This window comes from Tripterygium wilfordii, chromosome 21 (assembly GCF_013401445.1).
Source record: "Tripterygium wilfordii isolate XIE 37 chromosome 21, ASM1340144v1, whole genome shotgun sequence".
Taxonomy (NCBI): Eukaryota; Viridiplantae; Streptophyta; class Magnoliopsida; order Celastrales; family Celastraceae; genus Tripterygium; species Tripterygium wilfordii.
In genome coordinates this window covers 179,614-451,224 of record NC_052252.1, presented here as the reverse complement: position 1 = coordinate 451,224, position 271,611 = coordinate 179,614, and the positions used below count along the sequence as shown (strand labels likewise).

Sequence of the window (271,611 nt, the reverse complement as noted above, 5' to 3'; positions counted from 1 at the left end):
CTCCTTGCTGGTGATTGAAATTTTGGGATCATATACATTGATCCATTTGTTGCCAACTTCAACCTCAATTGCAACCCAATGGATATTTCTCCAGTTCATGGGAAAGTAAATGTAATCTACACCATTCAATGGTATGGACCCTTCAGGGTTTTTTCCAGAAATATAGTGCTCAAAGACTTCATGTTTGTCCCATTCTCCAACATTATGAGGATCTTTAGTGAACTCATTAAAGTGGGATTCAACTGATACCTGTAAAATGTACTATATTATTTTTTCTCAAATACTCGAACATCCGACTAAACTACTCGAACATGTGAAATAAAATACTCGAACATATGAAATAAAAATACTCGAACATCCGACTAGAATACTCGAACATGTGAATTAAAATACTCGAACAACTGACTAAAAAACTCGATCATGTATCTTAAAAAACTCGAACATGTGAAATAAAATACTCGAACATCCGACTAAACTACTCGAACATGTGAATTAAAATACTCGAACAACTGACTAAAAAACTCGATCACGTATCTTAAAAAACTCGAACATGTGAAATAAAATACTCGAACATCCGACTAAACTACTCGAACATGTGAATTAAAATACTCGAACAACTGACTAAAAAACTCGATCATGTATCTTAAAAAACTCGAACATGTGAAATAAAATACTCGAACATATGAAATAAAAATACTCGAACATCCGACTAAACTACTCGAACATGTGAATTAAAATACTCGAACAACTGACTAAAAAACTCGATCATGTATCTTAAAAAACTCAAACATGTGAAATAAAATACTCGAACATCCGACTAAACTACTCGAACATGTGAATTAAAATACTCGAACAACTGACTAAAAAACTCGATCATGTATCTTAAAAAACTCGAACATGTGAAATAAAATACTCGAACATATGAAATAAAAATACTCGAACATCCGACTAAACTACTCGAACATGTGAATTAAAATACTCGAACAACTGACTAAAAAACTCGATCATGTATCTTAAAAAACTCGAACATGTGAAATAAAATACTCGAACATATGAAATAAAAATACTCGAACATCCGACTAAAATACTCGAACATATGAAATAAAATACTCAAACATCCGACTAAAATACTCGAACATGTGAACTAATATACTCGAACATCAAGTTCAACAACTCGAACATCTAACAAACATACTCGAACACACATATAAAATACTTACAGTGAATATAGTGTCCAACAGCACAACCTTCTTCTTGAATATGGCAGGGTATTGCTTGATCCTCTTCATGAGGAGGTACATTGCGACGTCCATATGCTACAAAATCAAAGATAACTATAAGTAACTATTACGAATAATTTTTTTTTTAAATATGGTTATATATATGTTACCTGGTCTGTCAACCAGTAATCGGGTGTCATTGCGTTGATAAACCAATTTTTGTATAACTTCTTTCCACCAACAACCAAATAAGATGTATCCTCAGCCCTGTTTCTTACCCATGCTTCAAATCCTTGTCTCCAAAGAGTCGAATACGACCTCTTTAAATTGATTGGCCAAGGACCATCAATATTTTGGTTGGTGCTTCTTTCTTGTGATTGACACTCTGTTCGCATTGGATTATATATATTTACACGTCTCGATGTGGAACCTCTTTTTCTTCCCCGTGTAAATGTGTACTTGGCTTTTGGAATCTCTTCAACTCCAATTGAACTTTTGTCTGTCATTGGCTGTTCAAACACTTGTTCTGTGAGATCCATCAATCCAGCAACTACGGCTGCATCCTCAACATCATCGGCATGTCTAACAGGGGAAACTGTCTTTCCCTCATTGTCCTCCTCCTCTTTATCCGCATCATACGTTTCCTCCTGGTCCTCTTTTTTATCCTCATCATGCGTTCCCTCATCATTCTTTTCACCCTCATCATCCTTTCCCTCATCATCCTTTTCACCCTCATCCTTTCCCTCGTCATCCTTTTCACCCTCATCATCCTTTCCCTCGTCATCCTTTCCCTCGTCATCCTTTTCACCCTCATCATCCTTTCCCTCATCCTCATTCTCATCCTTTTCATCCTGATTTCCATCCTTATCCTCCTTTTTCTCCCAATTTCCTTTTAACACTGCCAGACCTTCGTAAATTGCCTTGGTAGTCTCAAAAAAACCAGTAATGCTTTCAACAATTTCCTTTTTCATGTCCAAAAGTTGACCACCATGCTCTCCCAACTTCTGCTCTATGGCATCGAACTTGGCCTTCAATATCAAATTCCCTCCAGCTTTATGTGCATGTGCATGCTCGATGTGATCATCCCTTCTCTTTGTTCTTTTCTCTTTTCTCATTTTTTCTTCAACATTAACATCGTAATCCCTCCTTCTCTTAGTTCTTCTCTCTTTTCTCTGTTTCTCTTCTTCATCTTCTTCAGACTTATCTCTGCTTCTTTTAATTTCTCTTTTCTTAATTCTCTTCATAACCTCCCTAACATAATCCTTCTCCAGCTCAGCCTCCGTTGGCACTAGAGCATCATGAACCTCAATCTGTGAAGATTAAAACAAAGTGATGAGTGAAATTAGAACACCAAAATACAAATACTCGAACATCAACCTACAACTACTCGAACATGTTACTATAAATACTCAACTATAAAACTACAAATACTCGAACATAAGACTAAAACTACCCGAACAACAAATTTTATTAAACATTTTAACTTCACTAACCTTTATCAGTTCAAATACATCTGACACGATGTCATCTGAAGTAGGGGTTTGATTCCCTGAGTACTTGAGTATTCTGGGGTGTGTTTCACCACATTTGGTGGCATACCTCTGGGCTATAATGGGTACAATTTCATACGCCCAAATCTTCAAATAATCAAAAAAAATATTGGTAAACTATTATTACAATAAATAATAAACAGAACACAAATAGAATGATCTTTTTTTTTTTTACCTGGAGTACTATTGGCATTCCATAAAGGCTGTATGTCTCCTTTGCCTTACCTTTACTCAAGTATTTTTCAGCCCTTCCAATCATGGCACATGCAAGAGAGGTAGCAGTACGTTCGTAGCAAACGCTTCCCCATGGATATTGGTTGAAGGCATCCAAATCATCCACAAGTTGGAGCCACTTAATATTAATGGCATTTCTTCTCTCTCTAGGCATCAATACAGACTCAACAAAATACACCAAAGCTAACTTCAAAGCATCATGAGCATTATCACATTTATCGAATGCCTCTTCCAGCTCAGCTCTGCTTACATTGGTCCCCTTCCCCTTACCCTTGCCCTTTCCACATTTTTCTTCAAAATAAAGGGATTTTAGCCTATTAACAGATGTATCAACCAGACTTGACACATCGGGCACAGATTCTGTACATAATAGTCCGGTGATAATCGCAAAATCTTCAATACCAAATGTGCACTTCTTTCCACCAATATTGAAATGCAATCTTTCTCCAAAATCACCCTGGGGAGAAACAATTTGACGTAGTAGAAGCTGGTGTATCAGTTGTGAAGAACAACTGATGTCATGTACATCCAGCATCATGCCAAAGCATGATTGCCTAAAAACCTCAAGTTGCTCCTCATTCAACTTCAATTTAATTGAAGTGGTAACAACTGATATGTTTGAAAATGTGGTTACCCGGGCGGGGAAATGTTGCTCCTCACTTATCAGATAGTCTACATGGGACAATTAATTAAAACACAAAATTAATAATACTCGAACAGCCAAACTAAAATACTCGAACAATAAATCATATATACTCGAATAGTCAAACTAAAATACTCGAACAGTAAATCATATTTACTCGAACAATCAAACTCAAATACTCGAACAACAAACCATATTTACCCGAACAATCAAACCAATATTTACTCGAACAATCAAACCATATTTACCCGAACAATCAAACCAATATTTACCCGAACAATCAAACAAATATTTACTCGAACAATCAAACCATATTTACCCGAACAATCAAACCAATATTTACTCGAACAATCAAACCAATATTTACTCGAACAGTCAGTCAAATAAAAATACTCGAACAGTAAACCATATTTACTCGAACAGAACCGCCAAATACTCGAACAGTCAACCATATTTACTCGAACAGAGCAGCCAAATACTCGAACAGTCAACCATATTTACTCGAACAGAACAGTCAAACCCAAATCCCCAAACAGGATAATCTATTTACCCGAACAGTCAACCCAGAAAACTCGAACATCAACCAGAAAACTCGAATAGTAAACCATATTTACTCGAACAGAACAGCCAAATACTCGAACAGTCAACCATATTTACTCGAACAGAACAGTCAAACCCAAATCCTCAAACAGGATAATCTATTTACCCGAACAGTCAACCCAGAAAACTCGAACATCAACCAGAAAACTCGAACCGTAAACCATATTTACTCGAACAGATCATTCAAATCCAAATATATAAACAGGATAATCTATTTACCCGAACAGTCAACCAATAAAACTCGAACATCAACCAATAAAACTCGAACAGTAAACCATATTTACTCGAACAGATCATTCAAATCCAAATATATAAACAGGATAATCTATTTACCCGAACAGTCAACCCAGAAAACTCGAACATCAACCAATAAAACTCGAACAGTAAACCATATTTACTCGAACAGAACAGTCAAACCCAAATCCTCAAACAGGATAATCTATTTACCCGAACATCAAATCATAAAACTCGAACACCAACCTATCATACCCAAATCCACTAACAACATACTGGAAACCTAAACCCATAAACGCTAATGAAATATGGAAACCCTATAGCTGGAAAAACTAAAACCCTAAGCACCCACCACTGATAAAATCAAAAACACAAACCGTGATCACTGCTTACTGGAACGAAACACAAATACAACACTAAATAATACATAACATACCCATGCTGTACCAGGTCGAATGTCACAGAAATCGTATATGACAGTGTATTCGAGAATGGAGACTATCGGAAATCGTCGAAAAAGAACGTTAAAGAAGAAAGAAGAAGGTGAAGGATGTCGCGGGAAGTGGAGGCCGGCCTTTGAACCAAAACTATGTCGTTCCAATGTGGAATAAGGGTATTTGGGACAATTCCTTTCAAAAAAGTGTTAGATTTCATGTTTTTAAAAAAGTGGGTTAGTTTTCAAAATTTGGTTTAAAAAAGTGTTACTTTTCCGAAAAACCCTTTTATGAAACACTAGGTACGGTTCATCTCCAACATCTGTTCTGAGCGCCGCAGCGAGCGAAGCAGGAGGCAGCTCTGGTTCTCCCTCTCTGAGATTTATCGGAACCAGGACGCCCCATCTGAGAGGGGAAAACGCATCAATACTGTCATGCGGAGCCCCCCATCTGAGAGGGAAAGTCTTAACGCCTTGCTTTCAACGGAAACGAAGAATCGCTTCTGAGCATCTGCTGTTGGTACGGATATTTTTATGCTTTATTCAGCATTATTCATCGATTATTATCTACCTCTGATTTACGCTGCGTCTTTGCTTCTCATAACTCTTCCTTGTTTGATTAGAAAAATCTTAGTGAAAATTGTGTAGATTTTTTGTCGATTTGTTGGTTTTCTTAATTTCTCGATGTCACGTTGCTTGAAAAAGATGACAAAGGATACCTGAGCTGAAGTGGATACCGCATTAAATCTTTTCTTTGGAGTTTTTTTTTAAGATTATCAGTTTCTGTGTAGATTATGTGATTACATGTCTAATTTTTTGAAGGAGGGGGCTGGACCTCGCACCTTGTGCTAGTATTACATCATATTAGATTATTGTGACGGCTTTGTATGAAAATTTTTCCTGTTCCTTAAGTTGATATTTATTGGGAGTTTCTTGCTGTGCTCATTCCATTTCTTTGGTTTCAAACTTTAAGTAATGCTGACAGTAATTGTAGAAATTGAGGTCTTTAGCTAGAGCTCTGCTCTCCATTTTCTTTCTTCTAGTTGTCTGTATGTATTGTTCTTATATATATTGTTACAATTTATCATTTCATGAACAGATTTGGGATAGTGTGCTACAATATCGAAGTTCATCATGACTCTTCTTGAAGTGATTAAGAAGGCCTCAGCCACTCATGAACCTCGTGAATTCCAGTCTGATTATCCATTCATTCTCAATCCTGATGATGTTTTCCCAAAGTTGAAGCCTAAACATGAAAACCCAGATCGCACAGCCCTTGCCTATCCCATTACTGGGTGGCAACTCCAGCAAGCTGATTCTCAACTCATTGATTCAACCAAAAAGTTCCATAAGAAGCTGAGGCGGAAGATAAAGGGCACCAATAGTTTTGATGGGGATGAATTTATTCAGATGTTGAATCAATTTCTTGCAAAAACTAGTCAGAGCATTGGGATTTCAGTCGGGGTTAATTCTTCAGACAATGGCTATCCTCGGGTTTTGCTTGAGAAGGTAGGATTCTTGATGGGTCAAGATGTGTCTGGATTGGTTTTGGAAGCATGTGTCAATTTTGAGGTCTGGGATTTGGTGGAGACTTTGATTGTGAATGGTCTTATTGAGAAATCGTACTATTCAAATTTAATTACGAGTCTGGCAGCTAAGAAGAGGTCAGATTTGCTATGTCTTTGTATTAAGCATGCTCTGGATCTTGGTTCATCTGAATTGCTTTGCATTTTGAAGTATTTTCTTAGTCCATTAAAGGATGCTTATGGTACCCTGATGTGTGCAAAGAAAGAGTGGGAGAGCCAGGCGTTGCTAGCGATTGAGAGAGTAAACGATATAAATATTAGCGGAAAGAAATTGCGTATCGCAAAGAACGCTTCAATTTTACTTATGATAGCACATGATGACTTCTCGGTTCCAGAGCTATGTTTGCATTATTTGCTAGCATCGTCAAATGTTGACGAGGTAATCTTAGTATCTTCTCTCGGCAAGTTGAATGGTCAAGAGATGATGAATTTGATTAGATATTTGGGCAAATGGTTGAAGAAATTTGAGAGGTTTCCTCAGGCCATTCCGTGTCCTAAAGCTTCGTCACTGCTAGGTTTGAAAGCTTGTGATTGGGTTCCTAAGATGGAAGATGTGGTAAGATGGCTTGGCTTGGTGCTGGATGAAAACTTCTCCTCTCTGGTTTTGCATCCAGAGTTTCATGAGGAGCTAAAATCCATGGAGAGAGTGGTTCAGTCTCTAGCCTTGGAAGCAAAAGTTTGTTGTTCGCTGGGAAATGTCATAGACAGTTTGAGATTTGAAGCCGAAGGTGAGCAGAATTAGTGATGGCACTAGTATTTTGCATTGCTCACATTCTCATAGGTGGGTATTCCTTTTTGATATTAACTTTGAATTCACGTTTGAATCTGAGTATGTTTTGATTAAATTGTGTGGTGAATATATGTTGATTGAGAACTTGCAATCAACATATTTACCTGAACTTTTCTTGTGACCATTGAACGCATTATTGAGGGAGTCTCACTTAGTAATACTTTGGTCACAAGCAATACTTTAGCAACAAGTAACAAAATCGTGTGGATTCGGGAGGTCCTGAGTTCTATTTCTACTGGAAGCTGGAAGCAATATCCTTGTGGCTACGCGTTGGATATTGACATCAAATAGGAAATTTCTATGCGTGCGGTTCTAACGGTATGAGTTTACTGTTTAGACTCGTATTGAATATTCAAATGGCACTCCTAGTATCTTTGTGGCTATGTGTTGAGTTTTGACCTAGTTTATATTGTCGTCATGTGAGAAACTTCTATGCGTGCAGTCTTGAGTCGGAGTTTAGGTTCATATCGGATGTCTATAGGATAAACTTGTATAGTGTCATTCTTGATTACTAGAAAAAAATTAAAAAAAAAAAAAACAAAATGTTCGTTTGAGGTCACTCTTACTTTCACAATTTCATAGTATATATTATAATCTTCCAAGTATTTTTACAATTGTAAAACTTGTTCTCTGTTATAAATATTTAGCGTGACGTAATTAAGGTTAAGATGGTAAAGGTGATAACGTCATCATCTTGTAATCCATATATCATACTTACTTCATTAGCTTCATGAAGCTTTCTTAGCTGTCCCAATGAATTCCCAAATGAATTCAAAGTCTACACCTCCGTGTGTGACAGTTTAGTTTACAAAAATGTATATATATATATATATACTTTCTTTCCTTTCGGTTTGACTTTCTTTTTAGTAAAGTTATCCAATTCAATTTTAGCCCTTTGCGCCATGCTTGTGTGTAAGTGATGTCAGCATATAGGCCCACAGCATTTAATGGACCCAACCCAAATCCATTGGCGCACCTAATTAAACCTCATAATAAAAGAGCAAATGTGGCAAGAGGAATTTATGCTTAAAATTTGTATTTTTTTTAAATCATAATTATTTCCCCATCAAGAAGTTTTGAAACTATGGTTTTAACGAAATTATATTTGATGGGATATTTTGGACTTTCTTGAGTATCCATGTATATCATATGAGCAATTGATAATGAATGATTTGATGCTAGATATTTTCCATCATTAATTTCATGGAGGATGGTCTTCCACTTGATCATAAACAAAGTCATAAATGAAAAATCGTGCTAAATAATTAAATTTTAAGTAGCTATTCTCATGATCTTCTCTAACCTTCTTTTTTAATAGAGAATGATGTCATGCATTCGATATGAGTTTAGCTACAAAAAGATTCACCACTAGAATATAACTCAAGTGGTTCTCTCAAACCTTCTTCCCTCTTCAATGTCTCGCAAACGTTCATGCTAAACATAACTTTTAATATTCAAGGAATAAGTTTTTGTGCTAACTCCAACTTTGATGGCTTGTCACTTAGGTTGTTTGTAAGATTAAGCTTATTGGATGCTATCAAGATAAAACATAAAAACAACATAACATAAAGATGTTATGATCTTATTGTTCTATGTTTTTTTTCTTCTTCTTGATAACATCCAATTAAGATGTGAAAGAAAGTTATTTTTGTTTTCTTCCTAGTGATGTTATTGCATTTAGAGATTAAAAATCTAGATTCTCTTTGAATACATATAGAGAACTTGTATACCAACAAAAATTGATGGTGGATCAACCAATTTTATGCTGTTGAGTTGTTCTCTCACCCACAAAAAAAATTAGACATTTTGGAAATTAATTCTAAAAATTTTTAAATACCCAAAATTCCAAAAATTAAGGTAAAACCTTTTAAACCCAATTGAGATGACTTTAATGCAAATTTTAACTAAAGAAAGGCAAACTAATTATTAAAAGGAAAGCTAAAAGCATTTTTATCATATTTTATATTGTAATTTTTTAATAAAAAAAATATAAGTTAAATTGGGAATAGTTCACAGCATGCCACCCATAATAATAAAATTGGCTTAACATTAAAAGGCAAATAAATAATTAAATATGACCAAAACAATCCATCTTAAGCCTTGGCCAATTAAAAAAACCCAATATTAATAATAATTGGGGTCCACAAATATGTGTCTCCACAAAACATCAGAAAATGATTTGACACGTGGTATCATGAACGGCTATGATCCTAAACCTCTAAGACCACATCATGGCAACGCTATGCTGACGTTATACAGATACTCACAAGGAAAGACAGAAAAGTACAGCTACAAAGTTCCATAATATCAAGGAAACTCACATCCCATATTCCCATGTAGGTCTTATTGGCCGCCAACACAAAGCTTGACCTTTCTGGATCTCTATATATACGGTCAAACGTAGCTTAGTTTCTTCACGGGTTAAAAAATATAGACATATACAGCTAACTGTTTGTGAAAATGCCTGAGAGAGATGTTTCCGATGATACTGTTCTGAAAGAACCTCGATCAGTGGTTAGGAAGTTCTTGGCTAGGCCTCAACGTGAAGGGGTTGGAGCTGTTGTTAGAAGAAGCATAGGGAGGTAAGAGAGAATAGAGATTGAGATATGAAAATTTATAGTCTTGTTTTTCAATTAAATGAGCTTTTGGTTAAATGGGTGTTCTTGATTTTCCAGATTTGAACTGAGATACTTTGATCCTTTCCTTGTTTTGGATGAATTCTCAGGTGGGTATCTCTGTTTTTCCTCTGTTTTGTCATGAAAATTGTCAATGTATGTTATCGTAGGCTTATGTTCATGATTCTCTTATGGAAATTTCAGTCACTGCTCCTGCTGGATTTCCTGATCACCCACATAGAGGTATATACTTCTTGCTCTCCTGGTTCTACTCAACAGAATGAATTTTCATGAGAAAATTTACTTCTGGTTCTATTGAGATTGGAATTTGTTCTGGTCCTGATTCATTTCTTTACTGTTGACAGGGTTTGAGACAGTCACCTACATGTTGCAGGTACAGCAAAATTGATTCATTCAAATTAGATTTTTGTGAATTTTTTTTTCAAGTTCTGAACTTTTTGAACAAACAAATAAAAATTGGCAAGATCACGTCTTGACATGTTATTCATGGCATTTTTTACCTAATTAAATTCAAAATTTTAATCATATATTATGTGAGTGAAATAATTTTTTTTTAATACTTGAAATTGATTGGTTTTGGTAAAAAATGGTATGGTCGGCAAGGCATCTGTATGTATCATATATACCAGTGTTGAGTCTGCCATGCCAACTTGGCAAACATCACAAGAGTGTCTGTTCATCTGACCAAAATTGCTACTAAAATATTAAGGTTGACCTGGCTAGTCCTACAAAGTTGCATACTTGCATATAAAAAATACAAAAATGATGTTATTCTTAGGCAAACATTATGTCTTCATTTGCCTTCCAATCTGTATTTGTCTTCAAATTTGGATTCTTGTTGGGGGCAAATTAGTGGCTAATATGATGTTCTAAACATGCCTGAAATGAGTGCAACCGTGTGTGGGTCATCAGGGAGCTGTCACACATGAAGACTTTGAGGGCCACAAAGGGACCATAGGAGCTGGTGACTTACAATGGATGACTGCAGGAAGAGGGATTGTTCACTCAGAAATGCCTGCCGCACAGGGAACCCAAAAGGGTTTACAATTGTGGATCAACCTTTCTTCTAAATATAAAATGTATGTAAGCCCTTTTTATCCTTCAACACTTTGCAAGCTTTATTAGATCATGTGTACTTTTCATTATCTGGTCTGGACCGTGTCTGCTTGGATGTCACGCACAAAACGCGTATTTTGGGGGTTTAGGTGAATGGTCACGTTAATCAACATCACATTGTTATGCGGTGTCCTGAGTTTAGAAGGTGAAAGAATCAGAGTGTAATTTCCTGGATGTCAGCCTTTTCTTGCGCCTTAAACACCTAAACAAGCATGATTAGATTATGTGTACTTTTCATTATCTCGTCTAGAGCACGTCTGCTTGGATATCATGCACGCATTGTTGGAACAAAACCCGTGTTTGAGAGGTTTAGGAGAATGGACACGCTACTCAACATCACACTGTTTTGTAGTGTCATGAGTGTAGAAGATGAAAGAATCACAATGTCAAAAGTTAGGCACAAGTAGTTTTCACATATAACTGGTGATCATGGATTCCTTTCTAAAAGTTGCTTTTGAATGCAGCACTAACTAGTTGTGCGTGCATCCAGTCTGATATGGCCATCCCTTTATATTCCCACCCTTTTGCTTTTTAACAGGATCGACCCACGGTATCAAGAGGTATCAAGCAAAGACATAGTAGAAGCTACAAAAGGTGGTGTCAAAGTTAGAGTCATAGCAGGGGAGGCTTTGGGCACTAAATCAACAATTTACACAAGGACTCCAACAATGTACTTGGATTTCACTCTAAAACCAGGAGCTCACCTTCAACAACCAATACCATCAACCTACAATGCATTTGTGTATGTATTGGAAGGTGAAGGTGTATTCGGAAATTCAAAGCCGTCGCCAACTTCAGCGCACCATCTTCTTCTGCTAGGGCTTGGAGATGGCTTGGAGGTATGGAACAAGTCCTCTAAGCCTCTAAGGTTCATTTTGGTTGGTGGGGAACCATTGGGGGAGCCTCTAGCACAACTTGGGCCATTTGTGATGAACACTCAAGAGGAGATTGACCAAACCATTGATGATTTTGATAAATGCATTAATGGGTTTGAGAAAGCTAGGCATTGGAGATCCCAATCTGCACTTCACCTTGATTTTTAGTTCTCAGTCACTTTCTGCTTCATTGAAGAGTATTGTTTTCATTATGTAAAAGCTAGGGGATATATAATGTTGTTTATTTCTTAAATGTACATCTTATTTCATAATTTGTATTAATGTAAGGTTGCCAAACCATATTATCCCAATAAAACAAATACCTAAATCCAAAATCCAAAATATTAGAGCTATTTTTCACTAAACGGCAAAGAGGCACACAGATTTGTTATTATGAGTCATCTCCAAATTGCTTAATATTAGAAAACACGTCATGTATGTTAGAGAAGGTGATCCTTTGTTTATATATAGCTTCATTGGATTATACTAATCCAATGTGGAACTAGAAACATTTGTTTGAATCCAATTTCAAATTCGAAACGAATTTGCAATCAAGCTTGAGTTGGAAATTAAAATTAAAGACAAATTTTGTCAAGATTCCAATCAAACTTCTAACCAACTTTGAGAAAAGAAAGAGTGAAACAAGCCATAAATTAAGATAATATTTACCAGAATATTCTCCTTTACACTGTTCCCGGGAAACATTTACTTGCTATATTAACTGCCAAACACGCCCGATGACTTCATTCCAGCGGTCTTCCACATGTCACCCTCGGATTGCTTGAGAGAAAACAATTCCTCGAGAGTCTGTCTTGTGGGCTTTGCCCTCACCAGCTTCTACACCAACTGGAGAGAAAGAGGAGTAGAGAGAGAAACGATGCATTTGTAGAGAGAGAAACGACAAGAAGATGAAGAGAACACACTGGAGGCTCCTCCAGATCCTGCTCTTCCTCTTCGCTCTCAACTCCGTCTCTCTTGTCCTCTACTTCACCTCTCACCACTACCACAACGACAACACGAGCAACAGTAACTCCGTAACGGAAAACAGCCTTATTCTAACGGAAAACCGCCGCCGGCAGCAGCATTCTTTAAAGCCGTGGCCAATCCTGCCTTCCTATCTCCCTTGGTCACCGGACCAGAAAGTTGTTCCACGCTCCTGCGAGGCGTACTTCGGGAACGGCTTCACTCGGCGCGTAGATCTCCTCCCTAGTTCATCTATTCGCGGAGCGGGGTCGTCGGGTGGCGGCGGATGGTTCAGGTGCTTCTATAGTGAGACGCTTCGTAGTTCGATTTGCGAGGGAGGGAAGGTGAGGATGGTGCCGGAGAGGATTAAGATGACGAGAGGAGGTGAGAGTTTGGAGGAGGTGGTTGGGAGGGGAGAGGAGGAGGAGCTGCCGGAATTCGAAGACGGTGCTTTCGAGGTGCTTGGGGTTGGTGGACAGAGGGAGAAGAGGAGGCGGCTTGCGAATCAAGAGTTTTTGGATCAGTACATCCGTGAAGGTCAGATTATGCGGCATACAATGCGGGAGCTTCTGAAATCGGCTCGTGTAGTGGAGGATAACGAATTCCAGTGCGATGAGGTACGGATTTTTGGATTTAATTGATAAAGTTTCTATTTTTGAACTTGAATGGAATCTTTGGAGTAAACTGATGGTAATCTGGAGTCTAATTAATGGTTAATTAGTGATTTCCTTATTAGTTGGATCTGAATTATACTTTATTTAACTACAACTGAGGGTTATGCATTGCATATTAATTGATTAATTGATTACATGCATATTAATTGAGTAATTACCAGTGTTAATTATATTCTTGGTTAATTTTGTAAGGCAATTAGCAATTAGGTGTTTTGCTTGATATGGTTTTCCTTTTGAACAAATTACAAGATGATTTGAGTTCTTTGTGATCTGGTATGATAAATGCAGTTAACCGTCGTTGCTTGATTGATGCTATATATTTGTTATCTTTTTCTTTGTTAATGTATATTGTTTAGTTAGTGACAATAAAGTTTCTTCTTGCAGTGGATTGAGGAGCCAACACTATTTGTTACAAGGTTTGAGTATGCAAATCTATTTCATACTGTTACTGATTGGTACAGCGCCTATGTGTCTTCTAGAGTGACTGGCTTACCTAATCGGCCACGTCTGATTTTTGTGGATGGTCACTGTAAGGTATGTGTGATTAATTTTACATTACTTACGTGTGTACTATTTGAGCTGCTATATTTTGCCTTGCACAGAAGAATTGTTCACCTATACTTACTATTCAAGCTGCTTGTTTTGTATTTATGGCTTCAAGTAAGGTATTCTGTTGACTAAAATTCGATAAAAGCATTAAAAAGTAAACCTTTTCAAAGAATATAAGAGGTTTAGCGGAGATATTGGGAGTACGATCTTGATGGAGTTTGTTGACAGATATAAATGATGGATGTTTTCTTGAAAATATATCTTTTGCAAAGCTCCTTTCTTCATTGCTGCTTCAGTTAACTTAGTATTTAAGCAGGGATGTGCATTCCATTATCAAATACCTTAAAGTTTTAACAAAAATCGTGGACTTATTTTTTGACCTTGGCTCTATTTTTGAGTTGTCATGGAAGGGTTTGGTGCAAGTTACAATGCCAAAATCTTCTCGTTGTTCCCCCTTTTCTCTTGAATGATTCTCTGGCATTCATTGTTTTTGTAATTCCTGCCCTTCTTTATGCAGTGACAAAATTTTGAAAGATCGTCTTTTGTCGAAAAACTATGTTGTCTAACTGTGCCCTAGTTGAAATTTATGGCCTTAAGACCAAGGCATATCTAATCTTGCAATCAGATCAAAATTTGTTGGTTAAATGTTACTCTATCTGAACATGTCCCTCCTCATTCTGCTCAACATTGTGGTTGGTGATCTTACCCCTATTATTGTTAATAGGAAAGGAATGTTGTTGTCCTGATTGTAACCTCGTAAATGTCGATTATATTCCGTGATTTAATGACAATATACTTTATGAATCCTTTCGAGACATTACTTTAGGTCGGAGCAACAGCAACTTTTAGGTTTCTTTTTGACGAATAAAATCTTAAAGAAATTTGTTTCTGCAAAGTGAGTGTGCATAACATTTGGACCACTGCACCTTAAGGCTTAAGCATGCTTGAGTGGCCCCAAATTCGATTCCTGTGTCTTTTAGGCCCGCAATTGATATGGTTGGGTCCTTTTAGGGTAGTCAACTAACTAGTCATAGATCATCTCTCTCTCTTTCTTGAAAGACTGGGTTCCTGAGGGCATATGGCATGCATTCCCGATTTATGTCTTTTCCTTCTCAAGTAAGTATACACCTAATTGTCAGTAAAAAGTTCAGTTATAATTGCTACTTGGAATTGTTTTGGGCTGCTTTTCTTCTTTATCTATTTAAGTGGTAAATTATGGCCTTTGAAAGGGATGAATGGTTAGAAATGATTCATGTGTGCAAAATCTGTTGGAAAAAGTTTCATGGAGTTATTCAAGTTTCTGTTATTTAACTGTATCTATTGATTCTCAACCTTTGATCCAAATTTTTAGGCACCATTGGAACAAACATGGAAAGCCTTATTTTCAGGTCTTAGGTATGCCAAGAACTTCAGTGGTCCTGTGTGTTTCCGCCATGCTATTCTCTCACCTCTGGGTTATGAGACTGCACTATTCAAGGGACTTACTGAAGAAATAAATTGTCAAGGGGCGTCTGCACCTGATCTGTGGCAAAAACCTGATGACCAGAAGACTGCCCGATTATCAGAGTTTGGAGAAATGATCAGAGCCGCTTTTGGGTTTCCTGTAAATCGGCACCGCATAGAAAAGCCAGCCTTAGGTCACAATGTACTCTTTGTTCGACGTGAAGATTATCTTGCCCATCCTCGCCATGGTGGTAAAGTAGAATCAAGGCTAAGCAATGAGGAAGAAGTGTATGATTCATTACAGAAATGGGCATCTAATTACTCAGAATGCAAAATAAACCTTGTCAATGGATTGTTTGCACACATGTCCATGAGGGAGCAAGTTCGACTCATACAAGATGCTTCAGTAATTATCGGTGCTCATGGTGCAGGTCTCACTCACATAGTATCGGCAACACCAAAGACCGTGGTTCTGGAGATTATTAGCAGCCAATTCAGACGTCCGCATTTTGCATTGATTGCCCAGTGGAAAGGGTTGGAATATCACGCTATCAATCTTCATGGATCGTATGCCAGACCTGTTGTGGTTATCGAGAGGCTTAGCAAAATCTTGAGAAGTCTTGAATGCTGATAATTTCTTCGGTTTGATCTGGAATTACTAGATGATTCTGTTTCATAGAAGTGGAAGATTGTGAAAAGTTCTCTCTGCTGACAGATAACTTGGAAGGCGCCCTTTGAACAATGGATGGAACTTGGGAGTGTAGTAGAGCTCATCCTTGAATACAATGAAGATTGGTGGTTCCGTGCTAGTTGATTCAGGTGGCGGTTGATGCTTGCTGACTACTGCTGTGGTATGCTATCGTGACACTGATTATCGCTGAAGATGTCCTAGTCAATACTTATGTCTTTAGGCAAGGGATTGTCTGCCCAAGTATTTAGTTTTGCTTGGGAATGGCAGTCCCTAATCCCATACACCACTGCCTTCTTGTACGATAGAGAACACATATTTAACTCCATTTGATTTTTTCACAAAATAGAGATACCATTCCACCTGATGGAATTTTGTGTTGTATCACATAGGAACAATGTATATGCACTCATCCTCTGATTATGAGGAGGATGTGAATTGAGCTTGAAATTACCATTACTTCACTTGCTGCCTGAATGAGGTTAAAGATAAACCTGTCCCGCGAAGGCGAGGTCTCTGTCCATTGATCTATGAAACTGCACAGCAATCTGTATTATTTGCAACACACAAATATCTAAATCATCCATCTTCTTCACCATTTCTTTTGGCAACAGTGAGGGTAGATCCCATCTGAACAGGTAAACTTGGGTCTTGGATTCTTAAGGTCAACAAACCCTCTATATTCATTCACCCTCATTGGTTAAAACGACAAAATCCATTGGGTTCAACGCACTCACTTTGTAGTTTCCGCAACCAGCAGTCTCACCAACTGTGACTTTAGTTTTAGAAAATGAGAGGCATGGATTTCTGCATAGAGAGACAACACCACGAAAAAGAGAGAACAAACCATGAAACGACAGAGACCACACCAGAGGCTCATTTTCCTCTTCGCTCTTATCTCTGTCTCTATCTTCCTCATCTTCACCTCTGACAACAACAGAAACAAAACAGTATTTCAAAACCCACCATCAGAATTCTTTAAAGCCATGGCCAATGCTGCCTTCGTATCTCCCTTGGTCACAGAACACCAATATTGTTCTTGGCTCCTGTGAGGCCTACTTTGGCAATGGCTTCACACGCCGTGTTGATCTCCTCCCTTACACTAGCTCATCCGGGTGGTTCCGGTGCTTCTACAGTGAGACTCTTCGTAGCTCGATATGTGAAGGGGGGAAGGTGAGGATGGTTCCAGAGAGGATAAAGATGTCAAGGGGAGGTGAGAAGCTGGAGGAGGTGATGGGAAGGGGAGAGGAGGAGGAGATGCCAGAGTTTCAAGACAGTGCATTTGAGGTGTTGGTTGGTAGAGGGAGCAGAAAGAGTAGTAGGCTTGTGAGTGAGGAATTTTTGGACAATTATGTCCCTCAAGGTGCAATACATCCTCACACAATGCGGGAGCTGCTTCAATCAGTTCGAGTCACAGAAGAGTTGCAGTGCGATGAGGTATGAGTTTTTGGATCTAATTTTGAAGTGCAGATGAACATTCTACATACCGAAAAAGAACACTTGGATGAATATTGTTAAAAGTAGATTTTGTAGGATTAATTCTCACTAATTTCTTATCATAGCGGACTCAATATAGTTTTAGATAAAAAAGAGTTTCGATGATGATGACGACGACGACGACGTGGTAAAATTGAAAGAAATAGTGGAGGTGGAAGGGAAGAAAGAATCAATCTTGCCAAGTTAAGTTCCGAGAGCAGGTTAAACTACCATTTTTAACACTCACCACACTTTGGATGGTATTGGTAATCTGCATTTCAAATAAATTTAGATAGTGTTAAGGCCTATTGCAATGTGTATTAATGTGAATGAACCAAAATGTTGCTGATTTGGTAGTTTCTGCGAGAATGGCTTTTGGTTTTATATGCTGTTTTCTTTTAAACTGATTATAGAAGAAAGAAGTATTCTGGGATTGATTTAGAGTTCAATAAGCATTTTCCCTTTTTATTGGTTTCCTGAGTCTAATTTCTGATGGTAAAGTTTTGCTTGAAGTGGATCGAGGAACCAACGCCATTAGTTACAAGATTCGAGTATGCAAACGTCTTTCACACTGTAACAGATTGGTACAGTGCCTATGTATCTTCTAGAGTGAATGGCTTACCCAATCGGCCACGTGTGGTTTTTGTCGATGGTCATTGTCAGGTATGTGGTCAATTTTTAGTAATATGCTTATTTGTTATGTTTGAGCTGCTGGTTTCATATGCGTGGTCTTGATAAAGGTAGTTTTCTGATAGTAATTCAAGGAACATTATGATCGATCGTGGATAGATAATAGAGGATGGATAGTTTCTTTAAAAAGATATCATGTGCCGAAATCTTACATTGCTCGCTGCTGTATAAAAAATATTGCTGGAGATTTTCCGTTGCTTTCTTGTTATTGAAGTGGTAGATTATGGCCCTTGACAAGGTTTGATCTTGATGAATAATAATCATTCATGTAAATGATGCTAATTGGTTGAAGATTGAGTTTGACGGACTCTCATCCTTCTTCTCTACTTTTAAAACAAAATTTCCAGGCACCGTTGGAAGAAACATGGGAAGCATTGTTTTCAGGCCTTAGATATGCTAAAAACTTCAGTGGTTCTGTGTGTTTCCGCCATGCTATTCTTTTACCATTGGGATATCAGACTGCATTATTCAAGGGGCTATCTGAAGAAATAAACTGTTGAGGGGCGCTCCCACATGATTTGTGGAATGACTGGAAGACTACGCGATTATCAGAGTTCGGAGAAATGGTTAGAGCAGCTTTCGGGTTTCCTGTCAATCAACACAGTGTAGTAAATACAGTTCTAGCTCACAATGTACTCTTTGTCCGACGTGAAGATTATGTTGCCCATCCCCGCCATCATGGTAAACCAGAATCAAGGCTCAGCAACGAACAAGAAGTGTTCAATTCATTACAGAAATGGGCATGGAATTACTCAGAATGCAAAATAAACCTTGTCAATGGATTGTTTGCTCACATGTCGATGAAGGAGCAAGTCCGAGCCATTCAAGACGCTTCTGTAATTATCGGTGCTCATGGTGCAGGACTCACTCACATTGTATCAGCAACCCCACAGACGGTGGTTCTTGAGATTGTTAGCTGCTATTTCAGACGCCCACATTTTGCATTGATAGCTAAGTGGAAAGGGTTGGAATATCATGCCATCGATCTTAATGGATCGCATGCCAATCCTGCTGTGGTTATTGACAGACTTAGCAGAATCTTAAGAAGTCTTCAATGCTGAAAATTTTCTTTGTTTGATCCGAAATTAATATGTTTTATCAGGTACACTCAGTTTATGTTTACCAAAACAGAAGCGTTAATAGCTTTTTTCACCTTTTCTTTTATGCCTTTCCCTTCAATTTGTGGTGTATGCATGTATTGTTTTTCATTAATCCAGCTAAAAGCCTAAAACGCAGTACAAACCAATATTGTCCTCTTTGCTCAAACATATGACCCGATTTTTGAACATATATATTGTTCTCTTTGATTTAACATATGATCCTACTTTCCAACATATGATCCGATTTTTGAACAATTATATTGTTCTCTTTGATCTAACATATGATCCGACTTTTCAACATGTATGAGAGAGACTAAACATTTCCTTATATACTATTCCGAAGTAGGAACCAACTGTGCTCCGTGGATCTCCTCCATAGTCCATCCTTTTCATGTACGGGCTCGGCTAGGAAAAAAAAAAAAAAGTAAAACAAATTCATTTGGAGATGCGGGGTATCGATCCCCGTACCTCTCGCATGCTAAGCGAGCGCTCTACCATCTGAGCTACATCCCCTTGTACTTTCTGGCTCTTCTGCGTGATCAATCTGACACGATATGCAGCCTCTGATTACCGTTCATTGACGCCAGAGGTGTGTTCGATTAGGGATTTAGCTCATCGATCGCTTTAATCGGTCAAGCTGCCGTCCGGAATATGTCCCTAGTTTTGTGAGTATCTCCCGTGCGTCTTCGCTTGGCAGAGCGCTCATTCCTCCTTTTTTTTTTTAGGATTTTCCGGGGAATCTCTCATACTCTATGCGGTCATCTTTGAACTCTCGCATCTGTTTAGCGAATCCATTTTCTGCTTCCGCTCAATCAGTATTATTCACCTACTTTTGAGCTCTGGACTGCTTCAGGTCTTGCTTGCTATTGCTAAGGTATGCTTTCGCCGTCTATATGTGTATGAACTCGTACTGTGTTCCTTCAAGATTTGTCCTTTATGATCAATGTATAAACGTTTATTGTCTACATATATTGGGGTCTTATAGAACCATACATACAATGAATTGTTATTAGATCATAATTCGAATTAAGGCTGGTGTATTTTTGGTTGCTTTGAGTGGTTTCCCTCTTCGATGGAGCGAGTGGGCATGAATCCTAGGGCTTATACTGGTTACAGCTAGTCCGACACAATTTGAAAGTGTGAATGATAATTAGAAAGGAATGAAATAATTGTACCAAGCCCTAAAGTTCACAACTTTGTTGGTACTTAGTTCAAGAATCATACATCTTACAATAAATGTAAGAAGTAATCGATTGTAGAAAATTGTACTTGCAAGATAAACATCATAAATGGATGGCACCGGCAATAGAGTGTTTATTCATTCTATGAATCTTAGTAATGGATAGGTTTTCTGTCAATTGTCTTGACTTTCTTCTTTTTTTTGATGACTTATCTTTCATTGAGATTCCTGCTTGCTTTCTAGTTCAAGCAAATGATTTGCTACCCAACAACGCCTAAGAAATGGGCAATCCTGGCAGGAGGCTTCAGCATCGGATGTGCCCTTTTTGGTATTGGTTTGCATCTGTCATATGTCAATATTGCACCTCAACAAGCCCGACTCAAAGCTCGGAATGATTTTGTAAGAGAACGCCTAAGAAGACGACATGGAAAACCATAGAAAGCTGTTTACTGTCTTGGGCACTATTTTGGTGACATTTAGAAGAGCCCTCATTCTCTCTCCTATTTGGAATGTAGGGATGCTAACTGCTTGATTTGGTTATAGTTTTCTTGCTTGTGTGCTTGGTACGTTGCTTTGAAGAGTTGGCAAGGCTGTTCTGTAATATCTTCTGGAAACAATTTTTACTGGAAGTTCATGGTTGTGAGACTGACATTGCTTTTGGTTACATAGATGTCTGTTATTCTTGAAAAAATCATCCCCCTACTCTTGGGGATGCTATTTTTATTCTCCTTCCGATGATTACACAGATGAATTGTGCTCAGTTAATCCAATTATTGGGGTGTGCGGTTGGATTCCAATTGTTGTGCATGATTCATTTCAATGGAATGATCATCAAATGCGATCCTTCAGTCTCTCATTGGCGTCTGGTTAAAAGAATTGCCTATGCCGTGTGTATCAAATAGTGCACAGATTTATTACAGACCAGAGGATTTTAGGACTCATTTCATGGTTGCATGTACTTTGGATTAAATGAGATACCCCTAAAAGCCTCTTTATACTCCATATTGTTTTGTTTTGAAAACCACTTGGCGAGCCTAGCTGTTACTCTCTTGACTTAAGGTGTGAAGAATCTTGCTCGAAATCAAGAGTTTATTCTAAGTTGGTGTTACCATTTCCAAGTGATTTGTGGTGAGCTTTGACATGTGCAAACTCGAGTAGGGCTAGTCAAGAGATTATTCTATGTTAACATTACTATTTTCAAGTGATTTGGACCGAATCTTGACCTAACTAACCTGGAGAGTTTGCATTTGCACCTAGAGCTCTGCCCGCATTTGCACGTGCCTGATATAACTTGGCCTGAATTTGAATTTAATGGACTATCCAAAACAAACAGTCTGCAGATTTGTCCTCGATTATCAAAAAAAAAATATTTCGTTTTAAAGCTACAGAAAATGCAGATCTACAGTTCAGAGGTGGAACAAAGGACATCATTTCCCTGGCATTCGCAGAGATCTTATCTTTCAACAGAAACATTCGTATATTCATGCATTCATCTCACTTATGACATTCCAAGAATCGGCCGCAGTAAAGCTATTTTCGAAGGAATGACCGAATGAGGGTTGCTTAGCCCGCAGAGCTCACCATTTCTTTAGTCATCCAACCATTTTGACATGAACCTATGGCTCCTTGGGAGTACCAATTTGATGCCATTTCAAACTGAATCATATCTATGGCGGAACGACTTCATAATACAGCATCCAACCATGCACAATATCCATCTATTGCTCTTAATAAGCAGGAGAACAGGTATCAAACTGAACGCGCATTAAAGAAAATTCAAGTCGTCCAAATACCACAACAAAGGTTTAATTCGACAATTAAACACAACTTAATGTATCAAGTTTAACTGTCATCTCATATGAAGTTGCATTCCTAAAAAGCAAGGATAAAAGATCGGAGAAATTTAATACGGTGATAAAATATGGGTAGCAAAATTTTAGGCAGCACCAGAGCCCTTGCCCTTCTTCCTCTGAATCTTCTTCATGTAAAACTCGAGCTCTTTGCCCTCCAAGATATATCTGTAACATAAAAACAAAGCACACATTTACACACAATAAAACTTGCAGGTGTGCACATTAAGGCTGCTAAACTTATGTATATTGGAAGCGCACACAATTTCCGAACAGAGTGTCCATTTGTAATGCTCGATAAATCTGGTAATTAGAAAAGGGGAGCAAATAAGGGCTAAGAAAATCACATACCCATCCGCACGGCCACACTGCCCAGGTCGTGATGAGATGCATGCCATTAAACGACCACTTCCAAATTGTTCTTCAATATGTTGATCAAGCTTGCGATTCTGTTGTCGCTTCTCCAGCTTTCTCAGTACATGGTTGCTCTTCTTCGCCTCCTCAGCAGCAGCAGCAGCATCAGCTTCCTACAAGTTAACGAAGCAATTAGTAGAAAATAAAACGATGCCATGACAGAGAGCACTAGAAACACGTTAACTAAGTGATTCTTGTACACTTTAAGTCACAAGGAATTTCCAAAAAGCTTTAATACCTTGTCAGCATATTGGAGAAAAGTGCAACTAATGCTACGCCACATGGAGAAAAACAATAGTACAAGATCATCCTTCACTACAAACTTTCAAAAACAAGACATACAAATCGATGGCAGCATCCTTGACAAAGTACTATAGCAATGTATCAGAGTAAAAAATACACATCAGAATCCGAAATAAAACTGTCCTAATTATAAGCCAAATGCAACATAGACAAACAAACTCAAACAAAAAATGGCATAGATTGATCTGAAAAACCTACCTCTCCTTCCTTCTTAGCAGAAGCTGCACCTTTCTTCTTACGCCCAATATCGACTCCATAGTGCTGGAGATACCACTGCTTGAAAGGGGCTGCATCAACCTGAACAATAGCACTCTTAACCAAAGTCTGAGTACGAACAAGCTCGTTGTTGGATGCATTGTACACCACATCGAGAATACGAGTTTTCCGAGTCACAGCCTCACTTCCCCAGGAGTAGTTTCCTGTGTCAAGCCTCAAACCACGCCATTTCACATTACCACCTCGGACTCTAATCCTCCTCACTGTTTTGTTGCTTGACAGCTTAGTATTGGCAGCCTGCCTTCCGAGCTCATACCTTCCAAAGCAGGACAGATTGGTCATTATTGGGACTTATGGAATCAAACCATTCAAAATTGCACTAATTGGACTATATTATTGTCCTAAATCAATATTTTGACCCTCATGTAACAATCAAAGTTCAACCAACTAACAAGAAACACAACCTAAATATCATGCAAACACTTTGTGTTCTATTGCTTTACTTTCGCCTCAAAAAGATCAGCTATACTCTTGTAAGATAAATAGCAGCCCGAAATATACACACAAGTAAAGTGAATAGTACCAGGAATAGGAACATGGTTTGCCATTACAGACTCTCCACAACTAAGGAAAGCATCTCATTCAAAAATATACAGTTTCAACCCTTCATAACACCACAACATGCAATGATAAAACCACCACAAATAAAAATTAGATCTGGAAATATCATAGAATCCAAATCCGGGAATATTGAGATTGCAGAACAACAAAACAAAAGGCATCAATCACATAGAGCAACAAACTGAATCTAAACCAACTAAAGCTTGAAAGAAGCAGCGGGCTTCAGGGCCTATATAAATAAACTTTACAAAAGAAAAACCATTCCCGACTAAGCAAGAACAGTTTTTTTTCGGAATAAAAACTTCAGAGAACCGGCACAAGTTGAATGATGCTGCTACAGAATAAATCAAACAAAAAAAAAGCAATAAAAAGATAGGACCGAATAAAGAGTTACTTTCTCTTCTTCCTCCAAGCCTTCTTCTTGCCTCCAGTGGCACGCCTCTTGTGCATCGAATCACGAGAAATACCTGTCAATCCATACAGGTTTCATGTATCAAAACCAATCACAAACAATAGGATTCAAAGCTGAAATTCAGAAAAACCTAAGAATTCAAACAGAAATCTGGATACCCATTTTCGCAGATGGAGGCTGCTGGCTTCCTTCTTCTCACAAGTCTGCACTCTCCCACACGAGACTACGGTTTCAGAGAGAGGAGACGGATAAAGGCCCGGCCTTTCATATGATGATACTTACCCAAAACCCTAATTGGTTAATTTACTAAATTGTCCCTTGCGTCTGTGTTTAAACTTTAAAGTTGGACAAAATGGTCAAATAACGACCGCCGTTGATCCAAAACATACAAGGACCCCACACGACAAAGCATCTTTTACACTACAGCGGCACTATTTAGCCAAGGTTTTGAAAACCGGACCGGACCGGCCGGTCGGACCGGTCCAACCGGTGACCGGCCACTTGTCCGGTCCGGTTGAGGTGCCAGAACCGGTGATTGGTGAACCGGGATATTTCCGGTTGAACCGGCCGGTTCTTCGGTTGAACCGGTCAGAACCGGGCCGGTTTTGACCGGTTCGGTCATTTATTAATGTTAATAAAATATTTTTGAAATTTTGTTATTTGTAGAGTTTGAACTCATGACCTTTTGTTCATTAAAAAATGCTTTAACCACTAGGCTATGAGATTTTCTTTGTTTAAAATGGTACTTTATTTGAATATATTGTATTTTTATGAAGTTTTCTTACATATTATATGCATATAATATAAATATATATATAAATAATTCATTACATTAAAACCGGTTCGAACCCGGTTTGAACCCCAATTGAACCTTTGAACCGTGAACCGAAGACTTTTCCGGTTTGATGACCGATCCGGTTTTAAGAACCTTGTATTTAGCATATGCGAGGGCTAGCTTATTCTTCTTTTTGTTTCCTTTTTGCCTTATTTTTTGTGATTTCAGTCATACCCACTTCACAAAATTAACCTACTCTCGCAAAGCAGATATCTTTGCAAATTCAAAGAGTTAAGGATGGGGATTTCATTATTGGGTTTGCTGGGTTCTCAAGTTCTTGTGAGAGATTATCATCAGAGTTGTGTAAAGATTCAATCTTTCACTGTAAGGGAGAAATTTAGCATAAGCTACAAGCCTCCAAAGTTCAAGCTTTGCATCGGAAATATCTCAGTGTGCAAGAGTGAATTCATTGACATGGACGAGAGAACTAGCCCTAATGAGGTAACCCCAGTTTCTGTTGTGTCTTTTTGTTTGAGTTATTGTGATTTTGTTTATGCTTTCTTTTAGCTGTATTGGGTCGTGAAGTTTTATTCTACCAGCTGAAGTTCTTACAAATGTAATTAACCGGTCATAAATATTAAAAATTCTTTTCTCTGTGGTATAATTTAGATTTAGGAGAGTACAATGTGTTTAGTTTGTGTTTTACAGGCACAGCTTCTGATTGCTGTTTGAGGAAGAAAATCTTCGCTGAAGTAATAAAAGAGGAAATGGTGATGTTAGTTTGGTCTATGCTAAATTGTGCTATTTTGTTCTCAAATTCCTCTCAAAGGTTAGCAAGATTCATTGGGCTAGAAACAGTCCAACAGATCCATGTTAAGATGTAGTATATCTTCTAATGATTGAATGGTTGGGGATACAGGTATGTTCAACAAGATTGCCAGATTTGGGAAATTCCAATTTTTATGCAATGATCATTAAATTGAAGAACAAGCCATGCACAATCCTATAAAGGCACCGGCCTTAAACAAAACCTGAGTGATTGCCAGTCATGAATTTAGGAGAAGTGACTAGTGAGTGCCTTGAACATTTAAGATGTCCTAAATGACTAGCCATGGTGCTGCCCAATAATTTATCTTGCTATATTTTTGTGTATATAATAGGTGCATGCCCAATAATCTATTTCTCGTCCTCGAAGGAATCTGAAAGCACGCCGCATTAGTAATCCTTGTTGCTTGACGTGCATGTTGTGTCAGATTGGCTTTGCCTTTTAAACCTGCTTTTGTTTGTTAATGCAAGTGTATTGGTCAATATGGCATGATTGCCATTTTTTGTATCGAAGAAAATGCTTGTTTAGCTTATGTTGCCATCTTTTGCTACCTCTTTTATTAATAGTTTATTTGGCTTGTCCATTTATCTGTGAATAATTGAAGTGCTTTTGAATTTGAAAACCGTGTTAACTATTTTTTGGCATTTTGTTTGAAAGGTCAGGAAAGAAATAGAAAACTGCTATGAACTTATACACAGACTTGGGAGGGGAGTCGTGTATTTGGGGTCTTCAAGGATGGGACCCAATCATTCACATTACTCACACGCACTTGAGTTAAGCAGAGAGGTAAATAAATTCCTGTCGTCGGTTTTTATCATTCTTGGCAAAGCAACAGTTTTAACACATAATTTAATCACACATACAAATTCTCAAGAGCCTAATTTTTCTCTTATCTTTTGTTGAGTTCCTTTAATCTGAGCAGATTGCAAGCCTCTTGGACTGTACTTCATGGTCAGGGGTTGGTCCCGGGCTCATGGATGCCGTTACTATGGGTGCTATGCAAGTCGGAAAGCCAGTTGGTGGGTTCAAGATAGCTAAAGAAGCAGGCGAATGGACAGCCTCAAAATTTCATCCGTATCTACCTTCAGAAAATTATCTTACTTGCAGGCAAATTTTAACTATTTCATGTTATGCATCAACAAAAACTTTTTAGGCTATACAAGTACAACCATTTTAACTGTCCAATGGAATGCAGGTTTTTCTCAGCAAGAAAGCACGGATTAGTGGATGCTGCAGTTAGGAGCAGTTGTTCTGACAAGACTGCTGTGGTTGCACTCCCTGGCGGGATTGGTACCCTGGATGAGTTGTTTGAGATTTTAGCGCTGATACAGCTTGAAAGGATTGGATCATCACTTCCGGTTCCCTTTCTTGTCATGAACTATGATTCTTTTTACGCGAAGTTGTTAGATTTTCTCGGTGATTGTGAGGATTGGGGTACTGTCTCCAAAGGCGAGGTTGAATCACTGTGGAAGGTTTGCAACACTAATGCAGAAGCTTTAGACTACTTATCAGACTTCTACAATCTCCGTGCCGTTGACAGAGGCAGAAATGAAAAAGAAGTGAGAACTTCACACAAAACAATTTCATAAACAACTTTTTGCAGCTGATAAGCATACTGTTATGTCTGTAACTGAAATTGCTATAATCTTATTGAAAATGTTCTGTATGTATCTGAAGAGAGTTCAGAACTGGATATTGTTGTATCAACATTTTTCAATAATATATCTTCCAGCATTTGAAGCTTAAATACCTTGTTATATAGTATTCATTGCTGGTATCTTTTCTTCATTATTAATATCTGATTTTTATCATTGAATCCTAGGTGATCCATTCAACACAAGGGTTGCATGTAGAAATCACAGAAATAGAGAGAGAAAAACAGAAGAATTCCGTGACTTTAACATATTGACAAGTACTCAAAAGTTCAAACATAAGACACCAATCTTCTCCTTAAAAAATTGGAGAAGGAACAGAAACAAAAAGTTCATACCCCAAATATCCGCAGAAGTAAACAAAGAAAGTCTGGAGAAAAACTTAAAAAACAAAGCACATAAACAAACATCTCAAATCCAAAACACAACATGCATCATCTCTCACATAATACTGCACTGTGGTTCACCCACATTGAAGATCTCCGGTGGAGGAGGTCCTTGCGAAAAATACTGAGCCGGTGGTTCATAATACGGTCCATAAGCTTGTCGTGGATACGGCTCCTGAATACTGTGATATGGTAGGTATGCGTGTTGTGGATATGAATAGCTTGGTTGATGAAATACTTCTCCTTGGTAGCTCATTCTTCTACCCTGATTATATGCATAATCATCATAGTATCTCTGGCTATCACCATGAACCATCTTGCTATGTACAGTGTCTGCAAAAGAACCAGAGTCAAGGAAGCATAGCTCTGTGTGTGCTCCTGCTTTTGCTAGGATCTTCAACAACTTGTTTGGCTCTATTTTGCCCAACACATGTGCAATTCCTCTTTGTGCATCTATCTTGAAAGATACTCCTAATGAAGCAAACACATTAAAAAAACAAGAGTCAAAGAAATTAATACATTTCTGCAGTAAAATTGAAAAAAATTTCATTCCTCCAGGAAGAAAAAAGTCTACTTTTTATAAAACAAAAAACAGAAAAAATACCTTCTATTCCCCCCAAGACTTTGATCAGTGACTTCTGCCATCCTGGAGATTGGGTATCAACTCTCAAAGTACATCTCTGCAACAAAACAGATTCCCAAAAAGTATTAAATACTGCACACAAAGTTTGAGCAAAACAGAACAATATATAAAATCCAAAAGATTGAATGAATATTGTCATCTCACAATGAAATCATGTTGGGTTTCAGATGATGAATCCATTTGAAAATGAACTCTTCAACAACTGTAAATGAAGATCTGCCACTATTTCACTACTTGAATGATTTTTCTGGCACAAAAGAAAAGTGGGGTGGGGTTTTTTTTTCTTCTTTTCTTGATAGGCAAGGAATATTGTTGTTTTCTTGAGTAGATTAGTCTTTCTAACACATAATTGTTGAGCAGAGAGGCTTGTGATATAAAATAAGAAGGCACACTGTGGTATATATGTAGGAAAAGTTGGAGTAATTTATGCAGTACACAGATTCATTTTGAATTTGATATGGAAGTTTCAGATTCTAACAAGATGATAAAAGAAAATTTTTGGCTCATTCAACAGTATATTCCATACGTATATACGTTTATGCATATATGTGTATTTTTGGAGATTTATCATCCATTTACAATACTTTTAAGCAAAAACAGATGATTTGATCTTGTTATTAATTACTTATTATTTCTGGGAGATTCTTGAACCTCCAAATCAATAAAATTTCGAAGGATTTGAAGTTTAATTAGTTATTGAAAGTTGTCACTTTGAGAATGGGAGATAGCCTGTGGGCCTTAAAAAAAAAAAAAAAAAGTTGCCATTTTAAATGTGATTGTTATGAAGATAAGGTGAGATTTGAGTTTCCTTAATTAAAATTTTCTCATTCATTCATGATTAACACCTAACTTTTTGCTCCTGATTGAACTTGAAGAAGAAGAAATTAATGTTGACAGAATTATTCATAATATTCTTATGATCTTATATCCTTGTCTATTCATGGGAAGACTTTTTATAAGTAAACATATTTTAGAATACATATATATAGTTTGTATATATATAACCAATGTATGCATTCAATCAAAGAATTACTTGGCCTTCTTTTGTTAGGAATAATTAATTTACAAAGAGAGTGAGCATTGAGCAAGGTTAAATTAATCCAATATGTGTAGCAACCAACACAAAGGATATGAAAACAATAATATTCTTGTAATCTATAAATGAATTCCATTTCCAGTACAAATATCGAATATAATTTTACATAGACATATATATAATTGATTGTGTACGACATGTTTTAACTCTAATCTCTGGCCTTTGAACTTCACAATGAATCCAATCTTCACTTCGAAGCTTTAGGGCATCAATTAGACACAATTATGCTGCAATGAACAACAAATTAAAGGAGATCAATTATGTGAAAGTCATAGCAACTTTGATTGGGGAAAAGAACATTTACCACGCCCATCACTTTTGATTAATATATATAAATAATCAACAAATTAAGCTCTCTAATCCTGCAAATTTTGATACAAAAAAAAAAAGAAAAAGAAACAAAACAAGGTATGAACATATATATCATTCAATAATTCAAACCCAAGTCATCCATTTATAAAAAAAAGTAACAGAATTTGTATGAACCCTAGAAATATTCGGATTCATATTATATAAAAGTTCTCAACCCTAATTCTCCTCAGGAGATGATAGTAATAAAGTCTACATGAACCCTAACAATATTTGGGTCCATGTACTAATAAAGAACACTAAACCAGAAGGGATAAAAAGAAAAAAAAGAAAAAATTTGTCCATGCAAAAAACCCTAATTAGTAACCCCAATAAGGGTTAACATTCCTATAACGATTATAGGGATCATAGGTAGCCATGGATGGTGGTGGAACTGCTCTCTGTTGATAACCATAGGGTTGATGATATTGGTGGCTGTATGAATACCCGGCTAGCCGGCCATTGTGACCGTCGACCCGATGATATGGGTCTGAAAATCTGTTATCTTCATAATAATAATTACTAGTATTTCCATGGGAGAATTGATTCCCAGCTTCTACCCAGCAAAGATCAGCATGTTTTCCTGCTTTGGCAAGTTTCTTCAAGAGTGTGTTAGGGTTTACTCTCCCTGAAACATATGCCATTCCTTCTTCTACATCTATGGTATAAGAAACCCCTAAGATTGAATTACAAAAAAAAAACCCAATTAATATAAATAAAAAGATTTAAGTATTATTCCATTTGAACTCCTAAAGTAAATATAGTACCTTTGATATTGGTGAGTACTTTTGTTATTGTTTTTTGCCATCCAGGAGACTGTGTGTCCACTTTCAAACCACAAGTCTGCAAAGACAATAAAAATGATCCATATACATTAAACAATGACAAGAAAAAAACAAAAAACGAAAGTAAAAAAGAGAGGAAACAAAGACAAGGGTTTTTTGAAGGCTAACCATGTTTGCATGTGTTTGATTTTTTGGGGATGAAAACAATGAAGCCATTGAACAAGAGAATGAGAATGCTTTGATCGGATATAGAGGTAATTAACGGTTGGTGTTTGAAATTTTATGGTTTTTGGGTTTTGTTTGGTGGATGAAGGGTTGTATATAGAGATTTATTGGTTATTTATGAAACGTAGAATCAATTTGATTGTTTAATCAATCAAGTTTTAAGGCTTGTTTTGTTACATAATTTTTGGGATTAGCATTAAAGTGAAGATATGGTAGGTAACCTTATTATTGGAACAAACTAATTTCCATTTTCTTTAATGAGCTTAGAGCTTAGAAGATTGATTATATTATCCGATGCTAGAATTTTAACTATATATGAGATTTGAATACTGGTTACCATGGAAATTCACACTATCCTTGCGGTTAGTTATAGCATAATAATACTGATAAAATTTGGATAAAATCAATTTTGGGGGATAGGAGCCAAACCCTAAAATTAAAATCCGGTCAATTTGATACTTATAAATTGATTGGCCACAGATTTGATATCACTTGGTGTAATAACTACTAATTAATTGCCTCATAAAATCTTTCCATTGAGGGAATCAAGACATAAACTCCTACAAACAACATGTCGTTAACTGAAATGGTTAACTTGACCGCGATAACTCTTAACTCAATCGAGAGGTCATGAGTTCAAGTTTCATGAGTGTTTTCACTATCGTAATTTGAGAGATGAGCCCTTGCTCAGCCCAACACTGAACCTTGGCCCAGGCCTCAATTTATCCATGGATGTTGTGAGGTTTTTCATGTGGCTCGGAGTATACCAACCAGTTGTTCGGTGGCCAATTAGATGAGTTCCATGTTACCAGAAAAAAGATGGTAGCATAACCCTGAAGGGTGACACATTTCAGTATGATACAGTTCCAATTTAAAGAATTTGACACAAAATCAAGGCCAATTCTATTGCATTGTTGCCACATTTTGATCGAACGAGTCTCCTGTATCTCATTCTACACACATTGTACTTTGCATGGTGTGACTAAATTTTATTCACTAGGGTACAAGTACAACATTGTCAAGAACACAGGATGGGACAAATAATTCATTCATGGGCTCCAATATTCCCAAGAGAAGGATTTTGGTTTTAAAACTGCATTCTATAGCTTTAACTAACCATTTACAAAGTCTCGGTCTAATTGGACGAGCTTCTAGCTATTCACTTGTTGGATCGGGCATGACACACCAACGTAAGACTAAAATCTTAATCTAGCATAAGTGGTTTACAAGTAAAACCTTGCTCATCTCCTCGTATTCCATAGTAGACAATATATTCAATATGTTTGGATCGAGATTTTCAACAAAAACACGTAATAGACAAACTTAGAAAATGATTTTGATCCAATTGGGATATTGAAGTTCAATTTTTTATGTTAACATCTTATGACAGATATTTAGGGAGAGCGGAACGATTTAAGAAACCAAAGTATATGATTACCTCAATAATTGAAGTCCAGCCATTTAGTTTACAGAGGAATCAGCCCTCATGCAATATATATTTCAACTTCTAAATCCCAATTCCCAATAGCATATGAACAATCTCCATTGTAAATATCAGTTTGAATTATTTAGTAGTGAAAGGGAAAGGAGTGGGCTGTTAACAGAGAAAGTGAATTATTTATAGTCATGTAAAGTAAAGACAACCAAATGCCAAACAAGGGTACTACTGCCCTGAGAAGAAGACAAAGTTCAGAGTTGGGAGATTTTTTCGTGTCCCAATTCCCACCTACAAACCACACCAATATCTACTCTCATTGGGTCCTTATGAGTTGTGAGGGCAGCGCGTGGGACGGTGTTATGTGGCTGTATATACTCGTCGCAGACATTTATATATGTATATGTATATGTATATGTATATATAACGAGATAATTCGGCCAGAAAGGATAAAAAAATATATGTGTGCGATACATGTGGAGGATTACTAGTCCATAGGGCCCCGACAAGTGTCAATACAAGCATCACAGTGTTTTCTCAGTATCATTAATTTTATTCTCTTCTTGTGACAGTGCCGCTTGTTTTCTTCCTTTCTTTTCTCTTCTTTTGTTCCGTGTGCAAGTTACAACCAGTTCACTTGCTTATCTTTCTTTTTTTTTTGCTTATCTTTCTAACTTAAGCTTGTTTTCAGAACAGAAGCAGGGAAATTTAACACCACCACCTCGATTCACGAGCTGGGTGGTGAACAGATCTTGGATTAGAGCCACAGATTCCACGGAAATTCTTGTTTGACTTTTTGGTGAAGGTAAGTGAGAAAATACGCATATTTTGTTCATTTATCTATTTTCACTTGGATTATTTTTTTTATTGGGATTTTGAGGGGATCGAAGGGAGAATTATTGGGGGCTTCCTAAGAATTTGTGAAGTTATATGAAAAGCTGTGATTTATGTGCTCCTTTGTTCAGTTTCCTTGGATTTCGGTATTGTGTGGAAAAAGTTGGTAGCTTTATTGGAATCTGGTCACAGATGGTGTAAACTGTTGAAGGGTCTTGCTTGCTTGTAAGTTTTGGGGTTCTGGGTTGTGGGGGTACTGCAGTAAACGGTCTTATTGCTGGGTTTCAGCTTCTGATTCTGATAGGCGCTATTATTGCTGCTCTTCCGGTTTTTGGATCTGTAGATTTTGCTTGCCCTTTAGAATTGGTTCATTGGAGTCTGGTTTTCCAAGCAATTCATGTGGAAGGTTTCAAATTGGTTTGTGCTTTATCTGTTTTGTGAATTTTTTGTGCTAATTAAGCTTGTATTTGATGATTTCCCTCGTTCTTGGAGTTGGGCTTTAGGTTTCGAAGCTATTCATTTGGAGTTCAAGATCACCATTTTCTAACTTGTAAGCTTCATTATTCTGCAAATTGGGTGTGAAGTACGGTTGGATTAGGAATTAGTAGGTGGGTTCTAAGTTTTAGTATATGGGCTACTTCTGAGTGAGTGATTCTGGATTCTGGAGTGTATGAATTTGTGTTTGCTTCTTTAGTTGGTTTAGGAGCCTATCTTTCCTGTTAGGATTTCTGTTTTTTAATTTGGTTCTCGATTTTGGTTAAATTCAGATTGTGAATACTTAGAAATTGCCAAGCTCTTAGTTTAGGATGTAGTTGCGTCCATACTAAAAAAAACAGTAATCATCCCCATCTTCAAATGGCTTTGGAAGTTCTACTTTTTTATTCTGATTTTTGGTTTTGTTTGGATTGACTTTAATTTTCCCCCATAACTTCTTGTTGCCTTGACAGGTCCAATATCTTCTTGTTATGGATTCTCCGCAGTCGGTTGTGTCTCCATTCAAGTCCTCTCTTACCGCTGAGCCCGAGAGGGAGAAGTCAGATTTCTTCACCAGGACTACTAACTTGTCGAAGGGAATTGATGCTCCTAGAAAGGAAGCCATGGTTAATGGTCTGGAGGACTTCATTGGTGTTCTTGATGTTTATATCCATCAAGCTAGGGACATCCATAACATCTGCATATACCAGAAGCAAGATGTTTATGCCAAGCTGTGCCTAACTAGTGATCCAGAAAATGCGGTCTCCACAAAGATCATCAATGGTGGTGGTAGGAATCCGGTCTTCAATGATAATATTCGTCTGAATGTGAAAACCGTTGACTCCTCCCTCAAATGTGAGATTTACATGATGAGCCGGGTGAGGAATTACCTTGAAGACCAGCTGCTTGGTTTTGCTTTGGTGCCGTTATCTGACGTGGTCATCAAGGATGGGAAATTGGAGAAAGAATTCTCTCTTTCCTCGACTGATTTGTTCCACTCTCCAGCCGGTTTTGTTCAGCTGTCGCTTGCATATAATGGGGCATCACCAGAAATAATGGCAATTCATGCATTGCCAAGAGCTGTGGGAAACAATGAAACTATGCAGGATGCTGAGATGCCAAAGTCGCTTGCTTGTGAATTTGAGCATATTGAGTTCCCAGATCTGATGGTTGTGAATGAAAACCAGATGATGGTTTCTGAGTATTTTGGGATCCATTGTACAAATTTGGACTCAGAGGGCTCTGAGAGTCTGGTCACTTCTGATGGTGAGAATCATCTTAGTTCAGAATCCGGTGCTCATGTGCTCGAAAGCTTTTCAGCTGCTTCTAACGACTCGATCCAGGCTCCAAAGCTTGATTCTCCCCCAAGCAGTGTGTCAACTAATGGGGTTTCTTCTCCTTCTGCTGCGGCAAGCTCCGAGTCTTCAGATACTCCAGCGGCTTCGAAATCCCCAACTAAGGAGCATGTTTCAGGTTCAAAAGAGAAAACAATGGATGCTGGAGATGTTGAGAGTAATTCCTCTAATGGGGTGGCAAAAGAGAAAATTCCAAAGCCTGTTATTACTTTCAATATTGAGCCTGAACAGAATGTGGTGCAGCAAGACATAGTCGACATGTACATGAAAAGCATGCAACAATTTACTGAGTCATTGGCCAAGATGAAACTTCCTTTGGACATTGACAGTGGACCAGCTAGTTCGGGGGATTCAAGCTCTGATCAGAAATCACAGGGATCAAAAACTCCTGGTTCTCGCGTGTTTTATGGGAGTAGGGCTTTCTTCTGATGTTTCGATCACTGGTTTAAGAGGAAGACACCCAGGTGACTTTAGATTGTAGATCTTGACTAATGCTAATAATGTATTATCATGCAATGTGGTTCTTTGTTTACATGTTGAGAATGTTTAGATGGGGGGGGGGGGGGGGGAGGGAAAATCGTAACTTATATCTGATCATCTTTGTTTCATTGCCACTACTGTTAGTAAAGATGGACCTTTCTGCTTTTATATTTCTTTCTTGTTGCTGCTTGTTCTCAACTTTCCTATGATTGTGAAATCAGGATTCATCTAAACATATGTTAATAATGTATGTAATCATATGGCCATATGGGAGCCTTTGCATCTTAGGAAAATACTACTGCATACCCGAATGAAAAACCTAGGAAAACATTGAAGCATTCTATGATTCAGAATAAGGATACAACTGCTACTACTTCAGTTTAATTATCAAAAAGAATCAAGAGATGAAGATAAGATCAAACTGATAATTAATGGGATGCTATTCCTTTAACAGAGTTGTGCTACAAGTCTCACTTGGTATAGCGGTTACGTCGGTTAGGGATGAAGTGTTTAGGCAGGAAGTCTTAATGTCGTTGGCCATGAGTTGATGGATGGCTTAAGTTAAAGCTTTAGCCTTTAGGATTGTCATTGTGTGTGGTTTTGCTCTATGCTTTTTGTTGATTTGTTTAGGCTGCTCGAATATGTGACCTAATGATAGAGCTGTAAGAGTACAACCTAGAAATCACATGCTCAATTCCTGGAAACAGACTCTCCCATATTATGTGGGGGTAAGATCTATGTACATATTGTTTGACCCCGACCCTATCATTGCAGGAGACTTGTGCATGGGTGTTTATTTTTTCCTGCTAAAATGTTAGATGATGATCAATGTCTAATTTTTGTGTGTTTCGAAGCAAGATGCATAATTTCACTCACCAGAATCTTAATACTACGGCTTTTACACACCATTATGAAAGTTGGGCTTGTGTAGTGTGTCTTGTGATGCAAATTATCAATCATGATAGTTTATAGTTTACCAGTAGGTTAATTTACACTACACTTCATACAAGAACATTAGAACTCTAAACGACGTGCAGTGAAAAGAAGAAAGAAAGGCAGAGAATTTTGGAAGCCATACAACAAGGACCAATGTCATGTAGAACTTCAATGCTGAATGGTCTACTACATTTTAATTGCAGCTTCTCTTTGTAGAAAGTACAATGCAGCATCCTTTGCTTCAAGCTAGGCGAAATGAATTCCTGACAAAAACATGAAACAAAAAAGTAGGGAAGTTAGTGAAAGTTGCAAAACTTTGAGAATGTTATAGACATGCCAATAATTATACCATCGACAGAAGCAGGAAGAAATATATCCAGCAGACAATCCCATGACCAGTCCAGAACTGTAACCCATTGCTATGATCGTCCAATCAAACCAACTTCCAGAATCATCCTTTTCTTGCAATGATGGTGGTGGTTGCGGTATTTCACCATTGTTGTCACATGCCATTGACAAAGGATATCCGCACAACCTTAAGTTCTCTACATAAGAAGTATTGTCAAATGTATAGAATTGCTTAACCTGTGGTATAGGTCCGACAAGCTCGTTTTGTGAGAGGTTTAACCGTGTAAGAAACGTGAGACTTGTCAATTGTCCTGGAATCTTCCCAGTAAGTCTGTTTGAAGAGAGGTCTAGCCATTCAAGATTTCTCAAATTTCCAAAAGATGACGGGATGCCACCTCTAATGCTATTATGTGAAAAGTTGAGGCCTTTGAGATAAATAAGCTTGCCAATGGCGTTCGGAATCTCTCCTCGAAACTTGTTATTCGAGAAATCAATGGTCTTGAATGTCACTATTATTCTAACTAATTGATACTCTTGCCCTTTCTTGACCACAAACACAGAATCTTGATATGAAGACGTTTTTGTCCCCAAGACGTTCCCTTCACCTGAACCTTCTTCAGCTTTAATCATGGCCTGTAGATTTTCAAAATATCTGGCTGGCAAAGGTCCAGAAAACTCATTATTTGAGATGTCGAATAATTGTAAGTTGGGGAAACAATGAGAGTCCTTGCAATCTTGCAAATCAAAGAAGCTATCTCTCCTGTCAAATTATTGTGTGAGATCAGGTAGGTTTCCAAGTTCATAGATCTGAATGGAATTGCTAGCAATCCTTGGAGCAAGTTAGGGTGAAGGTCAAGATCTTGAAGATACTTCCATGGAAGTTCTTTAATACCAGTCAAAGAGTTGTTGGCAAGATTCAGATAAGATAGTGTATCAATCCCCACTTCCAGCAGCCACTCAGGAACTTGGCCATAAAGTCTGTTATTGGCAAGGTCTAGCATATATAGAACTTTTAAGCCTCTCAAGAAGTAGGGAAATTCAGTTACATTACAAGAAACAAAATCTTTAGATTGGGTAATGTGTGATTGACAGTTGTGTTGGTGGATGGTGGTGAACGAGATATCGTTATCTGAAAGGCGAAGCTCTTGAAGATTTTGGAGTTTTGAGAACATGGATGCATCCAAGGTGCCGCTAAAGCTATTCAATGACAGATCAAGTGATGTGAGGTTAACAAGATTAAAGATTGAGCTTGGAATAGAACCATTCAACTTGTTATCACCCAAATCAAGTTTCTCAAGAGATTGGGAATGGAATTCATTGATAGGACCAGTGAATTGATTCTTTGAGAGAACCAAAGAATGCAATGAAGAAGGTAAGTTGTCTAAGACTGATTGTATGGTTCCATTGAGCGAATTCCAATATAAGTCTAGCCTAACTAATTTTGATAGATTCGAAAAATTAGGAAGAGGACCAACCAGTTTATTGCTTTGAAGCGACAACACTTGTAGCTTTGAGAGATTTGTAAGTGAGGATGGGATTCTACCATTGAAATTGTTGACATCACCTTTAAAATAAGTGAGTTCCTGTAAGTTGCCAATCGACACTGGAATTGATCCTGTGAAATTACAATATCCAATAGTCAATTGCTTCAAGGAATTCAAATCACCAATTGATTCAGGCAGCTCTCCTGTGAAAGGCACATTATCCAAATGCAAGTCTTGGAGAGGACTACTCCAGTTAGACTGTGGCAAATGAATGTTGAGGGGCAAAATTGTTTGATAAATCGAGTATGCATAGGTGCGGCAAGTAAAGAATGCTGCTTGGGAATTTCCTTTGCAATTTACATCCATTGAGTGTTAGAGCTGTCAAAGACGATGAGAGATTCATCAAAGAATTTGTATCAATGGATGACAAGTCCACAAACTTGAAGAAAATTTGTTTCAGAAGTGAACAATTTTGCACAAGTCTTTGAAGGGAAAGATCTTCAAACCTTACACCATTAAAAGAACTATCAAGAGAAATGAGGTTGGAAAGGTGAGAGATTTCATATGGGACTTCACCTAAAAAGGAAGAAGATGAGAGATTGAGATGTGCCAAACTCCTAAACTGACCAAAGTTGGGAGATATCTTTGAGTCACTAAAATCATTATGAGCAAGATTGAGTTTCTGGAGGTGTGAAAGTTGAAAGAGGCTATTGTTGGAAAATAGAGAGCCTTGAAGCAAACTGCGACTGAGGTCGAGGCCAATCACTCGACCAGTCACAGTATCACAAGTAACACCATCCTAGTAACAACAATCCATGCCTTTGTTCCATGACTTTGTCTTCGGATAAGAAGTCGGAAAATCAAAGGAAACGTCACTTTCTAGTGAAAAGCTATTTTTGAATTCGATCAAGGCAAGCATGTCATAATGAGAGTACAGCCACAGTGATGTGTTGCCTGAAAAGGAGGGAAATGATGATGAAGAACAAAACTTAAGACTAACCAACAAGAAGAGGAAGTAGAGGCTTCGACCGTACTGCCCCATCAATATCGCCATTTGGTGGAATAAAATGTAGTTCTAGAGATGAATGGTGCATGAACAAGTGGAGAAGAGTATTTATAATGCATGCATGAAGAGTTAACAATAAAAGTCTATGAATAAGGCATTACATTGATTTTAACCTCTCAGAGTGATATAAGGTAAGCTTGTTATTTGGGCTTGACTGATGTTCATCGGTAGATCTTGTTGACTCAGATTGCTGCCTATCTAACTACCATAAATGTATCAACAAGACTCCTGACTTGGCAATGTTCACATTTATGGAGTTTGCTGTTTCTTGGTAACAAGCTGAAGTTGGTTGAGATAGGTAAAAGGAGGTGTTTTTGCAAGTTAAGGCTTTCAGTCTTGAAGATCTCTGAGGTTCTGGGTTGCTGCAATTGCTATGATCACATATATGTTAACAAGCTGAACTTGGTTGAGATAGGTAAAAGGAGGTGTTTTTGCAAGTTAAGGCTTTCAGTCTTGAAGATCTCTGAGGTTCTGGGGTTGCTGCAATTGCTATGATCACATATATGTTAAAAGTGTTCCCCCCCTAATGAAGCTTGTTTAATGGATATTCCTTCTCAAATTCTTTGTCAAGATATTCATTATTTAAACCAGCTTGTGCTGCTATGGATACCTTTGCACATGTTATCACTACATATTTGTTGCTTCTTTTCTCCGCCTATGACATAACAGAAGCCTTAATTAGATTGCTAATTTGATCATCATCAGCTTAGTTTTTGGGAATGGAGGTGCATACTTTTTGACCTTTTAGGATTCTTGGAAGCTTTTTCCATGGAAAACAGTAAAGAATCCTATAAAGCAGAAGACCATTAGCTATTGACAATTGTGCTGTGGGAGTGGACAAATTAGCCATCATTTAAGGGATCTCTCTGCCTTTTCCGTTGATTGTTTGAATCAATTAAGAGGCATTTGATTTTCTTTCTAACGACATGTGCCTAGGTGGATGAATGATACCATCTTACACTAATATTTTCCTCATAGACCTTTGAACCAGCAGATGTCACAGATACAAGAAACAAAAGTCAAAAACAGATTGCAACTCCATGAGGATATGGGCTTTTTCACCCAAATTTCCCCAAGAGGCCTGGATTGTCCTCCAAAAGCAAGGAAAGGACCACAGAGATACTATGTGCTGCTGCTGCAAGTCATATTCACTGTGATAGTGTGTGTTTTTATCAGTTGAGACTTGAGAGAGATAGGGAGAGGACCACAGAGATACCATTCCAACAAGGGAACTTCAAATGGACTGATTTGAAAGCCTTAGAACAAGTAAGACCAAATAGAGTATTTGGCTAAATACCTCATCCGACCCAAACTGGTGCATGTTATCATTATATAACCTTTAATTGAACCTAAACAGATTTATCCGAGTCATACGGTCAAATTTCGTGTGATTCTACCAACGTGGCTTTTTAATCCCACTAAGTGATTTTCTTATAAGTATCCCCACTAGTCCTATATCAATCTCTTCCACTTTAAAAGAGCTCATCCATGAGCGAACATCAAGGCAAAACAACATCACTGAAATGATACACATACAAATCAGAAATATTGAACGTGTTAGACATTCCGGCCCATATGAGCTGGCAGGTCCATCACATAGGCAACAAGTGGAGAAGAGTATTCATAATGCATGCACGAAGATTAACTGTAGAAGTGATTTAAGGTAAACTTGTTATTTGGGCTTCACTGACTTTCGTCGGTGGATCTTGTTGGCGACAACAATACTTTAGAACAATAAATCTATAAACAATACTACTGACCAAGAAAAGTCTTCAATATTCATTACAGCTTGGTTTCAGAACCTTGTTCCATTGAAAAAAATTCATTGATTGCTCTAGTGTTGCATGTGATGGAAGACCTGTTCAGTTTACTATCTAGACTAGCATCATTTCTGCATCAACAATCCAAAGAATGCCGTTTCAAAAACGATCAATTGTCAAAAATATATTTTAAAAGGCGAACATATGGCTCAATGGTATAGTTACACGATTCAATTCCTAAGAAGTCATGCCAGACTTTTAAGTTGTTTTTGCTGCCTTTTTCCATCTCTTTAGCAGCGAAATGCACCATTTAGCACTCCTTACTTTCTAAAAGTGTTACACCATGTGTGATTGTAACCTCTTAAACAACATCGACCTGAAGAAGAGAACAGAACAATGCCAAAAAAAAAAAAATTTACAATAAAAGAGTAAACTATAGAATGATGTATTTCAGGATTTCAATTCCTAGGCATGTAGATGTAGCCTTGATGAAGAATAATTCAATTGAGCAGCTCGAAAAATTCGAGACATAGAAAGAGAAGGTGACGAAGAATGCCTACTATGAACAGTATAAAACACATCCAAGAAGCATGGTAGATGGAAATGAATTATTTGTTCCAGTGAAAAGTCAAGAACCAAAATCTTGCAGGATTGTTCAATCTAACTTTGATACAGAACACACAAGGAAGAACGGAATTCTACTGAGCACAAGCAATGAAGAAGTGAGTGATAATTTCACTTACTTTAAGAAAGCAAATAACATTAAAAGAGCTGTAATAGTTTTCTGGATTATTACTGGTGAAGATTGTACATCGTTTCAAAGTGATGGACAATCCTTGTGCATATAGTGTGTGAGGGTACACACACACATATAAGAAAAAAACAGCAAAAATCTTCAATGCACCTAACAGAGTGTTTTCAGGGCAAGATGAATATTCCGAAAGATCACCAAGATTCAAGAATCAAATGAATCCAAAATATCGATTGATTTACAGAATCGAGAGCAAAACAAAGAAGGCAAAGTAAGTGACAAACAAGCAAATACATGAACTTAATAAGAAGAAGTGAAAGATTAAAGTAAAGGACAAGTAGCATTTTATGACACACAGAAAAGGATCTCTTTTTGATAAAACAAAGCCAAAGCAGTTTTTCACACATCTTCTTCCTGCTGAAAATAACTTCTTCTCTATTCCAATCAGATCAGCTATTTTAGTTTCCTAAAAATACAAAACAAAAGAAGAGAATTTATTGAAAACTCTAGAAATTGTAGAATACACATAAAGACATGCTAATAATCTAACCATTAGAGAAGGAGCATAGTATAAAAGAAGAATTACTCACTGATCATAGCTTTTCCACATTCTAGCTTCTTCTTCTTCTTCTTCTTCTTCTTTGTCTTTGATTTGGCCTCTTCACCTGCTTAAGCCAGCTTCCTTCAATAAGCCTCATTAACCATTGTGGTCTCCCAGAGAAAACAATATATCCCAAAGACAATCCCATAACCAATCCAGAACTGTAACCCATCGCTATGATCTTCCAATCAAACCAACTTCCAGAATCATCCTCTTCACCAGGCAATGGTTGTGCTTGTGGTGGTGGAGCACCATTATTGCCACAAGTTTTTGACAATGGAAATCCACACAACCCAGAGTTCCCTTCGTAGGAACTATTGTCAAATGTGTCGAACTGCCTACTCTGGGGTATGGGTCCAACGAGCTTGTTATGAGAGAGGTTTAACTGTGAAAGAAATGTTAGACTTGCCAATTGCCCAGGAATCTTGCCTATGAGCTTGTTGTAGGAAAAGTCTAACCATTCAAGCTCTGTCAAATTTCCCATTGACGATGGAATGTGGCCACTAAGGAGGTTGTGTGAAAAGTTGAGGCCTTTGAGTAAAGAAAGATTCCCAATGACTTGCGGAACTTCTCCTTCAAATTTGTTATTAGAAAAATCGATGACCTTGAAGGTTGTTATTATTTTCGACAACTCGTACTCTGATCCTTTGATCATCAAAATCACAGAATTTTCGTTGATCATATATTCACCTCCAATGTATTGCACTACATCAGGAAAATCTTCGGCTTGCATCATGGCCTTCATATTCTTGATATATTTCATTGGCAAAGGACCCACAAAATCATTGTTGGATATATCAAATATTCGTAAGTTTGGAAACGATTGATGTGCCTTATAATCAAGAATCGAACCACGAAATTGATTGGATTTTAAAACAAGAAGTCGTAGTTGTGGGAGAATTTGCAACCAGCTAGGGAATGTATCATTTATCATGTTGTTCCCAACATTCAAAATTTCCAAACGTTTGCAATTTGCAAGAGATATTGGTAAAGGCCCTTCCAATTGATTGCCATTGAAGTTGAGACTCATCAAGTTACAGTATTCACTTGATACGCTTGGAATTTTTCCATGAAATAAATTATTTTGTAGATGTAAAAGTGCAAGATTGTTGGTTAAGTTTGCAATGCACTCAGGAATAATACCGGACAAGGAATTTTTTGAAATATCAAGGAAGAGCATGTTAGTCAAATTGCAAATTGAAGTAGGAATTTCTCCGGTCAAAAAATTGGCAGAGATTCGAAAGAATGTCAATTTTTCAAATGAGGGAACTGGTAGCTGTCCTTGAAGCAAGTTGGAGTGAAGGTCAAGCTCGTTTAGATTCTTCCATGGAATTCTTTCTATACCGCCAATCAAATAGTTGTACGAAAGATTCAGGCTAGACAATGTTTCCCTCCCCACATCCCACATCCAGTCAGGAACATTCCATTATATCTTATTGTTGGAAAGGTCTAAATTTTCCAAGTCTATTGAGCCTCTTAAGAAAATGGGAAATTCGACTTTACCGCAAGAACGCAAGTGTACCTTTCGCAGATTGGGGAACAAGGTGTTTTTGTGGTTTGCTTTGGTGTTCAAAAGTGAAAGACTATTAGATGAGAGGTCAAGCCATTCAAGATTTTTGAGCTTCAAGAAGTCGTCATTCCAAACCACGCCAGTCAAGTTATTTGATGACAAGAAGAGGGTGGTAAGGTTAATTTGACCAAAGACGGAACTCGGAATAGGACCTTGCAGCCTATTATTACTCATGTCAATATACTCCAATGATTTAGAGAGATGAAAGATTGAATTTGGAATAGGACCTTGCAGCTTATTGTAACTCATGTCAATTTCCCTCAATGATTTGGATTGAAAGTCTTCTATTCCTCCGGTGAAGTGGTTATTTTGAAGGTACAAATATTGCAATGATGAGAAGGAAAAGGAGGAGGATGATATGGTTCCACTAAGTGAGTTGGCAGATAAGTCTAAGAAAACTAGTTTGGAAAGATTGGACAAGTCAGGAGCTGGGCCTACCAGTTTATTTCTAGAAAGAGATAAGAAATCAAGTTTTGTGAGGTTTGAAAGTGAATATGGTATCCCACCACAGAGGTTGTTAGATTCCATGCTCAGATGGATGAGGTGTGTTAGACTTCCAATGCAATTAGGAATTAGCGATTTTGAGAAACTACTTTCATAAAAAACCAAAGAGTTCAAGGACGTCAGATTGCATATTGATTCAGGAAGCTCTCTCGTGGAATCTAAGAAAGAAAGTTGTAGGTCCCTCAGAGGTGTGCTCCAATTAGACATTGGCAAATCGACACTCAAGCCTGTTAACTGCAATAACTGGAGGTTTGGTAGGAGGAGAATGTTCTCCGGAAACTTCCCACGCAATTGACAAAAATCAATATGCAAAGATTGTAAAGATGATGAGACATTCATTAACAAACCTGGGTTTACTGAAGCCATGTCCACACCCTCGAAAAAAAGTTCTTGCAGGACAGTGCAATTTTGAAGAAATCCTCTCAGTGTAGCTTCTTCAATCTTCAAAAAAGAGATATGAAGAGAAATCAATTTGGACAGGTAAGAGAATTCAGAGGGAACCTTTCCTGAAAAGCCGGACTCAGAGAGGTTAAGATGTGTCAAATTCTCAAAGTTACCAAATTTGGAAGAAATCTCAGAACGATTAAAATCATTATGAGCAAGATTGAGTTTATGGAGGTGTGAGAGTTGGAAGATGCTGTTGTTAGAATTTAGAGATCCTTGAAGCCAACTGCAATTGAGGTCGAGCCCAATCACTCGTCCAGTGACAATATCACAAGTAACACCCTTCCAAGAACAACAATCACTGCCTTCTTTCCATGAATTTGTCTTTGGATAAGAAGTCGGACAATTGGAGGAAGCACGACTATTTAGTGAAAAGTTGTTTTTGAATTCGATCAAGGCAAGTCTGTCATAATGGAAGCACGACTGCACTGATTTATTGGCTGAAAATGAGGGAAATGGTGATGAAGAACAAAACTGAAGACTCAGAAACCATAAGAGGAAGTAGAGGATTCGATTGTACTCCCCCATCAATATCACAATTTGGTAGAGTAAAACGAAGTATTAGAGATGAATTAATGGTGCAATTATCAGAGTACAAGTGGGAAGACTATTTATAGTAAAAATCTTCTATCTTTAATATGCATTACAACTTGGTTTCAAAACTAGAACACTAAACATCGAGAAACCATTATTTGTCAAGAAAGATCAAGAAAAGTCAGTCAATGAGTCAATGACCAAGTCCTTACTCCATCAAAAAAAAAACATTTCTTTTGTCGTTGCTTTTCAATATGCATTACAGTTTGCTTTCAGAAATCGAAACTAAGAAACTACTTGACAGGAACAAAGACCAGGAAACGTCTTGGTCAATGAATCAATTTGTTAATGAGTCATTTGTATTGAGAAATGCTATTTTCTTTTGTGCTAGCTAAAATGGAATTGCTTATATGAAGAATATATCATTTTTTTACTCTTCTTTTTTTTTATTATAAATAGATAGAGTTCTAATTGAATTATTAATATTAATAATTTATTATCATGATAATATTAAAAGAGAAAGAGACTTTGACCAATCCATTTTTACAGGTCAAGAAGATGGAAATCTATCATGTAAGACAATTGCTTTACGACACATATCTTGATAGAGGAAACCAGTCGTCCTTCTACGCTGAGATAAACTACTTTATTGACTTCGAATACACAAATCAATGAGGACCATATTTGGGGTTAAAGAAAATCTTGCCAAAGTGTTCTAAATTCTATTTGTTGTCTTCTTTCTGCCGTCTCTTTAGTGGTAAAATGCACCATTTAATACTCCTTACAACAACGGAGAAGTTACATGGAAAGTGTCCTCGCAACCCACATCCTTCAAGACTCAAAGATGTCGAGAGATGAGTGGTTCAACAAGGAACCACCACTCAGAGAGGTAAGAGTGTTGAAACTAGATGGTGTTTGAAAAAAAAAATATGTCCAGAAATGTGTAGAAATTCTACACCGTCCTTGAGACGAAATTTGCCCCCACTATTTTGCTGCATTGTTAATCGCAAGTTGTCCCTAGGATTAATTCCAAGCACGCCCAGAGATTTACCTTTCGGAAAATCTCTCATCAAGAACTTCTTAGAAGAATACAGAGAGGTTTGTTCTTTTTGTAAAAGGGTAGAGTAATTCATACATGTATATTCTAATCAGAGTAGAACACTCGTATAATCATCTGTCATCCAACTTCCATCAGGATATGATTGGTCACCCTTTTCTGAAAAATTATGACCGTTAGATATTAGTTTTACAAACTATACCACTAATGAGATTTCGGATGGAACTTGGCCTTGAAATGAGGAATGTGAACGGTTGAGATGCGTCAAACTTTCACCGAAGTTGGGAGATTTCAGAGGTGTGCACAATCACGTTGTAGCCCGAATATCCATTGAAACTTGATCCTGTTCACAGTTAAAAATAACAGCAGCAGCAGAAGAATAAGCGATGTGGGTATAGTTGAATGCGAACTGTAAGAGTAAGGCTAGCCATGTTCTTTTCATGTCGGAAAGACGTGTCAAGACCTGCAAGTCACAGAAAACAAAGCTTCAGATGGTGAAACATGCCCATAACTATGCACACACGATGTATTACAGTAAGCATTTGCTAGCATATCAGGATAACACCCATATGTGTTGTGCATCTATATATGTCTTTGATTTTGCATTTCTATTATGTTCTTCGGCAGAACTCAAAATTGGAGACCTGGCAACAAACATAATTGAGATGATCTTCAAAGACCGTCCATTAACCCCATGAAGCCATTTATAAAGATCGAAACCACCCTTAGGGTGAAGAATTCAATTGAGACGCTCGAAAAATTCGAGAGATACTGAGAGAAGGTGAAGAAGAAATCCTACTATGAACTTTATAAAACACACAGCAGAGTGTTTTCAGGACAAGAAGAATATTAAGAAAGATCATCAAATTTTCACATACATAGGGTGAAAAACGTAAACTGGAAATGTTGATTGATTTAGAGAGAGAATCAAGAGCAAAACTAAAAGAAGGAAAAGGAAGTGATGAACAAGTAAATCCATGAACTATTAATGATAAGCTACTTTGGTTTCCCAAAAATACAAAACAAAAGGACAGAATTTACTAGAAATTGTAGAATACACATAAAAACATGCAAATTATCTAACCATACAAGGAGTAGCATAGTTTAATAAAAATATAAGAAAGAAGAAATACTCACTGATCATAGCTTCCACATTCTAGCTGCTGCTGCTGCTTCTTCTTCGTCTTTGATTTGGTCTCTTCACCTGTTTAAACCAGCTTCCTTCAAATAGCCTCACTAACCATTGTGGCTTTCTTGTTATGAACATAATATATCCCAAAGACAATCTCATAACCAGTCCAGAAGTGTAACCCATCATTATGATCTTCCAATCAAACCCACTTGCGGAATCATCTTCTTCACCAGGCAATGGTTGTGATTGTTGTGGAGCTCTAGTACTGCCACAATGGAAATCCACACAGACCTGAATTCCCTTCGTATGAATTATTGTCAAATGTGTCGAACTGTGTGCTCCGGTGTATGGATCCAACGAGCTTGTTATGAGAGGGATACAAAAGGAAGATCCATTCTTGTTTGTAATTTTTTTTTCCTTCAATTTCAATGATTTTTTCACTTCTATATTAAATTTCAGCATATTACAATGCATAACATGGTTAGGTCCCACAAAATTATTCGGACATGGTGTACCTTCACAGCATATTAGCTACTGGACCATCTCTCATTTCGGGCCAATGTAGCAGTTTCTACACACTGTGAGGCTGTATGAAGGAACAACTATCCTGCTTTCTGGCGTTCTTATATAGCCAACTGAACATCGACTGTGTTGTTAAACTCTGTGTGTGTGTGTTGGGGGGGGGGGGTTGGGGGTGGTTGGGGGGGTTGGGTGTTTTGAGAGAGAGAGCATAAGCGGTGAAGACATGGATACACCATCAAGTGCGACAAAACTCTGAGTAATTGCATTGAAGAATGAACCAAAAGGGAGCGCAAAAACCATTCTAGCCAAACATGGGCATTCTCTATGCTAGATCCAATTAGATGCACAATGCAGTTAGGCTGACAATGCCAAAGAGTTTCGGTAGTTAATAAATGTCTGTCGCTTGGTGGAGTACTGGAGTTTGAGTTCTTACACATCTGAATTGTAGCTCTCATGTGCCAACATTAGGTGCTCGGGTTGAAATGGGTGCCCCGTATGAATATCTCCATCGACTGCATGCTGAGCATTTATCCAGCTTCACATTGTTTTCCAAGGTACAGAATTTACAAGACCATGTCTTGTACTTCATAGCGACGTCTTTGGGCTTCTGTGCGCCACACAGCTCGCATATTGGGGCTAATGCCTGCAATGGATCGGCATAATTAGAGTATAGAAATTCTTATGTAGGTTGTTTCAAGCAGACAAAAGAAGAAAGGAGAAACATTGAAATGGAATGAATAATGCACTTAAACCATGCGATAAAATCTACGAGAGGTCGACTACAATCTACAAAGGCTTCAACCTTTCTGTCTTCAACCAAAAAGCATAGTTTTAAACTTTTAAATTACTGATCAGAATCCATGCTGAGCCAGAAAGATGCATAGTCACTACTTTATGCTTACAGGATTCAGTAGAGTGCAAGCTTCACACTCCCACATATCGGCCTTCTCTTGATTTTGAGTTGCATCAGGATTTATAATGGAGCCAGTCCCAGAAGATGAAGCACTGGATAACTCCATAAAACCAGTCTTCAGATGATTACTCGATTTTGAAATTGAAGCGCCCACTGATTTACAACTTCTTTTGTGAGCATTTGTTTCATAATCTAGAGAAGATCCAGATATTGAAGCATCCACAGATATGTCCCCAAAATTAGAACCCCTGCAATCACTAGAATTAGAACATGACCTGTAATCCGTTTCACGATTTCTTTTTTGAGATATTTCATCCGACGGGTTAGAACGAGAAACACTATTTTGCCTTGAGCTTCCTGAATGTTGCTCCACATGTACAACATTTTCTGAGATGTCAGAGATACTTTCTCCATCCTCAGAAAGCTCAGAAGAGTGAGAACCACACCAGATATCATCCTGTAATCTCCTCTCTGCAGCCATTGCAGCTGCTTGTATTGGACTGAGTGCATCCTTAATGGTGTTATCTCCTCCAAGCCTTCTAGGTCCAGATGGCATTATTGACCCCAAATGGGCCCTAATCTCTGCAGCGGCCAGTGCAGTTCTACGAAGGGATGAAAGAGGAAGTTGACGAGAAAACCCACCCAAACGCCTCCCTAGAAGATCAAACCCTTCTCCAGTGCCAGTCACTCCCTTGGAAATAAGCTCCTCGCATGCCTATCCATAATTAGCAAAAAGGTATTTAACATAAAAGGATCTGCAGGGCCATAGTGATGCACTAAAGTGAAACCCAAAGATGATTCCATGCATTGTTTTACGATAAGCACATTCTATAGCTTAAACCAGGCTTTGATGATCTTCAAATCCAGTCAACACGTTGCTAGATGACAATTGTCTGTCACTCTGAAACCAAAGTTCACCAGCTCTAGGATAAATGAAACTGTTTCTGTATCATAATTAAAGGTGACACAAGCACAAAAGAGACCAAAACTTGAAGAAAAAAATGTATCACACGGAAACTATTATACTGCAGCATTGTTTCAACTATTCACGGGCGCATGTCTAAAATTGTATACATGGCAAACAAGTAGAAACTTTGTGAGAAGTGAAAAATAGACAAACAAGTAGAACTTGGTTCTGAAGTTCTTTTATTTTTTTTGTGGGGCGGGTCAGGCATGGAGGTCCATATACAACACCAAAGTCAGAATTAAAGTTAAAATCCATCTCAGCTTGCAATCCTTGGCCCCTTGCTGTTCACTTCTCAATAAACAATATGTCATGATAACTTGTATAAAATAATATTGATTTCTTGACAATTTTAAGTAACGCCAGGGATGGAAACAAATTCATTCATAACTAAAGCCTAAACTTGTAGCAAGGTGATCTTAAATGTGAATTGACAATAAAAATTTACTGCTTTTGCTTGTTAGACAAGAAGCTTTTCAATACACCTATCCTTCACAATGTACCTTTCTGTACAAAACAACAAGTGTGCCTTGCTAAGCATTCAAACTAATGGAAAGTTTAATGAAAACACTATAAAATGGAGAAAAGAAAATGACCTTTCTGAGTTCATCCCAGAGCTCGTAGAACTGAGCATTGTGAGGTCCATGGGCATTATGGCAAAGCTCATGAAGCATTGTGTCCAGAACTTGATCATAAGGAAAGAAATTCAAATCCCTGTTAGGCCTTCGAAGTCTTAGCTTCACATGCACACCACCCCCTACATTCAGCCCCAGTAGAGAAGGATTGTTTGGACTGCAAGTCCGTTAGTGAACTTTCATCATTGATCCAGATTAGAAGAAAAATAGCACATCACTAATCAGTTAGTAAACTTATTCAATCCTTTTTAACAAAATGAAGACAGTTTTCCATAAGAAAATCAATATGACTTGCATAGCAGCTGGAACCCAGTTATCACCCTTTAACTTCAAGTTTTATCACATTATTTCATTGAAAAGAAAATTCCAAAACTTCCAAAGTTATTGGCCTTTGTTCTCTTTTGCTAGAATCTCTCACTCTTTAACTTCAAGTTTTATCACATTATTGCATCAAAAGGATAAACAGACTACATGTTAAAAAAAGTTCCATTTTTTAGTATTATATAACGCTGCAGATTGACCATCATCCATCAGTATCAAAATTTCCAAATTTTACTGTATTTTCACAGATATTCTCAGCAACCAAACAGAAGATCATGTCCCAATCGAAAATTAGACATGGTCACAAAATAATCAAATGGTCAATCGCCTATATTTCTTCAGCAACCAAATGAACAATGAATGAGAAACCAATCCTATTCCAGAACAATCAAAACAAAAGGCTCTCTTTTTTAAGAATGTGAACGCTAAAATAATCTGGGTGACAACACGAAAAAGCTTTCGATTTTCTTCCCCAGTTTCTCTATTCCCAGCAATTTCTCGGAAGCCAAACCCATGATCACCAATAACCCAAATAACAAAAAATAAAAACAAAACAAAGCAACAATTACCAAAATTCGGAGAGAAGCTTGACCCTCCATTTGTGTTTGCGCATAATGGGTTGGACCTGTTTGGCTATTTTCTCTAACATCTTCCTGGCATCCTCCTCTGCTGGTTTCCTCTTCAAGGCCCTGACTTCCCATACCTTGTTGAGATCACCCAAATTCATCGCTTTAAATTAAAAATTAAACCATTGAAGCCCTAATAAAACTCTAATCGTCTCCTAATTCGAACTAAAATATTGTGCGATTTGAGAGTTGAGACACGAAGAAGAGGATTCAAAGGCTTTCCGGTATCGAAGGGTTTGGAGAGACAGTGTTGGCGGGACTTTGGATTCACGCACATATAAGAGTGTGTTTGGCAACAAGGATAAGGAAATTTTATTCAAATTAATATTAACGTTAAAATTTCCTCCACCAATAAAAACAGTAAAACTTTAGGTATTTCGAGTTCGGCTATACTCGCGGAGCCGAGCAAACTCCCAAGTATGTTGAGTATTTGACTTTGGGTCGACTATATTGAGAGGGCTCGAATTAGAGCTTGATTTCTAACATATATATGTGAAATTCGAGTTCGGTTCTCGTGAGCACAAAAATTTTAAGCTCTAACTCGAGCTTGAGTTATGAATATACAAAGTACTTTGCTCTTGTCAAGACGGGCTTGCAATTCTTCTAATCAAACTTGCTCTACTCGAGTTTAGACTCGATTAATAAACAAGTCCACTACTAAATTTGAATTGAATTCAAGTTCATTAGAGGTTGAACTCAACCGAAGTCTAATTGAGCTTGGGTCAAAATTGTTTGATTAGAGCTTGGTCAGATTATAACAGTTGAAAAGAAATGATTTTAAGGATTCCAACTTATTGGAACCTCCCAATGAGAAGGGAGAATTTTTGTTTAGTTTATAAAATATAATTTTCTTTGATTTATGAGAGTTACTTTTGTATTTTATTTTCATTGGTTAATTTTATAGGTGAGATATTTTTATTTTATGCTAAATTTTTTAGCCTATGAATACATATATAGATAATATTTTCCTAAAAATATAATTACGAAACAATTATTAGTCGAGCCAAGCCTGAAATTCCAAAGCTTGACTCTTGGCTCGAGTACAGCCCTAAAGCTGAGTGCATACGATACGAGCCATTGACCCACAAACAAACTTGGATTATGGCTCAACTACACTGTTCGCAAGATCCTCTAATTTCTTTGTGCCTGCAATAAAAGCCTGTCTTTTCCTGCTCAAATCTCATCTGAACGCACTACGAAGTTATTTAGTGTAAGAAAGTTAACAGTATTTTGTAGTATACTAGTATTTGTGTTCTTGAGTTATTAAACAATGGCGGGTATAGCTATAATCTTAGATCTGTTGAGGAAAAATCCGAGCTTTTACTCAACCCAGAGCGTTCACTCTTCTGGGTTCTTCTCCTCCACCGCTGCCGCCGCATCCATCGCCGCCAGCACCCCCTTTGCATCTAGATTCCTCTTCGGGTACAATTTCTATGTTCTATATCTACGCATACTTACTTCTATATGGATATATGTGTGATTAAGAGGAAGAATTTATCAATGGACTTGATTAATTGTTTATGGATTGGATGATTTCGGCAATAGCCAGTTTTTGAATTGGTGTGGATAGTGTTTGATTTTATGTTCTTTGAATGGTGTTAGTGGGCTTGTTTATTTTGGTTGCCCTGCTTTTATAGGTTTATTGCTCTATTGAACCGTGCACGGGAAAGGACAAGAGTAAGAAAAATACTTTTATTGAAAGTGATAATTTCGAGAAAAACAGTTGTGTGTATTGTTTCTTTTCTTGGCGGATCAAGGTTCTGTAGCAGAAGTGTGGATTTCTTCGTAAGCATGTTATTAATGGGAGGACAATGGAATGGCAATGAAATTAAAGTTTTGTTTGAAGATATATTTTGCACACCGACAAGAAAGACAATAGCTAATCCAACCAGTTGGATTGCAGACATGAGCACTAAGTTATAAACTCTTGAGGTATCTATTGAATTGATTGTCCTTTGCTGCTGATTCTATCTAAGGCTAAGAATGTGCACCCATATTGGATACAGATATGTGTCTTGCCAAAAAAGGCTAAGAATGAGCACCATATTGGATACAAACTGTGTATCGCTGAAAAAGTGATAAATATCAATACACATACCTAGGATTCAATGTTAGTTATCTTTTCATATGTTTCGATTGACATTTTTTAGGAATGTCGATTTGTTTTTATGAATCAGTTCGATCTTCACTAGCAATTTCTTACAGTGCATCTTATCCAATCCGTCCTTTACATAAGTTGATAATATAGCGTCGGATTCTTTTCATTTTATTTATGTTTTCGCTACTTGAAAAGCTTGGGTTGGAATTCTATTGTTTCTGGTGCCATAACTGAACATATGGTAATGTTTGGTTAGGTAGTTTTCCTCGAGGTTTAGTTAATTTCTTCAGCCAACGCATTGATTTAGCTTTCTCCAATTGTTTTCTTATAATTTTACTCGTGCTTTTCTTCAAGTACATGAAGGGTGGATTTACTTCAACCCTGTCATTACATCTTTACCTTTTGCAATGTGTCCTACATATGTACAACTTTTAGTTTCAAACTGGCATTATACATGGTAAGACGATAATCATCTTGAGAAGAGTAATGGGGGTGCTGAAGGGAGAACTTACTGTCATTTCATTTTGAGTATCGATATTGTTTGCATATATGTCTTTTAAAAAAAAAGATGTCTACAAATACGATATATCATGTAAACAAATGATAGTCTGCTGAAAACCCAAAATAACTGCTACTGTATGTTCGGCAGTATTTATAAATGATAGGCATTTGCCTTTTGCTTTGTCTATCACAATCCATATATTGACTGTTAATGGTCATGATGCAGATATCCCAAGACCCAAGTAGCTTATTGTGATGCTGGTGTTGGAATCTCTGATGATTACATCTCTAATATTCGAAGAGCATCGAGCAATATCTTTCAGCATGATGCTTTGAAGTACAGTACTAAGGAATACAATATTGAGTTGAAACCTCTGTTTTCGGCTTTTGAAATAAGAGCACTTGCTATGACATCCTTGAGGTCATTTTTGATGTACTATTTACCTCTTCTTGAGCCTGACATGCATACAGAGGAGGATGACGACGACTTCGGACTTCCTCCAGGACACTACAGAAGAGCGCCGTGTGGATCTAGTTGTTCCCTTCAAAAAGTCGTTGAAGCAAATTGTCCGTGAGGTTAGTTGTTTTGATTGTAATCATTTAAGTTCTCTGAAGACTTTTGTTATTCCCATTTCATTCCTGTATATTTGACTTTAGTCTTCATAGAATCTGTTGTATGGAAATGTTTTCTAATAACATCTAATGATATGCTTGCCTCCATCTGAAGCAAGGAAAAACCACAGTTAAATTGCGGGTTCTTGGAAAACACTACTGTTTATATTTTATTGAATCAGTTTTAATCATGGAATGATGCTTGTCAATACCTTATCCAGACAATAGTTAGCTTTCTATGAGTTAAGTTATCTAAAAACATGACTGCGAGACAATATGACGTTTATGGCTAACCACCAATCTCAGCAGTTTTAGTTTATGAATCTAGTGCATCTACATGGTATGATGGTTTTTTACTGTTAAAATTAATTTCACCCTGTACTATGTAATTGATTAAAATGTATTCTTAGTGTTCATGTAAGATTGTTCTTCCGTAGTGTCTATTATAAGTTTTTCTAAATTATTCCTGCGCAATTATGTGGGTAATCTGGTAAGAAAATAACAGTAGGTTTTTCAACAATAGAGAAAGTAATCTAGATTATTTTTTATCGGACATTGCTTTGGTTGGTTGAAATTTTGGTGTTCTGATTCTTGTATCAACTCAGTTGGGGCCTTTAGCTTAGCCTCTTTGTAGTTCCTTTTTGTGCTATCTTGGTTACCTAATAAATTTCAACATTTAAAATAAATCTTTCTAAATTCAGAATGATTTTATTTTATTCTTGTAAATATTTAGTCCTCATAAATTAGTGGTTCAAAATCTCCACCTTTCCTTGAAGCTAGAAATTTTCTCTAATATACCACAGTTGCATCATCTTTCCTCTTCCTCATTGATTTTAGTTGTAGTACAGTTCAGTCTTGGCTGATGTCCACTTTATGTTTCGTGATTTATGGAAGATGACACATGGAAATCCACGATAGTTAAGTTTTTTCGTTTTTGATCGGTTCCTGTTTGTTACTATTTGAAGTCAACTTTTATCCGTTTTGCATCATTTCAGAGTACCATTGTTACTACAAGAAGAATTCTGGAAAGACTTGCTGTCTATTATGTATCAGAGAGAATGGCATGCAAACTTCTTAAAGGTATTTAATTTTGATATAGCATCACACATAGTGGCTTGGCTTTGCTCTTCCTTGACTGCAAAGGCAGTGTATCAGTATCTAAGATGAATTGCTAATTAGCTGATTTCCAAAGAATTTATAATTATGAATTCCCAATTTGATATGCTTCTATGACCAAACATGTGATGGGTTTGATTAATGTCCATAGATGTCCCTAAATCAGCCACACGCAAGGCACAGAGAGGAATTCCTACTTCAGTTTACATATACCGGGTTAGCAAAACAACGTTCAGAGGTCAAAGCCTTCAAATTCTTGTCTATGTATTCTGATTGATTAATTATAACTTTTTGCCTAACTGTCTTCCACCCCACCTTTATATGTTTTAAACAGGATATCTTCTCGGAGTTGCAGCGGCATGGTTAGTCCAAGTTGGCATTGAACTCTACCGATGCTTCTCTCGTATAATAAAATCTGAAAAAGACAGTGATCAAGTTGATAAATCAGAACAAGTTAAAGTACTTGGGAAAAGGGTTTCGTGTGTTACTATCAGGTGCAGTGCATCACTAGTATTTGCTTCCATTGGAGGTGGAATTGGCGCTGTCCTCATTCGCCCTTCACTCGGTCAATGGATTGGTAAGCCGAGCACTTTCGTCCGGGTTATCATAACAAAATATTATATATTGGTGTTTGAAATTATTATTTGTGCTGTTTTCAGTATCCTTCAAACTATTTTGTGCATATTTTTCTACAGGATGTGCTGCTGGGGATTTGGCAGGACCTGTTATTGTATCATTCAGTCTTGGCAAACTTCTTCATGTGGATCTCTAACTATAAATTACTTTGGGATTTTTGTACTCCGGAATCCGGTTTGACTGGTGTGGATGATACATTCATGAATAATAACACTCATTTGTAACAAGCTGGGGCAGAAATTGAAGCAGCTGGTCATAAAATTACTCTTTACATGATTTCTTTGTCAATCACTCTGTTTTCTAGCATAGTGTTGAGTTTCCGAACAATCTTATATGATTTCTGATTCAATTGTTTTCTGATGATTGTGAGATTCTTTCCACAAGTTGCTGTCTGAATTTGGCCAGTTTAGAACAAGAAAGAAAAGGTCTTTGAATCAATTTAATGGCACTTATCAGATATGCTGCAGGCCTTGACATGGCATGTGGTGTCAAATTTAAACTACATAAATGGTCTAAAGGTTAAATCAAGTAAGAATCACTTGGGAATAGCCTAGTTGATTTTTTGGTAGGGAGTTCGACTCAACCAGTTTTGATATTTCTGTGAAATCCTAATTTCGTGAGCTTGTTACACTTCCGAGCTTCTACCCGTATAGGTTTAGGTCCAATCTTATCTATTACTAATGTGGTGCGGATTGTTGAGGCCAGCATGGACTTTGGCTCAGTCTTACATGCTGTCAGTGTGGTACAAGCTGTTTGGGCGGCAAGAAGTGATTATTGAAATAATATGCCTTGTATAGTTTTACAAGATTCTTAATCTGTGTATTGAAACTAACAACAAAAACTGAAGCTACATTGTCTGCAAAATCAAACTCTTGGAGACCAACAATACAACAGTAGGCACTCTTCCAAAGCAGAGCAAACAAACTCTTTGAGGCATCTCAAGTATCCCAGATCATCACCACAGCGATCACTCCAACACCCAGCACCACAGCCAAGAACTTGTGATGGCGAGTGTCTACTGAAACTGCATTATGTGGAGTGTAACCTTTGGAAAGAAGATGGTTTATCGAAACATAAATGAAAACCCCACACGCGATCCCCATCGATATGGCATAGATCCAATCTGCAACAGCTCCCTGAGTCGTGGCATCGATGATGATACCAATGGCGACGCCAACTGGACTTGAAATGGCAAACGCAAAGGCGTAGGCTACACACGATAAGAAGGGACGATCAGGGATCATTCGAAGGAGAGCTATTCCCATTGCAACAGCCGCAAATATCTTGTGCAAACTGATTGTCCATAGAGCTTTCCAAGCATCAGCTTTGGTTTCTGCTACTCCAATTGCAATGCCCTCAAAGACAGAGTGGAAGCACAATGCAAAGATCAATAGAATGCTATCTCCAACTGAACTTGCAGATGAAAGCGAAGAATGTGCAGAATGGCCCTATTAAGAAAAAAGAAACAACATTGAAACAACAATCACCTAACTATCATCAAGCGAGATAAAATTAGACTAGAAAAACTCACCGGAGAGAGCGATGGCCGAGTTGTGTTGTTGCTATTGCCTTTTCCCTGCTCAAAACCTCCTGTTAATGAACAATAACATCCATACTAACCGTTAAAGGAGCATCATGAAACCTCCAAAAGTTCATCTATATGCAATCGTAAAACCTATAATCTGTGTTTAATTATTGTTTTCTCCAAGGAATTCTAGTCTCTCTGTAAAATTTAGGTGGCTCGAAAGGAAAAACACCTAGAAGAGAGAGGAAATTGCTTCCTTAAGCAACCAGAAAGAGCTTTAATTTACTATATTTCAATCCAGATCTGGTGAAGCCTATTTTTCCTTCCAGGAAAATTTTCTGATCGACCAACCAAAACATACTCAAAATTTCTCGCCCAATAAAGCTTGAACTCTTCAATACAACAGCATATGCAGGGATTTCAATCAGAAAGAGAAAACAAAGCCAAAGACTCTATCAGTGGACTCTAATGAACCAAGCTTTACAAAACTGAAATATATTAACCCTTCTGCTCCACAGAATTTTATCAGTAAATAAACACAATTCAAACTCTAATTAGCACACATACATACACAGACACAATTACACAAACAGAGATCTTTTATGTATATTCTTGATTTTGCTTACCTTGAAGCTCCACATCATCATTTTCTTTCTCCATGCCTCTCCCATACACATATCCAATGACACAATCAGCCAACATAGTCAACAAGTACCCAGCACAAGCCAACATGAAAGCAAATGGATATGCTTTGGTGGTCAAGTCCTCAAAAGTCTCATTTGCATCACTCAAGAAGTGCATCAAAGCAGTACCCAGAAAAACACCACCTGCAAATTGGGTTCCAAGCACCAAAAACCCCTCATTCCATTTCAGAAAATATGGTGACACCCCACCAATAAAAGTCCCTATGAAGACTAATATCAAACACCATATCTTCACCAAAATTAAGGACCTTGCTCTAAGATCAGGATGGTCATCGCCACCACCGGCTGCTTCATCGCCGTCATCATGGCCACCTCCATGTGCGGTGACACACAGGATGAGACAGAAGAGGAGGGAAACCAACAAGAGAAACCTTGACATAGTGTTTGATGATTTGGTCAAAGAATCAAAATGGTTAGTTCATAGATTTTGAGAATAAGGAAATGGGGCAGTACCTGAATGGGTTGGTACTTGGTAAGAACATAGGTATGTATATATGTGTACATATTGGCTTGTGTGAGTTGTGGTTGGATTGGCTTGTACTACACAAAGATGAGAGAGACACTTTGCAGTACAAAGGCCAAAAATGGGACCAGTTTCTGCTGTGAATTTATTTTAATGCCATGGAGACTACAAGGAGAACGAGCAGATACGCATATGTAATCATTTACGTAAAATAAATAGTAGTTAGTTAAATTAGTTTTATACAAAACCCAAGTCACATTGATTTATACATCTTTTTTTTGAGACATCAATCTGACGGGGGCACTCATTTTTCTATTATCCAGGTTCATTTTTTTGATACAGATGGGTGGGTATGGATAGGCAATAATGACACCATATAAGTTTTCGATATGGGTTTGGGTTTGGGTTTGGGTTTGGGTATGGATAAGCGATAACGACATCATATAAATTTTCGATATGGGTCTAAGAGCATGCACAGCACAACAAAATTTCATTTGAAGACATGATAAATTGGGTCAAAAGTCTAACACGTGGGCACAAGGATATTATTCTCAGTGAGAATCGAACTTATGACTTTCCAAATTCATATGATTTGACCCCAGAAAGATCCATCAACTAAATTATCACCCAAATTGTTCAGTGTTGGTATTATACTACATTGTTTATATTGTGTCACACATCAAACAAAACGTCTTGGAGAGTAGACTATGAAAGTCCTCTGGGCATTATGGGCTTCACCTGCTCGATGACAAGCCAAATGACAATTAATTTATGAGTCGTACCCTAAATTTCCATCTACGTAAATGCATTGACCAAAACCTCGTGACTGATACATCATTTGCGTGTTTGATGCAAGAGTATCAGAATTTCATACATAAAAAAGGATAAATAATCAAATTCAAAACTATTGCAAAAGAATTAAAGATCAAAGAACACTACAAAAGTTTCCTATTCTTTCTTCCTCCTCTAGTTATATCGTTTCAATTGGTTCAAACAGAAGTTAACATCACTATCATATCTCGCGACATAGGTTTGCCCTCTCCGAACAAAGATCGTAAATCCGCTAATTGTCTACTCTTAATTGGTAAATGATTTCCTCAGGCAAGATAAGTAGCACATCTTTCAACTTCAACTAGCTTTTGCACGTTTTGGGCAAACTACTTCTTTCCCAGAACTCGGATAAAATGCGTGTTATAATAATCCAACATCACCGACGCCACAGACGACCTTGCTGTCTTTGTTCTTGCATTCTCCTGCACAATATTCCACCAAATGAAGTTTTCCATTTTTGACTTGCTGAATATGTAACTTTTACAAAGTAAAGCGAGAAAACAAACAAAACCAACTGTAAGTTTCACCTCTGGTAGTCCTTGGATCTCTCAATGAACTCTTTCGAAATGTCTTTCCCTTGATATGATTCTAAAACTTTTCTGATATCAGGAGGGCTACTGCGAGCAACATCTGCAAAGGAATCCGAGAGGCGGCAAAACATTTAATGCAGACGTTGTTAAGAAAAGGCCACCAAATTGTCAGGAAAATAATGTATGACAATCTAAACACTAACCCCCCCCCCCCCCCCCCCTCCCCACCCAAAAAAAAAACCCCTAAAAACAATAAAGGAAAATTACAGTAATAGAAAAAAGATTCGCATAAATTTCTTTGAATTGAATCCTGTCCTATACGTAGAATCAGGTTCAAATTTACCAGTGAAACCACTTAACATATGACTTGTGCCTTCAAATTGAAATCACAAGAAATAAAATATCACTTACATTCAAGAAACGGAATAAGATCCAAAAGTGCTGTATCATCTCCCTCAAGCTTGTAAGGCTTTATTGGTACACAGTTCTCGGGCTGAAGGCTACTTTCCAGTGCATGGCCACTTACATATATAATCTTTCTTGGATCTCTGTTAAGCTTTGAAAGATCCTGCTATGAACAACAAACTATTAACCACATATATCCATTTACAAAAGCACACGTACAAAAAATACCATGAATAATTGATGGCAAAAGGAATTTCCTCCATTTGCTACCATACCCATAGCAAAATCCAGCCAAAAAAGAAAGAACATATCAGCATAAGCGGAAAATTCAGTTATATAACTCATATATTTATGCCTTCCAATGAACAATCTCTTCCAGTTTAAAAAACCATTTTCATCTAACTTGTAAACTAGAACATTATTAGATGAAATGAAAGCAATGAAATGGAACATACCCTGTAGTGTGTGCCATCCACATACTTTGTAGCAGCCCTTGATAGACGATAGCGTATACAATGGTTCTTATCCAACCTTTCAAGAACAGGATCAACATACTGCACAAGTCAAAACAAAACAAAAGAAGTCACCAACTTGGCGAATCAAGGAAGATTTAACCAAACATTAAGACAAAAAACTGCTCCACCATGTTAAGCTGGTCAGAGTACACGACAATTTCGTAAAACTTGGCCATATGTTCCAGGAATGCCTCAACTCCAGGTCTTTTGAATGTTCGCCAGCCTCTTTCACGCTTAACACACCAAAAGCAAATATCGTTAAACATGAGGAAAAACAAACAGAATAAGGTACATAATAAAAGGAATATATTGATGAGTTCTTGTGGAATAAACATAAGAGTCTCAAAAGACACTTGATTCTCGCAGTAGCCTATGTGGCCATTTCAAACACTGTAAAATTCAAACAAAATATATTTTTTGAAAAAGTGTTGTTTCCTATTGCAGCCTTACCTTCCAATCGCTATAAAGTAATGTCTCATTTAGATCTAGAACAAGCGTAAAAACATGTTGTTCGGCAGGATGCAAATCTGGAAGAAGCTTTTCAGAAGTTGGTTCAGTATAACCCTATATCAAAAAAATAGACTCCAAAGTGTCAAAAATAGAAAGTGATTCAAAGTAAGCAAAAAAAAATTACAAGATGAGAATTGTGAATCAATATATACAGGACTCACTCGAACTTGTTCTTCCAATGCCCTCCTCAGATCCAAGTAAAATTCAATTGCTTTAGCAGGAACTAAAATTTGAAATCAAACAACAATACCATGTGATATTACTATCAATAACAGTTTTAAAAAATTTTGACAAACAGGCCAGTGAAAAATCATACATATGCAATTTCGCAACTTAATAATGCCAAGAGGTAGATTTACCACACAAAGATAGCATCATAACACTCTAATAATCAAATGCATACACATAACTACTTTCCACAATACAATTCATGACATAATTGAGTAATAATAAAAGTCCATTCATAACTAGATCCTTGTACATAGAGTATTTTTTGTTTTCGATAGTTCGAAAGAAATCAATCTTTTGTGATGCTTTAGTATAGCCTCCTTGTAAAATTTTCTTCATTGCACCACCTAAGTGCATTAAGAAAACTCTTTTCCCTTTTAACAAAATAAATAATATGTCAAACAGTCAAAGTGTCTACGAACCCAAACAAGAGATAAGAATATGTATCCATTAAAAAAATAACAAGAAGCAAATTCCAGTGGTGTTATAACTAGAAAAAATCACCTGTCTTTGCAGTCGAGGATAGCAAAGTCTGAAATTTCTGCACAATAGATTGTAATCATTGTGTCACTCTATAATGCAATTGTTAAAGTATTATATTATCCAATGGAATGCACAAATAACCAAAAAAGTCATTTACCCTGAGCATGTGAGTTCGGTTCCACCTCTAAAATTCTATATGCTTATCACTGTTTTTCAAACAAAGTCAACAAATCAAAGGTCAAGCAACACTTACATCAATGGCAGATGCATCATCTCCAAGGGTTTGGTTTGCCGGCTCCCTCAGCCTCTTAGTCTTCTCATCTAGTTCATCCAATGTGTAAGCTACAAAAAGAAACACACATGTAAACTTATTTTGACTGAAATTATAACCTTATAAATATAAGAACTTCCATATTCAAGCAATCCAATCAATCAATACACTGCAATGAAACATTTGCTTATAAAATTGCATTATCTGACTTGCAATTCAAGATAATCACCAACTTTCCATCAACTCAAGGAAAAAAGTAACAATATATGCTACCACTGAAAAAAAAGGCTTTCCAGATACACTCAATGGATAACAAAAATCAAGAACTAAGAAACCAACCATAAGTTGCATAACCGGCTGCAGCAGTGGCCCCCGTAAGAGTGGTAATGATTCCGGTCTTTAAAATGGTCCACGCTTTTCCCCATTTGGAACTCGAAGCAGCAGAAGGTGAAACCTCCGGTGCCAGCGGAGGTGGAGGGGAGTCGGAGAGAACAGTCTGCGACGAACTGATCGACTCCTTCGGCGGGCTCGAAAACACGCCGGAGCAAAGAAATCTCCGATTATTACATTTCTTACCGGAATTCGATATAATCGCCGAAATCACACGACGAGAAATCAACGAGGATGACATTGTTTATTGTTAACGTCGGGGGTTTAAGCTTTGAATCTCCTGAGGGTTTTGGGTTTTTGATTGGGTGCGTTTGAGAGAGAAGGTCTGTTTGGGAAATGGTGGAAGTTTGTCCGGGATTCGGGTTTTTAGGACTTTCGGTAGTTTGGAAGGCGGTGTACTTGAGTTCTACGAAGGAGACATGGAAAGAGGAACTCATTTATGGGCTTTGGTGCCCAATAATTAAGCCCAAATTGCATGGGCCAATAGAGGCTTAACTAAATTTGGTTCGGCCATAAACTAAGTTTTAGCCTTTAGGAGTTTCATGGACCAATTACAGGGCCAACTTTGTTGGAATTTTCCCAAGGTTCATGAGCCCAGAAAAAGCCCAACTAACAGAAGTCATCATTGTTCATCGACCCAATACAAGCCCAACTGAAACTCGGCCCATGTAGAGAGGTTTGTCGCAATTCACTTACAGAGATATTGTCTATTTTTGTTCATAAGTTCTACACATATTTATCCTTAAAATAGTCTTCCACAATTGGGAGAAATTAGGCCCAAACTTATAAACCACATGATTGACTCTCACCTAACCGATCGATGTGAAACATTTTACATTTTAACACATAGCTTTTAGTAAAATGATATATAAAATATTATTTTTGTTGCTTATTAATTGGATAACCTACATATTTGTCTTTATATTTGCTCTATTAATGATCCATATCCTTAGAGCCTAATGGTACATTGGAGAGTTCACTAAGAATGAGACTTTTTGTTTATATATTATTGTTTTTTTTGGATTGGCTAGTGTTGTCTTTGGCATTAATGACCTCACTCATGCATATGATTAACATATTCAAAATTTTCCATAGAAAATTCATTTTTCCCAAATTTTTATGCGAAGAAATCCTTCATAACTTCATAAATACATTATGTTTTTGTTTTTAATTAAGCAAGTGGGATTTAACAATAAAAAGTGAATTTCCCTTGAATCAAAATCTCTTGTGGGATCCATTAGGTTTATGGTATAGTTGGGATTAGCTCACTCATTTATCACTAAAAAATTGGCAACCAAATAAAAGATGAAGAGATTGGTATGTCCCACATTTATTTTTTACAAAGTAAAAAACAAGAAAAGGTCTAGACCCAAAAAAAATGATGTTTATTAAAATGGCCATGGATAAGTATGAAAACTTTTATTTTTGAGGGTTATATCAAAATTTATGCTATTTTTTGTTACTAATTAAGTAATCAATATATTAATCAACATTATAATTATCACATAAAAACACTTATATCAAGACTAATCATTCACCAAAACTTATATAAAAAGTCTTTATTGAAACAAATTAAATATGATTAAAAATAAACTCAAGGGCTTATGACTTCTTCTAGACTGAACACAACTTAGGACCTTATCCCCATCTCTCTAAGTTTAGCATTATCACTTCTTAAATCATCACCAAGTACCAACTCTCTCCAAAGAGGACATTATCCTCAGCAATCAATTATTGAAACCCACAATTAATTTTGAATTATTCTCCATATATATTTGTGGAAACATTCAATTATATATTTCTAATCATCAAAAGCTACTTAAAACTACTAATTAAATAATAAAAATGGCCCCTTAGCTGTCCTCCAAAGAGCCTTATATGCATCATTTCTTGCCACAAAACAAGGAAAACCCAAGATAATTTCAAAGATAATTAAAAAAAACCATTTGCATACCCATAATGCCCTTATTCCCCACCCATATATATATGAGAGCAATTTATGCCCTTTAGCTAGGTTTAGAAATCTCTAGCTAGAAATTATATTGAGATGGCTTTGAGATGGCTTCTTAATTCAGTTTTTATTACTTTAGGGCACCCTAGTAGTGAAGGGCATGTCAATGATCACCACCACAAAGAGAGTGTGAAGATTAGTATCACTAATGGATTGAGGGACTTGAAGGTGGAGGAGAGGAAGATTGAAGTAGTGAAGAGAGAAGAATACCCAAATGGGTTCCAAATGCCACTTCACTATCCAAGGTACAAAAAAGTTGATTATGAGAAGATGGAGGAGTGGAAGGTTGATCTGCTTCTCAAAGAGTATGGCCTTAGCTTTAATGGTACTCTTGATGAGAAGAGATCTTTTGCTATGGGAGCATTCCTTTGGCCTGATCAACTTTAATTTTGTCCAAAATACAAGAAGGTTGATTTGGGTTTCCTTAATTAATTATGTATCCAATTAAGGGTTTTGTTATATATGTGGTGAAGAAAAAAAAAGTCTTTTTGGGTTTTGTATATATTAAGCAAATAAGTATTTATAAACCAAGTCTTTAATTAAGATGTAATAAAGTAGAACTAAGTAAATATATAATATCATCTTTTATGCACATCATGCTTTCTATAATTAGTTATATACAAGCATCTTTTTGGGTGGATTGTGAAGCCATAATTAATTTGATTAATACACAACAAACTCACCATTATATATAGTAGTTGTAACTAACATGCTTGTTTTAAGTCTTCAATCCATTTGTTGAAAGCTTTGACTAGCTAGTACTCTAATGATGATTATTAATCATATTTAGCATATACTATTTTGTAACAAACCATTAGACCTAACATAAACTTCTTCTTTTTATGGGTCTATTTTCCTTTTTTGGGTGAATATTCTCTTTTTATTTTCAAAACGAATTTGAATAAACTTTATATGCATGTAGACTCCTCCTTTTTTTCCAAAAGTGAAAGTGGGTTTGATGGTAAAATAAAGTTGTGAAGTGAATAAAAAAAAATGGGGATCAATCTCAAAGAACAAAAAAAATGTCAAAATCACATAGAAAACTATTTTGTGAAGCCATGATTAATATTTGTCACATAATTAGTTGGTTGGTAGGTGCCGTGCTATAAATGAATGAAATTATTTTTTTGGACAACCATTATTGCTTACTTGAAAAGCTAGGTATAATATTACCAAGTTTTAATTCTAATAATTATTTTTTTCTTGTCTTGCATGCAAATAGTGTCATGCCAATTTTTTTTTTATCTAAACTTATAGGGGCCTTGTTTTCAGGAACATTTTTCATTTTCGAAAATAAAGCTTCAAATTTTGTTTTCTATTTTTGTAGTGTGAAGAAATGAGAATTTCATTCCTTTTTTTTTTCTTTTTAATGTTTGTGATTATTAGGTAAAGAAAATAACAAAGTCGGTGAAACCCTTTTGGAAAAAGAAGGTGCCACTCCTTGGAAATTAGTCGTAGTGGAGGTCCCTTCACAATAGTAGTGGAATTTGAGATTCAAAACATCTTCTCTCACAAGCGATTGCTCTAGAACATGTTCATTGTCACTCATACATTAAATTGATGAAGACAACTCCCAAAAATTATTATATAAAGAAAATTGAAGCCAAAAGAATAATTGAAAGTAGGATAACCAATATAGCAAGAATAAAACATTTTGTAATGTGTATGTGCATTTTTTTTGGTAAGTCGGGATGGGAGACTCGAATTTGAGTTCACCAAATCAAGTGTATATGTCTTAATCATCTTCGTTGAGGGGTTGTTATCACGAACATGTGCACGACAATAATTAAACTCAAGTTAAAAAAGTTAAAATAATGAATAGGGAAAGTGGAGAACGCATGACATTTCTATTGTAGGTCTGTAATGAATGACTATTCATTTATAATGTTTTTTATGCATCAAAATACAAAATTAATCCTTAAATCAGGGAGAGGGTGACTTCAAAAAGATAGCATCTCTATTATGTATTTGGTCCCAACTCTTTATGAATGCCACCTCCAAAAAAATTGGGTAAACATGAAAAAGAAAAACAGAAGTCTTTACCTAAATGGATCGACACATAAAAAATTCCAACATTGTCAAGTAGGATAGGCAACTCAATGTACCAACACAACCCCAAATATATCCCACATATATATTGCATACACTCCAAGGATACTTATGTAAATTCATAAAGATATATGATCAAGAGTAAGTCACCTCTATATAAGTAGACCTTCATGTGATGTTTTTCCATACCAACCTTTCTAAGAACTCTTATAATTTCCTTCAAAGATCCAACAAGAGAAAGAGAGCTAGAGAGAGCTAGAGATGGGTGAGATAGAACACAAAAGGCAAAAAAAGGTGACAAAAGTTATACTTTCGATTTCATTTTTCTCTTTGTTCTTCACTCAAATTTCTTGGCTTTATCTCTTCCATTCATTGAAGTTCTACTTCTCAACATTACCCTTTCAATTGTTCACACACTCCATAGACAAGAATTGCATGTTCCTCCTATGCAATGGGCTCCTAGTCTTTGTTGCAAAAGACTTTGGTTCGATCAATTTTTCAAAACCCAAACCCAAATCAAATCAATCCCATGAACCCATCAAGGATTATCTAACTATTAATCCACAACCTCTTGAAATTGAAGTACCACAAGAGATGTCATTGGGGGAGAGTACTAATCAAAATGCACTAGAGAATCAAGAAGAAGTAATTGTGAAAATTCCAACCCAAGAGTTGATGATTGTTGAGGATGGTGAAGAACAAGAAGGAGATGATCATCAAAGTGGGCTCTTGTCCACAAAATGGGTTCTCGTGGATCAAGATGTGGGAGAAGAAGAGAAGAGGCCACATAGTGGATTCTCCAATAATACCATTGAAGGAGAGCAAGAAGAACAAGAAGCAGAAGAACTCAACAAGAAATTTGAAGAGTTCATTAGGAAGATGAAGGAGGAACTAAGGATCGAAGCAAGGAAAAAGCTAGTTATGGTTTAGTGATATGACACCTAATTAAGTCACAACTATAGTAATGTTTTGTAAAGAAGTTATATACACGATCTTTTTTCTTGTTTTTTGTTTTGTTTATGCTGCTCTTTTAGGTGTACATAGGTGGACTTTACTATAATTAAAAACTATAGTTTACTTAGTTGTTTCTTTGTCTCTTATTTTGGAGTTTTTTTCAACATCAATTTGATCATAATTTAGAAAATAAAGATGAGAAACCCAACATGAAAGATGTTGCCAAATTCATCAAAATTAACAAATTTTCAAGTTTCTATGAAATTAGAAGCTTAATTGTCATGCATAATATATGGACATAAATACGAACATGAATTTGGAATTAAATTGAATAATATATGAAGACAACTCATGATCTCATGGGTGGTTTATTAATTAAGATTTTTTTACATGGGAGTTCTTAGTCGCTACCCTTTGGACAAATCTATAGGCTCACGTAATAGCTCGCAAACCATCACATGGAAATTTTATGCAAGGGTTTAGTAAGAATGGAATCTACTACCTCCAAAAAAGAAAGACTCCCTCCTAACCATTAGACTCTAAATTTAAAATATGATATATATATATATATTGAAACATATATCTACATCCAGATCCATTAGAAACATATAGTCATGCATGTCCATGTGTAAATGAGGTTTGATTCTCATTAGTTATATAAATTTCAATTTTATCTGGATGAAAATGATTGTTAGAGCTAACTTAGACATTAAAAAGCTTACTTGTCTTAACTTTAGAGAGAAGAAAAAATGATTGGCTAATTTTTGTCTTATATTGTAGGGAAATGCGAAACATTTCAACATTTGTAAAGCAATTGAGGTTCTTGATCGAATATGAGACTTTCCAAGTGTGGATTTTCCATGAAGCCTAACCTTCCTATCTAGATAGATTTTGGAGCTCCGCAAAATGTGATGTGATGTAACACCTCTCAAATTATTGGATTCAAATGATAGATTTTATAATTTTAAACAAATTGTGGAATGCCCACATCCTTCATATCCACATGTTGGCAAGGATCAAATTCAGTCGAGAATCTATAAAATAAAGTAAAAGCGTTTCTAGTTATTATTCTTCTATCCTTCCAATTCATCTTTCATTGAAAATTGTAATTCTCTTCCACTAAATATAGTCCACATGAAACGAACAGTTTTTTTTTACCATAGATAAAAGCAATGGTAGAGTTGTGTGAGTGCAAACTAGAGGTTACAGGATCAATTTCGAAAAATAATCTCTCCACATATATAGTAAAATCTGCGTACATATATTTTGCATGTCCCCGACTTCACCTATTGTGAGAGTTTTGTACACTATTATTGTTATTTTTTTTATAAACAAGTTATTATCTTTTAGTTGTACACTAGGTAAATTTAACGGATCTATAATAATAACCCACAAACCATGCGTTAAAAAGTGCACCAGTAACGTGAAATGAACGAACTTGAAATCTATAAATTCCCGACACATATATATGCATAGGGGAGATTGACTATAGATTGTGTAAATCAAATCTAAACTTCATATATAAAATCAAATTAGGTCAAAGCAACAAGATGCTGACAAATTTTTTTTAATACAGTGGAAGGGGATGGGGAGACTCAAACTCGAAATCTCTATGAGATATCATACACATGAGTACCATCTGAACTACTAGTGATTGTCGATGACAAGTTAACTACTAACAAATAACTATATGGCATGAAAATTTTAAAGAGATTGAAATTAGTGTCATGTCTGTACTGAACATATATGTCTTTGTACATAACGGATGACTATAGAATCTATTAAAGAGGTTCTACACTTCTGTGGTTATAAAGGCATAGGTTTTCATTTTCATAACCCAATTTGTGGATTTACATACAAAAAATAAAATGAATCAGATTCTCTTTAATTAATGGGTCCTCTACAATATCTTTTTCAAAATGAAATCATTTTCACATTGAATAAAACAATTGGTACCTAAATCCGAGACTTTTTTTTTAAAAAAAAGAGAAATTCATTAATCAAATGGAATTACAATCAGAGATAAGCGAAACCTGAGGGGAACCAACTCCAACATGATTGAAATTGATTCGTCCGAGCACCCAAGTGAGGTCAGGGCATTAGTCACTATTACAAAATCGAGGGATATGTAATATCTTATAGGTGTTGTAGAGTAGAGCAGTGATCAGATGTCCTTGAGAATGAAATCCTGAAGTCTAAGGGATCTATTCGCTTGGTTCAGAGCACTTATAATCTCAAGTTCATCACCCTCCAACAAAATATAAGAGAAATTGTGTTTTAAGACTAGTTGAATCCTAGAACGGAACACAAGCGCCTCAATAGTAGCAAGGCCACCCGCCAATGTAATTTCATATAATAGCCTCAATCCCCGCACTTGGATCACCAAGCCTCCAAAATCCGCCAATATTGACCTTAACAAATTCAGGGGTGGCCCCTGACCAGTTTGAGTGGGGAGTGATTTCTCATGGCCCATGATTCAATAAATAAATATGGGCCATAACTTGTTGAACTAATATCAAATTGGGCTCGACGCATGGGCTTCGTCATTTCAAAGGTTGACTTTAAGGAAAACTTTAGTCACACCCCACCTTTTATTAAAAACACCCCAATTTGAGTTGACCATCCCTTGTAAAACTCAGTTGACGGGGTGTCTTTAATAAAAAGTGGGGTGTGACTAAAGTTTTCCTTTTGTTTTTCATAACCCATGACTCCATAAAGAAACGTTGGCTATAAGCCCATAACTTGTCATTGAACTAAAATCAAATTAGGCTCAGTAAATGGGCTTTCATTTTTTTCATAGGTGGACTTTGAATGGGCTTCTGTAGACCAATGGAGCTCTATTAGCCGTCTATGGAGTGACATTTTGAATACCACAAGCTTGAGCTGCAATAACACTCCAACAATCTTACCGATTTTCTGTCTCGGCTATCTCAAATATTGACATAGATGCACACTGTTTCATATAGATCATATGGGGTATGTAGGGTTCACAATTTTCACATAGATCATGTGCTTTCATCTCATCATTTGAGATAACTGTGACCAAAAATACTAGGATCCTTGGCAGTTTTGTTAACACTGTCTATGTTCTTAAAAGTGTTAAATGTGAATTGTGAAGGCTTTATAGGCCCAAAAGTATGCTCAGATCTCGGCCCACGAGACCATAAACCATCAAAAATGTGAATTCAAGTATTCAACAACGTTAATTAATAAAACCAAATGATTTGACTTTTGTGGTCCCTACACGCATTTGGATAATCATGCAAGCCACTGAAGTTTCGCGTAGCCACAACTGTAAGAGGTGGCCCACAAAAGAAATGATTGTACAATCAGTGTCGTTGAGCATCGTCACGTCTTACCCTGGGTCCCACCTCACTAGGGTGCATATACGAGATTGAATAATGAGCAGTATTATGCGCTAGTCACAAGCACGTGAGGACCTCTAGGAGGCGACGGGCGACCCAAGACGCACCGTACGAGCGAACAATTATCAATAATTTTTTAAAATTCTAAGAATCTAAAGATAACATTTTTTATATTTTTTTTTATTTAAGTAGTACGGTGCTAATTTATATCCAATCAAATGAAAAAATAATAATAATTTTTCAACGTGGAGGATCAGAATAACCAAAAATACATATAACTATCAAGCACCCTTTTTTTAAAAAAAAATTGATAATGAAAACAACACTATATAAATTTGTCCTTCGACATTCATATGGACATAAATTTAGATCGTCAAATTTTTTTTCCACCTAACAACAAAGTATATTTGGCAAAAAAAAATCCATAACCATGAGGATATTGTTTTGAGTGAAATTTTACGCACATTATCATTCTCAAAAAAAAATAATTAAAAATCCCTAAACAAGAGCATAAAAAATAAATATAATTTTCTAAGGTGGAATTGATATATAATTTTCTTTTCCAATTTTTCATGCTAAATAATCAATTATTTCTCAAAAAAATTATTATATCATTAAATGCCCAAACATTAAGGTGATATTATTTTGCATCAATTTGAACTGCCTAGCAATTTCACAACAACTACCATGATCATATGACAAATAATATTATAATAACATCAAAAATAAAAGAAAAACATAAAAATAATATTCCAACAATTCACAGTTCAGATTTGTGTCAAACTGAAAATTACAAACCACAAAAATTAAAAGAAAAAAATAAAAAGGTGTCAAATAAATAAAAGAAAAGACAAAGGGAAGAAAAAAAAACGCTAACTAGTCAGACTTGAAACTGTCTACAGCATGCTCAGGTTGGCCAGCAACATAGTCCAAGAGCCCTTCACCAGCCTTGTCACCGGAGAAATCTGTAGCCGGTAGCGAGTTGGTCTTGCCCAAGAAGATGACAGCACCAAGAAACAGAGCTGTGGAGAGAAACAGAGGCCAAAAGTATGCCAAAATAGTGAGGAAGTTTGGTGCAAAGTATATTAGAGCAGAGACTGATAGGGTCAAAATTAGTGCAAAAAGAAAGTGAAACTTGTATTTCAGAAGCTTTTCTTGGATTTCCATGGTGGGTCTTAGAGAGAGAGAGTGAAAGATGGGGTTTTTGTAGTGAGAGAGGCTGAGAGAATGGTGTGGGTGAGGAGAGATTCTTCTGAAGTGTGGTTGGTAGGCAGTGGACTTTTTTTGGCATTTGGTCTTTGTGTTTTTTTTGTGCTGTTTATTCTCATTTGAATTGTGAGTTTCTCACTGCAATAATTTTTCATAAATGTGGGTAAATTTACTAAAATACCCATGTGGTTTTTTACACTAATTAAAAAATATTTTTTTAATGGGATCTCTTCAAATTGTAAATGTTTATTGATTCGGTAATCTGTGTTGATAAACCATGGTCCTTGTGAATTTATTCTCCTTTATCTATCATAACTAGCCATAAATCAGTTTTAAATAATTTTAGGGTTTGGGTTATAATTGCATTATCATGACATTAACTTATGATAATGGTGTTTTAACCTTTTGAAATCATTGAAGATTTGTGTTTTAACACAAAGTAGGTGAAGTAAGGGTCCCTTTTACTTGGTTTTTAAGTGTTTTGGTTCACTTTTTTTGAATTTGCACTACTTGGTATAACTTGAACAAAGAATCTTAACAGGAGTGAAAATTGAATTTTTTGATTTGAAATTGGAAGTTTGACATAAAGGCAAGAGCTTGAATTAGGAGTTCTTTAGCCATGAATTGTGTTGGAGTTGTAAGAGTGGCAGAAACGTAGTTAGAATTCAAAATGCATTGTGAGGTTTCGTGAGCAGCGTTATCAAATTTTTATTTATTTATTATTATTTATATGTCGTTTGTTAACGATGAATATTGAATACAATTGGTGGCTTCAGAAGGTCGAACACAATTCATTTCGCAACAATTGATAGGTTAATAGTTACACAATATTGTTTATACTAGTTTTATACCCATTCATTACTTGGCAATCAAGTTGGATACCATCCTTGTAATGAGATCTCTGATCTCTATGGGAGTTGATTAAGGACACTTTGATTCTCAAGCTGTATGTGCCACGACAAGATTGAACATCAGAACATGTTTCTCTTTAAACAAGTTAGAAAATTATATTTAGTTATTTTTTGATGCTATTGTTTAGGATTTTTTTTTTTTTTCATTTTGAGAATGAAAAGATGCATTAATGTCATTGGGAGCATTATTCATGTGGTCATGTGCAGGACTTAAACTTAATTTACCATGTCATTAGGTGAAAAACTGTACACACGGGTCTGACGGTTCAAATTTAGGTTCATATAGGATGTTTGAATGACAAGCGATATCGTTGTCGATTTTAAAAAATTCAGAAAAATGTCTATTAGTCTTGTGTTCTTTGGATATAAAACCTTTGTCTCAAACAATCCTCACGCTGCATAAACTTCACCAGTGTGACAAGTTTTTCGTTGATTGATATGGGCCAGACAGATCTGATTTTGGGCCTATAGCCTATTTGGCCCATCCTAATAGGCCTAACGCCAATCTATTTCAAACAAAAAAAATCAAAAAATTTGGTCCATCTACAAAAGTAGCACGCTGAGTTTGGGTTCCTCGGATATAAAAAAATAAACAAATTGGAATGCAACTACATCTTGTCTAGGGCTAGGCTCAGGTCAGTGTATTGGACCCAATGCATGACCCAAAGGATGCTATTTGCAACCTTGATAATCCATTGGATAGTTTGAGTCACATCTCGATTTTTTCTAAATACACCTCAATCTAGGTTGACCACCACTTGTAAAAATCAATTGATAGGGTGTATTTAGAAAAAATCGGGATGTGACTAAAGCTACCCTAATCCATAAACCAACTACTAGATGAAAGCCCAAGGCCAATCTTAAGCCCAAGCCCATATAGATTTTGTCCTTATATTCCCAAGTGGGCCCACTTCATTCGATAAATGGGGCCCGTTTGGGAAGAATATCAAGCCAAAGCCGTCAATCTAACGGATTCGCTCCTTAAACTAATCTCAGTCGTCGATCGATTCTCATATCGAACCTCGTTACACGTCGGACAGTCCAGCCTACGTGGCATTTAACTGCATTTAGAATCCGTTTTTCAAGTCCGCGCGATATATAAACCACCTAGAGAGAAGGAGGGGAGAGAGAGTGTGTGAGTATCGAAGTTCCATGGACTTCTTTCCTTAAACGGAGTTTTCTGAAATCAAGACGTTGAAGAGCCTGTAAATCTCTGTAAGTTTCATGTCGAAATACGTATGAATATATGTAATACTGTTAGATTTCGTGCATGTATACTGTGATTAGTAATTGATGCGGAATTATGTGCTCGGTAGTTTTGTTTTCTGGCTATTTGTAGGGCAGAGTTGCCGTACAGAGCTTAGGGTTTTGAAGTATATGTTAAATAATTTCTCTAAATTTGGGTTCTTTCGGCTGTTTTTTGGTATTTTCCTTGTTGATTTTAGCTTTTGTTGGCTCTATTTGGTTGCTTAGAAAATTCAGGACTCGCAGGAAAATTTTGGGATTTTGTTTTGGGGACTACTTAATCGAAAGGAATTTTCGTTTTGGATTGTGTAATTAAGTTGAAAGGATTTTTTTCGCATTTTTTGGGTTGTTATTTCTATTCTACAGTTTGAGATCTCAGTGGGCGCATATGTGGAATGTGTGAAAACTCTGAATATTGAATTAGGGTGTTTAAGTACCTCTGTGTAATTTTGAATCTGATTTATTGGGGTAAGGTCTTACTTTCTTTAGAGTTAAAAATTGATGGAAAGTAGACTTCTTGTAATCATGTGTTTGCAATTCACTTTCTCTCGGCAATTGGATACGTGATTTTCAAGTTATATGAATGTCAAATTCATGGCCAGGTATGGGTGAGGAGGATTCAAAGACTGAAGTGCCAGAGACAGCAACAAATGGGAATTGTCTGCTGGATAAGGCAGATGAAGCTGTGACTAAGAAAGAGCAGGAAATTGATGGTGTGAAAGAAATGGAAGAAGATAAGAAAGGCATGACTGAGAAAATGGATGAAGACCAACACACAAATGAAGGCAAAGAAATCAATGGCATGGCGGAAAAAGTAGAAGAAGAGAAGGAGGAACCAAAGGCAGAATCTATGGAAGAAGATAGTGGTCCAAAAGAAGATCAGGATACTGAAGAGAAAGAGGAACCAAAGTCTGAATCAATGGAACAAGATACTGGCCCAGCAGAAAACCAGGATACTGAACAAAAAGAAGCAGCAAAAGAAAAGGCAGAAGAGAAGGTTGAAGGGTCTGATGCTGAAAAAGAAGAGAAGGTTGATGGGTCCGATGCTGAAGAAGAAGAGAAGGTTGATGGGTTCGGTGAAGATGAAGAAGAAGAAGAAGAAGAAGAAGAGAAGGTTGATGGGTCCGGTGCTGAAGAAGAAGAAGAAAAAAAGGTTGATGCATCCAGTGCTCAAGAAGAAGGGAAGGTTGATGCGTCCGATGCTGAACAAGAAGAGAAGACAGAAAACAATGAGGAAGAGAAAGGGACAAATAAACGTGGGAAACAAAGGGGTGGTAGTCGGAAGAAGGGTGCTAGGGAGAAAGTGAAAGCCAATAGGAAGGCTGTGAAGGAGAAGGAGGAGCCAGAGCAAAGAACACCTGCTACTGATCGCCCCATACGAGAGCGGAAATCTGTTGAAAGGCTGGTGGCATCTATAGAGAGAGATGCTTTCAAGGACTTCCAAATTGAAAAGGTGCTCACTTTTGCTCTTTTGATTTTTGCTGTCTGTTTCACGGATTTATCTTATTCATAGTCTATTTTGAAATTTGCAGGGTCGTGGCACGCCCCTGAAAGATATACCTAATGGTTTGGTGCTTATTCCTTTTCGTTGTCCCTTTTCTTGTTCCTTTTATAATTTGAGTTTGTCCCTATAGGTAGTGTTTCCATGGACACTTAAGCTGAATAATTTTCAACAAGTCACTGTGGTGTTGTTCTTTTGTACTTAGTCTACTTCCTCTCACGATTCTTCTGTAGCAAATAGATCGAAAATGCGCCTTGTTGTTTTAAATTGTGGAATTTTGGTACGTGTTCAGTCCTTGGATTGATGCCATTATTAACATGTAATTCGCAATGGGTGGTGCCTATCCATGTCGGTCTTTTGGATTACTTTGTATTTTATGATCTTTGATACACTTCTTAGGTTTTTAGGCACTTGGGTGTTGGAATATTTAATGCCTTTCACTCAGCCTTCATGTTAAGAGGGAGAAACATGGTTATGCGTTCTATTGTAGACTTTATTATTATGATTAATGGAGAAGATGAAAAAAGAGAGGATACAAAATTGAAAATTGTTTTCCATCTATTTATGATATAATGTTGCTGGAAAGCACATGGAAATGATTTTCCCCCCTCCGCCAACAACAGAATTTATAATCTTGACAAGATAACAGGATAGTCTTGGTTTAATGTGCCCCTTGATGGCAAGAGCCGATAACAGTAGAATGTGTCTGAACATTTCTTATCATAGGCTGCCAAGCTTGGATAAAGATCGATGCCTCTAGGTCTAGCATATAGTCCGAAGTGCTTATGAACAGTGCTTATGAATGACTATGCACCTGTCATCATGTTGATATCATGCTAAAGTGACTTTCAATTTCAATCTACTTTATTTATTTCGTTTTGAAATTTGTCCACTCCATGCTTGTATTATCAAATTTTCAGTTCGCAATATGCCTAATTATCATTGGTAGCAGTTATTGAGAGTTTCGGGTAAGACCTTCAAAGCAAAAGAACCTAGAGACCCTGGCTTCTGCCTATAAGATCTCGCTAAATTAGTTATCATCTGTACATTCATGGTCTGGAAATTGTTTTGGGGAGCTATTGAACGGGTCCAATAATGCTTATTTTAGCATTTTTATCGAATTGCATGTCTTAATCATATTCTTTGCTGTGCCTCCATAGGACATTCCTTGTTGTTTCAATAGGGTATGCATTCCTGTCTGGTCCAAATTATTCTTCATGTGCTCGTATGCGATGTAATATTTTGATGTTCCTTGTGAAGTTAGGGCATTCCGTTTTTGCTGACTATTTTGATTTGGATATGTAAAATTCATTCTCCTGGAGTGACGCAAAAAGCAAATAATCTCTGACTACTTTATATGCTACAGTGGCATTTAAATTATCGAGAAGAAAGATTGATGACACATTCAAATTGCTTCATTCGATTCTCTTTGCAAGGAGAGGGAAGGTAATCTTAAATCCTGTTGACGCTGGCATTTTCTGCCATGATTATATATTACTGTTCACTTCGTTCCTCCCCCTTTTTATTGGCTGCAATGCATTTTCCCTTCTCAGACCCTTGCACCACCAACAAGCCTTGTGCACTGAGATTGAGTTTTTATCTTTTATATTTAATCCATGTGACTTGAACTTGTACTGCACCAGCCTATAAATTATGTACTATGAATATTCTGTGTTTAGATTCTTGCAGTGTAATGCTTTTGATTTGTTTCTGTCATTCTTTGCTTTTGCAGGCAGTTCAGATCAAGAATAATATATCTCGTTTTTCTGGTTTTGTATGGCATGAAAATGAGGTAAACAGAAGATCACTTACGTAAGAAATAGTATAGTATCTAGATTGTGTTAAGTTATTTGCAACTTGCAAGATATATGCCTCAAGCTTTTGGTATTTTAATTAATTATTACTCAAGTCTTAGTTTGGTTGAGTTGAATATGATGTAGTATATTGTAAGAGCTGATTGACCACTTGGTGCTTCTACCATTCTTCCAGGAAAAGCAAAAGACAAGAGTAAATGACAAGCTCGACAAGTGTAATAAAGAGAAATTGTTGGAATTCTGTGATATAATGGACATATCTGTTGCCAAGGCTACTACAAAGAAGGTAGGTTGGTTTAATACTGCTGTAAGCTGTAAGCTTCCGTTGTTTATTTGGTCCAATGTGGCTATATTTTCTTATCTACTGTAATTTTGTCTATACCTGAAGTTAGCAACTACTAAGTGGAGAAACCATTTTTTGTTTTGGATGGTTTGTTGTCTTCTTGATGCTATGCAAATGGACTGCTTAGAGATTTGACCGCTTTGAACTTGTATTGAAGCTTACAAACTTGCTTACCGATACCAAGAACTGTGAATGAGCTTACCGATCCAGTTTTGGTTGAATCGTTTATTACTGTATCGTTTGCAGTTTGGTGTCTGGTATATTCATTCTGGACCCAAGAGGTCCTCTCAGTGAAACTTTTCCCTTAGAATGAAATTGCTTCATTCATTGATTTTGTTGAACATATTGAGCATTATTACATTAATGATTTTAAATATGGGCATGTAGGAAGATATTATTACAAAGTTGATGGACTTTTTGGTGGCCCCTCATGCCACAACAGATGTTCTTCTTGCAGAGAAGGAGAAGGTTTGTTTATTTTAATTGCTAGCATTTTCTAATATTTATCTTTTTTGGGGGTGTAAAGAGTTGCTTCTTGCTCCGGTGTTCTTTTGACAGTTTTTGTGCTTTTTCAATATTTAGTCAAGTAAGGGCAAAAAGCGCAAGAGGGTGGCCAAAACTTCACCAAAATCTGGAATTGTATCTTCAAAACGTTCAGCAAAGGTATTATATCTTCCCTTTGAGATGTAAGTAATATGATTTGTGTCTTCATTCCATGTAGTTGAGTTTCTTCAGGGGCTTTCATTGTCATGGAACGGTCTCACATGAATTGCTGTAGACTGGAATCATGAATGGTGACCATGTGGTTATCATGGGGTTGGAACTGGGTGCTTGCTTGTTGTGTATTGACTAGTTAAATGTCAAAAGGCTTCTTAGCAACAAGGCTTCTTCTTAGGAGGTTCTTTGGTTATGATTCATTCATAGGGTCCATTCAGAAAACATAAATATAATTTTTTTTAATCAACCAGTATGTGAAAATGAACTCATTTCAACTGCATTTTATTTGTCATCCTATTGCAGTGACAACGGTATGATTGATGGTCTTTCTTTCTCCTTGTCCATGTGTAGAGAGGGCAAGCAGCACCAGTTGTATGCTAGATGTAGAAACCTTTTTTAATCTGTTCATGTGTGTCCTGTGGGATCGTTGTAAACCTGTATCATCCTGTGCAATTGCATTTACTTAGATTAGTTTTGTTTCCTAATTTGCAGTCTTCAAGAAAAACTGAGGATGCGTCGAAGCCAGGGAAAAAGAGTACAGTTGATACAGAAGATGATTCAGAAGAGGAAGTTGAAGAAAAGGATGATGAAGAACATGGAGAAGAGGAAAACAGGAACATTGTTGCTGAAAAGTCGGATGATGAGATGCTTGAGCATTCTGAAAGTGAGAAGAGAGATGAATCTGAAGATAATGCTGAAGAGGACGCTGGGAAAAAGAAAAGCAGTTCTAAATCTCCAGCTAAAAAGAAGGAACCTGCTGGAAAGTCCAGAACAAAAAAGATCACAGACACAGTGTCAAATAAAACTCGTACACCACTGAAAAGAACACCTAAAATATCAAAATACTCGAAGGCTGATGATGACAGTGATGCAAGTCCAAAGGTTTCCTCAAGGAAGAAGATTGAGAAAGTAGTGAAGGAGAAATCATCAACTCCAAGGAAATCTGCATCAAAGGAGAAAACTGGTAAAGTCATGATATCTCAACACCCTTGCTTCTGCTGTGATTGTTTCTTGATCAAATCCTCTTTTCTCCAAAATTGGAGAAATTGCGTTTTTTTTGGCTGAAATCGTTGTTTCTTAGTGCATCATTACCTAATTCCTTCCAGATTTTCCTGAATTTACCTTTCATTCAAATTAGTGTTTTTACTGCTTTTTCCCAATGAAATTGTTATAAACTGAATGTTTATCTGAAGGCACTGTCTTTCATCCCTGATCGCAACATAATGAGTATTTTTCTTGTTTTCTGAAGGTAAAAATGCTAGAAAAGGGAAGGAGAAAGCGAAAGTGAATAAGCCTTCGAGTGATGATCAGCTTAGAAAAGCCATATGTGATATTCTTAAAGAAGTGGACTTCAATACTGTAAGATTTAATGATGATTTTGCTACTAGTGCTTCTTACTGTTCTCGTAAGAGATAAATGATGAAATATCGCCGGATATGTTTCTGAGGTCTTAGCCTACCTCAAAAAAGCTGATAGCTACATTTTGTCATTTTATCTTGCAGGCTACATTCACTGACATTCTGAAGCAACTTGGTACGTATTCAAATTTTTATTGTTGCATGAGTTGAGTTCCTTTTTCGAGTTTGTGAAAATTGGAATTAGATATGCTATTCAGAACCAACAACAGTCCACCTATTAAATATCTTTGAGGGGGCACAGCAAGAATTTGATTCACATGTTTTATGATCATTCACCTTGCCGCATTATGGCACTTTTTTGGATGACCGTCTTTTGACTCCGATAGATTATGAGAAGTGGTATTCCCTGCAATCAATATTATTAAAATGAGTTCTCAAAACCCCCATTGAAATTTTTTTTGTACTCTAAAGTTATTGTACCATTTTTCAGCTGGGCGGTTCAATACAGATCTTACCCCAAGAAAGTCATCCATAAAGCTCATGATCCAGGAAGAACTTACAAAACTAGCTGACGAGGTGGACGATGAGGATGGAGAAGATGCAGCAGCTGCTGGCCAAGAGAATGAAGCCTCACCTGCTGAGGTGAAGGTCCAGTAATTGTTAGTTAACAATGCTCTCTTCTTCGATCTTTTCAGCTGTTGTCTATGTACGGTTTAGGCACTTACAAAATAACTAAAGTCTATTTATTGTCTGAAAGCAAAGTAGGATTTCTTAGAAAACTATAAGAGGAAGTGAAGCTACTAGGGCAAGGTCACCGTGCTGCAGTTTCGTAGTTGTTTTAACTTGTTACTTTTGTACACATGAACATGTATTGTAGGAATTATTGCCATGTATAATGCGACTATCCTTTTGTATGGGTTTCCTTTCCTTTTCATGTTTCTTGTCTGAGCACGCGAGAGTTTTTCATGCGGGTCGGAACTTACCCAATAAGGAATTTCGCTACCTTGAGACAGTTATAGATACGGCCACTGTTCGTCAGGGTTTCAGTCGCCAGTTCCCCTGACATCAGCATTAGCTGATGATTGGACCCCATCTTTCTAGACAATGGTGCTGGGTGCCCCTGTTGGAATTATTAGCAAGGAACCCTTGTGGAGATGGTCCATCGATTGAACAATAGACGATGACTTGCGATGTTGGTTTGTGGAAGACTCAATCCATTTACAAATACAAATATACAATGAGCTAGCAAGCAGACTCAGGCAGCTCACCTTACTAGTTCCTCAGCTAAGCCTGCCAAAGCCATTACCATCTGAAGACAGCTTTCACGTCCAATATTACAACAGCGGGAACTTCATTATCAGATGATTTGTAGCATATGATGCTTCAAAACAAGCCAGGACTATCAAATCAACACTCACAGAATTTGCATCACAGTTGATTGTTTTGTAAAACTGTAGAAAGGGCAGAATACAAGTCATGGATAGAATAAGTTTTCAAGTAATAGAAAATTTGGTCTGCGGATAATCACACATTGATGGTAGCAGATTACCAACTCAAACCAGAGGTGGATGCAATCCATGAGCAATACTAAGGTGACAAAATAGTTGGTACAGAAAACCATAAACTTCAGTCCAAGAAAAAGGTTGATTACAAAAATGTGTATGTATATGACATTAAATAAACTGTACATTTACAAGATCTGATCAAATGTAAATCATTATATACAAAATCTGTACACCTCTAAGGGCTAAAACATTTGCATTGAAAATAGTAAACACTCTTCACAGAATATTGCATGGTCAAAAAAGGTGATGGTACTTCAAAACAAAAAACAACAAAAGAAGTAAAAATGATACAACTAGCTAGCCAAAAGGAGAAGAGACACATTACTACATTAGTGACATCATCTAGGCTATATGCATCCTATTAATTACATCACATTCAAACAATAAGTTCTAAAAACAATTTCAGCAATCCAAGCCATCGCATCATCCACAACATTGATTTAATTATCAAGTGCTAACAAATAAAATATCAACTGGAAAGGAAACCTAGAAACTGAAAACGAAAAGTTCAACTTCTACATCAATGGTGGCGAAGATTCTTTCACAAAGAAGCTTGGCATCCTCCAATATTCCTCGTCCATACCCAGGGGAAACTCTAGCACTTGTGAACGGCTTCAATTCTCAAAGATCAAATGTCCTCCAAGCTGCGAGTCCAAAAAATAAGTGTTGATAGTTTTATTTTGCAATCAGTTCGAAAAAATAATATAAAACATCTTCTCTAAAAAATCGTAAGCCTTTCCGTAAAGCATTATGTATGTCTCAATACAAAGAAGCTCCAAAATGATAACATACATGTTGAGACCAATATCTGCTTGTTCCTACCTGCCTAACATTCACTAACTACATGCATAACAGTAAGGCAAACTCATAATAGGTTCCAAATTCAACAGATTTTTATGCCCAATAGCGTTATTGCATGCTAGTGCTCAACTGTCTAACAGCCACTAACATGAATACCAGCATGGCATACTCATAATGGATTCCAAGTATTTTTATGTCCAACGGAGAAAAATGAGTAAGGAAAAGTTGCACCAAAACATAACAATCCGGGAACTCACTTCTCTAGTTCATTACAATTGAAAATCCATGGATGAAGAAGTTCCATGGCTCTATTATCAATGCAGATATCTAAAACAATATATATCAATACACTGTGATTCATAATAGAAATGATTCTTCAATTAAATTAGTAAGGGATTTTAACAATGAAGATATTTATCTATACCCTATTAACATGCTTCCATTGCAATTAAAGCTTTCCTTGTTATCTGAGCTCAAGTACAAATAATTGTCCCTGATGTAATCAATCACTTTGTCGGCAGTCAAGTATTTTATTGACAATCCCCTTGAAATGCATTCCCTGAGAAAACACATCACAGAAGCATCCTTGAAGTAAATAAGTAGTTTTAAGATTTCATTGAATTTCATCAGTGTTAAGAGAACCTGGTGGTGAGTTGTCTTCATATATTGTTCAATTTAATTCCAAATTCATGTTCGTATTTATGTCCATATATTATGCATGACAATTAAGCTTCTAATTTCATAGAAATTGTTAATTTTGATGAATTTGGCAACATCTTTCATGTTGGGTTTCTCATCTTTATTTTCTAAATTATGATCACATTGATGTTGAAAAAAACTCCAAAATAACAGACAAAGAAACAAACTAAGTAAACTATAGTTTTTAATTATAGTAAAGTCCACCTATGTACACCTAAAAGAGCAACATAAACAAAATAAAAAACAGGAACAAAAGATCGTGTATATAACTTCTTTACAAAACATTACTATAGTTGTGACTTAATTAGGTGTCATATCACTAAACCATAACTAGCTTTTTCCTTGCTTCGATCCTTAGTTCCTCCTTCATCTTCCTAATGAACTCTTCAAATTTCTTGTTGAGTTTTTCTGCTTCTTGTTCTTCTTGCTCTCCGTCAATGATAGTATTGGAAAATCCACCATGTGGCCTCTTCTCTTCTTCTTCTTCTCCATCTTGATCCACAAGAACCCATTTTGTGGACAAGAACCCACTTTGATGATCATCTCCTTCTTGTTCTTCACCATCCTCAACAATCATCAACTCTTGGGTTGGAATTTTCACAATTACTTCTTCTTGATTCTCTAGTGAATTTTGATTAGTACTCTCCCCCAATGACAGCTCTTGTGGTACTTCAATTTCAAGAGGTTGTGGATTAATAGTTAGATAATCCTTGATGGGTTCATGGGATTGGTTTAATTTGGATTTGGGTTTTGAAAAATTGATCAAACCAAAGCCTTTTGCAACAAAGACTAGGAGCCCGTTGCATAGGAGGAACATGCAATTCTTGTCTATGGAGTGTGTGAACAATTGAAAGGGTAATGTTGAGAAGTAGAACTTCAAGGAATGGAAGAGATAAAGCCAAGAAATTTGAGTGAAGAACAAAGAGAAAAATGAAATTGAAAGTAGAACTTTTGTCACCTTTTTTAGCCTTTTATGTTCTATCTCACCCATCTCTAGCTCTCTCTCTCTCTCTTGTTGGATCTTTGAAGGAAATTATAAGAGTACTTAGAAAGGTTGGTATGGAAAAACATCACATGAAGGTCGATCTACTTATATAGAGGTGACTTACTCTTGATCATATATCTTTATGAATTTACATAAGTATCCTCGGAGTGTATGCAATGTATATGTGGGATATATTTGGGGTTGTGTTGGTACATTGAGTTGCCTATCCTACTTGACAATGTTGGAATTTTGTATGTGTCAATCCATTTAGGTAAAGGCTTCTGTTTTTCTTTTTCATGTTTACCCAATTTTTTTGGAGGTGGCATTCATAAAGAGTTGAGACCAAATACATAATAGAGATGCTATCTTTTTGAAGTCACCCTCTCCAAGATTTATGGATTAGTTTTGTATTTTGATGCATAAAAAAAATTATAAATGAATAGTCATTCATTAAAGACCTACAATAGAAATCTCATGTGTTCTCCACTTTCCTTATTCATTATTTTTTTTAAAATTTCAACTTGAGTTTAATTATTATCATGTCATACCAACAACTCTTCAATCGAGATGATTAAGGTATACACTTGATTTGGTGAACTCAAGTTCGAGTCTCCCATCACGACTTACCAAAAAAAATGCACATACACATTACAAATTGTTTTATTCTTGTTATCTTGGTTATCCTACTTTCAATTATATATTCTTTTGGCTCAATTTTCTTTATATAAGTTTTGGGAGTTGTCTTCATCAATTTAATGCATGAGTGACAATGAACATGCTCTAGAGCAATCTCTTGTGAGAGAGGATGTTTTGAATCTCAAATTCCACTATTGTGAAGGAATCTTCCACTACCACTAATTTCCAAGGAGTGGCACCTTCTTTTTCCAAAAGGGTTTCACCGACTTTGTTATTTTCTTTACATAATAATCACAAACATTAAAAAGAAAAAAAAAAAGGAATGAAATTCTCATTTCTTCACACTACAAAAATAGAAAACAAAATTTGAAGCTTTATTTTCGAAAATGAAAAATGTTCTTGAAAACAAGGCCCCTATAAGTTTAGATAAATAAAAAAATTGGCATGACACTATTTGCATGCAAGACAAGAAAAAAAATAATTATTAGAATTAAAACTTGGTAATATTATACCTAGCTTTTCTAGTAAGCAATAATGGTTGTCCAAAAAATAATTTCATTCATTTATAGCACGGCACCTACCAACCAACTAATTATGTGACAAATATTAATCATGGCTTCACAAAATAGTTTTCTATGTGATTTTGACATTTTTTTTGTTCTTTGAGATTGATCCCCATTTTTTTTTATTCACTTCACAACTTTATTTTACCATCAAACCCACTTTCACTTTTGGAAAAAAAAAAAGAGAGTCTACATGCATGCATATAAAGTTTATTCAAATTCGTTTTGAAAATAAAAAGAGAATATTCACCCAAAAAAGGAAAATAGACTCATAAAAATGAGAAGTTTATGTTAGGTCTAATGGTTTGTTACAAAATAGTATATGCTAAATATGATTAATAATCATTATGGTACTAGCTAGTCAAAGCTTTCAACAAATGGATTGAAGACTTAAAACTAGCATGTTAGTTACAACTACTATATATAATGGTGAGTTTGTTGTGTATTAATCAAATTAATTATGGCTTCACAATCCACCCAAAAAGATGCTTGTATATAACTAATTATACAAAGCATGATGTGCATAAAAGATGATATCATATATTTACTTAGTTCTACTTTATTACATCTTAATTAAAGACTTGGTTAATAATTACTTATTTGCTTAATATATACAACAGAAATTCTCTTATGCGGACACCCACAAATTATATTAATTTATGAACCTCAATCTCACCATTGATTTGAAACAGATGGGACCCAAAGTAATGGACCCCACTTGTCATTACACTTTTGAAAACACTTTGAAAGTGGAATGCGTAAATTATTAAGTTGCGGACGTTCACATAAAAGAATTCCTGATATATACAAAACCCAAAAAGACTATTTTTTTTCTTCACCACATATATAACAAAACCCTTAATTGGATACATAATTAATTAAGGAAACCCAAATCAACCTTCTTGTATTTTGGACAAAATTAAAGTTGATCAGGCCAAAGGAATGCTCCCATAGCAAAAGATCTCTTCTCATCAAGAGTACCATTAAAGCTAAGGCCATACTCTTTGAGAAGCATATCAACCTTCCACTCCTCCATCTTCTCATAATCAACTTTTTTGTACCTTGGATAGTGAAGTGGCATTTGGAACCCATTTGGGTATTCTTCTCTCTTCACTACTTCAATCTTCCTCTCCTCCACCTTCAAGTCCCTGATCAATCCATTAGTGCTACTAATCTTCACATTCTCTTTGTGGTGGTGATCATTGACATGCCCTTCACTACTAGGGTACCCTAAAGTAATAAAAACTGAATTAAGAAACCACTTCAAAGCCATCTCAATATAATTTCTAGCTAGAGATTTCTAAACCTAGCTAAAGAGCATAAATTGCACTCATAAATTTCACCTGAGACGCCGTCGATGTTTTCCTACCTCTTATCTTCTTTCTGATGTTCGACGGATCTTTGATGTTCACAATCGTTTCTACCTCTGTGTTCTCTCAAATGTTCATAAATGACAATAAAAATTGAGAAATAAACAAAATTGTGGGAAATAAATTGTGAGCGGGAAATGAAAAATGGGTTATGAAACCCCATGCTGACTGGATATAAAGCTCACACGTGTCAGGAGATAAATGGAATATGAACACCAGGTCAAATGATGACGTAGTGCTCACTTACCGCTGAAGATTTTCTCCATCGAGTGAGGGTGCAACAAAGGAGGCGTTGCACCAATGCCTAGGCCAAACCCATTTCAACCATTCCCCATTAAACTTCTATCACCAGGCCTATTCCTCATTGGACCAGGTCCCCTACTTCCCATTCCCTGTGAATTACCCCTCCCCCAATTTCCTCTACCATACCCTCTATTAGCATTATCACCTTGATAGTTCCCACCACCAGCACTAGGACCGGCACCGGGACCAACCTTTGCCCCAGCATCATTAGGCCCCCTTCTAGCAGGCGCAACCCTCTGCTGAGCAATCTGCTAATTCCTTTTGACCTGGGCCTCTCCCATCTTCTTAACAGTAAAAGGTGACGCAAAAGCCACCGCACAGGGCCGCCCATTAAAAAGGTTCCCATTCATAGCCTCCTTGCAAGCTATGGCTGCAGCCGGATCATAAAAACCCACCTGGCAATAACCTTTTGATTTCCCACTTGCTTTCTCGTCAAAAAATCTCACTTCCTTCACAGTCCCATACTTCAGTGACTCTGCCTCTAGCTCCGCATCTGTCGTCCACCAATGCAAATCCCCGACAAATAATATTGTGCCACCACCTGCACCCCCACCGCCAACATTATGAGCAGATTTCCGGCACCACCAACAGCACCATTCATGTTTCTATTCACATTATAGTTGACTACATTCCCTACAGGAGCAGGATGTGATGACACCTGTTGCGGCAGTTGCTGCGCGCTGATGCATAGCCACACTACTGTTGTTAACACTAACGGTATTCATTACATCATTGTTAATATGAGGACTTTGATTATCAACCTCGTTCACTTTAGTAGAACCTCGCCCCCATTCAACCCTAATCCCTCCAGATCCAGCTGGGCCCGAGTTAGGTTGCCCCTTATACCCCTGACTTTCATGACCAGAAACCCTAGAAACACCACTATCCCCAGAAACACCAGTTAAAGGTACCTGAGAAGTGTCTGGAATCGTTGCAACCTGGGGTGAAGCATTCTTGCTGTCTTCCACGTCGTTTCTGCCGCCACCATTGTTGTTGCTAGCTGCAGCGGCTTCATTATGGTAGGGCACGTCAGGGGCGTCGTTCTTGTTGATAGATAAATTAAAGACTGCAACAAACCCTCGCCAACATTCACGTCGTTGTAGAGGTCCTCATAGTCCTCCTCCTCCTCCTCGTCTCCAAGGAACCCGTAGTCGGCCACCGCCGAGATCGCCTCGTTTAGATGAAAATCTCGTTTAGATGAAAATCACCTCCCTTCGTCTCATCCATTTTTTCTGCATGTCTTTCACTTACTTGCCTCCCTCCCTTCGAAGGTTTTTGATACTCTGAAGCGCTTCCTCTACAGAGAATATGGGATTGAAATCAAAATCATGTTCTTCGAGAGCAACGAAAAATGGACTCTAACGACAAACAACAAGAGATTAAAGAGGCTTCTTCAGAAATCTTACCAGAAATTTGTGGAGTTTCTGGGAATTTCTCGGGTGTGTGTTTGTGTGTAAACTGTGGAGTTGACCGTACCTGATCAGTCATAAGCAAACTTGCTAACCTGCACCATGTGCGTATTTAGTAATTTATTTTGGGGGAAGGCATAGGGCCCGGCCCATCTTAATGGGTTTGTCCAGTTACTTCTAATTAGCAACCAGGCTTTATTGGTCATCCTCAGCCCTTTCCATGTTGGATTGACCCAACCCAATTGTGTTGTAGGATGTGGACCCTTCCTGTGCCAATGGCTGCAAGAGACAAGAGTGCACAATACTCGTGGTTCGCACCGGTAGCTACTACATCCTTCGCTCTCAGTCTGTCTCACTCTCACCACGCACTCTGCCTTTCTGGGTTTTCAGTTCTCTCGAAGTAGAAAACCATGACCACATCCATATCCAATCTTCTATCTCCACGACCGCCTCTTACCTTCTCTCACAAACAACTCTCTCTCAAGCACTCGTCACTTCTGTCTTTTACCAGTTTCACCAAGGAAACAATAAACAAAGCAAAACCCAGAAGAAGACTCTCCTCCATCAATGCCAAAAACAATGGTAGCGACGACGCAGCTGATGCCCCAGATCGTATAATTTCAGCTGTCTGTTACTTCTACCCCTTCTTTGACGGCATTCAATACGGAAAGTATGTTATCACTCAATTCTCTCCCATTCAAACCCTTATACAGCCCTTGGTGCCAGCTATTAGGGTTTTTAAGAGCTTTCCCTTTAATGGGTTTTTGGTGTTTCTGACTCTCTATTTCGTTGTTGTGAGGAATCAAAATTTTAGTAGATATGTGAGGTTCAACACTATGCAGGCTATAGTGTTGGATGTTTTGTTGATATTCCCAGATCTTTTGGAGAGGACTTTTAACCCAAGAGGGGGGTTGGGGCTTGATTTGGTGATGAGTTTGGATAGCACTGTGTTCTTATTCCTTTTGATTTGTTTGATTTATGGGTCATCTACTTGCTTGCTGGGACAGGTGCCCAGGTTACCAATTGTTGCTGAGGCAGCTGAAAGGCAAGTTCCTTTTTGAGCACTCACCATTTTGGATTTCCTACTGTGTTTCTCTAATTAGCTGCAAGTTCTAGTATGGAAATATTAATAAAGTCTGCAAACTAGTTACTTGCTCAGAAAATGAAGCAAATGCTGTAAAATAAATCTAGTAGTTTTGTTGTGACTATTTTTTAATTGAACTGCAAATGATAAACTCTTACCTTAAAAGCTTGCGCGGCAATAATTGGATTGTTGGGTGATGTTAGTCTTTTATATTGTGCTTTTATGGTGTGATAGTATCGGGAGAGGGAAACCTGTCATATTGGGTCAAAATAGCTCTGTTATGGCTTCGATGCTATCCCCTAGTTTCTTCATTGGTGGCACCACTATTGTATTTCTGAAGAGAAGCTCTATAATCACATTGGTTTATGTTTGTTAAAAGAATGTAAGCTTGTAGTATAGATGCCTAATGTGTATTAATAAGAAGTTTCTTTGCATAGATGCTTAGTATGGGTAATTGAGGAACAGTGTAATTGATGTCTTTTGGACTGCTTGGTAGTGCCATTATAGTGGAGAGTTTATTTTTCAATAAATCGAAAATTTTGAATGCTGGGTGGTACTGGCGTCTCATCTACTGAAAAATGTGCACTCTCAGATAGAGGAGCTTTGAATTAGGATTTTATAATGGCGACCTAGATAATTTTCCAGGCTCTCCTGATTTCATGACATTGCATTGCGGTATGATGCGTGTTGGTGGCATCATTTGATGGATTATTCTGCATCAGAGTATTTGGTTCATAGATAAACAAATGAGCTTAAACACAATATTCAAGCTCGATAAAAAAAGACCCAAGCTCAAACAATTGTGAGCTCGATTCATGAACAAGCTTGTATAAATGTTGTGAACATAATCATATAAGTGTTCACGAACAAGTTCAAAATGTGTTCGTGTGAGCTCAACTCGTGAACAGGCTTGTATAAGACTTGTTAAGCTTGTTTATTAAGTTTGTTAGTGAACAGGCTCATATAGGTGTTCCTGAATAGACTCGTATAAGTTATTGCAACAAGCTCGATAAGAACTCGTGAACACTACTCGTTATAAGCGTTCGCGAGCCGAGCTCGAGTTTGCCAAAAAGTAAACGAGCCAAGCTCAAACAACAAATCTTCATCTTGTTTAAAGCATGGCTCGTGTTTGAGCTCGTCAAAAATCTTAGCAAACAAGCTTCAAGATGCTGATACTCAGCCCGGCTCGTTTGCAGCCTTATTCATGCTTTTACTTCTTTGTTTGCTGAAGGTACTCTTTTGAATTCTTAATGCATCTCTGCTTCATTTAGACATAGGGGGTAGTTAAATCCACATTGGCTATTGCACACCCTTGTTGCTCACTTGATTGAACTCCTTAAAGGATTATATATGAAATCACCTGCGCAAACACAGGTAATGCTGCCGACCTGCAACAGTAAGTATTAGTTTCCCTCTTGTGCAGGTTTGGTTTAGGGGATACCAGTGGTTTGCAGATGTTTGCTATTGTCCGGGAAACTCTTTGAATAGCTCCAACACAGTTTAAAAGAGACGTGTGGCATGTGCATTTTCTTCTGCTCAAATTTTGGTTTGCTTCTGTATGGTTGAGTTATATGTGATTTAGGTATTCTCATACTGCTAAATGTATAACTGTGAGTGATGAGATGTTTACCTTCTTTATGCTGCCAAAATTTCATGTTCTTGTGCTGTTATTTTATAGGAGCACTTTGCTCTTGATGATGTTAGTTGGCTGTTATAGGATATCATGTAACTACACACCTGCATTTGACGTGTTTGGGTAATTGGCTGTTTGGGACTTCTTAGACACACACTAAGCTAGTGTTGTAGTCGAGCCCTGGTTTTATAAGTTTCGGCGTACAGTAGTATCCAAATGTTGAGATGGATGCAAATGTTTTTGTACGGATCATGTGGGGCTCATGATTTTACATGGATTATGTGTGTCTATTTTAACATTTGGGATAGTTGGGACATAAAATGTAAGGATCCTTTGCATTTTGTTTCGCTTAACTTGAAAACTCCCATCGCATCAGCTTGAGCTCAAATAATTAGTCGAATCTGTACTCTCTCTCTCTCTCTCAGTCAAATTTGTACTTGAGTTGAGAATCTTCAAAATTCATTTTAGGATTCAGTCTACGTGTCAGTTTGATTACTACAAGGGGTCCAGCCCAATTGGGCTTCGATTAGTTTGAGTGAGTTGGTGGTAGAGCTGGCCCAGAGTTGATCTGACTCTGGAGTTGGGCCAGCATAGAAGCACTGGCTTTTACTACCACGTAGGCCCAATAAATTGTCAAAGGCCTCCCCTATTGAACGGGCCATAAAGGGGTTGCCAATGGCAATGGCCCAGTAGTTTTGGTGTGGGGCCAAAATAAGCATGTTTCTTCTGACTGTGCTGTGGAGTGAATTACATGTTGTTTATTATTATTAGGTTGTCGTCATAGATAAAACTATTGTCGGTGAATAATGTTTTTCATTAATTAATTGGCATTGGCATGAAACTTGAAAATCTTGGATTGGATTTGGATTTGGATTTGGAGGGGACTTTTGCAGTGTCAGTGGGTGCGTGATAGATAGATTTGTTATTAGTTCTATTTTTATGATTCCATGCATGCTTTTGCAGTATCATCGCGGGCTTGGTCTTTCTTTCTTAAAAGTAGATGATAATGCTTTAGAGTTCTGATCAAGATATGCTAAAACCCACCCCCCACGTCACGTGATATGTTTCTCTTCATTACTATTACTATTACTATTACTATTACTATTACTATGTTAAATACCTTTCTTGCACTTGCACACCCTTCTTTTGCTTCAGCTTAAATATGTTCATACACACACGAAAAAAAAATAACGAAAGCCCTATTTGGTCATTTAACCAAATCCAAGACCACTTCTCTCTCTTCCACCACTACTCGCCTCTCCATATACTACTACCCTTCTTCCCTCTCCTTCTCTCTCTCTCTCTCTCTCTCTCACTCAGAAGTTAGAAATGGAGGCGAGGAGACTACTCTCTGTGCTTCTCTTCCTCACAATCTCATACTCTACTCACGCCCACAACATCACTCGCCTCCTTGCCAAGCACCCCACCTTCTCCACCTTCAATCATTACCTCACTCTCACCCACTTGGCCCCCGAAATCAACACCCGCACCACCATCACCATCTGCGCAATTGATAACGCCGCCATGTCCCACCTCCTCTCCAAACACCTCTCTCTTTACGCTCTCAAAAACATCCTCTCAATGCACGTCCTCCTCGACTACTTTGGCTCCAAGAAGCTCCACCAGATCACCAATGGCACCGCCCTCGCTGCCACTATGTTCCAGGCCACTGGTTCCGCTCCCGGATCCTCTGGATTCGTTAACATAACCGATTTGAAAGGCGGGAAGGTCGGCTTCGGAACCGCCGCACCCGACGGAGCTGATCTTGATGTCTTCTATGTCAAGAGCTTGGAGGAAGTGCCCTACAATATATCGGTGATTCAGATCAGTAAGGTCTTGGAGTCTGACGTCGCTGAGGGCCCGGCTCCTGGTCCGGCCCAAGTCAATTTGACTGGGATCATGTTGGCCCACGGTTGCAAGGTATTTGCTGATACTCTGTTGGCCAATCCTGAGGCTTCCAAGACATACCAGGTAACTTGTAGGCTTCATTTCTTTGGAGATAAATGATAATGCATTGTGTGTGTGTGTGTGTGTGTGTGTGGATTTTCTGGTTTTGTGTTTTATGGGAAGTTTTGGACAAATAAATCAATATAGGCACATATATGCGTGTGTACGTATACATAATCAAATGTATGTATGGTTTTATGACTTCATGTATGAATGGAGACCTTTGGGTTTTGAATTGACTAGACTAAGTAAAGAGCAATGGGCAGGGTTCAGTTTTCTGTTTTGGATGAATTTGTGGGTATGAATCGTTTGAGATGTCTTTATATGGATTTTTGGGTTTATAAGTTGTCCTCATGCACATTGTGATCACTACTCACTAGAAGAGGTATAGTTGTTAAAATGAGTGGTGGAAGCCTCTTGATGTCCCTAAGTGACCTTGGGCTTGAAGTATGGCTTCAACAATGGCTCTTGGGATGGTGGAGGATTCTTCTTATTCTCCAGAGCAATGAACAGATAAAAACAGAGAACATGGACTCTGTTGAAAAAGTGGGGAAGGAACCAAAAGGTTATTTGAGATTTAGTTGAGTTGTAACTTGGATTGTGATGTTTACTTTAAAGTAGAAATTTAGGAAAAAGCAATAAGGTTAGCTGGCTAATTATTGTCTTCACTCTGACCTCGGCCACGTGCTGTAGACTGATATATGTTATTTCTAATGGGTTTGGTTCTCGGATTAATTAATTACTTTAAAGTAAGTTTTAACTTTTATGTTTATTGGGCATTCTCATTCTTCATTCATCAGGGATAAGTAATAAAGAGTTGTGTCTTCTGTTGTGACTTTCAGGACAGTGTTGATGGGGGATTAACAGTGTTCTGTCCTCTTGATGATCCATTCAAAGCATTTTTACCAAAATTCAAGAACCTATCAGCGCCGGCCAAAGTATCATTCCTTGAATTCTTTGGTGTGCCTGTGTATCAATCATTGTCCATGTTGAAGTCCAACAATGGGGTTATGAACACACTAGCTACCGATGGAGCAAGCAAGTTCGATTTCACCGTTCAGAATGATGGTGAACAAGTGACACTGAAGACCAAGAGCACAACAGCAAGAATCACTGGGACTTTGATTGATGAGCAGCCATTGGCAATATATTCAATTGACAAGGTTTTATTGCCTAAGGAGTTGTTCAAAGCCGGGGCACCTACTCCAGCCCCCGCACCTGCCCCGGAGAAGGCGGCTGACGCCCCAAAATCTAGCAAGGACGTAGCAGGCGCTCCTGCTTCTGACTCCGCCCCAGCTGATTCTCCAGATGCAGATGGTGATGTTGCAGATCAAAGGGCTGATGACAATGCTGGTGTGAGATATGGCAGCAGAAGACTCGCTGCTGCGACATTGAGTTTGTTTCTAGGTTTGTTACTTCTGTAAGTTATTGGTTTTAGTTTTTGCCTATCTAGTTACTTCCACTTACGTTTAGAGGGAATGAGTGAGTCGTTAATAATATCTTTTAGCATTCTGTTTTTTGGTTGTGTTTGTATTTGTGTGAGAGATTCTTTTCTTTTCTTTTTTATTTTTTATTTTCATTTTTTATTTTTGGGTTAGAGGAGGTTACTTATGGTTTCTCCATGTTTTCTCTGGTTTTGTGTGTGGGATGTACGTTTGGCAAGTGTTGTTATAGACATATTTTGTAGATATTGTAATACACGTTGTTGCCACCAAACAAAGCAGTTTTTCTATATTCTGACAATTATTATATATTGTAAACTTCATTCTTCAAAATGGACTAAAGTTGCACAGCACAAACTGTCACCCACAATTACGAATGACGCATGGCAGCAAAAGAAGCATCAAAAAAGACGCAATCAAACATGCATTTACTAGATCATACATGTTTAAAAAAAAAAAAAAAAGTGTAAACAACACTCGTTAATGCTCCCGCATTGAACAAGGTCGAGTCGAGGACAGACCTCAACTCCTTTTATCTGTATAATATGTGAGTGAATAGACTGTTTCCAAGGATTCAACTACAATGATTCTTTCACTAGTCGTCTAGTCCATATATTCGCATGTAAATTCAGATCATCTATGCATTTTCCAAACTAAAACATAATACTAGTAAATTAGCAAAATCACAACAGAGCTACAGCAAATAGGTGCATAAGAGAGGATGGGGAGAGATTTGATGTGGTGTTAGTGTTGGGGAGAGGCCCAGGAGGAGGATAATAATGGATTGTTCCTCGTGACCAGACTTCTACCTTGAAGGAAGTGTATATATATATATATAGATTATAGAGACCGAGTGACCGACAGAAATAAACTGCGTTACCTTGTTGATACTCAATAGGGGATGGTGGTTTGGATCTCTCCTCTTTTTCCTTGCATGTTTTCTTCATTCCATTTCTCTCTTTGATACGAAAACCCTTGAAACAATACTCAACTCATTAGCATCTGAACCCGAAAGCCCTCCGACCCGTCAAACCCAACTCCATCGGTGTTCCCGTATCCGACAATCCCGGGCAATCTCCCAACTCCTTAACGTCCTTCCCCGAGAAGAAGGCATCTTTGTTGCAAACCCTTATGTCAGATGCGGTGACAATATCAACTCCAGATACATGCTCCATGAATTCAGCTAATAACCGGCTTTCGACAACCCTAGATTGCACAAGTCTCTCCCGCGGTCGCCGGATTGGGCCTGCTCGGAGATGACGGTGAGGGAGAAGTGATCGCCCTAGCCAGCGAGGACGATGACGCCAACATCAGGGTTTTGGTCAAGAAAAGAGAGGGCTTTTGGGAACTCAGCGAACCATTGAAGTGCCAAGGCGTTCCCGACAGAAGACCCGCGAATTCGATTTCCCTTTTATGTTAATTCGGTCAATTATGAAAGGTCGACTTGGTGATGCTGAAATTTTGAGTTTAAAGAAGATTTCAAAAATAACATATAAAAGGGTGGCAAGCAGGGAGGAGAGGAGCGAGAGATACTTCATAACCTACTCTAAAAAGGCAACAGCACTAACCATCACAGGATAAGTTGAATCACGCTAAGGAACAAGACGTCAAAACTCATTTGTCATCCTGGTCTAAAACGGATGGCAATCCTCATGATTTCCTCATTTCAATATCTGCACGAAACAGATCAGGAGGAGGTACATTCTCCAAACAATACATTCACAAATATACACCACGTTATTTATTTACAGCCTGAAGAACCAGACATCAATACATGAAGTTACATAAAGAGTTACAAAGTTGTTTGACAATGTAATTCCTATTTCCCCTTCTTCCTAGAGGCTCTCAGCGGAACATGACTGATTGAAATCCTTTGCGTTCAGATATAAATAACTTGGCCATCCGATGTTATTGGTCGCGGAGTAAATCCAGCATAAGCTCGGTCCATCTTTTCTATGCACAAGTCAGCAATGTACTTGTAAAGTTCATGCGCCTGGGTAAAAGGTTGAGCTGCATATTCCTCAAATGGCATCCACTGTTGAGAGATTTGTCAAGAACCTAAGTCAATTAGGGTATATGCCTCACCCTCCCAACTAGTGGAAAATTAATGCAAGTTGACGAACACGCTGCAGAAATAAGCTAAAGGCCAACCCTAGAACAGATGCAAATATGAAATGAGAAATCAATGGCATAACTGCACTATCCCCTCAAGATTCCCCTTGCAGTTCACATGCTGAACTCATCGCAACCACAGAAGCGAGGGAAAGAGGGCAATACTAACTGCTGGGAGTCAATTTGGTATGGCTCAACAACTATCTTATTCACATAAGGAACAAACAGGAGATAAAGAACAAAATATGTGCGTCAGAATACATATCAGTGTTTCCTCTCATGCTTAAAGGAGACCATTTTCACAATGTTATGATATTGACATCGTTGAGATGTTATCAGCATTTCCTTTGAGATGTTATCAGCATTTCCTTTGACAAGGTCCTCAAGCATAAAAGCCATTGTGAATTTGTGAGATAACATTCTGGTGATCAAGTAATGAACTGATGACTCAACAGTATCAGAGAATGCTCATGACCATGGGTGCAGCACAAGCCAGCATGTACATGATTGGATATGCTATAATAACTAATACGTTGGGTCATCAGATTATACCTTTTACGATGAATGACTATATAGCATGAATAAAATAGTAGATCGGAGAAATAGCAAGAGAATTTCATCTACATCAATTCAAGAAAGCAACATCAATACTTTTAAGTTCAAAAAGAAATATTTGTTTCATATCCTTATCAAGTACCTGGGCCGCCTCAATCTCTAATTCTTGCTTCTGTATGTCAAAAGACTATGGACAAAGCCTGCACAGGAAGAATAAATCAGACTTCACAAAAAATGATTTGTGTTCTTGTCTGAAAAACATGCAGAGAAAATATGAATTACGATTAAAAAACAATGCCTCAGAAGCTATTTAAGTTCAGCCAACACGAAAAACAATGCACATAAAAACTGAAAGGAATTGAGAGCTGATAAAATCATAAAAAGAACCGAAAGGAAAGGAAAGTTAATATAAAACTAATTTGAGAATGTGAAAATTTTCAGATGAGTGACCATTTAACAACTGTAGCAGAATGTCTACAAGAGACATGCTACCAAATTTCCAGGCTAAGCCAATTTATAGGCAAGTACTATACTGGAATGCGAGAATCTCCAGGAACTTTGTGTCAGTTTGAACAGTGAAAGCCAGAGACCTTAAACCATCAACACTCGTATGAATCTAGAAGCATAAACAAATTAGTATTGTTACACGTTCATCACTTACTCCTGTCTCTTCTTTCACTTCTCGTACAGCTGCATTGAAAATATCTTCACCCTGCACATTGAAGAGCTCCCTTAATGTTTCAAAACCAAATTGCTTCCAACTTAAGGTGCAAAACTCATCAGTTTGGTCACGTACCTCGTCAACAGCTCCAGTAGGGATTTTCCACACCCCTTGCAGTTTACCAATCTTTTCCTAGACTACAAGTAACTGCCAACAAGAATATCCCACATGTAAATCGATAACACAAGCAACTAGATCGGCAAAAATAAAAACAAAATTGAGAATATATACCATCGCACTTGCTACAGAGACATCAGAGAACAAGAAAGTGTCGAGAACATGATGCCTTATTGAGTTAAATCAATTGATAGTAAAGCAATAGATTTATGAGGGACTAAAGAATTAGCAAGTGGTATATGTTTGCAATGCATCAAGTTTATACAGATCAAGAGCAAGAACTTTGATTTATGAGCGTTATATATTTTTCTGATTGCTTCCAACCAAATGATTTTTGCACAATTCTATCCTATACATCAAGAGAAAACAAACTTAGATGGCACCATAATTCTCTTTCTATAAGCCATAAAGATTTTCATTTTTATAACGGGTGAGTATATGATCCAGTCTCAACCTTGACTCGTGTATGAAAAAATCAGGGTGGGGAATACCTCTCTTTTTTCATTAATTACGATGGCTCTGACAGCTACTCGGTGTGAAGCATTTGCAGGAATAGTGCTAACGGTTTCAGGAATCCAGCAAACAAGCATCAGGTAATTGGGCTCTGCATGGTGATATGAAAATCCTTCCTGCCACCAGCACAGTATGTATGCCAGGCCAAAAACAAAAAAATCAGAAAGAAGACTTCGATATAACAGATCTGTCAACATAATGGGTGATGTATGGACCAGTATGGTAACTGACAAATCACCCAAGAAGCAAGAATTTCCAAAAAATAACAAAAGAAGAATCAGGACTTAATTACCTTAACAACAGTTTCTAGTTTCTACAAGATTCATGAGTCCAATAGGCAGCTTAATCCAAACTCCCTTCTTTCCCTATGGAGTCAATTGATATATAACTAATATCATTGGAATTACCTCCAGGCCAAAATGTCAAGAAAAGAACAAAAGAAAAGGCAGCAAGCCGTGTTATATAATCTCTGGAAAGTCAACATGGTTAAGTATGCAACCTAACACGAGAACTACAGTCAACAAACTCCTCAGGCACCATATGATTACTTATAAAGTGGTTCAGGGCCTTTAGTCCTGTTATAAGGATGCTTTAGTTGGGTTTGACTGCTAAAAGGAAGTGTTTGGGAAATGAACTACAGTCAACAAATACCACATCGACTTAGTGAGCTCCAGCCTTATTTGCCACTTATTCTCTAAGATTGTGTAATTCAAACACAAAAACCTCGACCAGATGGAGGCGACTCCGGTTATCATCCTTCATCACATATAAAGAGAGGCTTTTACAAAGTCAAGAATAATTCAGAACTTCGACTAAATGGTTGAGTGGTGGTATGTGGAGCACTGGAGTGTATACAAAGGCTAACATAAATTGGATAACGGTAAAGGTGATTACATAAAAATAGTTTAAGGGTCGGCTTTACGAAAAAAAGGGGTTTAGAATGCACGATTGAATTGAAGGATAACTATTAAATCTGGCACCCATTGACAAGTAGGCCCTGGATGCTTTTTTTATTTTCATGTGTTTTACTAAAATAAGCACCTGTTGCTTCCACTGTTGTATTGAATCCCTAAGCATCACTTGAAAGACCTCTGCGGCCATAGGCTCTTTCATGTCCAAGATAACACCTCCATGTTCATCATTGGTTGCAGGAAGTAAGTTGACATGCTGAATACCATTTTCATATACTTGGTCCACCGGAGATGATGAATTCACTGAAACTGACATGGCTCCCACCACAAAAGGAATCAAACTTATCTCTGACCTGGCAGAATGTAAAATATTGAAATAAATAGAACAGATATGATGAATAAAAAGGTATTTGAATGGTAAATGAACTCATGTTCAAACTGCAATTTGCAAAGAAACATCAAGAAATCAATAAAACAAAAGCATCTAAAACTATGTGGCACAAAAAAGCATAAACAAACCAAAATAAACAGAAGATCTGAAATAGCTAACAAAAAGCTTCATCAAATGCCTCATTCATGCTCGAATTCGTATGAAAAAGTAGCAAGTCGCAAACAATCAAAAGCAGCTGAACTGTAAACGAACACTAAGCCACTGGTCGCAACTCGCAAGCACATCAAAGCAATAAAACCTAAATCAATAAGAACTCAAGCAAACGTACGTTCAAGCCTGAATTCGATCAAAAAATGGAATCAAATAAAAAAAAACAATCGAACCAACCGATTCAGCAATTAAAAAGCTAATACAAGCAGAAACAACTGATTAATTAAGAATAATCGATCACGCCTGATACCTGTTCACGAATCCCCCCCCCCCCCCCTCCCCCCTCTCTCTGCTTCAAGTGAATAGACTGAACGAGGCAATGCGTTCAAACTTCAAAGCGTGCTTAGTCATAGGAGAAGTGGGAAGTGCTAACGTAACGATGATTGCTGGGATGACGTAGTACCACTTTCTAAACAACCAATAGAAAATCTCCAAGTGTCGTCGGGACCACGTCAGGAGCCACCCACCTCGTTGCTTGTCCTTCCTGAACGCCTGCAGTGGAAGGGCCACCGTGAAGAACGAGACGTCTTAGAAGGTGTTGATATTGCGACTAAAGCCCCTGTATAATTGGAAGCTCGTGGTGTGGTGAATTGGTGACGAGGGTGTTTTTGAGAAAAAAGTAGGGAGCGTCAAAAAAAAAAGGGTACTTCTGTATCATTATTGTCTACACGTGATGTGCATGGGCAATATATTATAAAGATCTATCAAGTGCATAGCATTGAAGAACATGCATTTAGGACCCCCACTGGTTCATATAATTTCCTCGAGGCCTAACTATTGCCGAGTCACCATCTCATCTCTGTAGACCCGAATATCTACAATCAAAAAATGTTAGCGAGGTTTTCGACAATCCCAAAAAGATAATAAGAGAGCATATCGTAAAGCTCGACATCGATGTGGTGTCGATCGAAGAAACTCCGATGATCAAGTTAATTGATTTGTAGTGAGAGAAATATGAGAGCTTAGAGAGATAGCAAAATACCTCTAAAAGTTGAATACCTTCAAAGTGGCCGGACCTCTATATTTATAACCTTCTGGCTCACTTGCGTGACGTGACAGGCATGTGGGTGGCCAGCACTATTAAGAGATGAGTTGGTGAGAGAGCTTCCTAAACTATGGGCATGTATGCAGGGATGAGAACCATGGGCCCATGTTGAATCAAGAGCCTAGGTCGTGGGCCCCTGGGCTCAAATGAGGTCACGCGGGCCCGGTTAAGGAGTGCTTAGGGCATGGGCATATGAGCTCGACTGAGGCTCTCATGAGGAGAGCTCAAACCGTGGGCCGGTGAGCTTGACTAAGATTTACTTGGGCCTTGTTTAGGAGATTTCGTGCAAGATGAATTTTGACTCATGCAATCTCTACTCAACAATATTCCAAAAACTATGAAAAAAAAAGTAACAAGAAAACGAAAGAGAACGATACCGAAAAAAGTAATAATGTGTTCCCTAATAACTGAAATTTATGGATGCACCCTTGCTAGGGGTGGACGCAAGATTCTATGTCAAAGTGGACAAAGCAAAACAAGGTTGGCCCTCAAAAAACATTTGGTTACTTTTTTAGTTGTGCCTTCGAAAATACGAAAAATAATATTAAAAATCAAAGGTTTATAAAATTGTGATTAATAATAATTGAAAGTTAATTATAAATGTACCAAAAACTCTATATTAGAGTGTCAAAAGCTATATATTCGAGAAGTTTTTTTGAATAAAATTGGGTATGACAAATTAACTTTTGCTTTTCATTCATTTGATAGACTGGCAAATAGCAAGTCATAAAAGGGGCAGAGCAGAATGGATGGACTACGGAGCGGGCAAAAGCTGGGCTTGGCCAAATGACTGCAAGCCTACAATTACACATGGGTTGGGTCAAATGGGTTATCAGGACAAAAGTTATGAAAAACTTTAGTCACACGATGTTTACTAAAGACATCCCTTAACTCATTGTTAAGTGCAACCCTAAAATGCAAGATTTTTATAAGTACACCAAAAGCACAAAAATTTCCAGAAATTTTAGAAATGCACCCCAAATGAAGAAGACAATCCATAATCCGATTTGATTTCTTGAGGACTATCAAATACCCTGTTCGACGAAACATCATCATCATCGCTTACAGTATTAGGTTTTTGAAGAAGTAATCACTTACATAGCTTTGATCGAATCCAGATCTGAGTTCTTACGCTCCAATGCAACCGTAAAGCTTTCAAGAGGAGTGCATACACAACCTCCACTCGTGTTGGGTCCGGACAACACCAGTTCGATTTCCTCTATATGATTTCTTCCAAAGCAAAGACCACCTATGACAAGATATTGGCTTGTTGTGTTAATCCATTTCTAAGTAATTTGGCTTAACCGATTACCCTTGTTCTTCACAATTATTGGCAGCAAACAAAGCGGCTTCTGGTCCATGACCAATTTCACGAGCGTCGTCCCTGCAAGCACGCTCAAATCAGCCAAAGAAGAAGGTTCAAGAGAGAAGACAAACGAGATTTTGTTCTTCCAAGATGTTGAGTGGGGTGTGAAGAGCTTAGACTTAAAAAAGGCCAAGGTCAAAACAAAGTCAACATAAGTCGGGTATGTTTAATAAATATGTGGGTGTGACTAAAGTTAAACTATAAGGTGGATAAAAAGATTGGATTGAAGACTAAAAAAAAACTTTAGACTAAAAAAAATTGAGGGTGGGCAATTCCCATCCTTGGCCCTTAATGGGTCCGCCCTTATCCACCGCATATGGGAAACTTGAGCCTTGATTCTTTTCGAAGGTGCAAGTTGAATGAGCTCAAAATTAACAATCTGAAAGAGATTAAATAATAACCATGATAATAATGATTATGTGTTGCTTTTGAGTTTGGTAAACAAATTCAAAGTCAAATATCTTACTTTGAAGTTTGATCATGATTACATGCACTAATCTTGCCTTTTCTTTTCTTTTTTTAATTTTCTTGATTGTCAGTAGAAATCATTTGAAAAGACATTTTAGCAATTTTTGTTGGATCAAAGGGAGCAAAATAGTGACCTCCTCCCAACTTATTTTTCTAAAATAGCTTTGATTTTGTGAATTATAATCTTAATTCATACTGTATAATTAGTTAGAAATATTTATTTTTACTATTTGCCAGCCAATTAAAGAACACCTAGTAAGAGCCAGCTAAGACAATCAATTAAGAGAATTACAAATATAGCAAAATGTGGAAATTGTTACACCCTCCAACCAAAATGGGTTGGACTTTTTTCATAAAATTGGACAACTCGAAATTTACAATCTTACCCTTAGAAAAAGGGGCAAGTGAAAAGCAATCATTGCATTATTTGAAATTTAGAGTTAAGGTATGCATAAAATAGTGATTTTTGATTAATGAAGCTTCAAATTATCAAGCAAAAAATATATAATACAATTAAGGGAAGGATACAAATAACTTTTAACAAAATCCCAAGTTTATTGCCCATTATACAATAATTCCAAATAAAAGAAATAAATTAACTTATAAATACAAGTGATGACATTCAAATTTGACTTCAGTTTTGATGGCATGTCAGACGATAGAACTCATATCGCAAGAGAACAAGTGAACTATGGGGGGTCTTGAGGGTGTGTTCGGAGATCTCTTTGATGTTCAAATCAATAATATTAAAGAGTTATAGGTGCTTAAAGAATAGCTCAGAGTGCACATTTTTTTATTGTTCGCCTGTAATTGGGCCCCTTTTATACAAGTTAAATGAGTTGTAGTTTTGGTAAGAGTGGATCTTCCCTCCTAATTTAGGCGGATTTATAGGAAGATGAATCCTATCATGATTCATTTACTACTCAGAGGTTGACTTCTCGATCTTGTCGAGATGCTCTCTCCTCGAGTATCGTGTAATATATGGACTCTTTGGATGCCTATCAGATTTGGTATCAATTTTTTACAAATAGATTTAAAAGTTAAAACCACCATAAAAATTAGACAAGGACATAAAAGTCTCTTCATAAAAAAAGAAAAACTTGTTGGCCAGTATGCTGAATTAAGTACTTTTGTGACTCTGGTCTCGTAGAAGATCCCTCTCCCCCTTCCCACTCTCTGTTCTAAACCATCTTTTGATCAACTTTGTAGAGAGAGAATCGAAAGCTCTAGAGAGAGAGTGTGCGTGTGCCTGTGAATCCAGAAGAAACAGGTGCTTGTCCACCATGTCTCTGGGCTATGCAGAGAAGCTCTCTTTCATTGAAGATGTGGGCAACGTTGGAATGACAGAGTTATTCGACCCATCTCATGTTTTGCAAGAGAAAGTGGGTGTTCTCTATGTATTTTACCTTCTTCTTCGTTCTCTGATTACTCCTTTGTATATAATCCTTATTTACTTCGTTTATTGTCTTCGTTAGTGATTACTTCCAATAACAATTTGAAACTGTAGCACCCGTGAATTTTACTCAAAATTTGGGATTGAACTTGTTGGAAATTCCATGTAATGTTGCATTGTTTTGCTTTGGAACTTTGTTAGGATATCTATAATGTTATTATTGATGGGATCTGGTTTCTGGGTATAGAGTATAGACTGTATATTTAAAGGGTTTCTTCTTTTGTTAGTTTTGTGGCTTCTGAACTAATACATGGATTATTTTTGACTGTGACAATCTCATTACGAGGATGTCAAGCACATTGTAGTTGAAGGGTTCTACAGAAGCTATTGCATTTGAAGGTTCTGAATGCCTATCGAATAATCTCATATGCTTGAGTTTCTCAACATTGTAGACTGCAATTTTTTTTATTTCTCTGAATGTATTTCAAGGCCAAATGGTTATATGTGAGTTGTGGATCTCTTCAGTTCGCGTGGATCATCTTGGGCATATACATTTATTTAGAGCTTTGATTTATTTATGAAACTTATGGAGCTATACTTGATTTTCTATCATTGGCTGTAAACTGTAAAGTAACACAATTTTAAACTCTGTTGATCTTGATATCCTTCGGTATTTTCTGATTTGTGATGGAGTTTCCTGTCCAATTCACATGGAAAAACTTTCATTTTAAAGTCAATTTTCTTTCAGATTTTTCACTTTAATAGCCTCAAAGGATGGAATTCGTTGGTATAGTGCTAACTGCTAAATTATAGGTTCAAATGATAGTTTAGCAAGAGGCACATTAGGGTCACATTACTATAGGGGTTATGTGGGGAGTTTGTTAAGATTGTGATGCTATCAAGCATGGAGATGAACTAGAGAAAATGTTTGGCTGTTAGGCTCTAGTGTATGTGAGCTCATCAGAAATAGGGAATTATTATTAAGTTATCTCCTCTGAGAATCCCTATTGATAGTCTGTGGGGCCGGGAGTGGGTTGTATTGTAAAATTTTGAGTTTCACCTTTTTAGTTCATCCATTGCTTCTACAAAGTCGTATGCAACAAAGATAGGGAAATCATCGACCTTTCAAGCTTCCTTAAACATCACTGGATATTTTTCTTTAACATATTCTCAAACTTACATACTTGCGGCTCTTCTCAAAATATCTTATGGGTAATGAAATAAGATCTTAAGTGATTGTTATATTTTACTTTTTAATGTATTATCTACTTGCTTTTATTTTTTTTGCAGATTGAACGACTTGCGAAGATTATACAGAAGGTTCAAGCCTGCAACATCTCACACTTTTTATTGATGAGAGATACATATTTTATGTTCTGATGCCAAACGGCCTTTTTAAATTTCTTGTTTCTACTTGCAGAGTAAGCATCTAGTGGTGTTTACAGGTGCAGGAATATCAACTTCATGTGGTATACCTGATTTCCGAGGTCCCAAGGGAATTTGGACGTTGCAGGTGAGAATCTTGAAAATCTTTGTGTTGCCAAGAATAAGAATAACACCCCTTTCCGTTTTTTGGTCATTATAGCTTAGTTTTTTTAATTAACTATGATATTTGCCTTAAGTCAACTAAGACGTAGGTTACTCAAAACACTTTATGAGTAATTGGATTGATTTTGTTATTATGGGATGACTGATGAAAACTACAACAATGCCAATATGGGTTAGTGTGTGTGTGTGTTTTTTTTTTTTGAGGTTGTTCTGGTGTTGTAGGACTTAGCTTTAGCAATCTAAATCTAAAGTCCCTAATGCAATGTGCATGTTATGGAGGTATCATGTATGAACATTTATTTGGCTCTTTTGAATTTATTTGGTGGTTCTTATGATCGCCTTCATTGCTTGCAGCGTGAGGGGAAGCCTTTACCTGAAGCTTCATTACCGTTTCATCTTGCAATGCCAGGCATGACTCACATGGCTTTGGTTGAATTAGAGAAAGCTGGCATTATAAAGTTTGTCATTAGTCAGGTAGGGCTTCTTAATTTTTTTTTTTCTATCTAGATGTATATAATATTTATCCGCGTCAGGAAAACTAAGCTTGAAGCTTGATGATTGGTTCTTTTACTAATTCCTTATCCTTGAACTCAATGTTACCATGAGTCATTGCCTGTATTAATATTATGCTAAGTCCAATGATTTTTCTTCCTTCTTGGGAAGGATGTGAGTTTGGAAAGGGTTAGTTTTCTGAAATGACCTCAGAAATCCATATCGTCTATGAAATTTGATGACTTCTGCTCCTGTTCAGTCAAAGACATATTCTAGGCTCACATTTGCATATAGAGCCATGTTTTTGAAACTTTGTTTATAGTAAAGCTGAAAGTGGTCTGACAACCTGATTTTCACTAGATTGTGATAACATCCAACATTCATGTTGTACTCATTGCATCCTTAAAGTAAACATGTTAACATTCTAAGTCTGTTTTTAATACCTGCTGCTTTGCATGTGCTAGAATGTTGATGGTCTTCATCTTCGGTCTGGAATACCAAGGGAGAAGCTTGCTGAACTGCATGGGAACTCTTTTTTGGAAATTTGCCCCTCATGCGATGTCGAGTAAGCATTGATGTTTAAAGCCATGCCCTTTCTTAACACAATTTTGGTATCTGATGTTTCTCTGCCATTTTTGTAAGATATGCCAAGTCAAATTGTCATTTCCTTATGCTATTATATTTTTCTCTTGGAAAATTTACCTTCAATATGCTCAGTTTAGTATCATTCTAACTGTTGAAGGTATTTGCGGGACTTTGAGGTTGAAACTATTGGCTTAAAAGAGACCTCGCGGCGTTGCTTTGACACAAAATGTGGAGCAAAACTAAAGGATACAGTTCTTGACTGGGAGGTACCATTTAGGGTTAAATTATTTGAGGCCTAAAACTTTATGTATTTTTCTTGATATAGAAGCATGTCAAACCCATAGGCCTGTTCTAATGGGGTTAGAAACAAGTGTAATTAACAAATGAAGTGGCCATGTGGTTCAACTCAAAGCATTAACTACTTGACTAGGTCTTTGAGATACGTAAAAGACTATGCAATGCAGTTTTGAATAGAATTGAAATGATTGGCAATTTGGCACTGACAGATGGTTTTTGCCCCTATTAGTCAAACGTAGCCTAACTTCTCTGCATGCTCAAGAGATTTAGGGTTCTATCTGGAAGTGAGCAGATTGAAATTCGTTGTCCTTGTGCACTATGTGTTTATGTTCTTTGATTCACATATAGGTTATAACGATCATGTTTTGACAGCATGCCGTGGAGATAGTTACAAAGTTCACTCAATCTGAAGTGTATTCAGATATTGTGCTTAATTATGCATTTAACTTGTTTGAATGTTTATTTAAAAGTGAATCTTCTTGTGGAGTTGTATAGTAATACCTATCATAATCTTAAGAGCACAATAGATGTTCACATTAACAATTAGAATATAAATTGTTTCAAGTACATGCGAACTGGTTCATGGTAAATTGGTGATATGTTCATTTGAAGGCCTCCTTAATCGAGTGAGTTGATGATGAGCGTCTGATCCAAAAGTTCCAGTTGTACTTGTGTGATGGCTGATGTATTTTTCTTCTTTTCTGTACATTAAAGAACAACTTGTTTAAGGAAATCTCTGCCATTCCCCTTCTCTGGCCCCCACCAATGCAGGATGCGTTGCCATCAAAGGAGATGAATCCAGCTGAAAAGCACTGCAAGATGGCTGATGTTGTATTATGTTTGGGGACAAGGTAAATGATGTCCAGTTAATGGTACCATGTCTATCTCTGTCAATCACACCATTTTCTTTCTGAAATAACACAGTTCTTTATCTGTACATGAAATCATATGCAACCTCCTACTTTATCAGGGGAGTTGTAACTTTGTTCATTTTTTTGTTTGATGTACAATCCGTTACTGCTCTGCCCAGTTTGCAGATAACTCCTGCATGCAACCTTCCACTGAAGTGCCTTCATGGCGGCGGGAAGATTGTAATTGTGAATCTTCAGGTATTTCCGTTCATTTTTTCCGGAACACAAGGTACTCTTTTGGAAGTACCAATTCTATCGCCCTTTGGCAATTCTACTGGATTCTTCTGCATTGTGCCTACTCTTTCATATTTCAGGTAACCTTACCTGGTTGTTCAATTTTTTGCAGAAAACCCCAAAGGACAAGAGGGCTAGTTTGGTGATCCATGGCTTCGTGGATAAGGTATTGGAATTCATATTGCGGCATGGATTTCTAGTTTATTGCAATTTATAACTTTTGCTGCCTCATTCCTCTCTCCCTCTCTCCCCCCACCTCCTGTTATGAAGTTTTAAAATAAATTTGATGTACCATTCCTCTGCAAGCTTGAAAATCTCTTGAAAGTAGCCTAGGTTTGTTTGTAAACATGCTTTTCTTTTCATCCATCTATTTAGGGTTTTGTTTACTAGTGCCTGGAGTGACAATGAACATTCTTTTCTATAGAGATTTTTAAGCATACTGAGACTTCATCTGCTTATCATCAGGGATATTTATTGTTCGTATGGTAAACTAAGATTACCAGAAAAACCTAAAATTTTTAATGTGGAAAACAGGTCATTGCAGGAGTCATAGATTTGCTTAATTTGCGGATTCCTCCATATGTCAGGATTGACCTTTTTCAGATCATCATAACTCAGTCCTTGAGCGCGGGTAACTTCCTCTTGATTTGTACTTAACTTCCTCTTGATTTGTACCCGTGCATGAGTTGCTTTTCCAGGACAGAAAGAACAAGACTTGCACACAAGTTGTACACTTGAGTTCACTGCTTTTATTCTCCAGTGAACCATATTTTAGGATGCAATCAGAAATCTAATTAGTAGTAGTATAGCACTAGTTCCTAACGCCTTGCTGTGTTTTTGTTGCGTGTGGGCAAACTTTATGACCTTTGGTTGCTATTGATGTGGAAACAAAGTTTGGGACTAGCTTTGTCGTTTTGGTCAAAGTATGTTTAACCTCTGCAGAACACAACAGAGTTAAAAGGATCTTTTCTTTCCTTTTTTTTTTTTTGAGAAAAAAAAATTGTTCTGTGTGGATGTGTTCATTCAGAAAATTCCCTCAGTATTACTTTTCTTAAACAAGAACATTTCATGCAAGTCGCACTGATGAATTAAGCACCAAAATTGTCCCCGTCTCATTTGAGACATCTATAGATTCATATCCAGTCCATAAGCAACTAAGGCTTTGATTGCCTGCTCATCCAGTCCTTTCAATTGCATTACAGATGAAAGACATGTGAACTGGACCCTCCGCGTAGCAAGTATACATGGGCTCAAAGCTCAATTGCCATTCATCAAATCTGTTGAGGTGAATTTATGTTCTGACATGCATTTTCCTTGAGCAGAAATAAATAGTTATCTTAAGTTAAAAGATTTTTGGTTCCCAAAGTGTGGCCTTCGGTGGAGATGACTGACTTTTGTAGTTTATATGAACACATAATGCAATATATCATTAGCCTTTCCTTACAACATTCCTGTTCTGTCTGTACCTTAGGTTTCCTTCTCGGATACACAAAAGTATAAACCAGCCAGTCTGCTTGAGCAGCCATTTTTGCTGAAAAGGTAACTCCACTCTTACCTAAACCCATTCTACACTTCACTTTGATTGGTTACATGAAGTGGACACAGATTTTCATCAAGCTGAAGCTTGGTTACTTTTTTTTTTTTTACTATGAGGTAGTAGACCAAGTTTAGACAAGCTAGATGGGTTATTGAATAGATTTCACGAAATTGATTTCTTATACAATTAAATGCTATGGCCATATTTTTGTGGTGAGTACCCTTTTGAAGATAATTCATAAGAATTTAAGCAAAGATGCTTAGTTTGATGATGTATGGTTAATTACAAAGTCATGGTTTAATTTTGAAAACGTCTCTCAAGTTGTGGGTATGGTAGATTAAAATGTTTCTTAGTAATTGCTCTCCTACAGCCCACAGGTAGGTCAATAACCATTTTGGTTGACATATTATTCAATATTTTCCTGCTCTAACACTTCCTTTCATTTGTATATCAGGAGGACTTCGCCAAATGAAGAGTTTGAAATTGTGTTGCAACTAAACTTCAGTGATGGTTGTGGCTGCTTGCACACCCTAGTTAATATCCCATTTGATTTTAAGGTGAGAAACTGTAATCAATCTAATGTTTTGTTAATTTAGCGTGTGTGAGGATTCAAACCTTCAACTTATTCGAAATCTTAAGGAGTGGCTACCACTAGGTCAAAAGCTCTTTTTTCTTTTTGTGTTGCAAGTAGATGCGATATAAGTTATGCATTGTCTTGTCTGCTTTACATTTTCGGGATAAGGTTCGCATTATACTACATTTATATTCATCAAGGAGCTTTTCTTTTAAGTTGAAGTGTTTTTTCCAAGAACTGGAAATGATCATCCTTACGTATTAACGAAGGCCTCACAAACCATGCAGGTTTCAACAGGCTCTTATAGCCTCGACAAGGATGCTATATTTAAAGAGCTGAGAAACGCTGCGATTCAGAATCGATGTTGTGGACAGAATGAACTTATTGAAAGAAAAGCCATTCCAGACTCAAACACTCAGGTCATGGACTATGCCGCTGTAACCAACCTCAAAACATTCGATTCCGATTCTATTAGTAATGCTGATGTGAAGAAGCAAACTGATACTTTGAATGGCACCAAAATTTCTCGGAAGCGGTCGGAAGGGCGTAAACGGAAGTCGAGATATTAGAAGTGACTGGATTTTTGTAGTTCCAGTTCCTGTATAGATAGAAACATAGAGACTGAGTGGATTTTGGGTAGATGCTTACACTCAGTCTGTCTCCCCAACTATGGATAGCAAAATCTGATTAGACTTGGCTTGGCAACACGGGCTGTAACCTTGTTGTTGCAAGTCCATAGACTAGACGAGGGTCACATATGTGTTCCACAGTGAGGTTTTTCAGAAGCTTTTTGTATTAACATTGCAAAAGTAGTTAATTGCTTATAATTTGATGGAGTTATGGGTTTGGGAATGAAATCCTTGCAAGGAGGGATGCTAAAGATAAGTTACCCAAATCTGGAGGGATTGGCCGAGTTGGTTCCTGCTATTCCTAGTAAACACATGGGCGTTAGGTTCACAACGTCTCACCAATACTTCGGGGTCACTCCCCTGGTAAAATATCAACGATTTATCTTGATTTCGTCTAAGGAACTTTAAGGTGCGATACAGGTCTGTAGTATACATCATGATTTTCACATCAAGGAATGTTTTTTTAAAATATATATATATGCAAACATATATATTTCGATTATTTTTATGAATAATATTGTTTTTATTGAAAAACACGCGTCTATATTTTATCAAAAGAGAACAAATAAGACGTTCTTACAAAATCACAACTCATAACGAGAAAATCTATGACATTGTAGACAAAAATTCATTAAAAAGATCGTTAGAAAATCACAGAGACAATCTACCAAATCCAAAAAAAAACGGTCATTCTTAAAAATTAAAAAGTTTACTAATGAAGTTCTCTTTGTAAATATCTCAGTAACCGATAATTTTATTCAATTTACACCTAATCTATTTATTCCATATATGGCTATACACGTTCGCAACTGAGTGTAAATCTGTTGGTTGTCCGAAAACTAAGAAATCTGCCTGCGCTTGTAGATTAGAACAAATTTAAATTTTCGGTTACTAAGTTGTAATGTATGAACGTTGGGTGATCAAGCTGGAAACTCTTTCATTAACCCAAAATTGTATTAAAGAGAACAACAAAGAGTCATACAAATGGAACGATTTATAAATGAGAAAAATCTAATAAATTAAATACCATTCTGAAACATGTTGAAGAAGAAGAAAGATAATGAGAAGAAGAAAGATAAATTAATAATTCACACACTCATCTCTCTTTTAGTAACGGATACCGATACCATATGAGTTTACATTTTGAACATTCGATATGAACATAAACTCAGACCGTCAAACTCATGTGGTTAGAAATTTATCACATAACGACAAAGTAAATTGAGTCAAAACTCTCACATCATCGCGTCACTACAAGGATATAGCTGCAAGACTCATCTCTCACCCTATCCATGCTTGGATATATCTCACTCAAAGGCCCATAAAACCCCAGGCCCCACTCTTATTGACCTGTAACCTTCAAGTTCCAGTCAAAGCAACTCCCTTTAGCCAATTAAAAATGCTGTAATTACCGGCAATAGTGGATGTCCTCGTAGACTACGCCGGTTAATATTTTTTATTTTCTTAATACTTTTATAGTTTATATTTTCTACCACTACATATAACTGTGTATAGCAGCATACAATAGTCCACTGCTTTTGAAGGGACAAGTCAGAGAGAGAGAGAATGGAAGGTGAAGGTGAAGGTGAAGGTGGAGGTGGAGGTGGGCTCCATCGCCACGGCAAGCATGCAAGAACAACCTACGAAGGTGATAGTATATACATCTTGAGTTTTTCAAATCCATTTTTATTTTGTATCAACATATAGATATTGTTGATATCATATATGTATGAGTATTTTGAGGGAAAAACCAATTGTTAAGGCTTTATCCCACATCGGATCGGATTGATTTGTAACATTTGTACTGTGATTGGTTTGTAACGTTTGTGCCTCATTTTGGTTAGATGGAGTTTTTCTTTCAACATCATTTCCTTTTGCGTGTCGTATATATCATCGTATGTCGGTATTTTTGTTTGGTGTTTTTTTTTTTTTTTTTTTTGAGATTTATATGTTGTACTGGTTTTGAGGAGGATGAGATGTATATACATGATGCATTCATGAAATGTATTTAAAAAAATTAAATGTCACTCATACAAATATCACACACACACACACACATATACATACATACACAAAATAGATTTGATGTATTATTTTGTATTTTTTTGTCATTTCAAGATGAAAAAAAAGGCATGTTAGGTCATCTTTTTGACCTTCTTGGGGTTCTTGATCTCTACTAGTATTTTACAGTAAATGTTGTTTTTGATTTTCTTGCTTGTGCTGTAAATTAATACATCCAGTTTTTGAACACAAGAGTTTATGATAAGAAAAATTAAATGTTATTTCGTTGTCAGTAATATATAATTACGTGGCAGCCATGCATGAAGGTCATGTAATCAATGTATTTTTGACTTGATTTGCTTTATTGTTGAAAATTTGTCTTTTTGCTTATAAATCAAAACTTAAAAAATGAGTTTTCCCTATTAATCTTCTTGAGCCAATGTTCATCATTTGCTTTTTCTTATCGTGATCAGTGAGTGTAGATTTCTTCTGTCAAAAAATTTTAAATTTTCTGGTCAACCAAGCAGAACGTTTTCGTTTTCCATGGAAAATTTGAAGCTATTTGGTTAGAGGAAAAGGCCTTTGACTTTGCAGAAACAACAGAGAAAATCTGAACAGTAACCATTCATGGGGAGGAGTACTTTGTGTGGCATTTTCTGCTGATGTGGATCCACTAGGTGACAAAAATCTTGAAAAACAAAATTCACTTTTTTGTTTCTTTCTTTCCCTAATTAAATATTATTCAACGACTTTTGTTTTGCTGGTTTTAATTTTTGTTTTTATTTTTCCTATGACAGTTTCTACCTTCTTGGGCCAAGCCCAAAAGCATTTGCTAGTTCTCAATTTCAGTGGGCCTATGTTTTACTAGGTTTGGCCCATGAATTTATGATGGGCCTGAGTTTTACCTGCTTGGGCTAGGCCCAATAGCATTTGCAAGTTCCCATTAGATTAGCATGTGTTGGTTTGAGAGTGTGATTATTAACCAAAGCAATGCCAATGATTTGCACTTTTTGTTTGAACTCAGCCTACGCTGGAAGTGGAAGCTCAAGCAACATTACCATCAACAACAACAGAAATACAAACTCTGTCACCAACTATGGAGAACAACACAGGCAACAAGCGACCCGTGAGCAGGATCAATACATGCCCATCGCGAATGTGATCCGAATCATGCGTCGAATCCTCCCACCCCATGCCAAAATATCTGATGATGCTAAAGAAACCATCCAAGAATGTGTGTCTGAATTCATTAGCTTTGTCACCAGCGAGGCCAACGAGCGGTGCCATCAGGAGCAGCGCAAGACTATCACCGCGGACGATGTTTTGTGGGCGATGGGAAAGCTGGGGTTCGACAACTACACTCAGCCTCTCAGTCTCTTTCTCCAGCGCTACCGTGAGGCGGAGAGAGAGAGCAACTCTGTGCGCGGGGAGAGTCTTCCAAAGCGCGGATTAGATTATGGTGCTGCTGCTGCTGTTTCTCTGCCTCCCATTTTGCCTGCATTTAACGTGAGTGGCAACATTCAGACAATGATGTATGATCCTGCACAAGTAGTGATGGGTGGATACTACAGGGATGAATCTGGAGGCTCTTCATCACAGCAGAATGTGAACAACATTCATGGTTTTGACAACTTTCCGCAGGGAGTGCCCGGCAACAAGATTGATGATCAGTATGGATTCAAATGACAACAGAAAATCAAACCAAAAATAAAGGGATATAATATGATAAAACTGATCGAGAAAAAACAGGGAATAAGGTTTGATTACTGTGCTTCAAAAGATCGTTCTGTGTTTCTTTTTCCCATTCAAATGAGATGAAAGAACTAAGACGCATGCGTATTGGATTGGATAAATTGGTTGCTGCCATTTTCCCCAACATTACAATTGAAAATCCATGGATGAAGAAGTTCAATGGCTCTATCATCAATACAGATATCTAAACCAATATCAATACAATGTGATTCATATTAGAAATGATTCTTCAATTAAATTAGTAAGGGTTTTTAACAATGAAGATATTTATCTATACCCTACTTACATGCTTCCATTACAATTAAGGCTTTCCTTGTCATCTGAGCTCAAGTACAAATGATAGTCCTTGATGTAATCGATCACTTTGTCGGCAGTCAAGTATTTTATTGACAATCCCCTTGAAATGCATTCCCTGAGAAAACACATCACAGAAGCATCCTTGAAGTAAATAAGTAGTTTTAAGATTTCATTGAATTCCATCAGTGTTAAGAGATCCTATTCACCTCATTCTGGTTGAGCTGATTAGGTTCGGTACAAGTTCATCGACAACTTTGATGTTATGCTGCAAGAAAAATCGGCATATAACTGAATTTGAATGGAATAGACTAGCACATCATAGACCATAAGCAGTGCGTATAGATTACTGTCAACGACGACCACAAAAAGAAAAAAAGAAGATTACTTTCAACAAAAGCCACTAGGAGAAATCTTATATATACCGAGATTAAAGTTTCTTTTCTAGAAGCATTGTCAAATATTCGACATTCGAGATATGATCATACAAGGCTAATTTCAACCTTTTGAACAAAATATGTTTAGTAGTTAAAACCAAAATGTCAACTAAATAAATGCCTTAAGTTGGAATCATAGATATAGACCTAGGTTAAGTCAATTTCGCCAGGTTTTGACTAAGAGAATTCATAGGTGTAAGCACACTCAAACTACCAGATAGAAATTAGCTGAAAAAATTGCTAAACGAATCCAACAACTCTGATTACCTTGTATTCATTTAAGATTTCATCATCAGAGATGATCTTCTCAACATCTTGTCCTTCTCTTCGAATGCAAACCACACCATAGTCCTTGCAGATGATCTTGATCTAAGAGGGAAAAAAAATCACCATTACAGGCTACAATTTCATATCAAGAAGTTTGAAACCGACAAAGATATTATATTAGCTAAATGAAAATATTTTTCACTAGAAAGTAAGCATAAATTTTTTGAAGAGAATTCTTGTTTTTAACCCCTCATAGATCAGAGCACTGGATCCGCAGTTGACATAAGTTCCTCAGTATTTTACCTGCTCACGGATCCAAAATCCAGGAATGCTAAAAGATTGCAGCAAATCAGATCCGCAGACAAGCTTGACCTTGAGGGAGTCTACAAGGAAAGAGAAACATTGGCTCATTATATTGATATCACAAGTTGTAATAAAAATTGAAGATAAGTTCGAAAGCCACGCTTTTAAGCTAGAAAATGAATTCTAGATCAGAACAAACTAAATGAGCCTTCAAGAATACACAACACATTAACCATTAACTTGTGAAGGTACTAAAATTTGAGTCTTTATTAAGCCATTTAGGCCACTTCTATGACTCTCACTGAATCTCCTTTGAGTTGTCCGCAAAGTCGAACTTACTAGCTAAGATATCTAAACCTGGTGCACAAAAACTTTTGTTTGACAGATAGAATACTGAAATTAAAGTTTACATGATTGTTTATGTTCTCGCATGCATGTATATGTTCATATGCTTACATGTATTGTTCCAAAAACAATGACTTTGAGGTTCTACCGTTCAAATGTCAAGAAAGGGAATGAAAACTGCACGCTAATCTTACCTCTGGAAACCAGTCCATGCTCAACCAAAAAGTCTTTGACTCTAGATAAAACAGTTAAAGTTCGTTGATAGGCGTTTTGTTTAGCCTGTAATAAGGTAAACACACATTAAACCAGTTTTAGTTATCAAAAGCATGATAATAATGATAGGCATAATACGCTTGGCATCTAACAGATGCTTTATGCTATTCAATGGAAATGAAAAATGAGTACTAGACACTCAATTTCTATTCTAAAATTCCAAGAAATTTGAACAGTTAGGTCAGGGTTGAGAAAAATTACCTCCCATGTATCAACCATTAAAAAATCTGAACTTTCACAGGCTAGATTACACATCTGTATACGATGCTTGGCAGATATAAGTCCCTGTGAAACCATTCAACTTGCCATTAGCCATAGAAAATTAAAAAGTACAAAATCTAAACAAAAGGAACACAGCTATACTGCACTGCAATTCATGAGCTGTGATAATGCAGGAATCGTTTGTCTAAGCACCAGCATCAATAGTTTTTCAAATCTAAAGCGGAACGTTAATCAAAGACCATCAAGATTTGCTAAAATGGAAACATGAAATTACTCTTATCTTTAAAACTTGTCACTATATCTAAGATCATGATGAACGATTCAAAAGCAGAACATTGTACACTATACGCAACTCAATTAAATTGATAATGAAAAGGTGGCAATTTCCACGTACCCTTTTCTTGTATGCATCATTAACAGGTGATACATAGCCTCCAATCACACAATTTCCCTCTGCATTCAAAGCATCTCTTGCCAGCTCTAACCATATAAGAATTCACAGATTTAAACACACATACAAATCAATCACAACAACAAACCACCATAATACTAATGAAAAGCAATGGTACCATTGAAAATACTCACCAAACATACGCAAATGCATATATGTTGGAGGATTGAAGCTTCCAGTTGCCACCAAAACCACAAATATCTTCTCACTGGACAATAAAATTCCTAGGAAAAGAAGGTGAGAGACGTGTTTCGAAGATCGATAAAGAAAAACAAAGCTTTCATGGAAATTAAGGACTGACTTAGCTATTGCTTTCAAAGATAACTTGTCGAGCGGCAAATCGACGTCCATGGCGGGTAATGCAATGGCGACTGGCGATCGAAACAGTCGTTTTCTAAGGGTAATGTAACATTTGGTCAAAATTCAGAATCGCAGAAAAAAAAAAGGGTACAAAAACAGAGGGTCAAAGCCTTGGCGATCCCTGTTTTTATTCCAAATGAAAGCAATTCCAGATTTCCAGGTGAGGCAGATGGAGCCTCGAAGAAGAAAAACGAAGGAATTAGGGAGGGAGACGTACCTGTGGAAAGAAATCGTCTTGGGAAGCTGAAGCTACTTGATTATTATTGATTGATTATAAAGTTGGCGCCTGTAGAGGAAGGAAGGAGGAATTCCAGCGAGCGCTTCTAGTTGTTGAGAGGAAAGGAAGGAGGTAATCCGGCACTTGTTTTAAGACGGGTCTGTCAAGGGGAAGGAGATTGATTGTTCAGTTGAAGATTTTAGCCAAATCCCATCAATCGAATCAGTTTTTACGAGGAAGTTACAAATCCCATTTGTGTGAAGACCTTCTTTTTTGACCATTACAAATTTCGCAAAATTACTCAAACTTCATTCTTAACTCAACTGTTGTCTACACCCTTTATCGGGAACAAGATTTAATTTCCTTGACTTCCTCCATTGTAAACAATTCTATGCTGGACTTTTTTACCATTTCACCATCTGTAATTTATTGAAAAATTAATTTTATCTTCCACATTCGCAAAATCAGAACAAATTTGAACTGTCAGCTGTAAAATGTCTGAACATTTGGTTAAAAACGTGCCCACTCTTCCAGCTACTAAAAGTTGTATTAAGCAGCCAGCTCGGACACTGGAAACAGGCAAAAGTAGATCCATTCAAGAACACTCTGATGATTCTATTCTTATTGCCAAAACTCATAATAGTTACAACACTACAAAAGTGAATGGAAATGGCCATATGCCAAGATAATATTTGACACTGAGTAACAACATAAGAATAACTCATATATATATATATATAAACAAAGAAATGCTGTATCTACATTTTGAGCTACACAAAACCTGAAAACAAAAATTGCATTGTACAGCCCATTGGAATTGAGGAGCTCAACTTGCAATTGAAGAATAATATTTCATCGCCTGCCAATTCTATCAAATAGAGATATATCCCTTCCCAATCCACGTTTCCAACACCTTTACGTGGTTGCCTCACGCCATGTTCTGTCCACCGGAACAAGTCACCGTCTATCTGCATTCCCCAATACACGATATAGTCAGCTCATGCTTAAGCTAAAGAAGAAACTAATTCGCATTGGTTGCTCCACTGACTCATGTAAGATGCAGGCTATGTGAAATAAAGATACTGGTGCAGTCTCTACCAATTGCACAAGACAAAACTTATATTGGAGATGCTGGGTATCAATCCCGGTATTTTTGGTCAAGTCTTCATACAATGATAAACCCATGAGTCCAAGGTAGCAAAGACGAGAAAGTCTGAAGCATATGAAGTTTGCTACAGGCACTGAACCTTGTATGCATGGTGGGTTGGCAAAACTGGGTATGAAGAGAAAATCCAGAGAGGAATTGAATAAATAATTAATCAAGGAGAACAACTTACATGTACAAGAGACTTGAAGATGAATTGAATTGTAGCACTGCTGGGGCAACAAAATCATGTAAAAATTCAGTTAACCAAAACCAAACCCTTCACTGCCTTCATGTATAGCAAGCAGCAAGCGTTCCTGAAGCTGTTCCTTAGAAGTATACTCAGAAAGGTCCAGCTGATTAAAGCTAAAGAAGCCAAAAAAAAACAAAAGGAAGAAAGGATCAAGTATTGGAAAGTGACGATGATTCAATAAAACTATACATATTTAAAAAATATAAAGGACACTTCTACTCCAGTATCATCATCCAAACTAATACTCCAGTATCATCATCCAAACTAACCATGTGTGAGCTGAAGGAAGTCTCTGCGGAGCACCATATGCCTTGTGAATCTGAAACCTCTGTGGTCCAGATATACCCTGCAATTCCTTGAAACCCTCCAATGGGACCTGGAAACCATGGAAAGTGTTTTAGTGGCTTAGGATTGTACCCACAAACACCAAGTATGCAATGGTCTGTCCAATTACCTTTGATGTTCCAGTGACAAACTGCAGCAATCTTGCCATGTCCTCCTTGCTGAAAGTGTTCACAACCTCCCAAAACCATTGGACAACACTTGATGCTGCTGTATAGCCAGTATACTCGGTGTTGGCCTTCAAATCTTCCACTGCAAGAGGAATAATGTGGTAATACCATCTAGATTTTTTTTTTAAAAAAGCAAACTGATATAAGGAATAGGAAAGCCGACTCACGATCAATTTCAGGAAGTCCACTGATTAAGAGCTCAAGCTCTTTATCATTAAAAATTGATATGAGTTCTGGTGGGACCAACTCATTAAAACCTTCTAGGAAGGAGTTGATCTGAGGACGAATAGCATTTGTCAAGATATGATCAGCAACAAGGTCCACATACTCATGCTTCGTTTCCTCGGTGACCCTTATATTTCTTCCCCCAGGTTTAAGCTCATAATCAGTCACCTTTTTCAGAAAATGGATGATAGGTAATAAGCACCAATCTTAAATAGAGAGAAAATTTGGGAGGAGGGACGTGGGAAATGGTATTGAGATCAATATACAAAGAAGTCTTTCAATATATCTGAGAAACTGGAAAAGAATTGTAAATACTTGGCATTTACATACCTCAGTTTTCTCGTAAAGAATGTGCTTTTCTTCATCTGCATCCATGCTAAACGTCAGATCAGGTATGTTACTCACATCATTCTGCGACAAAAAATTCGGCAGTGTTTGAGTCTCAGCTTTATTTTCGATTGTATATAATCAGGCACTCCCTACAAGACACTTGCTCCACAGGAAAATAGCAAATACTAGTAGGACAATAAATTGAGCCATAGTGAATAAGAGCGGAATAACACTCACTAACCTCCAACATCCACTTTAAATTCTTGTAATAATCAGGATCAACAGCCTCTATATCATGGTAAGTCACCTTTACATCAAGAATGTGCTTGTAGAAAGACCGAGTAAAATAGACATCCAAAAGTTGTCCATCAAACAGGGCCTTTGCAACCTGCCAACAGGAAATTCATTTTCAAAACAACACCAACCTTGATCTTTCTACCAACAAACAGTTCCAAAGCACAGATAATTACCACACGGCCAACAAATCTGAAGTAAGAAAGATGCTCAGTCTGATAGACAGAATTGGGATTTGGCTGGAAAGTTGCATTGTTACCCACGGTAGTGAAAAGTAATGCCCCCTTATCAAAGATAACCCTAGACAGTAACTGATACCATTCTCTAGTCAGACCCCCAGCATCAATACCCTCTTCACCTTGGAACTGCACATTCAATCGTCCCTTCAAATCCTGACTAGGTCTCATCCGTAACTGATTATATGAGTCCTCTAAAACATATGCCCGCCGAACACTTATCCGCAGTGGACCAGTAAGGTGATGCTCATGCTGTTGCCTTATTCTAGAGCGGAAATAAGCTTTCTTGTTGTCAAAATCAATCAGTCTAGGTGCCTTCAGGATCATAGAAAGAGATTTCTCCAGCAATCCAGGATTCTGTCTAATAAAAGCATTCAAGAGCCGTTGATGCTTTTCAGCAAACCTTGAAAATGTGACAACACCATCAAGCTTCCTTTGAGGATCTCCACTGCATTTTGTGGTCAGGGAAGTTGAACTTCGAGCAGCTTCATTGACTTCTATGGCTGTTACAGTTGCTTGATCCTGCTGCACAGTGCAATGGCAGGGTTGTAATTTTTCACATAAAACAAAGAAAGCCTCAATGAAAGGCAGCAGCCCCAGAGTTCCTGGAGGAAGAGGAGAAGAAGATGTCCCTTGTACGTGCTCCCCCACATTTATAGGCAACAATGTAGTGTCAGAAGAGGTCTGACTAAGCTGTTTCTCAGCCATACTAATGCAGTCACTCAATTCCTGCCACAATGGCTCAAGGGCAACATTTAACTTCAAGATTGTGATTTGCTCCTCCTCTCCCCCATCATTCTCTGGACCCTTATATCCACTAACACTAGTCAAAATGAGTGAGCTAAGTGCTTGCAGTACGCGGAGGGTTGTAGCCCCAGCCATGGAACCAGCACTCAGACCAAGCATGTGTGTATTTCTCAATGTAACAAGTTCACTGACAGCTGAATTGCTCAAACTATGAGCCAACTGTGATAGCTCAGAAGTAAAGAATCTCCTGCGGGATGCAGTGACTGAGGCCAACTTCTTTAACACCTCACCTGCTATCGTGTAAACTTTATCCGACAGCCTGAGTTAACAGAGAATGTTAGCATATTGTGAATCAGTTTATTGATTCACTGCAGCAGGAAAATGAAGAGAAAGGAAATGAACTAAAACCATTAAGAGATATTATAAAGAGTACAGTTGATACCCCTCATGACCAAGAAGGTGGCAAAGATTGCGCAAATCAGATTGTGGCAATTGCAAGAAGATATGATAAGTACTGATGTCCCTCTTTTTATCAGAATTTGATAACTCAGTGTTGGCACACTTATCCTCCACACCAGACTCGGGTTCCAATGAAGTGGGGTCTTTCTGAACATCACCCTCCACTTCAGTAACAGGCACTTCTTGTGAATCCACTCTCCCCTTTTCAGATTGTGATTGACACTCCAATTTCGATGCTGCTGTACGTACAACTACTTGAAGCAAACCCATAACCTGTTCAGTAGGGAAGTTACATCACAGACATCTTAATATTAGCTCAAAATTGTGAATTAAAGTAAAATACATCAAGCAAATCACCAACTTAAAATTCAGAGCAATATAAAGCCAAATCATAGACCATACATAAAAGGGGGCAAGTTTTAATGCTCTTTTGAACCAACCTTTGCTGGAAAAGGGAGACAGTAACAAAAGGAGCCCAATAACCTATTTCATCTATTGCGGAAATTTTGTCAACAGCTAAACTAATATTTGGTTGCTCGATTTATTGATGTGAAGAAACTGTAAACACACGTTACTATTCATTTTAATTCTACTTGTGATGAACTGATCGGGAGAAAAAGGAACTATATAACGAAGTCACCATTTGATATGTCTCCCTGTTTTAAGTCATGTACACATACTTTTTTAACAATTGAAAAGACAAATATCCTCCAGAATTCCGCTCGAATAATCACCAATGATACAACATGCCTTTAGAGCTAGCATAATAATTAAACCACTTCAGATGAAGTACCTGCTCAAGCTGCACAGTGCTGCGTAAAAAAAGTGGCCGATTCAGGAGCTTCATGAACAGTATCAATGGAACATCATGTTCATCAACCGACTGTTCTGGAGCTTTTGATGAAGTTCCAACATCCACAACCTTTTCCTTGCCTTTGTCTAATTTGGCTCCCGGAAGAGTAGAACTAAAATGCTCTGGAACCAGTGTGGGATCCAAATAAAACAACATACTTGCAACAGCTGAATGGTTTGTAGCCAAATAAGTAAGAATTTCAAGGACTCGACGCAACACAAGTGGAGGGACACCTGGTAAAGAACAAAATCAAGAAGGTTAGTCGAGTGATCGAGAATTTAATGCAACAGTAAGAGATAAAAACCTCCACAAAGAACAAGCTTAACAAGTTAGTCATAAAGAATGCATATAAAGATGACCACATCAGACTATAAGAATACCATCTAACAACTGTGATCGACCATAAACAACATTTGATTGGCAACCATAAAGCCTCTGGGAATTAATTGTTGCCAATTCACTGGCGAAACCATCAGCTTCAGGTTTAATCATATCCAGCAAAAGACGTACTAGAATCGCCCTTGTACCACTATGTGCACATAAATTCAACAAGAGCCGCTGTAGGAGGCCTTTACCAAGGGGCTGATCACAACATAAGAGAAAACAACAGTTAGAAAAATGTTATATCAACGTTTAGGTATACTAAAAGTTAAGTGTCTATGTGTATAAATGTATATATAGATATAAAAAAACTTACCAAAAAATAACAACACTCAACAACATGAGGGACAACTTAGAAATGTTGATAGTGAGACAAGTTAAAAATATTAACATTGAGCACCTAAAGTCTTGGGCTCTTCCAGAACAAACTTTTCTAAAATTTTAAGAGGAACTTTTGACCTCGTTATGAATTCGACAAGAAGACTTAACCCATAAGACTTCCATTGAGAGAAGAACCCCCCCACCCCCAAAAAAAAAAATAAAATATATAGATATATATATATATATATGTTGTGTGTGAGCTTCTGCCTTCGAGAGAAGTGTAGTTATCATATCAAATATGAGCATCAAAAGTTTCCAAATGTTCATGCCTTGAAATTTACTTCATTTCCATGTCTCCTTCGTGGGGAAGCCATTTTGACTCTTTTTTTTTAAGAAACGAAGGGAGGGAGGGGGTATTTAGTCTAGATGGAATGACATGAGGCCAAACATTAATCACATGCTTAACGTTTTAATATATAGGTTACTAGGTTTATAGTTTGAGACAACTTTTGTTAGTACTATTAACATATAAAATTTGAGTTTGCCATTGCTTATTTTACCAGCTTCTGCTTCCACTTATTTAGTTCTAACAAGTACTAAATACCATTAAAGAAACTAGAAATAATTAATTGACGGGCAACTAGAAAATAACCATTAAAGAAAAAAAGCTATCTCCAACAGGAAATACTGCTTAAAACTTTACTACTAAAAGGTTAAATGTTAAAGAATCCTGCATTCCAGTTTAATGTGAATTTTGCTCTTTAATTATCAAATCCTGCATGGGGCCTATCCTTATTAAAGCGGGGGTTAAGGCTGTGCACATCGTGCCCTTAATTAAAAGTTAATACATATATCGATGTGTACATTGCAGAAAATTAGAAAGTTACATTTACCTGAGCCAATCTTAAAAGCCGGATCAAAGATTTCAAGGCATCAGCATCCACTAGAGGCTCGCCTTCAATTTCCTTCACCTTCAATCTATCTGCAATAGCAGAAGTTGCCCTTCGTCCAAGTGTGACCCCTACCCCCCTGTCCATAACTGTCTGCCTATCAAAGCCTAAACCATTCCTCCGGCTGTTTAGCCTGTGGCTGCTTCCAAAAATGCTGCGAGCATGATAATGACTCATTGCTCGGTCCCTTAACATTTGTGCTTCAGCGAGTAACGGAGAAGGCAATGCTGACAAAACTGCTTCTGATGACGTCAACAGTACCTGCAACAAAACAAAACATCATAAACAAAAAGGTTATTCCAGTTCAGATGAAACTAGACTAAAAATTCCAATTACATGCCTCTTCACGCAAATCAGCAGGAAAAGTAGCGATAATTGAAGCATTATCCATGTCAACTGGTTGTCCTTCAGCCTGTTGTGCAGCCCTCTGCGCTCTTTGTTGGGCCAACACTTCTGCTTGGATATCAGGAGGGAGAGCAGCCAGGAACTCGGGATCAATATCATCAACTGATGGTGACACATAACTTGGGGGTTGAACAGATTGAGCTTGTTGGGAAGCTAGAACTTCTGCCCGAAGGTCTTCAGGAAGTGCCTCCAAAAAGGTGGGATCAATAGCATTTGCCCCAGGAACATCATTATTTTCACTAGTTTGCTCAGCCTGATTGGCATCCAGAGACAACATTGTATCTTGAGCAGAAGATGGCTCATCACCACCAAGTTCAGGAGCAGGAATACCTTGTTCAGCTTGATTTCCTTCAGCACCAATACCATTCATATCAACCTCAACAGTTGCACGAACTGGAGCAGGGACTAACACAGGATTATTGGCCAGATCATTCACTCTAGAAGATCCATCAAATCCCACAACCTGAACGCACATATCATGGAGACTATCAGACGTTTCAAATTGCAGACCAGCTTGAGACTCGTCAGATGAGTTGACAAACTCGGAACTGGGCCCTACTTGCACATGTGCAGTGCCAATACCTTCCCCAATTTCCACGCTATTATGGCCACTGGGTGCACTGATTAGAGAAATAGGTTGAATCAACATTGGCTCAAGTGCCTGTGGACATCCACCAGCATCTTCCACCACAGACTGAGCACTGACTTGCGCTCCAAAAGGAATGGTTTGCTCTGATGGATTAGGTTGGTTTATAACTTCATTTCCATTTTCTAGATGCTGGCCTTCACTTTGCTGACTGCTAGTGTTATCGCCTCCTATAATTACTTGACCATCATTAGTTAGAGGAGCATCTGATGATTGATCCCGTACTCCTGAATTCTGGGATGCCCTTTCGGTAGGATTGCTGACTGGAGAAACACTTGGAAATTGAGATAGGAACCGTTCTTCCAATGCCTGTGCAATGGCCGCAGCTTGTGCACTACCTTGTGGCCGACCATCATCTGTCCATCGAGTATCACCTTGCCCTCTTCGTCCAGATAACTGCAACGAGTCCATACCTACAGAATAATCTGTCAAAGGAGGGGGTGCAACATTACCCAGACGATCACCAAAGATACTATTTGATGCATGACCGTAGGGAAGAACGGGAGCATCAAACATAGAGAAGTGAGCCACACCAAAGCTATCTAATTCTCGGGATGAATTCCCCCCTGCTGAAGACATTGAACCCAAATCTCCAGACTGGGCTGGTCTTGACAGTAGGGGATGTTGAAAGCCATTCACCTCAGTAATAGAACGTTCAAAGGAAGACCTAACAGTCTGACGCCGACGTTCAAATGCCACTGGCCTGCGAAGACCAAAAAGGTCATCCACATTCACCCCTTCAAAAGGTTCAGCAGCAACATCAATAAGTCCACTACCAGCCCCAGGCTGACCAAGCACCTGATCTAAACTATCGAGGGCTTCCCTCCACCTTACCTCTATGACACGGTTCTCATGAAAATCATCTTCATCGTCAATCATTTCATCATGGAAGTCATCTCCCAAACCAGTATCATCGTGGTCTTCCATGTCCGTATCAGCTAATGACATCATGCCAGCACCATCTTCAGCTATATCCTCATCATCCCCCTCCTCATCATCCTCATCATCATCACCATCATCTCCCATGTCATCATCCTCATCACCAATGTTGTCATCTGCCCTATTCTCAACCCGAAAAGTCATCTCAATTTGATCAGGGTTATGCAGCACACCATTTTCTTCCATCTCTTCATGCATGAAACCCATTCCAAGATCCAAAGATGGGTTGCTGGCCATCGCCTGTTCTGCTTCTATTCTCATGGCCTGCTCAGCTGTCTGATCTGCATTTGCATCACGATTACCTTCCCCTAGAGTGGTTCCTTGGTGCTCTTGTTCAGTTTCCACAGCATCTGCTACTTCTAGTAGACCGCGGCTATTCTGAACAGGCTCTGAGGTCTCAGCAGCCAACGTCGTTATATGATCGTCATGTCTAGCACTTGACTCAGCTAATGTCTTCCTTATCAGCCCCTCAGATTTATAATTTTGCTCACTAGAATTAGCTGCCCTTGTAAGGCTTTCCAAAGACTTAAGTATAAGATTAACAATTTTGGGGGCATCAGGATGGTCCAAATCAATCACTTGAAGGATGCCAGTAAGACACCGAATCATTCCTCCATCTATCATACTTTTTGCTATATCTGGTGAGCACCCAGAACCAGATAGATTAGCAGACGATGCATTTTTTGACAAAATTGAATATGCTAGATCAGCAAGCGTGAAAACCTTATTATCAGGCAATAAATTGGTATTGGTTGAATTGCACACAGAATTTGAAAAGGAAGATAAGGCTTTCGCAAGTTCATTAATGACACGCCTCCGCCCCTCGCCAGAACGGCCACATAGAACCACAAGAAACCAAGAAGCCTTCTCAGATAATTTCTCTCTCCATTCATCAGGTCCGGCAGATTTATCTGTTGATACAGGAAGCAGTCGATGCAAAACATGATACACTATCCCACCATGTCCATGAGAATCTGTTTGATTAGATCCTTGGAATTGGCCCAATTCTAAATCCCTCCTCAGTATAAACCCGGCCGCTTGCACATACATAAGAAGTATATCACTCAGTAACTTGAGAACAAAGGTTATTTTAGCCAACGCAGCAGATTTCTCAGATTCAGATTCCTTTTTTGATGTGTCACTCTCATCAACCTTTGACTTACCCTTCACCTTGGTAGCAGGTTCATCTACCTCCATAGAACTCATACAATCATCCTGTCTTTTTGGCAAAAGGTATTTCAAGACAATCTCGAGAAGCTGATCAATAACTTGAGTAATATTGGTAGGGATCTTCTTATGGCCTTTGGTACATTTATTTGATCCATCATGTAACTTGCTTTCAGATATCCGGACAGGCTCATTAGAAGATAACCCCAGTTCCATGCCCGGTACTCTCGATTTTTCCTTTTCCTTCTCTTTTTCTAACAATAACACCACAAAAGTCCTCCCTCCTGATGAATCTAACTGACAAACTGCAGCAGCAGCTTTCATGAAAACTGCAGGATCTCTAGAAATAACTGGTGCCATTGATGTCAAAAATGCTCGAGGAGAAATGCGACCTGTGTGTTGGTTTGCACTCAAAGTTTGTCGTATCTCCAATTCCATGGCCGTTTGTAATGTCTGAGGATCTTCAAGAAGATGCCGAATGATAACAGACACAACAGAGTCATATCCAGGGAAGAAACAACTTCTAGGAAGACTAAAAAGAGCAGCCAAACCACCATTTTCAATGAATTGCAATGCCAGTGCATGAGTTTTGGTCAATCTAGCACATATCTGAAGAACAGCCTGCATAATCACAGCTGGGACATGCTGTTTGATGAGGTCGCAAGCAATCAGTAGCACCTTCTGACTCTCTTCAACAGTCAGGAATCCCGTAGATTTCCCCAGAACTTTTTCATATGCTGTAGCACCTTCTTTCACATCTGATGCAGATTTTTCCTCCACGACTGAAGCTGGAATTGGTGTGTCAGGGGATGATCTTGCCTGAGTTCCTTCAGTAGTTTCGGAAATGATTCTGGGCCTCGACTGCAACAGGCTGTCCAAGACAAGCAGTATAGAACTAATGCATTTCAGGGCCAAAATCTCATTACCTGATGCATTTCTGGCCTTGAAGCTCATTAAGATATCTAATGCAGCAGGTACAATCCCATTCTGCATGGCAATATCTCGTATATTCCCATCCTCAGAAAGTAGCAATGCTATGATATGCGATATCATACTCAGTGGAGTAGTGTCCTTTGAAAAATCAAACTGGTAAACCTTCATCTGCTGAATAAGATAAGTCGCCACCCTTGGACGGTCTTCGCCTTTGTTCCTATTGCAAAGGGTCACAAGCAAATCTGTCAGCAGGAATGCCATCTGATCACTACTCTGAAACAACTTCACAGATGCAGCAAGAATATCATCAACAGAGGGGGCTTTTGTCTGCAACTCCTCAGCCAGGACATCTGGTGATTTATCCACACTATCATCTTTAGATGCTTCTGATGAGCTTCCTAGTGAAAGAGCCAGTGCCCGAGCCAGTTCATCTTCCTCTTGCACTGGATCATCAGCATGAGTAAATAACCACTCCATCGCCATTTCAACATTGTTTGTTTCAACTCGTCTCAGAGCTTCCTCTGCTCTTGCCCTAGGAAAACCCATGTCAACAATTGTTGCAATAGTAGTCTCATCTGGTGGAGGAGGCAAGAAACGCTGGTTTGTACTTCCCGCAATGCCACTCCGAGTTCTTTTCACTTCTCCAACACCAGAGTACACATGTGTAACAAGCGAAATAATAGAAGCAATGAAACCTGGACTACAATTTGGAAACATAGGATGGTTCCAGACACGTAGGATAACATCAAGAACCTGAGCTTGCAACATACGGACAAAAAGTTCAGGATCCCTAGGGACAGGAAACAGCCCAATCGACAAACCAACTGCAACTGGCTGAACAAGCAACTGAACCTGGGATGCAGAGGCCGAAGATAGGAGTAAAGAAGAATTGACAAAATATTCAAGCTCATGACAGTAACTTTTTAACGTGTCGAGAAGCCATGTGTTGTGTGATAATTTACTTCCTTCACCAACCTTCTCATGATCAGTACCAGATGCTGGTATAGAATATGGTAAAGTCCATAACAACTGACTTGTAGCTTCAAAAGTGGTAAGCAGCTCCTTAAAGGTTCCATGAACATAGAAGTTATTGACCATTGAGGTATAGCATGTTCTTCGTCTAACATCAAATGTCAGAGCTGCCATGTCATCCACAACCTTTCCAAGATACCGGCACTTTACAGATAATGACCTATCAAGCCCAGCTGAAGTAGGATAACCTGAGAAACATAGAGCCTCAAGAAATATCTTAGCCAAAGCATTTCCTAGGGTCTTTGAAGCTGAACTCAATGACCCTGCATCTGCTCTACGGCGATTTGGTGATGTGAATCCTTTAACAAGAGCTGTGAAGAAAGAGCGCATTGTGGAAACCAGCTTGCCTAGAATTTCAAAGACAAGAACATCAGGACTTTTCCTTTTAGCATCCTGGGGGCAAGATGTTTCATGCACACTGGCAGGTAATTCAGAATCAACATTTAAAGCATGAGTATGCCGCCCACCCCTACCAACCCGTATACGTGTCAATCCATGTCGACTACGTCGGTGTAAGCCCTCTCCAGAATGAACAACTGAAAGAAAGTCACGTTCTCCACCCCAAATGGATTGAGAGCTACTCCTAATAGAAACGGGATTCATGTAACTCACCATGGGAATGTTTCCATCATCATCACTCTCTCTTCCAGCACTAGATGGAGCTGCATCTGTGCTCTCAGGTTCTTGATCACAACTTCTCTTCTCATCCACCTTGGAATCGTTACACAAAGAAATTTGCCAAATTATTTCCTTGTATGTCTTTCCAAGATCTTTCAATACATCAGCATCTGATGCACCTAATTCAGAAACAATGGTAGCAGTTCCCTTCAACAAAAAATTGGAAAGGGACATTATAGCCTCAAGACTGGAGAAGCATCTCAGCACCTTTGTTTGCCTTAAAGATTCAACCACGGCAAGCTGAGTCCCCCCAAATGAACTTAACAGTTCATTAGTTGATCTTAGATTTTCTCGCAGGAATGAACATACTGTCCGAGCCAAAGAAGGATGATGCTGAGCTGAGAAATTCTTGAAGGCAACAGAGATATTCTGACCAACTGATGCTGAAAGAGGCATCAAAGGCAAGGTCATTAACTGCAGAACAGCATCAACCCCCTTCTTCTCAACAAATATGCGGCATGTGTCACCATTCTGAAGAATCGTTTCAAGAAGACGAGCAGCATTGCTTACACATTCAGGCAGAAACAACTCAATATTCACCGCTGAACTGCCAGAAGATTGCTCAGTTATCTGCTCCACACAATCCATTCTGGAGGATTCCCTATCTTCTGATGGAACCTGGCTCCTCTCTTCAGAATCAGTTTCCATGGGAACGGGAGCAGAAGAGCACCCAGGATCTTCATTTCCGGAACCAACTTTTGAAATAGCATTCAATATTTCAATCACTGCATCAACGCCCTGCCCACGCAATGAGGAAGCATGTCGCATGAGTTCATCCAGTCCACTAGACAAGGATCCAGTTGTATCTCCGCCAAGAGCATGCATATAAGTTCTAGAGGTAAATAGTTTTACAAAGCACCTCAATGCATTGCGGTCCTTCACAGCTTGTAGACCATTGTTGTTCAAGCATAAGGCATCCAAACATTGAGGTATGCAGGTGATAGCTTCAGCAGAGCAAAGAACACCATCCATTATAGCATCCACAAAGGCACAAGGAAGACCCGCTGCATCTAAGGCAGAAAAACAAGTGGGATCTTTATGAATTAGATCACTCATGACAGTTGCTGCAAGTGCAAACACCCCGCCACCAAAATCTTTTGCTCTTCTAAAAATTATGCACAAGCATTCTGGCAGCAAACTCTCCTCAGATCCATAAACATAGGTATTGTTTCCAGGTGCATACGTTCCAAGAGAAATAGCATGTAGCAAAGCTTTTATCAGCAATCGCCGATGATAAGAAATCAAAGCTTCAGAATATAAAGGCCGCATGTTATCGAGTTCCAAAGAAGCATCAGCAATCAGTTGAAAACTCCTCACATCATCATTAGGGTCTTCTCCCTGCTGCTTTGAACCATTTTCTACATGAGAAACTTCTATCTTCAGACGAGAGATGGTATCATCTAAACCACCCAATTCTCTGAACAATGCAACTGCTGGATTACTGTAGTCCATAAAAGCTTCTAGAATATGCACAGCTGTGCTGACTAAATGCAAGTGTTGAGGATCTGTATCCTTAAGGAGAGGTAAAAGAGTAGAAATAAACCCTGCTTCACGCATGGCCGAGCATCCTGATGAAGATGATGACAAAACAATAACAAGAGACAATAATGCCTCGGCAAAAACCAGAGACCATTTTGATGTATTACTAATAACAGACTTAATAGCTTTCTGCATGAGACCGGATAAAATGCCTCGGTGACCACCAGATGTCAGTGCAGTCAATACTGTTTGCTGGCGGGACCGATCTTGAGAAAGTGCAACCAAGGAAAGCAAACTAAGAATTCGAATTTTCTCAGGAACTGCATCTTCATAGCTTAACAGGGACACTAACTCGTTGACAAACTCAGGCTCAGAGTTAAAGAAAGAAACTAGATCATCTGCATCATTGCTAGCCTGAACAAGAACAATGAAAGCATATAGGCAAACACATGTATATTGCTGCCGAGCTGCTAAAGAGCTGAAAGCCCTCGCAAACCGCAACCTAGTCAGCAAAGAAAATCTCAAACTGCTGGGTACTTTATACTCAATAACTAACTTGTCCAAAAGCTCTAGATCTGTCTCCGATCGACTGTTGATGTTAGGTAAATGGATGATTTGTAGACCTTGGGTCAACTGTTCGCCAACCAAGGAGTCGGTTGATGACTCATTCACAGCATAGAACTCAAAATGGAGGGTGCAACCTAACTCATACGCAATTGGATCACACCCGCTTTCCATGGCACAAGCAATTAATCCAAGACCCTCCTCCTTGCCCCCCCATCCTTGTGCAAGAGAAAATAACTTCGAATTGAGAGAAGAATCTCGAATAGAGTACTTTGCAATAGTTTTCTTCAAAAAAGCTGCCAATGTCTGCAGACAAGCCTCAACTACATCCGCATCGGTGCAAGCAAGAAGGGACGAAAGATGCTGCTGAGAACCATGGGGCAGGAAAAAATATTCAAGGGAAAGAAGAATTAAGAGGGGGAACAAGCAGAATTAAAAAGAACAATATGCAATCATTGGAATAACATTATTGAGATGAAATGAGAACTTTCATAAAAATATAAACATTAATGAATAAGAAAATGATATTGAAAAAAGGCCAAAAAACACAAAATTTTGGGAATAAACCCACTAAACACCAGGCACACAGGAGAAAAGGGTTACCTCATAACTATAAAAGTGCTTGTCCGTACAATTCTCCAATATTATTCTGATAACACGGAGAATTTGAAGGACAGCTTCTCTTGGAAATGAAGGATCAGATTCCAAGAAATTGTCTTCAAGCTGCAAATCATTTCTTGATTTGATGTGCTTCTCAAAAAATGAATCAAAATGTGTAAAAAGATCAATCCAATGATGAAAATCTCCCTGCATGAGCAAGAAATAAACATAAACCAAAAGTACAAAAGCAATAACAGTATATCATATAGGCGTTGTAAAGGCACCTTGTCAAACTGCCAAACAAAAGTTTTCAGGGGTTCTTCTATATTCTCGAGCGGGGTAGCAATAACACTACCAATGAACGATTTGATTTTCGGAGGCTGTTAAAAAGCAAAGATAAAAAAGAAAGGTCAGCAATAAGCCCCAAAATTTCCACATCAAATTATTTTAGGGCATGATATTATCCTTTACCTGGAATATATATTATATCTAAACGAATAGATGTAAAATAACCCACTAAAAGAAATAGCCTGTTACTTAAATAAACAAACAATAGAACTACAACAATATTGAATCCATTACCACAAAGAACGAATTTTATACATTTCATAATAAGTAATTGTGTGGTCAATTCGAATGAATATCCCTGGAAGATATGCTGTAAATGGACATGCCTTTGTGAAAGGTGGCTACATATTCCCTCTTATTGGTTTTAGTGTGCATTTCAATGTGGATGTTAATTCATTTTTGAATGCCATCAATTCACTTCTTGTTACAGATTGTAAAATGGAGGTATCCCCTCTGAATACTTCTTTCCACTAAATTTTTTATGACATTTAAAACAAGGTTATATAACCCATGGAACTGAACATAATTCAAACATCAAAAAATTACACAACTTTGGAATAAACCAAAATGGCAAACTTAGTAGCAAGCATAAATAAGTAAAAAAAAAAAAACTTCCACAAAACTTCAGATATCCTCCCACCAAAACGAACTTCAAGTATGACACTATGACGTTTAACGATAGAAATCAATACCATCAACTAATAGAAATCAATCGTAAAAATCTATGATTACATGATGAAGCACGAACTCATAAATAGACCAAAGCATTCAACACGCGAAACTACACCGCATAAATAATCACACATGTACGCGGAAACAAAGAGAAATGGAGAGTATACAGAGTTACAGACCACTTCCACAGTCCTCCTCTTCTTGAGCTTCATCTTGGAACAAAGAGCATTTGCCGAACAATCGATCAATTTCTCACACAATCACGAATTGATCGAGGTGCCCAATTATCTACAAGAATTTCAAAGAACAAAATCAATATTGAAGATATAATTAAACAAAGGAAAAATTAAGTAGGGTTTTGAAATCACACTGTTTGACAAGGATCGGACCCTAAATACATCGACGATTACAACCAGTACACCAAAACTGATAGCAATAATAACATGGAGGGAGTTCGGTTGAATTACCGGATAATTCTGGGCGATCGAGAGAAAACTAGGGTTTTTGATTGGGTAACAGAGTTGGGTTTAGAGAGAGATGGATAGCTTACAGAAGAAGAGTGAGAAGAAGAGAATTCTATGACCGAGAGAAGAAGCTAAGCGAGTTTCCGACTTCCCGTTGTTTTTATATAACAAGGAAACGTAGGAGAAATGTGCAAGAAATATAAGAATAATCTAATTGTGAATTTTAAAAAAAAAATAGAAAAAACCAATGCACAAAAAGTGAAAAACTAAAATTAATAATAAAAAAAGACAAAAATAAAATATATATAAGTTACTATATTTTACATGCAAACATTGTATAAATAATGAATTTTAGAAACAATTTTATGATTTTGAATATAATTTTAAGAAAATAATTTGTGAAAATTAATCAATTTAAAAGAAGGTTATTTTATTTTTATTTTTTTTAACTTTTAATGCTTTATTGCACATGAGTTATGAGTAGTTCTAGAAAAACGTTTTTTTACAATATCTTTGTGGTTAAATGCTCGACTTCTATAAGTGTATGGTTATATAAGTATGATCGTTATTTCTACACCCATTAACTATCCCTTTCACTCAAAAAAAAAATGGAAATAATCCAAACATTTGATGGAATCATAAATTACAAAAAAGTTGATTCAAATATTAGATTTCTCGTTAACTAGTTAAATAAAAAAAAGCTAAATCCAAATATTAAAATGTATTATTTGCAAAGCTTAAACAGCAAGGCTTAATCCTTCCTTAGTAGTGAAGCACCAGTCCCACCACATCTTTGAAATTGATCATAATACACCAATCAAATAATAAAGTGAAAAAAAAAAGAAGAGGAACTCTAGACAGCTTTCCTCTTTTTCACTTTAGGGGAAAATTCATTGAAAATCATCCTTTTCTTTCCTTTTTTAATCTACATGGTGAAACAAATTAAGAAAAAGTGGAACCAATTAAAGTCAACATTCTTGCTTCGGCTAGTGCTAGTGAAGAATTTGTACAACCCCCATATGCTCACTGAGAGAGAAACAATTGACGCAGAGACAGAAAATAATGCAGAACTAGAACCCAAAAACCCGTGTTACTTGTCTGAATTGTAGCAGAGATCAGATACAAACTCAAGAGCGCCACATTGTTCAATACATTTGTTTTGAACTCAGGTGAATATGAACAACTACTGTTTTTCTGCTACTGCATCAAAAAAACATTACAAGGGTAGCTACCTAAAGCTATTACAAATGAAAGAATAACACCATCTCTGAGTTTTGGCATAAGAAAAGAATATGATAAAATCTTCACTCACAATCTGAAACAATGTCCTCAACGGTCAAAGACAAGCCAGAAGAGAAAGTGAGAGTTGGTTTCGTCTTCGGCACGGCCATTGGTTCTGCTTCACCATTAAGGATCTGAAAGACTCTCCTCATTGTAGGTCTCTCCATGCTATCTGGGTTTGCACAGCTCAAACCCACTAGCAACAGCTTCCCCATTTCTTCCTCCTTGAACTCTCCATTCAATCTTTTGTCGGAAGCTTCGATGATCCTTCCCTCACCATGTAAACCCCAAACCCAATCCACCAAATTTACCATTATTTGACTACCGGGTTCTCTCTCAATTGGTCTCCTTCCACAGGCCAGTTCAAGCATTACCACTCCATAGCTAAACACATCAGTCATCTCGGTGGCTTTACCGTACTGAAGATACTCAGGAGCAAGGTATCCCATTGTTCCAGCAGTGAGTGTCGAAACGGGACTCTTGTCATGATCCATGAGCCTAGCCAATCCAAAATCACCTAGCCTAGCATTGAAGTTCCCATCCAGCATTATATTACTGGTCTTTATGTCTCTGTGAATGACTTGTTGTTCACATTCCTGATGCAAATATGAAAGTGCAGAAGCCAATCCGATTGCAATGTTTAGCCGTTGAGACCAGTTTAGGGAGGTTCCAGTCTCACATTCTTGGTATAGCACCTTATCGAGACTCCCGTTAGGCATAAACTCATAAACAAGCAACAATTCACCCTTCTCAACACACCAACCTTGAACCTGAACCAGATTTTTGTGCCTTAAGCAAGCTATAATAGACAATTCAGCAAGAAACTCAGTTTTACCTTCATGTGAATGCTTTGATCTTTTCACTGCAGCAATGGTGCCTGAAGAGTTAAAGAAGGCCTTGTAGACATTCCCAAATGCACCACTGCCTAGAATTCTGCTTGGATGAAACCCTTTTGTAGCTATGTTTAGCTCCTTGTAGTTGAATGCCCGAGGCCCCGTTACCATCTCCGCCTTGATATTCTTTTCTGTTCTGCTACTCTGCCATTTCTTTGCAGAAAAGTAACCAAAAGCCACAAGAAACACACAAAAGAAAGCTGGACCTGCAATGCCAAGACCCAAACCAAGCCTCTTGCGATGTCTATTGGTAGAATTGGATACCGGAATATTTGGCATCAGATTCACTGAACTATCAGACACATTGTGAGGATGAGATCTTGGTTTCACCGGAAGGAACCCAATAGTCCCAAACTTCCAACTCTCAATCCAGTGAAGCTCAGTGCTACCTTCTGTTGAACCAGAAAAACCCACATACATAGACTCTCCAAGGTAACCAGAGAGGTCAATATCAACACTCAAAATCGGCTGTTCAGGCTTGAAACTTGAATAACTCAAGAACACCCTCAAGACCCTCGAGTCATGCTTGTAATCAACCCAAGCAGTGATCAAATTCCCACTCTTTAGATCAATCCCTATCGAGGTTGGATCTGCAGTCCTGATTGAATTCAAACTATCAATATCCAAACCAACATGGTTCTCATCTGGGTCATTGAATCGAGTATCAAGTCTTGTATCAAATTCAATTGCCACAAACTTGTTCTTGATCAAGTGTGAAGAATTGACAAGACCCAAATAACCACCAAAGCTACCAAGTGTCTGATTATCAGGTGAGATGAAAAACACAAACCCATCACCAAAAGAGGTTGGATTCATATTGTTGATTGAGAAACTGAACCTTGTAGCGAATGAAGCCGTGGTGTTCGATTCTTTGTCAAAGAAAGAAACTGGGTTGTTGTAGATTACAGAGCCTGCACTGGAGGAAGGTACACCAAGCTCTCTTGTGAGGCCAATGACTCCATTGCGGAGGTGGGAGTCGCCAAGAAGTGTGAGGTTGCGGAGATCGAAGAAATAAGGGAAATCAAAGGTCACATTGTTAAAAGCCGATACAAGAAGAACTTGAAGAAGAAAGGCAAAGAAGACGGAGGAGAAAACAAGATGCTTTCTTTGATGCATTTTCTTGTGAATTCTCTGTTTGGGTGGTGGGGAAATGGATTTGTGGAGTTCAAGAAGAAGCAAAGTGTAGAGAGAGAGAGAGAGTGGGGGCAGGGGTGGTGGGAAAATGGGGCTTAAACGGTTAGTTGGATATGGGCGCGTGGATTGCTTGAAAAGAAAAAAACAGTAACAAAAAATGAATTAGATTGCAACCCAAATGATTTTTTTTTTTAATGTGAGAAGCACCCGGTCCAGTGTGTCATTCGAGTAGGCATAAACCTCAAGTCTTCAGTGTGAGAAGAGGCTTGGAAGCAGGATAAGTTTACGGAATCAGAATTGTACAAGAAAATATCAAAGTTGATTAGTTCATACTCTCGACCTTGGACACCGTAAGCCCTAATGAATCCTGAGAGATAACTAACTGAATTATCGCGAATTGATTGATCCAAATTAATAAGTTAAAGAATGATAATCAATCCAGGGATAGGGGAAAACTGGGAAAGTGCCTGATAGAGGCATTAAAGCAAAAGGAAACTAGGTGGTGCTTGTGAGGATGGAAAAAGTCAAAATAAAGATGGTCAAAATTGAGAGAAAATATCTGAGGTGGGTCCTCATCACCTGGACTCTATCTGTAACCCATACAGAATTCAAACTAACCGTTTCAATTAAGATCACTAGATATATAATTATTTGATGATATGCATGTGATGATCTACTATTTATCCACACCATAAATGGCCCTAAATTTCACAAAAAGTTGTACTTTGTAGTGCATTTTGGCTTTGAAGTTTGAACATTGTTCAATAAGAATTCAGAAAAAAGAAGAGGGAATAGATATACATGTTGGAGACTCAAATTCCTAATGCTTTTTTTTTTTAATTTTAAATTGAATTTGGAATCTGGTCTTTGGAAAGAGAGTCGCAATACTCACAACTCATGTAAATTTTTTTTAAAAAAAATTGGCAAGTTTTGGAGAATTGAACAGTGACAGAGAGAGAGAGAGAGAGAGAGGAGTATAGGACCCCCATGTGAGGCATAATACAAAACAGAGGATGAAGATGCCATAGTACGTCAGAGAGCCGTTGCAAAGAATACAAAAAAAGTGCCCCCACCCACCAACCTTTGTTTGACTCCATATCCCCATTTTGATCATTAATAACAAAAATTTATAAGACCAAACTCATCTCAACTTAAATAGTTGAAGCACACCATTAAGATTTAGAGTGTGTTTGGATTGAGGGATTTGGAGGGAAGGGAAAGGAAGGGAAATAGAGTTTCCTTCCAATTCCCTTGTTTGGATAGTTTATTAAAAATTAAGGGGAGGGATTTAAGGGGATTTGGAAGGAAGATTTCATTAAATTTTTGTTAAAATTCTTTCTCTCCAAAATGGAGTCATTTGGAGGGAAGGGATTACTAATTAAGTCATTTGTAAGTTAAATATCTATTTTACCCTTGTACATAATATTTTAACATAAAAATAAGGATAAATTAGTAAATTAAACAAATTTTCCTTCCTTCCTTTTTTTATCTATCCAAACATGGGAGAGGGAAAAATAATCCCCCTTCCCCTCCCTTCCCTTCTCTCCCCCTCCCCTCCCTTCTCTTCCCTTCCCCCCAAATCTCTCAATCCAAACACACTCTTAAGGTACTACTCCGATTTTTAATATCTTTCTAGCCATTTGTTGGTTTTGGCTCGCAGGTTTGACAATTCTATTTTAGGTTCGTCGGGAGTTTAAAATACAAACTTGAATGATATTTTTTCGGTTAAAAAAGTAATCAAGTAAAGAAGTTGCACATAGCGGTATTTAATTCAGGTCCGCTCGTTAGTACTTCTGATAGGCCTTACAAGAACTTGCGTCAAGTGAATGAACTTGTACTAAGAGGTCATATAGTTCAACGTCTTTCCATGATTTGGTCTTAAGAGTGTAATAGATTTGAATAACCAGTCCTGTAGTAGTTACAAATCTTCTGATGAGAACAGTTTACTTAAAGCCTTCTGAGAGCCCGTTAAAGCATTCTCGAGGCCCAACCCAAGAAAAAGAAACAAAATAGATGGTCCAACCAATTGAAATTTTGAGAGCCCATTAATGAATTCCCATGACCCACAAATCACAACCACCGTTTCTCCTTGTTTGCTTAAAAGACTACTGATGATGATAAAACAAGCCACCAGAAGAATCTCTCTGATTCTGAACAAAGTTGAGGCCTTTCCATCTGATGGCATGGGTTTCTCAAGTTTTAGCATAGAAACAGTTCAAATAATATGAGCAACCAAATCCACTGCAATGCCAATCAACCACATAAAAGCCTTGGGTATATCTACCTTTGCACATACTCAGTACTACATACAGTTTTTAATTGTGAGTTTCTTCAGCCTATGGAGGCACTACGTACAACTCTTACCACGCATCTAGACTGACCTGACCTCTCTATGACAAGGGACTTGCCTCACTCCAGTTGAAGAATATATGTGTCACATTTATCATTCTTCGATCTTCTTATCCTTGGAACGGGGACACGGTTTGCTTTTCATGGGATTGGAACATGTGTTACTCTCACAAGTCACAAGTAAATAATATCGTCCTTTTCTGATGTGTAGAAGCATCCTCTTGTCTTGTTTTTACTAAGAGCAGTCTTACAGATTCCAGTGTCTTTTCTCCCATCTATGTTAAATGCTGAGACGGACGCATAAGATTTCATATAGATCATGGGAGCCTCATGATTTGACATGGATAAGGGGAATCCGTCTCAATATTTAGGATCGTTGGAACAAAAAATACTAGGATCCTTGACATTCTTGTTCAATAAGTCATTAACTTTATGATTGGATATGTTTGTTGGTCTTGGTTTGTCTGTCCCCTGTAAAGATGTCCAAGTTGCTGTATTGTCCCTCATTGCATGTGTGTGTGTCATGGCTTACTTACACATCTTGCACATGCTACACTTCAGTTCAGGCAACAACCGGTGACATTATCATGTTGTGCCTCCTTATCATGGTCAAAGCTCTTTGCTTTTCACTCATGAAAGAATTCTCTGTGCCCTAACCCGGCTCGATTTAGGTTTATTATAGTGAGTAAGCTTCAGTAAATAAGCTTCTATCATTTGTGGCAACACAAGGGAAAGATTCAAATGCTTGTTTGTGATTATTTGAGTTCGCAATTAGGGGATCCCAATGTCTCCCCAAAATCATCATTGAGCTTTTATTCTTTAAAAAAAAAAAAATTGAGGTCGGTTGCATGATTCTACGTAAAAGTTAACAGAATCTATTACGTGTATTCATTTCATGTGTGTGGAAGGAGAATATGCATTATAAAAGAACCCAAGGTGATAGTCTAGTTGGGGATTCTCTATGAGGCCCTTCAAGGCCCTTCAATATTTACTGTGTGAACACATCAAATGGGCAGCATTTCTGTATCTATTATTTCTTTTAATTATTTATTATTTTTGTGGATTTAAACATCTTGACTATGATATGAGTCTGTCTGCATATAACTTAGTGCTCACAAAGTCATTTGCTTTATTGTGTTCCCACTTGTTGACCATGACAAATTAATAATGTCTGTGGAAAAACTAAAGCCAAGAAACAAGCCAGAAGATTCTGTTAAGGAGGAATCATGAGCCTTTGAATTATAAACAGAGCATTCCCTCAACTTGCATTCTTGCTTGAGTACTTCTTTCCATATGTCAGCTTTGTGCTTAATCATATTACAACATGCCAAAGTGTCCTTGCATTTCCTCTGACACATGATACACACACCCTCTCCATATCTATGACCATAATCACTTTAGTGATAGTCTAGTAATGAATTTTTTATGGTCAAAGTGTATGTATTCATAAAATTTTACATTCGATTCCTACTAAAAATTATATGGTGTTATTCTCGATTATTAAAAAAACCTATATATAACTAGACAAAAGATAAGAACTAACTGTAATTTTGGGATTTCTAATAAAATCACAATGGAACCAAAAGAACCACAATTTGATTGATGGTCTATTTTCATATGCAAATATTTCTCAAATTGGGTTGACAAGTCAAGTTGTTTCTTAAGATATCTTTTTAGTTTTTTTATAACTATTAAACAAACTTGACTTTTTATGTTGCAATAAAAAAAAGCATGATTTAATTATAGGATTGATTGGCACTAATCAAGTGATGACAAGCATTTGAGTGATACTCTAATCGTGAATCTCATTAGAGCCAAATCGTATGGGCTCGGAAAGTTCTGAGTTCGATTTTCATTGGGAGCAATATCTTTATAGCCATGAGCTAAGTTTTGGCCCAACTTATTTTGTTGGGTTTGACGACCAGAGTTTAGATTCATATTGGATGTTTGAAAGATTTGTATGGTGTTGTTCTCAGTTGTTAAAAAAAAAAAGATTTGTACTTATAATTACACTGAATCTATGTTAGTCTTTACTCTAATTGTTAATTAATTCTCTCAAGTTTCAAATTAAAACTCCCCCTTTTTTAATTAAAAAAAAACAAACAAACAGTGCCAGCTATATGCGCCTCCGTGTAACACTAACACAACGCATCCCTCTCACGCCGTTTGCCAACTCATCTCTCCGTTCCGTCATTGCAAGTTCATCGGTTGCCACGTCAGCAATGACGACGACTCTCAACGTTTTCCGTTCCCGTGGAATTCAACGGTTCTTCTTCGTCTTGTTTAAAATACTGTTGGGGCAGACGGAGAGTCCATTTCTGGCCCCATCCACCTCTCTCTCTCTCCCCCCCTCTCCCCCTAAAATCTCTTGCTTGCTCTGATTCACATTCCTTTGACGATAAAGGTTACTGTTTTTCACTGAATCCATGTCGGTGTGTACTCTATCTCTCTTTGTGGGTGTGGAAAGTTTGTGCTTTTGCTTGATTTAATCTTTGGCGTTCTTTTCTGGATTCCTTTATTATTGATTGATTGAAATTTTGGATTTTGTTTCCTGATTTTGCTCTTTGTTGTGTTTTTATGACATGGGTGTACCTTGTTGATTCGTTGGGATGTCCTCAATATCGTTGAAGCAATGAGTTTGTCGGGAATTTGTCGATATTCTACTGATTCAGTGTTCACATATAGTTTTTCTTTGTCTGGAGTGTTCAGATGTAGTTGAATTATGTATTTTATACTAATTTTGGGGAAAAGTTAGGTTTTTGAATTTTGATATTTTTTCTGCTCTGAATGTGTGCATATCATCATGCGTTAGGCACTGTTTAATGAAGTTTGAAATAAATCTAGATTTTCTTTTCTAAGAGCTTGGTGCTAGTAGGATATGAGAAATATTTTTTTTCAGAGACGGTGTAATTGTCACTAAGGTAGAAATGTAAATGGTATTCAGTAGCAGGTACTGGAAGCAAGTTTATTTATGGAAAACTTAATCAAAAGAGTAAGTTCACAAATATGTTAATATTGTTCATGAATATGTTATTGAATTTGATTTGTGCATTTTTTTCTTGGACTGAATCTAATGGTCTAATTCAATCACCTACATCAACAAGTAGTGGCTACTGTTCGATGAAGCTCTTTAACAGTCAGATAGTCTGCCACTGTCAGAAGCTTTTTGTTATTTTTTAAAAAAGTCTTTTAACAAGAATTTCATCGCTCCATGGTAGATTGTTCTATTTTTTTGTCTGTAATACCTTGTTTATATCTATATGTGGTTTTGGGTATGAGTGTTGGGTGGGAAATGCTTCACTATTGCTCCATGGTACATTGTTCTGTTTTTTGTCTATAATACCTTGTTTACATCTATCTGCGGTTTTGGGTCTGAGTGTGGGATGAAGAGTTCTTTGCTACTTTTAGCTAGATTGTACTCCATGTTGAAACTATCTTGATACAAGTTATATTGATTGGTTGATGCAATTAATTACTTATGACAGTTGAAGTAATAGTTTTTGACTGTATAAGACCTTTTTTAATCGACTGGAACCTAGATATTTGGCATTTTTAACCTTGAAGATACTGATAATCTTCATGTAATTTCTTATTATATTTCCTTCTATTTTTTGCTTAGGAGGATAAGGGTCGGCCATTGCCTAAATTTGGTGAATGGGACGTCAATGATCCTGCTTCAGCTGAGGGTTTTACTGTGATTTTCAACAAAGCTAGGGATGAGAAAAAGACAGGTGGCAAGCCCGATTCACCAGCAAAGGTTGATTCTCATGCTAGGCCTGGAGTAAATCCTGGCAAACCCCCAGCTGTAAGTACTATTTTTCACCCTATACATGGATGAGACATTCCTCTTGCATTCTGATTTTTCTCATTTCCCCGGTTGCATTGCCACCATTTCCTCAGGATCATATTCTTTTCATCTATAAATGAAATTGTAAGCCTTACACCCATGTTGAGAAAGATGTTATTTCGAGAATTTAAACCTGTAACCTGTGTAGTGAAGCAACTTTATCACTAGTCTTTTTTTAGGAAAAAATTCATAACCCGGAAGGATGAATTAGAAATTCTCTCGGATGTAGGGATTTGTGTTTGTGTGCATATGGGCGTCTTTTTGTTTGTGTATGTGAATTCCTGGTATTATCTTCCCATGGATAAGCTTCTTCCAAAGACTGTTTCTATGGCCGTTGGAAGAAATAGCTCGTACTGTTAGACATGCTTCATTCAACCAGTTTGTAGTTTATATCACTGGCTAATGAGAATTCAAAGAACTCCAGACTCGTACAAATTGATTTTGGCAACATCATCATGCCTGCGCACATCCTGCCTATCCCCAACCTCGCCCAGCCGTGTGCATGAGGAAATATGGGGTTGGCTATTATCTGTGCAACTTTACAATGGACTGTTACACGTCAATCACTTCTTACGTTGCTCTTGCCAAATTTTCAGAAAAAATGGCTTTGCTGCTTTTGAAGTCCGGCAGAATCATGATGAGGTCCTCCCCATATGAGAGCTTTCAAAGGAATACTTCGGAAATCCCCAGCACATATAAGTCTGGAGAAGGTAGATATTTAGGGCTGTGATTACTGGAATTTGTTTTCTTTGATGACACACTGAGTTGTGTCTGGGGATAGGAGCAAAAAACACCATATCATTATTGTATCTATATGCTGAATTTGTATTCTCAGCGGCCAAGTTCTTGTTACTGGGCTTGTTATATGTTATGTTTATGTAAGTGTATGGATGGATGAGATTGTTTTGTGAATTATAATACCAATGCTTCTTTTTCACTGTCTGAAATCATTACCTTTTGGTAACACCATCTACAGGCCCTGGACAATGTAGTCTACAAAATTTGAAATGGCAAGTCATTTGTCTGCAGTCATGGTATGGTGACTTTTAAAACAAAAACACGCCAAAAATCTCAATGTTTTTTGTCTTGGTTATCTCTAATGTTGAGATGATTATGGATCATGTGAAATCGTGGATCTCGCATAATTCATGTGAAGTCATGGACCTCACATGATCCATGCGAAATCACAAACCCCGACATGATTCATATGAAATCATGTGCTTTCATTGTAGTATTTTATATAGCTAGAACAAAAAACACTAGAAAACTCTGGACCTTTTTGGCGGTAATCCACCAGCTTGTTGACAGTGAAGCAGAACGCAGAAATGCATAAAATATGGCAATTTATTGTCTTCACTCCTCAAGGAATCAAGGGACCTGTGATGCCTTATACAAGAAACGAAAGACTACCAACATACAAGGAAAATCCGTAGATTTGTAACAATCAACTAAAAGGCAAAGGGAGTTTCTCATTTCATGGTTTTCTAGATCAGCCTTTTACTCATTGACAAAACACAAAGAAGAAACAAGTTCCTAAAATGCGTTCAAATTGTGTAATTTCAATTAACAAATTATGCGATATCCTGCGCCAAAACTAAACTCTAGACATGCCAAGTTTACGATCGAACAGGCGGCGGAGAAGGTAAACTTGGACAACGCTAGCACCAACGAGCGCTGCAGATTCGTAAAATGCCTTGTGAATTGCCCTCCTGCTCATCGCATCATTCACTGCATTCGCAAATTAAAGCAATGATTAGGATCCAATATGCCCAACTGCAACTAAATTCATGTAAGTGTAACTTACAAAAAGACGGTGCGTTACATAACACTCAAAACAAGGGTTAGTCTATTTGGTAACGATTTTAGGGCTCCCTCTAATGGAACATAATCAGAGCATCAAACTCACAAGGAGGTTCTTTGGTAATCACGTACTTATTCTCACCCACTGTGTGTGGACGAAAAGAAATGAACCGTGATGATGATATTATGTTGGTTCTATTTCGAACAAGCTAATTAAACTGTAGGCATCTTTCCTTTTGCAGCAACACATAGCGGTATAGCACCAGTTTGCTTGTTCTTAAACAAACTTTTCAGCAAGGAAGGCCACCATACCCTAGAAACAAATGCATTCATAGTAAAGCCACTGAGCTCACTATGAATCACAGCTAACAGTAGGTGTTGGGAATATATGGAGGGAGAGACAAATTTAGACTCCGAGTTTATTAAGTTACACTATTACAGACAGAAAGATTAGAAAATGTACCTATTGCCTGGCGTTCAGTCTGAGCTTCTAGCCAATGCTGTTCAAATTGAATATTATAAAGAGCTTCCTCTAACTTCGATATCTGATCTAACAAAGGTTTAAAATGTTCTGCAAAGAAAGACAAAAGCAACAGTAAGTCCGTTTCGTCATTAAGTGCTCATGCCTGAACATGAAGAAATAACACAGAATGGAGGTCTACAACTTACCGTCTTTTGCATGCTCATCATAATATGAAAAATGGCCAACATGAACATCAAAGTCTATGGTTTCATGGTAAGGAGATTTATTAGTGAAGCAGAAGCGGTGGACCCCTTTCTGGCGAGCCATAAATTCAAATTTCTCGCTTACTTTATTACGAAAATCATGAATCTGGTCACCAGAAGGTCCCTTCACCTGTAAAATTTAAGGTGAAAGATCAATGATACCATGAAGACAAATATATAAATGCATATATTTCCCTTACAATCACTCCTTCAGTCTAGCTAGAAACTAGAGTGCAAGATGACTTGATAGATAGGCATGTAGCAAAACAAATCAACCACGACTTCCAAACTGGTTTATGAAATATAATATACGGAGCTTAGACTACTCAAAGTCAAACAATTGCAATTTGCAGCTACATTCATGTATTCTATTCCACCGATATAGTACAACATCCTAGTTGCTGACAGAAAAATATTCCTATCATATTATAAGCCTCCCAATTGTCGCTGCCCGGTATAATACTTGATTTGTTGCAAAGCAATCATAAAATCTACAACCATTGTCACTACCCAACACGAATATATTTACACCTCAAAATTTGAATGGAACAACCAGTATACTCTTGCTCTTGCATGATCTCATCACAATTCCACACACACATAATTACATATATATGAAATAAGATATTCCAGCTTCATATGTTTAAGTCTACATATACAGAATTGAATGCCAAACAGCCTCTGAAGAATGCCAGAATGTTTCAAAAGTTGATATTAGACCAATTTGAAACCCAATTTCTTTTCCATACACATTAACCCAAAAGTGGGTACATAAAGAAGTTCTTCTTAAGTCTTAACCACCATGAGAAAAGATAAGTACCAGTAATACATCTAATAATGTATCACACACACCCAAAAAAAAAAAAAAACTAACAGCTTACCACAAGATCAACACCATCTTCACTAAAATGCCACGCTGAATCGACCTTGATGACGACAAAAGATGCATGAACTGTATCCCCTTCATATTTAACATCATGTGAGAAGCATTCTTCTCTGTCAATCACAATTCTAATACCAAAAACAGCTTCTGGGCTGGACAAAATTGCAAGAAGAAGAAAAACAAACAGCTCTGGTAGCCCAATTCTCATCTGCAGATTCAAGTCAATAAATTCAGTATGTATTACACCAGATACATTACAAGATCACCACAACAGATTAGGTACATGAAAACTCATGGAGTCAGATTAAAGAACTCAATTTTCAACCCTTGAAATCCAAAAAGGAAAAAATCATCATTGGTATGAAACCTCAAAATAACAGAGAGAAACCTCAAAATTCAATCATTTCCGCCAAAACAAAAAAGTGGGTTTCTTTCTCCAATCATTAAAAGACAAAAACAAGATCAAGACTTTCCTTCGTTTCCTACGCGTGCAAGGGAAAAATAAAATCCCAGAAGACTGATTCCGCTGAAGAAACGAATAATAAAGTAAATCTACAAATTCAAAAAGAAAAATGAACTACCTTTGAAGTTTGAAGCTTCAAAGTTGAAGGATCTTGATCTGTTATTGTACTTGAAGGCTGTGGAGATAACTTATCAAATCAAAGACTGAACCTTCGAAGGATTTGGGAACCGGGTTCAAATTTTGACGTCTTCAAAGTACTTGCTCGTGTTGTGTTGTGTTGTGTTGTCTGTCTGAACGCGATATCCTTCAGTTCTGGCTGAAATACGGATTTGCCCTTTTTGACCTTTTTCTTTTTATGGGCCGAGTAAGTATAAATTTAAGATGGGCCCTACCCCTTTACGCCCATTAGAGTCTGAAGAAAATAAAGCCCAGTGATCTCTAGCAAGAAAAATATTGCCTCTCTCAACACCACTAGTGTGACAAAACAGAAAGATCATGAATATGAGATGACAAAACGGATGAGAGAACTTTAGGATTCCCCACAGTTTACAATTCTGATCGGAAATAAGTTCGGTGGAGAAAACACAAAGTGTTATGTGATGTGACACACTTTTCAAACTATTAGATGAAAATTGTCTAAATTCTTACGAAAAAACGTAAATTTTTAAATGTTTTTTGATGCATCCAATAGATGTGATTGTCCATTTTCAAACATGCCATGCAAGTGAAAAACGGACAGTTTTTTCATTCAACTGTCTTCGACTGCTCTCAAGAAACTAATCCGCACTCACATTTTTAGCATCAGTGCGTTCATCAAAACCTCTCACTTGAGCCTAGAAAATGTCTTCTTGTTATGTGTAAAGTTGAGTTTTATTTATAAGCCACTCGGCTTGACATGCCTGACCGACGTGAGATTTAAATGTTAACATTAACTTGCAAAAATACTTTAGAAAATATAACATTGTAAAACAGGTACAAGCCAAAAGGCCAAATGCAGTCGACTTCAGGATAATTGTCCTTGGTATCTTACCCTTACCCTATACTACTATAATATGCAAAACCATTGTCTTACAGAGTCTGTTGATCATGCCGTGACCAAAGCCACCTTCTTCACCAATCCAACAAAGCAAAGTAAATTGATCAATGCAAGTGAAGCTAATACAGTGAGCATTGGAGAGGAAGATCCAAACTTCCATAATCTCTTCCTTTTATTGTTGCAAGAGACCTTCATCTGGAAACTTTGGCTGTGATTACAAATCCCAAGTCTGAAAATCCTTTGTGATTCAAATTCAAAATTGTACGTAGATTTCACACACCATCAACAGTCTTGTGGTGATAAATGTAATAGTACTGTTAGAACCACTGTACATTTTCTTTCCCTCATAGGAATATGGGATCCATTTAGGATCATGTTTCCCCTCTAAAACTGCAGAACTGGTACCCACGTCTAGCAGATGGTATGGTCACAGCTGAGCCCCCACTGCGACTATTTGCAATTTTGCAGCATTTGGTGTCGCTTCCAATGGACCCATTGGAGAAACAATTCTAGCACCATGATGGTTCAATAATTGACCCTTGTTGCCCAACAACAGTTACGTTGCTTGGTTATTTGGATTTCACATGAAACTTTGCCTCCAAAATAAAGGATAAATTCTAGATTAGTCTCTGAATAAGCAACCCATTTTGGATCATAAACAGTGGCCTATTGGTTGGCCTTTTATGAACACCATATCACAAAGTGAACCAGAATGCAATAACCAATTTGTCCTGCCACAAACAATTTGAAGACAACAACTGTCACCTTCTTATTTGTCCTACTTTGTCCAATTTTAATCGACTAGATACCGATATTTTTTCATCTTTACTATCTCAAATGTTCAGATGAAAATATACGATTTTATCTGAAATATTTGGCTCCTGATCTTAAATAGATCAGGTGCGTCCAATATTTGGGTTAACTGACAAAAAAAATATTGGAATGGTGAGCATTTTTTGTTCTGATCTTGATATGCTCTCATTATTGTACATGTAATGGTAGACCAAAAACCCAATGATGATCATTTTTATTGAAAGACGCAACCGTCCAAAAGTACAATATGATAAAAAGGCCCCACTGATTCAAAAAGGCTCTCTCCTTCTCTCTTCACTGATTTCCTTATATAAAATTTGTCTTAAACACCTTTTGAATTCGTGAATCTATCTATGCCCTGCAAAATATACCGTTTTCATTCTTCACTTGACAATAGCCCTTTTGAATTGAATCAAGACCCCATGTAGAAAGTGCTTTCCAGCACAAGAAAATCAGCGCCCCATAATTTTATCGGAAAATTTCGCATAAGGCCGAGAACTTGCTTGGTGGGTTTTGGTTTTTGGGTCCGAAGAAAGGGTCTTTCATTTCTGACAGGATGATCTCGAGTCGTAGCTAGTTTGCAATGGAGAGAAGATGTGAAGACTCACGATTTGCTGGTAATTCTTTGACTCTGACCTTGTCCTTCATTTCTAGATTCAATCGTACAGGAAATGTATTATTTCGATTCTTCAATCGAAATTGTTCTTTTTTAATTTTGTTTCAAACCTATTAACCATCCTAGTAATCCACTTTCTACGATCGGATAAGTGACTAATTTTCTCCGAGAATTTCATGCAAAGCTGAGAACTTTCTTGGTTGAGTTTTGGTGGTTGGATTTAAAGAAAAGTTTTTGTTTTTTAGACAATCGAAGATATCAAATATTATCAATAAGATGATTATCGCTCTTTTCTGATTTTGCTATTGAGTGAAAGAGGTTAGGACTATTGCTGCCTGTTGTTATTCTTTGACTTCGAGTTTTTTTTTTGTTGATTTCTAGGGTTTATGGTGCTTATGTCCAGGCTTTGATTAAGGTGTCCTTTTCGGTGAGTGGGCCTTTGAATCGTCATTTTTTGACGTTATAGTTTACTTATGCCACTTTCTTGAATTGTTGGCAATTGTGGAGGAGCGTAGTTATTATTTTTCATTTTGGATGGTTGTTTTGTTTATGTACAAAGCTGGGGCTTCTGCTAGATTAACTGAAGGGCTGCACTTGCTCAGACAGTTATTGAATAGTATCAGTGTGTATCCCATCTGACAATGATTTATAACTATTGTTTTGAAAGGTGATGATTGATTACTTTATCTCAATTAATTTTGAAAGTCCTCTTCCTAAGGAAATCATGAGAATTGAAATGGATTCTGCTGGGCAGGAACTTGAACTAGTAACTCTTTGTTGTTATAGTTGCTAATGCTTGAGCTGTTGAAACTTGAAAGTTTATCTCACATTCAACTTATTTTTCTTGTGATGTAAGATGAGTGTAGAATTGAAGGATAATCTGTCTGAGGTGGTATGTTGTGTGTTAAAATTTTAGTCAAGTTTACAGGCCATCTGAGGTTTGAACGTTGCTATCGTTGTCTTTTTCTTGCCAAATTGTTTGTGTCCGCTAATAAATTTTCATTGAACTCTATGTGCTCTAAGTTCTAGGAAGAAAAAACTCTTTTGTTTGCTCTGTGCCTTAGCCTGAATAGCTACGGTTTCTCTGTGGCCTGTGCCCTGATGGTGAATCAAGAGTAAGTAGCCTCACATATGCTTAGGGGTGGTTGGGGTATACACTTTCTTGAAGGCTATTCTAACAATGATGCTAGTGGAAGAAAATAGCAGCAGGAAAGTATGATTTAGAATTAAAGGAACTATTAGATGTTTGCGATGAAGGAAAATATATGTGACAGGACCTTTGAACGGAAGGATATTGGAATAAGGAATGCATGACTTTTGAGATTAATTGTTTAGCAAGCTTGCATTTTGCTCTAACTTTATAAGGTATTCTTTAGGAGTAATAATTCCACTTTCCATTTGTATTCTGCATAGGTGTCTTTGATGTGGTGTCAATGTGCAGTTATGATTTTATCTTATTTCATTTCTTTTTTTGATTACTTTGAAGTTAACTTTTAAATTTTGCCTGAACAGGTGGTTTCTTTAGAAATACTTGTTGCTAAAGAAAAAAAATATGGTTGCTAAAGAACGTTCACGTAGTACAGCCTCTCCTAAACCTGGGGTGGGAGAGGTAGACACCAGCGCGCCATTTCAATCTGTTAAAGATGCTGTCAATCTCTTTGGTGAAGGTGCTTTCTCAGGGGAAAGGGCCTCCATCAAGAAGCCAAGACCTCATTCTGCAGAGGTATCATTATTTTCATTTTATACAACATAACATGGACTTATATAGATTTGGTTATGTCTTTGTTTCTGTTGAAGTGCTACCTTTATAATCCCATAACAGATATTAAAAGCTTGGTCTTTACATTCCATCTCATATTTTAAAAGTCAGTTAAATATAGCATCACCTTCATACTATCTATGTATTGGGGTCGATGATTTTTTTTGGATTGGACCAACAGCGAGGTTCAAAGGTCATGTATTCTCTAAAAACAGTAATGCTGTGGCTCAATTGTGTATTTTTGTGCATGTCTGATCTGAAATCATCGCCGAAAGTGGTAAATTTTAAGATAATCAGGATATAGTAAAATCGAAATGAGGTATGAAAAAGGATCTATGTTATCTCAAATGGCCGTCTAACATTTTTTTTATTGTCCTCTCAATGTTGCAGATACTTTGTATATGGAGTGTTATGTTTTTTGTTGTACTTCATGCATAATTGCTCTATTTGACTCTTTCTACCTCTGATAGTAATCTGGCAAAGGAACCAAATCATGTATGGTCACTATTTGTTACTTGAATGCAGAGGGTATTAGCCAAGGAAACACAACTGCACTTAGTCAAGAAAGGTCTTGACAAGTTAAAGGAACAACTGAAGAATGCTGAAACTACAAAGGCCGAGGCACTTGTAGAGTTAGAGAAGGCTAAGAGAACAGTTGATGATCTGACCCTTAAGCTGAATACTGTCAGCGAATCCAAGGATTTAGCAATCAGGGCAACAGAAGCTGCAAAGAATCAGGCAAAGCAGATTGAAGAAGCAAACAGTGGTCAACCTCCGGAATCTGATGTTTCCAGGACAAATGACCTTGAATCTTCAAGGGAGCAATACATGGCTGTGTTTAGTGAACTTGATGCTGCAAAGCTAGAACTACGGAAAATACGACAGGATTGTGATGCATCATTGGAAGCAAAAGTTGCTGCTTTCAACCAAGCTGCAGAAGCGGAACATGCAGCCAAAGCAAACCTTGAGAAAGTTGGGGAGCTCTCTAAAGAGATTTCAGCATTACAGGAATCTATTGGGCAAGTGAAGCTTGCATCTCTGAAAGCCCAACAGGAGCAAGCAAAAATATTTGCTGAAAAGGATGTACAAAGGCAGTCATATAAAGCTACATTGGAAGAGCCGATGCAGAAGCTGCTTGCCTTGAAAAATGATTTTGATCCTCAACTTGCCCGAAATCTTGAAGCACAATTGGCTGAAGCACAGAATGAGATTGAGACATTGCAAAAGCAGATGGAAAATTCAAAGGCATCAGATCTGGATTATGTGAAAACTGTCACCTTAGAGCTTGATGATGCCAAGAGTTCACTGCAGAAAGTAGCAGAAGAGGAAAGCTCCCTTCAGAATTTGGTGGAATCTCTCAAGCTGGAGCTGGAGAATGTGAAGAAGGAGCATTGTGAACTGAAAGAGAAGGAGACAGAAACTGAATCCATTGCTGGGAATTTGCATGTCAAGCTCCGTAAAAGCAAGTCTGAGTTTGACACTTGGCTGGCTGAAGAATCCAAAGCAAGAGGTGCTACTGAAGAAATGATCTCTACTCTCCACCAGCTATCATTGGAAACTGAAAATGCGAGACGAGAAGCAGAAGAGATGAAGAACAAGGCTGAGGAACTGAGGAAGGAGGCTGAGGCAACCAAAATTGCACTTGAAGAGGCAGAGAAGAAGCTTAGAGTTGCTCTAGACGAGGCTGAGGAAGCAAAAGCAGCAGAGGGGTTAGCCCTTGATCAGATTAAGACCTTATCAGAGAAAACTACTGCTGCTCGTGCCTCAACTTCCGAGTCTGGGGCTAAGATCACAATCTCAAGGGAAGAATTCGAGTCTTTGAGCCGGAAAGTGGAGGAGTCTGACACGTTAGCAGAAATGAAAGTGGCTGCTGCCATTGCTCAGGTTGAAGCTGTCAAGGCTGGTGAAAACGAGGCTCTCAAGAGGTTAGAGGCGACTCAGAAGGAGATAGAGGAGATGAAGGCTGCAACCAAGGAGGCTCTAAAGAGGGCGGAGATGGCTGAAGCAGCTAAAAGGGCGGTGGAGGGAGAACTTAGAAGATGGCGTGAAAGAGAGCAAAAGAAGGCAGCGGAAGCTGCTTCTCGGGCGATAGCTGAAATGGGGATGTCTTCAGAATCATCCCCACACCACTATAGGATCCATAAGCAAAACCCAACTGAGAAAATTCTAGAGGCCAAGAAATATCAAAAGGAGAGAAGTTTTACTTCAAGAAAGGTGCTTCTCCCTACCTTCTCCGGTATATTTCACCGGAGAAAGAACCAAGTTGATGGTGGGTCTCCTTCATATCTGCCTGGTGAGAAGCCTGTGTGAGATATATGTTTGCTGAACTTAAGGTGTGAATTATGAGTGATTGAGAAAGAAAATATTTCGTGACTTGCTCAGTTGTGTGTATATTCAAGACCAGTGGAATCAAATTTCTATTATCTCGTCATTTTGACGAATGAAATGATGAAATCTCAATGAAAAGTTGGAACTTTTGTTTTAGGGGAGTCAAGATGCTAGTGTCATTTTTCAGAGATATTTGGCTGTTCTGTTTTTAAATGCCAGTAGCTGCAGAAGTGATCAAAAACCACCTTGTTGCCAAATTATTTTTTTTTTTATTGTTTCTTCCCTTGCAACTAGAATATTCATTGTTTCCCATTAAAGCTTGCAACACTAGCAGTTCAGGTTTTATCTATTGGGTTCGCAGGTCTGATATCATAAATCCAGTCTAAACATAATTATAATTTGATTTTTATTTGAGATTAAAAATATATGGTTGGATTCTAAAACCAATCAAACTATATTTTTAATTTTTTTAAAAAAATAATGGGGCTGTAATTTATTCTAAATGCATATCACATCTCACAATCTAATATAATTATCGGCAGGACTATATGGACCCCCTTTTTACTTTCTTCACCCCCCATTCTATATAGGCCATAGCTTTGTAAGGATAATGTAGAAAATCAGATAAAAAAGGTATAAGTAATCATGACACAGATGACCTTCTTTCATTCATTTTTTTTCCTTTTTTTGGGTCTTAATGTTGACTAAACGTCATCTAATCATCTTTCACGTGGCTCTGCTGTTTGTAACTATTTACTAAAGATTGGAAGCATATACACCGTTCATTTAAAAGGTTTGAAGTTTTTATAATTGTTAATGTATTTTTTCAGTATAATAATTTTTTTTATACATATATATGTTTTAATGCAGTCACTGATTTTCAATTGTTTCACTTATAGGCTAACTATATTTGTCAAATATTCAACTAAAATACAGACAAATAACATTTCAATACTCTTACAATTATGTAAATTATAATACAATGGTTTCAGAAGGAAATGTAGAACGTCTACATTGAATGTATGATGCAAGTTGTTCCGTGTACGGTGTAACCCATGCAGCTGTACAATCATATCTATATGTAAACCATTGAATCATAATGGAAGGCATCGGGTAACCCTCCGTTAAGGCAATCTGGACAAAGTGATTACTATTAACAAACCCGATAGTGATAGTAACATGTTCATGAGAAGGGGGAGGTATCGATCACAGTGATAAAAATGTCAAGCACTGTTCAGAACTAAGGAGATGTAATATAACATTATACCTTGAAGCAATCAAATGACCCATGTCTGGTATGATACAATATGTAGATAGAATACTTAATGTATCCTACCGGTAGGATACAATATGTAGCATAGGATACTTATGTATCCTACCGATATGATACAATACGTAGCATAGTGATAGGATACTTAATGTATCCTATCGGTAGGATACGGTATAGAATACTTATGTATCCTACAGGTATGATACAATATGTAGCATAGTGATAGGATACTTAATGTATCCTACCGGTAGGATACGGTATGTAGCATAGTGATAGGATACTTAATGTATCCTACCAGTAGGATACGGTATATATCCTAGTGATAGGATACTTATGTATCCTACCAATAGGATATTGTCATTAGACGATACTTAGTTGTTCCACGATTGAATTTCTAAGATAAATTAAATAATAAATAAATTAAATTCAAATAAATTGATAATTTATCATTAAATTGTTTATATAGTGGGTATATATATATATACATAGATATACATATATATATGTATATGTATATGTATATATGTATATGTATATATTAAACAATTGATAATTCACTCTCTCTTAATCATTGTCTATCAATCTCCAGTCTTGTCTGCCTCCATGATTATTACCTTTACTTTATATTTCCAAATAAGTAACACACATAGATGAGACAATCAACCATCAACACGGCTCAAATACTGAGAATTATCTAATCAATGGGGATCTAACTAGCAGAAAATGGGGTTTAAATAACAGGACCCTATAATTATTAACTTCTTTACCCCACTCACCAGTCCATAGGGGGAGTGAGACTGAAATACTGAACGGGCCCCTAAACAGAGGCAGAGCCTAAACAATTTATTTTTTTAAAAAATAAGTGTGCGAAGAAGAACACTTCCACTGTTTTTTGAAAAAAAAACCGAAGCTTTGACGTGTAGATCCGACCTTCCAGATTCCTTTCTCCGGAAAGCGCCACTCTTTACGCTGAGAGTATCGATAACCGGTGAGGTGGGTTTACTTTCTGAAAGTCTCTCTCCACAGTGATGTATATACAGATGGAGAGGCTTCTTCGCCAAACTCGAAAACATGCTTAGGCATGTTGAGAAGTGTCCTGTGGATTTACAACAAAGTGGGCCATAGAATTGCTTTTAAGCTTTTGCTGTCATGTCTAAGGGGAATTGGGATTGTTGTTTGATATGTGAATTTTTGTGCAGAAACTGAAAGCTTTGGTTTTGCTGAGTTAGTCATGTTTAACCATTATTTAATGTTATGGTACTTTAGGTATTTGAATGATAAATTCGTCTATAATGGAGAAAAGTGGAAGTAGTTTTGTGGGATTGAGGCAATCTGATTTGAAGAAATCCTTCAAGCTCGCACTTCGTTCTCTTCTAACAACCTGTTCTAAGGAGGTACTGCGTATATATATTTTTTCATTGGAAGCAAGTATAATGTGATGAGGATACTTCATATGATATATTAATAATTTTATTGCTAACTATTAATTCATGTATGTTCGTAAGGAATTCGACAAAGCATTTTCAAGATTCACTGGTGCTGAGCAAGAATGTCTTCACCAGCTCTTTGTTCAGGTTTTTACACCTTTTGCAGACTTGGGTTTGAGGTTATGGATGGGAAAAACAGATTTCTTTCAAAAATAATATTTCTTTTTGACAACCGCTATCTTAGAATCGAACTGAGGCTTTTGTTATGAAATTTTCAGGTTATTACTTCATTGCATGAAAGTATAGAGGTACATTTTCTCTATGCCCTGCTCCTGGTTCGTGTTTTCTGATAATCCTGTTGAAGAACATGAATGAAACACTTAATTGTAGAACTCCTTGATTTGTGTCTCCTTTCTTGTGGAGTGTATATTTCTTCAATCATCATTTACCTATTGCATAGTGGAAAATGAACTCACCAAATTGGTTTCCCTTAATTTTTACACTTAAGACTTAACAGTGGCTGGCTTAGAGCACCACCTTATTTTTGGATTATATTTCATTACACCGAGTTATGGCATTTCCTCTTTTGAATATTACAGGAAGAGTTCGAGTCTTTGTTCCTTGAAACACAGGTACCGTTTTGATTGTCATGACCTTTTGACATTTGAAACATTTACTTCTATGTGGATTTTTTTTAACTTATGGTGAAGAGGTCCATGTTAATTCAGATTAAGAGGTTCCTTGACTTTTTTCACAATTGGTGAATTAGCCATCAGTTTGAGCAAAGAGTGAGACTTAGTTAATTTGTTGCTGTGTTGATACAGCTTCTCACCCGAAATAATTATATATTATAGCCACGCACTTTCTTGTTGCATTATTGTTTGTATGTGATGTAAATGCACGTTTTCTCTTATCAGGTCGGACCTGCTCTCAATATTGTGGAGCAACTTGTTGAAGAGCAATCTCTGGATCCTTTGTTTTCAGAAAAGTAGGTTTCTTTGGAATATGCTTCGTGATTGAGTAACTGTTAAGAACAAGTCTAGTTCCTCTCTATCAGTAGATGTTGTAACTGGCGAATGCAATCATGTTATATCTTATTTGTGCCTTTAGCTTTCCTTTAATATAAGCGGTCAGTGGTATAGATAGCTAGTCAAAACCATTACATGCTCACATGAACATTTGTGGAGGGCCAGGTGGCTGACCGAGTGAATACTAGAATTCTTTTCTCTCGAAAACTTCAAATAGAGGTAGAGGGCAGCGGATACACAACTGAGAAATTGCTCAAAATTTACACTTGGTGTTGGAGTTCCTGAAGTGTCCTGATGACTGTACGTAAGCTGATAAGCATAGTCCCCTGGCCAACATGATCTTTGTGATCCTATATTCCTATGTTATTGAGTTCCTCGATGACCTTTTATTATGTTTCATGTCTGAGGAGTCCTTACTTTGAGAAAGTGGATTTGAATGCAGGACTAACTTCATTGATGTTGCACATGATCTATCCATGGCAAAGAAGAATGAGATCCATTATCTGGGGAGTATGCTGAATAGGGTAAGTAACTCGTTCTACAACTGTAACACCTCTCTTTTAAATATGACTAAAACAAACTCGATCTTTTACTTTAATGAAGTTATGGTACTTTTACCGATACATGTTAGTCTGCCCTGAGAGTGTGAATATATGTCTGTCAGTCGAATGACCAATGAGATCTTGGTAAACTAATTACTGAGTCTTTATCAAAACACCCGTTTAGGACTAACTTATCAATTAAGTTTATTTGTTTTCATGAGCTTATTGGAACTCTTTTGGGCCAAATTTACCTTTGTTAAGCTGCGCTATGCTAGAATTGTATCTAAAACAAAATATGCTCGAATATAACTTAATAATTTTTCTTTGTTAACTAGGCGGTGGAACAAAAGCGCGTCATCGAGGCTCAGATCATTGAACTGAAGAATGGAAGGAAAGATGTCCCGAAGACGGCAGATATTGAGAAGGTGAATGAATGCTTCTTTTGGAGTTTCGTGCCAACTTCTGGGAGAAAATGAAATAATTTGGCATAGAGAAACATGTTTTGTATAGTTGGTGAGCATCTTGCTGTTTACGTTTTAAAATTGGGTGCTAACTCTTGTTTATATATGCTAATAATGCAGCTGAGAAACGGGATTTCAAGTTATGGGACGTACGGAATGGGATTCAAGGTCCATGGTTAAATTGGGAATATAAACCCATTTCAAGTGCTTTTCTATTCTTGTGATGTGCAATGGAGGTCCCTCTATAATTCTGAAGGAATGAATTCTCGTGACTGGACCAATACTTTCTGTAGGAAGCTGAATGAGAAATTTTTATTACCTTGATTTCAAGCATCATCATCTTTTGTGTATGCTTAGGAGGAGGCATCTTTCTCCAATCTGTGTAATTCTACTGTTGTTTCTCTCATTTGTAATTCCTTCTTGAGGTTTGCTGCAGACTCTCTTCTTAGCATTTCTCAGTATGAGACTTCAGCTTTAGGGTTTAAGGTAATTAACCAATATTAATTACTGTTTTTTTTCCTATTGATAGGATATGTGTTTTTTTTTTTTTTTTAATTTTTTTTTGAAAAAAGTTAGTTATGTTGGTTGCAACAGACGGTTAGATGCCCTGAGCGAGTCCCTGGGACTTAACTGGTCAAGAATCAACCAAGCAAACCAAGCCTTTATATGTTTTCCTCTTCACTTGCCTATTTTCATGCTTTTATTTCCATCTATTTCACTCCATAAAACTCTCAACACCACCAACATCATCTCTTCCAATCCCCCAAAACAACCATTTCTTTCATCACTAACCATGGAAGATCATGAATTACCAAATCGACTGAGCAGCGTAAGCCCGGAAAGCCCTCCCTTAAAGAACAGCAACAGCAGCAGCAGCCACTCCAACTACAATCACCACCACAACAACAAAGAGCAAGATCGGTTTCTTCCGATAGCAAACGTCGGACGGATTATGAAGAAAATGATTCCTGATAAAGGAAAAATAGCTAAAGATGCCAAAGAGACTGTTCAAGAATGTGTCTCTGAGTTCATTAGCTTCGTTACCGGAGAAGCATCGGATAAATGTCAGAGAGAGAAGAGGAAGACCATCAATGGCGACGATATTATTTGGGCGATTACAACGTTAGGGTTTGAAGATTACGTCGGTCCACTCAAATTGTATCTCAACAAGTATAGGGAGATTGAAGGGGAGAAACTTAACATTCCTAAGCAACACAGAACAGAGCAACAAAGGCAACAGCAGCAACAAGAACAGCAAGACCAAAATATGGTTTATAGTAATGTATATTCTACAACAAATCTCATGTCTCAACCACCTTTTGATCAGACATTTTCCTTGCCTTTCTCGCCGAATTCAATTCAGAAACAGTTACAGCAACCAGACCAAATTGATTCAGTAGGGCATTGGTAAGGGGAAAAAAAAAAAGAGAAGACTACTTTTCTCCTCCAAATTACTAGATATTTCAATGTAATGTGAATGTAAACTATACATATATACATGTTTGATGACACCTGTAAGAATTTTAAAAAAATTTAAGAGTATAAAAGTTGCTGATAATTCACATTCTCTAATCTCTATTCATTCATAATGACATTTCATATTTATACCAATATGCAACAGCTCCTACCCATTGAAAACCCTATTGTTCCTCTCCTTCCACACTGTGCAACAAGTTGCAAGGGGAAGAAGGTTAGCTTCCCATACAAAAAATGCGCCTTCGGAGGTGCCATTATTCATGTCCAGAGTTTCTTGATCAAAGAAGAACCACACTTTTCCAGTCACTTGGTCCTTATTTATCATTCATACTTCACATTATAGATTGAGATCATTATCACTGACTTTTGAAATACAAATGTGAAAATGTTCTGAGAACAGCATCAAACATATGATCATTATGAATGTTATGAGATCTAATTTCCACATTATCAACATTGCAGAAACTCTAAATCAAAAAACAGACAGAAAAAATCCTGAGAACTAAAAGAAATCAAATTCTCCATCCAGAGCAAAAAACAAACAGAACAATTCTGAGAACTAAAAGAAATCAAATTCAAGATAGTTACTCTGATCAGGTGCAGGAGTGGAGACAGCTTTAGAACTAGTTGAGGATGTTGGAACTGGAGTTCGCTCTATTTCAACTGGTTTCGGGATATCAGGTGGGCTGGCACAACGAATTAAAGCCCAGTTGATGCCTTCAAAGAAGGGATGTTGTTTAATCTCTGTTGCTCCTCGCTTGTACGCCAGCCTATTTTGTGGTTCTTTCACCAGTAAACCCCTGATCAAGTCCCTTGCTGAAAAACTAACAACTGGCGAATCTGGGAATCGTAGATGCTGACCCACAACATTGAAGAGGGTCGCCCGGTTACCAGATCCTTTGAAAGGAGTCTTACCAAACAATAGCTCATATAGAAAGATCCCAAAAGTCCACCAGTCAACAGCACTTCCATGCCCTTCACCTTTGATGATCTCAGGTGCCAAGTACTCATGTGTTCCGACAAATGACATGGACCGAGCATTTGTTGGCTCAGCCATAAGCTCTGGCCACGGACTGACTTGGTTCCCCATTTCGATCTTAGGTTTTTGGGCTTTCTTTGATTTTTTCGAAAAGAAACGTGGGGAGAAGCATGTTGTAGGGATCGCACATGATGGCTGGATACAAGATGGCTCAATGCAAGCAGGCTGAACACAATAAACTGGGTTCTTTTGCAATAGTTCAGACTCAGGTATGGAAGACTTGACTAGCGTTGGGCTGACGACACAGCGAAGGGAAAGATCAAAGTCAGAGAGCATTATGTGGCCATCTTCCCTAACGAGAACATTTTCCGGCTTGAGGTCTCTATAAACAATTCCAAGCATGTGAAGATATTCAAGAGCAAGGAGAACTTCTGCTACATAGAATCTGCAAGCGAAGATCAAAGAACGGTAGTTATAGCTACCAAAACCTATTTTCTGCATTGAGATGTCAACTACAGTCAAACATGAATAGAAGACAACAACGTTATTTAGTTTAGTTCTAAGAGAAAAACCCTATCCAGTAAAAGGTAAAGTAGACTTAGTAATGAAGCAATCAGTTGAAAAAAATCAACAATATCTTCAATAAACAATAATACAGGCTTAGTTTATTTCTAACAGAAAAACCAAATCCACATAAAGGTAAACAAGACTTAGTAATGGTGCAATCAGTTGAAAAAATCAACAATATGTTGAATAATACAGGCTTGATAATGCATGAAACAAAGCGTCCTATAATATTAAAGGACATAGCTGTTAACAATGGTCATGAGAAGAAAAGGTCTCCTATAGTAGAAGTTTTTTTTTGAAATGTTGCATTTTTACAGGCTTGATTACTAGTAAAACTAGTCACAAAGAGATTTAGCCAAGCTGGGTATCCTCAAACAGTTGCACATCATCTGATACAGATTTTTAAAAGTTTTATCTAGCCATGACACCATGATATGAATACGTATAATGACTCACCAGATGAACTAATGACTATCATCCAAATGCTGTCCATCACGGAGTTTTATTACCATCATACTTTTAATCTATCCTCCAGTTCATATCTGAAATCAGCTACCACTCTAATATCTTGGGCATAATGTGAAGGATACAATCAGTATTTTACAGAGAAAAGATCCATCATGCTACAAACCTCAACATAGTAACAAAGATCTTATTGCATACAAAGCATATAATGAAGATCCTTTTTTGCAGTATGAGACAAATAGATTATCTAACCGGACAAACCAAAACCCACCTAGTAACAATTTTACAAAGTAATAAAACTACAATTCAGGACAGAGGACTAAATTCAATACAAGTACGAAATTCCCACAAAAAGCACGATCAAAATAAAGAGATATTGCAAAGAGGAAGAGTTTCATACTTCACTGCTTGTTCAGTAAAATGCTTCCCCGGTTGCCGCTGTCGAAGTGCGTGCAAATCACCTCCAGGGCAGAACTCCATAACCAAACATGAGAACTTGTCTGTCTCAAAATGAGTATACAAGGTTGGAAGGAAGGGATGGTCCAGAGACTGCAGTATTTCTCTCTCTGTTTGAGCCCGAAGGAGTTTCTTACGGCCTGCTAAAGAAGCTTTGTCCATAATCTTCATTGCAAAATAACATTTTGTTCCAGTCAACACTGCAAGATATACACTTCCTATATCTCCACAGCCCAACCTCTTGAGCAGTCTGAAATGATGTAAACCCAGAGCACCATCTTTTGCCCGAAAAGCCTGTATGGCTTCCCATTGTATATCATTCGCTTTGTGAGGTTTGTTCGCACTGCTACTGAAGCTGCTACAAGTACTCTCATCACTCACATCAGTGCCAGTGCTACCTCTACAGATACTGCTCTTGCCACTCTCAACGAGATCAGCTCGATCACTAACCTTTGCACTTTCACTCATCTTGGCAGTGCTGCCAGTCGCATCACTGACCTTTGCTGAAGCTCCATGGTCTGTTTTCTTTTCTTGATCAGTAGCAACCCCTTTTGAGTCTCTTGTCTCAATCACTTGAGTTCCCACAAAAGTTAGCACTTGCTCTGGGTCATCCAAGGATAAAATTGAATCTAACTTATTGGCCAATGAATCAACATTCCCAGGTTTATGTCTCTTTAAAGAAGTTTCATCCTCTTGGGTTTCAACACAATCCAGCTTTGATGCAACTTGCTGCGAACTTTTTGGTAGTACTCTGGGGGAAACCGGCTCTGATTTACTTGTCTTTGTAATTTGTAGAGGCAAGGGCCTCCGCACACTCCCTTCTGTTGTCTGACTATGAAGAGGTTTCCTCTGGTTCTCTAAGCTAATTCCAGTACCAGTGCTTGCGGCCATTGAAAGAAGGAACAACTTGTTACACAAATCAGATCAAACACGCCCATCACTCAGCCTTGGCTTCAGCTCGTGGTAAGCTCCATCAGTGGAGCCAACAAATTTCATCCCAGACTCCCTCAACACCAGTTCAATTCGTATAACTGATCAAATAAAAAGGTTATATGAGTATACAGTACAAGATATTGAAAATCGATAGCATATACAAATAAATTCCCCAAAACCAACCAGACCCACAATCGAAAAAGATTATGCAAATCAAGAGGAACTTTAGCCAAAAATGAGACAAGGGAAAGTCACTTTTTTGATTACACGATAAACGTAGTGAAACATAAAATCAGATTGCTTTCAACATTCAAAGGTTCATAGCACCAAATTAAAGAATAATACCTATAGATTTCTAGTTCAAGAGGCAGTAAACCTTCTGCCCTAGACCCAATGAGCCCAATTTCACAATTTAACGAATCCAGTGACCAAAAAGAATATAAGACTAACAGCAAGATAATTGCATGCAAACTTAGATCAAAGGTCATCTTTGACAAAGCTAATATATCCAACTATGAACTGAAAATTGTATCCTAAAAGCTATTTAACAAGAAACACAGCAGCCAACTATCCAATCCCACTCATGAACCATGAAAAGTGAAACTTTATGGAGAAGGATAAAGGGCAGTAGAAAACCAAATTAACTAACGAGGAACTGCGTTTTTCTCAAAGAACTCTCGGAAAACACGAGAAACCCAAATAACAGAAGATAGCAAAGCAAGGAAGATTGAAACAGATCTAAAAAAGAGAGGGACTTCGAGTACCTAGCACAGTGGATCCAATAATCCCACAAAAAAACCCAGAAGCTAAAATACAAAACAGAATAGAGTGTTCGGAGAGACTAGCTTAGAACCCACCAAGCAAATCACAGGACCAGTTAAAAAGTGCAGAGAAAAAGAAGCCGAAACAAAGAGAGTACTTGATGAGGGAGTTTCAAAGATCACAACTTTGAAAGTCTTCGCTTTTTCTTGCAGACCGTGGGCCAAAAAAGACACCACTCAATCAGCCACTGTATAGAGAGATAGAAGAGAGAAATGTGTGAGGGCTCCCTCTCCCTGAAATGTGTGGAGAGACAGAAAGAAAGATGCTTTGGAAGTGTTAAAAAAGAAAGTTGGGTCTACCATAGAAGGAGGAGTGAGGGGCGAGGGGTCAAAGCAAAAGTGGTTGTTGGTCCACACTGTTGGCAATTGGCATTTTCTTTCCATCCAAATATGTAAATACTCTTTCCATCCAAATATGTTAAAAAGTATTTTACTATTTTTATTGAATACAACCAGATTCAGAATAGCACCTTGAAATTATCGGCCACATTTGCACAACTGTTATGCATATATGAAGACTAACAATATACTTTAGTTATTATCATATACTACTGTTATACAACCACTGAAAAGTGTCTCCGTTGGTAATGCGTTGCTTTGCCACACGGGTCTGCCAATCTAAGTATGTTGGGTTGGATGGTTCATCGTTTACCAAAAAAAAATACTATTTTTATAGGTAATCAGTGTATCATTCAACATAAGGCCTTGTATATGAAACTCCGAAGTGTGTTGGATATGTCTTTCCAGGGCTTTATGGAGGACAAGACCACTGCTTGCGGCATGCCTAAGGGCCCTAGCACTTTTTGGTGCCCTGGAAGCAGTTTGTTCCTTCACTTTTGGGTTGATGATCAACACCCATCTGATCCAGATAACTCAAGCTTCAAGAAAGCATAACAGAACTCAAAAGAACTGAAATTCAATATTTAAGGTTTTGAGATTTAAAAGTTAAAAGTAGGAAGTATTTATATAAATCCCGATAAGAACGTCTTTACTAGAGAGTGGCTGAGCAAATTTTAATTGACAAGTAAAGGGAACCAAAACCTCCCAGAGACAATTGAATGAAGATCGGCTCCATGCCATCTAAACCGGAAATCCAAATCACCCTTCCTTGATAATGATAATAAACAATCAAATAGGTACTCAATATTTCACAAAGGAAGATAAATTATTGTAATAGTACAAGTCCTTGTATTTCCCAGTCAAAAATAAATTAGGCATCATAAATAAGTAATAACTAAAACAAGACATCACTGGAGAACCATCAAGGAACTTGATCAGCAAATTGATTCCTCAGTTTAGTTTCGACTCCGTCACAGATGCCTATCTTCTTACTTTGGCGGCTCTTCAATCCCATTTTGATGCAATGCCACTGACTGTTCCATGCAGAACAAAGACATTAGTGTTTTTACGAACTGTGCTTCTTGCTTTACACAGCTGGTCATCCACTTTTTCCACTCTTCTTGCCTGTTGCCATCCTTTTCTTTTCCCTCAAGGCCTCTCTCTTGTTCTCCCTGCAAGAGTTTCCAAAATTATTTACAGTATTAGTCCCATACCATTTGCAATCAATACAGCGAGAATTTTACGGCTACTTTGGACTTTAACAAAGTTAATCGGAACAAAAGGGCTGGTTAAAAATGGGGATAGTTTCTCACCTCGCTTTGGAGATTTCTTCTCGAGGAGGGAATTTCCTTTTTGTTCCCTTCTTGGTTTTGGATGGGGACTCCACATTCCCATTGGCAGCACCAGAATTAGTCAAGACCTTTTTTGCTTTTGAAACCTCCTTTTTCGGCAAATTCTCAACAGTTTTATTTTTGCTCTTGATCTCATTTGGCTCGAGAGCTTGCTCCACAGATTCTATAGGATCAGAAGGTACAGAAGTTGGTTTCGCATTGCTCATTTTCTTCAACTGCAAAAGCAAAGAGAAGAAGGATCCAGCAACGGTTTGCCAAAATTAACCAACTTAATAGGCATACCTATAAAAAGGGTCATATATTTGACTATTTGTACTGCTTATAGGAGAAAAAATAACCAATGGAGATATTTATTTTTGCATAAGCAGCGAAAGATGCCCAAGGTCAAAATATACCTTTGCCACAAAAAATCCGTCCAGGTTGTGGACATGAGGGTAGAATCGCCTCGTCTTTTCTAGTGATGGGTGAAAGCGGTGTTCCCTGAATCGGACAAAGCTGTAAAAGAAGCTAGGAATCATCATTCTAGAAACCTGCAAGGTTTCCTTAAATTACAGAGCAGAACAATGATCATTCAACAATACCCTGGACGTCCAAAGTCAAGCCCACATGGTACAAGTTTAACATTCCTCCTTTTTAAAGCATAATCAATGACTGCTTCATTCTGCAAGATAATGCATTAGGCCAAGAAAGAAGAAATGGAAAATAAATATATATGAGTCCAGCACAACAGAAATACAAGAAGGGCAGACTCAAAAACAAACCTCTGGAATCATTATGGAGCAAGTGGAGTACACTATGTAACCCCCAGATTTTGAATTGGCATCAACCATGTCAATTGCAGCAAGGATCAATTGCTAAAGGTAAAAACCACAAATAATTGAGTGAAGTTAACAATGTAAAACCAAGTTGAAATGATAACATTGATATAGCATGATTTCTGTGCCCATATATAATAAATTTGAGAACGACAGGTTTGGATGAATAATTAGCTTATACAGGGGATGAATAATTAGCTTATACAGGTGGCCAAGTATAGCTTCCAAATGAAATAACAAAATTTATAGTTCCTCAACCAAACTCGAAAGGCTTTAATCAATAAGTGAACAAACCTTCTGCAAAATCACACATTTCTCTATATCTTCTAAACTTTTTGAATTTTTAACTGATTCATCTTTAGAAATGACCTGAAGACAAGCAGAAATAGTTTAGTATTTGTCAAGTAGAAATTATTGAAAATGAGACCATCTTGCACAAGTTTAATCATAGTTGCTTACCCCAGTGCCACTGCAAGGGGCATCCAACAAAACTCGGTCAACTGTGTTTTGACCCAGAACCTTGGGTAGCTGAAATTTGGGAGATAAAGAAAAGCTGTTATACATGCTGATTGAACAAACCAATGGTTGCCAATAGAAACAGTCCTTGATACTCAAACTTGTTAAGAACTAAAGAAAATTTGCATCAAGAAGCTAACCTCCCTCCCATCGTAGTTACAAACTATAGTGTTTGTCACCCCCATTCGATGCAAATTTGCAGTTAGTGACTTAAGTCTTGGGGCCTTCATCTCATTTGCATAAAGTAATCCTGGAACAATTACAAGAGCACATAAAACTTAAGAGCAACAAGTCAATATTGAATATTCTACAGCATACACCACCAAGGGAAGTAGACATGGATTGTATCGTAAAATGGACGGCACATATGCAAACTAGAATTCATACATTCTCCTTCCTTATTTTGTAGGACGCTAGCACCCACATTCAGGGCACATGGGCACAGCAAGTTAACAACAAAATATTCCACTACTACAATAAATCAATTGTTGTTATGGAGATAAACAAACCTCAAACCCAGCCCTTGTTATTAGTGGTAAGGTCAACAGTGTTGGTGATGAAGAGGAGTCTGGAGAAAGTACGGGTGTAGAAGAAGATTTTTCTGAAATCGTTACCCCTAGATCAATTGTGCCTATTGAGCAAGCCTCTGAATGGGGCAGCGATGGGGAGTTCGCGGAAGATAGCGAAGGTTGGAGGTTTAAGGCGAATATTGAGGATTTACTCCATGATGCCCATGAGAGCACAACAGGATTCGGGAACTCTCTGGGAAGGAAATCCCACGATGATTGGAGGCGATTCCAGCACTTTTTGGAGCTCCCTAACCCAAGTGAGAACCAGGGTTTGATAAATTTTCAGTCCAGAGACATGATTTATGGAAACCATGATGACAGCTTGAACGCAAGACCTCTCAGAATAGATGCTTCAATTGCTTCGTTCAACGGACAGATAGATACTGCTTGTCACGCTTTGATTCCAAATGGAGAGTATGATCTGGATCTCCCCCATGAAAATGTTCTTGACCTTGTCCCTTTAGCTATTGATACTTCGCATAGTGTTGGAGGGTATCGAATGCTGAATAAGGAGTCCCACTGGAGGTGGATTATACAGAAGCTGCAACACATGAGGAAAATCTTGGGAATTACTTATTATGGCATGGAAAGTGAGGCTATTGCCCTTCTTACAGAGATTGAAAGGAGACGAAACTCAGAGAAGGAGAACAAGGCAAAGGGTATCTCAAATACCCCTAAGAGATCAGGGGACAAAAATAGAGAGCTCAAGAGGTTGGATTGCACCATAAATTACGAGAGAACATCAAGCAAGACAAAGGGAATCGGTGAAAAGGGGACACACTTTCTAATGTGTACAAAAATTATTTGTTGGAATGTGAGGGGCTTGAATAATAAAGATAAAAGGGCTACTGTTAAGCACTTCTTAAGTGAATGGCGAGGGCATGTGATTTACTTGCAGGAAACAAAAATTGATGAGTTCAACTCTTCTTTGTTTAGATCTATTTGGGGCATCAGAGGCGGTGATTGGCTTTCTATCCCTTCAAAGGGTGCGGCTGGAGGTGTAGTTCTTATGTGGAATTGCAACCAGGTGGAGCTTATTTCGCATAAAGTTGGGGATTGCTCTATTTCAGCTGTGTTCTATTCCAAGTCTGATTCTTTCAATTGGGCCATGTCTGGCATTTATGGTTCCCCTTCCAAAAACAATCAAGTTCTGTGGAAGGAGCTTTCAGAGTTCAGATTATCGTGGAATGGGCCATGGGTGGCTGGGGGAGATTTTAACGATGTGTTGTATCCACGCGAGAGATTAGGGTCTATCTTAGAGTCTGCTGAGATGAGGGAATTTCAAAGCTTTGTTTTTAAGAACAATCTCAGGGACCCTCCTCTCCAAAATGGTGACTACACTTGGTCCAATATGCGTCAATGTCCTACTCTCTCCAGGATTGACAGATTTCTCTTTACAGATGACTGGGAGGACCACTTTAGCTCCATCACTCAATCCCTCCTCCCTAGGCCTACCTCGGATCATCACCCAATCATCTTGGAGGGTGGCTTTGTGAAATGGGGCCCTACCCCCTTCCGCTTCCACAACCATTGGCTCCAAAATGAGAACCTGGAAGAGCTGATTAGGAGGTGGTGAAACGATACTCATCCAAAGGGATATGCTAGTTTCAGGTTGAATGAAAAGTTGAAATTTTTAAAGTCTAGAATTCGAGAGTGGAGTAAGACAACTTTTGGGGATGTTAGTCTCAAAATCAAGAGCTTAACGGCGGAGATTAAGTCTTTTGATGATCGAGAGAATATGGGGGGTATTCTGAGGGAGGAAGACAGAGCTTTAAGAGATGCTAGCAAAAGAGAGCTCTCTAGGTGTATCAGTGCTGAAGAGATGGAGTGGAGGCAAAAATCCAGAATTAATTGGCTCAAAGAGGGAGATAGAAATACTAAATTTTTTCATAAAATGGCCTCTATTCACCGGAATCGAAACTACATAAAGTCTATGTGCATTAATGGGAGAACTATCACCCTCGAAGGGAGTTTGAGAGCTGAAATTCCAGCTTTTTATAGAAGTTTATTTGAGGAGAGCTTTCATTGGAGGCCATCTTTTGATGAGCTGCCTCTCAACACTTTAAGCGAGGAAGATTCGCTTTGGCTTGAAAGGCCTTTTGATGAGGAGGAAATCAAGGATGCTTTAGATTGTTGTAATGGTGATAAAGCTCCAGGCCCGGATGGTTTCACTATGGCTTTCTTTCAAAGATTCTAGCCTATCATGAAGAGAGACATAGTGGAGTTTTTCAATGAGTTCCATAGTAATGAAGAGTTCGTCGATTCATTGAATACTACTTTTATCACCCTGGTAGTTAAGAAGGCGGAGGCTCATGATATTAGAGATTTCAGACCCATTAGTTTACTTGGCAGCATCTATAAATGGTTAGCAAAAGTCCTTGCAAAAAGGCTAAAAAGAGTGTTGGGAAGCGTCATAAACAATGCTCAACACGCTTACTTGGAAGATAGACAGATTATTGATGCTTCATTGATAGCGAATGAGGTTGTAGATCATTACTCTAAGCTCAAAAAATCTGGCATCATGTGCAAGCTCGACATGAAGAAAGCTTTTGACAATGTCAACTGGGATTTTCTGCTGAAAGTGCTAAAAAGAAAGGGATTTGGGTCGAGGTGGATCTCCTGGATCAAAAAATGTATGACTTCTGCCTCTTTCTCAATTTTGGTGAATGGGGCTGCTACTGATTTCTTCCAAATTCCAAGGGTGTTAGGCAGGGCGATCCATTATCTCCCTTCTTATTCATTCTTGGAATGGATATTTTGAGCTGTATGCTAGATAGAGCGGTCTCATATGGCGTCCTAGAAGGGGCTAATATTACCAACAACTCAGATTCTGTCAAAATTTCAAATCTCTTGTATGCTGATGATACTTTGTGCTTCTGTGGGGGTGGTGTAGAACAAGTTACCAACCTTCGTGCCATTCTTTTAGGCTTTGAGGCTATCTCGGGTTTGAGAGTTAACTTGAGTAAAAGGAAGACTATTCCTTTGGGTTCCACTACCAATGTAGAGACTTTAGCTGCAGTTCTTGGGTGTGGGATGAGCTTGCTGCCTACAAGTTATTTGGGGCTTTCCTTGGGTGCTAAACACAAAGGCCAGAACATATGGAGTCCAGTGGTGACTAATTTTGCCAAAAAATTATCAGGTTGGAGGAGGAATAGTCTCTCAAAAGCTGGGAGGTTGACATTGATCAATCGTACGCTGTCTAACCTTCCGGTTTACTTGATGTCTATTCTTCCCATTCCCTCGTCCATCGCAGGTCGAATCGAGGCAATCATGTGCAGATTTTTGTGGGGGGATTCTATGGAGAATAGAAGAATGCACTTGGTTAATTGGAAGTGTGTAAAACTTCCAAGAGGCTGGAGGATTAGGGATCAAATGCCTAACTACTTTCAATAAGGCTCTTCTTGAGAAGTGGTTGTGGAGGTTCGCCACTAACCAAGATCTCTTATGGCGGAAAGTTATAGCTTGTAAGTATGGCACAGATAATAAGGGCTGGTCTACCAAACATCATAGAGATCCCTATGGTTGCAGTTTATGGAAGTCCATTATGAATGGGTGGCATGTTTAGTTTGCTCAAACTCAATTTCATGCTGGTAGGGGAAATTCCATTAGCTTCTGGGATGATGTTTGGACAGGAGAAACATCTCTTAAAGCCACTTTTCCTAATTTATACAGTTTAGCCTCTAGAAAAGAAGCTTCCATTGAGCAGTTATACCACATTTCTCCTGGAGGTAACTCTTGGAACATCAGCTTCAATCGGGATGCTCAGGATTGGGAAGTTGAGTTGTTTACTAGCTTCTGGAGGTTCATGTACAACACTAAAATTAACCCTACAGCTGAGGACAAACTATGGTGGAAGGCAGCAAACAATAAGCTCTTTTCTGTGAGTTCTTTTTAGAGTTCTTTTTACAGGGAGCTCTTAAAGGATAAGCTTCACCTAGGAAACTTGCAATTTCCTTGGCTATGGATATGGAAATCCAAAGCTCCTCTTAAAGTAGTGTTCTTTTGTTGGGAGACTATTTGGGGAAGAATTTTAACTTTGGATAACTTGCAAAGGAGAGGGTTACATCTAGTGAATAGATGTTGCTTATGTAAGGAAGCCTCTGAATCAATTAGTCATCTTCTCCTACATTGTCCTTGGTCCACCAAAGCTTGGACAAATGCCTTGGTGATGTTGGGCATTTGTTGGGTCAAAAATTCTACAGTGGATAAGGAGTTCATAGCCTGGCACTCTCTCGGCAGGGACAAGCTTCAAAGAAGTTTCATTCAGTTGGTTCCTATGTCCATGATGTGGCTGCTATGGCTTGAGAGGAACAACAGAATATTCAACAACAAAGAATCATCCATTGACAGTTTCATAGATAATTGGTTTGATTGTCTTAAGTTTTGGAGTTTGTCCTTCTCTGGGAATATTTTCGACCATTTGAATCTTGCTCCCCTGTAATTTCTGCTGGGTTGCACCCCCTTGGTGCTTGAATAAAATTCTTTTCCAACCAAAAAAAAAAGTTATGGAGATAAATATCTCCAAGGGTAGCATCTTTGCATATATTCTAGAAATTAAGCATCTCATAAGGCCTGAAAGTTAGTAACATCTTATAGGAAAAATAGGTACTGTACTATACTACCAAGAAACAAACAAAAATACTGCACTATGGATTCGATTGTGAAAAGTAAACAGTATGGTGGCGCTATCTATTATGTTTTCTGGACATAAATGGGGGCAAGCCCTTAATACCGGCTATGTCCTAATTGACCTATTTCGACCCGTCATGTCCTAATTGACCTATTTCAGTTTGTTCTGCTCAGAAAACATGGTCTCTCTCCATAGTCCATATATGTATATATATAAACAAAATTTTGGGTTCTTAATATTCGCATTGCATGCCAAGATTAAGAAATGGTTACATAAAGCACCAAAAATATCATGACAACCAAATCAATCAAGTTGATAAAAAATAAACTCATACCGCTATTTTTCATAAGAGCTGCGATATAAGTCGTTTTACCACCAGGTGCAGCCCTGAAATAGGTATATATCACCATTAAAAGAGAGAATATATAATTTCTTAGCAAAACATAGAGAATATATCAATAGATGAACTTTGAAATGGTGTGCAGATATTCATATTTAAAGAACAATCACTTACGCCATATCAACAATTCGTTCCTTTTCCTGAGGACTGAGGGCCATCACTGGCAAAAAGGAGCTTGCACTTTGTAACTTTGAAGAGAAAAGATGTCAGCCCTAAGTACATATCAAATGAAAACAAGATGAATTAACATAATTGGATTTGAAGAACTATTGGAACATATACCATATAGAAGCCAGCCATATATTCTGGAGTTGCACCAATTGGCACTTGCGAGTCATAAACAACCAGACCAACCTGCCATGTAACACCATGGTCCATAAGATCCCAACAACATAACATACAACTCACCCACATTGTATGCAGATGTACCCATAAGCCCTCAAAAAGGAATGCTTTTTTACCTTTGACCACTTGTTCAATGGATCTAAATTGACTCCTCTGTTTAAGAGAACTCCAGCCAAATCCCGCCTTCGCGTCTACATAAAGATAATAAAGTATACTCAAATCAAGGAGCTGAACATCAAACACTGATCATCAAAAAAGTTGTAGGACAGATAGATGTTATACAAAACTTTCAATTTACCTTTAAGGTGTTAGTTCGCAGAGAGATAGGTCGAGGTTGTTCAAAAGCTTCTATGAGTTCTTTAAGCTCAACAACAGGAAACATCTATTAAAATTAAGAAAATAATTAACAAGCTACAAAGACAGAGCCAGACAAGAAAAAGACACAAGTGGCAAGCAATAGATTGATCAATTACATCAATCAAAACTCCAATTAGGAACTCATTGTAGCCATAGTACGACATTAAATCCACTTTAAGCTGCTCTATGTAATCCTTCCTTGTTTTTCCCTCTTGCTTCAACTCCTTAAAACTTGAAAGCACCCTTATAACTATAAAAACACACAATAAATACCAAGAAAGTCAACTGCCAAAGCAGTTGAAGAAATAACTGCACAAATTCGATAAAAACATCACCAACTTTCAGTTATCCTCCTTTTAAGATTCTGAAGATCAGGTGGTCTGTGTGCCTCTTCTTCAAGCTCCTAAGTGAGTTACCATGTAAAGATGAGAACTTTAAAGCAATGAACACTGAGAGATAACATAAACCGAACCAAGACAAAACTAAGTCAAAACCTCGTTAGTCGGCAATCTGAACTCATCAGATTCTTCTTTAATGTTAAGCTGCATTTCCTCCTCTGCTTCCTTTTCCTGCCTCGCCCTTTCATCATCAATAGCTCTTGCTTTCTCCACGATATCAGCTTCAGATTCATCTGAATCAGACTCCGAATCCTCCTCTAAACATTGAATCAATGCAACAACGACAACCTCTCAATCAATCAATCAAAACCAATGCAACTAAAGCAATTAACACAGAAAAGGACAAAAAGAAAAACATAAAAAATACCTTCATCTTCATCACTTCCTCCTTGTAGGAAATCAACTGCCAAGGGATCATCATCATCATCCTCCGAGAACAACTCTGACCCAGAACCTGACTCACCATGTTCTTCTTCTTCTTCTTCTTCCACCTTATCATCTTCATCATCATCTACTTCTTCGCTGGAATCCTCATCCTTATCAGCAAAAAACTTGCCTTTCAGTTGCTTAATATTCTTCTTCGACTTAGAGCCCTTTTTCTTCTTTGCAACATCAAATAGCTGCTCCTGCTCTTGTTCTTCTTCCACCTCTTCAATTGGGCTATCAAAAGTATCAAAAACCTCCGATTTCTTGGGGCGTTTTCCGGCAATGAACAAATCCTTCTTCTGTTTCTTCTTAGGTTGCTCCAATGGCTTCTGTGATTTCTGACCCTTCTTCTTAGCAAGCGCAGTAGCTGGCCCCATCGAAGCTAAGAATCAAAATTAGGGTTCTAATTTCTGTCGTTTCGATTGATTTTCACAAAAGGCGTTGAAGCATCCCATATAGTAGAAACCCTAGCTAAACCCTAACCAAGAAGAGAGACTGACACATACCGTTGAAGTCAAAAAGGCCCATCTTCGTATCAATGTGAGGCCCAAACATGCCAATTTGAAAGGAGAGGCCCAAACATGAGGATTAGGAAGGAGAGGCCCAAACAAACTGATTTGAAAGGGGAGGCCCAAACATGCGTATTTGATTATTTCCATTGATTTTTATTGTACAGACATAAATATGCCATTAACATGAGGTAAATATATTCATATATATATGTATATAAAGCCAACAAGACATGTGGAATAATATTTTTCAAATTCCTAGTAAATTGGGTTCTATCAAAATTTAGAATTTTTTTGTTGTTGTGTGAATATAGGAATTCCCATAGGGCCAGTAGTAAATTTGGGTGCAACAGCAACTAATAAAATATTTCCTTTATAAATAGGAAATTAATATGGCCAATAATATTATACCACTTTTTATACAAAGTAAAAAAGGAATTAATGTCCAAGATTCAACTAATGCAATTATTTTTCACAATTAGGTATTATTCATGCAATTAAATGAAAGATCAAGGAGTATACTAATTGAAAAGGAAAAAGAAGAGGAAATCCCAACTTAATATCTTACCCAAATGACAATTGGTCCCCAAGTGATCTGAAAAAAAAAAAAAAACTGAATTCCTTTAGGAGTTAAAAACATTGAATTTGTAACTGATCCAAGCCAGATACATAAAGAAAAAAAAAACAACAAAAGGTCTCTCAATGCATTTAGACAAATAGAATTAATCACTGAAATCAAAACATGCCATATTTAAGGTCTTGAATGGACACTAAATTGCCTGTTGTACATTAGCTAGAATTAGTAACAAATGCACTCAGAAAATTTGCCTTGAAAAGAAGAAAGTTGAGAAATATATATTTCTGTACATAGTGTTTGTGTTTCCGCCAAAGGATCAGGAGAAGAGAGAGACAGAGGGAAAGAGAGAGATGGCAAGTTTTGTGGGTGATGAAATCCTTGAATCCAAGCTTCCTGAGATATACCAGTCCGATGTCAAGAAAGCTGGTAACATATCCTCTCTTTGTAACTTATTGTTGCGTATGAAGTGTTGTGTTGAGATTGTTTGCAAAGTTTTGGACTTTTGAAGAAAATGGGGTCAAATATCTTGTTTGTGATTAGTGGTTAATGGAATCCATTGTTGTATATATCATTAACTGTATGTATATATGTTGAATACATATGAGAGGAATAGATGTGGTTTATAAGTTGTGGTCTTGTTGACGTTCATGAGTTGTGGTCTAAGGTGCATTTCAATCATTTAACGAAAGTCTAGTTGGTTATCTTTCCGGACTTAGGACAATACGGTGTCCGAGGTCAGAAATTCAAACCCACGAACTGAGATATTTCCTTATGAAATCCCTAATTCCGTGGATTTGTCTCACTTCCGAACCTCTACCCGTCTGTGTTTCGACTCAGCGGACTGTTCCTTGAAAATTTTTGAGTTGTTTGACTGTCAAATTTTGTAGATGGTGAAGAGAATGACTGTCCAATCGAGGAAGTGCGGCTCACTGTTCCAATAACAGATGACCCCTCAGAACCAGCCTTAACAATCCGAACCTGGGTTCTTGGACTAATATCTTGCTGCCTTCTTGCCTTCATAAACCAATTCTTTGCGTATCGCCAAAACCAGTTGTTCATTGGTTCAGTTACAGTGCAAATCGTTGTTCTCCCAATCGGAAAGCTGATGGCAAGAACTCTTCCCAAAAAGGAAATCCAGGTCCCTTTCACGAAATGGTCGTTTTCGTTGAATCCTGGGCCGTTTAGTAAGAAAGAGCATGTTTTGATCACTATTTTTGCTGGCTGTGGAGCAAGCGGTGTATATGCAGTAGGTATCATTACGATTGTCAAGGCTTTCTACCACAAGAGGCTGCATATTATAGCAGCATTGCTTCTGGCTCAAACAACTCAGGTAAATTTCCATAATTTTCAGCATTTCAAAGTAGAAAGAAGTTCTTAGTATCTATGGAACTTGGGTACTCACTTTCCCTCCTCCACGAGATCATGGGTTCGAGTGGGGGATCCACAGTATCTTACACTTTCCGGTTTTGTACAAACTGCAGTTGCTTGGATATGGATGGGCTGGCATATTCAGGAAGTACCTGGTCGATTCACCGTACATGTGGTGGCCATCAAACTTGGTCCAGGTCTCTTTATTCAGGTATTGAATTTATGTTCTTGACTGGGACAAAAATTGTTGCAGAGGTTTGTTTTGTTTCTGATATGTGACTTGTACTTTGAATCCATGAAATATGCAGGGCATTGCATGAGAAGGAAAAGAGACCTAAAGGAGGGCATACTAGGCTGCAATTCTTTCTTGCTGTTTTTGTTTTTAGCTTTGCTTACTATATCGTTCCAGCCTATCTTTTCCCTTCATTATCTGCATTTTCTTTCGTTTGCCTGATATGGAAGAACTCGATCACTGCTCAACAGATCGGTTCGGGGCTTAAAGGCATGGGATTTGGATCATTTGGCCTGGATTGGTCTACAATTGCTGGCTTCTTAGGCAGTCCTCTAGCTACACCCATCTTTGCCATCGCCAATGTCTTAGGTGGATTTGCCTTGTTTCTTTGGGTTCTTGTTCCAATAGCTTATTATCTTAATCTGTATGAAGCAAAACGGTTTCCCTTCTTTTCTAATAAAACATTCGACTTCACTGGTAACATCTACAACATTACCAGAATTCTTAATCCTAAAACTTTTGAAATCGATCGCACTGCCTACAATGACTATAGCAAACTCTACCTCAGTGTCATGTTTGCCTTTGTATATGGGTTGAGCTTTGCTACTCTTGCAGCTTGTATTTCACACATTGCGCTCTTTGATGGAAAGTAAGCCTTTTCAGCTCTTTGTTGAGTTCCAGTTATCTCTTTCTTTTTCCTCTTGTTTGAAGATTTCGTTTGAGCTAACGTTCTTCCGGTGATTTGTTTTCTTTCATGCAGAACCATTTGGAAAATGTGGAAGAAAACAGCTTCAGAAGATGGTCGGAATGGGGATGTGCACACAAGGTTAATGAAGAAGAACTATAAAGCAGTCCCTCAATGGTGGTTCCAAGTAATCTTGGTTGTGTCAATGGCTTTGGCACTCTTTGCTTGTGAAGGATTTGGCAAACAACTTCAACTCCCATGGTGGGGACTTTTGTTAGCTTGCTGTATTGCCTTCTTCTTCACATTACCAATCGGGATAATTCAAGCGACGACAAATATAGTAAGTAGTTTACCCTCCTCACATAGGAGAAATGACAGTTGCAGCGATTTTTTTACGTGAGAATGAGAACTAAGAACCCATTCTCGACAAAATTTGTAATGTGCAGCAACCAGGGCTAAATGTGATCACAGAGCTGATAATAGGATATATGTACCCAGGGAGGCCTCTTGCTAATGTGACTTTCAAAACCTATGGTTATATCAGCATGTCGCAAGCTCTTTCTTTCATTCAAGACTTCAAATTAGGCCACTATATGAAAATTCCTCCAAGATCAATGTTCATCGTTCAGGTGATCTATTATATGACAGTAACTCTTCTGATATATATAGTTTCTTTCACATTTCTGTTTATATTTCCTAATACCCGATCGACTTGCTTTACCTTTCAAATTTCTGTTCAGTTAGCGGGAACAATAGCTGGTTCATCAATCTACTTTGGCACAGCATGGTGGCTTCTATCAAGTGTGGAGCATATCTGTGATCCAGATCAACTAGCTCCAGGTAGTCCATGGACGTGCCCTGGCGATGATGTGTTCTACAACGCTTCAATCATATGGGGCGTCGTAGGTCCACTAAGAATGTTTGCAAACCTTGGTGTGTACCCAGAGATGAATTGGTTCTTCCTGGTTGGCCTGCTGGCTCCAGTTCCGGTATGGGGGCTCTCGCGCAAGTATCCGGAGAAAAGATGGATCAGGCTGATTCATATGCCAATTATCCTTGGAGCTACAGGGAACATGCCACCAGCCAGGGCTGTGCACTATCTCATGTGGGGTGGCGTTGGAATTTTGTTCAACTTCTACATTTACAGAAAATACAAGGGATGGTGGGCTAAGCACAACTACATCTTATCAGCTGGATTAGATGCTGGTCTTGCATTCATGGGAGTAGCCCTTTATGTGACCCTTCAGTCTAAGGACATCTTTGGACCAGAATGGTGGGGGCTGGAAGCCAGCGACCATTGTCCATTGGTATCATGCCCTACGGCAGCAGGAATCGAGGTTCATGGATGCCCAGTACTTTGAATTGCTCGAGGAGGATTACTTTCTAGTCTATTATGTTGAATAGGTGATGTGCAAATGCAGTTTCCTTAAAATGATTGTATGTAGTTCCAATTTTCCAAAGCTCATATCCTCTCATAGGAGAGCAGTTTGTGCCAATGAATCTTCTCATCTATCATTACAAGTTTGCTAAAACTCTATACAGACTATCGAGACCTTTTAGTGCTTGTGTAACTCTCAAATCAACACATATAATCATCAATTGATACTTCATATGGTTTAATATAGCTATAGACTCAGGCGTGCAAAGTCTGGCAAGTGGCAGCCAAAGTGACATTATTGTTGTTTGGACAGTCGCCTCTCAATAGAGGAAATCAATACAAAAGAAACATAGCAGATGCTTCTGCGAAAACAAATGCAATTGTGGAATCAATCAAAGCATTACCTTTATTTATAATCAAACAAGGACAGGTGAACTTGGAGATCTATCTACTACTCCCACACTCGTATAAGTACATAAAAAAATTTCTCTCAAGAATCCATAAACCCATCGCAGATTCAATCTGTTTCACTATGACCATGTCATGCACTGACGTTCATCATGCCCGGATATCAAACACTACAATCCTGGCAAAAATACTAACAGTCCGCATTCCATCTTACATGGACAGAGAGCTCCAGATCCAGCCAGAAAAGACCCCTTATGGACCACATTACCTTCAAGTCTCGGAAAATAAGCAAGCTGTGCCCTCAACAACTACTCAACCAAGGTGAAAACAATGTCTTCTTCCATGGACAGCAGCAGCATCAATACATGAGTATTAACTTTTAACAAGAGCAGTGAAAAGCCAAAATGTACCAAATCTTCTCAATAACACAACCTTGCCAACAGTGCAAGAGGGTGCATATAACATCAAAATTAGCAATTATAACTTTTGTTACGATTGCAACAAGATAACTATAATAAAACTAGAAAAAAAAATCTCTCAACATCCAGAAAATAAGATCAAATTCCATTAGTAAGTGATTTTGTAACATTCGAGGGTTAACAAATATAACTTTCATATAACCAAAAATAATAATCAGTAAACAAACTTATGCCTGATCACATACTTCCCACTGCTTTACAACTTGGAAGGAATTATTTTTTTCTTATAATCAGAAAAGGGTATCTTATAAATTTTAAACTCCCAAACGCAAAAGGGTCAAAACTAGCCTAGTTCCTGAAATGTCAAATGTGCATATCGAAAGTGTTTGTGCAAAACTGGCTTAGCTCTTATCTAAGCTTTTGGTTTAATCAGGAACAAGACTATCATAAACACCAACTATTGTAGATGAATTAATTAAACTAAACCAAAAGTATTTGTGCTAATCTGAACTTAATATCCAAATAACCTTAGAATAAAAAAGGCAGCTGGTAGATTAAACATTCTAAAAGAATTATAACATAAGAAGCTATCTCAACTATATGAACCACCAACAAAGTTCAAGAGAAATACTAATCAAACCATACAAAGCTATCTAAATCACACTACATAAGATGGTACAGACTTCAATACAAATACTATTGTCGACATAGTTTGAAAGCAATCTATAAAGTTGTCTAGCGATACACAATAGAAGAAAGAGTCTAACATAGTAGTTCTTCAGATCCCTGGCTTCTCTCACTTGAGAATAAAAGGAGGCTTCTAGTACTTGAAAGTGCCTATCAGTTGCACGTAAGTCGTAACAATACTAGGAGAACCTGTATGAAACTTCTATGGCAAAGGCTGGCTTAAGCAACTGGATCAAACTGCTACCATTCTATCTGGCATAGGGATGATACCGACTATTGCTACTATAGCCTCCTCTTCCATATAGCCCACCTGCTCCACCATAACTAGGACCTGGACCAGATTCATAACCACCACCGTAGCCTGAACTTCCGTAACTGCCATAGCCTTCGCCGCCTCTGCCATATGCACCTAAACCACTTCCACCAAAACCCCCACCAAACCCACTACCATAGGCTCCAAAGCGACCAGAATAACCAAGGGAAGATTCACCTCTGTAACCTCCTAAGCTACTGCCTCCAAAACCTCCATAGCCTCCACCGAATTCGCCACCACCACTACCATACCCATACCCACCGCCAAGCCTACTACCAAGACCTCCAGGAGTTCTATAGGGGCCAGGGGCAAATCCTCCATCGAAACCCCCATAAGAATCCCCAAATCCACCATATCCATCATTGAAAGAACGAGCCCTAGAGTTGCTACCATATGCAGCAGAAGGAGGTGGGTTTGATGATTTCTTTGGTTCAGCTTTCTTGATCTCCACCTACAACAAAGCAACTTAGTTAACCTAGGTTCTACTGCATAAACTATTATGGGCCCTTTCCTGAGAATATCTATACCTGAAAAGCTGTTCACCTAAGCATTAGAAACAAAAAGAACAAATCTATAGAATTATCTGATTGCAGAAATGTCTATAGAATAAGAAAGAAAATTCCTTGTAAAATACATTAATTATCCAAACGGGAATGCAAAGCAACAAAGCAAAAAAGTATGCTCCGGTTCCCCAATAAAGAATTTCTTCACAAGCTGTTTTCTTGGATACCATCCCGTTAAACTCACCTGAGTACCCGCCATATCAATCATATTTCCCTTGGATAACAAATCATCTACAACATCTTCACTGTCAAAAATTATAAACCCAAAGCCTCGAGAACGGTTGGTCTCATGATCACGTATGATCTGGTGCTCAACCACTTTGCCATACTTGGAGAAGAAATTTTTGAACTCATCTGAGCAAAATTTGAAGGCAACTAATAAGACCAACATTGAGGTAAGTAAATATTTTGCAATGAAAAAGCTGGTAATGTTTGCAATAGCAACCTTCAGTTACTGACGATGGGATCCCACCAACAAATATCTTCTTTGTCTTGAAATCCTTTGACTGTCCTTGACCCTTGGGAATGGTTCTTTTAATCTCAACCTATTTCATTGACCCATGTTAAGTGACGTGGTGAATAGGAGAATTACAGAATAGCGATAGAACTTTTGACTGCAACTCAAAATCAATCTGAGGCGAAGCATTCAATACTATTTGAAGCACATGGAAATGCCTACTTTTTTGTCATTGTGTGAGGAAGATAGTTCTCACAACTTCCATAAGTCCACACATAAACCAGTCCAAAATTGACATGGAGCAAGAAAAAACTATTCACAAAGCATCAGGAAAAAAAACAAGCACATACCACAATCACATTTTTGGAGCAGACACTTGGTAATCTAATAGACTATTAATTATTAAATGTATCAAGCACATGTAAATGCCAACAGCGGCTTACAATTCCAGCTGCTGTGTTTGTGGAAGACAATAGTAGTTTACAACAAATTCTTAACAAACACTTTGTTTCAGATGAAACCTAACCAAAGATCAAAACCTAATGAAGCACAGAAAACAAATATTTATTGTGTCTATAACTTACTGTCATATTGGCTGATGGAAAACTTATTTTTTCTTTTCAGCAAGGATAGAATGCCTCTTTTGAATAACATACATATGAGCTCAGTCAAAATAAAATCAATGCAGAATCATATTTTCTGGACTATCTTACAAGGATATGATAGTCATGAGACGCATACCAAAAGATAACAAAATGGTATAGTTCAAACCCACATAACTAACAAACCAATATCACATTGAAAGTATACAAGATAACTAACCTGCTTGCCATTGATGATATGCGTGTCTTCAATGACCTTGTCCACAACTGAAGGATCAGCATATGTAATAAATCCAAAACCCCTGGGCTGTCCAGTGTACCGATCTTTCATTATCACTGAATCAGTTATCTCACCATATTTCCCAAAATGCTTGTTAAATGTAGCTGCATTATTATCCGCAAGGAAACATTTTTCACGGTTAGATAAAATTCCAACCTCGACTGAGAGAACAAGTCAAAGTTTAAGCAATTATGCATGCAATAATGAGTAATAAAGCTAATTCATCAACTAATAACTAAACAACTATTGTCATACCATTTGGAAAGTTGTACCTCAAACTTCAGAACTTAAGGAACTGATATGCTCATCTAATATGTTTGAATAAACTTCATTATCCAAGAAATTACAAAAAATAAATTTGACCTCTTGCAATTAACTATCAGATAATATATCTCTCAAGAATATCAACTCTTTAAAGTTGGGAAATTGCTCCCCAAAAGTTTATTTTTTTCAAGATGATACAACTTCCCTAAGAGTTCCTAGATTGCTCGTTGAGAAATCGTCCCTGTAAAGCCTAATTTAAAGACTAAAATTTTGGGGAAAAACTCAAACTTCTCCCAACAAACAAAAGATTATAGAGGCTCACCATATGATGTGTCTTTTGCTAATCCCCCAATAAAAATTTTCCTGCGTTTAAAAAAGATAAACAACAATCGCAGACAAAATTCAGAAAGGTTAGACACCAAAGACGAAGAACAGCAACAGAAACATAAATACACAAAATTTTCCATAATAATCATGTCCTTCAACTCTATATTTCTCAAAGAAGCGAAAAAAGAACAAAATCAAATCGACAAATGCACATAAAGCGTGAAGACAAGTACAAACCCGGGGCTAGCACCGTCGTTGGAGTGTGGATTGTCGTTCCTCGACCTCGAACCCATAGCCGCTTGGCCAGAGATTTCCTGGAGAAAATAAGCGATTCTGATGTATCGAATGCTATGGCACGATCGAGAGACGAGTAAACTAAATTAGGGCTAAATTGTACGCTTTACGGCTTTACAGCCTATAAAAGATTTTAGGGGTAGCGTAGAATGTCGGTTTTGCCACCTATAAAGCCTTATAAATACGACTATATTCACCTCCTTGTAGGGCTCGAATTGAGCCCAAACTCAAGCATGACGGTCCGGCTAAAAAGCAAACGAGTCCAACTTTAAATTTACATGTATATTCTTGAACGATGGAGCCGCTGCGGAATATTCGGTTAGAGTCATATTACTGTTTAAAAGGCGAGTCCGTCACCTCAACTCCACCAAGACCAAGACGCACATTTAAAGAACCCCTTATCCAAGACATCTAGTTTACAAAGTTCGACCCGACCAACGACTTGCTAGTGTTATGTCACGTAAGTTAGTGATCACTCCTTTGGGCACCAAAAATATGTAGGATGTTCAAGATGGTTGCAGATGAATCATTCAAACACTATATATTTGGCTCGGTATATTAGCAATAGCATTGATACTATACTATGAGTGTCAAAGCCGTTCTCCTTCCTTTTGACGCTGTCAACTTGATAGGTGGACTGCAAGAAGTCTATGCTTTTAGATAATAAACCCCACACGTTTATAACTTGATGTGCATATTCAAGATTGATGAGTGGGGGGTCAACAATTTAGGTCGATTTCAAAAAGGGAGAGAGCACAAATTATTCATATTCTTTTTTCCCTTAACAAATTGATAGTAGAATTGGGTCCAAACAATACTAAAATCGAACTAAAAATACAAGAAGTAACAAATGAAATCTATATTGACCCAAATTTACATATGATGGTTCCATTGTGCATACACATCTATCAAAACGATAATTGGTTTGTTGCATATACACCCACTTCATATATTAAAGAGTTCTTTTTTCTCTTTTTTTTTGGCTGGAGAGAGGATGTTGAATCAAATCCAACATCAAATCAAACAATAAAGTTCTTTAATTTGAAGGGTTTGGTAGAGTTGATTCCTATTATTCATATAACCTCATGAGTTTTAGGTTTGAAACTTCTCGTCAACACTTTGGGATCACCCCTTAATAAAATGTTAGCCTTATTATGATTTCATGTAAGAAACTTTTTGAGAGTGCAATGCATGGATCTAGGAATTTAGAGGAGATGGGTCCAAAGTGCCGTGCCTGTCTTGGAGAAGTTTTCACGTTAAATAAAAAAACAGTCGAGATTTTTAAGGTTGTGAAAATTCTCAAATACTAACATGTATGGATAAATGTGAATGAAATGCTAGTCACATGTTCTCTCTCTATTAATCATTCAGGTGGGTACAGCCAAAAAATGTGGAGAGGACGGCGAAAGTGAGGGTACAAAGAAGGATGTGTGATTGACACAGAAGTCTACACAAAAAAGTCACATTCAGAGTTCAGACAATTCACTGTCTAATAAATCTTCAAACAGTTCCCTTCTTCTCTCTGACATTGGAACGGAGCAGCATAAAATCCAATCCAATCCAAACCCCAAAATTGTTAGTTATCTCGGCTACCCACCTGTGTCGTACAAAGATTGGTCTTTGTCTTCGACGCTCTCCCCCCCCCCCCTATTTCTGTCTTTCTATATATAGAATGGCCTTAGTCCCATATGGGGACAAAGATTCAAAGCCAGATTCCTCATCTCTTCCTTGGCAAGATATGTTCAGATCGGCTTCAATTCGTAAACCCACAAATCCGCAGCCGCCGCCGACTGCGTCACGGGAGCCGGCGAATTCCGATGACCCAGATCGTAAAAATGCCATTTCAGGGGATCCCCAGGTACGACTTGCGCTATATATAGCCATGGCCCATGCTGGGCTTGCGTTTGGTATCTTCACTCTATACATGATATCCAGGCTGTTGCAAGAGTATTTAAGGCCAATTCAATGGGCTATCTTGTGTTCAATCCCCTTAAGAGGGATACAGCAGACCCTTGTGGGTTTTTGGAGCGAGCCTTTGAAATTGGGGCTCACAGAGACAGTACTTGCAGGTCCTGTTGCTATTTTCAAGGTTTTTGTGGGCACTATTATTGATATTAAGGGTGTTTTTGTTAAGGTGTTTGTCAAAAGGTCAAAGAGAAATCGTTCTGGTTCAAGGCCTAATCGAAGTGCCTTTTCGAGATTGCTTAGATGGTTGTTGTCATTTGGTGTGTTTCTGATTGCATATGAGAGAATTGGGGGTGCGGGGTCATTGTTGATTCTTGGGTTAGGGTTTCTGTGTAGTTCTAAAAATGTGGATTCTACCCTGGATGCTGTGTCATCTTTCAGAAGCAACAGCTTTAGGCGTAGTGCAATTAGTGCCTTTTTCACAAGAGGCATATTAAAAAGATTGAAAACCATTGTGGCAATTGGGCTAATTGTTGCTATGATTGTGGGGTTTCTGACAGGAGTGATAGTTTTCTCATATAAGATTGGAGTGGAGGGGAAGGATGCAGTAATTTCTTTGAAATCACATGTGGAGGAGAGTAATTATGCGGAAAAACTTGGTGTTAGGCAGTGGATAAATGAGAATGATGTCCCTGGAATGGTAGATAGGTATACTACACAAATCTATGAAACAGTGTCTGTGCAAATTGATAGTTTGGCAATTCAGTATAATATGACTGAGTTTGTGACTGGAATTAAGCAGTTTGTGATAAACTCGCCGGTTAATTCATCACATCAATCGACAGCCCTGGTTCAGCCATCTCCTTACACAGAGAAACTATTAAGTATAAGGAAACGAGTTCGTAATCGGGAATGGGGACAGATTTATACGGAACTGAATGAACTTTTGAGTGAAGTGATTATTTCCCGGGAGGATTTAGTTGAGAAGGCAAAAGGGTTTGCTCTTAAAGGGATGGATGTGTCACAACGTGTATTTGCTAGCAGTGCATCTCTTTTAGGAGGCAGTGCAAAACTCATGTTCTCGTTCGGTAGTTCCATTATCTCTGGTGCAGCTGGGGTTTTCAATTTTGTGTCTCAGTCAATGGTGTTCTTCTGGCTTTTGTATTATCTTATCACTTCAGAGTCTGGTGGTGTCACGGAACAAGTGATGTATATGCTTCCTATGTCAAATTCAGCAAGAATTAGATGTGTTGAAGTTCTTGATAATGCTATTTCGGGTTGTCTTTTGGCTACAGCTGAGATTGCATTTTTCCAGGGATGCCTTACATGGCTTTTATTTAGATTGTTCAACATACATTTCTTGTACATGTCAACTATTCTCGCATTCCTCAGCCCTCTGTTCCCGATCTTTCCAACTTGGTTTTCGACAATTCCAGCTGCCGCTCAGTTGTTGCTGGAAGGTAGATATGTAATGGCTGCAAGCTTGTCTGTAATTCAACTCGTGCTTATCGATTACGGGGCAACTGAAATTCAGGAGGATATACCCGGTTATAATGAATATCTGACAGGGCTTAGCATCATTGGTGGAATGACATTGTTCCCCTCTGCACTTGAGGTAAAGTCATTGAGACCTATTTTCTTCATTGAGAATTTCTCCCATTTGGTATGTTATTTTCTCATGTTCTTTGGTTGCATAACCTTGTTATTCTACAGGGAGCAATCATGGGTCCATTGATAACTACAGTCGTCATCGCTCTCAAGGATTTGTACGCTGAATTTGTACTCGAAGAACCAACGAAAAGTGATTAGGCTTGTGCTGCACTGGACCATGTCGCTTTCCATTCATTGTCTGCAATAGTGTGGAGATTTCTTGTATATTAGTTATGCTTGCTTGGGGTGAATACAGAAATTGGGTGCATAGGTGTTCGTTTCTCCTTTTTAGGAGAGAGAATGCATTTCTTGTGTTTTATCTGGTATCTGGCAGTGGCAAGGTTGCGAAAGAAAATTGTACATTATTTATGTTGTTCAAGTAAGAATTTGAGTATTCAGATGTTTGCTTCTCTTTAAAACCTGTCACTCCTTTTCTATACAAAAGGAATTTGTCAGAACGATCTACGCGGTTGGGGAGACTGTTCGTTCAACTTGTACTTGTGATCTCTTTTGCTGTATCAGTTTTCCCTGGTAGCAGGTTATTATGTTACAAAGAAAGAATGCTGTCTGGTTTTATATGGTAAATTGAATAAAGAAAAAGTAGCTGTGGAGAGAGGTGAGGTAAAACTTGAGGACATTGCTGATCATAACATTAGAAAAATCTTTATTATAATGATTCAGAAACCTCTAGCTCTCACTAAAATTTCCAAAAACATCTCACCGCACTCACTATGTTCTAACCCGACGCGCTGCTGCTCTCTTTTTTCCTCTTTCTTTTTCTAAATGGTTGCATAAGCCGCCCAAAAGTTGAATCGATTGAATAGCATCCATCACTATCCCAAAAATGGCGCTGAGAAGCTCCTCGACAGCATTGGCCTCCTGAAGTTTCTCATCCTTACTGCAGCCAACAGAAACTGTAAAAAAATTTTAAGTTCTCAAAATATAACTTATCAGAACATAAAAGGATGAACATGAAACAAATTTGCTGCTTGCTTACTCTAGTAACTCCTTTGAGGAGTTCATTCTCCTTCTTCAGATTCGCTATTTCAATCTGCTGCTGTGCTTCTTGAGCCTGAGCAAAAGAGATCGCAAATATTGTGATAGAAAGCCCTCTTTGTTCCCTTGAATTGTGCATAATGTAACAGATTGTTCAGAAAACAGAATCAAAACTTACCTGTTTTCTTGCTCTAGACCTTGCAGCAGATTCTCTGTTTTTGATCATCCGAAGCCGATGTTTCTCAGAATCAGGATTCTTTCTCAGCCTTCCTCCAGCTCTCCTCCCATAACCACTCTTTCTCTGCCCATTCCCAGTGCTAAACCCTTGAGCCAACTGATGATTGATTGTCACATTCTCATCAGCACCAGCATTGACATTCACTGCTTGAGCAAACTGATGATTGATTACTGCATTCTCACCGGAACCAACATTCACATTCACTTCATTAGCAACTGCATCAGCATTGCGATAAGATCCGCGTAGTAAGTTTCCTAGGTTCAGATTGAATGCAAAGTTTGCGGATTGGGTTGTGTTAGGGATATTGTGGTGATGATGGTGTTCTTGGGTTCCAATGCTTAGTGTTAAAGCAGTCATGTCAGATGAGTTTGGTTGAAACATGTTTTGAGGTTTCAGATCAAACCTTTAGCTCTGCATCAAACAAACAAAAGCATTAGAGATCAAAGGTAAATGCATATATATACACACACAAATATGTTCTTTGAGATCAACAAGAAACTATGACATTACAGAAGTAGCTTATTGAGATCTCTGCTGAGTACACATTCATGACCAGACAGAAAAGACAATATATGCAGCAGAAGATGAATCAAACCAATTCCCATCTGTCCAACAGTTATTAAACACAGAGAAGAAGAACCAGACAGACAGATAGGGAAACAGTACTACGACCAGTGTCAAAGATGGTGTCTCAGGAATCAACATGTAAGAGAGAGACCAGCAAAAACAGACAAAACCCATATTTCAGAAAATGGTTTCAATGTTGTAACTGATGGTTTCAGTGTAAGAAAAAGCTTCAAACTGCCCCATATGAAGACAATTGGACACGTTCAACTATATCTTAGTTCTCTCTCTCTCTCTCTCCCTTTTCTGAATTTTGTTTTGACAAATGTCATCTGCCTGTTAGAGGTTGTTCCTCCTCTTCTTCTAAACATCACAGAGAATGCTGACATAATGAGCTTAAAGATTTGAAATTTATGCATTCACATACAAGGAAGTTGAAGCAACATATAGTAAATTAATGCATGTGTGGAGATTTTATTTTTTGTTTTATATCGAGAGACCCTTTGGATCCACTCTGATAGAGTAAACCACTAGACTCGTGCATCACACCCTTAGAAGCTCCCTATACGGGATGAGGGCCATTCTGAACCCACCCAGGTGGAGTTTTCAGGGCCCCTTTGAACCCAACCAGGTGGAGTAAAACCCTCATACCGCCCCTTGGGGTTACATGTGAGCAGAAGTTGATGATTGATCTTAACAAGTATTTCATGTACACATAGTAATATCTATAATCAACTAGAATTCACTAACTATGAATTTCTCAATCCATACTAAACATTATTACAAGGAAGAATGCCCTAGAATTTATGAACAATAACCATCAAGAGATTAATTCTTACGTTTTCCTTGCTAGAAGAATTTTAACGATATGTTTTAACTTTAAAAGTTGTGTCATGTATATACAAGCATTTGAGTTCATAATTCGTGCGTGTGTTCGGCCATCCTAGCCGATTACCCCCCCCCTCCCCTGATTTAATGGCGTGAAATCAGCAAATAAATTGAGGACAATCAGTTAGTCTTCCAAATGATGGGGGATCTCCAAGGTCTTGAGGAGAACCCTATATAAATGAAAGGAGAGGGAGAAGGTAAGGGATGGTGTTTTTACTTGAGAGAATGAAGTAATTTAAGCGTTAGAACGTCTCCGATCACCCAGTTTTTATCTCAGGTGTTCTAAGGCTTAAATGCTCTTCGGGTGCAATTACCTGGAATAAGCCCAAAGAGATAAAATTGTGCATCACGATTAGCATGAAATCAAAATCTAAAGCATTTGAAACAATGACGAAAATGTATTCTTCCATGAAAATTGTATACTCTAGAATTCTATAGAGTACACAATTTTCATCCAATATACGAAAGTGAAGTGTGGTGTGGTGTGATGTGATGTATTTGCCAAATCATTAGATAGAGAATTGTACAAAGTCCCCTTCTTTGCATTGCGAAAACTTCTCATCAGTTCATCTTACTCCTGAATATCACACTTAAAAGAGGGGCTCAAAATGGAAGTGAATTGGGCTCGGGCCCAAGTCTCCAAACCCATTAAATCTAGAAAGTCCGAAACATAAAGCCCATTGTTTATATGGGCTGACTCCGAAACTGACCTCGCATAGTCCAATCGCGAAAATCCGTACAGCCTTTCTCGGGCTCTCTGTTCGTTCTCTGAATCTCTCTTCATCATCTCTCTCTCTCTCTCTCTCTCGCTCTCTCTGATACGCCAGTTGCCAGTTGCCAGTTGCCAGTTGCCAGGTAAGAATCAATTTTGAATCTTCTTTCATAACCTGTTTTCGTTCGATCGTTATTTTGGTCTTCGAATTATGATGGGTTTATTTTGTTGGAGTGAATTCTTATGTACTTGGGATTATGCATATACAGGCATTTGAGTTTGGGGCCTCCTTGACTCAACCTGATACGGGAAGAATCATATTCCGCACAGTTTTTTTATTTTCCTTTGCTCTTCATTTTCCCCCAGAGTCGTTCATTCATTCTCTGTTATTGGTTCATTCATAGTTGGTAAGATAGTCGTTGGGATTTAAAATTCATCTTGTTTTGATTACGATTAATCCATTGCTAATGTGTATTGAAAAGATGGATGTTTTTTCTCTCTAATTTTCGTATTCTTTAATTCTTGGTTATCTTGGGAAACAAGGTATGATTAGGCCTTAGGAGTGGTTTTTTTTATCTGATGATATTTTTGAAACAATTGGGTATAGTAGAATCCGCAAATTTATAAACTTGAGGTTGGAAGGAATGGTAGCTATGTTCTCTGGCTGTTTTAGTTTATTACTCTGTTTGAAATCTGATCTGGGTGACTGTCATATGGGTAGTTTCATCGACCCTTTGTTGATTAGCTTTGTCATTGTGTTACTTGAACTTTATTGTGGTTTGTGTATCAGCAGTATCTACAGTACTGTTCTATTGTTTTGTTTGGTAATCTAGGGACAATTCAAAAAGTTGGGCTCTATATGGGATAAATAAATTAGACTTTTTTGAAAGAATACCCTACCACATATTGAATCCAAGCTATTTAAGTTGTTTCTGGTAGCGTGAAAGTTTCTTATCTTAGCAATATCGATTGATAAATAAGACATCCATATAAATCCTTAACTTTTAATCTATTATATTGGTTACTTTATAATTGTGATCTATTGCTGGTGGCAGCATTATCGGTTACTATCAAATGTTGATGTTGACCGCAACTACCATTGCCAGTACACCTCTACTTTCGCCAGGTATGCTTTCCTGTAACTAGCAGAATTCCTATGAGTGTGTGTGCACCATTTTCAACTTTGTGTGGCTTACATTGTTGCATAAAGTTAAATTTTTACTATGATTGTACCGTAAAATTAAAAATGAGTGAGCCATCCAAGACCATGCCTCTATGAGCAGTTATACTGTTACTGCGAAAGGTATAATGTTATCTTATTTTCTGAACATGGAATCATGGATGATCCTGGTATGATTATCTTTGTCGTTCTTTGCAGCAGCGAAGCATAAGGATCGATGGAAAAAGACTACAGAGCCAGCTGCATGTAGTGCAGTGAGGAATTGCTTGCAGTTTAAATCATTTGATGCAGGAAGAGGTTCTAACGAGCTTGCTCCGAATTCACTGGGGTTTGGCATGAGATTACAGCCCATTGACAGGAGAAAACCATCAATGCGTTCTGCTTTTACAATATGTGCTGCTGCTTGGGTGAGTTATATCTATATATGTATACATTCATAAGCTTGTTTGAGCCCCAAACTGTGACTAGTTGTTTGTGGATTCTCATTGATTTCTCTTATGGATTTCAAGTAGCTGACCCCAAACAGTTTGGAACAATGTAGAGCATGTGTCGCTTAGCCATGCAAATATGACACATTGTTTCACTTTTTTGTTTGTTTTCAATATAAATACTTTTAATCAACATTCGGGCTATATGATTGTGTCACTTGACTTTCTTTTGCATGCAGAATGCAACATGCAGTGCCTCAGGGCAAACTCAAACTGTTACTGTGAAGTCACCCACAATACAAAAGGCTCCAGGTATATGAAAGGCTCATGTCAGTCATAACCTTTTTCAGCATGTGTTTCAACCTTTCCAAATGTCCTATCTGATTCTCTCTTATGGTAACTGGACTGTCTGGACAATATATATTTTTCACAAATTCAGATTCACAAGCTACTATGTTATTAGTTTGTAATGCATTAGTTTTTTTCCCCCTCTTGAATCTTTTTCGGGATGAAAACCAAGTGAGAACGTTTTCTACTCAGTCTGTCCCAAAGATTTTCATGATGGTTATGCATGAGCTTCTTTGGTTTCCCTTGGTTTTCCTGATCATGCTTGAGTTGTGCTTGTTAATGCGTGAGGTTTTTCTATTTTTATATGATCACTCATTTGCCGTGGTTTTCATGGTGAAATATGTTATTTCGATAGACTTTTAAAAGTGTATTAGTAATATGTTTAGGTTATTTGAATATTCTTAGTGTTTTAGGATCCAAGGATATGGTGAGTTGGATGTGCATCTGTATAAATTTCTTTGTGAATGTATGTCAAGTGGTATAGGTAATTTTTTTGTCATGGCTATTATATGGTTAACTCTGTTACTTCTACTTTTCTTATACTATACTTATTGATTTAATTTCAGAGAGGTCGCCTAAACTTGATGACGGTGGTAGTGGATTCCCGCCCCGTGATGATGGAGGTGGAGGTGGTGGTGGAGGAGGTGGAGGCAACTGGTCAGGCGGATTTTTCCTTTTCGGCTTTCTTGCTTTCTTGGGGTTCTTAAAAGATAAGGAAGGCGAGGAGGATTACCGGGAAGGTAGAAGGAGATAGAGAAGGAATTGAAATTGATCATTTTTGTAGACTCCGTGTTCCAAGTTTTGCCGTATCCTCTCTTTAACAAAGAGAAATTATCCAGACTTCATATCATAGGAACCTTGATCTTATTAAAATTACAAAACTGCCATTGGAGAATGTGTGCGCTTGTGTTCTTTTCTGTGTAATTGTACACAGCATAGTAAACTTATAATTATCTTGTTTCAGGGCTGAATTTTCTCGAATTGAAATGCGTATGTATAGTGTTCAAGCTACCAACCTCTGCAAAGAAAGGAAAGAACAACTAGTTTGCGATATCTGATAATATATTGACTACATCAAAGACTCTTATTCTGTACTCTCCTTCCATGAGACCATCATAACCATGTCCGAGACAAAACTGAAGTGTAAAAAGAAAGCATTTAACCCTGGAATCCTCGGGAGAACGGCCAGCTTACAAACGAGATCAACCAGTAACAAGATTCAATCTGTTAATTTCAATTATGGCTCATTTTGTTGGTCTGGTCCAAGATGTCTCTGAGGTGATTGTATTTCCATAATAAACCTGTTTAGTGGTTTCATCCAAATAAGCCTGAAACCAAGGAAAACAAGAAGAGTGATAGATCAGACACAAATTTGAACAAAAAAATTTTCCCATTGAGAATAAGTCACATAAGCGAAACCACACCATCTCAAACATCACGTGATAAAAAAAACAAGGACTCTTCATACAGTACAGGAATAATCATAACAATGATTTCAATGCGCTTCCAGTTTAATTATTGAAAGCGAGGTCAGCAGCCGGCCTTTCCTTACAAGATGACACCAGTATGCTAACACAAAAATCGTGAAGTTCAGAAGTAGGTTTCTTATTCAATGACTAGAAAGTGACACAAGGAGGACACGAGCTGCGTCATGCAACCAAGGTACTTTAAGATGCATATGCAGCAAATACCTGCCATCCAGAAGGAAGATTCCTTGAGACTTCGGCTAAATCAGGCTGCTGGTTTTCACGAATAGGTGTCTGTGCTGGAGTCTCATTAGCTGTTTCCTTGGCTGCTTTAGCTCTCCTACGCTTCACCCTCTCACGCCTATACAAAAAGAGAGAAGAAAAGGTGTATCATGTAACTCACCTCATCCCTAAAGATGAACGCATCATATAGTAACCCAAATAAATGAATTTTAGTTCCTATTTTGAGACAGTAATTAGGAGTTTATACTTTCAATGTTATTCCATGACTAATATATTTCTTCTTTTTTGTTCTACGCCATATGTGTGAAAGAGAGGAAATTGTAAATAGAGATGACAGAACACCATACCAATCTCCTCCCAGAGGCTGAAAATTTGCATTGTCCCTGGCCTCTCCACTTGCTATTTGCTGAGCATACCATTCCTATAATATAAGAAATGTAAAGCACCAAAGGCAGAAACCTCTCAACTTAAAAGCAGAAAAATTCTACGTGCAGACCTTGATTTCTCTTTGCCGCTTCTTCTCTAAGATCTCAAGAGCATTTTCAGGTTCATCTTCCTCGCTCTCATTCAACTCCTCTTTGGCAGCTTTCCACTGAACAATAAAGGTATGAATTTAACAATTTCAAAAACTAGTAATTTCAGAAGAATATATCTAATTAATCATATGGAGCAAAAAAAATAAAAATAAACAACGAACAATGGAAAATAATTTACCTTGTCCACCAAGCTAGAGACCTTCTTATTAGACCTCAAGGAGGCTGCAGAAGCTACTTTCCGCTTTTTACTCCGCAAAACTGATATAGAAGAAGAAAAGACAGTCACCACAAAGTCTTATCTGCAGGATAAATAAAGCTACCATCCATGTCTGAGACAAGGCATACTTGCCACCACTCTATCAGGCATATATTTTTGTAGAATGAATTTGATACAACATTCCCAACCAACTAAAATGGTCAGGCAGGAGAATGAATGGAGCTATTTACAAAGGAAACACCCAGATTTCCCAAAAAACTTTATTTTTGGTTATTGGTTAAGGAGAAATCTTTTTAAAAGACTTGTTCAGTGCCATATAGTACCATACAAAAGTAACAAAACATGAAACTCCTTTTTTTTTTTCCAATTTAAAACTTCATGTCATTTTAAGCAAAGCTCTAATTTCTCAAAACATTTGGCCTAAGCTTAAAGGAGTTTTATACAAACCCTATCAAATAGTGCTTCTTAAAATAACAAAAAATTTCCTTCAAATCTCCTCGGACATATCTCATACCTCTCAAAGCATTCCTCTATTACCCTCAACAAAAAAAATGGAGAAAAGAAAGTTCAAGACCAGTAGCAGCCTGCCAGCCATGGCATCTAATTACTAGAGGACTGCCTGCCAAGTATAATATGAACTTGCGGAAATTAGAGATGATTACTAGAAGACCGTCTGCAAGTATAAGAGAAGTTCTAAAAATGAACATCACCAGGCTGAAATGAAGCTAGTTAACAGTCTCGGTTTCCATAATATTTACCCTTAGACTGAACATCGGAAGTTGTTGACGACACAACAACCGCTGCATTAGCACCAGCTCCCAGTGCAGACCCACCTTCCTTTAGTAAGACAGATGTAGAAGCTTGGACGGTGGCCAAATTAAAAGGGACCGATAGTGATGCCGTCACAGCCTCTCCACGAACAGCAGATATATCCACATTCACAGTTGATCCCACATCACTAACAGCATCAACAGATGCAGTGTGATCAGAAGAAATCATACTACTCTTGGAACCGGATTCACTATGAAACTGTGAGTATTCTACACTTGAAGTTCCAGGTACAGGAGGTAAAGTTTCATCTTGAACATATGGGACAGGCTCAACAGGGTTGACTATGACTGGAGCAGTTTCATGATAAGTGTTTGGAACTTCTTTATAATATAATGTTGTTTGGGGCACAGCAACTTGATATCCATCAGCATGTCCATAGAAATTATTACCAGAGACATCAGTAACCGTGTGTCCATAGTACTGAAAATTAGAATCTGGGTAAGTTATACTGTATTGTCCAGTGTAGGAGAAAGGTGGTTCAGTCCCCAAATAAGATGGCAGCGGAGGATATGAAGGGTCAGGAGGCTCATTAGGAAGCGGTGGAGGAACCTGTTCATTATCAGGAGGGGGTGGAGGAACCTCATCATTATCTGGAGGTGGTGGAGGAACCTCATCATCATCTGGTGGAGGTGGGGGAATCCATCCTTCTTCTCGAGGAGGTGGATGAATTGATGAATCATCAGACACCAATGAATGGTACTCCATAGGTGGATTTGGCCGGATTAGTAGCTCAGATGGAGGAAGTGCAGAAAATTCTCCAGCATGTGAGGCATCTCCAACAGCCATATTTCCAGTAGTGATTGCATCTTCAACTTCCATGTCCACATCCATGTCAACATCTTCCCCGGCTTGGTAACCAGGCTCAGAAATTGGTTCACCAGGAAGAGCAGTGTCATTAGATTGTTCACCATCGATGGCACTATTGACCAAATCCCTAGTGGGTGATTCAAAAGAAGAGACATGTCCATCATATGCAACATTACTGTAAGGATTTTCATTGCATATATTGCTGTCAGCTGCTGGTGAGGAGTCTACACCAGTGGAAACAAGACCTAATTCACGAGTAGGATAAACAGCATGGTTTCCATGTTCCTCTGAGCCTGATTCAAGCCCCTTGGTTCCCTCTAAATTGTCCTTTTCTCTAACAGAATGGGAGGTCACTTCAACTACATCCATTTGTGCAGATATAGCAAGCTGGTATATTTCATGATTAATGGCATCTTCCAGTCGTTTAAGCTGCCTTTCCGAATGCATCCAAAAGGGAAGTACAGATGAGCCATAAGAAATAAGAGACCTTATATCAGAAAGTCTAATCTCGATTTCCAACATATACTTTGACATCCAGCCATGAAGTTCTAGCTGGCCCCCATACCTGAAACATACAATTTAGATATTAGAAAAGACAAAAATCTAACTCAAAGAAATCAAGAGTCCTTCACCCCAACGGATAACATACAAAATTGATTTGGAAAGTACATGCAAAAAGCAAGTGAACTATAATCAAACCAGAAGTTCCTCACCCTTCGAGTGACTTCAGTCTCTCCAGCAAACAGTTGCACAGATTCACAAGATGAGCTGAAAGATTGACCCCTTCGTTACATTCTTCTTCAGCTACCGCATCATGTATACGGTTGTCAGCACCAGCTAAACCCTCATGATCCAAAAGGGCATTTATTGTATCTGGTTTGCATTTTAAATCAATTTGGTTCGAATCAGTTCTCAAACTTTGCTCATCTAAATGGGGACCATCATAATCCACTACTCTGCTGGGAGAAATCAAATCTGCACCTGCTGAGCCATCAATATTTGTTGCAGCCGTGGAAGCGACTGTATTTAAATCGGACACATCTGAACCCACTAAAGCAATCTCTGTATTTTCATCTATGTTAGTCTTCTGTTCAAACATCAATTCGGTTCTTTGAGCCAAATCATCAGGTACTTCCCAAGAAGTTTCACCGGTCTCCGTATTCCAGTAGTAGTATTGATTGCTCTGCTCATGCATTATTACTTTCCAGCCTTGAGCATTACTAGAACTTCCAGCAATGAAATTATGCTCTGTGGAACCCAATTCTTTGTGTAGGTCATCATAATCAGTAGCGTCAGTAGTTCTAGTGACATCACTTTCCAAGGTCTTGGAAACGTCAATAGAATCCCCATTCGGCTCCTGTTGTACATTGTTATGAGAAGCAAGGTTTTTGACTGCATTGGCATCTACATTTTCCCATCCTTCACCAAGTGGTCCTTTATCCTAATCAAAATAAAATAAATACTTCAGTCCATCATTAGGATATTGCGTTTAAGAAACACACAGAACAGCAGCTTTCTTCCTACTTGAGGCAAACGCTTTTTTGAATGCGTGAAGTGAACAACAATTCAAATACAAGAAGAAGATAATCTACACTAGAGAAAGAAGAAGAATTGGTAAGAAAACAAGACACCTCAAACATTGTTCACGGTTATATGACATAGACACTTCCCTGGTGAATTTAGAAACTAATCCCATGGAAGATCACACTGAAGCTGCTTGGCCACAAACAAAAGTAGCAAAGCCAATTAGTTACCAGGTTATTATTGTCAGAAACAGATGCATCCAAAATTCCCTTGCTAGAACTTTTAAATGACTCCTCGGCCAATTCGTCATCACTATACTGCCCAAGTAATTGAAGAGGATTCTGTGGTTGTAGACCTGAACAAGGAAAAAAACCTATCCGTCAAGTACTTTAAAAAAACCATAATCCAGTTACTTACAAATATCTAAGTATCTAACCCTGAAAATTAATGCACTAAATTATCCACAAAATCAGAGTACAAAAGAAAAAGAAAAAGGGGGCCCGGGGGGTTCTAAAACTGATATAGCATTTCCAACAAGTATCACGGGAAGACAATTCATCACAGCCACCTGTATTGCACATTGAAGAACATGTCAGTGGGCGCACAAAGCAATGAAAGTCAGAAACATACGAACCGATAAAAATATTCCAGATGAAATCTCCAAAATGCTTTGATGCTGCGGAATAGGGCATAACAGGTTGGGAATCATTCAGAATTTCACAGTGACAGGGCCCAACCTGATCTCAAATGAATGTTCCTGGGACCACAGCCACCCTACAGTCTGTAAACAAATTCCGGGGGCAAAGAACATAACATGGCTTGTACATATAGTTCCACCCCAAAATAAGGAGAGCACTCGTGCCCTCTCTACTTAGTTCCTTTTGAAGAAAACTGATAGAACCCACCTGAAGATGATGGTGACTTGGGTAACCCAGGATGTTTTGTTGGTTCTATATCCTCTCCAACTTTGTCATGTTCAGAGGAGCCACCCAAATCTCCTACAAAGGCAAAGCAGGCACTTAAAATTATAAATTGATATATGTAGCAGTGAGAAAATCGCCATTCTTTCGCAAGTGTCAAAATACCATAATGCTCATAGACAACAGAATAACAGATTCAAACAACTAGGTTACCCGTACGAGTGGTGTCATTTTAGTGTGATTGATAATCAAGTAGTTCATCTGGTGATTCCAAATGTAATCATTAATGCAAGACACCCCATTTTCTTTGCTCAACCTCATAAATCATTACCAAAACCGAAAATAATGACTCAGAAAGAGCACTCCAGGACACTGATTCCAATAATATATTAGGCTAATGTTATTTAAGGGGGAATTCTTTATCATCTACTCTCTAGAGCCCCATTAAGCCTTAACAATAATTTTCTTTTGAAGTCTCAACAATCCTCCAACTAGATAATTTGATCTCTCTCACATTGCTGATCAACCGCATAAATTTAATCAGAAGCAGTAGCTTTATTATTTGTAACACTGGGACAGCCCAACACTACCAATTCACAAGTTCCTGATGTAGTTTTTGAACTAGTGATGTAGATTTGTGTAGGATTGAGCAACCAAAACCTTAACCCCCAAATGAAGCCCAAAAATTAAGAACCTTACGACAAAATTCACAATTCCCAGGTCTGAAACTGAAACAAAATTCTTGGATTTTTTGAATAAACCAAAAACGACCCTGAATCTCTCAGGTAGGGTTGGATAAACTCACCTTCCCCTCTCAGCCTCTCACACCGAGCGTGTCTAAGGAATCTCTCCTATAGCAAATTTGTATAAAACTCTCATTATTCTTTATTCTTGACTTGCATCCATATATATAGACTCCTAGTAATCCTAATTACATAAGAAATTTCCATCAAATAAAACTAGGATTCCTAAAAGTAAACTAATATAACTCCAATTATAACTAGGACTTGACTTAACAAAATAACCTAATAAAAGACTCTCAAAACAAATAACTAATACTAAATTCGAAATTCCAACATATCTGGAAATTCCGACAATACCCTTAGTATGAAAACTAAAAGAAACTTAGTTAAAATAAACCCAATAATAGACTAACTTATAAAAGCCTATATTAATGGTCCTCCTGCATCAGTTCCTTAATTTCATTCTTGACTAAATATGCAAAACCTCAAATTTATCTCATCTTCTATTCCTGGCTTATTATACTTTTGGAAAACACCAACACAATCAGTTTCAAGGCCCATGTGTTTGACTTCATAAAGCCATCTATTCATATACATATGAATTTTGCATAAATCCATCTATTCATATACATATGCACAATAACTATTTTGCACAAGGAACCGAACAAAAAATAGAATCCAATAAAATCTACTCGCTAGAAGATTATTAGAACCCCAACCCAGTAACTGCTGATTAAATGAGACAGAGCAAAGGGAGAAAACCAATAATCACGAGCAACTCGCATTAAGAAAATTAAGCTAAAACTACGTTAAATTCGATTCCATCACCCGTCTAGGTACATAAATGCTTGAAACTTCCACAAAACTATCTCTTTTTGTAACTTTGGTTCGTTGCTTCTGTAACCTGTTACTCAACATCGACACAAACGAACCCGTAAAAAAAAAATCAGAGAAAGGAAGAGAAGGTACCAGAGGGTTCCGGTGAAAGATCGAGCTTAACACGGCGACCGGAGTTTGCTAGAGCTGCGAGGCGGCGCTCTTTTCTCTTCCCCATCGTTGTTTCCCAAGATCGGTTTTTGATGTATTAACTGACTTACAACACCAAAAAACAGCTTTTGCTTCCTTGATTTGGAGATTTTGTAGTGTTTTATTGTAGGATTTGATATGTAGAGAGTTTTCAGTCTCTCGTCTCTCTGTTTCTGTCCCTCTCCCTCCGTAACCTTAGGGCTTGTCCGTTTAGTGGGTTAGAAGGTGTTGGGAAGGTTGGATTTCGTGCCGAACATCTCGAGCCTTGATTGTTTGAGGTGTTTGAGATTGTTGATATAAATACATTTCTAACACCTTTCAATTCAATATCTCTCAATCCAACACCTATCAACACCTTAAACGGAAAGCCTTTACTATATTAGGCCCCCAACTCCCCAAGTCCCTAAATACAGAATCTTGAACGACGTCGTAGAAAATTCTCCTACAAAATTGTTTTGTTTTTTTTAAAGTTATTTAAAAGAGCAAAACTATTTAAGCTCATCTCCAACTCCAACTCTATCACCATCTTCACCATAAGGTACGTGACCGACACCAAAGTGTGTGTATTTATCTCAAGTATAGAGTATCGTCAAGTAATAAACCGATAAGTTCGGTATTGATCCACGAGAAAGCAATGCAAATTTGAAGTGAATGATATGCAAATGACTAGCTAACACTAATAAACGCAATGAATATCAAATAAAAGCAAGTAAATGAAATGGGTCGAATGACTCGGTAGCATGAGTGATTTTGTAATCAAAGTAAGCACGAAATGGATTTAAAACAATTAATTAAAAACCTAGTCTCTAATCCGTCCCGGTGGCTACTTGGTTCTCATACTCAAGGTATCATTGCAAACATACACAATGCATTGTGTGATACTATCAATCATGCATATGCAAAGAGAATTGGGATATAAGACTTCAATTCATACATGTAGGCCAACGGGTCTCTTTATCTACGATGAACGCAAAAGGATAAGCACCTAATATTATGGATTAATGTTCCCCCTTGGGGCTCGGTTTGGCTAACACCCTAGTTTCACACTCAAAGATCAATTAACCATAACTCTCCCATGCACATTCCTAAATTAACCCAAAACCTCATCATCAATACACATAATTAATAGCTATGCAATAGAAAACTCAATTAATTAAGGAAATCATGCAATGGATTTAACAATTCTCAATCAAACACATTAGATGCAATCCCTATACTAGACAATCCAAGAATACAATCAAATATGTCATTTTTATGTATCCAATCACACAACTATCACGGAATTAAAAGAGAAAAATCGAAGCTATGATTCATAGAGCATACCTTGAGTAATCGAAACCTTACACCCACCGTTCGGGACTAGAAACTAGAAAGGGAACTTAGTCACTCATCATAATGGATATAAACATCAATTTTATAGATGAAAATCAATGTTTACAAACAAAATCACAAGAACCAAGCAAAACCCTAGAGAGAGAAAGAAAGAGAAAAACTATGGAGACTAAATGTTGGAGAATGAATGAATGAGAAAGAAAACCCAAATCTTAGGGTTTTCCCCTCTTTTTACAAGTATAATGACCTATTTACCCTTACAAAGCTTGCTCCCATTGGTTACTGTAACATATGGAAATTTTTACCAAGTACGTGTTAAAAAAAAAAAAAAAAAAGAATCTTACATACGTGTCGAAAATATATGCACATATATAATATTGATAATTGAATAATTAAATTAGGAGTATGTTATCATGCATATATGAGAATAAATTAAAAATGTACGTTAAGCTTATATAATATATGCATGCATGAACATATAAGGTTACGAAAAATAATGGTAGCAAATATAGACTTTGGATTTGCATAAAGGAATGTTATAGGTAACTAGTTCCTAATAAGACAAATTAGTAAGCCTCACATGAGAACAAATGGGGATAAGACCAAAGAAAAAAAAAATTAAGAGAAAGAATGAGTAAATGAAGGTAAGAAAAATGATGTGAAAGGTGGCCAATTGGAGGGGAAGGTAGAGTAGTAGCTATTAATGATAATACCGTGTATAAAAGAATTAAAAGAGGTATAATGAGCTAAGGTCAGGGCATGAATGACAGGTGAAAATGGAGTAGAATGTAGAGGTGAAATAACCAATCCGGGGGAAGGTCATTGTAAATGATGTTGGGAAGAAAAATCTAAAGTGATAGATATGGGAGAGTGGGTTGCCGTGTATAGAGAAGTGAAATTACACAGAGTAATCGATTAGGAGGCTGCATGATCGCCAACTGTCACTTGGACGAAGACCAAATAGAGATTAAAAAGGAGAAGAGGAAGTGAGATACCCATTCGTACACAAGCATATGAGACCTAGCAAGAAAGAGAGAGAATGAAAGAAAGATAGAGTAAGAGTAAGAGTGAAAGCAACACCCGAGAAGAAGAAGAGTCAAGTTGCAGTAATACTCAGGAGTGCAGGTAAGTTTCTTTCCTGTTAAAAATTTGATAAAAATTATGTGGATGAGCCACTGAAGGTGTAAGATATTTCCTTGCTAGGATTTGGAAGAACTCAAGCGTAGTACTGAGAGAAAAAAAAAGAAAAGAAAAGAAGAAAAACAATCAAGGTAAGAAAGAGTCTATTCCTGTTTTGGTTAGTTAGGAGCTTACAACCGAGGCTCTGATAAGTATTAATAAAATCTCTGGTTAGGAGAACCCAGTGAACGAAGAGGAGTTCGTGCACAAGGAGAAAGCGAGAGGTTAAAGGTAAAGACACTCAAAATCATTGATGTTATACGAATCAATATAGGGACATGATGCATTTAGATGGGATCATGGCATGCATGTGTAGATCGGATGGAAATAAGGATTGCATGCAGGACTGCCGAGGAATTTAGAATATCAAACTAATTCTTATATAATGAAATACACGAAGAAATCGTGCAGGAAACCAAGGACTTGATCATCTTTCAAGTAGTTTAACCGAAATATGAGTTAGAAACTAAGTAACTGAACCTGCATGTTGATTTTTTTTTGAGGGAATGTGTGGGTCCCAAGATGCATGATAAAATTTGGAGGTTATAGAATACTAGTCAGGATGAAGTGATGTCTCTTTAAGAGTAACGATCATAAATGGAGACACTAATTATTGGTATTTGCATACATGTATTTCATGAATCATGTGACCTTAAACAAATTATCACATGCATGAAATAATCTAGAAGCCTTGTACCCAATAACCTGCATAAACGGGAATAGGAAATATAGATATGATGAATGATATACTATTAGTATATAAAAATGTTGACTAACATAGCTCTATCTATTTTGGATATAAATGTGTGGTAAACCGAGTATAACAAGATTAGGCTTAAGATCATGATATAGTCAAGTCAGGCGAAATTCGTTGTTTTCAAAACTAGGAATATACGGTCACTGAACAAAATCTTAAAGCTTAATAAACTCATATCATACAAGTAGCAATATACTTAATATGTTCATTAAGCTTGTGCACTTGTTGAAGTAAAAGCAAATGATTTGACTAGGAACGGAAGACGTTGGACCAAGCCTTGTTTACGATAAAAGAAAAGGGAAAGGCCCTGCTCAAACTTGAATTGTCGGCAAAGGTGAGGGTTGCCGTTGCTAAAATATTAAAAAGATTTTAAGTGAATATATTTACTACTTGATGTGATTATGTAAGGTTTGTCGTCGTTACTATGTCTAAAATATTTTGACGTGATTTGCAAATTTTTCCTATTATGATTATACGGAAATACATTATTTGATATGTGTCCAATTATTATGTGTCATAGATGCCGATTGAGAACCATGAAAAAAAAATGATACGAAATTTCGCTATACATATCTTTATATGTGCACGACATTTCAGAATTTGAATCCAAGCTTGTATAGATTGACGATTTCGTAACTAGAGTTACAAATGAATTGAGTTGTGAATGCACCTGCATGCCATGCTTTGATTAAAAGGGATGTTGTGCTAAGAAATTTATGAGGTGTTGAATGTCATTAAATCCTTTGATTGATACTAGTGACAATATGATTTCAAACTCCCTGTACTGCGTTCCTCGTTACTCGGAATTAACGGATATAAGCATTGCATGCCTGTGCACATGGCCACCTCAACCTTGGCTCGGTTGTGGGTTTGCAACTAGTCCCGTGGTGCGACTAGGGTGGTGTGGTTGGAGCGATTATACTCCCACACCCTTGAAACATTTCGCCACGATCTTTCCGACGGGAAAGCATACCGGTGGAGTTCCCATTTACTAACCGAATTGACGAATCCGGGAAAATCGTACTTGGGAATACGTGAATTACTATACAATTGGAATGTCAGACAGGAAATGTTTTTTCATGACTTGTGAATTTGAGTTACGTTTCTATAAAATGACATTTCGTCTTTTATATTATGTTGTTTCCTGTTAGACTACATGCATATTGATTTGGTTCTTCCTATTATGAGTGATCTTATATAATTGTTAAAACTTCTCGAAAGTTAAAGAAATTAAATGACTATATATATATGTTCTATGATTAGCTTGGCTAACCCTCCTACATGTTTTTCATACATGTAGATATTCGGAAGTGCTAAGTGAAGGGATCCAGGCATAATACGGTTCATGGTTTTGTAATAAATTTAGAACCTCATAAACAGATGTAAGAACTTTTATCGGTATTAGGTCCATAAGTATGTATTTGCTATGGGACGATTGTATGGATTATTAAGAAATTTGGAAACTTTGATGTTAGGATGATGTAATCCGATAATTAAGGCTTACGGTATGCTAATTGTGTGGACCCGAGTATCTGGGAAAACACGAATAGTTACCGTGCCGTGTAACTACCTATGGTGAAGAATTTGGGGTGTTACAGTTACATTTGAGAAATACCCAAAAACCCAGCTCAATTAATCATTCTCGGAATGCAGAAATCGGGCTACTGTCCGGACGGTTGAAATCTGTGTGGACGATTAAACCTTCTGGTTCCAACTGTCCAGACAGATTATAGGGTGTTTGGACAGTTTGTGCAGATATTCATTTTTTTGCTGTAGCTTCATGATTTTTTGATCTTTTTGCCCTTGGATTCAACTATCCGAACATCCAATGAAGGTATCCGGACAATTCTTCGTCTCTATGCACTTTTCTTCAGTCCCGAGAGCTTCCAACTTTGTCGGTTTAATCATATTTTCTACAAAACCAAAGAGAAGCAACTATAAGAGTAAAATTAACTTATTTAAACACAAATACATTACTTAAGATACTAAAACCCCCTATTTAGATGGTATTAGGACCTCAAAATAGAGGTCCGATCAATACGGTAAACCAATGACGATTTTCACAGAATTTATGTTCTTCAAGAGATTCCCACTTGGAGGATAAGGTTGCTTTCCTTTGATTATCTGAAAAGGTACCAACTTTTCGATCTCTCACTCTTCTTCTTTTTCCACTTCAAGTGTTTTGTTTGTTTCCTGTGAAAATAAGTGAGAAGATAACAAAGGTAAGAAAAGGAAATAACTTGGATTCCAGAACAGTTTTCTAACTTGTTGCTTGTTATCTCAGCCGGGATCGTTTTGACTTTTGAGTTTGCCTTCCTATGTAATTCAGTCAATCTATCTCCTTTTGTTATCTTGTTTACATTTACACATGTAGATTGAATTTGTGTTTTGGTTAGATCTGAGGGGCCGATTCGATATTGATCTTGTCTAATCTTCTTGGGCTTGTATGTAGATCATACCCTAGTATCATATGTGGAGAGACAGTTCACAGGAATTGAACCCGTGACCTCTAAGTTGTATATTTTACAGTACAACTATAGATAATACAATTTATACAAACGAAACTTTGTACTTGAGAATCGCCACTTTATCCAGCTTTGCTCATTACATAAGATTCTTGGAGATTCATTTTGAGAGATTTTAATGCATAGTTGAAGTTGAACTAGGTTGCTCGCAAGTTAACTTATGTGTGTAGTTGTGAATTATTGGTTTATATTGGAGATTCAATTGCTTGTCAAATAATATGAGCCTGAGATACAGCATAATTGTAATTCGGACTGTGTTTAGAAAGTAAAATTTATCGACAAGGAGTTTTGTTCTGCAAACCGAACTTTGACATTTTCCCTGCATGGGTTCTAATCATAGGATGTGCTGCATCAAAGAATTTTGGTGTGCTGACTTGATGCATGATACCTGATGGAGTTAGGAGAAAGATGTAGGTATTTTTGATTCTGTTCTCCAGTAGAAGGTTGCAATGCACCACCATTGGTTGAAGGTGAAGGGATTTGGTGTGGTGATTGTTGTAGAGGCCTGTTGAGGTGTTGCCATGCATGTTGTGCATCTACCTGGCTCAATGATGTCTATAGCACACTGGAGAAGTAGTTGTGGCCTAGGTGGATAATCTTTTAGTTGGTTGGAGGCTCGGAGCTTCTATCTGTCACGGGCTTGTGAGATTCGTTAGTTGTTAGTTTTGCTTTTGTGTTAACACCTGTGATGCCATTGTTGACTTGGTGAATAACTGAAGTCTAAATATGACATGTTGCTTGGAGAGCACATATAGCACAAGAAGGTTGAACTAATCAGAATTCTAAGTGAAGGTGATCTTTCACAAGTTGGGTCCAACCCTTTAAAGGCTAAACTGTAAGCTCAACCTAATCGAAATAACCCGGACCGGTGCAGAGCTTGCGGTTCACATAAAACCCAGGAGAGGATTGGTCACTAAATGCCTTTTTTTTGGTGTTATAAACTGTCTTCCATGAATAGGAATCGCATTGAAATTACAGAATAGGCAGCAGACAGAAAAACTAGGAGAAAGAAATGGTCAGTGACCAAAATTAGGCCTTTGAGAACCGCCACTCAATCCTTTCTTTTTTATCCTAAAAACTTCACAACCATAACTCCTTAACTCTCTTATATTCTTCTCTCTCTCCCCGCCCTCCCTCCCTCCTCTTATCAAGAAGGGCAGGGGCCATACACATTACAAACAAAAATGGGTTCTTCTTCTTCTAAGCTCTGGCTGATTGTCCTGCTTTTGGCCTTGACCATGATAGCTGAGGCAGCAACATCAATGACCACTGATGATGCATGGGTTCTATCTTATGTGGGTGGCAAGGTTGAGGATGAAACTGAGATGCTGATGGACTCTGAGATCAATCGTCGTACTCTTGGAGAAAGAGGAGGGAAATACATAAGCTATGCTGCACTCAGGGCCAATAATGTTCCATGTAATCGTCGCGGCCAATCTTATTACAACTGCAGACGTAGGACGAGGGCTAATCCTTACAGACGCGGTTGTAGCGCCATCACCCGTTGCAAACGATACACCAAGTAGTATTGAGAACAAAAAAAAAAAGAGCTGTATTTGCTACTTTTCTTTGTCTAATCGATCATCTTCTTCCCAAATTTTGTTGGGGATGGAGATCTATATGTTACAATTGTTATTTTTATTTATGTAAACTGGACTGAACTGATGATGTCTACTTTGTTTGCTTGTATCTCTCTATCTATGGAGGAAATAAAGATGTACTGTATATGAAAATTATTGATTAGGCCTCTTTCAGTTTATCGCTTGGCAATTCTATGAATCAATTACCCGGAGAGCAAGAATTAGTTTTCTGCATTTCTGTTTGTGCATAGATTCAATGCTTCAGTGATCTGATCTAAGGTGGTCTGCATCGTCTTCCCGTTGCTACGAAATCATCCTGTACATTTGAGATGAATGCTTGAAAACAATGGGCCATTATCATTCCTTAGATCATCAATGAAGCCTAAAAAGAGAGTGGCAAGATCCTGCAGAGAGTCTTGTTCATGATTGAACCAGAGCCAGAGACAATAAGAGGTTGATTGTACAACACCAATACCATTCTAATTAGTCCTAATTGGAAAATATAACCAAAGTTCTCCACATACTCAAATCAACCAATCCAGAAACATACCTAAAGAGAGCAAGCAAATACTGAGATTAAACATAAAAATGTAATCGAAGTAGACACTATAATATCGTTCCAGCGCATAAAAAAGACGGCAAAATATCCAAAAGCCTCTAAAAGAGGCAGCCAACTTCTTCCAAATGGTAAATGGACTCGATGTAAAAACTAGATAGCATTAGGCTTAATCAACTTCTTCCATCTTGCTGCCCTCTGCATCAGCATCAGTATCCTCGAGTGGGGGCATGTCAGCATCACCTTCACCTGCATCCTCATCAATGCTCAATCCAAGCTTCAACATCCTGTGAATTCTGTTACCAAACGTGTTGGGGTCATCAAGGCTGAAGCCAGATGTGAGGAGTGCCGTCTCAAAGAGCAAGAGAACAAGGTCCTTCACAGATTTATCATTCTTGTCGGCATCAGCCCTCTTCCTCAGCTCATCCATGATTGGGTTCTCAGGGTTGATGATAGGTATGATAATACCTATTATTTTTGGTAGAAATATCCCCCTCTTAAGCTTTCTTTTGATAAATAATGAGTGTATTTATGTGTTGATTTGTATTTTGATAGGTTGATTGCGGTTTGGATGAAAAGCGACAGAAAAAGGGCTGAATTGAAGAAAATGTTCACCGACCTTCGTGTGTTCAAATAGTCATAACTTTCTTTCACGTTATTGGAATCGAGCGCAACAAAAGGCATTGGAAACTAGACATCTCAAGCTTTTCGTTGCATCTAAAATCATGCAAATCGGAGGTCATATGGAGAAGTTATGGTCATTTGAATCATGTGCCTAGGGGTAACGCGCCTAGGCGTGCGCCTAGGCGTAGCTCGCCTAGGCGCACAAATTGTGCACGCCCAGGATCACTCCTGCACGCCCAGTCCAGAGAGTTGGACTTGAATTTGAAGTTGTGCACGCCTAGGATTGCGCCTAGGCGTGGTGCGCCTAGGCGTGAAAACAACGCGCCTAGGCGCAAAAAGCAATTTTCTGGGGTGTTTTAAGTCGCGATTTGTCCGACCTGCGGGAACTTTTAGACCTAGAACTGATTTTCTGGGGAGCGAAACCAGAGGGGGAAGGCGACTTTTGGAGCTAGGAGGAGAGATTCTTCAGCTCAACTTGGATCTACTCAACTAATTGGGTTTATTCATGATTTTCTCATCTCTCCTTTTGTGTTTTTCTCTCATTATGTGTAACTAAACCTCTTGTGCCAAGGCTAGGTTGAAGCCTTGGGTTTGATGACTTTGTTTATGACTTGATTTACATATATATGAGTTGATTTGGGTATAAATCTTGTGTTTCTATGTTTGATTGCAATTTCTTCATGCTTGTGGTGTTTGGCCAACACCTAGGTTTTTTGGATGAAATTGTTTGGAGAATTTGCTTAGACAATAATATGTCAAGTAGATTATGCTTCTTGAAACACTTGATTATGAATGTGTCTCCCTTTAATTAGGTGACAATTTGTATGAATCCTAATCTCCATAGAACTTCATGAATTCCTATGCATGTTTAGACCAATAGGATGGCTAGAATGTATTTAGGAATATCCGACCTAGACCAATAAGATGGCTAGTAATCGATTTTAGGGAGATTCGGCTTAAGTGCGCTAAAACCGACTTAGGTACGGATTCGTTATGCCCGAATTAGCAAATATGTGTGTGAATTTATGTCATTCCAAGTCATTTCCCAAGGAGGATTCCGAAGCCTTGGTGTTCACCTCATATTCGTTAAATCATCTCATTTGCATTAGTTGCATCCTTATTCTAAGAAAATACCAAAAACACTTTGCTCTTTGCTTGTTTTAGTTTAATTACCAAACCAAACAATCTTGAGTTGAACTTTACTTTTGATTGCATTGTCCATATATACATACAAATATACATTTGGATTAAACATAACACCGTCCCTGTGGATTCGACCCTTGCTTATCATTGTGCTGCAGTCGCCGACTAGTACACTTGCTAGTAAGGTTAATTTAGACCCAACAGTTGATCTCCATGGTCTTCTTGCTCGACATGTATCTAGCCATGCTGCTGTCCCTCAAGGCCTGAGCTTTCATGATTCTCTCCATGTTGGCTGTCCATCCATATTCACCAGTGACCAAACAGCATGGTGAGTCTACAACACGGTCGGACACCACAACTTTCTCCACCTTGTCGCCCAACACATCCTTGATCACCTTGCATAGACCCTCAAACTGAGCCTTCAATTCTTCCTTATTTTTCTTCTCATCTTCACTCTCATCAAGTTTCAGACCTTCCTTGGTAGCTGAGACAAGCTTCTTGCCCTCAAATTCCTTGAGTTGGCCCACAGCATACTCATCAATAGTATCAACCATGTAGAGGACTTCATAACCCTTATTCTTCAACTTCTCAAGGAATGGAGAATTCTCAACTGCCTTCTTGCTTTCTCCAGTGATATAGTAGATGTCATCCTGGCCATCCTTCATTCTGGTCACATAATCCTTCAGGCTAGTCAACTCATCACCACTCTTTGTGGAGTGATACCTAAGAAGTTCAGCAAGCTTTGTCTTGTTCTGTGAGTCTTCATGAATTCCAAGCTTGAGGTTCTTGGAGAAGGCCTCATAAAACTTGTTGTAGTCTTCCTTGTTCTCAGCAATCTCAAAGAACATCTCAATGCACTTCTTCACCAAGTTCTTGCGAATGACCTTGAGAATCTTGCTCTGCTGCAACATTTCTCTTGAGATGTTGAGAGGAAGGTCCTCAGAATCAACAATACCCTTAATAAAACTAAGGTACTCTGGAATCAACTCCTCACAGTTATCCATGATAAACACCCTGCGAACATAGAGCTTGATGTTGTTGGGCTTCTTCCTTGTGTCAAATAGATCAAAAGGTGCCCTCTTGGGTACATAGAGGATGGCTTTGAATTCCAACTGGCCCTCAACTGAGAAGTGTTTCACAGCCAAGTGCTCCTCCCAGTCATTAGTAAGGCTCTTGTAGAAGGCAGCATATTCTTCCTTGTTGATCTCCTCTGGTTTCCTCATCCAAAGAGGTTTTTGCTTGTTCACCAAGTCCCACTCGTGGGACACTTCCTTAATCTTCTTCTTTTTTTTCTCTTCCTTCTCCTTCTCCTCATCAACTTCCTCCACCTTCCCTTCCTCATCTTTTTTCTCTTCTTCATCCTCGTCATCAGAAATTTCCTTCTCTGTTGTCTTCTCAATCCAGAGAGAGATTGGGTAGCTGATAAACTCAGAGTGCTTCTTAATCAGATCCCTGAGACGTCGCTCCTCAAGGTACTCAAGCTGGTCTTCCTTGAGATGGAGAGTAATCTTAGTACCCCTGCCAAGGTTCTCACCAGATGTGTCTCGAGTAACAGTGAATGACCCACCAGCTTGGGACTCCCATACATACTGCTCATCGTCATTGTGCTTGGTGGTAACAATGACCTTCTCAGCAACCAGATATGCAGAGTAGAACCCAACACCAAACTGTCCAATCATGCTCACATCAGCACCAGCGGCCAATGCCTCCATGAATTCCTTGGTCCCAGACCTAGCAATGGTTCCAAGATTGTTCACCAAATCTGCACAAATAAGAGTTGAAATTTCATTGGAAAACTAACATCAAAACAAGTGATTAAACCTTTAGCACGGAAGATTGTAGCGACTTGTGAATGATACTTACCAGTCTTGGTCATTCCAATGCCGCTGTCAATGATGGTCAATGTGTTGTTGGTCTTGTCAGGGATAATGTGAATGAAGAGCTCTGGCTGTCCATCTAGCTTACTTTTGTCTGTCAAGCTCTCAAATCTGATCTTGTCCAGAGCCTGCAACCAATCATAGTACATCAAAACAAATACAAGTTGACCAGAAGAACATAACCTACCTCGGTCAAAAAAAAAAAAAAAACTCCACATACCGACCAGCATGACATTTAAGCGAAAAACAATTCCCATACACTAGTCACCTATTAACCACAAATCCTAACAAGGTCACACCAGTTCCCTCTGATAATTTTCTCACCCAAAAAAAAGCACAGCAATCCTAAAAGAACATACTTCTATTCACGTATGACAAAAATAATCGTCTCTATTACTGTACACGTACGTTTCTTACAAAAGTTCACGGCAACACAAAACAATGTCCAACCCTTCAGGGTTAAGGGTTGTCCCTACGAACAACAAATAAAGTTTTCAAATCACAACACCCAAAACATGATACAAGTAACAATTAAAAGCAACACTATCAGTTAGTTACCAAGCCCAGAAATTGAGTGATGCCAAGCTCTTCTGAGTTGCTATAAAAGTTGGAACTCCATTGTTCCAACAAAAATAGACTAAACACAACAGAAACTCCATTGTTCTTCTACGCCACGGACACACAAACTCCACGAGAAACTATTACTATTGCCAACAACAAAGCCTGAATTTTCATGAATCGAAGAAGAGAGAAAACCATCACAAAAAACATAAAACATTATATCAAAGGATGGAACTTGCTCAGCCACAGACAAAACCCATATAAATCAGATCTCTATATTCTAACTTCAACCAAATAAAGTTCAAAATCAACGACGAAACGAAGGCAAAAACTACAAATTAATCCAGAGACGGATAGAGAGACATACATCAGAGGAATTACTGATGAGTTCACGAAGGAAGATCTCCTTGTTACTGTAGAAGGTGTTGATGATCAAACTCAAAAGCTGGTTGATCTCAGCCTGGAAGGCAAACGTCTCTGTATCCGCCATTAGACCCTCTCTCAAGCTTTCGCTAACACCGTAAAAAAAAAAGAAAAGGAGATTAATTGGGTTTGTGAGCTAGAGATCGAGAGAGGAACGAATGAAGCAGAGGGTAACGAGGCTGCTCTCAGTGACCGAAACGCTGTCTATATATTGAAGACTCGCCTAGGGTTTCTAGATTCTTCTGTTGACGGTTGAGTAGTTTTCGAATTCGATTTAAATTATATTTATAATTCCTTTTATTTTTTGTAATTTCTAATTCCTTGATTTCTCTTGGGGTTTCCTTTAAAAAGATAACGTGTTGTGGAGGAGAGGAATTAGAGTGTGCTTCTGTTTGGCCGATCCACTTCCACGACACAATGCGATTGACCCTTTATTTATTTATTTATTTTTTAAAACTTTAAAACAAGAGGTTTTTCTTTTTCTATTTTATCCCCAATCAATTTTATTAATTTATCAAAATCGATTGATATAGAATTCATGGGTAATTGGATTGAAGTATTCTAGAATTTACTTAAAGGAATAAACAATTAACACAAATGCTTCTTCTTTTTAATAAGTAGTACTAACAATTAGCACAAATGGGGCACAAGATTAGGCAATGCTTGTCAAATGGGGCAAAAAGTCGCTCTCTTTTTTGTGGACTGCATCATCTTGCTTCAATGGACAGTCCTGATTCTTGCTGATGATGACTCCAATGATTGGACAATGCAGGTGATCTGCTGTAGATACCTGAATCTACAATCGTTGAATAGTCAACGTAATTTATATGGAGGCCTTCTACAGCGGGATCCTGAGAAACAAAGCAAGACTGAGATCAAAGAACTTGGGCACCGGTGGGGTACCTGTCAAAAAACCTCCGACGCTCAAGTCAGTCAACCAGAACCAGGTTGGTCAAAGCAAAGATATAAGAATCGTAAATGCAAATGCTGGTACGGAAAATGAAGGATGCAGGGTGCAAGAGAGCTATGAATGAGTTGAAGGTTGAAGAAAGTGAGAGAGCCAAGAGTTTGAGTGTTCCCCATTGCCTATTCGTTGCCGACGAAGAGGGGGCTTTTATAGTGGGGTGACTTGCCGACCAAGGCTGACATACTGGGTACTACAGTACAATTCGCAGGCACTTATGGGAAGGTGGTGTCGAATGTCAGGACACGTGGTCTATTTTGGTTGGCTGAGGTCAGGGTTGTACAGTGGTCAGGCGGCTCAATGTTGCATGTCAACTGACTCAGCGTACTTGCATCAGAGGTTGTATTTGTCTTATTGAGGCTAAGTCTGACAATGGTCTCAGAGGATCGTTGCCTTAGGGCGGCCAAGTCAGAGCAGGGGATCATGGTTTAGTTGGATGATTGATAATATGCACTTATAAGCATGATATGTGATGGAGTTGAGTTGGATGATTGATACCTGAGGCGAGCATGACCAATGCTCGCCAACTGTCCATAGTGTTGATCGACTTGGATGTTAGTCAACTTGGGCGTTGATCAAGTTGGTCGTTGACTGACTCGGACGTCGTCCGTCGACAGTTGATGGCATGGAATGTCTCTGGTTTGGTCGCCCGATGATGACCGCCCGAAGATGTTGGACGCCCATGGGCCGGACCGCTTTAGATTTGTTCTGATTGTGTTGACAGACTGGGTGGTTGATCAACTTGCTTATTAATCGACTTGGGCTTGGACGCCCGAGCATGGGCTGCTTAGCTTGGACACCCGAATATGGGTTGCTTATGTGCTTTTGAACATCTATGGTCTTGTCTGATTTGGGTTCGTCTCGTTTGATCAAATTATGCATTGACTGACGCCTCATCCAATTGTGCTAACTGGGTCATGCATTGGCTGGTAAATTAGTCCATGACGGTTTTTTGCCACTACATCTACCCTAACATACCCCTTTTATTTCCAAGTCTTTTTGAGACATCCATTTTCATGAAGAACCTTTTGAAGCTTCTGGCTTTGGCAAGCTGTTAGGGAGGCTCTTCCATTCCAAAGCCCTGTTCAACATCGGGTCTCTAAGGTAAATGGGTTCCTCCAGTTTTGTCTTTAATTTTGTTTCTTATTGCTCAAATTTTTCTGTACTAGTGTAGGATTTGGCATCTGGGTATGCTGCAAAATTGAGTGCTTTCATCCTGCATATTTGCTGTGAACTTTTAAGGTTTAGAAGCCAGAGTTTTTGAAAAAAATAATATTTTGAGCTCTTGAAATCCTCTCTATCTAATCAATCACCTGACTGACAATATACCCATTGATGTATACTTCACCACTGGCACATGAGGCATCATATTGTTCTAAACAACAAACTGGCAAAGTCCCATCTTTTGAAACAAAACAATAATTGATAGTGTGATCTAAAGCACCAGCTTAATGCAACTCTCTCATTTTCTTTAAAATAATTAATTGATTGATAGCATAGACTTTGGAGTGAGAGTCTATTTACAAGGATGGATGGTGTGATAGAATTCATGCAATGGTATTGTACATCAGTAAATGCTATTGGACTTCTCCAATTTATCAAGTACATAAATTTCTGTCAACAAATGCCCTTTATCCCAAACACAACTTGATATCAACTTTGTACCACCTAATCCATTAAAAGAGAAATGTACCTAGTTTGATGCCGACGAGGGTGCTGCAGTGGAATTCAGTCACACATGTCCAGTTTGTTTTCTAAAATTAAAAAAATTATGTAGACCTTACACTAATTGATAGCATACATACATGATTAAAACTGCAGGAAACTGTGAAGTCACTTCACTTCTATTCCAGGGACCTTAGCCCAGTTTGATGTAGGTATCGCGCTGGCCTAGCGCTAGTTTGTCTGTTTGTGCATCAAAGGTAGAAGCAGCCAACATCAATCATCCACTTCTATACGACGTCGTTGAAGCTTCCTGCTCTCAAGCAGAGGAAAAAGACCCGAGCTTTTCCCAAATTCCCTAGAAAAAAAGACCGGAAAAAGGCGCTATAGGGCCAGGGGACACGATGCAGAAAACAGTACAAGCGTGGTTTACGCAGAGCAGTAGTGGAGGTGGAGATCCACAGAATCAAGGGTCTTCCCTCCTGGCAGATTGGAATTCGTATGCTGCCACCAGAGATGAGGAGGAGAGAGGGGGACCTGGAGCCCTCAGCTTCGATATTGAGTCTGCTGTCAGGTCCGCCAATGAATCCGTCACTGGCACCTTTGGCGTGTAAGTCTCTCTAATTCTCTATATATACCCTCGTTGCTTGTGGTTGGGTATCTGTTGATGAATGTGATCGTCTGGTGTTTTCATTCTTTGTTTATATAAATTTTCATTTCCTTTAGGGGTTTATGGGATTTGCTTTTTGTCCTGTTTTGACTTGTGTTTATGGTAAAGTTTGTAGCTTTAACGATTTTTATCGTTTCATGGTTCTGATCAACTGTCAATGTTGATTAACATTTGTGTGAATTGCTATACTGGTTTTTGTATGTTGGTGATTGATGTAGATCATTTGGTGGGTGACTTATTGTGTATACATCGGTGAACCTTTAACACAGCTAAGAAAACCAGTTTTACGGCTGAGAACGCTTGTTTCCTAAGTTTAATTCATGGATCTAAAGTAATTTTAAGTTTTAGTGGTAAGGGTAAGGTGATTCCTCATACAAAAAGACGTTAATTTAGTATGTTCAATGGCTCAGCTCATGTGAGTGCCAGAGGAGTTTCGAAGATGCTGCCTCAAGAGTAGTCATGCTTAGAATTCGTTAACATTTTCAGTAGTTGTCGTTTCGTAGAATTTTGTAATGCAAAAGCTGTCAAGACGTATGTTTATTCTATGGTTTTTACATGGAGGGCAAGAGGATGTGATCACATGGAAAGTGTCTAGGTCATTGCATGGAGATTAGAGAGTGTCTGTTTCCAGTAATTATAACTAAAAAATTATTGGTTCAGTGGTTCTCTTCTTGTGAATGTCAAAGAATATTGATCAAGAAGCCGCTTGTATGAGCATTCATGTTTAGATTCATTTATCATTTAAATGGTTCCCCTGGTTTTGATGGAAAGTGGAGGTTCATTTATCCTTCAAGTAGTTCCCTGGTTTCAAATTATATTGTTGAAAAAACGATGGAATGTGGTCATGATTTACGTCTAGTCTATGGTTTCCATGTCGAGGAGGAATATAAAACACACAAAGCTGAATTAACTAATAGCTAGTATATATATGTAAAACAATCTCTTATTTTTTTAAAAAAAAAATAATAATAATAATAGCTAGTATTGAGAAATTCTATTATAAGCCTAGTATAAGAACAGGGTTAATGCTTTCGGTTATATGATTCTCTTCCGTAATAATGCTTGTTCAGTGTATCAAAAGGAGTGAGAGAGCTACCAGGAAACTTCCAGTCTGCCACCAGTAGCTTACCCTCCGGGAAAGCTCTTATGTATTTTGGATTATTTCTGGCAACCGGAGTATTCTTTGTTTTCATCGCCTTTACCATGTTCCTTCCAGTTATGGTGTTAATGCCCCAGAAATTCGCTATCTGCTTTACACTTGGATGTGGCTTTATTATTGGGTCATTCTTTGCACTTAGGGGTCCCAAGAATCAACTTCAACACATGACATCTGAGGAGGTATTTATGATTAATTTGGATATGGCTTCTTATTAACATTTTAACGAGATTTCTTGATTTTGTAGTCCATTTTTAACTACTTGATTTGATTGAAACCCTAATGCTTTTCTTTTCCAAACTTTCTCCACGCAACTATTGCTCCAGAGACTTCCTTTTACGGTGGTATTCATGGTCACTATGGCGGGTACCATATATGTGTCCATGGTGCTTCATAGCTACATTCTTTCCGTGCTGTTCTCGGTGTTGCAGGTATTGCTTTTATGCTTTCTCTATGATTCGCAATTACCTTTATTTATTGCATGAGTCGAAACTGTCATATCAAATTGGTTTGTACCTCAATGGCTAATCATCAGTTGTGCTCATAGTCATAGCTCTGGTTAATTGTAACAACTGTTCCTTTCATTCTTCAAGATTATATATTTTGGTTATGAAGTCGTTTTACCTTTTGATTGGCAATTTTATGAGGTATGTTGGTTATCCCTTCCGTCATTGACTTGCACTACTTACTTGTTTCAGGTTATTGGGCTTGCGTACTATGCTATTTCATACTTCCCTGGTGGTTCAGCTGGGATGAAGTTCCTCACATCAGCCCTAACCTCTTCAATATTGAGATGTTTTGGGAGGTGAGACTTTGGCTTATATGTCATTCCCTTGTATATTTTCTCCTTTTGTCCCTATGCGGTGCGTTGGGAACTGGAATGGAATGGTACAAGATTGAGTGCTGAATCACAGCCTTTTTTTTGATCTCTACTCCTTGGAGACCCAATACCAAAATTAAAAAAAAAGAAAGACTTTGATATGCTACATTTCCCTAGTAGGGGCTCTGGTTTTGGGTCGATTTTTTTTTCTGTATCTCTCTTACAAATGAATGGAGATTGGGGTTTTACTTGCTCACTTGTCAAAAATTGGCATGCATTGTTATCCTTTATACTTTTAACATGTAATTGGTGTTGGATATATAGGCTGTTTTTTGTTATGTGGTATTTGCTACTACTTGCATCTCAAACTTGCACTGGATTTTTCTACACATTGAGCCAAGATAGTCTTTTAAGTTGACACTATAGAAAATTAGAAATTAGAATCTCTTCTCATGTCGTTTTGGTATTAGTAAATGAAGGCTTTGAACAGCCGATCGGATTCCCCTAGGCACAAAATTAATCAACTAATCCACCCATGCGATCAATTTATCTCTCCACTAAGCATACAAACTCAAACAAGCCACACACAAGGGCTGAAAATCAGATTTGATGCACTGGCAAAGGATAAGTAGGAGATAAAAAGGAGAACAAGAATGGCAAAGGAGACATGAATCAAGTTGCACTTTTTGCCTAACAATCTTCAATTTTCATGGTTCCTATTCCTAGTGATTTTACTACTAAAATCAATATTAAAAATGAAAAATGAAATATTAATATCACTTTCAAAACTGTTGGACATCTAGGTTCACTCCAAAAAACTTTATTTCTCATAAGTCTATTTTTATTTTTTATAATATTTAAATCATTTAAATTTCGGAAGCACTACATGTCCATAATTTTGGTGTCCATAATCGAGGTGGCATAAGGAGAATTGTGGGGGACCATTTTGTATTAAATGGTCCCCCACACTTCTCCTCGTGCCATCTAAATTATGGACACATATCATTTTGGTTTAAATTTTATCTGATTCATTTTTTGCCCTTTTTCAAAGAGTATTAGATCTAATATGATTTCTTTCTCTTGTTACTTTTTACTTTCTCTATATGCTACATCTCTCTCTTATCTCACTGCATCTTCTCTCTCTACTGCATCTCTCTCTCTCATCATAGCTACTTTCTCTCTCCTACTGCATCTCTCTCTTTACTACATCTGTCTCATTATTACATCTCTCTCTCTCTCTCTCTCACCTTTCTTTTTTTTTTTTTTTCCTTTCTGGCTGTCATTTTGGTCCAAACATGGTTGGGCATTATGCGTCTCTGTGAGGGGTGTCCAACGGTGATGGTGGTATTGTGAACTATCGTCAGACTCAGTTGGATCTAAAGTTTTTTTCAAAACAGTAACGTTAGCCGACCAATGTTACTATTTTAAAATGGACATATCTGGTAGCTGTTTTGAACCGTATATGGTTGGACATTGTGTGCTTCAATAAGAGGAGTCCAATGGTGATGGTGGTATGGCGAATCGCTGTCAAAATCGATCAGATCTGAAGTTTTTCCCAAATAGTAACATTGGCCGACCAATGTTACTGTTTTAAAATGGCCATATCCGACTGCTGTTTTGGGTCATATCTAGCTGGGCATCGTGCGTCTCAGTGGGAGAGTTCAACGGTAGTGGTGGTGTAGCAAATCGTCGCAAGAATCGACCAGATCTAAGGCTTTTGTCTTGTGGTGGTATCGACTTTTCGATCATTTTCCGACCAAATGGATGGCCATTGGTGGTGGTGGAAGGTCGATCGGAGTATGTTCATGGTGATGTGAGCTTCAGTTTGGGTTGAATACCAATGAGCAACAGTAGAGAGAGAGAAGAAGAAGAGAAGTGTAGTTATTGTAGGAGGAAGAAGATAAAGGTAAAAAAGTAATTAATATACTAGTGGTACTTTAGAAGTGATAAAGTTTTTTGGACTAGACTTTTAAGTGTCCAAAATTTTTATAAATGTTACGGCTTGAATTTTCCCATTAAAAAATGGTCATCATGGGCCACAATTCACAAGAGGGACTTTTGATGGACACTACTTTCAAGGCCACCCACTTGGGCCCATAGTGAGATATAGATTCCTTATGAATATGGACCTCCCTTATTTGCCAATCGTTTTTGGTTTCAGCCTAACCCAATTTGCAATTAATCAATCACTATATTGAACACCCACAAAAAAAAAAAAAAACAACTTATTTTGACTGTTAAAGATTGATTAGACTTTGATCTGGTGTGTGCTGACATGTTCCAAGAATCTTTTTCCCCCACTTTGAAGTTGAACCCATTAACACAAATAAAATAATATTGGAAGTTTTTTTTATTAATTTAAAAAAGATGGGTTTGGAGTACAAAATCCAGAAATTAAGGAAGGATTAGGAAAGCAATAGTGTGATTTAGGAGACATGGATTTGACCCTTATGGAGCTTATACATGACAAAGTCTTTGATCTTAAAAAGGACATTCAATGAAAGTGATAGGCCATCAACTTCACTATGAAGAATACAAAGAAAACCCACACACATAAAAAAAAAAGTGCTTAAAAACCCTAAATTAAGATTAAAAAACAGTAATTTGTAGCTAAAACAAAAGGCAAAGCCAAAAGAGTGTTCAAAGTAGTTAACTTTGGAGAATTACTTAAGGTTTAGATTGGGCAGTTCACTCAAAAAGAAAAAAAGAGAAGAAAGAGAGAGAGAGCATATAAATATACATATAAAAATAATAAAAAGAAAAAAAAGAAGAAAGAGAGAGCATATAAATATACATATAAAAATAATAAAAAGAAAAATAAAGGAAGAGGTCATATACTTGACTTGACTAAGCTTTAGATATATACTTTCAACTATGTATTAAAAAGAATCTTGCATTTAGAATAGCAATAAGCAGCATGGTTTATAACTTTATATGCGCCAAATAAAAAGTGGTTTGAGAGTATTTTGGATGATAAAATTGATTTTTTATTTATAAGCAAACAAATCATTATCTTACTATGTGATTTGTACAAGACAATTAGCATTTTTTTGGGGTGTAAAAAAAGATCCACTTCAATGCCGGCAAGGTATGACTAGTTGAGTTTGAAGAAGTGCAACAATTTATATTAAGTGTTTTAATTAATATACGATATTTTTTGTGGGAATTTAGGTATGAAATTTTTGTGTGTGCGAGGTTGGTGACATAAGTTTAGACCCATATCGAATGTCCAAAGGATGATCTTATATGTTTTCATTCTCGGTTAAAAAAAAATTATAGTTCAAAAAGTTTAGAATTAACAACTTAATTTGATTGATTTAATTTGATATTGTAATGCATCACCTCTAAAATCATACAATTATTGGAGAATGTGGGAAAAAGATTTGCAAAATAATTCATAGTCAAATCAAGGGAGAAAAGGTTGGAAACCCAAAGAAGCAAATTGATCTCCATGATTGGATTGGAATTATGATTATTGGATTCAATTGATGGGATCTCAATACATGATAAGGGACAAATAATCATATTTTGGATTCATTAGAGTGCATTTTCAGAGCATAAATCTAATCTTTTCACAACCATCGCACGTGTGCCTAAGTACCAACGATGAAAAGGCTCTTGTGATACAAAAATTCCTTTTAAATCATTTCCTTTGACAAATCCATCAACTATCCGGTACTTGTGTTAACATACCAACTCACTATGCAACAAAAAGTGGGTTAGCAATCACTTGGATGATTAATATTAAGTCGGTAAATTTTTTTAAGGTCAAATTGTATGGATTCGGAAAGTTCTAAGTTCGATTCCTATTGAGAGCAATACCCATATGATCATGTGTTGAGCTTTGACACAACTTACTCTGTCGTCTATCTAATGGGAAACTTCTATGCTCGCGGACATGACGGTTTGAGTTTAGATTCATAACAGATGTCTAAAAGATAAATTTGTATGGTGTCATTCTCTCTATTGTCAAAGAAAAGGGGTTAAATATGTGTTATTTTGTATGTATTGCTCAATCGGCTACATATGTATGTATATGTTAGGAAAGAGAGTTTACTAATGAACTAAGAGACCAAATATCAAATAGCCAAATGACAACTATTTGGGTTTAAAATATGTTGTTATGGTGTGTATGTGCTCAATTAGATAACCTAAAAAGGCACTATACTTCCACTCACACTCTCAACTTCCACAATCATGTGCAAGTCTCATGCTAAAAACCAAATCTAACAATTAACAAAACCCAATTAAAAAGAAGTTGAACCACTACGAAAGGGTGTAACCAACATAGGTAGCAATAATTTTCATAAAATAATCTTCTCTCTCCTAAAGCCAATGGTGCATGATATATTTATATTCAAGTTAAATCTTCAAACGTTGCAATAAGAGAGAAAAAAACGTATAATAAATAATTAGATCTATCTATGTCATGTGCTTTTCTATCTTTGTTTGCTACTAAAACCCACTACTTACATCAGATTCCCACTAAGGTTTGTGAAGCCATGAGAGCCAATAAAAAACTATAATTTGTACATGAGATCCACTCATGTGATGAGATCTACACATTATAAGGCCAAAATGTATTATATATGTCCATTTCAAGTTCTCATCTCATGTTGCAAATAAAAAGACCATGATCTTTTTGCTATATTAGACTGTTCGTTTGAAATAACCAAAGATTTTTATATCGCTAAGAAGGCAAAAACATACATTGCCCTTCTAATGTTTAAGAAAATTTTAAAATTAAGGAGCCTTAGGCTGACTTGGTGTCCGAAGCCCTAACTTGAACTTCGTTAGACTAGAGTCAACCCTGCTTTTTGGTATGGCCAAACACATTTATAATGACAAGAACATACCATGCCCTAAAATAGTCAAAAATCAACAATAATTGTGTAGATCTTGCCCTTCTCAGTATCGGGACTACAAGAGCGATCTATTGCATATTAGACCAGTGTTTTTGGTAGACATAAATACTTGTAATGTCAAAAACATACCATGCCCTAAAGTGGTGAAAAATCAACACTTGCAACACAAAATGATCTTCCTCTCTACCTTATATGGGAAAATTAGTTCTACTTTCACTACACATTATTGCTAGGGTGAAAAAATGACATCACCAAGCACTTGTAAATTGCTTTGTTCAGTATCTTACAAATGTACCCTTTTAATCTCTTTATGAAATTGAAGCCTTTTTCAAGTTGGGTGTCACCAACAAAAGTTTACAATAAAAGTTGGGGAAGGAGGGACCATTGTTATAATAAATATGTTACATAATAATAGTTAATTTATTTCCCCTTCTATATCTTGTTGATGTCCTTTGTCTCTTCTTTTGATGTCGTTCTTGTCCCTTTATTTCTTCAAACTTTAGCAAAGATCTTCTCCTTTTTTAATTTTTTCCAATACCCAAATTTTATTTTTTTGTGGGTCTTTCATCACTAACTTTGTAAATTATGTTTAGAAATTCATGTCAAGTAGCTATCAAAACAACAAGGCTAGGCGAAATGGGGTTTACATTAGAGGGAAACATGGTGGGTGAAGATAGAAAGTTAGTTCTGTGTCTACCATGAAATAGACACTCATGGTGGGTCTAATATTTATTATTGTTAATGATAACAAAAAATAAAAATACTTAGTACCTTTAAAAATGCATGAAAATGTGTAGGTTTTGATTGTGTATAAGGTATTTTGTGTTCGAATCTACTTGTTTTCATCTCCAATAAGAAGAAAGAAAGTACTGAAATTCATTTAATTTTGTCCTCTTGAATTGTCATTGCCATTGAACGTTTGTATATAGGAGTCAATATTGTGCGTTAGTTAGCTAGGTTGCTAAATTAGCTAGCAATTATTGCTGAAATAAAAAAATTTCAATCCCATTAGAAGTATACGTACGTAGTTTATATCATGAGGTGGAAAATACGTTCTTCCAAAAAAAATATTTGTTGGAGTTCAATTTTTTTCACATATAATTATTATGTGAATGTTTTGTTGGATTTGTGGTCATATGAGGGAAGATAAGAAAAAAAGATTATTAGATTTAAGGTAGAAGTAACACCAATTGAAGATAAGTTGCGAGAAAAATCATTTAAGATAGTTTGTGCATGTACAACGTAGAGATAACGGTGCGACAATGAGAAAGATCAAGAGAATTTGTATAGAAGAGAGTAGAAAGCGAAGAGGAATACCTGAAAAGACGTGGCTTGAAATAGTAAGAAATGATATGAATTATATTGATGAAAGTATAAAGTTAGATAGAAACGAATAGTGAAAACGAATATTCATAATGGATTCTCGTTGATTTCTCATACACTCGTATAGTTGACCCCAAACTTTTGAGATAAAGACTCCAATGATGATGAACATAAGTAACTACTTTATTGTCAAAGCAGGTGTCCACGACCTAATGATGCTAAATGTGTTATAATATCAATTACTAATTCTTAAAGTTAGAATCAAGAGAATATTATAGGAAGTTATATAATGGGAGGGACGAGTATATAGTTATAAAACGTACAAGGTAATCAGAAAATAAGTTTAGAGGATTATAGAAGGGGCACATCATAAAGTTTATACTGAATTATATAACAAATTAGATACAATAAATGAAGAAAAAGATATTTATAGACTAATTAAACACAAGAAAGGAAAACTAAGGATTTAAATCATGTAAACTGCATCAAATATATTGATGATGGAGTTTTGGTGAATCACGTAGAAATTAATAGAGATTAGATAAAAATGAATGGCAGAAATGAATTCATGTTGATTTTTTCATAAATTCGTATAGTCCGACTCCAAATGTTTGGGAGAAAAAAAACAAAAAAAAACTTGAATGATGATGATGAACACTTAGAGTGTGTTTGGATTGAGGGATTTGGAGGGAAGGGAAGAGAAGGGAAAATGAAAGAAGAGAAGGGAAGAGAAGGGAAGAGAAAATACATTTCCCTCTCTCATGTTTGGATAGATAAAAAAAAAGAAAGAAAAGAAAAGTAGTTTAATTTACTAGTTTATCCTTATTTTTAATGTTTAAGTGTTATGTTCAAGGGTAAAATAGGTTTTAAACTTCTAAGTAACTTAATTAATAATTTCTTCCCTCCAAATGACTCCATTTTGGGAGGAAATAATTTTGATAAAAATTTAATGAAATCTTCCTCCCAAATCCCCTCAAATCCCTCCCCTCAATTTTTTATAAACTATCCAAACAAAGGAATTTGAAGGAAACTCTCTTTCTTTTCCCTTCCCTTCCCTCCAAATTCCTCAATCCAAACACACTCTAAAAGTTGGTTTGATGTTGTTTCTTCCACTCAAAGCCAATAATAAGTTTTTTTTTATTACTATTAATTATGGTTTTATTTTTCTTAATCCTTTACATCAAAGACCATCCGACGGTCTGAGCAGATTTGCATATTATATATATTATTTTTTTAAAAAATAAAAATAAAGAAAACCCTAATTGTCACATATTCCTTTCTTCCATGTGCAATTCACTACTTGTTGGGATTCCACATTCACTCACTCCCATTTATAAACAAACCAAAATAGATCTCTACCAACTCTGTTTCCACAGAATTTCCCTAACCCAGATCCCTAAAATTCACTACTCTCATTAATTAATTATAATCTTTACGGGTAATTTTTTTATTTTATTTTTAATCTAGTTATTATTCTCTATAAACCCAGTTGACTTTTTATTATTTGTAAACTTAGTAATTGATGGGGTTTTAATCCCAAATAAAATGGACTTGTTATTGGATTTCCATTCTCATTAGAGTCATTACAAACACTTGAGAAATAAAGAGCAGATTTTTTAAAAAGTATATGAAAAAATGAGCTTCTTGAACCACTACACGTGTTATTGATTCAATGACTGGATTTGCCAAATTCTGTCCACATAAACTGATGGACCACATAGTGTTGATCATCATACACAGTTAAAATAGATATCCAGTAGTTGTTGGGTCTGTATTGCTTCATCATAAATCAATCACTGTTTTAGAGATATATAATGATTTCATCAACTTTGGACAATCAAGATAATAAAAGTTAACTGTTTTGACAGTTCGAAAATGCTAAGCATTTCAGTGTTTTTTCATCTCAACTATCCCAAATGTTGAGATGGACACACATGATCCATACGAATCGGGTGCATCCATCTCAACATTTGGTATAGTTGAGACATTGAGATTCATAACAAGTTATTATTGTGAAAGAGTTTTGAGTTTTTTTTTGAACGGTTATTTCTGATAAAAGCTGCTCCAAAAGTTAAATACAGTAATAAAGCATGAAAGAAAGATTGATTTTAAATTGTTACCAAAGAAAAAACAACACACTCACATAAATAAAAACCAAAAGACCCATCTGCATCACCATCTCTACTCTCTAAAGAATTAACAAGTTATGTACCAATAAATAATAGTAATAAAAAAGAAGGTGCTCTTGGATCCAGATCTTCCTGCTTTTCTTCTATAAACAAAACATGGGGTTCCACCCTCTACAATCCCAAAACAGATCATTTGTTCTTTCTCCTCTTCTTCTTCTTCTCCTTCTTCTTCTCTCTTATTGTTTACACCAATGCCTGCAATTCTAAGTAATCTCTTACTTTCTCCCAATAAATTCTTCTCCTCCTTCACCTTAGTAGTACTTTTCTTAATAAACTCTATTGTTTTCTTTCATTCTTGTTACTCTATTGATGTACAAGGCCAAGTTCTTCTGTCATGGAAGAACAGCCTAAGCAGCTCAACAACAGGTGTGTTAACTACTTGGAGTCATTTAGACTCCACTCCATGCAATTGGGTTGGGATTCATTGCAATCCAAAAGGAGAGGTTGTGGAGATAAGTTTGAAGTCAGTGGATTTGCAGGGTCCATTGCCTTCAAATTTTCAGTCTCTGAAGTCCTTGAAGACTCTTCTTCTGTCATCAACCAATCTCACAGGAACAATCCCAACAGAGTTTGTGGATTATCATGAGCTGAGCTTGATTGATTTGAGTGACAATTCTCTATCAGGTGAAATACCAGAAGAGATTTGCAGACTTGTTAAACTTGAAAGCTTGTCTCTCAATACAAATTTCTTTGAAGGTGGGATTCCTTCTTGTATTGGAAACCTCACAAATCTTGAGAATTTCACACTCTATGACAATCAATTGAATGGGGAGATTCCAAAGAGCATTGGAGCATTGAAAAGTCTGCAAATTTTTAGAGCAGGTGGAAACAAGAACCTGAAAGGAGAGGTTCCATGGGAGATTGGAAACTGCACAAACTTGGTCACTTTAGGCCTCGCAGAAACCAGCATTTCCGGGGGACTTCCTTCATCAATTGGGTTTCTGAAGAGGATAGAAATTATTGCTATTTATACTTCATTACTTTCAGGTTCAATCCCAGAAGAGATTGGAAACTGCAGTGAGTTGCAGAAATTGTACTTGTATCAGAATTCGATATCTGGCCAAATCCCACGAAGAATTGGCGAGCTCAGAAAGCTTGAGAGTCTTCTTTTATGGCAGAACAGCCTAGTGGGTACCATCCCAGATGAGCTTGGAAGCTGCAGCGAGCTCACAGTCATTGATTTATCAGAAAATCTTCTTACAGGAAGCATTCCAAGAAGTTTTGGGAACTTATTGAAGCTTGAAGAGCTTCAGCTCAGCGTGAACCAGTTATCCGGTGCCATTCCCGTCGAAATCTCAAATTGTACTTCCTTGATTCATCTTGAAGTGGACAACAATGTCATTTCTGGTGAGATTCCTCCTCTTATTGGCAACTTGAAAAGCTTGACACTATTCTTTGCCTGGCAGAATAAGCTAACAGGCAACATTCCTGTAAGTATTGCTGATTGCCAGAATCTTCAGGCTCTTGATCTATCCTACAATAACCTTTTCGGTTCAATACCGAAACAGGTTTTCGGATTGAGAAACCTCACCAAACTGCTGCTACTTTCCAATGATTTATCTGGTTTTATACCATCTGATATAGGAAACTGCACAAACCTGTATAGGTTGAGATTGAATGGCAATAGACTGGCTGGTACTCTTCCATCAGAGATTGGAGACCTTAAGAGCTTAAATTTTGTTGACATCAGTAACAATCGTCTCGTCGGAGGAATTCCTCCGTCTATATTCGGATGCCAGAGCCTCGAGTTTCTTGATCTCCATTCGAATGGCCTCGCGGGTTCTCTACCTGAAACTCTGCCTAAGAGCCTGCAGTTTGTGGACATTTCAGATAACAGGCTTACAGGTTCACTGACTGAAAGTGTTGGGTCGTTAACCGAACTAACGAAGCTCAATCTGGCAAAGAATCAACTCTCTGGAAGAATCCCAGCGGAGATATTGGCTTGCAGCAAGCTACAATTGTTGAACTTGGGAGATAATGGCTTCTCAGGAGAGATTCCAAAGGAACTCTGTCAACTTCCCGCACTAGAAATCTCTCTCAATCTTAGCTTCAACCAACTTTTTGGTGACATTCCGTCTGAATTCTCCGGTCTTAGCAAGCTAGGATTAATTGATCTTTCCCACAACAAGCTCAGTGGGAATTTAGATGCAATTGCAAATCTTCAAAACCTTGTTTCTCTCAATGTCTCCTTCAATGAGTTTTCTGGTGAATTGCCTAACACCCCATTTTTTCGCAAACTCCCTCTTAGTGACCTTGCTTCAAACAAAGGTCTCTATATCTCTGGTGGGGTCGCATCACCTGGTGATAGTCGTGGACCGGAAGCGCATACTAGATCAGCAATGAAGATGATCATGTCAATCCTTCTTAGTGCTAGTGCAGTACTAGTACTTCTTACTATCTATGTATTACTCCGAATTCGAATGGCAAACAAAGGGCTCATGGAAGACGATACTTGGGAGATGACTTTGTATCAGAAGCTCGAGTTCTCCATCGATGACATTGTCAAGAATCTAACATCAGCTAATGTGATAGGCACCGGTAGCTCAGGAGTTGTATACAGGGTTACAATTCCAAATGGGGAAACATTAGCAGTGAAGAAGATGTGGTCAACAGAGGAATCAGGGGCTTTCACTACTGAAATCCAGACTCTGGGTTCGATTAGACACCGGAACATTGTGAGGCTTTTGGGTTGGGGATCAAACCGAAACCTGAAGCTACTGTTCTATGATTACCTCCCAAATGGAAGCTTAAGCTCACTCCTCCATGGAGCTGTTAAGAGAACAGCAGATTGGGAGGCAAGATATGATGTTGTGTTGTGTGTAGCACATGCCTTGGCATACTTGCACCATGACTGTGTGCCTGCTATTTTACATGGTGATGTGAAAGCCATGAATGTCTTGTTAGGTCCAAGAAATGAGGCTTACCTGGCTGACTTTGGACTTGCTAGAGTTGTCAGTAGAAATAGTGTTGATGGTTTATCCAAACCAAGTCAAAGGCCTCAACTTGCTGGTTCATATGGGTATATGGCACCAGGTAACAGTTCTATCAGTTTTAATCTACATTTTTCACTTATGATTGATGAATTTTGTTTCAAATTCACTAATTGCTCCTGGAATCTATGTTGTGTTCAGAGCATGGATCAATGCAGAGAATCACAGAGAAAAGTGATGTCTACAGTTTTGGTGTGGTTCTTTTAGAGGTTTTGACAGGGAGGCACCCATTAGACCCAACCTTGCCAGGGGGTGCACCATTGGTTCAGTGGGCTAAGGACCACTTAGCAAGCAAGAAAAACCCAGTTGACATTCTTGATGCAAGACTCAGAGGGAGGGCAGACCCTACAATGCATGAAATGCTCCAAACTTTAGCAGTTTCATTCCTCTGCATCAGCTCAAGAGCCGATGATCGTCCGATGATGAAAGACGTGGTCGCAATGCTCAAAGAAATTCGACATGTTGAGGGTGTAAGATCAGATCCTGACATCTCAAAGGGGAACTTGTCAGTAGTTCGATCCCCTCCGACAAAGATTGTAGTCTCGCAAGGATCTTCTAACTGCTCATTTGCCTTCTCGGATGAGTCTATCGAATCATCTGATAAAACAGTACAATGAGAAAGCCAAAGTGCTTCACAATTGTGCATAAACGGATGGAGACTAAATCATCAGAGCCAGGTAACACACAGGGAGGGAATTTTGGAGTTGATTTTTGTTCTCCTTCAAATTTTTAATCTGTATTGCGTATCTGGGTGTTGGTAGTTTTAATTTTTTAATCTGTAATTTTTATGGAATGTAGTGTATTATCAGATGTAACAAAAATAAGATAGATTTCTGGGTTTTCAAGGAAAGTGCCAAAACTAGTAGGGAATTACCTAGGAATTGGAGATGTCAATGGTTCATCTGTCATCTGTGTAGGTGAGAGAATTGATGAATGTAGGACATGTAGAAACTGGAACAATGATTGGGTGTTTTGGTCTCATGTTGTTTAGAATTTATTGCAAGAAAAAAATGAGATTCCTCTTTATCTCTCTCTCTCTCTCTGCAGAAAAAACCAGTCTTTCCAGCAAGTGATCACATGACCCCATGTTCCTAATCCTTGCCTCACATGTACATGTGCTGTCTGAGAGAGACTTTCCAGCTATTAATAAAAAGGCTCTTTCAAGCATGCCAACCTTGGCTTACAAGTCTCTCTGCACATTCTAAATTAATTACACTTCTCATACGCGAGCAGGACCATTATACACTGAATTTAAATACAAAAACAATACATGTAATGTTGCTTCAGGACAAAGGTGTCTAGATCAATATAAAGACTCTAAACAGGAAAGAAGACATTTTTATAAAGGAACAACCTCACCAACAGGCTGATGCAACACGGAGTTTACCACAGTTAAGGGTTGCCCTTTTGGCTCCAGCAATGTACGACAACGGTAGCCGAAACCCTATCCATATCTGAATCAAACATTAGAAGTGTGTGGACAACTGTGCAAATCAAAAGTCACCTTTTCCATTTCTTGAATATCATCATGTAGAGGAGATAGATTCTTACAGCGCGCTATGGAGGATACTGAGATTCTAACTTCTTCAATCTGCTACTAATAACCACCCAGCTGAAACCACGGTACTGATGCCACGGAATAATCCTTGATTTACGTCTCTTTACGCACATCCTGGCCCCGGAGCCACTGCTTTGAGGCCTGAACAAAAAGATGATCCATTGAGTGCTTTGACAGGCCAGGATTTGATTCTTGTTCTTCATTGGATTCACCATCCTTGAAAACCAATTTCACAGCCTTCTCTGCGTTAACTTCACTGACTCCCTTCTTGAACAATGCCTGGACCGACACTTATATACTGGTCTTTAATGGTCAATGTTTTCCTTAAAAGCACGAAATTAAAGGAAAGTAGAACAGCAAATTAAGAACATAATCCCTTCTTTTAAGAGATGTTCATTTGTAATCCTATAACAAAACTTTTAACATAAAAAATCAAACCATTGAAGAAGAACAGCTTAGTTGCTTGATCTGTCTTGGTCCCCAGCTTAGAGAAGAAAATCTAGATGAGCAAATGTTTCTGCATACAGGCTGTCATTGAGCAACCCTCTACAAAGACCAGCAAATGATTAAGACTTGATATGACATCCACAAATTACATAATATGCGCTTCAATTAATGTGGAATTGCAAGAATTTCAAAATTGAGGCACCACAAACCACAGTGGATTTACATGCAAGTGAGGATTTAATAGCAAAACCAGTAATATACTTATCACTATTCTGGAACCACCCAGAAATCCTTCCAGTTCTTTAATGATTCCTGCAAGGTGAGTGAAGAGTATGCAAGTTGGAGGAAGAATATCCTTGCACCTAGCAACCCCTCATGGGAAGATATCATCATTTCTATGCACATTTTGTTTACTCAATTTATGGACAAGAATGTAAGGTGCGGCCTCAATAAGTAGGGGTTTTTTCCAGCTTGGTTTTTTTCTGGGGAGCTTCTTCCTCAGCTAAACTGCTGTAAATGCTCTGTTGCAAAAAGTAAGCAATTGTCTTTAACATTGGAATGTTCATATATAATATACAGTTTGATATAATGGAATTCTATGTATGTCCTGACCTTGTTGCAAGTAATCCAACTACTAAATTCTCAGCATCTTTCATAGTTTTACCATCTTGTAAAATCTTCTGTTTTGCCTTAATTCCCTTGATAACTTTCTATATCCTCATCAACTTCCTCAGACTCAACCATGAGTTTGAAGTCCACAGTGTCAAAAATCCTGATCTATTTCTTTTCCTGTCCGTCCAGCCACTACCATTTTGAACATATTGCTCAACTTTTACACACAAAAAAAGGCATTGTTAGAACATAAAAGAAACACAAATGAAAAACATATAATAGTTTCAACTCTAATGTGAGTGGTAAGGCAAGAAAGAAGATAATTGCCTCTGTATGGGGTAATCATAATATCACGTTAAAGTCATTGAAATTCGTCAATTTTCTTGTCATACAATCTACTTAATGCACAGAAAAGAAAAGGTAGAAAAAAAAGAAGAAAAAAAGAGTACAATCAAAGCCCACAAAGAAATGGCTTTCACTCTTTTCTTGTATCATGTGAAGTCTAACTGGGAAACCATAAAAGCCCACCTTTCTTAGCATCATCGACTAACACGAAGTTGTTGTTTGTCATTGGCTTTCGATTCTCAGACTTGCCATCCCTCAGAATTATACTTCCTCTCCCTACACATTCCAACTTTTACCAACGTTCATCATTTTTCTCGAAAACCCTTCAAAGATGGAGAATTCTCCGCTTCTTTCTGCTTTAATTACTCCCTGCCTTTCATACACAACATTGAATTGTTTATCTTCACCCTTAAATTCACAACTTTGCTGTTAGAACTGCGAGTCTAGGTTAAATCATGATAGTAAAGTGCTTTACGACCTTTTAGTGTAACAGTATGATAGTATTCTGTTTGGTTGGTGAGAAAATCCAGGAAAGTAAAGTAGTTACAGGCTTATGACCTTAATAAACTAATTCGCATACTCTCAGCTAGAATAGGAAAAGAAAGGAAGGGAAAAGGGTCATTGAAGACCAAGCGACAAAAGCGTTCAAGACACATCCGAGTAGATATTTTGTTAATTAGTTTTGACGGTGGTAAATTTCCTAGTCTTGTGCTTCGGTTGCTGCTATGTCTCAGTTGGTAGGTCAGTCGGGTGGGGGTGCAGTGGGTTTTGCTGTTAGCTGTTGAGTCAGGTTTTAATTTGTTTCATAGTGTGGGTTGATGTAAGTAAGGCCGACCTTTGGTTTCTTCATCAATTCCATATTAGAAGAAAACAAGGAAACACACAATGTCATCGACACCTTCAAATAAATACGTACCATATTATTAGTCATTTACTTATCACACATGCCTAGCCTAGCTTAGCTCACCGTATCCATATGCTCTACTTTTTCATTTTACATCAAAAAAGTTTTTAAGTCACACAAGTATGAAATATGGTCTTCTTAATTAATTTGTTCTCCTTACGAAAACATTGCAAGAAAAAAAAAAAGAAGAAAATTGCAGCTGGTATTCACTCATTTGCTAGCTGGATAAGGAGAATGGAACCATATCTTTTCATCCAGGTAAGGACAATTAAATGTTTTATCTACACAACTTTCCAATTTCAAATTTTTGTCCAAGCATAGCCAAACCTCATTCAATTGTGAACGTCTATCTGAGTCTTCGTTGCAACGAATTGTAGCTTTTCTTTGCAGTTTACTGTTTATAGCAACTGAAATATTTCGTACAACATATTCATCGCCAGGAACAATTCTAGCTATTTCAAATAATACAAAATATTCTAATAATTAATAATCAAAATTGGAATAAATATAAATAGATGTTGAAAATTAATTTATTGAGAGAAATAAATAGTTGAAAATAATTCTTTGACGAAACTCTTCAATAAGATTGTAAAAGACTTATAGTAATACTATCCCACAAGCGCATATATATAATTACCCTTGGTTGAGTATATCAAGAATATTGTCAAACTTTCTTGCTAGATGCAACATTACCAAGAAATAAAAGATAGGACGGTTAGGAAAATCAAAACACATTCCATGTCTCTCAAATTGACTCCGCCAAAAGTCTTCACGCCAACCATAGGTATTGGGATGCCCAACATCTGGCCAATATGTCATCATATTATTGATTATTGTAGCGAATACGTCATGCTATTTAACCGATATCAACCAAAATAAAGATGAAAAAAAGAAGAAGTTGTCAGCTACAACTAAGAATACATACAGAGATTTCACTGAGAATTGATGCAATTCAGATAAGAATATTATGCATGTACGTACCGTAATGTTAGATGGGTTCTCTGGTTCCATGTCTGTGCATCCATTGACTTTACTATATACTAGCTGACCGCCCGCGCTTTGCAGCGGGATAATATCATTGTGAAGGCAGGTAACGATCGGTGATATGACAAAAGTTTGTCTGCATCCAAAAATCACAGCCAGTTCAATTTCCATCCAAAATTCACCTCCACAACTTTTCAATACAGTTCCCTCAATAAGGATACTAATCAAAATTTCCATGGAATAAATTACTAATATTCATCTATAGAAGTTGGCTAAGAAAATACTTAAATCGGGAAGCTGATGTTCTGGTCTGCTTCTGCTGTTTGTTTCTATGGTGACTGACACAAAAGGTAGCAGCAGCAACATGAAATGAACAGATAGCTCCAATCCCATTTAAGCTCCACTTCCATATGTTCAATCCACCACTACTGTTCTCCCAATTGACATGCTCTCTCTATCCCCATCAATTTCGCTCTTCATGTTCATCATTCCCTATATCATTCTCAACTTCTTTCCTTGGAGAAGTAACGATCTCCATGGTTTCACTTCTGTCCCCAACATTGAATGTACCAGCATCACTTTGAGGCAGGACCCCCCCAGGACTGAGCTTAGGGGAGTGAGTTTTCATGTCGACAAATTTATTCCAATCCCACACCCCATACGGAAAGTCAAAAACTGAAAAATTAAAAGGAAAAACACCAAAACAGTCACAATGACAACAAACAAACAAAAAAACCACTCATCGCAAGCTTCCAATCCGTGATCAAAAGCTACAATGAAAAAAGAGAAAAAAAAACAAATAGATATTAAAATTCAGCATTTGACAGGGGAACTAAAAAGTGCAAACGAAGATGAATACAAACCTAGATAGAAGAATCAAAATGGTACACCACCAACATGAAAATCGATATTTATTTACCCAGACAGAAATAGCATCCAAATTTCATTTCACTGACACAATCCCACCCACTTGGAAGGATCCAAAACTCAAAACCAAGTTTGTACACCTCAGACAGAGACGTCGTATTCTCCTCCATATCGAACAGGCGAATCTCTATCTCATTCTCCCAAGGCAGAGTTACCAATGCCTGGAACCACCTTGCCACATACATCTTGGGTTTACAATTTCCAATGCTAGGTAATGAAATGAAATGCTCCACCTCAACAAATGAAATGCAACTTTTGAAAATCTAATCCAATTCAATCCTTGAAAGTCCAAAACTAAAACTAAGCACAGAAATCATAAATCGAATTCCCAAGTAAAGTCTTTAAATGACATACCAGACCATGTCTAAACAGATCGAAAAGCTCACTCCACACAACATTATCTGCCAAAGAAAGTAGAGGAATAAAAATGGGCATTTCAAATCGAAGGGAAACAAATTTAGCCAAGAAATGGGAATAAAAAACAGCACCATAACTATTTCATACCTCGTCAGTGTGTAATTAGTAAAGCCTAAAGGTCAGGCTTGGTGTATATCAAGACCATGCATCTCCCCATCGGTATCACTCAGTTAGATAGAATACCTCTTCTACAATTGATTGTAACTGTCAAGACCTATATTCGTTGTCAAATAGACATCAGTCCACAGACTCACACCCAGGCATCATAATTAATAGCAAAACAGAATGCATAAGACATAGTATAACCAATAAATTCACAGCTATGTCAATCGGAATTTTAAGTTGTAGGTCAATTACAATAGTAAAGGAAGATATTGTACTACTTCGAAAGGTACAACCATATTCACTCACTAATAAACAAAATAACATAAAGAAAAAAGAAAAAAAGATACCTTTTCTCTGTACATATTCTTGAGACTGCCGTCTCCTCATCCATGGACTGATCAAACTTCAGATCCAAAGCCTACATACTACCTTTATTGTTCTCATTGTCATCGTCAGTTTCCATTGTTGCAGCCATCTGAAACTAAATTCCTATTGAATTTCTCAGTTTTCACGAACTGTATCTCGATATCCCCTTGTCTAGATATAAACCCAGCAAAATTAAAGACGACTCTAAATCTAGAACAAAATTTTCAAATCAAATAGAAAGAAAGTCAGATCTATCTAATCATGCAAAGTGATTTAAGACAATTCTCAAAATTCAATCTACAAACCAATAAGCAACACTTACTCAGACCAATCTTGGGTTTTCGCATTAGAATCAAACCTACTCTGCAATGATAGCAACAACAAAATTATAGAATTGGATGGTAACTAAAAAGAAATAACCAAGAAATTGATGTAAGAAAGATGCTGATCATAACCAAAAATTCTTCATGCCAAGTAAAGCACCTGTTGAAGCACTGTAAACCTCTCTGTCTTTCACTGTGGCCTTCCAGTAGCTAGCTCCAGTGGCTCTGTTTTTTAAACCCAGTTGGGTGCTTCCTGTCTCTGAAGCTAAAGAAGCACCACTTTTTTCCCATCTTTGCCCCATCTGTCCAATTAATTAATTTATCAACGCATCCCATCCAGATCAACTCCCATAAGTCGATCGAAATATAATAATTAGAATCACCAGCATTAAAATTTTCAAGTAGAAATCATTTGCTCAACTATCCAGTAAAATGATGATGATAATGACAACCACCATATGACTATAGAGAAAAGTTAAGAATATGACTCCCAATTTTCACCAAGAACTCTCTTTCAATGACAGGTCATGTCTTGTGCTCCTTAAAACTTTAGGTCCAGTTCATGAGGAAAGAACATAAAAGCCTTTCAGATATTAAAGACCCAACTACACCATTCTATTTATACTAAGGGTAAAAGATATTATGGTCTAACAGTGTACTTAGAGAATGTAAAATAATCCCTCCTTCGATCTGACTTAATAAATACTCCATTGGAAATAATAGTTCCCAATCCCTATGCACGATAATGGCAATGACATAGTCCCACATACCACAGTCACTTCTTGTCAAACAATAGTCGTCCATCTAAAGCATATGGAACCCAACACCATCAAAAATAACCAAACGCAAAAAATCTGACTACGACCGCGGCCCGTCTTAGAATGACACTAACAATACATACATAAACACAAACAAAAATAACCTGGACAATAATTAACAAAACCAGGGGGAGACTCCACATAAAAAGCAGACGAAAGAGGTCAACCAATAGTCCAGGTAAATCAGATAAGACAGGAAAAATTATTAAAGCAACACCAATGAGAAGAAAATAGCAAAACCCTGTAAGAATAGCTGCATGAGAACACAGATGAAGCCCCAATAAACTAACCTGCCAGGTATCCCAAAGAACTGCAGATGCCAAGCTTTAAAAGACCGTCAACAAAGGTAACACCTACATATAAGGAGACCCAGAGATTTGGTTATCATAGCCAAGCAACTTGAGCTTTAGGAAGTGTTCGATGAGTTCTTCGTTTGTTGGCAAAAATATGGACCATCGCACTCATATGTATTATGCTTATCATCTTCCACTCTCTTCTTGTTTATAGTCATAAAAAATCAAGTTTCAAGGAAAAACCAAAGTTAGATGGACTGAAATATAACTAAAATGGTCATTTAAGTATAAATGACAAACAGAAACTGGTCATCGATGACTTATAACTAAAAAGGTTAGTATGATTAACAATTTTAAAAGAAAAAACAAAAAGCTAACACTATAAGCAATTAGGACTAATCTTTCTAAAAGCACTAAAAATTACACATCATATTTGCTAAAAGCCATTAAATTTGACAATTGTGAGATCATATCCATATATATTTCACAACTAACTAAACTTATGCCAAGTAAATTTAAAGAGGCTTAGAATATTTACCAGTTCATCTTCCTAGATAGTCTGGACATGAATTATCTTGAACAATACTGTTGTCTCTTTTGATAGTAGAATGCATACTTTTGTATCGTTGTCGGGAGGAATGTATTGATGAATTACCTTGTCTAGGAGGATGGCCAATTGAAAGAAATAAACAAGATTCCAACAAATCCATTGCTTTTAGATAAAACAAATAAAGATGCAATGCTCGCCATGGCCACAAGAACCTGAAGAGGAGAATTCAAAGAAGAACATGAGTTTTTGAGAGTGCAAGTCATCATGATTCCTTTCGGTGAGATTATGGTTTCTAAACCCACCATGGAATATGCAGAATGTGCATAGTTAGAAGCTCCAAAATTCACTTCATCAAAGAAAAAATCCATTGAATTGATTGGTTGTGTAGCTGCGACAAATTGTAGGATAGACATAGAAGAAATCAAGTTTAGTTAATGAAAGCAGTAAAAGGAATTTATGCTTTTGGAGATTTGCAGACAAAATACCGGGATGGCTATGCCTATAAGATGCAAAACATAAACACGGTAAAAAAACCTGGATGAGAAAACAAAGATAAGAAAGATAAAGTAATTATCTAAAATGATGAAAGAATGTAAGTATGAAGATAAACAACAAAGAAACTGGTACAAAAAGAAAAACACAATTAAAACATGGATATTAAATAACATACAAAAGATATGAGATGCAACTTACATAAACACCATCACCAATAACCAAATGCACGAAATCTATTCATGGAAACGGTCCGTCTAAGAAAACACCCCATTAAAACGGACATAAACACAGTAAGAAAACCTGGATGAGAAAATAAAGATAAGAAAGATAAAGTAATTATCAAAAATGATGAAAGAATGTAAGTATGAAGATAAACAACAAAGAAGCTGGTAAAAAAAGAAAAACACAATTAAAACATGGATATTAAATAACATACAAAAGATATGAGATGCAACTTACATAAACACCATCACCAATAACCAAAGGCACGAAATCTATCTACGGAAACGGCCCGTCTAAGAAAACACCCCATTAAAACGGACATAAACACGGTAAAAACACCTGGATGAGAAAACAAAGATAAGAAATATAAAGTAATTATCAAAAATGATGAAAGAATGTAAGTATGAAGATAAACTACAAACTTGGTTTTGAGTTTTGGATCCTTGTAAGTGGGTAGGATTCATTTGGGGTGTTTTGTTACAATGATAGAATGCTATGGCTTAAGCATGGAGAGACTGTTTTCAGCCAAGAGTGATATCAATTAAAACATATATATACTTTATAATTTCCTTTCCACAATTGTGTTTAGAGTTCGGTATATTGAAATTCTGCTTTTTGGGAACCTAAGCTGCTAGAACATACTTTGTGCATCTTGCAAATGTGATGCTTTGTATTTTTTCTTCTTTTGTCCAGTGTCTTCTGTTTTCTCTCGCCTAAAACACCAAAACATAAGCCAAACAATAAACCAACAATCAAAAATAAATACACGGAGCGATTGAATACCAGAACAACAAAAGCAAATTATAAATACATGGCCATAGAAAAATTAACAAAGAAGCAAAAACACCTATTAACAACAGAACAGAAGACAACAAAGAAGACCAAAAAAACAAAAGACAAACCCCATGACACTCCTCCCAATCAGAAACACCAAACAACAGAAGATAAACACCACATCTTGCAAAAAAAAGGCCTAGACAAAGTAAAAAGAGTAAGCAATAAAAGACAAATAGAATCTGACAAACAAAATCGCAGCGGAACAACAAAAGGGTTAAGAGTTCAACGCGACGATCGACGAAATACAGGAGGCAAAAATAAACAGGAAGATCTAAGACTCACCAAGCATAGGAAGAGCAAAGCGCAACAGGAACAACAAATGGATGCAAGGAACACATCCAAGTATAGACGCCATCGCCAGGAGAAAGCAACGTCCCAGCGAGTACCTTTAGACTTGTCGACGTAGAAGAGAGACTCGCTGGGAAGATCAGTGAGGGAGCCACCGGAGAGCGCGTGTTTGGCGGATTTTTTGAAGAAGTCTTCGATTTCGGCAACGCTTATGTTTGGCTCTCCAAGCTTTCTTCCCCTTCCTTGATCTCTTCGCTTTCTTTCCCATCTCTATTGGCTCGCAACTTCAGGCTTGGCCAAGAGCCGCCTCAGCAACGGCCGCATAACTCACATGAAGATTGAACAGATGTTATACCAATGATGATGAGAAACACATATTGCCTGACGATTTCAGAGAGAGAGTCGCGTAGGGTGAAAGCTTCGGGAGAAAAACCAAAAACAGGGGAAAACCAAGAATAGACGCAAACAAAAAAAAATGCAACGCACATGGGACCCATGAAACAGTAGAGAGACACAAACGCGCGAGTATCATAAAAGAAAACAACTCGCCACGAGGTGGCTCGAAAACCACGCACTTTTATATATAGATAAGGAGGTACAAACCAGACTTTTGTATGCCCTGCCCTGGTCGTTCGACCTTATACGCTAGCGAGAGATGGTGTATCTTAAATTCATTTATAACCGGCCTTTCAAATACTCTTCGACCAATATTGCAATATGATTGAGGCCATTGCCAACAAAGTATGAGGAAATGGTAGGGACCTGTTGGTCTTTCTATATCAGATCTAGTATCAAATGCAAAAAATATTACTATGATTGCGAAAATAAAAACGATATCACTACCCCTTAGCGATTCTTTAGCCATTTCTAAGCAAACTAAAGAAAGAAATTTAGGCCCAAACTTGTACAGTGATATGCAAATATTGTGGGTTCTTATAGCAATACACCCAAGAATTGCCGCAATATATATAATGAGCCTGTGTCATTTAACTTTTTTCTCAAAACGACTAGAGAATAGTGGCAAAATTGAAGATGTTAAACAAGAAGAAAGTCAACCCACCAACAACAATATTTTTCTAACTCTTTGTTGGATTCTTGTTTATATATATCTATATATATTCTTGATTGTCTTCATCCTTCTTAATTATGGTGTCTTCAAACGCAGCACTACTCCTGGTAAGCAATAACCTAACACATCAGCAGTTCTCATGATCATCCTTTAACGAGCTGATCATTTTAAGCCGGGTTGTGTTTTTTACTTATACCTGTGTTTGACTTGGTCTATATATGTTTGACCAAGAGATGTATTGTGTTAGTTTCTAGCTACTTGTGGAATATTGCCATGTACTTGTTTTTTTTAATTATATATATATATTTATCTTGTGTTTGCATGTGGTGTTGTCAGGTAATTAAGCAATTGTAGAAGCTGATATCTAGGTTGTCTTATGTCTGGTGGAGTTGAACTTATCGATAGTAATGAAGTTGTTCTCTTAATTTGTCTTTGTCTGAAATAAAAACTTGAGTTTGCTGTGTGTGTGTGAGAGAGACTTGATATCAGGTTTTGCATCTGTGTATTAGTATACAAGTTGTCGATTATATTGGCTTGTATTTTGTTGTTGTGGTTGATTGCAGTTTGCCTAGCTAGTGTTGGTCTGGAGGACACAAAGCAAGAAGGTTGTTGTTCTACATATATGTTTTCTTAAGGATCTGTGGCGATTCGATTCGATTGATGGCTTGGTGACATCGATCCTCCATCTTGTCTTAATTTAGGCTCTTGGAAGTTGCGTGGTTTTTGTCTGGTCTGCTGCCCTTTGTGAGCTGGTGAGTGTTATGGTTTGGTTGTTGTTTTGGTGTTAGATGATTTCTGGTTGTAGGTTTTGTCTGTAGGTGATCTCTTCCTTTTTAATAAAACTAATCTACTTAATTATCAAACCAAAAAATAAATCAAAATGGTTGATCGAAGAATATCCAAATTAAAGGATAGGATATATACTAATAAAATGCTCAGAATCTACTCGATACATAAGAAAACAAATCGATCGAGTCTCAAGAAAAAAACAATGCATTCATAGAATAGAATGTAACATTTAAAATAATTCTTATTCTTAAATAACCAAAAAAAAAAAAAACAAACAAACTTGGAAGGCTTGATATTGCTCAAGTTATACTTACAACCAATTTAGCTTAGAAAATGTGGACATATATATATAAATGTTGATATTAATTTCCACGAAAATACATGTAAACAAGTGCACGCACGCTTGATCGAAAACATATATTACTTAGGTAATAAAACAACTTCAAAGTGAGACAAGTATGAGGGTATGGTCTTTAATTATTTGTTCTCCTTAACCCTAAGAAAACATTAATTACAGGAAAAGAAAAGCGTTATAGTAATTATAGGAAAAGAAAAGTGATGGTATTCACTCATTTAATTTGCCGGATAAGCAGAATGGAACCAAATGCTTTGCTGCTTGTCAGGACAATTAAATGTTTGATATGGACACGATATCATTTTCAACTCTTTATTGAAACATAGCCAAACCTCATTTAATTGTTTACGTCCATCCGAGTCTTCATTGCAACGAATTGTAGTCACTTTTCGTAAATTACCGTTTATAGCGACTATAATGTCTCGAAGAACATGTTCATTTCCGGGAACGATTTGAGCTATTATTTCACAAGATACAAAATATTAATTCGATCTAAAAATTAGTAATGAAAATTCACTAATTAAACGGATGTTGAAAATAGTTCTTTGAAGAAACTCTTCCATAAGGTTGCAAAAGAATTTTTAAAATTCTTTTACAATTATAATAATATTGTAATAAAAATAATTTCTATAGAAAGCTATATTAATCAAACATATATAAATAATTACCTTGGTTGAATATATCAAGGATGTAGTCATACTTTCTCGCAAGATGCAATGTTACCAAGAAATAAAAGAGAGGATGGTTAGGAATATCAAAACACATTCCATGTCTCTCAAATTGAGTCCGCCAAAAATCTTCACTCCTCCCAGAGAAACTTCGATGTGCAACATCTGGCATATACGTCTGCATATCATCGGATATTGTAGCAAATAGATCACTCTATTTATACCAATATCAGCCAAAACAAAGATTAGAAAAAGAAGTTGTTGTCAGCTACAACTAAGAATGAAGAGATTGCATAAAGAATTGATACAATTAATTCATATAAGAATATTATACATGTACATACCGTAATATTATATGGGTCTTCTGGTTCCGCAGTTGTACATCCATTTTCTTCACTATAAGGAGGAACAAACCAGAATTGCGTATACGGTGGTTGTACGACCTTATACGCTGGCGCGAGACTATGTATAGTAAATTTATTTCTAACCGGCCTTTCACATACTCTATCGCCAGTATTGCAATATGATTGAGGCCATTGCCAACAAAGTATAAGGAAATGGTAGGGGCCTGTTGGTATCCTAAAAGCTCTAGTATCAAATGCTAAAAGTATTAGTAATATGATTGCGAAAATAAAGACATTACCACTACCCATTGGCGATTGTTTTGGTAAGAAAATTTTAATTTAGGGCCAAACTTGTACATCAATATGAATATATTTTGTGGGTTCTTATAGCACTAGATCCAATAATTAAAATTAATTTTATGTGGTTTTCACCGACAACATTGAGCCTACATCACCTAACTTTTTTCAAAACGACTAGAGAATTCTTCATCAAAAAAAAAAAAAAAAAAAAAAAAACGACTAGAGAATAATGTCAAAATAGAGGATGTTAAAAGAAAAAAACACCAAAGTCCTTGAAAAACCCACCCAACATGGTTCAACCTTTTTGTTGTATTCTTGTTTATATATTCATAACGGCCGATTCATTGATGTTTATATATTCCTAACTGCCGTTTCATTGTAATTGTTGTCTTCATCCTTTCTTTCTTATGCTTTGTTGTCTTGTTTTGTTTTGTTTTTTTTCCGACAACCTTGTACATTAAGAAGCATATATTGTGGTTGTGGGTTCTTATAGCAGTGGAATCAATAATTAATTTTATGTGGGTTTTACCTGCTGAAAAGCCATCAGCGACAATCATATGTTTTATAGCTTTTTGTTGCATTCTAGTGTCAAAATTGAAGATGTTAAAAAACGCCCAAAATCCTTGAAAACCCCATCAACAACAACAATATGTTTTCTAACTTTTTTTCTTGTATTTCTTGTTTATATCTTGATAACAGCCCAATTCATTGTAATTATTGTCTTCATCCTTGTTGCTTTTTTTATTTCCACTATCTCCTTGTTTCAAAGATCTATCAAAGCAAAATTGCTCTCCTGTCCTGGCTACAATGTATTCACCTCATCAAAATCGATTCTCGGTTCACCACTTCAGCTTAAGAATGAATAGTGACCATACCTTCAAGAGACTTAATTCGGTTTACTTTGCATTTCACTTGCAACAGAAACAGAAATTCGTGGGTAGTTCTAACTCAAAAAACAAATGCTATCAGTATGAACATATTTTAAAGATATACATTTTTCCCACAAATAAATGAATGTTTTTAAAACCCAATAAAAATTTTCTGTCAGCCACCAAAAAGAAATCCAGCTGCCTGCTCTTCATTGCCATCAAATAACTTGAGAGCTTGTATCACTGCTTCTCTTCCAAATCCTAGCTCAACAAGCTTTGCTACTTTGGCTTCAAAAGCAGGTCCCTGCATCCAAATGATTTGTCTTCTTAACGACAACTACATCCTCAAATCAAATCATCTTCTACAGTAAGGCTTCAACCCATTTTAATTCGTAATGAGCCTATATTCTCTCCTCTTCTTTTTAAATTTGTTTAGGGAAGGAGGACAGCACCTCCACAATTTATCGAGTCCCCCACAACTAGTTGATAGTCCATATTTCATTAGCTAAAGTTTCTTAAATAACCGGTGATAACTTCAGAGTCAGAGCAACACAAGGTGAAGGCTAAAATAATCAGTGGAAGCATATTTACCTGTGTCGCATTACCACGTGTGCCTCCTGCAAAAAGAGTAAGGTTACACAAAGATGATCAGTTGCATGCGAGGGTGGTTTCACTAATAAAAAAGCTCCATGCCAATGTGTATAAGAAGAAACAAAAAAACTTTAAAGAAGAAACAAAAGATTCAAACCCATCAAATATTCAACAATGAATCTTCAACACAAATCCAGATCAATAGAGAGCAATGCCAAACTGACTTGTAAACTAGTGTTTACTTTTAGTACATGTAGATTAAAGCGCTCCTTAATGCATATGATCAGATATCAAAACTAACCAGAACCTTGTCCGCTGGTCGGCATGTTACTGTTCTTATCAGTTGCTCCTGAAGTTGCCTGAGAAATCACATGTTCAACATAGAAATTAAAAAAGGGTAAAACGCAAATAATTTCCTTGCACTACCCCATAATCTAAAGGAAAGAAATGCATATAGAATTTAAAGTCGAGTAAAATAATCCTTCTGTCTGTCAACTGGCAGTTGAAACAGTATTATCCATCATATTTCACTTGGCATTTGTTTCACTAGTTCTTACTCTGCGTTTAACATTACCCTTTCTTCTTGTTGATTACAATTTTCCATCTCAGAGAAGTAGTTCAATCATATAGGGATGTATAGGAGAACAAACACCACCCTAAGCCATACCTGAGCAATCTACTTTGTCAAGACCCATAATAGCACAGAACACAATTTTTAGCCCTCAAATAATTTATTCACCATTTGGTGGAATGGCTCTGTAATCACTAATCAGTCACGTGTAAGACTGGCTATTCATGAAGCTCTAATACGTCAATATTTCAATCACTTGCATGATTAAAAGCAACCGATTTTAAGCACGACATATTTACATCGTATGCACCTAAGATGAAATAACTTATTCACAGCTTTTGTTCTTATGCATAGGTTACCAACTAGAAGAAATCGTAGTTTAAAAGGCAATACCTGATAGCCATCACAATACATGAAAATTCATCGTTTAGAGGATGGTACAAAATCACAACAATAACAACTAATCTTGCCCAAGTCAAAAGGAATAGAACATAAAGGAAAGCTCTGCCAAAATAAAAGGACGCACTTAACAATAGACTTACCACAGCTCCTGAGCTTGACGCTTGTTTATGTCTATCTTCATCTAAGAAACGAGATGGAATGTCTTTTTCTGAAAACAACATGTATTTTAGACTCCATTTTGATTTAAAAAGCCACAGTAAGAGAAAACTGAAATTTGGCAATCTCAAAAGAATGGGGGTAAAACTATTCAGGCATAAAATAAAATATCATCAGTCATCAATAAGCATAGAGTGACTGAAACCACAGCTATGAAATCCCCGTGATTAGAGAGATATACCATGCAAAAATGGTACTGAAACCTCTCCTCCGCCAACTCTCAAAACATTCTCTTTCAAATCAATAATGCACTGCAGCAAGTGAAAATGTTCGTAAAAAAAAACGAAAAATGGACAAGCAACCAGCTAGAATCACTGAAAGAAAAGTCCATTATCTAATCAACCCAGGGAGAAGGATACCTGGTGCTTGCGGAGCATATCTAGACCAAAGAGGAATTCCATATTGGGAGAATCCAATACCAAGAAGGAGCAGGGGTAGAATATACTGCCAATCTAAAGTGAGTGAGTAGAGAGACAGAGTCAATAAAGAAAATTTAAAAGAAAAAAACACGTGATGTTACAAAATATATTATGGCAAATAGAATTTCTTGTTTTCCCATTGAACAATAGAAGTACACTTAATATGACAGAAATTAACACTGACAATGAAATTCTGGGTAAATACACAGATAATCCAAGAAACTATTCAGGAAAACATCAAAGGACAAAACAAATGCATGTGGGAAAGAAAGACACGGTTGCGCAGTTGCACCCTTTCAACATTAATCACATAGTAGTGAAAATTTCCCTTTATGGGCTGCTAAGCATAGTTACCTTGATTGGAGCGACATGTATTCGCCCCAGTATCTCAGATTGACCAACCCCGTGAGCAATACCTTTATAACGTCGATCCAGAAGCCTCAGCAAGCTAGAAGAGATGATGTCAGTGATAAAACAACAGTAAGCCTTTGAAGTTAAACCTCCTTTAAGTCCTTTCTGAAATGCAAAAACAAAAATCCTACAACCCTACAAAGAATACTCTCCATCACTATAAAAGATAGGAAAGGACATCTTCAATCAGTGAAATTGCCCTCTCCAAAATAATGATCACAAACAAGCAGAGGAATGCAAAACAATCTATAACAAAATAATACTAATTGCAAAATTTAAAGCCCAAAGTTAAAATGCACAACCATCTGTTATTTGGTATAATTTTAACAATCATTCCTTTGGTTTACTTTTAACCATCGCCCTGAACAAACCTTAATCATCTCTTCTTAAAAAGTTGTTCATATATATTTGAATGTATGACACCTGATGGAAATTTTCTAAAAAATTGCACATCACATATCTATATAATATCACGAAAAAATGCTTATTACTGAAGCTCGGTTGCTTCCAATCTAACAAGTATGGATATTATTCAATACAGATGCAACAACATGGATGATGGAACTTGGTGTACTCAAGAAAATGCTCTAATATTCAAAGTGTCGTACAATCCCATATTCAGAGTGTGGATATCATTAATACATAGACATAGGGAATATAGAATTTGTATGTCCTATCATACACGCTCTAATTTTCTGAAGTATAATCATACATAGGCGAATATGTGGCCCAATGCTAGAGTTGCAAGGGTGCAACCTAGAGGTCACATGTGTAACACATGGAAACATGCGAGGGTAAGGTCTGCGAACATTTTGCTTGTCCTCGATCCTGTCCACCATGGGAGCCTTGTGCACCGGTGTGTTTTACCTTACCAATCATATTAAACCAAAAGATATCTAAACCAATTGTTTAGATATATAACATTACCGACACCAAAACAATGAACACACAATGGAACATACCCACATCTTTCAGCACAGCTTTTTGATATGATTGTTGATTGAGCCCCACTATCAACAAATGCCTGAAATGAAGATGAAAAATGCCTTGAGTTTTTGCCTCACCCAATAGCAATAAAAATGCGCAATCAAGCAAGAGAATGCATATAAGAATGGAAAATAGTGAACGGCTCCATTAATATAATAGTTAAAAGTACAACCAACAAAAAAATCAGATTTCGATCATAGCAAAAGCAGCAAGATGACAAAAGATGTTACCACTGGCTTATATGGAGCTTATGGCCAGCGTTTTGTCTTTTTTTTCCTTTTTTTTTCAAAAATTAAGTGGGGCCCACGTGATGACTGCAATGGTCAAAGGTCTGTTTGGTAGATGAGTTTTTCTTCACTTAAGTAGATTTATATTTTCATTAAACATAGATTTATATTATGTAATTATATCTTATGTTCAATAAATAATAAATCAAGCATGTAAATACCCATTAATTTCACACTTCAATTTAGTTTTCTTTCACACATGCAAGTCATGTCCTTGTGAAAAACATAATAAAAATCTTTCATTAGTATATTATTTTGTACTTAGACTTAATAAATTATATTTAGAGTACAATTTTCTTAAAAATCATGAATTTATTAATACGTATATGGAAAATAGTGAAGTCAATTAATTCAATTAACCAAACACTACACAACTCATTCCACAGCTTATAAGCTACAAACAACTTTCAGTTCACCAAACACCTGACAGCTTATTTCATAGCTTTAAGCTCAGCTTTTTTTTTTCACAACTTAACAGCTAGCGTGAAAATCAATACAACCGCTCTACCAAACGGTGCCGATCATCAGCACTATTGTGTTTCATTATTACCTTTAAGGGGACGCCATTCACCTCCATGTCAACATACAACATGACCTGGTGAAGCCATAAACTGACGAGTTAAACAAGGTATTATACTTAATAATTTCACAACCATGAGTGCAGGGGGTTTGTGAGCACACATACCACCCTAGCAAAACCTTCAGGGTTATGTTCCAATGCAGCCTCCCAATTCTCATCAATTCCTTTCTGAAAAAAAAGCAACAGAGCAATCAGAAAATTTTAATCAGAAGAAAAAACATATCTCCGTAAATGAATCCCACAAAAAAAAAGAATAATGCAAGTACGAAGGGATTGACGAATAAAAGAAGTTGAAAAACAGAAAGCACTACATGCCTTTTTTTATTTTGTCAGAAGAGAGAGGGAGGGAGAATGATTACTCAAAAACACTGACCTGACGAATGGCCTCTTCAATTTTCTTTTGAGCTTCAACGTCAAAAGGATCTGCATAGAGTAGTGCCTACAAAACAGTGGGGAAAAAAGTTAGGGTGCCTCAGCTTTTCCCTTAAACAGTAAACACTAAACAGTTAGTAATTATGGTGCCATCATTATTTGCTCAAGATCTATAGTAAAATAAAATGGAAAGAATTGTAGCCATGGAAGCACACTGTCATCCCACATTGAAGATTGGTGATTCTCATCTGAATCCACAAAATATAAATACATTCCTTTATGTATATGTAAAAGAAATGGATAAAGTTGTTCCAAAGCAAACTAGGAACACAGGTTTAAGCAACAAAAACAGCTTCTTTGCAATGCAGGAATATAGCTGAGCTCATCTGCCCTTTTCTGGAACCCACTATCACTATAGAAGGCTTTTACACCAAATGTTGTTTCACTTATTAATACAAGTAAATTTCTAAAAAATGAATATTAAGCCAAACTTATTTATTTAGAGTGATACCTATGCAATTAATATCCTATTACTTTGGCAAAACCAGTTAAGTCCACAAAGCCACGAGGTCAAAAAATCCAACTACTTACAAGCTCATCCTCCTGCCGACGCCTTAATTCAGATCTTTGGCGATGGCGCAGTCGTAATAGGTCCTGCAGCTTATTGACATCATTGCCGAGAATTGCTTGTGCTAATTCAGGATCATTCTGTATATTCAATAGAAATTAGAGCATTAAAAACCCACAAATTTTGAACAGAAACAAAAGGACAAAAAAGAGTATGGCAATGAATAAGTCTCCATCAATTTCGAAGATTACGGTTTAAGGTCTCAGAAATAACAGCCGGCCAATTAGGATTACTTCAGAAAAAGAACAAAGTTCACAAATTTCCACAACCATAGTAAAGACAAGTTTCAGGTTAAGAAACACTGGCAAGAAAACAAAATGTTCGGAAAGGGGACAAAAAAAACATAAATTTTACGAAAACGGTATATAAACATAAGAGTATTTAGGTATGAACAAATGAAAAACTTAGTCATCTGGTCAGCCATATTATCTCAAACATAAAAAGCGAGAAGCAAGTAGTAGCTAAATATTCTTGATATGTTCAATGAAAGGCTTTTAAGGAAATGACGATCAATCCTACCTGATACAGCTGTCCCATCATGTTAGAATCACGTTGTAACTGTTGCTGAAAAGCACCAGGGTTTACAGCAGACCCATCAGAATTGAAGCCCAAATCGTTGGTAGATACACTGAAATAAATTCCACTCTATCAGGTAAAAGGTAAACAACTCCCGTGCACAACGCTCCTGCAATAGGCGAGGTCGGGGACAGGCGGAATGTACGTAGACCTTACCCCACATAATATGTGAAGAGGCTTCAATGAATTGAACTTGAGACATCTATGTTGCACAACTACAACAAAATTCATGCAAATATGCAAACACTATCCTAATGCTTGGGTGCAATTGGTGGGTATATATACCAAGGCACATGCTGGAGATAAGTATAATATAAGATTGCGGGAGAGAATAATGGAGGAAAACAATCAAAAGCTGCATATGAGCATGCAAAATGTACATGGAAGCCTTAACAGGAGAATCACGAGGTTCTCGCTTCTCCCAGAACACAAGAAAAGAAAGAAGAGAAGACACTGTCACATAACCTTAATCCTTCTATACATTGTTCAGTAAACAAATTTGAAAACCAAAACTGATGCCCAAATCACACTAAAACAAGGAGATTGGTCAAGCTAAATACTAGATAGACCGATGTGATTCTCCAGACTTAAAGTAAAGCTACCATATTAGCAATGTGCAATTGTGCATACCTGGATGCAGCATCAGAGACCATCATTATCAAATCCTCATCCTTAACACCCACTGCACTCAGTTTCTCATCATTCCTAATCTCCCTTCCATTGTATAACAGCTGCTGCCGCTGAAGGGGCACTTGTGTCTGCTTAAACACATTACAAGTGAACATACAATCAAACTCAGCTAAATATAATGTATGTACATAGAAGGAACCGCTCCACCAAAAGAATGGGTTAAAACAAGAGAAAATTAGCAATGGTAACTTGAAATTGCAGTTGAAATTAATTCTGTTTGAAACTGAAATAAATGAAGGGGCAAAAGAATTAAAAGCAAAACCCGAGATTCTCATAAGAAATCTGGTTCAAAATAAAAAAAAATTAATAGTCATAAGTTGAACTGCAATTCAGTTACTCTTTTAATGATTTTCATTATCATTATAAACTAAACATCTTTAAAAAAAACCAACAAACCGCTAATCCCCATATAGTAGCTGGGTTAAAAATAATAAATTTACAACTAACACCAAACTGAGCTTCATTATACATATAAGCTCTTACTGCTTAATACAATACAAAGAGAAAGAAAGATCGCTCACCTCTACCTCGAGCAGAGCTTTGACGTTCTCAACCTATGAATGTTAATCAATCAATTAATCAAGCATTATAAAAACATAGAAATATGTACATGATATGAGATTGTGGGAGGGAAAGAGGGGTTTGTGAAGGGGATTACGGATTCATGGGAGTCGACATCCAAGGAGACGATCTGCTCGTCGGCGGTCATCACAGTGATCCTCATCTTCACTCTCGCTCTCTGTAGCAGGTAGCTCTAGCTCTGCTGGTTTTCTTCCACAGCAAGAGAACTCCTTTTGACGATTTTATTTAACCTTCGCTTTGGGGAAGACGTCAATATCAACGTATCTTCTTCCGTTCACAGTTTTTTTTGGCCTTTTAATCTACTTTTAAGCCTAAGGCCAGCCGTCAGGAAGAAGGCCCAAATTCATAAGTGGGCTTTGAGCCGGCCCACCTACTAATTCTTATGATCGGCCCACCAAATGATTAACAGGCAACAGCACAATCCAATTTTACCCCTGAAGAGTCTCCCTCTCACTTCCTTCGTCACTGTTCACTCCTCACAGTACCTTTCCGTCGCTCGAGTTTTTCTCTCCCAAGCCCAAACCTTTTTCTTGATGGATCTTATTTGCATCCCACCTGTTTATTAAGTACTCCTAAAAAATTTACGAAAAACCTAATTTATCAATACCTCCATTGACCCTCTCATTCTCAGCCCAAATCCTTCTCTCCCTCTTCCACAAACCTTCAACGGAGATCCACTCACAATCTCACTCCTCTCAACGCCAAGAAATGGAAAATCCAGAAATTTAAATCATTGTAAAATGATTTAATTTACAGTAACTACAAAAGCTGGTTGCCCTGCTGAGATCTTCAAAACCTGGTGAATTCGTTTGGCTTTCATTGTTGATTTTTGTATATGCTGTGATGATATAAAATTGTAGATTCTACATGTTGCTTTCAATTATGAGTTGTGCACCAATACGAGGACAAGAAAAAGCGTGTAGGAGAGGAATGGTGAATGATAGAGATAGTAGTAAAAGAAGGAAGAGTATTTCTCCATTATTTGCTTTATCAATCTGTTTCTTTGTTTCTGATCAAAAGAGTGACCAATCTACAATGGCAGCCTCGTCAAACCCAAATCAGGTACCACCCACAAGCCTTATTCCCCCTATGATGTACACGGTTTCTACAAACCCTCACCGCCTCAACCAGACACATCGTGCCCTCCTCCGCAGCAACACCCTTTCCACCTCCCCAATTATCCTCAAAATCCTCCCCTGCAAAACCACCAAAACAATCTCCCACAGTGGTCTCTCTCCTATTCGACGCCGCATTTTCAGCCTTCCCCGAACCCCGGTGGTGCCCACATCATGGCCCTCCTCCGCACTCCTTCCTCCCGTTCGAACCCTGACTCAGCTATGCCATCCCCGGCGCCGGTGAATGAGTTCTCGACGGGATTAGTGGGGCCGCCCCGTATGCCGAGCAGCAAAGTACCGAGGGGGACGAGGTTGGCCGGGGATACAGCGGTGGTGGAGTACGACATCGACGTGAGGATGCCTGGAGAAGCGCAGCCACAGCTGGAGGTCACGCCGATCACCAGGTACGGCTCTGATCCTCAGCTTTTCGTGGGGAGGCAGATTGCGGTGAACAAGACGTATATATGTTATGGGTTGAAGCAGGGTAATGTGAGGGTTCTTAATAGCAATAACGCGTCGAGGGCTCTGTTCTGTGGCCATGGTCAGGCGTGCTTTCATGTTTTTATGAGTATTGTACTTGTTTCGATGGTCCGATGTAATTTCATGTTTTTTTATGAATATTGTACTTGATTTCCTTATTGATAAGAAAATTTTCATTATTGATTTTTACTCTTGTAATCTGTACCTTATCCTAAAGTTGTATTTTTTTTCCCTCTCAGAGGGTCACCGACATGGCTTTCTTTGCGGAGGATGTTCACCCTTTAGCTAGGTAGCCTTCTTTATATCGGCCACTATTACGTCTCCTTGTTTCTCTTTGAATTACTGCCATGCATTTGTGCTTCTGTGCAGTATGAGCATAGATGGACGGGTTAATGTATGGAAGATCTCTGAAGGTCCTGAAGAAGAAGATAAGCCAGTGGAAATTACAGGAAATATTGTGATTGCTTGCTGTTCAAATTGTAGCAGAGGGGGGAGGTTGTACACCCAAGAGTTTGCTGGCACTGTCACAGACAAGTAATCCACTATTTACATGTTCATTCTTTCCAGAGAAGTTATGCCATGCTTTTAATGCTTGAGGGCATTCTGTTGTGTTGTTCTTCTATAGTGTTTTATCGTCATGAAGCTACTTAAGGTTCTGTTTATTGGAATGTATTTGCAGGAGGTTTTGGTGGTTGGGATATGTGAACGTATCTTGAGAATTGATACTTCAAAATTTGGAAAGGGTGAAGTCTATTCAGCGGAGGCTCCTCTGCAGTGTCCTGTTGAAAAGCTGATTGATGGAATTCAGATTGTTGGTAAACATGACGGGGAAGTAACTGATTTGTCTATGTGCCAATGGATGATTACCCATTTAGTTTCTGCCTCAATGGATGGCACGGTCAGTGTCCACATTTTATTGCTCTCTTTGATACTGAGAGCCAATATTTTCGTCACCATTAGAGGGAGTTGTATCTATTTTAATGCTCTTAAATCGTGGTTCTATTTGGATGTTTACAAAGACCTGCAATGCCATGTACTGCTCTTACTTTGATTAACTATAATTGAATGATGTTCTTAATAGTTTCCTTGCATATTTGATGTTTGGCAACAGATAAAAATTTGGGAGGATCGCAAGGCACAACCACTTGCTGTATTGCGACCATACAACGGCCAACCTGTTTAGTCAGCTTCATTCCTGACTGCTTCAGATCGGCCAGATCATATTATACTCATCACTGGTGTAGGTTCCCATTAAGTTATTTCCTTTGATGCCGGTCACTTAATCACGTTTGAGTTAGGAATTCTTAAATGTAGAAGTTATCAGTTATCACTAATTGGGATCGCGTTGGTTTGAGCCTCTGCATGTTTCCTTGTGAAAGAAAGATGAAACATCAATAAATGAGGAAATATCTGTGATTTATACTTCCATTACATATAACTTTGAAGTATGTGAATGCTGTGTTTTTACTTTTCTATATGTTTTCCTGGAGATAAAGTTGCACTATGCTGATCATACTTTTCTAGCATTTGTTTGATTTGCTCTTTTAAAACATGATTACAGGGACCCCTGAATAGGGAGTTGAAGATTTGGTCCTTGACTAGTGAAGAAGGCTGGTTGCTGCCTAGTGATGCTGATTCCTGGAAGTGCACACAGACTTTGGAATTGAAGAGCTCAGCAGCCGCTCAAGTTGAGGATGCATTCTTCAATCAAGTCGCATCAATGTCTCATGTCGGCCTCCTCTTACTTGCAAATGCTAAGAAAAAAGGCATATATGTTGTACATCTTGAATATGGTCCTAATCCAGCAGCAACCCAAATGGATTACATAGCAGAGTTTACTGTCACCATGCCAGTCTTGAGTTTTACCGGGATATGTGACATGTTACCTCATGGCATATGCATTCCTCAAATCTATTGTTTCCAGACGCAAGCTATTCAACAGTATACTTTGGACTTATACCAGTGCATGCCACCGCCTCTGGAGAATGTTGGTTTGGAGATGTCATGATAGAGTCCCACATCGGTTAGGAGAGGGGAGGAAGTGCTGTAGTACCTGGGGTTTTCAGCCTAAACTGGGCCTCAGCACATGGGCCGTATGGTTTGGGCCAGGCTATGGGCTGGTAGATGGGTTGGGCCTTAGGTACTGAGTGATGTGTTCCTCCTTCTCTATCATGTCACATTCCAATATTTCACAGGATGCATCTAATTATGAAGAACGTACTGCTTTGGACCCATATGAAAGCAAAACTTCTGAGGCTCCTTTAATTGCTTCAGCACCCAAACCAACCATGCAAGTTGGTAGCATGGAAAGTTGAGTTTCTGTTAGATATCCTCCAACCTCAGATTCTGTTGAGGCAACTGCTTTGCCAGAAATCACAACCTCAAATGTAGAATATAAATCTGTTTCTGTGGCACCAGCAATTGGTGATACTAATATTGGTTGTGTTGGCTTACCGTCTCTTCCTCCCAGTCCTCGATTGTCTAGGAAACTTTCTGGTTTTGGCACCGTCCAGTGATTTTGGTGCAAAACAACCAATTGTGAGTTATTCAGGTGACCAGCAAAAGGATAACATGCCTTCAAAGATGTCTGACATTCCTTCCTTTAATAATGACTCAGAGAAAAATGAGAGTAAAGGAGCTCAAGCTGATAATACTATGCGTACATTTAAACACCCTACCCATTTGATAACACCTTCTGAGATATTAATGGTGGCCTCTTCTTCTGATGTTAATGGTCCTATTGAGGGAAAAAGTAAGGTAGATGCTGATATTCAAGATGTGGTTGTCAATAGTGATGGGGCCAATATGGAGATGGAGTTTAAAGTAGTGGGTGAAACATCCACTTGCAACGATGAATTTGGCCCCCATGGAGAACGTTGTAGCCGTGTTTCAGACAACAAGGAAAAGTTCTTTTGCTCCCAGGCTTCAGATCTGGGAATTGAAGTGGCAAGGCAGTCCTTTGCAATATCAGAAGATAATCTCATTGAAGAGGACCCTCAGCAAGTTGATAATGTTGGATCAGAAATTCTCGCCCAATCTCCCAGAGCTGATGATGAAATCCATGACTCCATGGAAGACATGTCTGGTAAATTTTCTGAGTCAGTTGTATCCACTGCAGTAATGCAATCACCATCTCCATGTTTGAAAGGGAAAAAGCAGAAGGGGAAGAATTCACAAGCATCAGGTTCGCTTTCTCCATCTCCAATTGTTCTAAATTCTGCGGATTCTTCCAATGGACCAGTTGGGAGTTCTAATCCCGTCTCAGTAGAAGCTGCTCTTCCTCAAGTTTTGGCCTTGCAAGAGATGCTTAGCCAGGTGAATGCTTGGAGCCTTGGACATTTTCATGGTCCTGAATTAACTTGTGTAATTTTCTGCTTTTACCGGGTGATGCAAGCCCACTTGGAAAATTGACTTGCAGGTGCTTTTCTCGTTCTAGTATTGTGAAAACATCTGGAGTTTGGGATTAAGAACAAGTGTACAACATTTAAGGATTCATAAACCATAAGAATAAGGTAGAATTCTGGTTGGAACAGGTTAGAAAAAATGAATTATCAGGGGGGTATATTTAATTGTGATGAACTTAATGAACAATAACACCTGTTTGCTTGGGTTGGTGTGCCAAAAAACGGGGGTAGAAGGAAAAGAAGGCAATCAATCTATTAGAGATCACCAGGCGCAGAGCCTCAAAATTAGATATGATACTCTTTCTTTAAGTCTTACAAAACAAAAGAAAATATGTAGGATTTAGAGATTCTAATATGAACCTTAATTGTAATCAGATAATTACTTCCTGATATGAAGCTAAATAATCAAAACTCATTGTAAGCTCCACAATCTAGACACATCCTAATTACAGATTTGAACTTGAACATAAATTACTAAATTTCAAATGATTCTTCGCTAGTTTAGCATGACCTGAGAAATATGTTCTTATTAACAATGTCTTCTTCTTGGAGTTACCAACTACCTATCTAGTGATATTGTTATTTGTTTTGGCCTCTTCATTTCTTGCCATTCCTGGTTGCGACTTGCGAATCTCACAATTTTCCGTGTGTTCCTAAATGATATCTTGAAATTATTAATATTATATTCTTACTAATATTTATTGTCTCTGCAGGTCATGCACATGCAGAAAGAGACCCAGAAGCATATTTCAAATATGGTTTCCATTCCTGTTTCCAAAGAATGTAGAAAACTGGAGGCAGCTGTTGGACAGAGCATTGAGAAGGCTGTTAAGGCAAATAATGATGCTCTGTGGGCTCGCATGCAAGAAGAAAATGCCAAAAATGAAAAGTTATTGAGAGACCGTATGCAGCAAATGACGAACTTGATCAACAAGGACTTGATGGCTGTGGTAGAGAAAGTGGTGAAGAAGGAAGTTGCGGCAATTGGACAAATTGTAATCCGCACAGTCACTCCAATCATTGAGAAGACAATAGCTTCAGCTATTGCCAATTCTTTCCAGGTTAGGATTCTGAAGATGCTAGCATCATATATGAAATATTTTCTGATTTGATTGGTGCTTTGTCCTGCAGAGAGGAGTTGGTGATGAGACAGTGAATCAGCTGGAGAAATCTGTTAATGTAAAACTTGAAGTTACTGTTGCAAGGCCAATTCAGGCACAATTTCAAACTTCTGACAAGCAAGCCTTCCAGGTGAGAAGAGCTCCCATCTTGATTAGATAAACTTGAATTATTGGATTTTATTGATTCTTTATCTTGAGATAAGTTATAATGAATGATATGATTAGTTGACATGATTCTATTCAGAGATGATGCAACAATGATAATCTTTTGGTGCAGGATGCTTTGAAAGCTGGTATTGAAGCTTCGATAATTCCTGCCTTTGAGACCTCATGCAAAGCAATCTTTGGCCAAATCGATAGTGCCTTTCAGAAAGGAATGGTCGAACATACAAATGCAGCTCAGCAGCAATTTGACGCCGCTCATTCTCAGTTGGGGATTTTATTGAGGGTTTGTACTCTTGTGCCACTTTACAGTTTTCAATGTAAAGTGGATGAACTTTTCTTGTTCCCCTGCCCTTTCTTAATTCTTCCCACATTCTTTCTTTGATGATTCAATTGTGTTATTCAACATTTAATTCAGAGTAGACGGGTGTTGGGTTTTTGTTTGATATATACTGAGCGGGGAGGTAATTTAATTTTTTTCACGAAGAGATCAGCATTAGAAATCTTTTCAATTTTTCCATTGAGTCAGAATTAGGAAGGTTGCGTTATAATTTTGAGGGATTTGGGGATCAGATAGCGTTTGGAATTTTGATCAGAGCTGTCTTTAGGTCATTGCCTGTTCAGTGTGTTTCGACTACTTTAGGATTCTTATTATTGTGGATTGTAGTACTTATGAAAAGCTCTATTCTGTCTGTCTGTCTGATGCTGTTGACATGTCCTCTTGCATTTTTGTATGGCCTTTTGAATTCAGGATACCATTAATTCAGCATCATCTGTGACTCAAACCCTAAGCACAGAATTAGCTGATGGTCAACAAAAGCTGTTAGCTATTGCAGCTGCTGGAGCAAATGCGCTAAACCCCTTGGTCACCCAATTGAGCAATGGATCTTTAGGTGGTCGACATGAGAAGGTGAGCCAGCCTTTCTTCTTGTCAGCTTCTCTATAATGACACATTGTACCTGGATGTGGCAGTCAGTATTTAGCTGGCATGTATTGTTAAAGACATCACTGTTGTAGTGGTTGAAGTTGTTTTTACTTCTATTTTAATCATTTTTCTATCCTTGCTTAAGGTTGAGGGGACTTTAGATCCAAAGCAAGAACTATCAAGATTGATATCTGAACGGAAATATGACGAGGCTTTCATGATAGCTCTGCAAAGAAGTGATTTACCAATTGTATCCTGGTTGTGTTATCAGCTATGTGTTGTTATTACATATCTATTGTTGCTGTTCAATTTTCAGGCAATCTTGGGGTTCCTCCCATACTTGCACTGTCCAATGGTCAGGCTGCTCCACAAAGCTTTGAAGTACGCTAAAAAGAAAAGAAATCTTTCTTCTACTTGTCCTAATTTGTATCCGCTGGTTGTAATCTATTTGGCAGGTTGATTTGGAGGCCATTTTGTCGAAAAAAAACCTCTTCCATTGAGCCAAGGAGTACTGCTTTCTCTTTTTCAGCAACTGGCTTTTGACAAAAACACAGATATACCCCGGAAACTGGGGTGGATGACATCTGTGGCACTTGGCATGAACCCAGCAGACCCAACAATCTTTCACAACGCAGTGCACTTTCACAACATCTTTGATCAAGTATACAAGATACTGCACAATCTACTGAGCTCACCTAATGTTACAGATAAGACTTGGATCCGATCTCTCATATTTATCGTCAATTCCCTGATGATGGAAATGTAAAAAAAGATGAAACTAGATCTGTAGTAATCATTGCGCAGAATATAGCTAGAGGTTTGTACAAAGTTTCTCTGATTTTGCTTGAAAGGTCTTTTTTTTTTTTTTTTTACGGTTCCCCTCTTGGGAAGGCATGTCAAATTGTGTAAATAGTTCAGGATACCTTTTAGATTAACCCCATACCATGTTGCTCTCTTTCTTTTCTGTTGACAGTATAGCTCTTTAATTTCAGTGCAAAAGTGTTTCATATTTCTCCAGTTTTGTTCCTTTATTGTTTGGAACATCTATCCAGGTTGGCCATTGAAGTGAAAAGCTTAATTTTTTTTTTTTTTTTGAGAAAATTAAAAGCTTAAATTAAAGTAGTCTTGAATTGGTTAATGAGAGGAACAGAGAACATGGACTGCTTATTGTCTAGAGCAGGACAACTTATGTTTTGCATCTACAAACAGCAAATAAACTGCTAACTAGCCCAACCAACTGTCCTATTCAATTGGTTCTAAAACATAAAACTGGAGCAAATGAATTTTAAAGCACAAATACTGTTAGAACTATTGGTAGGCTTCTGGGTTCTGGCACTGAATAAACAAAATTGATATATTTACTCATCTGATCTCTTGTTCAAGAAAACAAATGGAAGGGTAAGCAGATCGAAAGAAAAATGATAAAGATCCTAACAATTGGTATCCCAGTTGTTGAATTGGACGTAGAAGATTCGAGTGAATTCGTAAACTTCACATATCTAATATGATACACATGACATCTTGTTAGTGCAAGTGCAACCAGATATGTGTGATTTGATTCAATATGTATAGCCATTGCGTGAAGCAAGTAGTAGTACCTGTTAATGGGCCGTGGGCTTGCTAAGGGTAGCGTTCCAACTGTTATCAACGAGTCTGAGTCTGTTAGCCGAAAGGACTGTTGACATAGAGCATGCTTGCTGAGTTGCTGAGGTGGGCTTGTTCATCATTTTGAGTAGTTATATATGTATAGCCTATATATATATAGATATGTAACCAAAGAGCAGGCTACACTCTTCAAAGTTGCCCCTATATATATATATCACTAATTTGGTTTTATGCCCATCACGTACACTAAGATATTCATACACATAACCCAAAAAGGAACCATCATCATCATGTGTCACAGTACATTCACATGCATTTGCAGAATTGCAGATGCTCTCCATGTTCTATGCTTGCTTTTTTTTGGGCAACTCTCGTGGCTTTAAGTTTGAATAATATATGAATGAATCATGATGACTTGGACCATTCAATGCAACAAGCAAATTAAGATATGATTGCTATGTAGGATGTGAGGTGTCTTAATTGTGTTAGTCATATATATACACACACAATCTGATGCGTATACACGTGTGTGTATATATATATATATATATATATATATGTTCTTCTCCCTTAACACTGTTTCAACACCATTTCTTTTTAGGTAGTTGAGATTAATAAGTAGATTTTGATTGTTGAGTTTGACCAAAATATTATTGATTGTGATTTGTTGCCAGGTTTCCAGGTCATGTACACGTTGTATTGCATTTAATAAAATGTCTACGCTATCTTATAAGTTAGCGCACATGCTTCACCAACAGTTGATTCAGACATTTGTCATCTTTTCGTGATTTGGTTGGTGAATCAAAATGTATGCGAGTGAGTCCATTGTCTTTTTCTTCGCTTTTCTACGATGACAGCAAAGATATGTTGCCGTACAGTGGGGAAAAAACAAATCTTTCTTGCATTTCCCGCCATGTCTGTCCATATAAATATGTATTTGCATCATAATTATACATGTATGATGTATAATACAGTAGTCATAAGTTTTTTTTTTAGGGGTATATAATTTAATAATTTTTCTGTTGTTTTTTTACTATTGGACACAGAAATGAATGTTGGACGAGAAGGAAGTTGTTTTAGTTACTTGTCCAGTTGTTATTGTTTCATCGAGACGGAGTCCTTGGATTGCAATATTTCAACTTTCCAACTCCTCAACATTTCCATGTGATACCCCTGTCGTCTTGTATATATACACCCACCAACTACACCTAGAGCACCGGATCTCAACACAATTGTGTTTATTGATTAATTTGGTGTCGTGGGTGTGTTTTTGTTTTGTGAAATTTTCTCTCTCTCTCCTCTCCTTCTTGTTAGAAAGAAAAGATGACGGTGGGAGCTGGAATATCTGTGAGCGATGCCAAGTTGATGGTGTTGGGGAGTTGTGTATTGAGTGATGTTCATGGGAACGTTGAGATAACTCCTGCATCATTCATCAATGGTGCCTTCATTGGAGTCAAATCCGATCAGATTGGGAGCCACAGAGTCTTCCCTATTGGAAAGCTTGAGTACGTTCTGTCCCTTTTAACTCTTATTCCTTGTTTTCAATTTCACTTCCTGTTTGGTTCCTGAGAAAGTATGAAGAACAAATGCATAAAGATTGAATCTTTATTGTCAGTGAAAAATGGGTTCAGGTGATACCATGAAGTCTTGGTTGACAGAAATAAAAAAAATTGAAAATTGCAAATTTGATGTTTTATGGATTATAATTTGTGACGAGAATAAAAGGCTTAGATTTAATGTTTATGAGGTAGTAATAAATGTTTTAATTTCCAGGGGCTTGAGATTCATGTGCTGTTTCCGGTTCAAAATGTGGTGGATGACACAGAGAATGGGTACTTGTGGCCAAGAGATCCCCTTTGAGACTCAATTTTTAGTTGTTGAAGCAAAAGATGGATCTCATTTTGGGGATGGGGAGAACCAATCTGCACTCTATGTTGTGTTTTTACCAATTCTTGAAGGGGATTTCAGGGCTGTTCTTCAAGGGAATGAACAGAACGAATTGGAGATATGTTTAGAGAGTGGTATGTGAAAACATTTTTTGTGTTTCTGATTTTCGTGGTCGTTCAATTTTCTGAATTGGTGCCATTTTGCAGGAGATCCTGCCGTGAATGGATTTGAGGGGAGTCATCTGGTTTTCATGGCTGCTGGATCAGACCCATTTGATGTTATCACTAATGCAGTAAAGTGAGTTTATACTAATAATCATTGGATTTTGCATCTGCATCCAACATGAAATAATTGTCCTATTAAATATGCTAACTATGCATTTGAGAAACATTACTTATAGATTTGGGAATATTTATGTTTATTGTGGGCTTCCTCTTAGCTCGTTACTTATCCATGGAATGTGATTACACAGGAATGTCGAGAAACATTTGCAGACCTTCTCTCACCGCGATAGAAAGAAGGTAAATTTGCACACTCCATTGATGGACAGTGTATAATAAGTGCTTTAACTTACTTCTGTCATTTAATCTATCTCGATATGCTTTATGATTCAGATGCCGGACATGTTGAACTGGTTTGGCTGGTGTACATGGGATGCTTTCTATACAGATGTCACCGCAGAAGGTGTTAAGCAAGGACTAGAAAGGTATTAACACTCCTCTCTTTGAAGGTTGAAGCTTCAAATTGTATTTATTTATATGATAGAAGTAGCATTGATAAGCATTTATTGAATTTAACTTTTGCAGCTTGGAGAAAGCTGGAATTCCTCCAAAGTTTATTATCATTGATGACGGTTGGCAATCCGTCGGCATGGATCCCACCAGTGTTGAATTCAAAGCTGACAATTGTGCAAAGTAAACCTAAATAACCCCATTTTGCCATAGCATCCCTTCATTTGTGTGTTAGGGCGTTTTACCAATCTTGGGTATTTGTTTTTTCAGCTTTGCAAATAGGTTAACAGATATAAAAGAGAACCACAAATTCCAGAAAGATGGCAAAGAGGGTCACAGAGTAGAGGATCCAGCATTGGGAATTCGCCACATTGTTTCCGAAATTAAAGACAAACATGATTTAAAGTATGATTTCCTTATTCAGATACATAAACCCTTTACATTCATATTGGTCTTCGATATAAGACTTGCTTGATGTTACATATGTTTCATTTTTTCTAGGTATGTCTATGTGTGGCATGCAATAACCGGATACTGGGGAGGTGTGAAACCTGGTGTTGCTGAAATGGAACACTATGAATCCAAGATTGCCTATCCAATCTCTTCTCCTGGAGTTAAGTCTAATGAGGGTTGCGGATGTTTAACAAGCCTTATGTCAAATGGGCTTGGCCTTGTGAATCCAGAGAAAGTTTTTAACTTCTACAATGAACTCCACTCCTATCTTTCATCAGCTGGCATTGATGGAGTCAAGGTTGATGTGCAAAATATCCTTGAAACTCTTGGGGCAGGCCATGGCGGGAGAGTGAAACTTGCTAGAAAATATCATCAAGCATTAGAAGCATCGATTGCTAGAAACTTCCCTGATAATGGAATCATATCATGTATGAGTCACAACACAGATGGTTTGTACAGGTAAATCTTCTGGAAAAAAAATTTTCAGACTAGAGATTTCTCTAATAGTTTATCTGTTCTTACAAATTGGTTTGCCTTTTAAATAAATGGATACAGCGCAAAAAGATCGGCTGTTATAAGGGCATCTGATGATTTTTGGCCAAGGGATCCAGCCTCACACACAATACATATTGCATCAGTTGCTTACAATACCATTTTTCTCGGAGAATTCATGCAGCCAGATTGGGATATGTTTCATGTAAGCTATTAATTCGTGACTTGCTTGGCTTTCATTAAAACTAAAATATGCTCTTTTGTGTATGGTAAGTTGGTAACCTTGAAACTTCTTGTCATGGCAGAGCTTGCACCCAATGGCGGAGTACCATGGAGCCGCTAGGGCAGTCGGAGGATGTGCTATTTATGTCAGGTATCTTGTGCTAGATAAATGCGGCTTGTAGCTCAATATTAGGCCATGTTTGTCATCAAAGAAATGAAAATTGAAACATATTGTTGCTCATGTTGGATTATGTTGTGTTTATTACAGTGATAAACCTGGACAACATGACTTTAATCTATTGAAAAAGCTTGTGCTTCCTGATGGTTCAATATTGAGGGCCAAGCTTCCTGGAAGACCCACAAGGGATTGCTTGTTCTCTGATCCTGCCAGGGATGGCAAAACGTAAGAAAATGAGATTTGATAAATCCTATGAGCTCTCTTTCCCTTTCTTCCGAGAAACTGATTGCTTAATATGCTCTTGATTCTGCAGCCTCTTAAAGATATGGAATCTGAATGATTACACTGGAGTTGTGGGGGCTTTCAATTGCCAAGGAGCTGGATGGTGTAAGGTTGGAAAGAAGAACCTTATCCATGATGAATCTCCTGGCACAGTCACTGGTTTTATCCGAGCTAAAGATGTCGATTATCTCTCCAAAGTTGCAAGTGATGGATGGAATGGGGATGCTGTTGTGTATTCTCATCTTGCTGGTATCTACCGCATATCAATAACCCACATTATGCTAAGCTTTCTGTTTAGCTTTTCCTGATCAGGTTTTTTTAATGTAAATTACAGGGGAAGTAGTTTGTCTTCCGAATAATGCATCCATGCCAGTAACACTTCAATCCCGGGAATACGAAGTCTTTACAGTTGTTCCTGTTAAAGAACTATCAAATGGGACTACATTTGCTCCCCTTGGTCTCCTCAAGATGTTCAACTCAGGAGGAGCCATCAAGGAACTGAAATATGAATCTGAGATAAGTGGCACCATTGGAATGAAAATTCAAGGGTGTGGACTGTTCGGAGCATTTTCATCAGCTCGTCCGAAGAGGGTGGTAGTTGATTCTGAGGAAGTTGAGTTTATATATGAAGAGTCATCTGGGTTGCTCACCATTTCTTTGAGAGTCCCAGAGCAAGAACTGTACCATTGGAACGTAGACATCGAGCTGTAAGTTGAACTGTTAGTTATCAATCCATTGGCATTCATGATAATTTGGTTTAGAGGTTTCATTAGTATTTTGTAGAATAAAACGAAGGCTGGCTGAGGCTAGGCCTGTAAGTGTCATTTGTAACAGATTTCATTGAAGATCTGATAAGAAGATTGTGTTGAAGTTGTATGACTAGTGGCGATGTGCAGGTGCTGATATTTGGAATTTGTCGTAGTTGTTGTTTGCAAGTGAAGATGAAAATCTGGAGTACGAAGATTCTGCTACATGGGTGCTGAGAAAGTGAGAAACCTTTTGATCTTTACATCTGAGTCAATCTTATGCAAAGAAAAGAAAAAATCAATAAAGCGTGAAAATGGTCATATACAAAGAAAGAAACACGACAGAATTCTCAAAATTTTCTACACTCTACACAATTCGTTTCTAACCATCAACTTTGTTTCTAACAAAACCAGCGCCGTACTTGTTCAATAGTAGCATGAACTGAACAGGCACAAAGTGAGATGAAAAAAAAATTGGGTTGTTTAAAAATTTGGCACAGTAGCATCTTTAGCAATCCACATTGAATCACTTGCTATTTTCTCTTCAAATTTCTTTTCTTTTCTTTTAGGGTCCGGAATTGGCTGCTTCTTCCAGTGCCATTGACTATGTTTGACCTGCAAAATCACAATTGCATTTCATCACCTGACCTACCCAGAGGCACATAATTGAAACCCCCCACCAATACCCAAAACTGATATCTGCTGGCCCTGGACGAAATGAAAATTTTACATGCATCCATCAAGCGCGGTTACAAATTTTAGATTTTGCCAACAAACCCACCAAGCGAGTCGAAACCAAAGGAAGGAAACCACAGAACCTCGGATCTATCATCTAAGAGAGAAGAAACCAAACCTTATCAGTTGGAAACTGAAATCTCTGCCTCTGCTACAACCAACCCAATCAGCTGCAAGAATCACAAACCCATTCAAAAAGAAGCAAAATTTCGAATACTTCCCTTCGCCGCAACCGCAAAGATAATAAAAAAAAAAGAAAAGAAAACAGAGAAATAAAAAAGATGATTTGTTATTATTGATACTAGATGACAGCCCGCGCTTTGCTGCGGGTAAATTATGGTTTGTTGGATGTGGATTGAGGTCGAATAATCATATTGTTTATCGAGATTTTGAAAGAAATTTTGTTACTCGCACATAATAACGATGGATGAAGGGATAATTGTATACAGGTAGTCATAGAATGTAGGGAGAAATTTCATAATTTGGTTTTTAGTTTAGGGTTTTGGTGTTGTTTAGAAAAAATGAATCACACTTTTAAGCGTTGATCGTGGTTATGAATATCATACTTATTGAAGAAAGAAACGTGGGTTGTAAATTCTGAGAAAAACATAAAGAAAGATATATAACACCTAGTGAACACTGACAGTCAGAAAATTGAAAACATAGAAAATACAAAACGCTGTGCATAGAGACGTTGGTGTACCAACAGTAAGATCAAACAACCACTCTGGTATACAAAATGCAAAATAAACCAAGGAACATTAAAAAAGTAAGCGTTTTTATTTTGTTGTCTTGTGTTCTTCATGGCTTGGTGGCATGGCTTGAATCTTTATCTTTAATTCTTCTTCATGTTTGACTTCCCAAAAACGCATCATCATTCATGACTTTAACTTTTGTTTACCACATGAAAGCAGAAGTAATCTGCAGAAGTCTTCTCATTTTTCTCCTTAGGCTGTGCAATGTGTTCATTAATTGCACTATATCTGATTTGATGCTCCTATTTTGAGCTCTCACTTCCTCTGCCTCATTTATTGCATCCTCCTTCTCTAAGTTAATGACTTCGATGTTGTAGTTGAGTTCTTGTATTTTGTCAGTGTCTTGCTTCTTTTCTTCTCTCATGATATTCATGACGTTGATGAGTTCAGTAATTTTCTCCTCTTGGTTGTTCGATCTCAATTCACATGTGTTGAGAGTGTCTTGATAATACATAATCTGATTGAAGTTGAGATCATCTATTTCAAGACCAAATCTGTTTTTCATGAGCCCAAACATTGATTCTGAGGCCAATTCTTCTGCCTTGTCTATGCCATCTGTTATGATGGCCTCTGTTTTGTACTGGTTTCCTGTGGCGAAGTCATAAACATCAAGGGTGAGGACAACTCTGCCACTCTCATTTGCTCCTTGAATAACCATATACGTTGGATTAGGGAAATGGAATGTCTCAGTCATTTGTTGAAGCAGGTGCTTTCTTGATGGGCGGAAGATGACCATTTTTTTGTTGAGAGTGGAGATTGTGTTGGAGGCCAAGAAGAGGAGCAATTTGCGTTATATAGAGAGTTTTTTAATATTAAATGATATATAATTCATGGTATCATTTATGGGATAGGGTTTGGTTTGCGTGTGTTTGTGGTTTTGTGGATAGCTTCTTCCCAAAGTTTTTACAGGACTCTGCCTCTTTGTGTGTTTGTTCTCTTGTGTCATAGTTGGTAAAAGTTGCAGGAATGATTATATTTTGATATTGTTTAGTTGTGTACGAAATTGTTTTTTGCCTCAATTGTTATTTGAATTACATTGACCCTTCTCTGATTGTTGCACAATGTTTCTGTGCAGTGCACTGTTGGGTGTAAGATGAGTCATAATTTTTCCTGTGTTGTCACTGTTTTAGGACATCCATAGACAGTAATGAGGGTACACGCAAGAAAACGTGTTAGAATGTGTGGATTGTGATTTTGTGTCCTCTATCTGCTATCAATGTGTTTCGTAGCATGGTGGCGCTGGTGGGTGGAAGTGGGTCAGGGAAATCAACAGTGATCTGGCTAGTGGAGAGATCAACACGGCAAATGATGCTTGCACGCAAAAGTGTCATGTGATTATTTTTTGAGGAGTGAAATGAAACATGTCATTGGAATATTTTCATCTCTTGCATTTTAAAGATAACAAAAAGATATATGTACATTACAGTGTCTCAATGATTCAGTAAACATCAAGTTATCATAAGACCCAGCAACAAAAAGAGATATTTGACATTGATCAAGTATTTTAACGAACTACTTATATTTTTGTTAGATACAGCTTGCGTGATCGGACACATTGGTTGCTTGTCCACTGATGTTGGAGGTGTCCCTGGAACTTTTTTCGCTCTCCCTGCTTGCCAAAAATTTCCATTTCTTTGCTTTCTTTTTTTGCTTCCTGTAGTTTTTCTTCATTTGGATTGCCATACTTCTGTAGTAACCAGCGGCATTATAATTGAAGTCATCCACGTCGATTTGTCGGAGGTATGTCAAGTAATTCAACATATCTTGTGCTGCTACTTCCTCAGTCTCTTTGATGGTATATGTTTTGGCCCCAGAAGTGTTGATGGGATCTTTTTTGGTGGTGTCATATTGTGGCAAATTGATTCTTGATCTGTACCTCCCATCATCCAGTATCTCGATGGTATAGACAGGTGCAGGCAATCCAATTTGTCTGAGTAATTCTTCCAAGATTACTTTCCTTCTCAATT

General features: G+C 37.6%; 46 protein-coding genes, 2 long non-coding RNA genes, 1 other non-coding gene and 4 pseudogenes across 71 annotated transcripts in view; 27 read left to right on the top strand and 26 right to left on the bottom strand.

Moving 5' to 3' along the window:
* Window positions 1-235, bottom strand: part of LOC119988754 — a 606-nt gene extending 371 nt beyond the window's left edge. The window contains exon 1 of the mRNA XM_038833912.1: window positions 1-235. This exon is cut by the window's left edge and continues 128 nt beyond it. Coding sequence (XP_038689840.1) covers window positions 1-99 — 99 coding nt within the window. The 5' untranslated portion in view covers window positions 100-235.
* A 931-nt stretch (window positions 236-1,166) lies between these two features.
* LOC119989321 lies at window positions 1,167-1,876 on the bottom strand. The gene is made up of 2 exons (XM_038834763.1): window positions 1,391-1,876; window positions 1,167-1,316 (listed from the first exon to the last, which is right to left on the bottom strand). Exons 1-2 carry the CDS (start codon window positions 1,757-1,759, stop codon window positions 1,167-1,169), a joined length of 519 nt encoding a protein of 172 aa, XP_038690691.1. The 5' UTR covers window positions 1,760-1,876.
* A 3,345-nt stretch (window positions 1,877-5,221) lies between these two features.
* On the top strand, window positions 5,222-7,466 carry LOC119988745. The gene is made up of 2 exons (XM_038833904.1): window positions 5,222-5,434; window positions 6,014-7,466. Exon 2 carries the CDS (start codon window positions 6,049-6,051, stop codon window positions 7,240-7,242), a length of 1,194 nt encoding a protein of 397 aa, XP_038689832.1. The 5' UTR covers window positions 5,222-5,434; window positions 6,014-6,048; the 3' UTR covers window positions 7,243-7,466.
* Window positions 7,467-9,688: 2,222 nt separating this feature from the next.
* LOC119988749 (pirin-like protein) lies at window positions 9,689-12,254 on the top strand. Its single transcript, XM_038833907.1, has 6 exons — window positions 9,689-9,872; window positions 9,966-10,015; window positions 10,110-10,148; window positions 10,271-10,299; window positions 10,839-11,005; window positions 11,581-12,254. Exons 1-6 carry the CDS (start codon window positions 9,751-9,753, stop codon window positions 12,083-12,085), a joined length of 912 nt encoding a protein of 303 aa, XP_038689835.1. The 5' UTR covers window positions 9,689-9,750; the 3' UTR covers window positions 12,086-12,254.
* A 571-nt stretch (window positions 12,255-12,825) lies between these two features.
* LOC119988741 (beta-1,2-xylosyltransferase-like) lies at window positions 12,826-16,704 on the top strand. The gene is made up of 3 exons (XM_038833897.1): window positions 12,826-13,497; window positions 13,939-14,088; window positions 15,455-16,704. Exons 1-3 carry the CDS (start codon window positions 12,826-12,828, stop codon window positions 16,175-16,177), a joined length of 1,545 nt encoding a protein of 514 aa, XP_038689825.1. The 3' UTR covers window positions 16,178-16,704.
* A 117-nt stretch (window positions 16,705-16,821) lies between these two features.
* Window positions 16,822-19,594, top strand: LOC119988742 (annotated as a pseudogene).
* Window positions 19,595-19,933: 339 nt separating this feature from the next.
* On the top strand, window positions 19,934-21,477 carry LOC119988757. Of its 2 annotated transcripts, XR_005465668.1 has the most exons (3): window positions 19,934-20,089; window positions 20,226-20,374; window positions 20,924-21,477. It is a non-coding gene; the product is annotated as an uncharacterized LOC119988757 (long non-coding RNA). The 2 variants fall into 2 exon arrangements; XR_005465667.1 differs by lacking the exon at window positions 19,934-20,089 and having other exon boundaries at window positions 20,096-20,374.
* TRNAA-AGC lies at window positions 19,941-20,013 on the bottom strand. The gene has a single exon. It is a non-coding gene; the product is annotated as a tRNA-Ala (tRNA).
* A 907-nt stretch (window positions 21,478-22,384) lies between the features above and the next one.
* On the bottom strand, window positions 22,385-24,789 carry LOC119988752 (40S ribosomal protein S8). Its single transcript, XM_038833909.1, has 5 exons — window positions 24,655-24,789; window positions 24,479-24,551; window positions 23,446-23,779; window positions 22,882-23,057; window positions 22,385-22,698 (listed from the first exon to the last, which is right to left on the bottom strand). Exons 1-5 carry the CDS (start codon window positions 24,656-24,658, stop codon window positions 22,617-22,619), a joined length of 669 nt encoding a protein of 222 aa, XP_038689837.1. The 5' UTR covers window positions 24,659-24,789; the 3' UTR covers window positions 22,385-22,616.
* A 657-nt stretch (window positions 24,790-25,446) lies between these two features.
* On the top strand, window positions 25,447-27,844 carry LOC119988751 (probable cytokinin riboside 5'-monophosphate phosphoribohydrolase LOGL10). The gene is made up of 4 exons (XM_038833908.1): window positions 25,447-25,772; window positions 26,755-26,883; window positions 27,020-27,204; window positions 27,293-27,844. Exons 1-4 carry the CDS (start codon window positions 25,569-25,571, stop codon window positions 27,684-27,686), a joined length of 912 nt encoding a protein of 303 aa, XP_038689836.1. The 5' UTR covers window positions 25,447-25,568; the 3' UTR covers window positions 27,687-27,844.
* Window positions 27,845-33,179: 5,335 nt separating this feature from the next.
* Window positions 33,180-35,907, top strand: LOC119988743. Of its 4 annotated transcripts, none has more exons than XM_038833899.1 (3): window positions 33,180-33,472; window positions 34,005-34,051; window positions 34,449-35,907. In XM_038833899.1, exon 3 carries the CDS (start codon window positions 34,467-34,469, stop codon window positions 35,757-35,759), a length of 1,293 nt encoding a protein of 430 aa, XP_038689827.1. In that variant the 5' UTR covers window positions 33,180-33,472; window positions 34,005-34,051; window positions 34,449-34,466; the 3' UTR covers window positions 35,760-35,907. The 4 variants fall into 4 exon arrangements, with proteins under 4 accessions (XP_038689827.1, XP_038689826.1, XP_038689828.1 ...); XM_038833900.1 differs by lacking the exon at window positions 33,180-33,472 and adding an exon at window positions 33,542-33,918; XM_038833898.1 differs by lacking the exon at window positions 34,005-34,051 and having other exon boundaries at window positions 33,183-33,472.
* A 925-nt stretch (window positions 35,908-36,832) lies between these two features.
* LOC119989315 (receptor-like protein 9DC3) lies at window positions 36,833-39,632 on the bottom strand. The gene is made up of 5 exons (XM_038834756.1): window positions 39,579-39,632; window positions 39,090-39,377; window positions 37,965-38,836; window positions 37,062-37,854; window positions 36,833-37,009 (listed from the first exon to the last, which is right to left on the bottom strand). Exons 1-5 carry the CDS (start codon window positions 39,630-39,632, stop codon window positions 36,833-36,835), a joined length of 2,184 nt encoding a protein of 727 aa, XP_038690684.1.
* A 3,134-nt stretch (window positions 39,633-42,766) lies between these two features.
* LOC119989307 (receptor-like protein Cf-9) lies at window positions 42,767-45,802 on the bottom strand. Its single transcript, XM_038834744.1, has 2 exons — window positions 44,260-45,802; window positions 42,767-44,094 (listed from the first exon to the last, which is right to left on the bottom strand). The coding sequence occupies exons 1-2, from the start codon at window positions 45,800-45,802 to the stop codon at window positions 42,767-42,769; spliced, it is 2,871 nt and encodes a 956-aa protein (XP_038690672.1).
* A 2,926-nt stretch (window positions 45,803-48,728) lies between these two features.
* LOC119988744 lies at window positions 48,729-52,276 on the bottom strand. Its single transcript, XM_038833903.1, has 4 exons — window positions 51,922-52,276; window positions 50,993-51,188; window positions 49,422-50,147; window positions 48,729-49,162 (listed from the first exon to the last, which is right to left on the bottom strand). Exons 1-4 carry the CDS (start codon window positions 52,077-52,079, stop codon window positions 48,971-48,973), a joined length of 1,272 nt encoding a protein of 423 aa, XP_038689831.1. The 5' UTR covers window positions 52,080-52,276; the 3' UTR covers window positions 48,729-48,970.
* Window positions 52,277-53,055: 779 nt separating this feature from the next.
* On the top strand, window positions 53,056-57,310 carry LOC119988748 (annotated as a pseudogene).
* Window positions 57,311-57,698: 388 nt separating this feature from the next.
* Window positions 57,699-59,618, bottom strand: LOC119988747 (zinc transporter 2-like). The gene is made up of 3 exons (XM_038833906.1): window positions 59,093-59,618; window positions 58,473-58,531; window positions 57,699-58,389 (listed from the first exon to the last, which is right to left on the bottom strand). Exons 1-3 carry the CDS (start codon window positions 59,547-59,549, stop codon window positions 57,880-57,882), a joined length of 1,026 nt encoding a protein of 341 aa, XP_038689834.1. The 5' UTR covers window positions 59,550-59,618; the 3' UTR covers window positions 57,699-57,879.
* Window positions 59,619-60,441: 823 nt separating this feature from the next.
* LOC119988746 (mitochondrial import inner membrane translocase subunit TIM50-like) lies at window positions 60,442-64,183 on the bottom strand. Its single transcript, XM_038833905.1, has 10 exons — window positions 63,746-64,183; window positions 63,389-63,477; window positions 63,157-63,193; window positions 62,586-62,647; window positions 62,365-62,478; window positions 62,043-62,147; window positions 61,855-61,953; window positions 61,406-61,562; window positions 60,992-61,094; window positions 60,442-60,886 (listed from the first exon to the last, which is right to left on the bottom strand). The coding sequence occupies exons 1-10, from the start codon at window positions 64,035-64,037 to the stop codon at window positions 60,841-60,843; spliced, it is 1,104 nt and encodes a 367-aa protein (XP_038689833.1). The 5' UTR covers window positions 64,038-64,183; the 3' UTR covers window positions 60,442-60,840.
* Window positions 64,184-65,842: 1,659 nt separating this feature from the next.
* On the top strand, window positions 65,843-66,376 carry LOC119988755. Its single transcript, XM_038833913.1, has one exon. The coding sequence runs from the start codon at window positions 65,844-65,846 to the stop codon at window positions 66,192-66,194; it is 351 nt and encodes a 116-aa protein (XP_038689841.1). The 5' UTR covers window position 65,843; the 3' UTR covers window positions 66,195-66,376.
* A 1,683-nt stretch (window positions 66,377-68,059) lies between these two features.
* Window positions 68,060-68,938, top strand: LOC119988753. Its single transcript, XM_038833910.1, has one exon. It carries the CDS (start codon window positions 68,118-68,120, stop codon window positions 68,784-68,786), a length of 669 nt encoding a protein of 222 aa, XP_038689838.1. The 5' UTR covers window positions 68,060-68,117; the 3' UTR covers window positions 68,787-68,938.
* A 3,925-nt stretch (window positions 68,939-72,863) lies between these two features.
* LOC119988756 lies at window positions 72,864-73,472 on the bottom strand. The gene has a single exon (XM_038833914.1). The coding sequence runs from the start codon at window positions 73,340-73,342 to the stop codon at window positions 73,052-73,054; it is 291 nt and encodes a 96-aa protein (XP_038689842.1). The 5' UTR covers window positions 73,343-73,472; the 3' UTR covers window positions 72,864-73,051.
* Window positions 73,473-75,398: 1,926 nt separating this feature from the next.
* Window positions 75,399-82,194, top strand: LOC119988740 (DNA ligase 1). Its single transcript, XM_038833896.1, has 12 exons — window positions 75,399-75,510; window positions 76,143-76,993; window positions 77,073-77,106; window positions 78,408-78,487; window positions 78,774-78,833; window positions 79,031-79,141; window positions 79,586-79,666; window positions 79,781-79,861; window positions 80,408-80,879; window positions 81,165-81,274; window positions 81,418-81,448; window positions 81,764-82,194. The coding sequence occupies exons 2-12, from the start codon at window positions 76,145-76,147 to the stop codon at window positions 81,928-81,930; spliced, it is 2,076 nt and encodes a 691-aa protein (XP_038689824.1). The 5' UTR covers window positions 75,399-75,510; window positions 76,143-76,144; the 3' UTR covers window positions 81,931-82,194.
* Window positions 82,195-89,909: 7,715 nt separating this feature from the next.
* On the top strand, window positions 89,910-92,619 carry LOC119988738 (protein TIC 20-v, chloroplastic). The gene is made up of 2 exons (XM_038833894.1): window positions 89,910-90,649; window positions 92,112-92,619. The coding sequence occupies exons 1-2, from the start codon at window positions 90,015-90,017 to the stop codon at window positions 92,170-92,172; spliced, it is 696 nt and encodes a 231-aa protein (XP_038689822.1). The 5' UTR covers window positions 89,910-90,014; the 3' UTR covers window positions 92,173-92,619.
* Window positions 92,620-93,425: 806 nt separating this feature from the next.
* Window positions 93,426-95,984, top strand: LOC119988737 (fasciclin-like arabinogalactan protein 1). Its single transcript, XM_038833893.1, has 2 exons — window positions 93,426-94,292; window positions 95,111-95,984. Exons 1-2 carry the CDS (start codon window positions 93,651-93,653, stop codon window positions 95,690-95,692), a joined length of 1,224 nt encoding a protein of 407 aa, XP_038689821.1. The 5' UTR covers window positions 93,426-93,650; the 3' UTR covers window positions 95,693-95,984.
* Window positions 95,985-97,317: 1,333 nt separating this feature from the next.
* Window positions 97,318-101,515, bottom strand: LOC119988739 (annotated as a pseudogene).
* A 3,726-nt stretch (window positions 101,516-105,241) lies between these two features.
* Window positions 105,242-112,547, top strand: LOC119987751 (NAD-dependent protein deacetylase SRT1). The gene is made up of 14 exons (XM_038832670.1): window positions 105,242-105,501; window positions 106,803-106,832; window positions 106,933-107,025; window positions 107,415-107,534; window positions 108,017-108,117; window positions 108,295-108,403; window positions 109,206-109,285; window positions 109,465-109,543; window positions 109,692-109,745; window positions 110,114-110,210; window positions 110,782-110,864; window positions 111,051-111,118; window positions 111,571-111,673; window positions 111,978-112,547. The coding sequence occupies exons 1-14, from the start codon at window positions 105,403-105,405 to the stop codon at window positions 112,257-112,259; spliced, it is 1,398 nt and encodes a 465-aa protein (XP_038688598.1). The 5' UTR covers window positions 105,242-105,402; the 3' UTR covers window positions 112,260-112,547.
* Window positions 112,548-113,932: 1,385 nt separating this feature from the next.
* On the top strand, window positions 113,933-116,260 carry LOC119989291 (nuclear transcription factor Y subunit B-9-like). The gene is made up of 3 exons (XM_038834724.1): window positions 113,933-113,967; window positions 115,345-115,990; window positions 116,101-116,260. The coding sequence occupies exons 2-3, from the start codon at window positions 115,464-115,466 to the stop codon at window positions 116,258-116,260; spliced, it is 687 nt and encodes a 228-aa protein (XP_038690652.1). The 5' UTR covers window positions 113,933-113,967; window positions 115,345-115,463.
* LOC119989607 (nicotinamide/nicotinic acid mononucleotide adenylyltransferase) lies at window positions 116,220-119,568 on the bottom strand. Of its 2 annotated transcripts, none has more exons than XM_038835238.1 (10): window positions 119,242-119,568; window positions 118,966-119,058; window positions 118,799-118,888; window positions 118,608-118,693; window positions 118,193-118,276; window positions 117,913-117,997; window positions 117,374-117,453; window positions 117,071-117,172; window positions 116,576-116,634; window positions 116,220-116,484 (listed from the first exon to the last, which is right to left on the bottom strand). In XM_038835238.1, exons 3-10 carry the CDS (start codon window positions 118,815-118,817, stop codon window positions 116,355-116,357), a joined length of 645 nt encoding a protein of 214 aa, XP_038691166.1. In that variant the 5' UTR covers window positions 118,818-118,888; window positions 118,966-119,058; window positions 119,242-119,568; the 3' UTR covers window positions 116,220-116,354. The 2 variants fall into 2 exon arrangements, with proteins under 2 accessions (XP_038691166.1, XP_038691165.1); XM_038835237.1 differs by having other exon boundaries at window positions 118,799-118,872; window positions 119,242-119,567.
* Window positions 119,569-119,831: 263 nt separating this feature from the next.
* On the bottom strand, window positions 119,832-136,021 carry LOC119988305 (E3 ubiquitin-protein ligase UPL1-like). 4 transcript variants are annotated; one of them, XM_038833287.1, is made up of 17 exons: window positions 135,877-136,021; window positions 135,589-135,697; window positions 134,674-134,769; window positions 134,393-134,596; window positions 126,287-134,155; window positions 125,890-126,207; window positions 124,675-124,876; window positions 124,235-124,527; window positions 123,425-123,714; window positions 122,176-123,301; window positions 121,947-122,093; window positions 121,706-121,786; window positions 121,318-121,543; window positions 121,093-121,232; window positions 120,908-121,014; window positions 120,579-120,751; window positions 119,832-120,209 (listed from the first exon to the last, which is right to left on the bottom strand). In XM_038833287.1, exons 2-16 carry the CDS (start codon window positions 135,619-135,621, stop codon window positions 120,649-120,651), a joined length of 11,235 nt encoding a protein of 3,744 aa, XP_038689215.1. In that variant the 5' UTR covers window positions 135,622-135,697; window positions 135,877-136,021; the 3' UTR covers window positions 119,832-120,209; window positions 120,579-120,648. The 4 variants fall into 4 exon arrangements, with proteins under 4 accessions (XP_038689215.1, XP_038689219.1, XP_038689216.1 ...); XM_038833291.1 differs by having other exon boundaries at window positions 126,287-134,152; XM_038833288.1 differs by having other exon boundaries at window positions 135,780-136,008.
* A 972-nt stretch (window positions 136,022-136,993) lies between these two features.
* LOC119988628 (probable L-type lectin-domain containing receptor kinase S.7) lies at window positions 136,994-139,292 on the bottom strand. The gene has a single exon (XM_038833736.1). The coding sequence runs from the start codon at window positions 139,161-139,163 to the stop codon at window positions 137,178-137,180; it is 1,986 nt and encodes a 661-aa protein (XP_038689664.1). The 5' UTR covers window positions 139,164-139,292; the 3' UTR covers window positions 136,994-137,177.
* A 4,758-nt stretch (window positions 139,293-144,050) lies between these two features.
* On the top strand, window positions 144,051-146,314 carry LOC119988551 (protein NOI4). Its single transcript, XM_038833625.1, has 3 exons — window positions 144,051-144,522; window positions 145,150-145,335; window positions 145,974-146,314. The coding sequence occupies exons 1-3, from the start codon at window positions 144,502-144,504 to the stop codon at window positions 145,995-145,997; spliced, it is 231 nt and encodes a 76-aa protein (XP_038689553.1). The 5' UTR covers window positions 144,051-144,501; the 3' UTR covers window positions 145,998-146,314.
* Window positions 146,315-146,703: 389 nt separating this feature from the next.
* Window positions 146,704-149,557, bottom strand: LOC119988318 (transmembrane emp24 domain-containing protein p24beta2-like). Its single transcript, XM_038833305.1, has 5 exons — window positions 149,368-149,557; window positions 148,785-148,994; window positions 147,847-148,033; window positions 147,641-147,748; window positions 146,704-147,105 (listed from the first exon to the last, which is right to left on the bottom strand). The coding sequence occupies exons 2-5, from the start codon at window positions 148,992-148,994 to the stop codon at window positions 146,972-146,974; spliced, it is 639 nt and encodes a 212-aa protein (XP_038689233.1). The 5' UTR covers window positions 149,368-149,557; the 3' UTR covers window positions 146,704-146,971.
* Window positions 149,558-151,369: 1,812 nt separating this feature from the next.
* LOC119989218 (WEB family protein At5g55860) lies at window positions 151,370-155,967 on the top strand. 2 transcript variants are annotated; one of them, XM_038834609.1, is made up of 4 exons: window positions 151,370-151,715; window positions 152,096-152,141; window positions 153,227-153,437; window positions 153,999-155,967. In XM_038834609.1, the coding sequence occupies exons 3-4, from the start codon at window positions 153,267-153,269 to the stop codon at window positions 155,781-155,783; spliced, it is 1,956 nt and encodes a 651-aa protein (XP_038690537.1). In that variant the 5' UTR covers window positions 151,370-151,715; window positions 152,096-152,141; window positions 153,227-153,266; the 3' UTR covers window positions 155,784-155,967. The 2 variants fall into 2 exon arrangements, with proteins under 2 accessions (XP_038690537.1, XP_038690538.1); XM_038834610.1 differs by lacking the exon at window positions 152,096-152,141.
* A 1,907-nt stretch (window positions 155,968-157,874) lies between these two features.
* Window positions 157,875-161,055, top strand: LOC119989627. 2 transcript variants are annotated; one of them, XM_038835271.1, is made up of 9 exons: window positions 157,875-158,064; window positions 158,338-158,465; window positions 158,577-158,645; window positions 158,777-158,806; window positions 159,098-159,130; window positions 159,416-159,486; window positions 159,969-160,050; window positions 160,404-160,493; window positions 160,650-161,055. In XM_038835271.1, exons 2-9 carry the CDS (start codon window positions 158,346-158,348, stop codon window positions 160,707-160,709), a joined length of 555 nt encoding a protein of 184 aa, XP_038691199.1. In that variant the 5' UTR covers window positions 157,875-158,064; window positions 158,338-158,345; the 3' UTR covers window positions 160,710-161,055. The 2 variants fall into 2 exon arrangements, with proteins under 2 accessions (XP_038691199.1, XP_038691200.1); XM_038835272.1 differs by having other exon boundaries at window positions 158,062-158,185.
* Window positions 160,888-162,152, top strand: LOC119989626 (nuclear transcription factor Y subunit B-7). The gene is made up of 2 exons (XM_038835269.1): window positions 160,888-161,015; window positions 161,124-162,152. Exon 2 carries the CDS (start codon window positions 161,224-161,226, stop codon window positions 161,938-161,940), a length of 717 nt encoding a protein of 238 aa, XP_038691197.1. The 5' UTR covers window positions 160,888-161,015; window positions 161,124-161,223; the 3' UTR covers window positions 161,941-162,152.
* Window positions 162,153-162,365: 213 nt separating this feature from the next.
* LOC119989624 (serine/threonine-protein kinase D6PK-like) lies at window positions 162,366-166,548 on the bottom strand. Of its 4 annotated transcripts, none has more exons than XM_038835267.1 (3): window positions 166,170-166,548; window positions 164,417-165,503; window positions 162,366-163,429 (listed from the first exon to the last, which is right to left on the bottom strand). In XM_038835267.1, exons 2-3 carry the CDS (start codon window positions 165,361-165,363, stop codon window positions 162,565-162,567), a joined length of 1,812 nt encoding a protein of 603 aa, XP_038691195.1. In that variant the 5' UTR covers window positions 165,364-165,503; window positions 166,170-166,548; the 3' UTR covers window positions 162,366-162,564. The 4 variants fall into 4 exon arrangements, with proteins under 4 accessions (XP_038691195.1, XP_038691194.1, XP_038691193.1 ...); XM_038835266.1 differs by having other exon boundaries at window positions 166,263-166,548; XM_038835265.1 differs by having other exon boundaries at window positions 166,325-166,548.
* A 752-nt stretch (window positions 166,549-167,300) lies between these two features.
* On the bottom strand, window positions 167,301-176,857 carry LOC119989623 (25S rRNA (cytosine-C(5))-methyltransferase nop2-like). Of its 2 annotated transcripts, XM_038835263.1 has the most exons (17): window positions 176,315-176,857; window positions 176,044-176,204; window positions 175,889-175,952; window positions 175,666-175,799; window positions 175,491-175,574; window positions 175,309-175,383; window positions 175,130-175,201; window positions 174,962-175,035; window positions 174,782-174,834; window positions 169,389-169,498; window positions 169,192-169,260; window positions 169,027-169,101; window positions 168,679-168,771; window positions 168,499-168,578; window positions 168,313-168,412; window positions 167,879-168,132; window positions 167,301-167,737 (listed from the first exon to the last, which is right to left on the bottom strand). In XM_038835263.1, the coding sequence occupies exons 1-17, from the start codon at window positions 176,748-176,750 to the stop codon at window positions 167,665-167,667; spliced, it is 2,007 nt and encodes a 668-aa protein (XP_038691191.1). In that variant the 5' UTR covers window positions 176,751-176,857; the 3' UTR covers window positions 167,301-167,664. The 2 variants fall into 2 exon arrangements, with proteins under 2 accessions (XP_038691191.1, XP_038691192.1); XM_038835264.1 differs by lacking the exons at window positions 175,666-175,799; window positions 175,889-175,952.
* Window positions 176,858-177,773: 916 nt separating this feature from the next.
* Window positions 177,774-181,308, top strand: LOC119989925 (oligopeptide transporter 1-like). Its single transcript, XM_038835697.1, has 7 exons — window positions 177,774-177,885; window positions 178,347-178,789; window positions 178,941-179,038; window positions 179,136-179,708; window positions 179,820-180,084; window positions 180,191-180,373; window positions 180,485-181,308. Exons 1-7 carry the CDS (start codon window positions 177,810-177,812, stop codon window positions 181,103-181,105), a joined length of 2,259 nt encoding a protein of 752 aa, XP_038691625.1. The 5' UTR covers window positions 177,774-177,809; the 3' UTR covers window positions 181,106-181,308.
* A 1,135-nt stretch (window positions 181,309-182,443) lies between these two features.
* On the bottom strand, window positions 182,444-185,840 carry LOC119989525 (heterogeneous nuclear ribonucleoprotein 1-like). Its single transcript, XM_038835113.1, has 6 exons — window positions 185,680-185,840; window positions 185,438-185,478; window positions 184,792-184,955; window positions 183,958-184,057; window positions 183,697-183,866; window positions 182,444-183,400 (listed from the first exon to the last, which is right to left on the bottom strand). The coding sequence occupies exons 1-6, from the start codon at window positions 185,733-185,735 to the stop codon at window positions 182,885-182,887; spliced, it is 1,047 nt and encodes a 348-aa protein (XP_038691041.1). The 5' UTR covers window positions 185,736-185,840; the 3' UTR covers window positions 182,444-182,884.
* Window positions 185,841-187,095: 1,255 nt separating this feature from the next.
* LOC119989648 lies at window positions 187,096-189,775 on the top strand. Its single transcript, XM_038835299.1, has 2 exons — window positions 187,096-189,256; window positions 189,355-189,775. Exons 1-2 carry the CDS (start codon window positions 187,409-187,411, stop codon window positions 189,448-189,450), a joined length of 1,944 nt encoding a protein of 647 aa, XP_038691227.1. The 5' UTR covers window positions 187,096-187,408; the 3' UTR covers window positions 189,451-189,775.
* A 2,924-nt stretch (window positions 189,776-192,699) lies between these two features.
* Window positions 192,700-195,608, top strand: LOC119989249 (protein YELLOW LEAF 1, choloroplastic-like). 4 transcript variants are annotated; one of them, XM_038834654.1, is made up of 6 exons: window positions 192,714-192,832; window positions 192,959-193,096; window positions 193,745-193,815; window positions 194,068-194,276; window positions 194,537-194,609; window positions 195,212-195,608. In XM_038834654.1, exons 3-6 carry the CDS (start codon window positions 193,764-193,766, stop codon window positions 195,397-195,399), a joined length of 522 nt encoding a protein of 173 aa, XP_038690582.1. In that variant the 5' UTR covers window positions 192,714-192,832; window positions 192,959-193,096; window positions 193,745-193,763; the 3' UTR covers window positions 195,400-195,608. The 4 variants fall into 4 exon arrangements, with proteins under 4 accessions (XP_038690586.1, XP_038690583.1, XP_038690582.1 ...); XM_038834658.1 differs by lacking the exon at window positions 192,959-193,096 and having other exon boundaries at window positions 192,700-192,832; window positions 194,071-194,276; XM_038834655.1 differs by lacking the exon at window positions 192,959-193,096 and having other exon boundaries at window positions 192,700-192,832.
* A 64-nt stretch (window positions 195,609-195,672) lies between these two features.
* LOC119989248 (formin-binding protein 4-like) lies at window positions 195,673-203,259 on the bottom strand. Of its 6 annotated transcripts, XM_038834651.1 has the most exons (11): window positions 202,902-203,236; window positions 201,175-201,267; window positions 200,500-200,624; window positions 199,459-200,186; window positions 198,518-199,310; window positions 197,866-198,487; window positions 197,069-197,148; window positions 196,851-196,946; window positions 196,702-196,775; window positions 196,337-196,472; window positions 195,673-195,973 (listed from the first exon to the last, which is right to left on the bottom strand). In XM_038834651.1, exons 1-11 carry the CDS (start codon window positions 202,984-202,986, stop codon window positions 195,890-195,892), a joined length of 2,916 nt encoding a protein of 971 aa, XP_038690579.1. In that variant the 5' UTR covers window positions 202,987-203,236; the 3' UTR covers window positions 195,673-195,889. The 6 variants fall into 6 exon arrangements, 4 of the variants coding, with proteins under 4 accessions (XP_038690579.1, XP_038690578.1, XP_038690580.1 ...); XM_038834650.1 differs by having other exon boundaries at window positions 197,866-199,310; window positions 202,902-203,235; XM_038834652.1 differs by having other exon boundaries at window positions 197,866-199,310; window positions 200,904-201,267; window positions 202,902-202,957.
* A 6,658-nt stretch (window positions 203,260-209,917) lies between these two features.
* On the top strand, window positions 209,918-210,456 carry LOC119987656 (protein RALF-like 19). Its single transcript, XM_038832572.1, has one exon. The coding sequence runs from the start codon at window positions 209,936-209,938 to the stop codon at window positions 210,275-210,277; it is 342 nt and encodes a 113-aa protein (XP_038688500.1). The 5' UTR covers window positions 209,918-209,935; the 3' UTR covers window positions 210,278-210,456.
* Window positions 210,457-210,803: 347 nt separating this feature from the next.
* LOC119988069 (heat shock cognate protein 80-like) lies at window positions 210,804-215,715 on the bottom strand. The gene is made up of 4 exons (XM_038832973.1): window positions 215,460-215,715; window positions 214,518-214,659; window positions 212,859-214,416; window positions 210,804-211,333 (listed from the first exon to the last, which is right to left on the bottom strand). The coding sequence occupies exons 1-4, from the start codon at window positions 215,580-215,582 to the stop codon at window positions 211,057-211,059; spliced, it is 2,100 nt and encodes a 699-aa protein (XP_038688901.1). The 5' UTR covers window positions 215,583-215,715; the 3' UTR covers window positions 210,804-211,056.
* Window positions 215,716-218,340: 2,625 nt separating this feature from the next.
* On the top strand, window positions 218,341-221,125 carry LOC119988596 (protein transport protein SFT2-like). The gene is made up of 4 exons (XM_038833683.1): window positions 218,341-218,751; window positions 219,882-220,149; window positions 220,294-220,398; window positions 220,666-221,125. The coding sequence occupies exons 1-4, from the start codon at window positions 218,546-218,548 to the stop codon at window positions 220,774-220,776; spliced, it is 690 nt and encodes a 229-aa protein (XP_038689611.1). The 5' UTR covers window positions 218,341-218,545; the 3' UTR covers window positions 220,777-221,125.
* Window positions 221,126-229,117: 7,992 nt separating this feature from the next.
* LOC119988418 (LRR receptor-like serine/threonine-protein kinase) lies at window positions 229,118-233,180 on the top strand. The gene is made up of 2 exons (XM_038833448.1): window positions 229,118-232,197; window positions 232,296-233,180. The coding sequence occupies exons 1-2, from the start codon at window positions 229,356-229,358 to the stop codon at window positions 232,769-232,771; spliced, it is 3,318 nt and encodes a 1,105-aa protein (XP_038689376.1). The 5' UTR covers window positions 229,118-229,355; the 3' UTR covers window positions 232,772-233,180.
* Window positions 233,181-236,619: 3,439 nt separating this feature from the next.
* LOC119988403 lies at window positions 236,620-237,276 on the bottom strand. The gene is made up of 2 exons (XM_038833423.1): window positions 237,002-237,276; window positions 236,620-236,872 (listed from the first exon to the last, which is right to left on the bottom strand). The coding sequence occupies exons 1-2, from the start codon at window positions 237,239-237,241 to the stop codon at window positions 236,654-236,656; spliced, it is 459 nt and encodes a 152-aa protein (XP_038689351.1). The 5' UTR covers window positions 237,242-237,276; the 3' UTR covers window positions 236,620-236,653.
* On the bottom strand, window positions 237,146-239,160 carry LOC119988405. The gene is made up of 3 exons (XM_038833425.1): window positions 238,801-239,160; window positions 238,286-238,332; window positions 237,146-238,164 (listed from the first exon to the last, which is right to left on the bottom strand). Exons 1-3 carry the CDS (start codon window positions 238,838-238,840, stop codon window positions 237,916-237,918), a joined length of 336 nt encoding a protein of 111 aa, XP_038689353.1. The 5' UTR covers window positions 238,841-239,160; the 3' UTR covers window positions 237,146-237,915.
* Window positions 239,161-240,473: 1,313 nt separating this feature from the next.
* On the bottom strand, window positions 240,474-243,025 carry LOC119988404. Its single transcript, XM_038833424.1, has 5 exons — window positions 242,640-243,025; window positions 242,163-242,233; window positions 241,289-241,337; window positions 241,106-241,191; window positions 240,474-241,015 (listed from the first exon to the last, which is right to left on the bottom strand). The coding sequence occupies exons 1-5, from the start codon at window positions 242,710-242,712 to the stop codon at window positions 240,914-240,916; spliced, it is 381 nt and encodes a 126-aa protein (XP_038689352.1). The 5' UTR covers window positions 242,713-243,025; the 3' UTR covers window positions 240,474-240,913.
* A 2,051-nt stretch (window positions 243,026-245,076) lies between these two features.
* Window positions 245,077-246,366, bottom strand: LOC119989262 (ribonuclease 1-like). Its single transcript, XM_038834680.1, has 3 exons — window positions 245,871-246,366; window positions 245,527-245,740; window positions 245,077-245,315 (listed from the first exon to the last, which is right to left on the bottom strand). Exons 1-3 carry the CDS (start codon window positions 246,177-246,179, stop codon window positions 245,077-245,079), a joined length of 762 nt encoding a protein of 253 aa, XP_038690608.1. The 5' UTR covers window positions 246,180-246,366.
* Window positions 246,367-247,042: 676 nt separating this feature from the next.
* LOC119989788 (protein DNA-DAMAGE INDUCIBLE 1-like) lies at window positions 247,043-254,627 on the bottom strand. Its single transcript, XM_038835486.1, has 16 exons — window positions 254,428-254,627; window positions 254,291-254,323; window positions 253,710-253,837; window positions 253,023-253,131; window positions 252,467-252,583; window positions 251,877-251,942; window positions 251,609-251,671; window positions 251,474-251,518; window positions 250,612-250,673; window positions 249,593-249,686; window positions 249,179-249,271; window positions 249,001-249,070; window positions 248,744-248,811; window positions 247,932-247,989; window positions 247,631-247,656; window positions 247,043-247,343 (listed from the first exon to the last, which is right to left on the bottom strand). The coding sequence occupies exons 1-16, from the start codon at window positions 254,491-254,493 to the stop codon at window positions 247,215-247,217; spliced, it is 1,227 nt and encodes a 408-aa protein (XP_038691414.1). The 5' UTR covers window positions 254,494-254,627; the 3' UTR covers window positions 247,043-247,214.
* A 749-nt stretch (window positions 254,628-255,376) lies between these two features.
* LOC119989258 lies at window positions 255,377-262,575 on the top strand (annotated as a pseudogene).
* Window positions 262,576-264,242: 1,667 nt separating this feature from the next.
* On the top strand, window positions 264,243-268,343 carry LOC119987636 (probable galactinol--sucrose galactosyltransferase 1). The gene is made up of 13 exons (XM_038832549.1): window positions 264,243-264,668; window positions 264,937-265,184; window positions 265,257-265,347; window positions 265,523-265,571; window positions 265,665-265,756; window positions 265,857-265,964; window positions 266,052-266,186; window positions 266,283-266,693; window positions 266,790-266,931; window positions 267,032-267,099; window positions 267,217-267,351; window positions 267,440-267,657; window positions 267,743-268,343. The coding sequence occupies exons 1-13, from the start codon at window positions 264,487-264,489 to the stop codon at window positions 268,117-268,119; spliced, it is 2,256 nt and encodes a 751-aa protein (XP_038688477.1). The 5' UTR covers window positions 264,243-264,486; the 3' UTR covers window positions 268,120-268,343.
* Window positions 268,344-268,478: 135 nt separating this feature from the next.
* On the bottom strand, window positions 268,479-269,197 carry LOC119987638. The gene is made up of 2 exons (XR_005465496.1): window positions 269,008-269,197; window positions 268,479-268,769 (listed from the first exon to the last, which is right to left on the bottom strand). It is a non-coding gene; the product is annotated as an uncharacterized LOC119987638 (long non-coding RNA).
* Between the last annotated feature and the right edge of the window lie 2,414 nt (window positions 269,198-271,611).

What these genes read in the sequence shown, in the direction of transcription:
- LOC119987636 (XM_038832549.1), top strand. Translation starts at nt 264,487, where the DNA reads ATGACGGTGGGAGCTGGAATATCTGTGAGCGATGCCAAGTTGATGGTG. An exon ending in TTCCCTATTGGAAAGCTTGA is followed by an intron (nt 264,669 to 264,936) that starts GTACGTTCTGTC and finishes TTTAATTTCCAG; the next exon opens with GGGCTTGAGATTCATGTGCT. An exon ending in AAAGCTGACAATTGTGCAAA is followed by an intron (nt 265,965 to 266,051) that starts GTAAACCTAAAT and finishes TTGTTTTTTCAG; the next exon opens with CTTTGCAAATAGGTTAACAG.
- LOC119989249 (XM_038834655.1), top strand. Translation starts at nt 193,764, where the DNA reads ATGTTGATGTTGACCGCAACTACCATTGCCAGTACACCTCTACTTTCG. An exon ending in TACACCTCTACTTTCGCCAG is followed by an intron (nt 193,816 to 194,067) that starts GTATGCTTTCCT and finishes CGTTCTTTGCAG; the next exon opens with CAGCGAAGCATAAGGATCGA. An exon ending in CACAATACAAAAGGCTCCAG is followed by an intron (nt 194,610 to 195,211) that starts GTATATGAAAGG and finishes ATTTAATTTCAG; the next exon opens with AGAGGTCGCCTAAACTTGAT.
- LOC119989626 (XM_038835269.1), top strand. Translation starts at nt 161,224, where the DNA reads ATGCTTTTATTTCCATCTATTTCACTCCATAAAACTCTCAACACCACC.
- LOC119987751 (XM_038832670.1), top strand. Translation starts at nt 105,403, where the DNA reads ATGTCTCTGGGCTATGCAGAGAAGCTCTCTTTCATTGAAGATGTGGGC. An exon ending in AGGGAATTTGGACGTTGCAG is followed by an intron (nt 107,026 to 107,414) that starts GTGAGAATCTTG and finishes CATTGCTTGCAG; the next exon opens with CGTGAGGGGAAGCCTTTACC. An exon ending in CAGCCATTTTTGCTGAAAAG is followed by an intron (nt 111,119 to 111,570) that starts GTAACTCCACTC and finishes TTTGTATATCAG; the next exon opens with GAGGACTTCGCCAAATGAAG.
- LOC119988404 (XM_038833424.1), bottom strand. Translation starts at nt 242,712, where the DNA reads ATGGCGTCTATACTTGGATGTGTTCCTTGCATCCATTTGTTGTTCCTG. An exon ending in CTTTGCTCTTCCTATGCTTG is followed by an intron (nt 242,234 to 242,639) that starts GTGAGTCTTAGA and finishes TTGGTGTTTTAG; the next exon opens with GCGAGAGAAAACAGAAGACA. An exon ending in ACATTTGCAAGATGCACAAA is followed by an intron (nt 241,338 to 242,162) that starts GTATGTTCTAGC and finishes TTTCTCATCCAG; the next exon opens with GTTTTTTTACCGTGTTTATG.
- LOC119988741 (XM_038833897.1), top strand. Translation starts at nt 12,826, where the DNA reads ATGAAGAGAACACACTGGAGGCTCCTCCAGATCCTGCTCTTCCTCTTC. An exon ending in ACGAATTCCAGTGCGATGAG is followed by an intron (nt 13,498 to 13,938) that starts GTACGGATTTTT and finishes TTCTTCTTGCAG; the next exon opens with TGGATTGAGGAGCCAACACT. An exon ending in TTGTGGATGGTCACTGTAAG is followed by an intron (nt 14,089 to 15,454) that starts GTATGTGTGATT and finishes CCAAATTTTTAG; the next exon opens with GCACCATTGGAACAAACATG.
- LOC119988747 (XM_038833906.1), bottom strand. Translation starts at nt 59,549, where the DNA reads ATGTCAAGGTTTCTCTTGTTGGTTTCCCTCCTCTTCTGTCTCATCCTG. An exon ending in TGATGATGTGGAGCTTCAAG is followed by an intron (nt 58,532 to 59,092) that starts GTAAGCAAAATC and finishes GTTCATTAACAG; the next exon opens with GAGGTTTTGAGCAGGGAAAA. An exon ending in CTCGGCCATCGCTCTCTCCG is followed by an intron (nt 58,390 to 58,472) that starts GTGAGTTTTTCT and finishes TTTTCTTAATAG; the next exon opens with GGCCATTCTGCACATTCTTC.
- LOC119988751 (XM_038833908.1), top strand. Translation starts at nt 25,569, where the DNA reads ATGGGGATTTCATTATTGGGTTTGCTGGGTTCTCAAGTTCTTGTGAGA. An exon ending in CACTTGAGTTAAGCAGAGAG is followed by an intron (nt 26,884 to 27,019) that starts GTAAATAAATTC and finishes TAATCTGAGCAG; the next exon opens with ATTGCAAGCCTCTTGGACTG. An exon ending in GAAAATTATCTTACTTGCAG is followed by an intron (nt 27,205 to 27,292) that starts GCAAATTTTAAC and finishes AATGGAATGCAG; the next exon opens with GTTTTTCTCAGCAAGAAAGC.
- LOC119989321 (XM_038834763.1), bottom strand. Translation starts at nt 1,759, where the DNA reads ATGGATCTCACAGAACAAGTGTTTGAACAGCCAATGACAGACAAAAGT. An exon ending in ATTACTGGTTGACAGACCAG is followed by an intron (nt 1,317 to 1,390) that starts GTAACATATATA and finishes TTGATTTTGTAG; the next exon opens with CATATGGACGTCGCAATGTA.
- LOC119989925 (XM_038835697.1), top strand. Translation starts at nt 177,810, where the DNA reads ATGGCAAGTTTTGTGGGTGATGAAATCCTTGAATCCAAGCTTCCTGAG. An exon ending in GTCCGATGTCAAGAAAGCTG is followed by an intron (nt 177,886 to 178,346) that starts GTAACATATCCT and finishes CAAATTTTGTAG; the next exon opens with ATGGTGAAGAGAATGACTGT. An exon ending in TTCAAGCGACGACAAATATA is followed by an intron (nt 180,085 to 180,190) that starts GTAAGTAGTTTA and finishes TGTAATGTGCAG; the next exon opens with CAACCAGGGCTAAATGTGAT.
- LOC119989624 (XM_038835267.1), bottom strand. Translation starts at nt 165,363, where the DNA reads ATGGCCGCAAGCACTGGTACTGGAATTAGCTTAGAGAACCAGAGGAAA. An exon ending in TTTACTGAACAAGCAGTGAA is followed by an intron (nt 163,430 to 164,416) that starts GTATGAAACTCT and finishes CTTCGCTTGCAG; the next exon opens with ATTCTATGTAGCAGAAGTTC.
- LOC119989525 (XM_038835113.1), bottom strand. Translation starts at nt 185,735, where the DNA reads ATGGGTTCGAGGTCGAGGAACGACAATCCACACTCCAACGACGGTGCT. An exon ending in CCCATCGTCAGTAACTGAAG is followed by an intron (nt 183,867 to 183,957) that starts GTTGCTATTGCA and finishes AATTTTGCTCAG; the next exon opens with ATGAGTTCAAAAATTTCTTC. An exon ending in TTGATATGGCGGGTACTCAG is followed by an intron (nt 183,401 to 183,696) that starts GTGAGTTTAACG and finishes GCTTTGTTGTAG; the next exon opens with GTGGAGATCAAGAAAGCTGA.
- LOC119988756 (XM_038833914.1), bottom strand. Translation starts at nt 73,342, where the DNA reads ATGGAAATCCAAGAAAAGCTTCTGAAATACAAGTTTCACTTTCTTTTT.
- LOC119988405 (XM_038833425.1), bottom strand. Translation starts at nt 238,840, where the DNA reads ATGAGGAGACGGCAGTCTCAAGAATATGTACAGAGAAAAG. An exon ending in AGAATATGTACAGAGAAAAG is followed by an intron (nt 238,333 to 238,800) that starts GTATCTTTTTTT and finishes TTTCTTTGGCAG; the next exon opens with ATAATGTTGTGTGGAGTGAG. An exon ending in ATCTGTTTAGACATGGTCTG is followed by an intron (nt 238,165 to 238,285) that starts GTATGTCATTTA and finishes TCATTTGTTGAG; the next exon opens with GTGGAGCATTTCATTTCATT.
- LOC119989248 (XM_038834650.1), bottom strand. Translation starts at nt 202,986, where the DNA reads ATGGGGAAGAGAAAAGAGCGCCGCCTCGCAGCTCTAGCAAACTCCGGT. An exon ending in TTTCTGACAATAATAACCTG is followed by an intron (nt 200,187 to 200,499) that starts GTAACTAATTGG and finishes TATTTTGATTAG; the next exon opens with GATAAAGGACCACTTGGTGA. An exon ending in ATCTTCCTTCTGGATGGCAG is followed by an intron (nt 195,974 to 196,336) that starts GTATTTGCTGCA and finishes CCTTGGTTTCAG; the next exon opens with GCTTATTTGGATGAAACCAC.
- LOC119989307 (XM_038834744.1), bottom strand. Translation starts at nt 45,802, where the DNA reads ATGGGGGAGTACAATCGAATCCTCTACTTCCTCTTATGGTTTCTGAGT. An exon ending in GGTACACTTGCGTTCTTGCG is followed by an intron (nt 44,095 to 44,259) that starts GTAAAGTCGAAT and finishes TTGGCGGTATAG; the next exon opens with AAAGAATTCCATGGAAGAAT.
- LOC119988743 (XM_038833899.1), top strand. Translation starts at nt 34,467, where the DNA reads ATGGATTCTCCGCAGTCGGTTGTGTCTCCATTCAAGTCCTCTCTTACC.
- LOC119989607 (XM_038835237.1), bottom strand. Translation starts at nt 119,015, where the DNA reads ATGGACGTCGATTTGCCGCTCGACAAGTTATCTTTGAAAGCAATAGCT. An exon ending in TCTTTGAAAGCAATAGCTAA is followed by an intron (nt 118,873 to 118,965) that starts GTCAGTCCTTAA and finishes TTTATTGTCCAG; the next exon opens with TGAGAAGATATTTGTGGTTT. An exon ending in GATTTTGGATCCGTGAGCAG is followed by an intron (nt 117,173 to 117,373) that starts GTAAAATACTGA and finishes TTTCCCTCTTAG; the next exon opens with ATCAAGATCATCTGCAAGGA.
- LOC119989262 (XM_038834680.1), bottom strand. Translation starts at nt 246,179, where the DNA reads ATGGGTAGTGGTAATGTCTTTATTTTCGCAATCATATTACTAATACTT. An exon ending in AAGACCCATATAATATTACG is followed by an intron (nt 245,741 to 245,870) that starts GTATGTACATGT and finishes TGGTATAAATAG; the next exon opens with AGTGATCTATTTGCTACAAT. An exon ending in CCTTGATATATTCAACCAAG is followed by an intron (nt 245,316 to 245,526) that starts GTAATTATTTAT and finishes GTGAAATAATAG; the next exon opens with CTCAAATCGTTCCCGGAAAT.
- LOC119988305 (XM_038833287.1), bottom strand. Translation starts at nt 135,621, where the DNA reads ATGAAGCTCAAGAAGAGGAGGACTGTGGAAGTG. An exon ending in TCAGATTTGTTGGCCGTGTG is followed by an intron (nt 122,094 to 122,175) that starts GTAATTATCTGT and finishes TCCTGTTGGCAG; the next exon opens with GTTGCAAAGGCCCTGTTTGA. An exon ending in CTTCCTTCAGCTCACACATG is followed by an intron (nt 120,752 to 120,907) that starts GTTAGTTTGGAT and finishes TGGCTTCTTTAG; the next exon opens with CTTTAATCAGCTGGACCTTT.
- LOC119988753 (XM_038833910.1), top strand. Translation starts at nt 68,118, where the DNA reads ATGGGTGAGATAGAACACAAAAGGCAAAAAAAGGTGACAAAAGTTATA.
- LOC119988745 (XM_038833904.1), top strand. Translation starts at nt 6,049, where the DNA reads ATGACTCTTCTTGAAGTGATTAAGAAGGCCTCAGCCACTCATGAACCT.
- LOC119988596 (XM_038833683.1), top strand. Translation starts at nt 218,546, where the DNA reads ATGCAGAAAACAGTACAAGCGTGGTTTACGCAGAGCAGTAGTGGAGGT. An exon ending in GTCACTGGCACCTTTGGCGT is followed by an intron (nt 218,752 to 219,881) that starts GTAAGTCTCTCT and finishes ATGCTTGTTCAG; the next exon opens with TGTATCAAAAGGAGTGAGAG. An exon ending in TGCTGTTCTCGGTGTTGCAG is followed by an intron (nt 220,399 to 220,665) that starts GTATTGCTTTTA and finishes TACTTGTTTCAG; the next exon opens with GTTATTGGGCTTGCGTACTA.
- LOC119988403 (XM_038833423.1), bottom strand. Translation starts at nt 237,241, where the DNA reads ATGGAAATTTTGATTAGTATCCTTATTGAGGGAACTGTATTGAAAAGT. An exon ending in AGAACCCATCTAACATTACG is followed by an intron (nt 236,873 to 237,001) that starts GTACGTACATGC and finishes TCGGTTAAATAG; the next exon opens with CATGACGTATTCGCTACAAT.
- LOC119988318 (XM_038833305.1), bottom strand. Translation starts at nt 148,994, where the DNA reads ATGAGAATTGGGCTACCAGAGCTGTTTGTTTTTCTTCTTCTTGCAATT. An exon ending in AAGATGGTGTTGATCTTGTG is followed by an intron (nt 148,034 to 148,784) that starts GTAAGCTGTTAG and finishes TAAATTTTACAG; the next exon opens with GTGAAGGGACCTTCTGGTGA. An exon ending in GACTGAACGCCAGGCAATAG is followed by an intron (nt 147,106 to 147,640) that starts GTACATTTTCTA and finishes TTGCGAATGCAG; the next exon opens with TGAATGATGCGATGAGCAGG.
- LOC119987656 (XM_038832572.1), top strand. Translation starts at nt 209,936, where the DNA reads ATGGGTTCTTCTTCTTCTAAGCTCTGGCTGATTGTCCTGCTTTTGGCC.
- LOC119988737 (XM_038833893.1), top strand. Translation starts at nt 93,651, where the DNA reads ATGGAGGCGAGGAGACTACTCTCTGTGCTTCTCTTCCTCACAATCTCA. An exon ending in AGGCTTCCAAGACATACCAG is followed by an intron (nt 94,293 to 95,110) that starts GTAACTTGTAGG and finishes TGTGACTTTCAG; the next exon opens with GACAGTGTTGATGGGGGATT.
- LOC119988069 (XM_038832973.1), bottom strand. Translation starts at nt 215,582, where the DNA reads ATGGCGGATACAGAGACGTTTGCCTTCCAGGCTGAGATCAACCAGCTT. An exon ending in TCATCAGTAATTCCTCTGAT is followed by an intron (nt 214,660 to 215,459) that starts GTATGTCTCTCT and finishes GATTGGTTGCAG; the next exon opens with GCTCTGGACAAGATCAGATT. An exon ending in AAGAAGACCATGGAGATCAA is followed by an intron (nt 211,334 to 212,858) that starts CTGTTGGGTCTA and finishes ACCTATCATCAA; the next exon opens with CCCTGAGAACCCAATCATGG.
- LOC119988749 (XM_038833907.1), top strand. Translation starts at nt 9,751, where the DNA reads ATGCCTGAGAGAGATGTTTCCGATGATACTGTTCTGAAAGAACCTCGA. An exon ending in GTTAGAAGAAGCATAGGGAG is followed by an intron (nt 9,873 to 9,965) that starts GTAAGAGAGAAT and finishes TTGATTTTCCAG; the next exon opens with ATTTGAACTGAGATACTTTG. An exon ending in TCCTGATCACCCACATAGAG is followed by an intron (nt 10,149 to 10,270) that starts GTATATACTTCT and finishes TACTGTTGACAG; the next exon opens with GGTTTGAGACAGTCACCTAC.
- LOC119989788 (XM_038835486.1), bottom strand. Translation starts at nt 254,493, where the DNA reads ATGAGGATCACTGTGATGACCGCCGACGAGCAGATCGTCTCCTTGGAT. An exon ending in CTGAAGGTTTTGCTAGGGTG is followed by an intron (nt 251,519 to 251,608) that starts GTATGTGTGCTC and finishes TGGCTTCACCAG; the next exon opens with GTCATGTTGTATGTTGACAT. An exon ending in TTCAGTACCATTTTTGCATG is followed by an intron (nt 248,812 to 249,000) that starts GTATATCTCTCT and finishes TGTTGTTTTCAG; the next exon opens with AAAAAGACATTCCATCTCGT.
- LOC119989218 (XM_038834610.1), top strand. Translation starts at nt 153,267, where the DNA reads ATGGTTGCTAAAGAACGTTCACGTAGTACAGCCTCTCCTAAACCTGGG. An exon ending in CAAGACCTCATTCTGCAGAG is followed by an intron (nt 153,438 to 153,998) that starts GTATCATTATTT and finishes ACTTGAATGCAG; the next exon opens with AGGGTATTAGCCAAGGAAAC.
- LOC119988628 (XM_038833736.1), bottom strand. Translation starts at nt 139,163, where the DNA reads ATGCATCAAAGAAAGCATCTTGTTTTCTCCTCCGTCTTCTTTGCCTTT.
- LOC119989623 (XM_038835263.1), bottom strand. Translation starts at nt 176,750, where the DNA reads ATGGGGCCAGCTACTGCGCTTGCTAAGAAGAAGGGTCAGAAATCACAG. An exon ending in TAATTGGAGTTTTGATTGAT is followed by an intron (nt 175,575 to 175,665) that starts GTAATTGATCAA and finishes TAATTTTAATAG; the next exon opens with ATGTTTCCTGTTGTTGAGCT. An exon ending in CTTGACTTTGGACGTCCAGG is followed by an intron (nt 168,413 to 168,498) that starts GTATTGTTGAAT and finishes CTTCTTTTACAG; the next exon opens with CTTTGTCCGATTCAGGGAAC.
- LOC119988752 (XM_038833909.1), bottom strand. An exon ending in GCTTGGAGGAAGAAGAGAAA is followed by an intron (nt 23,780 to 24,478) that starts GTAACTCTTTAT and finishes CTGCTTTGGAAG; the next exon opens with GTATGAGCTCGGAAGGCAGG. An exon ending in CAGTGTGGCCGTGCGGATGG is followed by an intron (nt 22,699 to 22,881) that starts GTATGTGATTTT and finishes TTTATGTTACAG; the next exon opens with ATATATCTTGGAGGGCAAAG.
- LOC119988418 (XM_038833448.1), top strand. Translation starts at nt 229,356, where the DNA reads ATGCCTGCAATTCTAAGTAATCTCTTACTTTCTCCCAATAAATTCTTC. An exon ending in ATATGGGTATATGGCACCAG is followed by an intron (nt 232,198 to 232,295) that starts GTAACAGTTCTA and finishes TGTTGTGTTCAG; the next exon opens with AGCATGGATCAATGCAGAGA.
- LOC119988740 (XM_038833896.1), top strand. Translation starts at nt 76,145, where the DNA reads ATGGGTGAGGAGGATTCAAAGACTGAAGTGCCAGAGACAGCAACAAAT. An exon ending in AGGACTTCCAAATTGAAAAG is followed by an intron (nt 76,994 to 77,072) that starts GTGCTCACTTTT and finishes TGAAATTTGCAG; the next exon opens with GGTCGTGGCACGCCCCTGAA. An exon ending in AAGAAGTGGACTTCAATACT is followed by an intron (nt 81,275 to 81,417) that starts GTAAGATTTAAT and finishes TTTATCTTGCAG; the next exon opens with GCTACATTCACTGACATTCT.
- LOC119989315 (XM_038834756.1), bottom strand. Translation starts at nt 39,632, where the DNA reads ATGGCGATATTGATGGGGCAGTACGGTCGAAGCCTCTACTTCCTCTTC. An exon ending in TCTACTTCCTCTTCTTGTTG is followed by an intron (nt 39,378 to 39,578) that starts GTTAGTCTTAAG and finishes TGTTGTTACTAG; the next exon opens with GATGGTGTTACTTGTGATAC. An exon ending in ATGTCTATAACATTCTCAAA is followed by an intron (nt 37,010 to 37,061) that starts GTTTTGCAACTT and finishes TGTTTTTGTCAG; the next exon opens with GAATTCATTTCGCCTAGCTT.
- LOC119988744 (XM_038833903.1), bottom strand. Translation starts at nt 52,079, where the DNA reads ATGAATTTGGGTGATCTCAACAAGGTATGGGAAGTCAGGGCCTTGAAG. An exon ending in AAGCTTCTCTCCGAATTTTG is followed by an intron (nt 51,189 to 51,921) that starts GTAATTGTTGCT and finishes ACGGACTTGCAG; the next exon opens with TCCAAACAATCCTTCTCTAC. An exon ending in TCTGGGATGAACTCAGAAAG is followed by an intron (nt 50,148 to 50,992) that starts GTCATTTTCTTT and finishes AATTATGGATAG; the next exon opens with GCATGCGAGGAGCTTATTTC.
- LOC119989627 (XM_038835271.1), top strand. Translation starts at nt 158,346, where the DNA reads ATGATAAATTCGTCTATAATGGAGAAAAGTGGAAGTAGTTTTGTGGGA. An exon ending in CATTGCATGAAAGTATAGAG is followed by an intron (nt 158,807 to 159,097) that starts GTACATTTTCTC and finishes TGAATATTACAG; the next exon opens with GAAGAGTTCGAGTCTTTGTT. An exon ending in GATCCTTTGTTTTCAGAAAA is followed by an intron (nt 159,487 to 159,968) that starts GTAGGTTTCTTT and finishes ATTTGAATGCAG; the next exon opens with GACTAACTTCATTGATGTTG.
- LOC119988755 (XM_038833913.1), top strand. Translation starts at nt 65,844, where the DNA reads ATGGCTTTGAGATGGCTTCTTAATTCAGTTTTTATTACTTTAGGGCAC.
- LOC119989291 (XM_038834724.1), top strand. Translation starts at nt 115,464, where the DNA reads ATGCCCATCGCGAATGTGATCCGAATCATGCGTCGAATCCTCCCACCC. An exon ending in GGCAACAAGATTGATGATCA is followed by an intron (nt 115,991 to 116,100) that starts GTATGGATTCAA and finishes GTGCTTCAAAAG; the next exon opens with ATCGTTCTGTGTTTCTTTTT.
- LOC119988746 (XM_038833905.1), bottom strand. Translation starts at nt 64,037, where the DNA reads ATGTCATCCTCGTTGATTTCTCGTCGTGTGATTTCGGCGATTATATCG. An exon ending in TCTTATTCCGTTTCTTGAAT is followed by an intron (nt 61,095 to 61,405) that starts GTAAGTGATATT and finishes ATTCCTTTGCAG; the next exon opens with ATGTTGCTCGCAGTAGCCCT. An exon ending in AGATCCAAGGACTACCAGAG is followed by an intron (nt 60,887 to 60,991) that starts GTGAAACTTACA and finishes AATATTGTGCAG; the next exon opens with GAGAATGCAAGAACAAAGAC.
- LOC119988738 (XM_038833894.1), top strand. Translation starts at nt 90,015, where the DNA reads ATGACCACATCCATATCCAATCTTCTATCTCCACGACCGCCTCTTACC. An exon ending in GTTGCTGAGGCAGCTGAAAG is followed by an intron (nt 90,650 to 92,111) that starts GCAAGTTCCTTT and finishes CCTCTTGTGCAG; the next exon opens with GTTTGGTTTAGGGGATACCA.
- LOC119989648 (XM_038835299.1), top strand. Translation starts at nt 187,409, where the DNA reads ATGGCCTTAGTCCCATATGGGGACAAAGATTCAAAGCCAGATTCCTCA. An exon ending in TGTTCCCCTCTGCACTTGAG is followed by an intron (nt 189,257 to 189,354) that starts GTAAAGTCATTG and finishes GTTATTCTACAG; the next exon opens with GGAGCAATCATGGGTCCATT.
- LOC119988551 (XM_038833625.1), top strand. Translation starts at nt 144,502, where the DNA reads ATGGAAAACTTAATCAAAAGA. An exon ending in TGGAAAACTTAATCAAAAGA is followed by an intron (nt 144,523 to 145,149) that starts GTAAGTTCACAA and finishes TTTTTTGCTTAG; the next exon opens with GAGGATAAGGGTCGGCCATT. An exon ending in ATCCTGGCAAACCCCCAGCT is followed by an intron (nt 145,336 to 145,973) that starts GTAAGTACTATT and finishes CCAAATTTTCAG; the next exon opens with AAAAAATGGCTTTGCTGCTT.